Source organism: Scleropages formosus, chromosome 15 (genome assembly GCF_900964775.1).
Source record: "Scleropages formosus chromosome 15, fSclFor1.1, whole genome shotgun sequence".
Classification (NCBI taxonomy): domain Eukaryota; kingdom Metazoa; phylum Chordata; class Actinopteri; order Osteoglossiformes; family Osteoglossidae; genus Scleropages; species Scleropages formosus.
In genome coordinates, this window is record NC_041820.1 from 27,665,111 (window position 1) to 27,953,468 (window position 288,358).

At 44.1% G+C, this 288,358-nt stretch overlaps 7 protein-coding genes, 1 long non-coding RNA gene, 2 other non-coding genes and 1 pseudogene across 13 annotated transcripts; 6 read left to right on the forward strand and 5 right to left on the reverse strand.

The window, feature by feature from the left end:
- Positions 1 to 4,877: 4,877 nt before the first annotated feature.
- Positions 4,878 to 10,413, reverse strand: LOC108928297 (uncharacterized). Of its 3 annotated transcripts, none has more exons than XM_018742181.2 (6): positions 10,116 to 10,413; positions 9,485 to 9,589; positions 8,783 to 8,887; positions 7,662 to 7,754; positions 6,518 to 6,622; positions 4,878 to 6,372 (listed from the first exon to the last, which is right to left on the reverse strand). In XM_018742181.2, the coding sequence occupies exons 1-6, from the start codon at positions 10,116 to 10,118 to the stop codon at positions 5,620 to 5,622; spliced, it is 1,164 nt and encodes a 387-aa protein (XP_018597697.1). In that variant the 5' UTR covers positions 10,119 to 10,413; the 3' UTR covers positions 4,878 to 5,619. The 3 variants fall into 3 exon arrangements, with proteins under 3 accessions (XP_018597697.1, XP_018597698.1, XP_018597696.1); XM_018742182.2 differs by having other exon boundaries at positions 8,795 to 8,890; XM_018742180.2 differs by having other exon boundaries at positions 8,783 to 8,890.
- A 12,866-nt stretch (positions 10,414 to 23,279) lies between these two features.
- LOC108928292 (cysteine-rich motor neuron 1 protein) lies at positions 23,280 to 57,747 on the forward strand. The gene is made up of 15 exons (XM_018742175.2): positions 23,280 to 24,042; positions 28,759 to 28,920; positions 29,074 to 29,250; positions 36,891 to 37,133; positions 40,641 to 40,820; positions 43,521 to 43,724; positions 45,389 to 45,517; positions 46,194 to 46,347; positions 49,699 to 49,820; positions 50,990 to 51,208; positions 51,659 to 51,874; positions 53,565 to 53,786; positions 54,787 to 54,915; positions 55,273 to 55,451; positions 55,538 to 57,747. The coding sequence occupies exons 1-15, from the start codon at positions 23,733 to 23,735 to the stop codon at positions 55,727 to 55,729; spliced, it is 2,838 nt and encodes a 945-aa protein (XP_018597691.1). The 5' UTR covers positions 23,280 to 23,732; the 3' UTR covers positions 55,730 to 57,747.
- Positions 57,748 to 61,811: 4,064 nt separating this feature from the next.
- eif2ak4 (eukaryotic translation initiation factor 2 alpha kinase 4) lies at positions 61,812 to 97,360 on the reverse strand. 2 transcript variants are annotated; one of them, XM_018742184.2, is made up of 38 exons: positions 97,025 to 97,360; positions 96,506 to 96,621; positions 96,168 to 96,270; positions 93,740 to 93,913; positions 93,567 to 93,647; positions 92,787 to 92,929; positions 92,568 to 92,677; positions 91,925 to 92,082; positions 91,192 to 91,727; positions 90,441 to 90,556; positions 80,887 to 81,041; positions 80,325 to 80,749; positions 77,710 to 77,878; positions 77,395 to 77,517; positions 77,009 to 77,113; positions 76,808 to 76,871; positions 76,380 to 76,459; positions 76,119 to 76,220; positions 75,980 to 76,030; positions 75,331 to 75,567; positions 74,107 to 74,182; positions 73,848 to 73,969; positions 73,653 to 73,702; positions 73,385 to 73,553; positions 72,971 to 73,087; positions 72,615 to 72,680; positions 72,365 to 72,535; positions 71,748 to 71,882; positions 71,196 to 71,303; positions 70,560 to 70,688; positions 68,092 to 68,178; positions 67,558 to 67,670; positions 67,404 to 67,462; positions 66,018 to 66,115; positions 65,782 to 65,850; positions 64,410 to 64,454; positions 63,663 to 63,778; positions 61,812 to 62,094 (listed from the first exon to the last, which is right to left on the reverse strand). In XM_018742184.2, the coding sequence occupies exons 1-38, from the start codon at positions 97,163 to 97,165 to the stop codon at positions 62,037 to 62,039; spliced, it is 4,977 nt and encodes a 1,658-aa protein (XP_018597700.1). In that variant the 5' UTR covers positions 97,166 to 97,360; the 3' UTR covers positions 61,812 to 62,036. The 2 variants fall into 2 exon arrangements, with proteins under 2 accessions (XP_018597700.1, XP_018597701.1); XM_018742185.2 differs by lacking the exons at positions 61,812 to 62,094; positions 65,782 to 65,850; positions 66,018 to 66,115 and having other exon boundaries at positions 63,766 to 63,778.
- Positions 97,361 to 101,041: 3,681 nt separating this feature from the next.
- On the forward strand, positions 101,042 to 106,236 carry LOC108928298 (actin, alpha cardiac). The gene is made up of 9 exons (XM_018742183.2): positions 101,042 to 101,124; positions 102,452 to 102,602; positions 102,895 to 103,023; positions 103,488 to 103,598; positions 103,693 to 103,777; positions 104,561 to 104,722; positions 105,015 to 105,206; positions 105,323 to 105,504; positions 105,991 to 106,236. The coding sequence occupies exons 2-9, from the start codon at positions 102,474 to 102,476 to the stop codon at positions 106,132 to 106,134; spliced, it is 1,134 nt and encodes a 377-aa protein (XP_018597699.1). The 5' UTR covers positions 101,042 to 101,124; positions 102,452 to 102,473; the 3' UTR covers positions 106,135 to 106,236.
- A 494-nt stretch (positions 106,237 to 106,730) lies between these two features.
- arhgap11a (Rho GTPase activating protein 11A) lies at positions 106,731 to 125,390 on the forward strand. Its single transcript, XM_029258618.1, has 18 exons — positions 106,731 to 107,224; positions 109,323 to 109,393; positions 109,538 to 109,634; positions 109,734 to 109,990; positions 110,104 to 110,264; positions 110,359 to 110,499; positions 110,722 to 110,796; positions 111,295 to 111,468; positions 111,585 to 111,714; positions 112,002 to 112,110; positions 113,003 to 113,150; positions 113,316 to 114,719; positions 116,085 to 116,251; positions 116,954 to 117,170; positions 120,713 to 120,862; positions 123,490 to 123,599; positions 124,349 to 124,402; positions 124,810 to 125,390. Exons 1-18 carry the CDS (start codon positions 107,084 to 107,086, stop codon positions 124,927 to 124,929), a joined length of 3,726 nt encoding a protein of 1,241 aa, XP_029114451.1. The 5' UTR covers positions 106,731 to 107,083; the 3' UTR covers positions 124,930 to 125,390.
- A 1,950-nt stretch (positions 125,391 to 127,340) lies between these two features.
- grem1b (gremlin 1b) lies at positions 127,341 to 129,772 on the forward strand. The gene is made up of 2 exons (XM_029258681.1): positions 127,341 to 127,354; positions 128,511 to 129,772. The coding sequence occupies exon 2, from the start codon at positions 128,512 to 128,514 to the stop codon at positions 129,067 to 129,069; it is 558 nt and encodes a 185-aa protein (XP_029114514.1). The 5' UTR covers positions 127,341 to 127,354; position 128,511; the 3' UTR covers positions 129,070 to 129,772.
- A 4,474-nt stretch (positions 129,773 to 134,246) lies between these two features.
- On the reverse strand, positions 134,247 to 240,432 carry LOC108928291 (formin-1). Its single transcript, XM_018742174.2, has 19 exons — positions 240,356 to 240,432; positions 236,270 to 238,050; positions 212,237 to 212,415; positions 192,063 to 192,183; positions 188,760 to 188,821; positions 185,122 to 185,882; positions 182,452 to 182,593; positions 175,776 to 175,863; positions 171,407 to 171,468; positions 171,014 to 171,102; positions 169,730 to 169,859; positions 169,139 to 169,285; positions 168,993 to 169,052; positions 168,599 to 168,719; positions 160,071 to 160,163; positions 150,596 to 150,647; positions 143,053 to 143,202; positions 136,528 to 136,609; positions 134,247 to 134,934 (listed from the first exon to the last, which is right to left on the reverse strand). Exons 2-19 carry the CDS (start codon positions 237,930 to 237,932, stop codon positions 134,890 to 134,892), a joined length of 4,047 nt encoding a protein of 1,348 aa, XP_018597690.2. The 5' UTR covers positions 237,933 to 238,050; positions 240,356 to 240,432; the 3' UTR covers positions 134,247 to 134,889.
- A 12,917-nt stretch (positions 240,433 to 253,349) lies between these two features.
- On the forward strand, positions 253,350 to 257,482 carry LOC108941588 (cAMP-specific 3',5'-cyclic phosphodiesterase 4B-like; annotated as a pseudogene).
- A 253-nt stretch (positions 257,483 to 257,735) lies between these two features.
- On the forward strand, positions 257,736 to 262,751 carry LOC114912332 (uncharacterized). The gene is made up of 4 exons (XR_003798203.1): positions 257,736 to 257,844; positions 258,389 to 258,569; positions 260,148 to 260,218; positions 262,362 to 262,751. It is a non-coding gene; the product is annotated as an uncharacterized LOC114912332 (long non-coding RNA).
- Positions 262,752 to 278,529: 15,778 nt separating this feature from the next.
- Positions 278,530 to 278,647, reverse strand: LOC114912344 (U5 spliceosomal RNA). Its single transcript, XR_003798219.1, has one exon. It is a non-coding gene; the product is annotated as a U5 spliceosomal RNA (small nuclear RNA).
- A 669-nt stretch (positions 278,648 to 279,316) lies between these two features.
- On the reverse strand, positions 279,317 to 279,434 carry LOC114912345 (U5 spliceosomal RNA). Its single transcript, XR_003798220.1, has one exon. It is a non-coding gene; the product is annotated as a U5 spliceosomal RNA (small nuclear RNA).
- Between the last annotated feature and the right edge of the window lie 8,924 nt (positions 279,435 to 288,358).

The window sequence follows — 288,358 nt, forward strand, 5'->3', positions numbered from 1 at the left end:
CTTGACTGGGGATTTCGTTCTTCTGCTGGTTTAACCAGTTGACACCAACCCGGAAGCCTACGAGTTTTGTTACGTACTCCTCTTTCTCGAGGAATTTAGCAACTTCATAACCGATTTAGTCATTAATCGTGACAAAATGATCCTGATGGGTGATTTCAATATTCATATAGATGTGTCGTCGGATACTCTCTCTCGCTAATAGATTACCGTCTCTCTTAAAATCCGTCGCTTTTACTCAACTTCTTGTTACCGGTCCTACTCACTCCCGTAACCATTATTATACGCTCGATCTCGTCATAACCTACGGCGTAGATGTCCATCATGTTAATATACTCCAAGTTTAAACGAGGCCATTTCTGATAATCATTTGTTAACCTTTGATCTATACGTGCCGGTGCCGCCCGACCACAGTAGGACCAAAATCGTGCGGCATATTGATGAAAATACTACTGCTAAAATCGTTGATCATATGAGAAGCTCAGATTTTGGAACGAGCGTAGAAATTGATCAAATGGCTTTTAGATTATAATTCGGTGGTAAAATTCGCCCTAGATTCTGTGGCTCCACCAAAAATTAAACTTATTCCAACTGTAAGAAACTCGCCGTGGTTCAACGAATCAACTCATGCAATAAAGTTAGAATGTCGTAATTAGAGCGTAAATCATGGCGTTCAACTAAACTAAACGTTTATTATGTAGCCTGGTCTGATTGTCTAAAAAAAATATGCGGAAGAAAAAAAAAAAAAAAAAAACACGCTTTTCATGCCAGATCCGAATACTGCGCAAAGTTAACTGATTGAAAATCACAAGAACCTTCGCTTCCTCTTTAATACTATCGCTTACTTAAGCGGTAAACACAAAATAACCGATGTATTTCTGCTACCATTACTAAATTGATGAATTCTTGTCGTTTTTTGCCACGCGCACACCGCCAGTCAATGAAGCCGGAACGTCGGGGGCGCGGCACAGACTGACGCATATATTATATAAGCCGGCAGCGTCAGAGCAGGGACTGACACGGAACCTTGTTCAGCCTTGTAACTCGCGATCGGCTATTGCTCTTCTCCTTCCTGGTCCTTCGTCCTGCCCCAGTCCCATCTCCTCAGTCCTAGTGCCTCTTATGATCTTCGACCTCTGCTCTGGCCTTGTTTAGCGACCTTGCTTGTCTTTTGGATTACCCCTTCAACGACGTTTTGCACCTCGGAGACCTTTTGCCTGTCCGACGACGCTCTCTTTGGATTATCCTGAATATAAAGCACAGTGAGTGCGACACACACCAATTTAATTCGAGTTTGGCGCCGTTGTTTCGTAATGCGGCCAGAAAAAAGACGGAGAGATTCGAAGTAGATTCTCAGTAAATGCATAAAACCAGTGAAAACTATGTCTGCCATGAATGTACCGATACAGAGAGGGGGCGCGGTGGCGCGGTGGCGCGGTCCTGCTCTCTGGTGGGTCTGGGGTTCGAGTCCCGCTTGGGGTGCCTTGCGACGGGACTGGCGTCCCGTCCTGGGTGTGTCCCCGCCCCCCTCCGCCTTACGCCCTGTGTTACCGGTAGGCTCCGGTTCCCCGCGACCCCGTATGGGGACAAGCGGTTCTGAAAATGAAATGTGTGTACCGATACAGTACAAGTGTTAAATTACAAAATATATACCTATATAACTCACCTTGTCAAGAACGAACTACTACCCGACAAATACTAACGCATGCGCAGGGAGAAAGCGAGCCAAAATTTCGATGACGTCGGCAAATTACAGGCTAAGGCTGAACTCCTCAAATAAAATGATTTAATCTCACACCTGTCCATTTTAAAAAACAAAAAGCTGCGCAAAAGCTCCTAAAATAATCAAGTTCGATTATTTTCTGTAATTATTTCTGTGAAAATGAACCAATATTTTATGTAAAATATGAGATCTTGATTTTATAGATTAAATGTACTTATCATTTACTTGAAATTAATTTATATTTTTAATAAAATCTGCTTCACCACTGATTCATTTTTCACAGTGTATTATTGTTATTTTTAGACTCACTCCAGAAAGATTGACAGTGAGTGGGCCACGAGAATTTGTAAAACCAGCTTCCAGTCACCGCTAAAGTTGTTTTTACTTGGGCGTACAGCAAAATCCATCTTTTGAAAACTCTGTGAGTCTGTGCTGTTAAAGCCCGAAGAAGCTTTCGGATCGGCTACTGGATTTTATAGCCCCGCCCCCAAATTCACAGAATCCTGGTAACGATATCAGTGAGACAAACACAGTGAATTAAAGAGAACGCAACACACCAATGTATTTATAATACACTTCTTTATTACTTTTAATTTCAATCACATGATTTACAGCATCACTTGCAGCAGAAACGCATACATGATTGATTCAAGTCGTCGTGCTGTTGGAAGAAGTGGGACGCTTGGCCGGGTCCTGCTCTCCGGCGGGTTGTGGCTCGAGTCCCACTCGGGGTGCCTTGTGACGGACTGGCGTCCCGTCCTGGGTGTGCTCCCCCCTCTCCAGCCCCACGCCCTGCGCTGCCGGGCTAGGCTCCGGCTCGCCGCGCCCCAGCTCGGGACAAGCGGCTTCAGCCAACGTGTGTGTGTGTGTGTGTGTGTGTGTGTGTGTGTGTAGAAGAAGTTAGGTATATGTCCAAATTGGACACTTTTTTCATAGTTTTGTTTTTTGATCGCGAGAAAAGCGGCAAGAATGCACTTGTTGCACTCCTGATTGAAACATCCGGGTACGCACTTGAGCTCTATTTTCTTGACGGCGGTTTGCCAATATTCAAGGAGACTGATTTCAGACGAGGTTCGATTAAACACGCACTGATTCGCTGTCCTTCTCGTCGAAAGTCCTTCAGAAGTTTCGTTTCACCGCGAAGGCCTTCAAGGCTGCTTTTCATCTTTCCAGCCTGTTCAGTAAATGATTTTCTGTCCTGCACATGATCGTCGTGTTCATCCAGCTCCCGGTGTCGTGTTTTCACCGTCTCTTTGACGCGACGATCCAGAGGGGGCAGATATTCTTTGTGATCGTGAAGCGAAAATCCCCACATGATTCGCTCTCGACGGTCTCTTTTAACATAGTGAGCTGGGTGTCGGTGATGTGAGGCTCGCTGTCCGCAGAGCGCTGTTTCTCGGGACTCTCTGTGAGGAGCAAGTGAAGGACTCGCTCGAAATGCTTTCGATTTCCCTTCTTTACAAGTGGGCCCGTGAGGCCCCAGAATTTCGTAAATCCTACGTAACATTTTGTTACTCCTCCTGCTCCTCTGCTCCATTTCTCGCAATTTTTTATGAGGGCGTTCATACAGGAACCATGTGCACTGTGACTGTTCACAATGCACGGGCTATTCAACGTGAAAAAAATATATAGTCAAATTGTGTGTGTTTTAGAGATTCCGTTTTGAGAATTCATCGATTAACGTGCATAATAGTATTTCTGTATGAATTCTCGGTCCTGCTGCTTTGTTTTTTCTGACCACGACGATTCGGAAGTGAGCGAACGCGGAAAAAACACTCTTTTCCTCCTGCATCCAGAATGGCAGCCCACGCATGTTGAGCTTCAACATCCTTAACTAACTGTGAGCCTTCTTATTGTAATGCTTAAAGATATTCTCTGTTTTAATATCAAATTTCGGGCACACATGATGATTCCCCGAGTGACACAGCTGTTTGCTGATTCGATTTCTCACGCAAAAACTTCACGCTCAGATCTAAAACCTGATTGCTGTAGCATGCAGTGTCACCCGAGTCCTCTGGATGCCGGTTCATCCTTTCGATGTAGTTTCAATTTCAGCGACACACATCATATTCGGACTGCGGAAAAGATGATACGTGTGACATGATGATAATGTGTAAATGTCAGCCGATGAGCTAAATAACAAGCGCCCAGCTGTATAAAGGGGGTAAATACTTGCAAGAAGCTTAATATTGTAACTAAGTGGCTTTGAGAAACTAAGCCGTCAGATAATAAAGGAATAAATAAAGTACATGTAAACTCTTCGGAAGAGCGTCGCCGGCAGCAAACTGTCTGCCACTTGACAGCTGATATTAACACAAAAGTAGACAGCTGAGGAAAAAAACCGGGAGAAAAAATCCGAGTCCCTTCCTTCTCGCGAACACCTCGCAAAAATGACAGGGCACTTGATGATCGGCCGCTGCCTTTTGCTGTCGAGGTGGATGCCTCGATGCGGGTATAGGGCAGTTCTGTCGCAGAGGAAGAGTGTGGAGAGCAAACTGTCTGCCACTTGACAGCTGATATTGACACAAGTGTGGACAGCTGAGGAAAAAAAAACCGGGAGAAAAATCCGAGTCCCTTCCTTCCTCGCGAAACACCTCGCAAAAATGACAGGGCACTTGATTGATCGGCCGCTGCCTTTTGCTGTCGAGGGGATGCCTCGAATGCGGGTATAGGGCAGTTCTGTCGCAGAGGAAGAGTGTGGAGAGCAAACTGTCGCCACTTGACAGCTGATATTGACACAGTGTGGACAGCGGAGAAAAAAAATCCGGAAAATGGAAATAAATGTGAGAAGGCCTCTTCCTCACAAGCAAATCGCAAGAAATGGCAAGGCGCACGAGGCTGCGCTCAGCTTATATTACGAACATTTTCGGCTCTGCTTTTCTGGAAAACCCTCCCTCCCAGCACAAAAAATACACGTAATGAGCGAGGCTCGGAAACAACTCCCTACTTGGAACAAAGATGAATCCGCCCCCAGGAGGGTGGGCAAATTTCCCCAATGCGCTCCTGGGGGGAGCCGCAGCGGAGCGGGTGCTGCGTTACGTCTGAGCGGGAAGGGATGCGCACACACACACCTTGGGTGAGCTGCCAGTCCATCGCAGGACAGCGACACACATACTTCAAAGTATTATTTTTAAATATAACTTTTTAATCGGTTTGGTCAGTAAGCATTTACACAATGTGCTCAGAGCTGTTTCAGCGAATTTCTGCTTCACATAATATCTCCCAATCCTCCCAGCCATTATCTATCCATCCAAATTGAACAGTTTTTGGTCCGAACAGTGATACGAAAGCAGAAACCACCAATTTCTTGAACTCTTGACTAAATGCTGTTAGATAAAAATCTGATTGTTTGATAGAAACCTCTGACTTCAAGTTAAACATCAACTCAGTTTTAAAAGACTCGGATAAAACTTCAGAAATCATCTGTGCCTCTTTTTCAAAGTGCTCAGAACTACCTCTTTGACTAAAGAGACCCTTGATACGATTTTTTAAATATTGACATTTATCACGAATGGCCCCTTTCTCAAGTTTATCTGGAGTTTCCCTATGGCAGCTATTTATGGATTTATTCAAGATACTGATAAATTTCTCTGATTTCAGTGTGAAATCTGGCACTGTGAGATGTGTTACCTGTTTCATAATATCAAACTCTGTGATATCACACACATCACTGTGTATTTTTCTGTACTGCTCATACACTCCTTCAGGATTTTTGCTAAGCCATTGAATACAGTCCCTGAGGTTCTGTTTCTTTAGGTACCTCAGTACATGGCCATCGAAACCCCAGAACCTGCTGAATCCAATAAAACATTTAATGCCATGTTCTCTCCACTTCTGGCACTGTTTCAAAAGAATGGCCATGCAGCACTGCCCCGATGTTTTATAAATGCAAGGACTGTTTAAAGTATACAAAAAATTTTTAAGTTTCTGGGATCCAAAGACTGATCTTCAAGAAAATCATTAATTTTTTCACAAAGAAGCACTTCAGAATGTTTGGAATCAGGCCTTTGAGCATTAAAATATTTTATATTATGATTACCATCTGTTATAAAAACCCATGCATGTTGATTATCTAACTTTATCCTGCCTTTTGTCACTTCACCGGATTTTTTCACTTCATCAATAAGATCTAAAAAAAATTGCCTTGTATTATTATCAAATTTTGGGACACATGAATTCATTGTTTTCCCAATATGTATACTTTCCTTACTGAGTTGCAATAAATCCTTTTTAGAAAGTCTGGATATGATATCAAAAACAGTAAATGATTTGCTGTATATATTGGTGCAAAACTTGTCGGGAATATCGGTAAAGACTGATAACTGCTCTAAAAATTGTAGCTGATGTACTTTGACATACTTTGGTTTAACAAAATAAATTTCAGCAATAGTTTCAACATTAAGGAGGCTCAATGGTGGTTTTGTAAGTAACATAGAAACATTGCAACTTCTGGTTTCTGGCTTCAGATGCAGGGTTTTGAGTCTGGGCCTGTTTCTGGGTGATTTGACTTTTCTTCTTAAGTTTGAATGCATTTCCTTCCATTTTTTCGGTTTCTTCCAAGTTTTCAGTTTCACTCGTAACGATGGGATTTTCCTTCTCACTTGCTCCTTAATGAAAGAGTATTTTACAGGTGTTTTGACTGCAGTGTAACCCTAAAGAAAGAAGACATTGTGTTCAGGATAAATAATGGTTGGATGATCAAATAGAAAGGATAAGATACAAGAATTTAGTTTTCATCTGAAAAAATTTCAAGTAAGTTATTACTTATTATGTGCAAAAGATGGAAGTACAAATTACCCCAAGACACACTTGATCCTCGGTTAGGTCTGTGCACACATTTCTGTCCAGCTGCCCATTCAGGGTGGTCTCAAGGTCAGGTGCTGCATCACAATGAAAGACATCCTGGTGGAATAAGTGAAACAGTTATTGATAAGTACCTATACTTTGTTGTGTTCATCCTTCCAGTCAAAGTCATACGCAAGATTAGAGACATGCAGTTATGTGTTTATATCAACATCCAACAGACTAGCTCAAAGACACAGACACACAAACACACAGACACACACTCATTGTCTGAAGCCACTTTTCCCAACCAGGGTCGTGAGGAACCAGGACCTAACCCGGCAGCGCAGAGCAGATGGATGGAGGGGAGGGGACAGAGCACACCCCGTACAGGACACCAGTCCATCACAGGACACCCCGAGCGGAACTCGAGCCCTAGACCCACCCGAGAGCAGGCCCCGACCAAACCCGCTACGCCACCGCACCCCCCACAGCTCAAAGATCAATGCCTAAATAGAACACGTTTCAGATTTAGAATTTTTTTGTGATTTTACATTTAATAACAAATCCAGCCACATTTAGCTAAATGTCTCTCACAAATGTCTACAACTGCTTGTCCCAAGTGGGGTCGCAGCAAGCCAGAGCCTAACCCGGCAACGCAGTGTACAAGGCTGAAGGGGGAGAGGACACACCCTGGACAGGGAATCAGTCCATTGGAAGGTACCCCAAGCAGGGTTTGAGCCCCGTACCAGCCACACAGGGGCCACTGCGTCCCCCTAAAAAGTAACAGTCCACAAAAATATTTTGGCCTCTATGTGGACTCATTAGCTAGTTGCTAACAGATGACATAATCAAGAAAGTTCCTCAAATTTTGGCCTTTCATGCCTGTTCCGCAACACAAAACATACAAATAAAGTATGCAAATACACTTAGAAATGTAATAACAAAAACCAAGGTCATGTAGATAACTTCCCCCAATCTTGCTGCGTATGCCTGCTCACAACACTTTCAGTTGTGTATAAAGTCTAATGAAACCTTACAAAGAATGTAATGTAACTGCATGTATTAAAGCAATAAACAAATATTAAATGTATTAAACAAATGTATTAAAGCAATAAATAAAACCGCTGACAAGGTTGCAAGTCACCCCAATGAATACCTGGTCCAAGGTTTGGCCGGTGTACATGTTACTCTCAGAGTGTTCCTTGAAGCTGGTTTTAGGGTCAGGTGCTGCATCACAGTCGATGGCATCCTGGTGGAGTAAACAAGATACAGTTATTCACTGGTGTCTGTGAGATGTTGTGGACCAATTGTTTGACATGTTCTTCAAAAGACTTGACTCTTTGGCTTCTAAATGTTCAGCAAGAGAAGTTCAAAACACAATATGCGATATTTAGTTCTGTTCATCCTCCCAAGGTTTGCGTATCTAACACTGTACGTATTGCTAGAGAGGTGCAATTAAGTTTCAAGTTTATTGTCATAGATACAGGTACCATTTACAAGTATCATAAAATTTTTCTTGAATGCTTCTCCACAGACTATGGATAGAGACAGAGACAATAGAAATACTGCACAAACAAAACAATGACAATGACAGTGAGTAGTGCAATAGCAACAACAATAAATAAGAGTAACAGTAATAACAGTAATACCAGTAGACAGCCAGAGAACTCAGAAGGAGAGAATGAGAATGAGAATGTTTAAAATGACAGTTGTAATTTACCAATGTGCTTGGGTGGAGCAGTCCAACTCTAGTTACTAAAGGTGGCACATTGGTTAGTGTTGTATACTCTCACAGCAGTGGAGTAAAAGCTGCTCCTGTACGTGTACCTAGCAGTGCGAGTTTGAATAGGCCTAGTGATGTCCTTATCGCAATTTCCAACAGACTAGTTCAAAGATTGTTCCTTAAGTACAATAAATTCCTAATCTACATGTTTCGTAATTTCCGAAAGGCATGTCATCCTAAATCCAGCTGCATTCACACAGATTGTCCGCTACTAGCACCAAACTAGTTGTGGTGGGAAAAAGTAATGGTTCCTCTGGGGCTGATTTCTGCACAGCATGTGCTGAATTTGCTTTGTTGGCCACTCCATAAACTCACTGAAGTTACTAACACTTAGCTAAAGAAAAAACCTTAAAAAGTAACAACGACATCATAAAAAAGTTCCTCCCATTTTTGCCTTTTATGCCTGTTCCACAGCATAAAACCTGAAAATAAAGTTATTCAAATGCATGTAGAAATGTAATAAACAAAAACCACAACATGGGAAAACAGTTTACCCAGATGCACACCTGATCGCCCGTCTGGTCCGTACCCAGATCACCGCCCGGCTGCCCACTGAGGCTGAGCTCAGGGTCAGGTGCCTCATCATAATCAATGGCATCCTGCTGGAATAAATAAAACAATTATTTAGAGGTATCGGTGAGCTCTTACAGACTGATTCTGTGCCATGTTCTTCAGGAGACATGACCACTTTGGTTCACTGTGAATAGTCAGAAGAGTTTCCAACACAAATTTGACTCTTTGTTGTGTTCATCCCTCCAGTCATAGATAGTACAGCTCATATACGGGGTTAGAAAGGTGCATCTCTGTGTTTATCCCAACATACAAACAACGAGCTCAATGATCCATCCTTAAAAACAACATATTTCAAATCTAGATGTTTGATGGTTTAGAAAGGCCTTTCTTCATAAATCCAGCCACGCAGGTTACCTATCAATAACACCAGAGTAGTTTTGATGGGGGAGACATGTGTGAGGGAGTTATATGTTTATCGCAACAGCCAATAGACAAAGCTCAGTGATTGATCCTTAAATACAGTTTATTTCACACTTTGACTTTTGTCATCTTAGAAAAGCATTTTTCATGAGTCCAGCCACATTTACACTCACCAAACTAGCTGTGCTGGGAGAAAAATAATGTAATGTGAATGCATGTGCAAACGCAATAAATATAAAGAACGAGAAGGAAGAACAGTTTACCCCGATGTACACCCGACCCTCCGTTTGGTCCATGCACAGATCACTGTTCGGCTGCCCGCTGAGACCAAGCTCAGGGTCAAGTGCCGCATCGTAATCAATGGCATCCTGGTAGAATAAATGCAGCAATTATTTATAGGAATTGGTGAGTTCTTATGGACTGATTCTGTAACATGATAATAAAATTAATGATGGCATTCTGGTGAAATAAGAAAAATTCTAAAAAATATAGTTTTTCACGTTTTTCATCGAAAAAAAGTTTTTCAGGTACAAAAATTTTTGAGCTGATAATATTCTTCCAACAATTCTTGGAAAAACAAGTACATCAAATAATAGTTACGCCAGAATTTTTCTAATGACACAGAAACAGCTCAAATCTTTTTCCTGCTTGTGACAAACCTATAAAATATTACCAGATTTAAGAAGATTAAAGGTATTATGTAAAATAGAAGCCTTCTTTCTTAATAATTGAATTACGAAAATTAAATTTATTGTTGAATGATTAAAAGTTCAGTGGTAAAAATATAAACTGGAAAAATTTACCTTTCATTAATTACCCAATATGCACTGAGATCTGAATTTTCCTATGTATTTATGTATCTTATCTTGCAGCAACTGAATAACATTTACTCACCATCAGGATTTAGTTTCAAAGTATCCCTCTAACGCTTTCAAGCTCCTTGTAAGAACAGTACCAGTCAAAAGTTTGAGTACACCTACTTAAGGAATCCAAGATTTACACAGTTCCCAGTTTTCTAAAACACTTACAATCATTACAATCTTTTGTTTTGTGTCTTCTAATTTGTTTTAATTTTTGAATATTTACAGAAACTTGTCTGTCATAAAATGTCAATTATGAATAAACCTAGACTCCAGCAAGTGTACTCAATCTTTTGACTGGTACTGTATGCTCCAAAAACACAAGTACTGTACTGTCCTATGTATGTTCTCTACTTGTACTTCCTACATATGCACTGTATTTATACACAGAAATGTGACCCATCATTCAACTATTTCACCAGATGCAGTTCTAATAATTCTCAAATTTCATTGACACATTCTATTTCATTCCATTCCATTGTCAACAACCGCGTGTGCCAGAGCACGCCTTAGACAGCAACACAGGGCACAAGGCTGAAGAAGGAGGAAAATACCTTGTGGAACCTTGTGTGAGATTGCTGTGGGCATGATGACTTCTTTACGTTTTCATTTCCTGTTAATGAGACAAGAGAAAAATGACGCAATACTAGCTTGGGCTGGCTATGAATCAAATCTGAAAGCTTACTCAGAATCAGATATGTTATTTTTTTATTTAAAATATTCGAACACTGATTCAATTCAATTCAGTTCAATTTATTTTTTTAGAGCGCTCTTCTCACGTAGTGACACAGAGCGCTTTAATACAGGCATAAGGCAAGAAAAACAGATACGAACAAGAAGACAGTCGACTAATGGCTTCCATAATAAAGTACTTTTATAGAGCTATAAGTATGCCTACTGGCCACCGGCAAAAGGAACAAAAACTCCCAACTGAAGGTTGAGGTAGAAAAAACCTCTGGGGGTCCAAGGGCTAGTGGTTGCCCTCCCCTCCTGGGCATTCTAGAAAGTAACAATTCTAAGCCACTTAACAAGTAATAACGATATTGTTGCTATATGGTATCTTGAATCCACAGCTCAGCACGGAACATCTCGTTCATCATGGCAGTTGGTCCTCATTCTCAGTCAGCATGGGATTCGTCTGTCACCACCGATCAGCCTCTTCAAGTCTTATGTAGCAAGACCGTGCTCAACAAGAAGAAAGAACAGTTAGTAATTTGTTACTTAAGTAGATTTAATATGCATTTTTATAAAGGTGATAAAGGACAACCAAGGCAGGTGGAATTACATTTCGAGGTGGAATGCCTCAGTGAACATGTAAGTGTTTAGTTGGGATTTGAAAACAGAAACAGATGGGGCATTTCTGACAGTAACTAGTAGACTATTCCACACTTTAGGTGCTCTATAACTAAAGGTAAACCCTCCTACTGAGGTCTTATTGATCACAGGTGCTTTAAGGTAACCTGCATCTAATGAATGGAGATATTGTTTTGAAACTCTCCTATGTGTGGGACTCAGACTCAGGGACTCAGGTTTCACACAGATTCTCAAATGTCTTGGCAACAATAGCAGAGCTGACAAGTAGTTTGTTACATATGTGACAGTTGATGTGCTGCTCATTTGTTGCCAAGTATGTCTCATGATATTTTAAGTTTTGAGTTTCTGTAAATTCTCTTGTTCCACTGGAATGGAATTAATGTCTGCATGACGCATTATGGGGTGGATGTGTTCACGTGAGCATTGCTTTTTTGTTGATTCTTTTCTGACACGACTAAGAAAGTTTTACCCATCTTATATAGCAGGGTAATATTTACTGGCACAATTTAGGAAAAGGACCTTGCTCAAAAGTACTTCACCAGGAGGAGGTATTCAAAAAGGGCTATTTCAAGTACAAGACATCAGCTATAACCACGATGCCACCTGCAGCCCCAGGACAAAGCTCCAGACAGCAGGGCTTTCAAATACTGTGCTTTTATTGACAAGATAAAAAACAAACCTGAGAAACTCAAGTCAAGGGGCCTATAAGGCAATAAACAAATGTTATTTATTTAGAGTAAAAACACACAAAAAACTACTGAAACATCTACCTGTACAAAATTGGAGGAAATCTTGTATAAAAACAAAGTAAGACTAAAACAATTATACTAAAAAGTATACTCTGTGTCTCTAGTGTTTGACTTCATTTTCTTGCACTTTCTTCTGCACCCCAGATGGAATATACTGACAACTCATGTCACAGAGAGTTGATTTACTAATTTTTGAAGATAAGAACATTTCTCACTTTATTTACTTATTTTTCACTATATTTTCTTCACTTTTCTGTTTTCTGAAATTTCTCTGTTGTGGAGGGAAAATAGCCTGTGTATCCGTTTGTTACCAATGGATGGCAACAAAATGCATGCAGAACAGAAACGGAACTGAAACTTAGAAGTTAAGCTCAGAATAGAAACTAGAATGGAGATGGGTGTGCGGGGAGGGGCCTCTCGGAACTGTGCAGGACCGATTTCATGTTTTGGAATTTTTATTATTACACTTATGTGACATTTTAATAGAAACTACAAAGCAAAGGCACATAGCTATTATTTTGATTTTTAGCTACAAACTGAAATAGGAAATAGGAGGTTGCCATTTTAAAATAGGCTTCATGTTAATAAAATATGTTAAAATAGATAGGAATCCCATCTATAGTGTACTGTCTAATGTCTACTGTTTCTAGGATAGAGGAACATTGAGATCCTGTGTTTATGAGCTGCAGTCAAAAATAAATAAGAAGTTTTCCAGAAAATTTTTAATTCATTATAACTTTATCTGAGTTTATTTTACAGAACCTAACCAGTGAATTAACTGAGGGATTAAGATGTATTATTAAACTTTTATTGACTGTGAAGCAGTGGCTGGCTTTACAAACAGGTATTTGTTGACATTCAATGACCCACTAAGCCACTTCCAGAATCCAAATGTTGGTGCCCCACTCTGTCTCAGATATGATGTGGAGCAAGGAAGGACAATCTCAGCACTGAGAAGAGCAACACTGAACTGAGCCCAGCAGCACCAGGGACTGTTGCCTTTCTGCACACCTATGGTACATTCCCTCAGTACCCAGAAAATAAAGGCTGTGGGAAAAGGCAGAGCAGGACAGTCAGCGCAGGTTGACCAGGACCCAATTCTTTATCCATCCTGATAGATTGTGGCTGCATCAGTGGCATCAGGTAAAAAAACTCCCCTGAGGGCAAGAGGAACACTGACAACTACCTACCATCCAAGTGATCCTCCACCACACCAAACCCCTGCGGGAACCACATCCCAGCGGTTCAGGGAAAGCTGTGGAGCAGCAGTTATCAAAGGAGCCCTGTTTTTATTGTTAATTGACGATTTCCTGGTACAGGGGACAAGATGTAGAATTAGTATTTACAATTAATGTGGCTAAGGACCATTTACTGACAGTGTGGAAAAATTCAAAATAGTACTCAGGGTGAGATACTAGTCCGGGAGTTCCAGCAGTAGTAACTGGGAAGGTAGTTCTGAAATATGCTGTTATGCACAGCAGCCCCACTTGATGGCTCAGTTGCTCCATTCATCCTCCTCAAATCTGCAGTCTGTCTGCTGACTGGAAATCAAAAGTACCAGCACAGTTTGTTCAAAGTCTCAGGAGTACTTAAAGGCCCCAGTGTCCATGGTGATGTTTAAAATAGGGGTGAGCTCCATTGCGGGGGCCAGATCATAGAAGTAGAACAAGTCAGGAATCAAACTTAACCTCCAGGTGTGTATTGTGGATTCCAGAGCAGTTATCAACTTGAGCTAAGGGGTCACATGTAGATGCTTTGATGCTGACTCGTTGCAGTGCTTTTTATAATGCCTGAAATGCTGTATATGTTGTATTTATGTTGAATACATTGTTCTTCGAGCAGCAGACTAGTAGAAATAACACTGAAAACTCTACTCGCAGGTTATAGTCTAATTCAATAGAAGTGTTCAGTAGCTTACCCAGAAGTAGGTAGTGCTCTAAGTTATTTTTTATGAAACTAATATGTTGAAGTTTAACTCTTTGGAGGGGAACTGTTTTTGTACCTTGGACTTTTTGCTTCTCTCAGAAAACAGACAAAATGACATAAGGTGATTTTTGTTTCCAAGAGCGAACATCTACAGAGCCACATGTCACCAGATGTTTGGTAGCCCATCTCTGTTGAACTCTCTATCGCAGAAGTTAATCCAAATAGCCTTTACATGCTATAGCAACACACATATTCATCTGTAAGCTTTCAAGATCCATTTTTGAGGTCTCCATAATGTTCAGTACGTTTCAGAGGTACAAGGTGTCAACCAGAAAAAGACGCCATTAACCATGATTAGTTTACAAATAACCTCTGCTGTGAAATGACAGATAAGCTCCATAAACCAACAGCAGCACACCTCAGGATGCACTTGCAGTCAGAAAAATCATGATACTCCAGGTGTCAGAAGTGGGCACAGTTACAGTGCATTCAGACCCCTTCACTTTTTTCAAGTTGTAGCCCTGTATTAAAATCATTTAAATACATTTTTCATCATTACAAAGCAAAGAACAGGATTAGACATTTTTTGCTAATTTTTTTAAAAATAAAAGACTGAAATATCGTATCAACATAAGCATCAGCATTCAGTTCTTAGTTGAAGCGCCTTTGTCAGTGATTACAGGCTCGAGTCTTTGTGCACACATGGATTTGGGAAGTTTTTTGCAATTCTTTTCAAGCTTTGTCCGACTGGATGGAGTCTGTTGATGGACAGCTATTGTCAGGTCTCTCTAGAGATGTTCAGTTGGGTTCAAGTGTTCGTTCACAGAGTGGTCCCTAAGCCGCCCCGTGTTGTCTTTGCTTTATGCTATAGGGTCATTGTCCTGTTGGAAGGTAAATCTTCATCCCAGTATGAGGTCCAGAGCACTCTGGAGCAGGTTTTAATTAAGGATATCTTTGCACTTTGCTCCATTCAGCTTTTCCTCGACCCCGATTAATTTCTCAGTTCCTGCCGCTGAAAAACAGCCTCGCAGCATGATGCCACCACTACCATGCTTCACCATTGGGATGGTATTGCACAGGTGATGAGTGGTGCCTGGTTCCCTCCAGACATGACACTTTGAATTGAGCCTAAAATGTTCAATCTTGATTTAATCAGATTAAAGAATCTTGTTGCTCACAGTCAGAATCCTTTAGGTGCCTCCAAGTGGTCTTTCATATATCTTTCACTGAGGACAGGGTTCCATCTGGAAATTCTGCCATAAAGTCCAGGTCAGTAGAGTATTGCAGTGATGGTTGTACTCCTGTAAGTTTCTCCCATCTCCGCACATGATATCTGGTGCTCAGTCAGAGTGATGATTGAGTTCTTGGTTACCGCTCTTACCAATGGCTTTTCTTCACTGATTGCTCAGTTTTGCCAAACAGCCAGCTCTAGGAAGAGTTGTGGTTATTCCAGATTTCTTCCATTTAACAATCATGGAGGCCACCGTGCTCTTGGGAACATTCAATGCTGTAAAAAAAAAAAAAAAAAAAAATCATAGTCTTCCCTAAATCTGTGCCGCAATACAATTCTGTTTCTAATTTCTGCAGGCAATTCCTTCGACCTTATGTCCTGGATTTTGGATTTTGCTCTGATACACATTGTCAGCTTTGAGAACTTATGTAGACAGATGTGTGCCTTTCCAAATCATGTCCAATCAGTTGAGTTTACCACAGGTGGACTCCAAACAAGGTGTGGAAACATCTCAAAGATAATCATTAGAAATGGAATGCACCTGAGCTAAATTTCATGTGTCATAGCAAAGGGCCTAAATAGTTACATCAATGTGATATTGAAGTTTTTTTTTTTAATAACTTTGCAAAAATGTCTAAAATTCTGCTTTCACTTTATCATTATGGGATATTGAGTGTAGATTGATGAGGGAAAAAAATGACTTTAAACAATTTTAGCATAAGGCTGCACAATAAAAAAGTGAAACCAGTGAAGGGGTCTGGATACTTTCTGAATGCACCGGAGCCCTAATGCACAGACAACCCCTTCTACTTGCCCCCCATCTGGATAAATGAACCCCTGGTCCAGGTCCTCCTGAGCCATACATGACTTTCCAGAAAGAAATGTGAGAAGCACTTCTTTGGTAAATAGGCTGACCCACACTGAACATGGAAGCATGGTTCTGTCGTGGCGGGGTCCAGAATGAGGGGCAGGCACAAATGCGGATTCTTAGATTTTATTTGCAGGGCTGGAGTTAAGGAGGGTCTGAGTTCAGGCAAAGGTCGGGCAATAGGCAAACGTCCGTTAGGGGAGGTAACAATACTCATGAGCCAGAGACAGTACAAGAAACAGACCCAGAAAATATGAAAATTAAGCATAAGAGAAAGGCGCTGTGGTTTCTCGTGGGAGGTTCCGCGTTGAGATGCTTCCTGGGGAGGCCACAGGTGTCATTGATTGGCCACTAGATGAGGGCGTGACAGGTTCGTAAGTGAAAGATAAATAATTATGCAGTACCATGCAGAACAAATTGCACTAAGTTTGTCAGATCCTACCTCAGACATGGCGATTTCCCAATTTTCAAATCAAGGGAGATAGAATATTTAATAGAAAAACAAGTGTAAGGCAAAGATATGTCCAAAACCTGTAAATTGGCTATAATAACTGCTTAAAATAAAACTCCACAGACAGCTTAGACTGATTTGTCCAGCCTTTTTATAGTTACACATTGATCTCCCTTCTTCTCAGAAGCAACGCTTGAAAAAAACAGATGGCCCAGGCTTGATGAGGTTTAATACAGAGCAATCGAAGAGCAATGTTGGCAGATCTCAAAGCATTTTAGTTGTTACATTTTATCATGGAACCAGTCCTGTTACATTCACTGCTCTGTTCACCACTGACTTAAGTAGCGTCACAGTGTAACACAGCACTGAATGATTAGGCAAGTGAGATAGGCACCCGCCTGGGACTGACCCCTCAGTGGGGTAATCTCGTCTGCCACCTGGTCCCCCACTCAACACGCACTCCAGGCATAGCCTGTTACAGTAAGGCCACTTTCATTAGACGCACTCCCTTCCTCAAGGCCCATTCTCATAATCCTCTGGGGCAGGGTGTTAGTTCTTTGACTGTCAGGCTATGAGGTGTGACTACAGCATGGAGTGAGGGGCCCTGTCTCCTGATAGTTTGTTTGGGGGATGGGTGTGGCAGAGCAGCAGGAACTGCAATAGTGCCAGCACCTAGGGGTCACATGGTCACAGTGCGGTGGATGGTTGAAACTAGCAGACCTTCTTGCAGCAGAGGCCATGTTCCCAGGTAGTCGTTTTCCACCCAACTTGACATACACGTGGAACACTGTGCCTTTTGAGAATGAGGAAATGTACAGCACCACACTCACCTGGCACGGCAATACACCTTTGCAGGTGCTCTCAAACACCCTGGTCAACCCCTCGTCAGCTGAGCTCTTCACTGCTACCTCCTAACTTCATGTAATTGTGTGGCTATGTAGCAGATCTTCCAAACCACAGAGCATCTGGGCATTGAAGACACACCTACCCTGACTGTTCTAATTTATTTTAAAATCAGTCCTCCACCCTGTACCCTGCTCTGCTTATTCTTCACCCATCCATTATCATTAACCCCTTGTTCAGTGCAGGGTCACAGTGGTCCAGAGCCTATCCCTGAAGCACAGGGTGAAAGGGAAGGTAAACCCTGGACAGGATATCTGTCCAAAAGCTTACTCTAATTAATGGCTCAAAAATAATTTCCACTGAACAATAAACTCTTATTGTACTTTATAGGTTTTCCCCTTATTAAATCTGTTTAGAATTTCCAGTGGAAAATGGAGCAAAATGGAGGAATTTCCCTCACCTCTGGTATCCAAAGAGCCCTGCCAAACACAGTCTGTGATGATAAGATGAAGATGAGCAGCTTTTGAGAGGGTCCAGCTGGCCCTTGTTGAAAGTCAGTCGTGTGCGGACAGGTCCCTTTGACTTCATAGAAAGGATCATTAAAGAAATTTTTGCACCTAATGGTCTTTGAGGGTGGTTGGTGACCAAGAGTTACTCTGTGTACGTCATGTCCAGGGGGACAGAGCTGCCCTTAGGCAATCCGTTTCCTAGTTGTGGTCCCTGTTTATGTTGGATGCTGGCTCAGATGTTGTGATTGAGGGACATTATTGTGCTTTGGGCGTAAATGAGCTCCTCTGGCTCCCTTAAAGAGGAGTGATTTATAAAGAAATATGTTGCACATAACATTTAGTCACACAATTTCTAAAGTCGAAGTAGAAAAAAGCATGCTAAAAGTAATACTAAATGGCCATATTTAACTGGATTTTAATTGGGCTTATGTTCCAATAAATAGAGATTTGATTATTGATTTTAATGCTGTGTCTGTGGGGTCCACATTAAAACTGGGAGGTTTCTCTGATTGATTTACTCATGGCTCTGACAGTGAAGTTACATATGAGAATGATGTAGCAGATACTAGAGAAGGAAACTCCTTCACTTCACTTGGACTGACTCGGGTCTCCAAGGTCTGCCTTTCATCCAGGTGGCCCTTGCTTCTAGGGTCAAGGTGACACCACCCTTCCTGTAACACCCCCACCCCCTATATTCTTGTGAGTTTGAACCCTACATGTTCCACCCAGGCATGGATGCCGGATGCAAGGGTCCAGGACATCAGGATGGAACAACAGCTGCATCAGCATCATGGGTGGGGACTGAGATCAAGGGAGTGTTCAAGAGTTCTGTGTTGGATCATATCTGCAGGCTAGAGCAAGGATGGGGTCATTAAGTCTACATAATATTTCTAATATTTATGTTTTATTCATTTAAAAGGCTTAATTTATTTGCTTGAAATCAACAGGATTTGATTATTTAAATCATGTCAGTTTTACAACCTGTATTAAATTATTTTCAGATTTTTCTGTTAAGTGACCGTTAACGAATACATCATTTATATATCACTACAATGAAACAGCCATTGTTTAAGCCATCAAACATATTCTCCAGTGGATTTTATTTTCTTCTGACTCTGTTAATGTCTGAAAATTAGCATCTTGCAACATAGTATATAGCAAAATACTTATAATAGAACACAAACACACACACATTTTCTGAGCTGCTTGTCCCATACGGGGTCGCAGGGAACCGGAGCCTATCCAACAACACAGGGCGTAAGGCCAGAGGGGGAGGGGACACACCCAGGATGGGACGCCAGTCTTCCGCAAGGCACCCCAAGCGGGACTCGAACCCCAGACCCACCAGAAAGCAGGACCCGGTCCAACCCACTATGCCACCGCACCCCCTATAATAGAACACATTTGCTGGATATGGTTTTGCAACAATATAAAGAAAAAGGCAAGCCTCACCCAAACTGTACAAGAGAATCACTTTCTGAAGAAGTGATGCAATAGGATACCTGTCTGACCTCTGGATCATGAAAAACAGACTATGTAGACAGGTCCTTCCTGCCATTGATCCCACACTGCATCTCTGCCTCCGTGTCCAGCCGTTACATTAAAAGGTCTTACTATCACACTTTTATGTAAACTACCAAATATTTATAGATGACAAGTGTGTTATTTAAGTAAAATTGTAGGTGCAAAAAAAAAAAAACATACAAGTGTTACATTGCTTTGTTTTTTTTCACATAAACATAAGAAAAACAATGTGGTCTTCAAAGAATCCAATGAATAGTTTCCGGGAGTTACATTAAAGACTCTTCAGAGTAACCATTACTGAAGGAACAAACAGAAACCAAGTATCGTCTTGCAGGACATGTTTGCCTTAATGTTTGTTGTGCCAGTGAATGATAAACAAAGTAAATGGAAACCATTTGAGGTTAAGTGAAACCACATTCCACAGGCTGTGCTTCACTGGGGCCAGAACCATGGCACTGTGACACTGGTGTTGTCCGACTCAGCTGAACTTAGATATTTCATCACGCCGTCAGCTCTCCTTTAAATATTAGTGTTGATGAGGATGGCCAGGTGAACCTGGCAACTAGACCCCCTTTTCTCCACACATAGCACTCCCTGCACCCCATCACCACTTAGAGGAAATGCTGCTCTTGTCTTCTTGTTACTCCAAATTGTAGTGCTGCTCATTTCTGGGAGGACTCAGGTTTGAAAGACAGCCCCTCAGCCTAGAGATGAAACTGGCCAAGCCCCTCTGGGAGCTGAGCTTCTGTGTCAACAAGGTCAGGAAAGATTTACCTGAAGATGGTCGGCATGGCAACAGCAATGAGAACAGATGGTGCAACCATGTGAAGAACCCCAGGCCCCCAGCAGACTAGCTTTCCTGCATTTCCCTCTGAGGTGATGAACAGATCAGCGACCCTGGACATAGCGCAGTCTCAACTTTTTCCTTTATTTAAAGACCCTCCCAAACACACAATAGTTTCCAGTGGTGCATGAGGGAAATCTGCACACTAAAATCTTAAAAAATGGTACTGGCACATTTAACATGAAAAGAAGGACACTGGAACTGCACTTCTACTTACCTGGTCTAGGTATGTGTGGAACACTGTGAATATCACTCGGCATAAGCAGCATGTTTTTAAAGTGATTCTTATTTCATGTTATCTTGTGGACTGAGTTAATGACCCAAAGGGACTGGTATGTTTTTCTACCAATCGTTTGTTTGTTTTTTGTTTGAGCTCATGGGTTTGCCCAGTGCCAGGGTGGCTGAATTATCATGACTTATTGTGGAGTCTTCAGTTTGTTGCTCTTCAACTGAGATTGCAACATCTGCTCATTAATCCAAGTCAATCTTTTGGTGATAATTTTGTCGAAGTCATAGTTATTTTAAACAGAGATCCATGCTATAGTAAATTAAAAACTAGCCCAGTACAAATAGACTAACTGTTTTTGTGTTTTTACTCATGTTTATTTTTATTCCTCTCCATTGCACTGTACAATGATTACTAAATAGTTTTTAATCTAGCACCTTGTTCCAAGGTGACTTGCAATGCTGGGTGCACAACACTAAACTCCCTAGTTAGTCACCCATCTATACACTTGTGCAAAGACACCCGCACACACACAGATGTTATGGGCATTCAGCTCTTTCACACTTTTTTGCAATAAAAACCAACGTTCTGTACAAAAATAGGTCAGTTCCAGATATATTTCTGTACAAATATTTCTCTAAAAGACTTTAAAATGCAATCCCTGACAAATACTCAGAACAACTTAAAAGGCTCCTGACACCAATGGAATAAAAAATAGAAGCAAATATTCATTACTTTATCACCATGCAATCAAACTATCAATAAATAAATTAATGAAAAGAAACAGCTTAAACAGTGTTATTAAGAAGGACAGCAGGTATGGAGGTAGTGCAGTGGTTAGAGGCATGACTTTGTCATATGAAGGTTGTTCACAGCCCCACTGTTTCAGTAGTACTGTCAGGCCCACGCCATCGTGCCAGATGACCGCACCTGCGGTATATAAAGGGAATGGGATAGAAGGACCACTCCAACGCAACGGTTCGCGGAACCTTGTTTGAGCCGCTGCAATGACCTAGCAAACCTCAACCTTACCGCCGTGCCTTCCTACTTCCCTTGCCCTGTACCTACCGTGTGCCTACCGTGTATTGCCCCTCATTTTGCCCTTCTGGCTTCTGACCCTCTGCATCGTTTCTTGGACCTCATCTTCCGGCTATTCCCCTGTACTGGCGTATGCTTGTTTTGGACCTCGACTCTGCCTGCCCCTGTATCACCAGCACTAAATAAAAGCTCCTGCACCTGGGTCTGACGTCTCGGTTTCTTGCAGTCACAATGACAGGCAGCCTTGATGAAGGTACTTAACGTGATGTAATACAATAAGAATACCATGCTTTATAAATGGCTGAATCGGTTAAATTTAGTCTGTGAAGTTACTTATATTAGCAAAGTAATTAAGATATTTGTAGTAATAATGAAAGTGACTAATGTTGTTGTAATTCCAAACTCCCTCCTTCTGTAAGTCCTCTTGATCAAGGTACTTACCCTCAGTTGATGTAGTAAGAATACCATGCTGTATAAACAGGTAGATCATTATATCATCAAGCTGATGCTCTGTGTCACTGTATGAGAAGAGCGCTCTATAAAAATGAATTGAATTGAAATGAATTGAATTGGTGGGGGGTGCGGTGGCGCAGTGGGTTGGACCACAGTCCTGCTTTCCAGTGGGTCTGGGGTTCGAGTCCCGCTTGGGGTGCCTTGCGGCGGACTGGCGTCCCGTCCTGGGTGTGTCCCCTTCCCCCTCCGGCCTTACGCCCTGTGTTGCCGGGTAGGCTCCGGTTCCCCGTGACCCCGTATGGGACGAGCGGTTCTGAAAATGTGTGTGTGTGTGTGTGAATTGGTGGGGGGTGCGGTGGCGCAGTGGGTTGGCCCACAGTCCTGCTCTCCGGTGGGTCTGGGGTTCGAGTCCTGCTTGGGGTGCCTTGCGGCGGACTGGCGTCCCGTCCTGGGTGTGTCCCCTCCCCATCCGGCCTTACGCCCTGTGTTGCCGGGTAGGCTCCGGTTCCCCGTGACCCCGTATGGGACAAGCGGTTCTGAAAGTGTGTGTGTGTGTGTGTGTGTGTGTGAATTGAATTGGTGGGGGGTGCGGTGGCGCAGTGGGTTGGACTGGGTCCTGCTCTCCGGTGGGTCTGGGGTTTTAACCCCCGCTTGGGGTGCCTTGTGACGGACTGGCGTCCCGTCCTGGGTGTGTCCCCTTCCCTTCCAGCCTTGCGCCCTGTGTTGCCGGGTTAGGCTCCGGCTCCCCCCGACCCTGTATGGGACAAGCGGTTCAGGCAATGTGCGTGTGTGCGTAAATTGAGAGGGTGCTGGGGTACGGTGGTGCAGTGGTGTGATGGGTCTGGCCTGCGCCTGCTCTCTGGCGGGCCTGGGGTTTGAGTCCCGCCTGGGGTGCCTTGCGATGGACTGGCATCCCGTGCTGGGTGTGTCCTCTCCCCCTCCAGCCTTGCGCCCTGTGTTGCCGGGTTAGGCTCTGGTTCACCGTGACCCCTCTTGGGACAAGCAGTTTCGGACAGTGTACGAATTGATTGTGATCACAATAAAGGGATGAAAATGGTGGTAATACTGTGATAGCAAAGGTGACTTGGGCAGTCACATCCGAAAGGCTCTGAGGTGAGGTGGGCGGGTGCCGTGTCTGAATGGCCAGTGATGAGGGAGGGGCGCCTCACTTCTCCAGCGCAGTAATGTCAGTTTTGGTTTCAGATTGCAAAGCTGAGGCTTCGGAAGGTTAGCCTGCTCCTCTCTCTGAGTCTGACGGCAGTCCGAGGTCGCGCTGGACACGCGACAGGACGGAGATCGGAGATCGGCTCGGCGGAGCGCGGCGGACCTGACCCGTCCTGTACCGTTACTTCTCACTGCGCATCTCGGGACTGCGGCGCCGCTCCAAGTGCAAGTCGAAGGACAGTGCCACTGCCCCGCCTGGCGGGATTTCTTTATTCTCACAAATACCTTTGTTTTCTCTCTCTCTCTCTCCCACTCAACTTTCTCACACACGATGCCCGTTTAACCGCAGAATCGAGGACAACTTTTTTTTTTGCTCGCTGACCAGCTGGGGCCACTTGAACTTCTCCACACAGGCTCCTCAACTCAAGTCTCTTTTCCGAAATCGAAAGTCCATCTTATATAGTCATCAGCTTAGTTTATTAAGGCTGATGAAGCCTGGTACCGACGATCCATGATCATCATGTATAAGGAGCGGCTCTTCGTTTTCTTCCACTTCGCCGTGGCGGTGCGCGCGCTCGCTGCGTACCAGTGCGCGCCCTGCGATGTGCGGCCGTGCGTGGACGAGTTTCCGCAGAGCTGCGCGGGCGGCCGCGTCCCCACGCGCGACCCGTGCGGGTGCTGCGTGCGCTGCAGCCGCCTTCGGTGGGAGCCGTGCGGGGGACACGACTGGAGCCTGGGCTACTGTGGCCCGGGACTGACCTGCGCGCCTCTCAACGGCACAGGGGCTCTGGAGCTGCCCGATGCCGGAGTGTGTAAAGAAGGTGGGTGCCTCTCACACACACTGACTGACACTGCTGCCGCTGGAGTGCCTGCTGCGGTACCCTAGAACAAGAAGAAGAGGTACTAACCCTAACGGTACTTGCTCCAGCAAAAAGTACCCAGCCGCGTCATAAATACGCAGAAACTGTTAAATAGCGCAGTAAAAACGAATGTGGGAGAAGCTGAATTAATAACTATAACCACAGCAATTATTAGACCTCTCTCTCTGTCAATTATTTTATAAGCTTTCTTGAATCCATGATGAGCTGAACTCTGTTGCAATGTCACTTTTAGTTACAGACTTTTTCTCTTTTCACTTAGTTTGCTTCTTAATTATGATTTTATTTTTCCCATAATTTGCATTCTATCCTGGCCTGAAATTGCCAGTCACATTTGCACTTGTGTGCACATTTCAGTGGTACTTTATATGAAGCAGTGCTGGAAATTCCAGGAGATACCAGAAGGGAAGAGGGGTTCTGCGCTGCAGGCAACCCTCCCCCAAAACATACGGAAAAAAAGTCCTTTTAGATCTGCCTCATTCCCATCACCTTTAAAACAGCTGAACCTGCACTGATGTGGTGTACGCAGAGTGGGAGAGGGTAGAACACAGTGGGGTCGGTGTCCCAGTTTACTACGGTCTCAAACTTTACAGCCGCTCTGGAAACTTATCACAAGTCTAAATTTGTAGTACGGTACTGTATGTCAGTGCCAAGCACACGTGTTGTTTCAAAATTCTTAATGAATTTAATTTCAGCAAATAATGCAACCCTTGTGCATTGGAGTAAAATACTTTCATTACATTTGCGTTTCCATTTATTCCTTTAGTAGATGCTTTTCTCCAGAGCAACGTATTTCTCACTGAAAATACATGTACATTACATCAGCAAGAGAGACTTAGATGCAGATGCATGATTCTAAAGCACAGTTAGTTTACTTTCCACCATATGAACCAATGTACACTACACAAGATTCCTAATCACATTCCAAATTAATTTTTTTAACTTTGGGACTTTTTGTGCACGGGACCACCAAGTGGGCGGAGGTGCAGGAGCATAGCAGTCTGGGGTGTAGCAGATGATCGGGCCTTGTAGATATCTGGGAGCAGTTCCATTTATGCTTTTGTAGGCCATAACCAGAGTCTTGAATCTAAACATGTATGCTGAATTTAGCACACAATTTAGCAAGAGTAAAATCCGCAACGTGGTCTCAATTAGTTCCTGGAACAAATTGATTGTATTATTTTCTCTTGGTGCTCTGTGATGCGGTTGCACAATTGAATGGGTTAGTGGTCCCCCCCCCGGCTCTGCCCCCAGGAGTGCCCCCACCCCCCTCATTGCAATAGCTGAGCCAGTAAAGAAAGTTTGTTTTCTTATAGTTCGATAATGATACTACAGGATATATGAAATACACACTGCTGAAAGCTGGCCCCATGGTTCGCTTCAGAATGACCCCCCCCCAAGCCAACCATTATTTACTTATAGCATATGATCAGCACTCTGGCAGACATATACATTTATGTCCCTGGGAGATTTTAAAACTCTTGTTATACTCTGGTTTATTATTAAAGACATAGTACCTATGTGTGTTAAGGTATGTAGAGTTGGCGCTCATCGTTCATGCTTCATGCTGTCTGGAATCCCTTCCAGCATCTCTAAGATAAAGACACATTGCCATCTGAAAAGAGATGTCGGGAATGATCTGTTCACACGTAAGCTGTCACCTGGGTATTGTCCAGCTCCAAACAAGTTGATTACATGTGACTGAAGTGGGGAGAGGTGAGAAAAAACAGCCCCTCCAGAAGACAGCTTCCAAATTACCCCCGTTGTATGGGGAACCTTGTGCCCCCATCCCTGGTTCTAGTTCATCGCTAGGGTCTGTGTTCAAATCAGAATCAGAATCAGAACGAGCTTTATTGCCGAGTATGTTCGCACATACAAGGAATTTGTCTTGGTGACAGGAACTTCCACAGCACAGACAGAATGACAGTGACAAGACACGTGAGAAGATAGAGTATGTGAAGAAGGGATAAAAAATATTTAAAAATATAAAGTACCCAATATACAAAAATAGTCACTAGATACAAATGCAAGGGAGTGTGAGTAAGAGATATGATGTGATAAATAGTTACAAATATAAATATAAATAGCATTATGTATTGCACTGGTTTACTCTTTAGGGGAGAGATTTAGGTGTTCATGAGGTAGATGGCCTGAGGAAAGAAGCTTTTCTTATGCCTGGCTGTCCTGGTGCTCGGTGCTCTGTAGCGCCGGCCAGATGGCAAAGGTTCGAAGAGGAAGTGGCCTGGATGTGAGGGGTCTACAATGATTTTGCTAGCCCTTTTACTGACTCTGGACGAGTGCAGTTCTTGGAGAGCTGGGGGGGATGTGCCGATGATTCTTCCAGCAGTCCGAACTATCTGCTGTAATCTTCTGATGTCTGATTTCGGAGCTGAGCCGAACCAGACAGTTATAGAGGTGCAGAGGACGGACTCAATGACTGCAGAGTAGAATTGCATCAGTGGCTCCTGTGGCAGGTTGAACTTCCTCAGCTGGCGAAGGAAGTACAACCTCTGCTGGGCCTTCTTCACAATGGAGTCTATGTGGAACTCCCACTTCAGGTCCTGTGAGATGGTAGTGCCCAGGAACCTGAATGACTCCACAAATTGACTTAAACTTATGAATTTGAGGCAAGAAAAGTAATGGCGTCTTTTGTTTTACCATCCCCCAAATTAGAAACTGCAAATTTAGATTTAGGTTCAATGGCCTCTAAAGAAAAATAGACAGTGGCTTCGTTCAGTGGCTGCTGGCCCCATCAAAGAGGTCTTTCAAAAGGCTGGAAGGGTCACCTCAATAGCCAGGCAAGAAGCCGTTAGAGAAAGGAGCAATCTGATTTGACATTTCCCACATGGTCTATGAATAACACCCTGAAAGTGATTAAGGTCGTAATCAGGAGTTCAGAGGGGGAAATTTCCGTTTTTCCCTTCCTCGCTTTTGGTAATATGGTCTTACCTTCAGGGTGGGCTCTATTAAGAGCTGAGATTTAGCAATGGCAATACCAGGTGGACACATTCTCTAAAATCGCAGTCATATGATGCTTGTGTATTTATGAAGATGGTTTTTGTGCCGTGGCCCATTTTTATTTTTTTAGATGGTGTTGGTGGTTATCTTTTCCTCATCCACCTCTAGACTTCCCTCTCCTTCCATACTGTGTATCGAGTCTGAGCAAGAGGGGATACTGTGTGTACCCTCCACCGTTTCACTGATTCCTCCCCCCATGCCTGGACATTATCTCACTTGGGTTTCAAAGACTTCCCTTTCAGCTCACTGTCTGAACAATGCCTGTGAGGCCAGCTGCTCTGGTTGCCAAAATGTGGCGTCTCCACGACAGCAGAGGGATGTTGGGGACATACTGTAGCCGGGCCAGAGCCTGCCACCAGCAGACCCACGGGGCTTTGCAGCGTGTCCAGTATGACTGAAGCTGACCCATTAATTACCTAATGAGATATCTGACCACAGAACCCCCTACTTGGTGCATCAAAGCCCAGATTCCTAGTCCTGATTTGAGCTCTGCAGGTGCACATACAAGGTAAAACCTTAAGGCAGCTCGAAAAATGAGCAAAAACGGTGCCTTGTGTGGAAGAAGCCTCGAGGTGTGGATCATACCGAGGTGACAGGAAATAAAGTGTGTGATCGAGTGCGTGGGGAGGGATCTGGCAGAGTACCAGTGTTGATGCTGAAAAGGCAGTCTGTTCTGCCTAGTAGGCGGGGATATTTGTAGCCTTTGCTGAACTTTGAGAAGAGTTCTCTATTATACCGAGACTTTTCCGCAGTGTGCAACTGCAATACTAGCCTCTGTTTCTAGAATTACCTCAAACGCAGCCGTGTTCACTCTGGAGTTCTTGCTTTTATTCGTCTCTTATTTACTAGAGTGAAATGACCACAGGAGACTGTACACAGGCTTGCCTGCTGGGTGCAGTGTGTGAGACGCTGAAGTTTACACCTCACAAAGGTATTATTTGCTAGAATGAGCCAACACAGTAAGCAACATTCTCAGATGAACGAGTACAGCAGTTTTTCTGTCCAGGAGCAAATTCCAAAGTAATAGTGATGGTACAGAAAAATTGTCACTCAGAAATTTTGGAATTGTGAAATTTTGAGCTCCATGCTTTAATCGGGGAGACAGTTTAATGAAATCTGAATACATTTGGTTTCTTGCCTCTTTTCTTGTTCGCAGGCACAAATTAATTATGTTGCCTTTCTTGTGTACTATGCAGGATGGAGCATGATGATATCATCGGTGCCTTACAGTCAGAAGGTTGTGCCACCCACCATGGGGTGTTTTCTGATAATCCTGCATGGGGGGCCAGTGTGGCAGCTTACGGCAGATGGTGACGGGGGTCTCTAGGTGCACTTGTTGAATTCACTGTCATGTATGGAGCAGGATTCTACCATGTGGTCATGTGATGGGGTCATCCTGAGGGACCATTGTTTGCCCTATAAAGCTGCTGGGTCATTTTGCACATTTAAGAAGGTAGACTTTTCAAGATTCACATAGTTGGGACAGGTTGTAAGTGTGTAATCAAAACCACACACTGAGCACCCAACAGAAGCAAACGAACATGGAAAAGCGTTGCTGTGACCCCTTCAATTGCCAGCGAGTGTCCACTTCCCTGGCCTAGGCATCCTTTACAGTGTGGCTTTCCTGTGTGTCCCCCACAGTGATGCCAGGCAGTCCCAGAGCAGGTGTGGAGGATCAACATTGCCCCTTGCAGATGGGCTGCAACAGGATAGGGGGACAGTGCTTCTGTGAAACCCGACACACTTGCATCAGCACCTTCACGTACCCCAACATGGAAGCGTGTGTCAGGGACAGCAGGACAGGTGAGCCCCAAGAAGTAACAAAAGCCCCAACCCATAAACAGCAAATCCAGCAAACTCGCATTAGCAGAAACAGTAGTGCTGTAGTACTCCCTCAAGTGCTGTTGTTCATATTCAAGTGACATGTCCTTTCACTTCCTTTCTAAATTGTCTCAGAGAACCGGCACCGTGGCTGGGAGCATCAGAGGGAGAGGAACCACTTCGTGGGGCCCCCCAGTCCAGACTGTGTGTTCTCTGGGTGCAACCTGACGGAACAGGGCTGCTTCTGCCAGTCCCACAGCTGCCAGCCACACTTCTCCTATGCCAACCGCAGCCACTGTGAGGCTGTCGCAGGTACCCAGCAACCACTAATTCACTCTGCGTCATTAAGAGCCATCTAGCTGAGTCAATGCAAATCTAAGCATCTTACCAGGTGGAATTTACTCCTTGCTTGAAAGCAGCAGGTTGAAAACTATGTGCTCCTTGCCAAATGGCAGGAATCACACCAGGAAACGGCTACATTTTTATGCTGAATACATGTGCACTGCAGTAGCAGCAGGTGACATATTCAAATCCCAACACTGAATCCCCCCGTTGTCCCGTTAGTAAAAAATTGCCTGGTAGTATTAATGAGTGAATCACTGTAAGTAGTAACAGTGGAACCTACTTTGGAAATAAGAGTCGACTAAACAAATGTTGAATATTTTAAAATGTGTTGTGTGACCCTGCTCAAGGCAAGCTCTATTGGAGCTGAATGGATAAATATAATAACATTTGTAAGCGTTTCAATATGCTACAGTCCATACTGCCTCTGAGCAGTTGCACAATGTTGTTGGCAAAGTAGTGTAAGATGCGGGTATGTTTATTACAGCCTGAAAATAAGTGTGATTTGAAGCCCAAAACACCATTAGACTTGGCAGTGTTGAACGATGTGTTTGCAGCAGTTTGTTTAAGACATCACTGTGGACCTACGTTATGATAACATATCGCATCTCTGTACTGCTATGAGTGTACAGAGGAAAATGTGTTGAGAACTACTGTTGAAATTCCCAGTGTTAAAAATAAAACTTGATCACTGCAGTGCCGCTGGAGAGCTTGTGATATTACCGCAGGTCTTTACCAAAATTTACTACCCCTTCGCACGCCACCATTTACAGTACCTATAAAACATATCCATCCCCTTGGACTTTCTTCACGTTTCACAGAATTGAATCACAGTGGATTTAATCAGGCTTTTTTGACACTGATCAACAGAGAAACAACAGAAAAAATACTCTTTAATGTCAAAGTGAAAACACAGAACACACTTCACACAAATTAGATTATAGAACAAAAAGTAACTGAGTACATATGTATTCATCTACTAAGTGTTTTTGTAAGACACGTCATTATCTGAATGGAGATCACCTGTGTGACCAGGTCATTTATGTGATTTTATGATAAATGCTTTTAACTGGAATGTTCCACAGCTGGTTAGTCAATTTCCTTCCAAAAACCACATTATGAAGACAAAGGAGGAAACAAATTCTAAGCAAATGTGTGACAAGTTTCTTGATTAATGGACAATGACCGAGGTACCAAATACTTTGTACAGATATTGCATAGCCTTATAGGTGCCCAGTAACACTGACACACACACACACACACACGCACGCACTATTTCCCAGTGCCAGAGCTAAGGCAGAGCATCTTTTGACCCGAGCTCTGTTTGCATGCACACTTTCCTCAGTTCAAAGCCATGTTTCCTACAGTTTGCCGCGGTGAATGGTCCAGTGTTCTTTGCACTGGCTTCAATTCATTTGACTGAACTGGGATCCAGAAGTGTGGTGGTGGGTGGAGGCATCATGAGATGTCCTGGTGCTGGGTCATTCTGTGAGGCGGCAGTTCAAAAACCATTATGCTAAAGTGCTTCATGCAAAAGGCATGTCACCTCCACAGACCTCCTTCATGAGGTTTCTGCCTAGGAGATACTGTGCTTAGAATGTGATGCAAAGGCCAGCTGAACTGAGTCTACACTACCAGAGCTGCAGGCCATCTGTGTTTGATGTAGCTTCATCCTGCACTGCTCTGGGCACGTTCAGTTGCACATGGCTGTGGTTTGGTCCAGGTCTCCTTTTCCCAGGCTGACTAAGAGTTTGTCTCTCTACACTCAGTAATCCTGACTGCATCATATGCCTGTTTATTGTTTGAGGCTTGGGAGGTATCCATGTGTATGTGAAAGGAACATTTTCTGTTCGATATTCATGCTTGGGACTTCATATGCAGGTCAACATCCAATGGGATGCTGAAAGGTCACAGTAACCAGGGCTTCCTGCATCATTATGAAGAAATATCTGGATCAAATTGCTCTCAAGGCTCCTGAGACCCAAGAGCAGTTCCATGCTGAGAAGTGGCTTTGACAAGTCATTCATGTCAAATACAAGAAATAGCTGAAGGCAAAGGGTCTGTATTTACTTACACAATACGGCCTGATTTTACAGCTTTGATTCATGGCAGGAGTTTAAACTCGCCTTGATGAAGGACAGCCTTTATGCAGCTTCTACAACATGATTTAAAATATCGCTCCATGATTCCAGGCCCTGATCAGGCTTGATTCCCCCAAGGCCTTTCAGTTGAGGACAAAGGCTGGGGCAAAGTGAAAAGCAGATTTCAAGGCCATAATTTGTACTTCATACTCCTTAACTAAATTATGCTGCTCATTGGTGTAACACTTGTCCTTTAGATGGACAAGTTTTACATTTTACACAGTCTCTATCATGTTCGCTGCACACAGTTAAGCCTGTTCTCAAAACACTCAGGCCTTTATGAGCACACCAAAACATTTTTTCATTGCATTTTTCTATTTTGTTGAGTTCTTAAAATAAAATTTATCTCAGGTCTAGCACTAGTACAACAACTTAAATAGAGTGGAATTTTATCAGAAAAAGGAAAATAACGATAATAATGTAATGAGTTACTATATTTTTTTTCATCATAAGACTATGATAGGTGATTTAATAAAATTATTTTTGTATGCATATGTACCGATTTATATGCTCTTTGCTGCCAAATCTAAAAATGATACCTTATGTTGGTTTCATGGTAAATGTTTAGCCTCTAGTTAAGGTGTGTTTTGTTTTTACCAGAATGAAAATAGCTGTATGAAAAAATATTTTAGCTAGACCTATTAATACCAGCGTAAGGACAAATAAATCCAGGACATCAGATCTTGACTATTAGCAGCCAGTCCATTAATTATTTATATTATATTACTACTCAAAAGTCTCTTGTTGTGACAATGACACACACAATGTCTACAACCGTTTATCCCGAGCACGGTTGCGGCAAGCTGAAGCCTAACCCGGCAACACGGAGCGCAAGGCAGAGGGGGGGGAGGGGACACACTCCGGACGGGACGCCAATCTGCCGCAAGGCACCTCAAGCAGGACTCGAACCCCAGACTCACCATAGAGCAGTCCCCGGTCAAGCCCACCACAGCACCGCGTCTCCCCTCTTGTTATGACAGCATCCCTCTGTTGTCTGTATTGTGGAAAATATTCACACCACAGTTTTTATTGTTATCGTTATCATCATTATTATTATGAGGGGGTGTGTCCCTTTCCTCTCCAGCCTTGCACTCTTTGTTGCCGCGACCCCACTCAGGACAAGCGGTTTCAGACTGTGTGTGTGTGTGATTATTATTATGAAGGCATTCCTTGAAAATGTAACTTTAGTTCTTAGCTGTCGCTGTGTTCTTTAAAGAAAATAGAAAAATATTGATTAAAAACTACTTTTAGCATTATCACCATGAGAAACCTGGAGAATCGTGCTGTGCTGAACCATGTAGGTGGGGTTGGGTCTCTTGTTTCCCAGAGGAGTCCTCATTCTTCCAAAGGTTGGCAGAAATACAAACACAGGGCCTGACATGTGGCTAAGCTCAGAGCCACCAGGAATGGGCCACATCACCACCAAGTTAATTCAGTGAAGGGACTGAGGAGCAGCAGGTTTCGGTCCATCATATCAGCCTGGCTACACACAGCAAAGACTGTGGCAATCATAGGCCTTAAGGTGCATCACAGCTTGTGAGAGATGCACACAAAAGGCAGCCCTGTGTCCTGATGACATCCCGACAGTTCCCGCTGAGCCCTTTTGGAGAGGAAATCTTAATACTGCCAACTTCTTGACTGCCCTGAAGACGCTTGGTGTTCTCAGCCTCCCATAAGGAAATGTGAACAGATGTTGTGACCCAGCGAGTTTATATATTCATTTGCCGGCACTGAAACTGGGTACAAGTAGAGTGTGGCCATGTCTGAGCACTGTCCACATTTTACAAGCCCCACAAACTGAGAGTCCTGGTTGTGCTGTGGGTTCAGCATTGACTTTGTGCAGAGGCCAGAGCCATTGCAAGTTCTGCTGAAGTCATCTGTAGGCCGAAAGCAGTTTCATTGCGTTCATGTGGTAAGGTTTGTGCCCAGGGAAAGGAAGTACTTTTAGTGTCTACACCATGCGCAGTGAGAAGTCATCACTGGTGTCCTTCATCCATTGAGTTTCAAGATGAACATGCCCGCATAACCCTTCGCATAATGACTCTTCTTTCCAACACCTTTCGCATTCTGAGAGGTGCAGAGTTCTGGCAACAACCCTTTCTACGCAGTAGCCAATTCTCAAGGAACCAGTGCTAAAAAGTTGGGGATGCATTGTACTGTGTGGATATTTGTTGAAGTGAAAAACTCCCACTTCACAAAAATGACATCCAAAATTGGAGATGACACCAATGCTGTAGAGTATAATGCTGTGCTCCCACACGAGCCACGTGTTTTCCTTTGTCTCAGAGATTGCCTTTGCCTTCCAGCCCCTTTCAGCCACTTTGACCAGACTAATCTCGATGGAGTACGGACAGTCAGAGGAAGAGCCTTGCTTCTGGGGGAGCACCACATATTGTGGAGCAACCACATACGACATGTTTTTCAGGTTAAATTTGCTAAAAGCCTCCCTTTTCAAGGGGAGGACAAATAACCAGTCCTCTTCTTCAGTTTTCTCAGATGTCAGCTCATCACAAGCTGATGATCTCCCTCCCGGAGGGGTCGAACCTTAGCCCCTCGGCCACATCCCCCTGCAGCCAGTGCAATGGATGCAATGGTCGCCGTTGCTTTGAGAGCCAGCTGTTTAAGATAGCAAACAATTACTTTTTTCCTCTCAGTTGCAACCGCCAGCAGGCTCGGATCTCGATTTGTATGGCTTGCATGAGGAATAGTCCCGTGGTCCCGTTCTACGCAAACTATATAAAACACGAGCGCCAAGCAGTAACCGCACAGGGCAGCTGCACTAAGACCGCTTTGTTCTTCACTGACTTGCTTCCAGAGTTAGTCCCCGAACAGAACTCACATTGTGCGCCTTTTTCCGTGAGTAAACTCGGGCTGTCAACACAGCCTCCTCTGCCTACGAGAGCGCCGCTCAGCAGCAGAAGACTGCTCTCCTTGTGCCCCCAGAAAAAAAGGAAAATCATTTACAAAGAGGTGTTTCTCTTTCATGAATGAGCTTCTGAGATGGCAGAAATATGCATTGTTTATAATAGCTCGTTCTGTGGTAATCCGCCAATTTCCGTGTCCCTCTTTGACTTTGATTTTTGTGCAAGGTTGTGTGAGGTGCGTACGTCTGTGTGTGCAGAATGAGTTGCGAGACCCTGACTCGAGGAACCCAAGATCCGCCCGTCGGGAGGCTCGCAGTCTCCCCGGTTGCTAGGCGTTCCACAGTATTTCACTTTTCCTAAAAAAGACAGTCTGGGTATTCTGTGGGCCGAATTTATCAGGCATGCCAAATTGGGCTTTTGTGTGTTTGTGTTTGTGTGGGCCTGTGCGAGGCAAAGAATAGCCCCTATTGTTGCACTGTGTTTGCCCTTGTTGCCGCTGACTAGCTAATTGCTCGGTTTGTGTCCGTACAAAATAAAAAACAAAGTTAAAAAATGAAACCCAGCGAAACGTGACCGTTACAGAGCGCATGTAGGTTGTGTCAATCTGCACAATGTGCGGTCATAATTACATGCTCCGAGAAATTATTTTAATTTCGTCCCTCCCGAGTCTGATGTGCTTAAAGGAATTGCCTGAATTCCAGTGATTTGAATGAGAATAGAATGCATAAAAGCAGTTATCCTCCCAGCTGCTCTCCATTTTGTCTTGGAAACTTGCCCAAGACTTATTAATTATTCTGTGCCCATAGGACGGAGTTGCTTTGCTGTTGGTCAGTGCAGATCTCCTGACCGATGTAGCACTTATTTGCCTTTGAAACTCATTTCAGCATGCAGACTGAATTTCTACAGAACCCTTTGGATACGCTGAAGAAATGGCTTTAAACAAGCTTCAAGTTAATGTTTAAGTTAAATGTGGGAATTAAGCCAAAAACAGTTAAAAGAGCATTTTGCCTGCATTAATGCAGGGGGATTCCCCCCCGCCCTCGAAACAACTCAGTAAAACTAGGAGTTTATCAATGCAAGCTTTGTGTTTGCTCTCACTCCTAACAGCTTCTTGGATTAAACAGTACAGTAGATACATCCATGCTATGTTTATCTATCAAGAAACACTGAAATGGCCTCCTTCATCCTAAATTTAATCTGTCGAACGTCCTACCATTCCCACCGCACATACTGATTTTGTGCTTGACGCATGGTCATCATTCATTTTTTTATGGGTTACATAAGACATAGCATCCAGTTGCATCTTTGGTCAAAGATTAAAATACCATGTAAGTGGTTATTTGGGAAAATAAAATTAGGAAAACAGGCTCGACCTTTCACCTCTCGAATGCCCGACAGTCCGCATCGGGTCTGCTAAATGGCTAAAAATAAAAAGGGAGCTCCGGCTGACTTCACCAGAGGCCAGCAGAACGCCTGGGAGAAGAGGTTTGTCTCCCTGCGGGCCGCATTTGCCCCTTAAGTTTCCCATCTGCTAATAAACTCTGAGGACTCGACTTACAGGCACATCCTGCCGGGGCATCGTGTTGCACGGAGAAACCGCTGGAGTCTGGAAAGTGCACCGCTTGGCTCAGCATCAGGGACATTCGGGCCTCTGTTCCTCATGACGCAATTCTTCACATCCTCCCCAACCATAAGTGCACTTGGATTCTGAACTACGGCACTCCGCCTTCCATTGTGAACATCGTTGGCCATGCTGCTAAGAGTTAACGTTTGCTAGTGTAAAACTGTCCTTAGCTTCCGTCTCATTCTTGTGTGCAGCACCTTTAATGGATCAGTTTTCCAGACTATCTACAGATACATTCCTGAGATTCCTGGTCGTCTGTGAAATCTCTTGTCAAGCGGGAGTGGTAGGAAAGGACTGGGCGGGTAATACCCACCCATTATGGCACGACGGCAGCCAGATAGAAACACTACGGCGAACGGAGCTTAACAAGGATACTGTTCCTGCACAACTCACAACATGGATACAGGGGACAGCTCCACCTTTTTCCTGAACCGCTTCCAGAACACACCCCCCAAGAGTGCAGTGCCCCCTGAAAGGGGTATCAGGTCGATTATTTTGGCCGGCGCAAATGAATAGAAAACAGTTCTTTCTGTGTTAAGTGAGATTTTAAAATAGGTCCAAGGGAGAAAAAAAATGAGCTGTTCAACATGGTTTCTATTAATCTCCAGTGGAATTGAACAGTGTTTGGATTTTGAACAGGATACTCCAGAGCAGCGCAGGAGAGCGTTCGCACTTCAGCAACTGGACGTACGTCGGCCTCCGTCACGTCTACTTCGCCTCTAGGTCACTTAGCACACGTGCCTTGAAATGTAGCTGGAAGCTGTAAAGCTGTCATTCCCTGGAAGGGATCTGGTTGCCCTGTAATGAACTCATCTTGAAGCAACATGAGTGGCAGCACTGCACCACAGGCTCGGGTGGGGAGTGTGTTTTCGGCGAACAGTGGCTGTACTGTCGGGAACCCCGGGGAAGTTGTGGGGGGGGGGCAGAACGGCATGTTGGATTACCGAGACTGTTATTGCACCCATTTCCATCTCGTTTCAGAGGAGCTGAGGTGCGCCGGGGTGGCCTGCCCAAGCGTGCTGTCTCCGGATTGCCCTGCCGACTCAGCCCTGACCAAGAGCTACACGCCCCCTGCTGGCTGTTGCCCCACGGTGTTGCCCTTGTGCACTTGTGACTTCCGCACATGCCACAGGCCTGAGTGCCCCAGTGGGCATCAGCAGGTGCTCCTCAAAGAGGCCACAGGCAGACCCGGAGACTGCTGCAGTTTGTACGAATGCCAGAGAGGTAAGGCACGCTCTTCCTGGAAAACGACTTCACGGTACCAAGAGGACACAGCACGGGCACTGGAGGTCTTAGTGTGATTTCTCAAGAGGTGATAATAACTGTCAATTTAAGTAAGGTCAAAGGTCTTCAATGTGTTGCGCACAAGTTCTTCCCAGCAAAAAGGTCAAAGGAGGGGCAGATGAAGCCAAATTTGGAAGGCTTCCACTTGGACACTGTACTAGCATTTGACTAGTTAAAGAACATTCTTATTCAGACCCACAAATATTTTGTAGCCTAAATAGTGATGTGAATGACAATTGCATTAATTTGGCTGAAATGAATGCATTCCATGTTTCACTCCAGTTCTCAGCATTTGTCTAAATGCAGATGTGCAGGCAGGGTTACGTTTGGATATCAGTTTTGCAAAATGTACACTAGTACTCTGTACGCTGGGTGGACAGAGAGCGGCGGGGTCTTGCTGTTTGCTCTGCAGTCACAGAAAATATTCACTGTTTTACCAACAGAACAGATTGGCTTTCTGAACCCCTCCGCATTCATGAATGCGCGCTGTGTCCCAGAATTAATGGCTTTAACAGGCCCAGTGACCAGAAAAGTGCTTAGACTATGAACACGCTCAACAGAAGTGCAGTGTCAGATAGTTCCTGTCTGGTCACACATCCAAGGGGAGAAGGTTCAATAGTTCACTGATGGGAATGCTTTTTATGTACTCGGATCTGAGCAAGGGACAGTAATGGGGTTGGGCAGGCCGTGTGCCCCAGGGATCAGTGTTTTGACAACAAGTGTCTCCTGCTCCTCTGGTCTTCGGCCCAACAGCCTTTGTCCCACCCCAACCGGCCGTCGGTACCGTAGGACAGTGCCAACATTGGGAATCATTTGAGCAGCGGAAGAAAAATGTGCCCTTCATGCCTCCCTTCCCCCTTTCCACGCGTTAGCTCACCTCTCATCCATTGGAAATGCAGCAGCTCATGTTTAGATACCAAAGAAAATTTTGTTAAAAAAAAATAACCGTGTTGACACATTTCTTTTTCGTCTGTAACTTTGGTCAGTCTCACTCGTTCGAGGGTATGTTTTATTTATTTCCTTAGCTGTTTTCTCACAGTGGTGTGTGTTCTCCATCAGGTGATCACAGATTCTTCCACCTTCCACACATAACATTGTAGGACAAGGTATATGCTGTACAGAGAGATGAGCTATTTCTTTGGCTGACACATACTTCAAGAAGAGAGAACATGTGGTTTTGTGTGCACGTGTGACTGAAGTTTGTATCTACATGTGGCTGAGAAATTGGACATGTGGGAGATGGGGCACAGGCTTAGCTGTTATGATGGATGATGTTGGCTTTCCCTGAGATCTTACCAAACTCATAAACTCATCTGGACTGATTACACGTTATGCTACTGCCAGTTCAATTGGTGATTCTGCATCAATGTTCATCCAGGGCAAAGGTGAACAACCAAAGCAATTAACTGCAAGTCTTAATTATAACACAGGATTTCACACAGGCTTTGATCCTACTTACCAGAAAATGCAATCTCATTGTAAATTTCCATTTAAATTTCCTGTTTGCCTGTTCGCCTTTTAGAAAATGACATTTAGTAAGATCAGGGTGGATATCACTGATCAGTGGGCACATTGCAGCTTCACAGTCCGCCATCAATGCCATGGGCCATGAGCTATCGTACTTTAAATGAAAAAAAACAGAAAGCATACTTGGAATTCCGTCTCTCTGCCATGAGTTTGTTTTAGGGATTAACATTAACAAATGCTCACGGAAATTACAGTTGGACATCCTGTCACGTGACTTCCTACTGTGCCTGGCTCGTTGACTTAGCCATGACTGCCCTTTGAGTGCAGCTTGGCAGAGCGCTTACGGTATTTGCTCAGTTCGACTGCGCGGCACAAACAGAAGGCGGAAACAAGAGAACTCCCTCTTTTCTTTAGGCTCAGCTGACCCACCTGCTTTGCATTAAAGCTCACAGAGAGGCCACCGGAGATGAGAGTCACACCCAGCCCTTAGAGTCCGTGATCACGGCACGGTCTGCATATGGTGAAATTATTCCCGCTCCTTCTGTCAAAATCTTGTTAGGATCATATGTGCCTGCGTCTCCTGCTACCTCACCACCTTTCAAAAACATCGCTGTTCACATAGCAATGGCACTGAGGTACTTTCCGGTTATTGTACAGTCCATCCTTAGAACAACAGACTATATGAGGAAGGCAGTGTCCATTGCTCTGAAAATCCGTTTTTCCTGAGCTATACATATATATATACACAAATGCATATATGCAGACATACATACTATATGTTTACATGTATTATTATTTGGTGGAGGGGACACACCCAGGACAGGATGCCGGTCTGCCGCACGGCACCCCAAGGAGGACTTGAACCCCAGACCCTCCACACAGGGGGCCCCGGCCAAACCCGCTGTGCCACTGCACCCCCCCGTATTAAAATAATGAAATAAAAATTTAAAAAGACAATGAAAGAGCCTTCTTTACAAATTTTGAGAGGCCATGTGCTACACTTGCTTTAAATTTCCCTAATAGGTTGATGTATAACACGAGCTGTGAGAGGCCTACACTGAGGGGTCCTCCGAAGAAACGTTTTGCAAATGTTTGTGCGCACACACCGGAATGCACATATGTACATTTGCATGTCTGTATGTGTTCATACAATATTTTCTGTTTTTAATGCATATTTTTGTGTATTGTTTTTTGTTAATGTTATTTTTTTTTCCTTTAAATATATATATATTTTGGCTGTTGTTCCCAAAATGCATTGTTCTGGTCTGCATCTGAACTGCAATTACAAAATAATACATGATGCACGCTGCTCCCATGACAATGTGCCTCCAGACGACCCTTCAACGTGAACACGTTATGTTAAATGCATCATTCTATATAAAAATACAGAGCATTGATAAACCATTACAGTAATTTCGGCTGTTTCGGATTGGATCTGCAATTTCCCGTATCGGTTTAGGACTTTCATGATCCTTTTTATTCCACAATGCATTAATTCTGACTCCATCCACGGTAATGACGCGATCATGTTTACGGAAATACGAGACAAAAGCAAACACCTGTAGAGACACAGTTGTGTGAAAGGTGCCATCCAGTTCACCCATGCAAGACCAGTCAAATGACACTGTGGCAAAGAAAGGTCGTCTGGAGGCACACTGCCATGGGTTAACAATTTCCAGTCAGCCATACTGCAGCCATCATTGAGCCCGTTATCTCCGCCGCACTCTGCGGCTTTGAGACAGCGTTGGTTTTTGGACTTTCACCGGATACGCTGGCCCTTGTCCTGCAGACCTCAGCCCTGGCACATCTGTTTTCTTTGTGGTGTGCACTAGTGCGAGAGACAGACGTCACAAATCTATGCAGAAGAGTTGGCTCGGGGTTTTTTTATTTTTGATGTCCACAGCCTGCTGCTTTTCTCTGAGCTAAGCTCCCCAGTTTTCCTTAGTACTGACACTGTGAATTCTCCCTTATGATCCTTAGTTTCTCCCAGATGTGCGCACAATGGGAAGGAGTTTTCTGACGGCGAAGTTTACCACATGGATCCATGCTGGCTCTGCCAATGTCGAGGGGGCATCTCCTTCTGCTCCCAAGCTGAGTGTGCTGAGCTGGACTGCCAGAACTTCTATATACCGGAGGGAGAGTGCTGTCCCGTGTGCATAGGTACAACCACTACAACCACTTCACAGTCACACACCTGTCTGCTGAAAATCAACTTTCACACTTCTTGTCCACACTGGTACAGCTGTTATCAATCAGCTGTCACTGACCTGTCGACGCAGATAGAGCCACTATCAGTCATTGCACAGTCGTCCGCATAGGTACAGCCACCATCAACCAGTCCCCTGGGACAAAGGCATAAGTTAAATACATAATAATAAAGATTTATAACTATCACACACAGCCACTATCAATCAGCTGTCACACACCTGTATGCAGAGGTTCAGCCACTATCAAACAGCTTTAAGAACCCTGAGCTCGCGTGCGCGCGCACACACACACACACACATACACACACACGTCTACAACCGCTTGTCCTGAGCGGCGTCGCGGTGAACCGGAGCCTAACCCGACAACGCAGGGCACGAGGTTGAAGGGGGAGGGGACACACCCCGGACGGGATACCAGTGCGCCGCAGGCCACCCCAAACAGCCCTCGAACCCCAGACCTACCGGAGAGCAGGCCCCGGCCAAACCCGCTGCCCCACCGCTGCCCCCTCACACAGTTATCGCAACTATCAATTCACTGGTACATCTACCAGCAGTCAACGGTGAAGCATCTGTCTGCAAAGGTACAGCAGTCTTTTCTTTTCTTTGCCTGTGACACAGGTAGACAGGTAGACACATGGCACAAAGAAAAATGCATTAACACACTCCGGAGAACAGCTGTGAGAACAATACCCAGTAGCAGAGGGTAGTAACTTCCCATGGGGTCTGTGTGTGACACACACACTAAGTGCCACGGTCCTTTAAAAGAACTGTGCGCTGCAAGCAGTGATCATTTATTATGCATATGGTACATTTCTTCAGTTTGACGAACAGATGATATTTTAGCCATTTTTTGAAAGCTCTTAGTGTTTTTGTTATATAACTGTGATATGTCTAAGTGTCCCAGTCCTTGACAGAATAGAACACCGATTCAGGGAGGTGCTGAACAGGTCTCAGTCAGTTCTGTTCACAACCTTTCCTGCTCTAGGTGGCAGGAGGGATTAATTGCTGAGCTCTGGACTGCTTCACAGTGTACTCCAGACCTGAACTCCAGCTGGGTTTTGCAGTCGTTAACTTTCTTTGCATGAAAGGGCAACAAAATTAATGAACAATAACGCTTTTTACGATACAATTGGATATTTTGGAATGTAAAACTGCTTCGGAAAACTGCGGGAGCCCTAATTGATACAGAATTTTTGCACATGGCCTGGCCATTCTAGTAAAATGTAGAGGCTGGTACTCAGGTAGAAATATTGACCTTATTACTGGCTAGGACTGATGCATGTGATGTTAGCATGTGGCCAACACATTGGCTGCACCAAGTGGGGTGTCATGAACATCAGAGAAACGCTGTTAGTGAAGGTCAGTGTTTCTTTGCCCCCTAGAACACACAGTTTGCTAGCAGAGGAGTACGTAGGAGGAGTACGTCTTCCACACTGACTGCTTCATTCCATATATCCCTATCCATTTGCACATATGGATTAAGGCCCATAGCTACTTCATACAGGGTTCTGAGGATCCTACTCCTGAGATATGAACTAAAGCAGCATGTTCTGTCTTGCTGTAGGCTACAGACACTAAAACCCATTGGTGATAGAAACAAATTGGTAATGAGGCTGCATTCCGCTAAAAAGAAGACTTCCTACTGCACATCGCACGAGGGTTCATGGGTCTTCCATTGTGTGTAGGTTTAAGCTGTCTGTCAATAAACTGTTCCAGCTGGCTGCTGCTTTTGTGTACTTACTGAATGTACTGAGATGGAATAAACAAGCTTGGTGTGAGGGGGGCCATCATTTAGGCTTAAGTTTTCAGTGGGAAAACTAGATACTTCAGTACACATTGCCTCATATGAATTGATTACATTTTGGTGGAATAAGACCAAGCGTTTCTGTGGAAATAGTAGCACTGGGGGAGTGTGTATTTTTGCTCATTGTTGGCCTGATGATAGACCCATTACTGCGGGGGGTGGAGGCCCCCGATATGCACCGTCTGGAGTCTTGGCATCTGAGCTCCAAACCTTCCCTGAGAGAAGGAGAGTGGGACAGCAGAGATAATGGCCCCCAGATGGGCTGAAAGTTGAGCGGCCGAGCCCTCGCTGGATGCCCCCCACAGACACCCCCTATGGGGCTCCGCCATTAGCCTGTCTCTGCTTATATGATGAATCACCACAGAGGCACAGTGATTTTTTTTTGTGGAATTCTGTGATGCACTGAAGCAAGTTTGCCAAATTTTTAACTGTCTGCATCACTTGGGACATTTCTGTGAATATAATAAAGTTACTTGCACATGTTGCAATGATCTGAACGGTGACGCAGACAGACTGGTAAAGAAGCACATGCTGGATGTCACATTCTAAGATGACATTTCCTCTGTCATTTATAGCTGTAAGGTTCAGGCATCCTATTCTTGGTGTTTAGGGGCAGCTTTATGAATCTTTGGCAAACAGGAAGAGAGAAATGCAATTTTCACATGAATGGGATGCATGTATAAAACTGGTGACATGCTGAAGGTGACAATGGAACAGCAGGGAACACCAGACATGACCCTTCACTCTCTGCTTGTTGTAGTCACCTGTTCTAGTCAGGGGTGAGATTTCCATCAGCATGTCCTGTGGGGTGTCCTCACATTTTGGCTCCTCTCTGTGCCCCTCGACCAGATGTGGAGCTGCTGGCAGCAGAGAGCACAGAGGCCAGCTGCTGGGTGAACAACAGGCTGCGGAGGCACGAGGAGCAGTGGAAGGAGGACGATTGCACCTTCTGCCAGTGTGTGAACGGGGAGCCACACTGCACTGCCATGGCCTGCAAGCAGAGCTGCCAGAACCCTGTGCGGATCCCTGGGGAGTGCTGCCCTTTCTGCGAGGGTAAGACACCCGCAGATGTGTACACACTCACCGAGAAACAAAGACACTAATGCACAACATGTCTAATTTTAGGCACATGCAATATGTACAGACTTTTGCATCAACATCCACACATGTACATCATGCAATAACATACATGTACCCATATAGCCATATATAATCACATGAACTGATATGCACGCATCTACATCCACATGCACATTCATACATGTGACTTATACTAACAACAGCACAGTCCCCTGCAGTGATTCATGTACACATGCAGTGTCAGTCAAAGTTTGAGTATATACTAGCTGGAAACTAATTCTTTTCATAATGCGTTATCAGGATACGAGCCAAGACATCTTCCCAGCTCTTCTGCAGCAGTTCCCATGGATGTAGAGCTCTTGCGGGTTGCTTTGCTCCAACTCTTTTTTCCATATTTATCCACTTATGCAATAAGGGGCAGCACATGCAGTTTACCTTTGGGGTCACAGGTTCAAATTACACCTCCTGCTATAGTATCCCGGAACATAGTGCTTACCCTAAACTGCTTCAGTAAAAGTTACCCATCTATAAATGGATAAATAGTTGTAAATTGCACTGGAGATAAGTGTTGGCCAAATGAATAGAAGTAATACAAGTTGTGCCCAGGTGGACTCAGATTTTTGACTGCTACTGTACATTTTGCCAGGACATGGTGGCACAACTGGTGGAACTGCTTGGTGAGCATGGGTTTGAGTCCAGTTTAGGGTGTGTGGAGTTTGCTTTTTTCTCCCTGTGTCTGTACCCCCCTGACAGGTATGGAAGGTCCCAGGCACTAGCAAACCACTTCCATTCCTCCCTTGCCTAGAAAACCACATGAGCGGTCGACCACCAAGAATCGGATTTCACTGCCTGGCACTTACATACATCCATCCAAATGGGCACAAGTAAATACAGCACACTTGTAGCCAGACACATCCACTATTAATTACATGTCACAAAGTAAATGTAAAAAATCAGAGATTCTGATGGTGGTTTTCAGAAAAACCCTCACATGCAAAGTCATTATCCTGCAAATAAGTCCCCAGTGAAGCTGTGTTGCCCAACATGACCACAGGCAAGGCACACCCATTACGGAGTCCACGGGCAGCTTTCGTTTAATCGGATCCTGCTACTAAAGAGTCCAACTCTCATTACGGGCCGCGGCCCTGTGGAAGCTCATTAAAGCACAGGGCGCCCCACTTTCTGTGGGCTGCTGGAGCGTCGAGTTTTATTGTACTGGTCCAGTGTGCTTTGGCCAACCAAATGGGACCCACCTGGAGGGCCCTTTAACTGTGTAACTTCTCTGCAGAAATGTCATTAGTTGCAGCTAATCTGAGTCCTTGTGAGGCCACCACGGAACCCCCAGCAGGAGTCCCGCAACCCCGGGACACCCCTGTAAGCTGTGCTGTCAGCATATAGACTGACACAGGAGGGCTTTTTCACGTTTGTGCTGCGCTTCTCCTGACCACTTAAATAATGGAAAGGTACTCATTCATCAAAGCTAACAGATAATGAAAGTCTCCCATAGGTTGAAGAAATAAAGCCCGGCACTTATCTTTAATTACAGTTTTGGTTTTGGGGAACGGCTTCTTCATTGTGCGCGATGAAAGCCTGCACTTTCAACAAGGCGTTCTGGGCTCACATTCCTTTTCCCTCAGAGCCCACCTATGAGACGGTGAGCCCCGTCCTGTGCCCTCGCCTGGTGAACTGCTCCCTGTCCAGTGCCGACTGCCCCCACGGCTTCCTGCAAGACAAAAACGGCTGCCTGCTCTGTCAGTGCCTAAACAGTAAGAGCAGCCTGCCTCCCCGCAGCCTGTCCCAGCCACATAGCACCATGTCCTTGCAATGTCTTCCAGCAAACACGAAGCATCTTGTAAACCCCGGCACGTCACGGCAGAAAAAACTCAGTACACAATGAGGAATGTTGTCCGGTTTATGACCCAGTGCAAACCGCTAATAGCTTCTCAGAATCTCAAGGTTAATTTTAATGTCAAAATAAAATAGATTCCCATGTTGCAAAACACCAGAATTTTCCATCTGTCCCACTAGGAGAAAATGTAAGTGAAAACATTTAATATTAATAGTGAGTAACTTCTTATGTAGGTGTATATGGGTATTTTTACCGTACTGTTTTAATGCAATTTCACCGTGTGGGACTTAATAAGCTTTATGAAATACTTGAAGTGTTGACAAATAAGAGGGGGGCACGGTGGTGCAGTGGGTTGGACCGGGTCCTGCTCTCTGGTGGGTCTGGGGTTTGAGTCCTGCTAGGGGTGCCTTGGGGTGCCTTGCGGTGCCTTGCGGCAGACTGGCATCCTGTCCTGGGTGCGTCCCCTCCCCCTCCGGCCTTACGCCCTGAGTTGCCGGGTAGGCTCCGGTTCCCCGCGACCCCGTATGGGACAAGTGGTTCAGAAAATGTGTGTGTGTTGACAAATAAATGACCTCTTTTCTGAATTGTTTTAGACAACTCCTGCCCCAATCTGGCCCAGCACTGCTCCCTTCAATGTCCCTTGGGCTACGAGAAAGATGAGTTTGGCTGTGAAGTGTGTGAATGTATCCCTCCGTCCCCCAAATGTCGACCGTTGTCCTGCAGTAAGACCTGCCCCTACGGATACGTGTAAGTCCTGCCTGTGCTCTTCACACGCAATTTCAACAGCTCAATATTAACAAAGTCATAAATGATTAACATTTACGGATCAGTTTGCATAAACACTGGATGTCTAATCTACATCGAGTCTGTAGGTCTGTGCCCAGGCTTGAGCCCTGCAAGCCTAAGAATGTGCCGGAGCTTCTGGCTGACAGATTGGCTCATGTAATTCTGAGCTTTGGACTTTCTGGGAGTGGGTTGGCTGACCACTTGAGGTGCAAGGGTGGGGTGGCTGCAGGGGTTTAGGGTGAGACATCTCTAATCCACTGCACCAGCCAATGTGTCAGATCGAAAACATTTCGGACCAGGTCCTAATCCTGATGGCAGCGTGCCCCATTTGCTTCACGTTGAGGTCTGCTGCCCCCTGCTTAATCCATTTAAATAAGGCAAACGTGGAAGCCTTCTTCTCCTACCAAGAAAACTGCCCCCAACGCAACCGTTTCATAAATCGTCTCTTGGTTCAAAACAATGATCGAAACCATGTCCGCACAAAGGGAGGCTTTATGAAGCATGTACTGCAGGCTTCCTCTGGTATCTCAACCATCCACTGAGGAGCTTTTGCTCATTGTGAGAGGGAGAAGGAAATGGGGGGCTTCATTGACCATATGTGCCAGTCTCAGGGAAGGAGTCTAGAGACGTTCCTTTCCTCGGATTGTCTTAAAACCACACGGGACCACGTCTGCTGATCCGCGGTGACTGACTGACCGAAGGTGGCTCGTATTAAGAGTGGCAGCCATGAAGTACATTTGCTCCTTTCCATTTGTGCATCGTCTCCATAGCATACAGCATCTAAGCATCACTTACATCTTAACTGAACACTCAGACAATTATGATGGGCTGAATGGCTTCCCATTTAAATTAAAATCACACAATGGCCTCTCAACACTGTCATGTGACTTATGTTTCCATTCATAGTCAAAGTCATTAGATGAACCTTTTGCCCAGGAGTGGTGGGCAGCCACTGGCACTTGGACCCCCAGAGCCCCAGAGATTTTTTCTCTCTTGACTTTCAGTTGGGAGTTTTTGTTCCTTTCCTCCGTGGCCAGTAGGCATAACTGTAGCTTTATAAAAGCACTGATAATGTATTACGCTAGTTCTGTAGTTTATTTGCTTCCTTCTCTGATGTATTTGTTTCTTTGCTCTATGTCTGTGTTCAAGCGCTCCGTGTCACTGCGTGAGAAGAGCGCTCTGTAAAAAATAAATTGAGTTGAATTGAATTAGATAAGACTGCATGACAAAAGTATTTAGAAACAACAGCAGGAAAGATGTACACATAGTAGGTTTTAAATGTTCAGTGTACGTGGTGCCCCAGCGTTATGTTTGCATGGACATTCAGTGCAGCTGACTGAGTTCAGACGGGTGCACAAAGACAGATTAGGATCATTTCCCCTGCTCAATAGGGCTAAAACACCATCAGGCTCCACAGGACATACATGGCATTCTCATGCACAGGATCTGGGCTGGGTGGAATCTGCACCGAGCCGATGAGCATCGTTTGCGGTTCGAGTGGAGCTCAGTGTGTGAAATTCCACCCGTTGCTTTTGGACAAAGAGTGTCTCCCAGGGTCATCAGCGCAGTGCCTCTATATTTGTACACTGACGGGCCAGCAAGTACATGGGGGAGGGTAGAGCCTTCAAACTCCAACATTTTACTGACTCAGCAGCCAGACATGGCCTGTATTCCCTCCAGAGAGAAGTGTTACCGCAGTAACACAAATCCTTTTCTATTTCATTTGGTTTAGCAGATAATTGGGGTTAGTAGCATAACTGCTTCTTGTTGATAATGTCTGTATTCCGTGTGTTCCAGTTATGTAGGCTCCTTAGCCAATGATTGATTTTCCCGGAATACATTTTATTTTTTCCTTGCAGAGCATAATAATTACTTGTGGTTGAAACCATTGATATGAGAGGGTTTGATGAGCACACAAGAGTCAATACCTGGAGCCATTTTTTCACATGGTTTCACAACATTTTAAGAGGTCAGCAGTAAATAATTCTTCCCTGAATAGACATTGCAAAGAACCCCCGACTGACCTCCTAGACTGGGAAACTGAACCAAAGCAAGCGGAAAAACGTCTGCAATCATACTTCATATTTCAATGTCCAGGGCTCTGCTTTATTTATGTCAAGTGCTGAAATCCCTGTGGATTGTGGATCAGTCCCAGATGAAAGGGACCATACACCTCTTGGAGAACTCCTGACGATGACAAAGCAATTAATCCAATAGTTAAGGCTCAGGTCCTACAGTGTGGCCTGTTGTTGGGGCCCTTTGAATAAGATTCAAAGCTTGCTCTGCTTTAGAAACACATCCAGCTGTAAAAAGGAGTGAGAATGCAGACAAGTTGGCTATGCAGGCTGCTTTGGGTGAAGTCATCTGCCCAGAAAAGAATGAGGTCACAAAAGAGGGACACCAGAGACAAACTGTCAGGAGAGGCCTTATCAAGGCACCCTACTACGGTATCATCAGAACAAGCCTCACTCAACTGGTCCATTTCTCTTTAGCGACCCCTGGCACTCATTGACAACCTGGTTGGTCTCTTGTCCAATGCGGTTCTTTGGTCAGTCCTCACCCCCACCCTCCACTGCTGTTCTTTCATGTGATTATTCACAGGGCCCCCTTGCAGCCTCTGTGACAATTGCTTATTTACAAATTAACCATGAGCTCATACTTAATGGAAAGCATGTATGCTTCCACCTTAATCACTTACCAATGCTTACGATGGCTGAATCAAACACTTTTCGTTTTGCTTCATGGCTGTGGAGCTGCTGCACTAACCGTTTGAGTTTAATGACTGAGGATGTGACATAGACTTGAGAGGAATGCTGCTGACATGTAAAGTGTTATTGTGGAAATCTACCCATTTTGTGGTTGTGGCACAAAAGAAGGCCTCCGTTTCACTGAGGGCCTGTTTCTGCTCTGGGGTTGCTTTTGGGTTATTAGTGATGTATGTTCACTGCCCTGAGGGTTGGCGTGTTCTTGCAGCGTTGGGCTTCATGGGGCCTTTCCCCGTATCTGCCATGGTATGCTGTGCCCACTGCAGGGGTCTAACTTGTTTAAGGGTGCTGCTTTTATCTGGCCTCTTCAAAGGCAACCAATATATTTTGGGGAAAACAGAACCATATGTTTCCGATGCCGAGGGTGACCATCTGGTTTTGTAGCACTTCATGTCTCGCCCAACAACGGGTTATTGAGCCTCAGTTTGCGACAGCCTTATTATATTATACGTGCACCTGAACTGTGGTTCAAAGTGTCAAGATGGAATCTGGCCTTCCCACAATGCCTTGCTCAGCCGGCTATCTGCGTGCCCCTGCTTTACCGCAGGAGGAACAAGCATGGCTGTGAGATGTGCCGCTGCGTGAAGTGTCCTCCCTTCACCTGTGACAAGCGCTGCAGTGACGGCTACCAGCAGAACAAGAAGGGCTGCTCCATATGCCTGTGTAAAGGTAGGGAGGTCCTCCTCATGAATATTCATAAGCATAGGTCACATTGGTGTTCTTCCCAGGAAATTGAAAGCTTGTGCTGATGTCTCCCTCAGCCAAGCAGACTCGATAAAATCCCTGTAAAGGCTCCTTTTAGATTAGATATGCATGAGTCTGATAGCATGAGCTTGTTTACTGACACTTTTCTTGCACCGTGTGTACGTCAGAATTCTCAAAAACACCAAAAATGTTCAAGATTTATAGCTCAGCTGATTTTTTTTTTTACTATGCCATTTTTATCTGCTTTATTCATTATTTCATGGATCTTGTAAATATTTCAGAAAGGAAGTATTTTCAGTTCTCTCAGCAAGTAGAAAGTTAAACAAGCACCTGAACCCAGTAAACGCAACCCTATTTCCAGCACCGCTCATGTTTATTTTGAAGTTTTTGGTCGTGTGTGTTAAGGGCTGGTAAAATATTTATGAAGAAGGGCAAACGGCATTTTTAGAATCTGCATTCTCTGTTTGCTCAGTGTAAAATTAGATATAAGGTAAACAAACATTTTTTCCAGCTTTCGATGGCTCACCTCGCTTTGGCCTGTTATTTCAGACAGTATTTTCTGATAGTAATATTGTTCACAGAGAGATTTTGACACAGATTTAACATAGCGGACCTACTTGCTGCCAGTTTCAGGGCTTATTACGTATATTAATCCAATCCCCCGTTCTGGATAAAGTGCCAAAAGCATAAGGTAATGATTACACTTGTGTGTGGAAGTTATAGGTGGAATATTGGGAGAATAAAACTAAAGCGAAGAGCTCATATACCTTTCTCAAAATCTTTAAGCTCTGAATCTTAGTACAGTGGGGGGTTTCAGTGACCTTGCTGTAACATTGACTTACTCATATCTTTGGTAGTGTGTTTTCATAAATTTTGAGGTCAAACTGTAAACACATTCCTATTCTTGGCTTTGAATTGATGTGTTGCCAGTTTCCCTCACCCTAAGAAGTCCTGGTTATGAATCTATTCTTACAGCTCCTCTGCTGCCTTCCTGGGGCAATTCTGAATCTGAGAACCACTAAACACTTGTTTCCACTTCCCCAACAATAAGCACAGTGCATTTGCCCTATCAGTGGCACAACCCCGGCCCCTACACCCCCCGTGAGAACTGTTCCGTGTGCGTTTGTTTTCAGAGAGCAGCCACCCTCCAAGCACAACCCCACCAACGCCAGCCCTCAATTACTGCCTCACCAGCAACGGGCACCGCTACGAGGACAGCGAGAGCTGGCATGATGGCTGCCGCGACTGCTACTGTCACGGCGGGCGGGAGATGTGTGTTCTCATCACCTGCCCCGTGCCTGGCTGCCCGCACCCGGTGGTCCGGCCTGAACAGTGTTGCCCGTCCTGTGAAGGTAAACTTGGAGCCATGGTAACGGACCCTGGACCTGCTCTAATTACAACCACAACATGAGTCCCAAGCCAAAGTCACATTGAACCTCAGCACCATTCTGATATGCCAAGACCCTTTCCAAAATCAACAGAGTTCTCTCCGCACATTATTGGATGAGTTGGTCTGTTTGTTGTTAAATTATTTACGCAGAAAAGAATGTGAGGCACACTGGAATGCTGCCCCAATTGGCTGGAGTGTATTGCAATGAGCACTCGACAAATTTGTTGCAGTTGTGGCTTAAAAGCAGTTTTGTTCGATTTGTAGCACGGTTAGGGCACTGGGATGGTCTAGATGTGGTACTGGAAAGTTGCGTCCACCATGCCGTCCCAGAACTATTTCAGTGCCACGCCTTTGCCCCACCTGCCCAGTTTGATGCCCAGATTAATGCCAGTATTCCTCTCCCTCACTGCAGATGAGTCGGGCAGTGGCCAGACTGAAGGGATGGACCTTGTGGTTTGCCGGGCACCAGGAGGAGAATTCTATGTGGAAGGGGAGACCTGGAAGCTGGACGACTGCACGCGCTGCACCTGCAGGAAGGGGCGGGTCCTATGTGACACTGAGGTGTGCCCTCCCGCCCTCTGTCAGGCTCCAACCAGGAACAAGGACACCTGCTGCTATGTGTGCCCAGGTACCAACACTGCACTGACTCAGCTCTTGTCCTCTTAACACGTTCACTCCTATGTCTGTTGATCAAGCAGATGTTTTCAAGTTCTGTTTGTGCGTTACCTCATTCTGTGGGTATCTTCTAGCTGTACAAAATCATAATAAGGATCCTTACAGATAAACCCAGAATACCACAGGATTAGAAAAACGCTACCCGATATAGCTTCTCTCGGAAAGGAACCTCAGCTAAACATTATCTAGGCTGTGCAACAGAACAACATTCCCAGACAGGCTTATTTTTTAACATGTGGCTTCTAAAAGCCCTAACTGCATGGTCGTGGAGCTCTACCAAGACCGTTTCATGTCTCGCACAGGCCCATAAAGAGACCAGCTCAAACCAGCTGGACTTTACCTTTGAGAGTCTCTACAGAGAACCACATGTGGACTCTCCAAGTCATCGAAGCTCTACTTTACTGCATTTCATTGGACCCCAACCCATAGACAAACACAAATTAGAAACATATGTCCACCTTTGAGCCTTGGCCTTCAGCTCCTTCAGTTACGCTTGATGACTTTATCATTAGTTCTCCTGTTCAATGCGAGATTGTCACAGACAGTACCTTTGATGCATGCATTTGTCAATTGCACCTGTGTAAACAACTGTAACGGTTAAATATATGTACAAAAAGTACAGCTGACTGCATTCAGTAGAAGTTGAGCTTCTGTCAGAGCTTTCAATACATGGGTTAAGGGAATGAGAACAAGGATTGCACAAAATCGGCAGATAGCGGTTTTGTAGACTATACAATCATGTGCCGCTTAACGACGTTTCGGGCAATGACTAGCTGCATATACGACAGTGGTCCCAGAATATTATAATGGAGCCGAAAAATTCTTATCAACTAGCAACGTCGTAGCCGTCGTAACATCGGAGCACAACGTGTTACATGTTCGTGGTGGTGGTGCTGTAAACAAACCTACTGCGATGCCTATCATATAAAAGTATAGCACATAATATTATGTACAGTACATAATACTTGATAATGATAATAAATACTTATGTTACTGGTTTATGTATTTACTGTACTGCGCTCATTATTTAAGACTGTACTCATTCTACTTATAAAAAGGTTTACTGCAAAACAATATGCTGCGTTATGCTGGCAGCAGCATCATAAATCTCGTGTTTACCGCATCTCTTGCTAGGAGCAATAGGCTATACCATATAGCCTAGGTAGCCTATGTAGTACAGGGGGGCGCGGTGGGTTTGGCCAGGTCCTGCTCTTGGGTGGGTCTGGGGTTCAAGTCCCACTTGGGGTGCCTTGCGATGGCCTGGTGTCCTGTTCTGGGTGTGTCCCCTCCCCCTCCAGCCTTACCCCCTGTGTTGTCAGGTTGGACTCTGGCTCCCCGCAACCCCGTATGGGATGAGTGGTTTCAGATGATGTGCATGTGTGCCTATGTAGTAGGCTATGCCATCCAGGTTTGTATAAGTACACTGTATGATGTTCGCACAACGACGAAATCATCTAACAAGGCATTTCTCAGTACGTATCCCGTCGTTAAGCGATGCATGTCTGTACTTGTATCAGCACTCATTCATTGATATTCTGGCTCGCAGGAGGAAGCGCAGTGTCTTAAGCGCTCAAGAGTTACTTGTCTTGGAGTAGTATCATAATGTAGAGATCCATATTGACACCATCCTCTTGTCCTTGCAGAGGACCAGCTCAAGCCCCTCCTCCCAGTCAACAGCAGCCAATTGGAGTACTGCATCTCCAGCGAGGGGGACATCCTGCTGGCTGGTGACTCCTGGAAGGCCAATGCCTGCACGAGCTGCACATGCATCAATGGCACCATCCAGTGCTTCTCACACCAGTGTCCACCAGCAAATTGCAGAGTGCCTGTGCTGCGCAAGGGCCAGTGCTGCCCACATTGCCTGGGTATGTCCCATCCTTCTTACACTGGACAGGTCCTACAGAACAAGAATAGGGCACAACAGCTGCAGACAGCACTTTATAACTGCTACGGGTATACGCCTTATCCAGAAAGCCAAAGGTGCAAAACCTAAACTCCACCAATCCTGATTCTGAAACACCAGGAGTCAGTGAAAGCATATTCCTGCTGGTTAACATGTGAACAGTACATAGGACAGGAATGGGATAATAGTTAATGAAGTTTATTAGGGTAATATTATAGGGCTCTCCTATGAACTGTATTAAAAGCACCATCACAAGTGTGAGCAATTCCCCAATGAGGGTTTAATGAAACAGTTACAGCTACAAAGAACACATAATGAAATTCATTAAAAATGTATTATTTTAATTTAAAAGGGCAGACTTGTGGGTGGTAAAACTCCCCCTTGGGGTTCATTGGCCCAAATGTAAGCAGAGTCAGCTTTGAGGAACTCTAGGTTGAGCGGCGTCAGTGCCTAATAAAACACCTATTGAAACCATGCCGAGTGTCTTGACTGCAGAAAGAAAGCAGATTGGTGACAGTTTCACTGGTACAACCAGGAAAAATAAGTTTGCCACTGGCAACATTCCATAACACGCAGACTGATCCAAGTGAGAAACATTCACATAGACTTCCTGTCTCCCATTGAATGGCACAACATCTGCCGCATACGTCTGGAAAAGCAAAGCTCCATGTCAGCTTTTCCTTTGCCGAGAAACCCGGCCCGGCCACCTTTGTTCCATTTGATTTGTTACTGCTTCACCTTGCCTTTGTTCTTGTATCTGGGCTGCGGAAAACAACCTGTTATGCAAGGGAGTCCACAATAGTCAGCCACAGGAAGTCGATTAAAACACACAGAAGAGTAAATCCGTGTTCTAAAACCAGCAGGGCTCACCTCAAATCCTGTGGAATTCAAAGTGAATTGGTGGCTCTCTGTAACTGGTCACGTGTTTGTAGCTGCTTACAATATATGTTTTGTGTCATCAGATGTGACAACAACAACAGTTCCAGTGACTGTGTCTACCACGGCAGCCAAACAGAATACCTTGTCTCCGGCAGACAGTGGGATCTGGATCACCACCACCACCGGGATCCCATCTATTGTGGCAGCTACTGGTGAGACAATCTCACAATAACTCTGCACCCCTCCAAAGTACTTGGTAAAAACCATAGTATATGCATATAAGGTGCTGAGTCAAACGTGACCCACATCTGCACCAGATTCTTTAAAATCAGTTACAATAAAAATATTCCATAAAATCTTACAGAATAACAATAAGGCTTATCAGTACAAAATGCATGTCTACAAAAGTCTTTATAAACATTCCAGCTTATTAGAGTTAGGATGGTTTGTAATACTACAGGAAAAAATTTGGAAAAGGAACTACTTTCACTTAGGCTCACAGAGCCACTGGAAGGTCCCAGGGAGATAAACTGAGGTCCAGATCTCCATCATACTCTTCAATCCTCTAGGTGGGAAAGGCCTAAATGAAGAATTCCCCACTCAGACAGAAGTAGTGATGATCTACCAGTCAGCAGCCTGGATCCTTGCTGGCCTCCTCCTGGCCATCGTCATCTTCCTTGTCATTGCACTCCTTGTCAATAAGAAAAAAAAGTGGGTGCAGATGTCCTGCTACAGTGCACCAAAAAAGGTAGGAGCCTGTTGCAGGTACATGTGACCTTGGAAAATGTGCCCTTTCTGACTGAAATTCCTGAAATTTCCTCTCCTTCACTCCAGACGGTGATCCTGCAGAAGCACATTAACAAGAGCTCTGTAGTGTATATGGAACCATCCAAGGAGAACAAGTTCCAGAGCACAAAAAATGACAGTGGGGTCCACTTTGGCCTTGAAGCAAGCTCACCGTGCAGGGACAGGCTAAGTATTCCCAGGGCAAAACTCAGCCAGGGGCCTGGCAGGGACCTGTATTAGGCCTGCTCCAGTGGCCCGTTTCATGGAATATGTTGTCTTCACCCCATACTTTTCCATAAAGATCACAAAGACACAAGTCTGGGATGCTCAAGGCCAACCCCTAAACAGACAAGGAGCTTTGGTTCTGCAGGAAAATCCATTGCAAAAGAGCATTTTGTTGACTTTTAATATACCAGACTTCAAAGTTGGGAGCTTTAAGACCCAGTTAATTTTTAAGGGATGAACAGGAAGCCACACTCTCTGGGAGGACAGCAACGGGACAGTGGTTCAGCTTGGCACTGTGGATGCTGCTGAAAATTCTCTTCTCCCATCAGCCGAAATCAAGCCGAGTGGTGACTGGATACTAATAAAAGCAAATATGAAGTGCTTTAAGATATATGTGGCTCCACATATCTTGCTTGTATATTTACATATGTGTAACATGTTATTTTTCACACTCACTTCTCAACTACCGCTGCTGAAATCTTGCTGGTGGCAAGTTTTCAAGCTGTGAACACCTGACTAAACATTCCCCAGTGACTCCCAAGAATGGAACTTTCAATCTTTTATTTCAACCAAAGCAACAGCAACCAGTTAGGAATTCAAACTGACCTATGAGAGTGATGAAGGACACGAAACACTACTGAACCCATGTCTGCAGATATACTGTACATCCTGCACTGTTAGCTCTCCTCAGCTCTTTGTTTTAGGCTTTGGTTCCTCATCCCCATGAATTTTATACATAGCACAGAAATAGGACTTTGAAAAAGACCTGAAACTGGGTGTTTAACTAAATGATGGAAAATGACATTGCCACATCTTCCTCACATAAGGGAGCCATGCTGTCCATCATCTCCATCAAGCTGAGAAGCCAATAATGAGTACCTAGGATCTTGTTTTCAATGTTACATATAAAAACCCCTGAAGAAAACAGCCGCAACTATTTGACAAGATCAGTTCCAGAGGAAAATTTGTGGAGGGGTGCCTCACCTTTGACATCTCACCAATTCACAAAAAATTGATTGATAGGAGAAATATTTTATAATCTTTCTGAGAGAACATCTTTACATAGCGTTTACTATTTATTTACATTTATATATTATTGGTTGTTTGATATTGGCTGTGTGCTAATTTGTTTTTGTCATCTTTTTGCCTGAGATGTTTTCAGGACTTAAAGGAAATTAACACAAAAGACTAAATTAGCTCCAGAATGCAGTAAGATGTTGAGGCAGCCTCAGACCTAATAGTTTTTAAAACACAATATACTGTATATAATGCTGCTGCAAAAAGTTGCGTGTGAATGAAAACTTCATTTAAAATGGCAGAGATTTCCCTAGTTCACTACTTCCATATTAAAAGACCCAAAAGCTTACAGCAGCAATGCTTGTGAAGGTCTGAAGTCAGACCATAACTGTTTCGGGAAAACGGCGCCTAACCTTGTCTGACCGTAGTGTACATCACACAGCAATGCATGTAATGCAGCATACATGTGTAACATTAAAAAAAGGACTAGAAACACTTAGAAACAGTAAATCAGTATGCCACCATATGGAGCACTAAAGAACCAAAATCCAAGACTTAAATATTTGTTTTTATGAAAAAGATATGAGGTCTTTGTGAATGAAGTACAGTTCAGGCTTTGTGTTTGTAATTTCTAAATGTATAAAGAGTAGATTAAAGTAGCATACAGAGTACCTTATTTATTTTTTCACATAGCTTTATTTATTAATATTATAGTTTAAATGAGTACTTTCTGGCAAGTAATCATTGTAGTCAAAGCTGCTGTATGTAGTAGATACTATACACCATTTCCCACCTGTATCTGCTTTGCTATTTAGGCTTATTTATTTTCTCAGATGGAAACTGTAAATACCCCTCTTAGATGTTTGAACTGTAACAGTGGCCTTTATTTTCTTGGAATAAAACAGTGTGGATAATAAAGCTTGTCTTCTCTTATTAGATTATGAACCAATAAAGACCATGACAGGTCATAGGTGGAATTAGTGCAGTCATATCACTCCAAAGATGTCCTTTAAGTGTCCTCCAATATTTATGTGTAACTTCATACTCGTACTGTAACTCCATTAAGTACTGTTAACATTTTTGTTTAACCGCCCCGTGACAAGTAATTAAATTCCCCACAAGGTGATTTGAATTGTAGTAGTAACAATCATTATTTTTAGTATTTTTACTTGTTCAAGAGACCTATAATTTTACTCTTTTACAGTTTCATCAAGGGCACGCCAACATATCTTTAGCCATTATGAGATGCACTGAACCACAGTTTGAATAGGGCCTAATGAGCTACACACAAAGACGTCCATAACACATTCATTTACAACAATATAAATCCTAAATGACCTCCAACCACACTGAATTCCCACTAAGTTTAAAGAAAACAATGAAGCTATGAAATACTTCCCTGACCAAGGCCTGGCTGTTTCATTGAACACACAAGTGAAATTTCCAGGGGCCAACTGGCCTCAATTGGCCTTGCATTTATGGGCGTCTGACTTTCCACACAGAGGAATGAACGAAAGAAATCTGGTAGCGAAACAGATCCCACTTCACTTAAGTGCCGCACCCTCCTCAATGGGCCACCATCTGGCTCTTGGGACATCTTTTCCATTCTGTAAATTTTATTGGTTCACCCTCACATCTGGACAAATGGTGGATATAAACAAGTCATGTGGGACCATGAGTTCAGGACCTTTCCCCCAGATAATCAAAGCTACAGGTCTGAACCATCCTAAACACATCACCGTTTGGATCTTTACGTGATTCTTACTGCTTAAGTTCATGTAATGATCACAGCAGCATGTATATACACTTATACCCTGTTATCTGATCTTAACTCCTGAAAAACAACCAAATATCAAAAAACCAAATTAGAAAATTACTGGTTCCAAGACCATCCCAAATTCACCCCAAAACCACCCAGAAGGATGTATAATATCATCAGTAAAAAGTAGTGCAACATATTAAAAACAGAATGAATAATACTAACGATGCAATTTTACTTTTTCACATTTTCTTCCAGGAAAACCATTTACAAAAAAAAAAAAAAAAAACACTTATTGATTGCTTTCAAAAAGTTTTTTTGGAACTGCACAGACAATTTTCTTTCATTTCATTATATTTTATCTTCAATTTTGTAAATAAGTGCAGAAATTAAAAAGTTATTTCATACTCGCTTTGGGTCTATATTGTAAAGGCAAGTTATTTACACAGTTTTTTCAGGAGAGCCGTGCCTGGACCCCATGAGCATGATGTGCATATAAAAGAAATTTTTAAAAAAATAACAATTCCATAAACTTACTGACAGTGTGCATGGACTGGCTTGAGGAAGAGAAAGGCTATATTTCTCATTTAAATAAAGAAGAAGAAAAGCAGGGGTGCAGTGGGTTTGGCCAGGGCCTGTTCTGTGGTGGGTCTGGGGTTCGAGCCCTGCTTGGGCTGCCTTGCGATAGACTAGCATCCCGTCCGGGGTGTGCCCTCTCCCCCTTCAGCCTTGCGCCCTGTGTTGCTGGGATATACGCCTTATCCAGAAAGTGACCTCGCTCAGGACACACAGTTGTAGACACTGTGTGTGTGAGAGAAAGAAGCAAAGTAAAGCACAATAGTTGAAGAGAGATCATGCAAACACAAATATGAGTACGGGGGCCAGACTGTGGAGTGCCAGAACACAACTGAAAGCATGGGTACACAGTTCCAACAGTGCAGTGTTTCTCACAATCTTACTCACACAACTGCATGCTGCAAATTTTCAAATGTGATCTCAGGTTACTACAATGGACCAGATGGAAAGTGCACAGACCCTGACATCTCAGAATGGATGAATGAAAATCTAGACCAACTAATGATAAGCTGTATTAACTGTAGACTGGATAAGCAGAAAAACTGGACACTGGGAGAACAAACAACAGGGGATGAGTAATTCACAGATAAAAATGTCAAGCTCACACTTACATGACCAAATCTTATACTGTATCCTTCATTACTAAACACGTAAATAAGTCAACTACAAGATGATTCCCATAACTTCAGGGCAGACACATTCCTGTTTGCTGGACCTGTGAGTACACCATGATGTATGCACTTGAGAATGAGTTAGGAAACCATAGCTATTTCCAGGAAGCCTTAATGGATACTTGAAGTCAAGATTCAGGGGCAAAACTGGAGAACAGGAAAAAATAAAATACAAAAAGGCTTAGATCATGAACTCATACCCACAGGTATTCATGGAAAGTGGTTCTACTGTGCACACCAAACAGATTATATTCACTACTTGCACTAATCTCTTTGGAAAAAAGAGGAGGATGCTGGAGTCCTAATCCCTCATAGACAAGAAGAGACGTAAACCTTCATCCATTTCAAAGTCTATGTTACAGGTGCGAGGCAGCCAAGGCAGAAATGTAGGTTTTGGTTAAAGGCGCTCCCTCTGTAAGAAGAGCACACCAATGGTTTTACAATAGCCACAACACAGGTGGTTCACCAATTTGTCCCTAACTTATACAACTGAGTGCAGATGATTGCTGCTATTACTCTACCACTAAAAGTAGCTGGTTCATAACAGATAACAAGAGGCCAGTGGGGCTCAGTCCAAAGAATCCCAGGAAGTTTAAGCAGCCAAACAACATCTCCAGTGAATCTCAAAATGTGTCTCACAAGTGCTGGTTTCAGTCAAAGTGCCAGATATTCACTCCCGGTTGACACGGGCCACAGCTGAACTTGTCCTGTGCAGAGAGGACAGGCTGCCAGGGACTGCTGTATCAAATTCTTTATTGTGTTGATGTAATTTTAACAAAGATTCTTTGATTTCATGACAACTTACCATGTCATGTAATTAACATTAATGATGAAAAGTATCCGGTTGTTAATCCAACATATCATTGCCCAAGTCTGCAATGACCAAGTAGTTATCTTTATTACCTTTTACCTCAATTGATCTGATTTTTTGTCAAAGCAATTTGCACCGTTAAACTTTTTAAACTGATTTACCCATTTTGATAGCAGGGTAATTTTTACTGGATAAAAGTAAGCACCTTGTATAATAAATAGTAAAACAGAAGGAAGATTCAAACCTGGGTTCTTAGAAAAGCAGAAAGTGACAGCTTTCACCATTACACCCCTGTTGGCCCCACTATCTCATTTAGCGCTAGTTATGTGAATTACTACAAGACAGCAACTATACTGCGCACACATTTTTATTTTTTAAATTTATATCACATAAAAATAAAAAATAAATAAGAGCTATTCAACCCACAGACCTGGAGAGCTAGCATTTTTCCAGTATTCCTGGTGCCAGCTGAGAAAGGTTAAAGAATTTAGTCCAGACAATAAGTTTACCACTCAGCCAAAACAAAGAACTTCCTGGACTGAGCCCTACTTAAAAATACTGTACTGAATATTTCTGAAGATGTGGAACCAGGGTCAAAAAGTAGCATTTTACCTTATACCCTCTGTGGGTATAATAGTATACTGCTGCTCCAACCCACCACCTAAAAATATGAGACAGTATCATCAGAAATGACAGCACACTTTAAGGCAGGATTATTAGGACTTGGTAACAGAAAAACCCGTAAGAGTAGCATCAAGAATTACTCTTGAACTGAGGTTTTTACAAAATGTTAAACTTATGTGTTCTGCCATGTTAATCCACTACCATTTTTTTTTTTGGCAATGTCATAAGACTGGTGTATGTATGAGGTTGAGATTATGAAATGTTTAAACTCACACGCATGACACAATAAACAAACAGCCAACATATTACCTGTGGTCCATTAAATGGTCAATAAAACCACACAGAATCAGCTGAATTGGAGAAACAGCTGCCTGAAAAACATTCCTGGCCAGGGCCACACATTATGTTCATTTCATAAATGTGTGCTACAGTAAGTCAAGAACTCCTTCGTGAGAAACAAAAATCTGAAATATAGCAGTAAATGAACTCTCCTTTTACATTTTTGGCAAAATATAAAACTTTTAATATGTAACAATACATTATTTCAATCAAATTTTCTCCCAAACCAATTTAAATTCCTTTTAACACAAACGATGGGAGGAGGAAAAAAAGAAAAAAAAAAAAAAAAAAAAACTTGGCAAATCCATACTTGTTACCCAGAACTGGAAACGGTATGCAATTAAAAGGAAGGCTGAAAAATTGACTGCACTGGAGCTGGTGGAGCAATACTAGAGCACATTCAATTGGCACTTCAGGCTTCATCCTTTCAGTACCGTTACTGGCTCCATTCAAGCAGGTTACACAACCATTAAGAAGATTGCACTTGCAGGGCAGCTTGTCCTCTGGAAATGGCCGTCCTTTGGTTTACAGGAGAATCTTGTAGTAGTCATCCTTGTAGCTATATAAAACTACAACAGCGACTCTGACAAAAAAAAAAAAAAAAGTCACCTGTGGTGAATATTTTGCTACTAAAAGTAACAAAAACCAATATCCACTGAACAAGAGGGTCCTGATTCTCCAGAAGGCCCGAGTTTTTCCTCCATATTAACAAAATAATTTCACAGCCTAACCATTTCCTGTCCCTCTACTTGTCGTTTACACCAGACCAGTGAGGGGAATATTGGCTGCAAATCACTAGCAATATCTCAGCTGCTTCGATGCTATGAATAATGCAGGCTCACCTAACCAGAAATTTTAACTCATATTTGTGTCATGTTCATGCTGTAATTGTCTCATATCTACATCCCCTTTGTAGGCTCATACACTAGTGCGTTCCAATGTTTATTACTGAGGTTGACGTATTTCCTTACAGCAGGCTCTATTACTGTTGCAGTGGTAAACAGGTAATCTGGTACGCATGTTCCGATCCTTGGAAAGTGGAACAAAACACAATATTGACCTTCTGCTTTCCATTTCTCTTTCAGGCAAAATGCTGTTGCCAGAATTCTCAGCCTTGTAGGCCTGATCGATTGACACTGGAAATTTCTAGTTTACATTTACATTCATTTGGCAGTCATTTTTCTCCAAATTAACATTATCATTATAATCATTGTGTAATGCAAAATTAAACTTAACTTTTTCTATAATACACAGTATATTTATAATAAGTTTCTATACCAAGAAATACTAGTACCGTCATCACTAATTATACATAGATTTGTATAATAAATGTTTGTAAAACCCAAACCACTTCCCCTGATGGCACTCGGTGTATTAAAACTGATTTCTGACTCAAACATGCATAAGGATCACTTCAAATCAAGTTGAATGGCAGCCTCTGCTCACACAATAACTAAGTATGTAAGGCTTTACCCAGAAAATTTTCAGCTAGTTGAACATATGCATACGTACATTCGAACCAGAGTTTTAAATCTGGCAAAAACTGCATGCAAACAAATAAAACCCTCTTTCAATATCCCCATTGTTGGAGAGGGCAACAAAGCTGATTGTCCATAAATGTGCTCTCACAGGTTGATGAGAGGCAAATTAAAACCAAATGACTTTTGTGCAATCTATTCAAATTCTAAGTGGAATTGAAAATAAAAAAAAAATAAAAAAAATAAAAAACACCACCCAGTGCACATAGTGCTGACAGGTCCCTTTTTCATACCAAGTCAGGGTTTGGTTTATTAACAACTCCAAAAAAGAGAGACTGGTAGGAAGATGCCAGTTGTGCAAGCTACTGGGTCCCTAAGTTAAGAAATCAGAGTTCCTGGCTGTTGAACTTGTTGCATCCATAGAAGACCGGAAGCTTGTGAGAAAGTTGGGAATACGGCAGGTTATTTATACCCTATCCTCCCACATAATCTCGGAAAACACACTTTATAGTGAGATCCACTCAAAGTGAGGGCAAGACCTTGAGTGGATGCCATACTGCAAACAAATTTAAGATTGTCTAAGATCGCCTCATGTCAAAAAGAGTAACAAAGCTACAGGCCTTACATTTGATGTCCACAAAAGAAAAAGACCCTCTGGTAGTAGGTTACGTACTGTTTCGCAATTTTGAAGCGGTGGATCTCTTCACAGATACACTTCAGGTAGCGCTGTTTAGGCAGGCGGGAGAGGAGGTGCTTCACACTGACATTGAACTGCTCCTCACCATCAAACTGGAAGGGAGGAAAATAGAAAGAAGGATCCTTTTCAGTTTTAGACATTTAAGTGGGCAACCCAAACCCACAGATTCTGAGCATTCGTGGGATCTTGATACCAGGTATCTCAGAGACTTAGATGAAAATGGTGTCAACTATAATTTGTTTCGTTGTTCATGCAAGTGTTTTCCTTGACACCTGAAAAGCCACGTGTGTGATATGCAATACATTGTAGCCGACTATGCATTTAACACACTGCTTGTATAACTGTGAGCCAGTTGCATTTTACTTTATACTGTATAAAACTATATGACTAAGAAGCCTGATGTTTCCTCCTTACCAGGAAACTGGCTCAGTGGTATGAAATTCTGTTTTCCTCTAAACTGCTTTATGTTGGCATTGTTAGGAAGACAAGGAATTCTTGCTCTTGGGACTGAGAGTCAATGATCTGTGCAAAGCTTGGGGTGGAATTTCTGACATAAGCACTGACTGCAGGAAGTGGGAACCTCCATTTCCTGTCTCCTCCAGAAAAGGCTTCCCCACCAGACACATCCAGAACCCTCCCCTTCTGTCCTGTCCCCACCCATATCCAGTCAGGTACTGATTATTTGCTTTGTGTTATTCAGGACAAACAAGGCTTGGCACGAACCTCCAGGGACAGGAAGTTGATGAGGGTTTCCTTTGGCAGATCAACCTGAAAGTGAACAATAGAGTGAGGACTTATGGATACAATGGGGCATTTCATCACAAAGACATATGTTTACACTATGCAGAGAACTAAGGGAACTGTTCAGATTGAGTTATGGGTGGTAGAAATTTGCTGTAAATATTTATGAAATCCACTTGCAGCCCAGCACAGCCCCAAAAATGTTTAATTTCTTCAGTATGGGCCTTTTTAACTTGAATGCTAAATACAGACCATAGTTTTTTTAAGAAAGGTGTTTTGTGTGACAAACTAAGACAAATGTATTAAATTTACCTCTAAAAATGTAGCTTGAATGCACTGCGTTTTATATACTCAATGCTTGGTTAAACAAGCAAGAGGTGCAATCTAAAATGGTATGAAAATCAGCATTGTACTTTTGAACGTGTGTACTATATAGTATCTGTCAAATTTTTAGTGCACTTGAAGGAGGAATAAATATTCCCTACTCACAAAGTATTCGGTCAAAAAGTTTGAGAAGGAAATCAGCTGACATCTCTCCCCAGCTTTTCTGCAGCAATTTTCAGAGATGTAGAGCATTTGTGAATTGCTTTGCTTTCACTCTACTGTCCAGTTCCTCCCATAAAAGTATTGCCAGGAATGGCCAAGCGCACTGAAATTTGACTGATACTGTAAATCTCACCTAAAACTTAGAGGGAGAGTCAGACATGGGATTTAAACTAATTCTTAATTATTACGGTCATGTAACAAATTTTTGGCAGAGGTTCTGTCTGTCCTCAGAACTACGGAAATTGGATAGTGTACTATTTTCTTGATGGTTACATTTACATTTATTCATTTAGCAGACACTTTTCTTCAAAGCAACTTAGAATGTTACACTACTTACAATGATTTACCCATTTATACACCTGGGTAATTTTACTGGAGAGATTTATGGTAAATACTTTGCTCAAGAGTACTACAGCTGAAATTCAGACTTGAACTTGAAACCTTAGGGTCCAAATGCAGCAGCAACAACCACTATGCTACCAGCTAACCCATTAAACATTATATGCTGTCAACACCATCAAAGAGAACAATAACTGGAAAAATCCCTTCCTTTGAAAAAAAGACAACAAATCTTTGGAGTGCAAATGGTCAAAACCGCAAGCCCGCACATAACATATATATGTCAGTGCGTACTGATGAGCAAATACATCATGATGACTGAATTAATGAATGCTTCCTGGGCTTTTTTTTTTTTTTTTTTTTTAAATACGACAAGCAATTCAAGCACAATTGACAATCTCCTTGTCTTGTTTTTTGCTATTATAAACTGACCAACTTCTTATTCAGCCATAAACATCAATCCACTTACTGCTAAAACTTCAATTTCGTTGCTTTTGTTTTGCAAATTGCTCCCAAGGTTCTGCAGTCTAGTTTGTATCTGGATAAAGAGACACAGAAAACAGTAATTAAACCTATCATTACAGTGGCCGTAATCAGGGTCTAAAAGGTGACAATTCACCCATTGGCATGTTGACATGAAAGAACTTTACATCACAACATTACAGCACAATATCTGAACTCCCTGTAGAGATTTGGCTTAAGGACCTGTGTTTCATAACGTCTCCTGGTGCTGGCAGACACCTTCTCCGGAGTGATGAGATTCACATTCATTGCAGCACTGCTCCCATGGGGTTCCAATGATCCTACCAAACATCACACTCCATCTCAGTGACAACCGAGTCCATATTAAAATGCTAAATAAACCCTAGTACCAAACTAACAGAACTTTCAGTCCTTTACCGTAATGTTGCACACCATTTACAGTTTTAAAACTCAGTCCCGTACTGTAATGTACAGCACTATTTTGAAAAGTAATGAACTCATTCTATAATTTTACACATCAAGCTATTTAAAATTTTTTTTTAAAAATTCTGTAAAATCTTTTGAGACCATTTTATTATGCAAATTTTACACAGTAAAAATAGTGCTACATCTGATGGGGTATTACAAATCTCAGTTATAAGGATGCCATATATGAGCCAAGATTAGTGTGACTTGCATCATAGCATACACTGTCAGTCATTGTTTGAGATTTAATTAGGTATTTCTGTCACATGCAGTATGTTTAATGGAATCAAACAAAAAGGTAACCACAATCACAGGAGACCAGAGATTAGCACCTTGGACGCATGGAGACGAAAAGCATTGAGAAACCTCTGGCAAACAAGCTTATTCAAATACAAAAATGAGGTTAGAGAATACAAGGGTGGGACTACAGGCTACACAGATGGACCCTAGTAATAGATGCATTGGGATCATGAGGACGAGAAAGGTTAGCATTTGGACACCTTCTTCAGACTCACTTCTCTCCTGATTTTTTAAGTGCATGATAAACATGTAAATATTTAATCTTTATTACAAATTGTTGAATAATGAGTAAACCTTTTGCAGCTCCTCGAGTGATGTATACTGGTTCATATGGTGGATATTGTCAGAGGATTGCGAGAAATTGACTGTACTCAAGAATCACATCTGCATCCAAATCTCTTTGTCATGCAATCCACTCATTATATTTTTTCCTGAGATGTATATTGCTTTGGAGAAAAGCATCTGCTAAAATAATAAATGTAAATTCTCTTTTAATTCAATTTCAACTCACATTTTAATAGAATACTGTTCTCATCAAAGCCACAGAGAGCTCTGTACAAGATAATACAATTCAGTAATAATACACTAACAATATTGGTGTGTGTTACCCATAGAGAGAGAATCTCCCTGAAGACAGCCAATATGAAACCCAGAAGGCTGTTTTATTTATGTAACAATCTATGGCTATGGAATCTCCAGCCATTTGTGCCCTACTTTACACAGATGTGATTCAACAGGTGTAGAAAAGGTAAGATGATGCTGTGCGTCCACCTCTCAAGCCCAGTGAAGACATTCATTCTTGTCTAAGATAGACTCACTACAAGCTTGCTGAAGTTACTGTACCTGAGGTAGCCAGAAGTGACCCCTTGGTGTTCTGAAGAGAAACGCTGTCACACATTTCCCTGTTACAGAAAAGCAAAATAATATCCTTTAAAAAAAAAATCTGTTAACTGAAAGTTTGCAGGGTATTTTGGAGTAGTGAGAGAGAATGATGTACCTGTTGTTCCTTTCCTCATAAAACTTGGTCCGACATTTTTGAACTATGTGATCCACTAGGTCTGTTTCTGGAATTCTCTTCTCTGACTGACGATCTTTCTCAAAAGACTTGACCTGAGAAAAGCAGAGTTGGACACAACAGAAAAAGTTTGATCAGTCATATATCGTTGTTCAGTATTGTGTTAATTGTAATTTTTTCACCTTGCAAAAAGTATTGTATTCTAAGCGTATGTGGAAAACCAATAAATACACTATGGAACAAATGCAACCACATGACAGACTATTTTAATGCATTTCCCACTGGCTTCATCTTTATAAGGAAACATTTCCTACACTAGGCCTAACTACACTAATTGACCTGCAGTGTCAAGACTTATAAGAGGTGCTATCAAGTGGCAAACAATGGGAGAATAAATTACACTGTGGACTGGTGGAGAATTTTAAAAGCCCAGGAAAGTCCCAAAACATGCCTTCACACCTGCATGGTCAGACAGCTCTTATCCTTGTTACAGTAAAGAGGAAAAAGCATGCTCACCCTGATGTAGTTGCCCTCTTTGTCTGAGACCAGAGCCACACAGGTGATCCCAGCTTGTCGGCATTGTTCCAGTACCGCCTCCTGGGACTGAACATAAAGGGAACGCTGATCATACATCACCACACCAAAAAATCTCATCTTCTGAAGATCAGGAGATGCCTGCTATCCTTCGCCTGCTTAAGTAATGTGACACCACAGCTGGAGAGTCCTGATACCCTCCAAGAAAGAGGGCAAAAAACTGAATCAGATTAGCCAAAAGATACAAAAACAAAGTGAAGCTCAAAGCCTTAATTACAAAACTCCGTAGAGACTATAGAACACTTTGAAATTCATTAAACGTTAATTAACCAGTGACTCACCCTCTGGTTCAAGCACTGTGGTTCCCAGTCACACAATGGTGGCATATCCCTACCGAGGAATGCAAGCCCATAATCACTGCCCCTAACCACAGCTGTCCCAGAGGATGATCCCGAGCTAGCCTCAATCTGTACACTGCAACTGAACGTCATGGTACAGGTCTAAAGCAGTGCTCTCACTTAACAGCACAACCAGTTGAGCTCCCAATATTCATCTTTTCCCCTTTCGTGAACTAATTTGACCATCATCAGATTTTAGTTTTTAAATTGTGCCTGGTCAGAGTTCAGGCTCAAGCTGATACTAGGTATCGGGCCCTTCTGCAGGAGTAAAGATTTACCAGAGTTGGTGGTCACAAGAACACAAATACACCCTAGCACTCTGGAGTTAAGGCTGGAATATGACATGTGCTAAGCAAGCACTTCTACTGTTAGGTAACAAATTACAAATTCCACTGGAATGGCATGGAATTTGAGCACTACTGTTCTGTCCCAAAATGAGAGCTCATGTAATCCACTTTTTGTCCAGATATTTCACTGGCTCCTGTCTAAGAGGGCAGGCAGCTTTAGCCAAACAAAATTCCAAAAGTGTCGTGCAAGAGGAATTCTAAGGAAAAGTGAAAGCGCAAGCCATGTGGCCAAGGTTAACCATATTAGGGTAATAAAAGAAAACGCACTAAAGCATGCTGGTGTGAGACTTAATCCTTATTTCAGCCATGTACATATTGCAAAAAAAACCTGAAAATTGTTGTTTCTGTGGCAGAGGTGTAAACTTTGACATAAGCACCCATGCCCATGACTGGAGACATGCAGCAAGGAAAAGTCGGAGTCAGATCTATACAAGACGACAATGTGAGTGGGACTTGCATCGGACATGGTGTGGGACAAATGTATAACTGAGAAGATAAGCTGATATAAAAGAGGATTATAAGCAAGATAATGGAGGGTTGTAAAACAGTGGGCTGCAGTGAGAGGCTTGTTCAACTGTGACAAACTTTTAACACAACAATGAATATAATCTGGGACATTATTAGTGAAAGCCTGTGTAAGTCAGACTGAAACAGCCATCAAAACAATATGACAAGAAAAATATTTTTTAATTAATAAAAAAATGGTTTCCTATTGGTTTAATCTGATAAAAGAAAAAAAAGGTAGCAATATTTTAAACAACCCAAAGTTACACTGCTGTCTCGTATTAAAAACTACATTAAGTTGTCAGTATGTACTTTCTTTATTGGAAATCTTATGTTCCCTTAAAATTTCAACAACAGTTCCAAGACAAGTAGCAGATTTCCTACTGGATACACAAAAAGTTTATTTTCCATTGTAAAATTCTGATTAGTGCTGCCCCCCGATAGGCTCAGAAGGGCTCTTCATATAGACACCCCTCGACTTGCGCAAACACACTGTACTTCAACCACTTACGCAAGTCAAAAGTTATATATGTCAGTTCTACCCCTTCCCTCACCGTTCAACATAGCCTAGCCTACCCTAGCCACTTGTTGCAAACACAGGTACAAAAAACTTACACAATATGGTTCTCTAGTAAATATCAGACATATTAAATATTGTAATAAGACATAGACCTAGTGAATGACATAAATTTTTACATTTCTATAAAGCACAGATAAAAAATAGACTACTGCATTGTATTCACAGTTGATACAGCTAAACCTAGTTCCTGTACTATAGATGATGATCTTTGTCCACCTTTATATACTTCCTTATTTTCAATTTCATCTCCAAATCGGTTGCTGTACACTTGCAAGACAGTTCTCCCTCAAGTGCATGTTTACCACCAGTCATTGTAAATAATGAAATAGGTAAAAAATATGCGAAAAAAGCACTACACTAATGAGAGGACGTGTTCACGGCTCAAAACATGCAGGAACCGGAAGATGCAGCTTCCTGCCTTGTCTGGCTACGTGGACTTGCGCTGAACGTATTTCAGATGTTATGAGTAAGCGCTATCTGTAAATAATGTCTATGCCGGGATTTTTTTTTTTTAGGTAAATCCAGATTTACACAAGCCAAATTTACATAAGTAGAGGGCCGTCTGTAATAGACAGAGCACAGGGGAGGGAGGGAGGGAACTTTCAGGAACCATACTGTTACCTGAGAGGCATCGTAAACTATATCAGCTGAGACCCCGGTACTCCACAACTTCTGAATGACATTGATGGCTCTGTCCATAGAATTTTGACCCATAGGGACCACCATGACATCACAGGAACTCACCACAGGCTGCAGAAACAGGGAATAAAAGTGTTGACTACATCCTTATCCAAAGCATACAATTCTTTTTCTTTTTTTTAAAAAACCTTTTGTACCATGTGAGATTACTGTAAGCAATAATGGCAACTTAACTCGCTCAGGGATACAACAATGTAAATCCTATTTTAAGATTAATGAACTGTTCAACTATTGTGTGGGTCAACAGCAAACTGACTTGTGAAATCCTTTAACTAGTGATATGTAAAGCAATGAAGTAAATGACTTCTATATACATTTTAAAGAGGTTTCAGTATCACGTTATACGTTTTGAACCACTAAGGAAATTTCCCCAACTAATTCACTCAAAGGTCAAAACAAAACTAGGACAAGGCAATTACCCTGTATTTCATTTTAACGTTTTGCTATACATTGTGTAACAACAGTCGACTAATTCTGCAAGATGACTAATGCTCTGAAGGACCATCTGCAATCACACCACAACTAGAACAATGTGGAGTAACACTCTAGCTCACTCACCGGTTCCTCCATGCTAGCCAGGACAGCACAGACTTTGTCTATTGCCAAGCTGGCGCCAACAGCAGAGCGGACCGGAGCAAGGGATCCAGGGCCACAGAACTCTGTGATCTAGAGTCAGAACGACAGAGATGACTACTGCCACTGCACCCAAAGGAATTTCAAAAACTGACATATTCCCATGTCTGCTCTTGAACACAGCACCAAACAGCCAGGTAAAAGCTGATTCTTCCATGTATACTTATTCAATAAGCTAGAGTACTGTTCTCCAAAGGGACTAACAATTATTTACCCATTTATATGGCTGGGTAATTTCACTGGAGCAAGTTAGAGTACACACCTTGATCAAGGGTTTCTATAGACAGGATTTAAATATGGGACTTTGGAGTGCAAAAGTGGTTGCTCTAACCACTATGCTACCTGCTGCCCCTAAGTACAGGTCTGAAATCCAGTTCTTTAACCACTAATTGTTGCCTACACCACAGGAACATGGTCTGGAGCCGAAGCCTTGATTATCAATACTGAAGGCTACAATACTTCCTTTGTGGTGCTTACCAGGTGATCATAACGGCCCCCAGCTGCTATAATGTCAGCCACTGTGCGCCGTCGGCGATGGACAAAGGCAACAAACTGGAAGATGACTCCACAGTGATGTTGCACTTTGTAGATTAGGCCCAAGTTCACTACAACCTGTATACCCAAACAAAGACACGTTTTACTTGCTCTTGCATCACTGGGCAAAATATTCACTCATTCTAGCAAAGGGGGGTGACGGCATGATTCGAAGAATTAATGAGAATTACTGTAACAGAAAGAGGAGTTATGGGGTGTGTGGGTTGAGACAAGTGGTGCATACAATGGAATGCAATAAAGATTCAATCCAGCTGCTCATCGCTAACTTTAGGATAAGGCTAAAGATGACATGGCCAAACTGTGCAGTGTTGTTAGTGTGGGCTGATAGAAAACAGGTGGAAATTGTTCTTCTCACAAAATTCTCTGTCAGTAGAACACTGTCCCTAGAGGGTAAACAGCTTGTGCATTGGGTCTACACAAAAACACAATCATTGAAGAAACACATATTCACAGTGCATTGTACTTGTGGGAAAGCAGCAGGCGAGAAGTCTGAATGGCAAACAGAAAAACTGCTGACTGTGGAGCTTGGCAGCATGCACCTGAAGCTTGACCCCCAACTTCTTAAGTAGGCCCGTGATCTCCTCCAAGTCCTTGACAGCCTGCTTGGCCAGCTGGGTGAGAGCAGTCTTTTGCTTCATCAGAGAGTTGATGAGGGGTATCAGCTCACGTAGCTCCCCCTTCTGCCCAGTATACTTGTAAAGTGTCTGCAACTAAAGGTGGCGAGAACAATTAAAAGGTCTGCACTCCCTGGAGAGACTGCAACCTCTATAATCGTACAAAGGGACTCACACTGTTGGTGGACAGGGACAGGTTGCAGAACTTGGCTTCCACCTCACGTCGTGTTAGTTTTTCAGTCTGAGAGAGACATGAAAATGGAAACAAGATATTTACAATCTGGACAACTGAAGAGCTGGAACAAAACCAACTGTAAGTTTTAAAATGAGTGTTTCTATCCATTATGCAGATTACAAACACGTACTAAAATAAAACGGAGGGGTAGACAAAAATGGTTGGAAAGTGTTCCGCAATTAAAACTCCAATATAAAACCGAGCTGGCAATGAGAACATGCCACCAGCTCTTAACGCATAATCACGTCCACAGTAGTTACCACACAATCATTCTGGGAGGCAGAAATTGTCCTCACCATGGCATCACAGAGGATGATGGAGGCCTGCAGAAGTTTGTCTTCAGGAACGCCACTGTGCAGCAGCATGGCCCGCAGCAGGCTGGTGTGGTTCAAGTACACACAATAGTTCCTTTCCTGTCAGTGGCAAGAAGCAGGCATCACCTCTACATCCCCAGACAGCAAAGCCACCAATAGTGTTTTCTGCCCAGATGGATTTATCACAAATTGGAAGAGGTCCAACATGTAGGAAGGTTGAATATCCTGTTCTGTGCTTGATAACCTATTCATTAGGCTTCCCTTTTAGGTTAAATCACTCAAAGCCCAAATTTATAAAAGGAGTAACAGCAATAAAGTACAAGAATTCAAAGCAAACAGGCCACCCAGAGAAACATAGACTTGGACTCCATCCTAGTGAGAAGTCCAGGTTTATACCTGCAGGGAAGCGAACTCCTGAATAATTTCTGAGATGGTGTAGATGACCTCAGCATCAGGGAACAGACTGTTGGTGGCAGGAGTGACAATATCAAAAGCACATTCAAGGAGCTCCCGCGGATGTGCACGGTCCAGCCTGCGAGGCCGAAACACCCTCTCTATGCAGTATCTGAAAAAGAAACCGTGAGAAACACCTTTTCAAAACTGCCTCTGAGAAATGTGAAGCCAGTGTCTGATTCCAGTTGGAAGATGCTGCAGATGATTTTACCTTTTCAAAGCTGAAACATTATTTCTTGCCAAATATCTTGCAAAAGACACCTACAGGAAGAAAAATTAACAGTGGGAAAAAAAATCTGTTAACACAACTGTAATGACTAACGGTCACAGTGAACATGAACAAAGACATATGAAGTAAAGTGAGACTAAGTGTACATCCATCCACGGCTTCCCGTTTCCTTCTCACCCGGAGATCATAGGGCAACGTGACCAGCATGCCACTGTGGTCCATGAAGCAGGCCAGCTCACTGCCCTCATAGAGTGTCCTGTTTTTTGGCATGAGAAGGGGGGTCTGGAGCCGCACCGCACCTGAAAAGTAGCACGGACACAAAACGTACGCGGTGATATGCAAGTCGATTGACTGAAGTAAGACGGTCCATAAGTAATTATGAAGATGTCTGAAGTAGAATAATTTCAAGCATCACAGACAGAAACTTAAAGCTCACCATGTTTTTTGAAGATCCGAGTTATTGTTTCATATACATACTGCTGTAGTTTTACACTGTTAACATTAAAACTTCCCTGGGAAAAAAAAAGAATCCTGCTTAGAGCAACAAAGAAAATGTCTAAAATTAAATTCCATCATCTTTGCCCCACAGCAACAGTTACATGGATGATGTAATTACACCATTTCCCCTTTATACGGATACTCATTATACAATTATTTCACACTTGCAGACTTCAAGAATTTGTGCCACCCATTCTGCTATAAGGAGTCCATCCCCTGGTAATCTGAATTTTTGGGTCAAGAAGTACACCAAGCCCCACAGTGAACTAAAGAAGCCATCCACTTTATATCAGGAACAAGTCCCAGTGGATAAATACATAAAGAGGTTTGAGTAACTTAATCAGTGATTAAGTGAATTGAGTGCGGTGAGGGAAACAAAGCTGTGTTGACAACTAACAATTTACAAAGTGATACGGAACCCGTTTAATAATATTTCACATCATAGTTGCTGTCCTCAGTATGACTATGAGTAAACAGCGCCCATAGTTCACTCTGTTGCAGTTCCCTCTTCCACATTGAAATTCCATTTAAATTATGGCTCCTATATGACAACAGTCTAGGCAACTAGATTCCAGCTAATCAACGTTCCTTTTCATTCCATAAACAGTACACAAATAGGCTGATAAAACTTAGTCTTGTGCTACAGTTCACATCTAAACGTGAAAAGTGTCATAAAACTTATGCTCCGCTGGCAGAATATCCATAATGTACCCACACACTTTATACCTATAACAGTACATTTTGAGATTTATAATAGGTAAACTAGCTTTACAGGAGAATGTTCTTTTTTAAAGATAAAAAAGAGATTATTAATAGTAGTATACATTTTGGATCACTTTTTATTGAACTTCAGTCAGTACTAGCACAGATTAAAGCTGTTGCTATATAAAATAATGGAAGTAACTTTAAAAATGCCTCTCCAGAAAAAAGTAGTTTCAAATATTGGGAGAAGGGTGTGCACAGTCATCCAGAGCAATTCACAACTCTACAGTGACATCTGTGGGAGAAAATGGGAAACCTACCAATTTGAAGTCCTTTTCACCAATTCATTGTAATTCTGGCTCACCTGGATTTAAAGCTAAATAAAAGCTCAGGTGGACATACTACTGAAAAACACGGTGACATGAACTGCAGTAAGCATCCCAGTAACAAGGACTTGTACCTTGTAGACATCAATGTCATAGGTGTAGTCCATAACCGGCGAGATACTCTGGGAGAACAGCTGGTTGACCATAGTGCGATAGGCCTTCCCATGAACATTGGCCATGGTGAGCTGCAGAACCTCATGTAGCTCTGACTCCTCCATCTGCGGTGGTGGCAGCAGGTCGCTCTTCAGTAGCTCCTGGGCTGTGGGCCGCATGGCAGGGTCATGATTTAGCAGCCAGCTAATCACCTTCCGCTGGGAGTGCAACACAAAGAGGAGTGGAAAGCACAAGATTTCAGTCCACCACAGCAGAAAGGTTTTTATTTTTAACCTTGCAGTAATAAATTGCTTTTAAACAGTTCAAGAGTACTCGTAATTCCTTTATTCATAAAGATTCATGTGACATTTGTTTTGTTTAAAAGTCCTCATGCCCACTCCTTAGGTTTTTTTAAAACAATAATCTTAATACTCAATATATCTTGAATGTAAGTCTTGCCCAATGGATCAAGTTATTGCACTGAAAAGTGATACACTCAAGCTGTTTTTTAACCAAGTCATTCAGACAGCTAGAAAACATGGTAAAGATAAGCTAAATGGAAGCATTATGATATTACTCTATTGGTGGGTGTCTAGTAGACAAGGGTTATATTCCCTTACAGTACATTACCTGTGGTCCTATCGCATATTCATGGAAATCATCAGGAAACTCAATAGAGTCCTGGAAATAACCAAGATAACAGGATTTTTGATTATTTGGAAATGTGATCTGAAATTCACAGAAAATACTGTGTTCCTTAAGAGTTCACCTTGCGTAACTGGCTCAAGACAGTGATCCGCTCTGATGTGGTGGTCATAGGTCTGTAGGACATCTCAAACAGGATAATGCCAAGGCTGAACAGGTCCACTTTCTGCAATATAAGACATGGATTAAGGTCAAACACTAAAGAAAAGTAGTTCATCCTGAAATTAATCTACAAGGTTCATTACTCTCGAACCATTAGGGGTGTGACCAGCAACTGATCTACAGTTGATTATGTCCTTTACTTTGTTCATTTTACAATACTTACCTGATTGTAGGTGGCCTTAGTATTGCCTTGCACTTCTGGGCTAACGTATAAGGCAGTACCAACCATTCCAGTCATGTTGTCTGAGGGAAGAAGAAGGAGAAGAAGAAACAACATGACAAATGATGGGAATGACTCCAGCACTGACAATGACAGCAGACCTAAGAATGAACTGGGTTTCTCACAAACTGATGCACACCAGTTGTACTGTATACACTCTTCTTTGAGGTTTGAAGACTTTGTGGTTACACAAAACTAAGACTGGAGAAAACTGAACTGAAAGGTACAAAACCTTCATCACTTGATACAAAAGTACATTTAAAAGGACGATAGATCTAAAGAATGGAGAGAGGCAAAGGCTGACAGTGACACTGACCAGAAAGGGAGAAAAAACGGGGGGTAGGGGGGTCCATTATTTGGCTCTAAGCTACCTGTGGAGTCTGGTTTAAGTACGACAGCTGAGCCACTCTCCTCAGTTTCCAGCTTGCCTGCAGCCTATAAAGTGAGAAAGAAACAAGTTCTCATAATGCAGAATTAACTTTTGAAGAGGATCACAATGCTTAGCAGAAGTATTAAATCCATGTTAATGGACTTCAGCTCCTGCTAGAAGGAAACTCATATTCTAAACGTACCACGTTAGCAGGATGGTCTGTTGCCAAGCCAAAATCCCCAATTTTCACATGGTCCAGGGAGTCCAGAAAGATGTTAACAGGTTTCAAATCACGATGAATCATTCCCTGGTGGGGAGGGGACCAAGACAAAACTTGTCATGTGAAGAACATAGGAAGACTACTTTAGATGAGTGTTGTGCAATGCCATTCCCTTGCTCTCTATGCAACATGGCAAACATTTTTCTGCACACCCTGGTGCCTCATTCCTCTGCTTTCTGGAAAAACGGTGCTCCTTGCACTACCAACTGACCTTGTCCAGTGTAATCTGAACTGAGGTGTTTGACCTGAGATTCATTTCTGCAGCATAACCAGTAGGGGAGGCATGCTTTCTCTAGAAGACAGCTAACCTGCTCGTGGATATATGCCAATCCATCCAGGATTTCCCGGAACAGCCTCCAGAGGCGACTGCTGTCCAAATACAAGCCCTTGTCAATTGTGTCTCTTAAAGTGCTCTTTTCACAGTATTCCATCTGTAACAGAGAAAGGGACAAGTAGTGTAGTGGGTAGAGTCATTATCATACTAACTGAAGGTTCCCAGTGGAAATGATTGTAAAATTCCATAAAATTGTAATTTGCCTTGGATAAAGGAGTCAAATAAATCTATGAGGAAACCCTGTCCATCAAGGTGGAAGTAATGCTTGCAAGTAAAAATTCTAGCCCACCTGTATGTACAGATAATGAGCAACCAGAAGCAGACACTCTGTGTCTGTGCTCTCAGCAGTTGCAGCCTCTTTTCCTTTGCTCTTCTCATCGTTTTCTGGAGAGAGGCTGTCCCTGCTGCCATCCCCATTGTCAAATATAATGTCACTCTCAGAATCACTGCTGCAGGGACTGTGAAGACATATAACTCAGCTATTAATATTGCTATAAAGCATTTAAGTTCAGTATAAGGAAACCAACTATAACCTAAATACAATAGGAATCTGTAGACCTCTGCTCATACACTTCTACCTCAACTGACAAATGCAACCGGAACAGGAAGTTGGATCATATTTTGGAACTGTAAGCTCGCCCACTACATCACAATCAATAAAAACATAATACAGGCTAATCTATTCATGAGTTAGATGCAACTGCAAACATCAGATAAAGCAAAAATTAACAGAAAATTTGCTATAAGACATATTGATTCCATGTTGTACAGCTCACACAAACTTAAGTGTTCCCGTATTCCTTCTATTCAAAGTGTTTTGTTATGCCGTACACACACAGGACAGTGCAGTGTTCCAGCACCAGGTGCCACGGGAGAATGCAACAACGGGGAAGACCACATAGGGGAAAAATAAAAGTGTTTCTTAAATACTGGGTGGGCATCATATGGTAAACTTGACAACACTGGCCATAAAAAGCAACTGATGCATTTATAAAAACAATTTAACAAGATGCTGTTCAAACACAAGTTTGTAGTCAAAAAGCTTAGTAATACAAACATACAGTACCTCTATTTATTTGTTGGGTAGTTTCTGTAGTAGTCTCAAATATACCAATGACATATTAACAAAAACAAGTATAGTAACATCTAGTTTCTTTTGTATTTGCTCCAGTTTCCATGGTGCATGGATTTCCTTTTGTGTGGAAGGTAGGCACTGAGGTTTGGTCAAAGGGTCCTCTCTCTCCCTCTACACCTAGACATTTTGACAACATATCTAACACCAGCAACCTTTTCTGATTCCGGTTTCCCTATAAACTGAATCTTAGTCCGGGACAACTTGTGCTGGTTTTCATGATAAAGAAGGGTACAGAAGTGGTTTACACTGCTTTCTTTCACATATTTTTGGATTGCAAACATGGGGAGAATTTGCAGACTCTGCACAATCTGAGCGAGATTTGAATTTACACCTGAACACACAGCCCAGGTAGTATGAGGCACCAGGATTACCACTGCAGCATAAACTGTATACAAGCAGTTCCCGAGTTACGAACGTCCGACTTATGCACAACCGGTACTTATGAATCGTGGAAATTGATTTTTTTTTTTTTTGTCACCCTTAAATAACAATCAAATGAAAACTTCATAATTAAGCCTATTATATTAAAAATTCAAGTTACTGTACATACAATGGTTCGTAATAATAAACGGGCGGTACTTTGTGATGTGCAACAAAATGCACGAGTTCGAGGTAGGACAGACTTACTTCTTTTCCTGTTAACAGTGTCTTGCATTACTCTATTTGGCTTTAATTTTTTGTTTTTATCCTCCTAATCATGGCACCAAAGTGTAAATGTGATGCAAGTGATGGTGATGCATCCAAGAAAAAGGAAACGATCAAACGATTGAAAGTAAAGAGTAAACAGTAAACCGAAAGGTAAAACGCCAAACAATGGAAAAGCGAACATTATAGTTTCTTTAATGTTTTACACGCCCGCCCTCTCTCTCTCAGAAAGATCATTCGGCTACAAAAGACTTCTTCCCAGTTGGGGAATCTCACTCCAGATAAGTAGATAAGACAAACCTCTCTCGCTCTGCTCTTACAAGTCCTGTCTCCCATTGTTCCACAGCCTGCCTCGTCCCTCGACCACAATTTCGGATCTTCGCCTCTGTTCAGTTTGCCGATCGACTGACCATTCGCCCGTCCCCGACCATGAGAACACATCTACTCCTTTGATTCTGAATAAACGATCCTGCACTTGGGTCCAGCCTCCTCCGTGTCCTCTGTTCATCATCACAGTATTAACATTTATTATTATCTCTTTCTGTCTCTCTATTATAAATACTGTAGTTAATTATTACATTATCATCACCATATTATTATTACTGTATTGCTATATTAAAGATGTTTTAATGTATCCGAAGTGTTTCTTTAATGTTTTTTATCCATAGAAAGGTACACAATATGCGATATACTACATCAAACATTTGAAAAACTGACATTAGATACCCACCATCCATAACCGTTCCGACTTGCGTCAAAATACGACTTAAAAGACAGATTGAGGAAACGGAAGTTGTTCGTAATTCGGGGGCTGCCTGTAAAGGTGAAGTACGGTTGCAGGAGTATACACACACACACACACACACATTTTCAGAACCGCTTGTCCCATACGGGGTTGCGGGGAACCGGAGCCTACCCGGTGACACAGGGCGTAAGGCCGGAGGGGGAGGGGACACACCCAGGACGGGACGCCAGTCCATCGCAAGGCACCCCAAGCGGGACTCGAACCCCAGACCCACCGGAAAGCAGGACCGTGGTCCAACCCAGTGCGCCACTGCACCCCCGCTGCAGGAGTAAAAGAATGTAAATTATATATCACTACCATCACATGGTGCATCACTCACAGGAATGAGGGGCAAAAGACATCCTCCTCTTCATCATCTTCATCACTGGAATCCAGGTCTGCACCGCTGCACTTAGCACTGGAAGACCTCTCGATGGACGTACTCCACTCGACAGAGCTGGCAAGCGTGGGCGGGGGAGCCTCAGCCTCTACATCATCTGGCATGTCCAGCTCATTGCGCTTCCGTGACTCATGCCGGGGTGACTTCCCTGGGGAGCTCTGGGGCTCAGAGCTGTCACTGCTCAGCACACCCACGGATGGCTTCTCATGCCTCTCAATCCAGGCATTGTAGTATCGGACAATGTTCTCGTGGTTTAATCGTGACAACAGAGTCACCTCACCTTTGATCCGGCGGAACTGCTTGCTGCTTGGGTTCACCTGTATCCGTTTCACAGCATAGTAACAACCATCCAGTTTGTTCTGAACCTGGTAGACCCCCAAGGGCATAAAGAAGAGCATCATGACAGCCTTAAACTGAAGACCTGTTCCTAAAATATTGCTTTGTATATTTAACAGTTTAATTAAAGTCACATCCACTGAATAAACGTGAAAAACAGACTCACCTTAATAACAGCTCCGAATGCCCCTTTCCCTAGGAGCTTCAGCTCTTCAAACTCATTGTAGTAACGGGAGAACTGCTTCTGAATCTCAGTGCTGAAGGGAGCATTCAGATTTCGATTACGAGGGAATATAGTGGAAGCAAAGTCATCGCCAGCATCTGTGAATGGACAACAGACCACCAGTTGACATGAAGAAATGACTGAAAATGGAGACAACGGATTCTAGAGGAAAGACAGAAGAAAATCAGGTGCATTTGTGTGCACTCAAAAGAACTCCATACCACAAAATAACCACTACAATGACTTACGAAAATAGATACAACTTTTTCATACAACAAGATTTATTCAGAACAGAATTGTTACCTGGTTACCCTACTTTCAGAAAGGCATTTTATTCACTGGCTGCTACAGCTTCCACTCTGAAACACAGAGACACTAGACACTACAACAAAACCAACTAATGTACAAACTTTTTATCACACTGACAACCTCAACCTAACACACCCCATGATTCAGTAAATATCACAACTGAAATACATTACATTTATTTAGCAGATGTTTTCTCCAAAGCAACTTCCAATGAACTCTGTGTGGTGCTGCTATCAGCTCACACATCTTATTCACCAAGGTGACTTACACTGCTAGATACACTACTTACAATGGGTCACTCATCCATACATCAGTGGAACTCACTCTAACATTCACACACTACGGGTGAACCTGGACAGCATGTCTTTGGACTGCGGGAGGAAACCAGAGCACCCAGAGGGAATTCATGCAGACACGGGAAGAACATGCAAACTCCACACAGACCAAGGGGGAGATCGAACCCGCGTCCTCTTGCACCACCCAGGCGCTGTGAGACAGCAGCACTACTTGCTGTGCCATCATGCATCCCATACTTAAATAGCTTCAGGTTGATTAATTAAGTAATTTAGCTTTTTATTTTCCTCTACAGACAGTAAGGAAAACTACAGTGCTAAGCAACTTAAAATGATTTACCTATTTACACAGCACAGTAATTTGTACTGGAGAAATTCAGAGCAAGTACCTTGCTCAAGGATACTACATAAGTGAATGAATATATGAAAAACTTTATTAGTACCAGAGGGAAATTTCTCTCTTACACATTCATGCAACAAGATTGTGTATGCACATAAGTGACAAAACAGATAAATAATTTTAAAAAATAAATATACAAACATATTTATACATAAGAGAGGGCAGGTAAAATGAGGTGGTGAGAGAGCACAGAGCAAGCTTAACACCACTCAATCATTCAGAAGTCACCAAGCTGGCAGCATAAGAATCTGATGGGAGCTGGTAGAATTTACCTTCAACATCACAACTGGACAGAGTGTTGCTGAATGTGCTCCTTTTTGTATAACCAAAATGACATGCAGAGGAAGTGAACCATTGTCTATAACAGACAGTTCCATATCCGCATCATTTTACATTTATTCAGTTAGTAGCTGCTTTTCTACAAAGTGATGAATTCTCCAAGAACAATACAAAAACTGAATTAAACCAACAGGAGGAGATACTTGCATACAGATACAAATATGCAGTACGCATTATATTTGTGCTGGTGGATCGTCGCTGTAGTTTGTCATTTGTGTAAGTTTGTTTGCTACCACTATATCTCAATACACGTTCTTATTGTGCAGTTCTGCTCATAGACAAGTCATCTGTCTTGCATTTGCGCAGTCACTGATCTTATTTATTCTGTAGTTTCTCAGAGTGCAAGGAAAACTTCTGCAAATATATGAAACAGTGCGATTAGACGCAATTCTTAGCATTAGAGCAAAGCCATCGCCAGCGAAAAACTGGAATATAGCAGGAAGGTGGAATCACAGTTCAACTGCACTCAAGAGGCACGTAGGCTGTGGCAGGGAATCCAAATATTAACGGATTACAAACCACAAAGGCGGTCATTGACAGGTGCCGCTGCGTCTCTCCCTGAAGAACTGAATGCGTTTTATGGCGGCTTCGAGTTCGAGAACAAAGACCCCCCACAGCGAATCCCCACAGTACATGAGAACGCCGGTTTCACCGTCTCTGCGGCACACGTGAGAAAAACTTTTAGCCGAGTCAACATCCGCAAAGCTGCTGGACCGGATGGAATTTCAGGGCGAGTTTAAAAACATGCAGAGAGCAGGCTACTGTCTTCACGGACATATTTAACAGCTCCTTAAAAAGCTTAACTGTACCTACTTGTTTCAAAAACACCACCATCATCTCTGTTCCTAAAAAGAACAAAGTGAGCTGCCTTAATGACTATTGCCCAGTGGCACTGACCCCCACTGCAATGAAATGCTTTGAGAGGCTGGTGCTGGGACACATTAAGGACACCATCCCATACACTCTGGACCCACTGCAGTTTGCCTACCGCCACAACAGATCCACTGAAGACGCGATATCACACACATTTCACACCATTCTGTCTCACCTGGATAATAAAAACTGCTATGCAAGGCTATTGTTTGTAGACTATAGCTCAGCATTTAACACTGTCATCCCAACCAAGCTGATCCAGAAACTACTAGGGCTGGGACTGAGTGCTGCATTGTGCAATTGGATCCTGGATTTCCTCACCAACAGACCCCAGCGTGTGCGGATTGGCAGTAATACCTCCTCCCCACTGATCCTCAACACTGGCACTCCATAGGGAAGTGTCCTGAGCCCAGTGCTATACTCCCTGTTCACACATGACTGTGTGACCAGTCACAGCTCCAACACCAGCATAAAGTTTGCTGACGATACCACCATTGTGGGTCTGATCACCAACAACGATTAAGACGGCCTACGGAGAGGAGGTGAGGCTCCTGGCAGAGTGGTGCCAGGACAACAACCTGTCTCTAAATGTCAGTAAAACTAAGGAGCTGGCGATTGACGTCAGGAAACAGGATACGGTTCAGGCACCCATCTACGTAGGAGGGGACATGGTAGAGAGGGTCAACAGCTTCAAATTCCTCGGGGTCACCCTCACTGCCAAACTCACATGGACTGAGCACACAGCATCAACCATCAAAAAGGCCCATCAACGCCTCAACTTCCTCAGGCATCTGAAGAAAGTCAGGATGTCCACTACAGTCTTCACCACTTTCTACAGGTGTGCTGTGGAGGACAAGAAAGTCTTACAGAGGCTGGTCAAAACAGCTCAGGAAATCATCGGCACACAGCTACCAGCAGCCGAGGACACCTGCACCACACGCTGCCTCAGAAAGACGATGGGCATCATGAGAGATCATAGTCACCCCGCGCGGGCACTTTTCTCTTCCCTGCCATCTGCAAAATGGCTTAGGTCTATTCGAACCCGCATAGCTAGGTACAGGAACAGCTTTTACCCCACTGTTCTAAGACTATACAACACTAACCAATGTGCCACCTTAAGTAACTAGAGTTGGACTGCTCCACCCAAGCACATTGGTAAATTACACTGTCACTTTAAGCATTCTCATTCTCTCGTTCTGAGTTCTCTGTCAACCGGCATTATTGTTACCACTGTTACCATTATTTATTGTTATTGCTATCATTGCTGCTATTGTTATTTACTGTCATTGACACTGTTTTGTTTGTGCAGTATTTCTATTGTCTTTGCCATAGTCTGTGGAGAAGCATTCAGGAAGATTTTCATGGTACATGGTACTTGTATCTATGACAATAAACTTGAAACTTGAACTTGAAATCTAAATTGTGTCCTGTACTGTAGACTGGGTGTCGCTCAGCTGTTTAGATCAATAGTGCTACCCTTTTGTTTGTTTTCTTTATGTTCACAGAGTGGCTTCGGTTTTGGCTCTCAGCTAATGTGAATTAGTCAGGTTCAAATTGCAACAGGTGACGCATAGCAGCAATGGTAGCCTCAAGGTGCAAAGACAAGGGAGTCTACCTGTGGGAGTCCACCAAGGGAGGCCTCTGCCACTACATGACTTCTGCCACCAACATCATGTTCTGTGAAGGATCATGCATCAAACATATCTGACATTAAAGGCAATCGAACTGTGCAACATCACCGTCAAGAGACTCAGACGCTCCTGCTACTACAGCAACCTTTTTTATCCTACCAAGTCATGAACCCATCTACCAAGCTCTCCATCCTGTTTCAGCCTCTTCATGGGACTCTGGAACTGTTAATCTGCTGCTCTAGCCCTGACAGAAACCTGGATTACCCTAGATAACACAGCCACACCTGCAGCCTTCTCCACAAACTACTCGTTCTCCCACACCCCATGTTTCTCTAGCAGAACTGGAGATATGGACTTGCTGATCTCTCCGTCAGCAGTAATATTCTGTTCTCCCTCTACACCTGCCTGACCTGTCCTCTTTTGAAGTGAGTGTCATCTCCATCACTGCTCTGATCACACTCATTGTAGTCGTCCTCTATAGCCCTCCTGGCCCTGCCGGCCGCTTTCTGGATGACACTGATATGTTGTTGAGCTCTCTCCTAGAGGAGAGCACTCCGTTGATTCTCCTGGGTGGCTGCAACCTGTATATCAGGACATTCATGCAATTGGCCTTCTGTCGCTTTTGCAGTCCTTCAACTTCTCTCTGTCCCAGTCCATTGCTACTCACAAAGCCGGAAATCTCCCATCTCCCTTCAAAACTGCCCTCATTTCACTTCTGTTAAAGAAACACTATCTGGATCAGTCCAGAACTCCCTCCTCCCTTTTCTGTCAAAAAACTCTGGAACGGACAACCTGTGACCTTGCTCCAATAAAAATTACCCAGCTGTGGTATTACCATAGTAATAGTGCCAAGTCGAAGGCGACCACTCGCATGGTTTTCAAGGTAAGTCAAGGGAGGAAACAGAGGTGGGTTGCCAGGTCCTTCCTCTGCATGGAGGGGGAAGGCAAACACAGGGAGAGAGACAGGGCCACCGCACCCCAAGCAGGACTCGAACTCCAGACCTGCCACACAGCAAGGCACCGGCCAAACCCACTGTGCCACCGCGCCCACCTCACCCAGCTGTACAAATAGATAAATAATTGTATGTATTTTAACATCCAGCCGCACTTCTAGAACTGAGTCAGTTTTCCTGATTTAGTTATTGTTGATATCCCTTCCTGGATCGGGGCCTTGTCGTGGCAGAAGGACTTCTCCAGAGCTATATTGTCAGGAGCAGTATGCCCTTAGAAGGGTCTCCCAAGGCGAACAGGTCTGGAGTGAAGATCCAGACTAACACAATCCAAAAACCCCCATGAAATACATTAAGAGTACAACGTGTACCCGGCCCGGGAAGAGGGTCACCAAGACCTACCCCTGGAGCCAGGCCTGGGGGTAGTGTTCCTAAGCGAGAGCCTGGTGGCCGGGCAGCCCACATAACCCGGCCGGGCTCAGCCTGAAAAGGCTACGTGGGTGGGCCATGTGGGCCCACCATCCACAAGGTCCAACATGGGGGTCAGGTGCACTGCCTTTCAGACAGCAGGAGGGGGTGGGGGGGAACGTGGAGTTGTGGACCCTCGTGGAAGAAACTGGCTCTTGGCACATGGAATGTAACCTCACTGGGGGGGGGGGGGAAGGAGCCAGAACTAGTGCAGGAGGTTGAGATATACCAACTAGATATAGTTGGGCTCACCTCCACTCACAATGTCGACTAAGAAACCAAACTCCTCGATAGGGGGTGGTCTCCATAGTCCTGCTGGGGGACTTCAACGCTCACGTTGGCAATGATTGTTGGAATTTGGAGGGGGGTGATTGGGAAGAACTGCTTGCCCGATCTAAACCCAAATGGTGAAATGTTACTGGACTTCTGTGCTAGTCATGGCTTGTCCATAACAAACACCATATTTGAACACAAGGATGCTCATAAGTGTACTTGGTACCAGAGCTCCTTGGGCCAAAGATCAATGATTGACTTTGTAGACGTCTCATCTGACTTGAGGCCACATGTTCTGGTAAAAAGAAATGCTGAGCTGTCAACCAATCACCATCTGGTGGTGAACCGGATCAGATGGTGGGGAAAACTGATGGACAGACCCGGTAGACCCAAGTGTATAGTGAGGGTGTGCTGGGAACAACTGTCGGAGGACCCTGTCTAGAATGATTTTAACTCCCACCTCCGTGAGAACTTCTCTCAGATCCCGGAGTAGGTAGGGGACAGGGAGTCTGAATGAACTCTGTTCAAAACCTCCATTGTGGAATCAGCCAGGCACAGCTGTAGCCAAAATTTTGTGGGTGAGACATGGCGGTAACCCAAGAACCCGCTGGTGGACACCGGTGGTGAGGGAAGCCATCAAGCTGAAGAAGGAGGCCTTTAGGGCCTGGTTGGCTCTGAGGACTCCTGACTCAGCAGATAGGTACCGGAAGGCAAAAAAAGACGGCAGCGGTTGCGATTCCAGAAGCAACATACAGAGGATGGGAGGAGTTTGGAAAGGCCATGGAAAATGACTTTCGGTCAGCCTCAAAGAGGTTCTGGAGAACCATCCAGCGGCTCAGGAGGGGTAAGAGGAGCTTTGCTCAAGCTATGCTCAGCAAAGGTGGAGAGACTCTGACCTCAAATGAAGACATTGTCGGGAGGTGGAAGGAGCACTTTGAAGAACTCCTAAACCCAAGAAATATGCCTCCCTTAAAGGAGACAGGGCCACAGGTTTCCAGGGTACCAGAGTCCATTTCCCTGGTGGAAGTCACTGAAGTAGTTGGAAAGCTCCACAGCGGCAAAGCACCAGGGGTGGATGACATTTGCCTGGAACTTCTTAAGGCCCTGGATGTTGTGAGGCTGTCACAGCAAACACACCTCTGCAATACTGCATGGACCTCGGGGACAGTGGATTTTGACTGGCAAACTGGGGAGACGGTCCCTATTTTTAAGAAAGGGGTCCGGAGAGTGTGTGCTAACTACTAGGGTATCACACTTCTCAGCCTCCCTAGGAAAGTCTACTGCACTGGAAAGGAGGCTCCAGTCGATAGTTGAACCACGGATTGAAGAGGAACAATGGGGATTCCATCTTGGCCGTGGAACAGCGGACCAGCTTTTTACCCTCACAGATAATTGAGGGGGTGTGGGAGTTTGCTAATCCAGTCTACATGTGTTTTGTGGACTTGGAGAAGGCCTACAGCCATATTCCCTGAGGAATTCTGTGGGAGTTGCTTCAGGAGTATGGGGTGCCAGGGAAACTACTGTGGGCCATTTGGTGTCTACACACAGAGCGAGAGCTGTCCCTGCATACTCTGCATTAAGTCAAGCCCATTCAATGTGGGTACTGGATTCTGCAAAGGTTGGACTATGTCTCCACTCCTGTTTGTGGTTTTAACGGACAGGATACCAAGGCGCAGCCGAGGTCAGGAGGGCATTCTATGTGGAGACCGGAAGGTGATGTATCTGCTTATTGCAGATGATGATGTCCTTTTGGCACCGTCACATGGATCCCTCCAGCACGCACTGGAACAGTTTGCAGCCGAGTGTGAAGTGGCTGGTATGAGGATCAGCACCTCCAAGTCTGAGTCCATGGCTCTCACAGAAAAGGATGGCACGCCTCCTTCAGGTAAGGGGAGAGAATTTGCCCCAGGTGGAGAAGTTTAAGTATCCTGGGGTCTTGTTCACGAGTGAGGGGAGAAGGGAGCGCAAGCTCGCTGCAGGCTGGGAGCAGCGGCAGCAGTAATGAAGTCGCTGTTCCGGACTGTAGTGGTTAAGAAGGAGCTGAGCAATAAGGCAAAGCTCTCCATGTACCGGTCGGCCTATGTCCCTACCCTCACCTATGGTCATGAACTCTGGGAAATGACCTAAAGAATAAGATAACGGATACAAGCAGCTGAAATGAGTTTTGTCCGCAGTGCGGTGGGACTCACTCTACGTAACAGGGTGAGGAGTTTGGCCATCCAAGAGGAACTCAAGAGTAGAGCTGCTACTCCTCCGCATTGAGAGGAGCCAGTTGAGGTGGTTTGGGCATCTGTTAAGGATTACCCCTGGGCACCTCCCTTTGGAGGTATAGCAGGCACAGTCAACCGGGACAAAGCCCCGAGGTCGGCCCAGGACCCGCTGGAGAGAGAACACCTCCCAGTTGGCCTAGGAGCAGCTGGGGATCCCCCGGGTTGAGCTGGAGGAAGTTTCAAGGGACAGGGATGTCTGGGCTTCTCTGTTCTCCCTATTGCCACAACGAGACTAACTGGACAAGTAGTCTGGAAAATGGATAGGGTGGATGGATAAGTGGAGTCTGTTGACATCACTTATGGAAATGCTGCTGTCACAGGATACTGTGAAAAAGACTGCACCAGATACAACTGATATTTGCCATAATGACCTCTATACTCCATAAGACCTGACACAACTCAGAGGTGACTTTGTCCTTTCTTGTACAGGATTTCAGAAGTGCATGTCTACATTCATCCATGTGCACCAACCAACCAATTTTAACAACCACTTGTGCCGATTGGGGACGGAGGGAGACGGAGCCTATCCCAGAAACATTGGGCGCAGGGTTGAGGTGGTGGGGGGGGACACCCTGGACAGAACGCCAGTCCATCACAGGGCCACAACTAGTTACCCAGGCACGCAGCCAGGCGAAGGTACTGGAGCAATCACAGGGCAAGCACCTTGCTCAAGGGCACTACAGATGGAGGCAGGGATTAAACTGGCAACCTCCAGAGTCAAAGGCAGCTGCTCCAACCACAATGCCACCACCTGCCCCCACCTGGCCTGGCTTGCCCAAGCAGGAGTAGGCGCTATTCAGCAGGTAGGTAATGTCTTCCACTCTAGTATGGTTTTGGTATCCATACTGGGGGTGTACAGCGTAGTCCTTACCAGGGGTTGCAAGGTATACTCAGATATTTGATAAGTTTGCAGTCAAAGCAGCATAATAATACAAACGTACTTCTACATAGTCGCTGGGTAATTCCTGTTAAAGTCTAGGTTATAGCTATAATGAAATGTAAAAAAAAAAAATTACACTGACTGAAATTGTTTCATGAAGTTGCCTGCACCCCATATTCACACTGTGCTATTTGAGCTTCTAAAGTATTTTCCCGCAATCCAATGGCAGCAAGTGAAAATGCACGCTAATTTTTCATTTTTGAGAATGTGAAGAAAGTGCAATTAAAACAAACTGGGAAACATCCCGATCAACATTTGTAACTCAGATGTTTCTAACCCAACAAATCAAGTGCATAATAAATTGTGAGATTACAATCATGCATAGCAATACCAATACCTTTTGTGATTCCATTTTATTTATTTATTAATAAATTAATGGGGTGTTGGGTATTGTTTTTGTATAAAATGGGGTCATGCATTGTGCTTTCTGTATCGGACAACGTATGGGTTTTTGCGCTTATAAAATATCAGAATAAATTTTAAAAAACCCTTTATTTTGGTATTTTAATTTCAGGTGACACTTTATCCTGGAACTAATGTTCTTTTCCATAAGAAATAATGGAAATTCAACACTTCACAATGGAAATTTGCCTAATGGGGGATTCATTTGTTTCGTGAAATTACGTCATGAGAGGAATGCGTGGATTTGTGTGTTTAAACATTCACTGCATTCATATGTGAAAATAAATCTTGCAAAAGCTAGTGCTGTACATGTTCAAGAGCCTGTATGCTTGTAGGGTAAGAAGAGCACCTTCTGGACTGTCATCCTGGCAATGCAAGGGTGTCCTGGGGGATGGGGGCTTGAAGAAGGAATGGCCCAGGAGCTGTTGTGTGTTCCAACGTTCTGCATCATTCAGGCATACACACCTGTGCAGTATACAAAGCAACACAGCGACCCGTCAGACTTCCAAAGCACATTGCTTATTCACAGCGCAGACATTTGTCTGAGATGTTTCTCCTTATTTCTGCACATCACCTACTATTAACCCAACTAAATGAAAGCCACAACTTTATCATTAGAGTATGCCCTATATGGCAAGGGGTGAGTGTGTAGCTAAAGCTCAGAAAAAGCGAAATAATCAAACACGGCCATGACGACCAACAAAATCCACCGCCAAGATATAATAGCATATTAAACATATGCACTTCATTGATAAATTTTATAGGGGGGGTGTGGTGGTGTAGTGGGTTGGACCACCGTCCTGCTCTCCGGTGGGTCTGGGGTTCAAGTCCCGCTTGGGGTGCCTTGCGACGGACTGGCGTCCCGTCCTGGGTGTGTCCCCTCCCCCTCCGGCCTTACGCCCAGTGTGTTGCCGGGTAGGCTCCGGTTCCCCGCGACCCCGTATGGGACAAGCGGTTCCGAAAATGTGTGTGTGTGTGTGTGTGTGTGATAAATTTTAAACCTGTTTATATTACATGCATGCACTCTATCACCAGTGAGTGGCAATAAAGAGATGGACAATGCATAAGGAAACCACAAGCCAGCCTAACAGTGGTTTCACCTGTTGAGGAAGTCCTGAAAATCAGTGGGCAGGTTGCTGGGTACAGACACAGGGTATTCCCTGACTTCAGCTCCTTGGCTGAGTGCCAACAGCAGCAGGCCCATGCTCCAGATGTCACCCTTCTTGCCAGTTTTGGTAGGAATAGTGTCCTCAGAGAAGCGGACGTGCACTTGCTCAAAAACATCTTCTTTGCAGACGTCGGCCAGCCGCTTGGACAAGCTGTAGTCAGTGAGTCGCAAGTTGCCATCAGCATCCAGTAGCACACTGGAGGCTGTCAGCTTTTTGTGGACCACTGAGTTGGAATGCAGGTAGTCAAGTGCAGCCAACAGTTGAGCAGCAAGTTGGCGCAGGCGGTCCACTGGCAGGGGGGTGCCACGAGTGAGAGTGTGGGCCAGACTGTAGCCCGCCACATGCTCTGCCAACAAGTCCACCACCAGGCAGTCCTCCAGTTCACGGTGGCTGAGTGCCATGTAATGCACTAGGTGTGGGTGCTCCAACTTCAGCAGAGAGTTGAGCTCACTCTCTGCTCCCTGGATCTGGGCAAAGCCCAAAAGTAGAAATTAATGAATAGTAAAGGGAAAACATTTTTCTTCTGTTAATGTCTTTGGACAAACCCTTTGAAAAGCATAAAATCTCTGAAAATAAGGTCATATCTTAAGTCTTGCACCATTATTTAATGAGACAAAAAAAAATATTTATAATCTCAGACATACCACTGATGTATGTTATTCACCTGTTTTTTGCACTTTTCAATCTTCTCCTTTTCCTGGTTGGTGAGAAACTTGCCCAACTTCATTTTCCAGCGGAGGGTCCACTCATACACCACAGCAAAACTGCCAGTAGATGCCACAAAGGCATTGTACACACTGCGACCCAGAGTCTCACTCTCACCTGTGGAAGAAAAAAGGACATTTATAGACTTCCTCTTCCTTAGCAAACAATTAAATGAAGATGCTCTGACTTTCAGTTTTATCCTAGTTTTGAATGTGGTTTATTTACATTGGCTTCATACCACAGAAATGTCATTTTTGGGAATCACCATTGTGTCTCAGAGCGACACTGGATTCCATCATATTTCACTGGACAATTTAAGACACTGAATACCAAAGGAAAAGGATTTGGACTGCTGCCAGGAACTTTCAAATAATTTTATATAACAGCATGCTTCTATTTTGGCCAAAAGCATTGCAACAAACAGTAGAGCCAATAAGATAAGGTCTGAAAATAATGCTGATAAGACAATGAAGCAGGGATGGCAATGCTCTCCTACCCACAGTCAAGCACCTGGCGTCAAAGATGCTGTAGTAAGGTAACAAAATAATTTTGCATTGTATTACTAAAAGACATGAAAAAGGCACCTTTCAGGGAACCCGTACCTAGCCATCTCCCTGTGTGTACAGTAAGCTCCCCCAAGGTGCTGTTGCTGAAACGGAGGACCTCTGGTGGCCGACAGCCATCATCACTGTTGGAGTTATATGTGTCCCGCCTAGAATTAAACAAACAACATTCTTCACCACTCAATTCTACCAAATAAGCATGGGACAGAGTAGGTAGCTAACTAAGAGCTGGTGGACAACATTACAGGCCATTTCCACCTGTGGCGACTGCTGGAGTTGGTTCGTCGCCGGCTGTTGCTCCCTTTCCTAGACTCGGCCTGCTCTGGTGTTGCCCCGCTTGAGCAGGAGCGTCCCAGCACCAAAGTCTGGGAGGCTGTCTGGACCACACTCTCAAAGCGTTCCTGTTACAACACGAAGGGATAGGCTTAGAGTCTTGATTGATACCAGTCCACCTTTAATGAGAGTTCGAAGCTGTTTAACAATTTACATAAACACCTGAAAATGCACATATGTAGTCATGACAGCATACACATATAAGGGACCTTCAGACCCATTACTATTAAACAATGAACAGTTTTGCAGTTACTCTTTTACAGTTACAGTTATTTATTTAGCAGACATGTTTCTCCAAAGTGACTTCCAATGAACTCTATGTAATGTTATCAGCCCAAACACCTTATTCACCAAGGTGACTTACACTGCTAGATGCACTACTTACATCTAGTAAGTAGTGGAACACATTTTCTCCGTCACTTACACACTACGGGTGAACCGGAAGAGCATGTCTTTGGACTGTGGGAGTAAGGCAGAGCACCCGGAGGAAACCCATGCAGACACGGGAAGAACACGCAAACTCCACACAGACTGGGCAGGGATCGAACTCACGCCCTCTCACACCACCCGAGCACTGTGAGACAGCAGCGCTACTTGCTGTGCCACCGTACTGCTCACCATGCCTCCCCTTCTCAGAAAGAAATTTGGTGAAAATTACTCATACAGAAAAAGATAACCTAGAAGACAATAAATCAATGCAGACACCTGTTTTGCAATTTCTTTCCTCTTCTTCTCCTCCCGCTTCTCCTCTTCTCTTCTTTGGATCTCAGCCAAGATCTCATTTTGCTGAACAGATGAATATCACTTGTCTTTAACAAGGTTTGATATAAGGAAACTGTGACCAGCAGTGAGAAGTAGCAAAGCCACAGACTTCTCACCATCTGCTCCTCCTGCTGACGCTGGAGGTCCATCCTCTGCTGCTGTTCTTTGGCTAGACGCTCCTGTTGCCGCTGATGATTCTTCAGCATTTCCTCATGGAAAGAGCGTGGTGGCGGCACATTATGCTCACTCAGGAAGCTTTGCACAAAGTCCGCCAGCTCAAATATCATTACCTGGTAACAAGAACCAGACACTAACTCAGAATTTGTGAGTCAGGGAACGAAACGTAATTGTGAGGCTGACTGAAGCAAAGGTGAACAATGAGAGATGACAGGAACCCCAACCTTTATCCAACCTCAAGTATTATGCAGTAAATCAGTTTTAAAACAACTTTCAGCCCACCTTATGTTTTTCAAGTTATAGACGATGTAAAAATACTTACCGCAGGTACATGGTTCACAAATCATAAAGAAAGAAAGAATATTTTATGAACTGCTAACAATTCTGCAGACATTTCACTGCTATGGTGTAAATATCATGGTTTGCCATACTTCTGATTCAACAATTTCGCTCTGAGTTAGAGCAAGTCCTGCCTCCTGCTAAGTTTCCAAATTGGAATGAAAAGACACCTATTCTGGAATACCACATCCAGACTCCAAAGGATTCAAAAACTTGTATTAAAAAATGACTATGGCTACTCCAGCCACATTTAACCATTTAGTTCTTCATGAAGGAGAACCATATGTCAAGAATAGTACAGTATGTCAAGTTTATAATGAGTGAAAAAATTAACCAAGGGCAAAATATTCCTGAACCATAAACCCGTATAAATTATAAGCACAATCACCATGTTCAGTAACACACTTGCCTGTTTTTAAACATAATTTTTTTCTGTTGTTACCAATAGTCTTAATAATAGGGAGAACACAAGTGCAAAAGATGATAAATTTGACAATTCCAATACTTTAGATTTTTTTTTTTTTTGTTAAAAATCACAATTAAATATTTAAAATATTTCATGTTCTTGGTTAATTGCCAATATTTTTGAAAAATATACCTTAAAAAATTAATGTTATATACTGGACATATCCAGTCATTCCAAATATCCACTCAGCCAAGACCTGGTGAAGCATAGATGGACTCTATGCAGATTTGGTAGACTGCAAGGCAAAAAAGGAATGGAATCTGTGGATATAGGATCGAATGCTAGCAGGAACTATCTTGCTATCACCTTAGTCATCCAAAATCCACCTTGTTTACAAGACCTGGCCCAAAAAGGTTGATACCTTCTTGTACTCATAATGTAAATTTCTCACCTAGTATAATTATAACATTAGAAAAGTTTTGTTTCTTGTAATTCCTTCGGGAAAAAAGATCACATTTTGTGACAACATAGTTCAAAAATGCACTATACAAACTCAAATGTATTTAGTGATCAACAAATAAAATCCAGAGCTAGCTACTGCAAAGATGGAGGCTTCTAGCAATTAACTTTATAAAATATGGATATGATGCAAGATTTCCCAGCATTAATTTTACATCTCACAATAAAGATTTTACAAAGTATTTATCCTCTAGACTACAAAAAAAATAAAAACAAAAAACAGGCAGGAGAGATGCACCACTGACATCTGTGACAAATGCCCACATCAGTATCACAGAGTATAATGTGCCCCTCTCCCCAAGCACACATGAGAGAAGCAGATTCATTCTCTCTTCCATCATCTAAGCTGTGGAAGGAGCTGCTACTCAATACCAGGTCTTCTACCAATATTCTCATCAGCTGTCACCTTCTACAGACTCACTTTTTCCACACACCACCTTGGAATCGAGAACTTCTTCTCTTTATCATGATATACTACACCGAGTCTGTAACCCTTGCTTCTTTGAAATACTAATAGCTTGACCTGCCTTTCAGCTGAGTAATTTTCTTTTATTAAATTACCTTTTTCTTCAGATAGACTGATTTTCTGTTAGCTACAATGCAATATTTCATCCTGGATTCCACACACACACACACACACACACACACACACACCGTCTGAACCGCTTGTCCCATACGGGGTCGCGGGGAGCCGGAGCCTAACCCAGCAACACAGGGCGCAAGGCTGGAGGGGGAGGGGACGCACCCAGGACGGGACGCCAGTCCATCGCAAGGCACCCCAAGTGGGACTTGAACCTCAGACCCACCGGAGAGCAGGACGAGGTCCAACCCACTACGCCACCATCCTGGATTCTAATCAACTTATTATTATGATTTGGTGAGCTTCTAAGCAATTTTTACCTTCTACGCTATTTTATAGCGAGGGAAGCTGATAGTGCAGTGGTTAGAACTGCTGCCTTTGGATCTAAAGGTCACAGGTGTGAATCCCACCTCCAGCTGTAGTACCTTGGAGCGAGGTACTTACACTAAATTGCTCCAGTAAAATTACAAATTGGTAAATAATTGTAGGAAGATGATAATCCCGGGTTATGTGTCAGACGCACCTCACCACATCTTGCTGCTGCCAGCTTTGTGAGTTCTGCCTGGAGGTTCTGAAGGTTTTCATTGGAGAGACCTTTGGCATTCTTTAGCTCCAGATGTGGAGACCTGCACACGAAGAGTAAGTGATGCTGTCATTACTGCACAGGCAGGCACCAGTTGACACAGACAAGATACGTTTGAGAGTCTATTGAAGATTCATCACCGAATGGAATCCATGGACCATGGTGGGGCCTGAGTCTGACAGGTGAAACGCACTGCAATCACCAATCATGAGCTTGACACCACCATCAAACTCCTTAGGCAGTGAAACCGTGTGAGAAGAACAAGAGAAGGTACTTACACATCTGGATACGTGGGGGGACATTTCACCTCCAGGTCCACCTTCACATAGCTCTCCTGTCCGCACTCCAGCCCCTTCGGGTGCAAGGACAGGTACACCTCCGGGGGGCGTTTAACCTGGAATGACATGTCATCATGACATGATGATTGAAATAAACAAACAATCATCAGCACTTTAGAGTATGATCTGATCCAGCCCGGCGTTTACACGAGTTTCCCGTTGTTTACTTACAAAACGATAAGGAAAGAGAACTGGTGAGGTGCAGTCTGAGTCTGCAGCTACTACTTCTTAATTGTCCTGGACAAACTGTACAGTCACAGTGAGTGAGTATTTCTATGAGACGTACGGTACGTCGCTTTTGGAGAAAAGCGTCGCCGCCTCTGCTAAATAAAAATTAAATTAATAATTATAATAATTATTTGAATGATACTAGTAGCTACTAGCTAGCGCGTTAGTTACTCAGTCAGGAAACTATCATCACTATATATATGATATGCCCCAGTTACTAGTTTCCAGAACCTTCCACGGCTGCTTCGTCCTTATATCCTGGAAGTCGTCACCGTAGATGGCAGCGAGCGCCTCGAGCTCGTGCTCCTGCTGGACGGCGCGCTCGTCCAGCTCTCCCGCGGGAACATGATGATGATCATCACCAGCACTCATCGTGCCGCGCGCCCCTCGCGAAACATCAGCCTTTACATCCGTATTTTACAGCAGACATTTCAACATTGTTCCTTTTTGTATCGTGAAACAAACTGCATATTGCCGCTGTCGTTGCAATGCAAAAAAACTAAGCCAAAACTTGAATTTTCAACATCTCATCACGGTGATCCGTATTTTTGTCGCGTAGCAGGCGTCATCTCGTCGCTGCTAATTGTCGTCATTTACGACAGAGACGCTTCATACCACGTGACAACCGGCGCCATTGTGGCTCCGCAAATGCATGTTATGACGCTAATAATCATGCAACTGCTTCAGATTATCCACTTCATCGAATTTGTTGTGTGCCTAGCAATTTTATTGACTTACTGTGAAGAAACTTCTATCCACCTATTTCGCAACTTCAGTTGTGTTTTATTTTACTTGAACGTTAAATTGTTTAGTTTATTTCTCTTGGAACTTTTTATGCACATTGACCTAAAAAGCTTTTTTATCAAGATTTACAAGCTTGAATTAATTCGAAATGACAGAAAGGACTTTTTTTTTTTTTACAAGTTTTTAAAGTAAATTTCAATTTATATTCTGTGGGACAAAAACTTAAGCAAGCAACATCGAACATGTATGCTTCGACAACTGCTTATGATTTCTAACAACTAGCTCTTGTGAGGCTAATTATAGAAATGCCATAATGAGTTTTAATCACAGGTAACATTAGTAAATCTGAGCCTTATCAGCCATTAAAGGCCCGCCTTGTCATTTTTCACTGACTGTCTGAAATTTTGATATACATCATCCTGCAAAAATATCCCAGACATCATTTTTTCTTCTCTCTAGACTTGAGTGGCACATTTTTGAGCTCGGCTTGACACGGACAAGTTTGGGTTGAGCGCAAACAAGACGTGCTAAATCCTGAAAGGGATTTGCAAGGAACAGCTGCAACAATGAGCCGAGAGGTGGTGTGGAGGCAAACTGGAGAGTTGACTCTTGAGGACATAGACAGATCTCTACCCAGTGCACCCACTGTGACCATAAAAGGACAGCCACCCCCCAACAGCATCACCACACAGCTGTGCCAATCCACCCACCCCACTCGAACCATTCAGTAATCTCCCAAAACCCTGGGACTTCACAGCAGCATAGTTTTACACATGTGTCAGATCATTCATTCCCACTCACCTTTGATATTTAAATTATTTGGAAACCATGATAGCAATGACAATTTGCACACAAGATGTTAGCCCATAATGCCAAAAAACCCAGAGCAAGATATTTAGGTTTGAGATCTCCATCACACACCTTCTGCCATTTAAAGTTACACTAATGATGTTTTAAAACAACATAGCCATTCTTTATATATAGTTTGATAACATCATCTGGAAAATCTGAACATTCGTAATGAATGCACTGTCCTTTTGCTAAACAAATGTATGGAGCACTTACGCATTTCAGACTGGTAAGGTGCAATGACACATTATAGTAAGTAAAGAGGGACCCAGGGAGGGTCATTTCTTGAACCTGCGTTCCATCAGGTTACGTCAGATGGATTATGTGAGATCCTTTTCACCTCCAGGCAGTCACCCTGCATGGTATCAAGTTTCTATATTTAGATGCTTTTCAGAGTTTCAGCATATATAGGTGGCTGAAGTAATGTCCTTGTATTGTAACTCGATTGAAACTAATGAAAAAATTATGGCACTGAATGTATGGCATGTCTGGTTACTAGCCTAGCCTAAATTCATAGCATGTAAACAGTTCATATAAAAAATATTTTTAGAACAAATATTTGCTGTTAGAACTGTGTGAAAACCATTCTAATTAACAGTACAATGAACTAACACGCTAATATGTTAAATTGGTAATTTCTGTATAAAGATTCTTGAAGATTGCTGGAATATTTTATGACTAACGAAAAGTTAAATATGAATTGTATTTATACAAATCAAATAAGTAGGAAATGGACAACTGGAAATAGTGCAATATAACATTTCTATCTGCATGACAGCAAAGTTCCAAATCAAAGTTATTATAAGAGGAATTTCAGTTAATAAGGGCAGTTTCGTTAATGAAGTTCCCCCAAAATATGACAAATGTCACTTAAAATTGGATAACTTTGGTAAGTATTTTAAAAAGGCTGCTTACAAGTCAAAATTACAAAAGGAAGTTTTGAAACAGCAGTTGTGTGGGGTGTGGAGATGAAGGTCTAGAGGTTCTGCCTCCAAGCTAAGACTCTATATAGCAAAAAAGACTGCATTTCCTCATAGGGTACAATGAAAGAATCTGGAGACGAGGGGGGAGGTGATGAATAAGGAGCCACAGCAGCAAATTCAGCACCCTGGAAGTGCAGCAGATGCATGTTGAAGGGCACCTGTTACTCACCATGACCCTAAAAGGAGACGGCCGAACCAATGAGAGAGCGCCTGCAGCTACCACAGGCTTGTCGTAACAAACAGAGAGGAGGAGGGCTGATTTGAAGTCAACGCCAGCTGTCCAGCATGTTTGGGGGCCCCCGTCTCACATACCACCAAGTTGGCCCAATGACATATACAGTATTCGACTGGCTGAAGCGCAAGAGCTCCTCGGACGTTTCCTTAACTAGACCCACAGATCCTCCCGTACACCCACGCATCCAGCATGGTCATATTAAGAGTAACTTGCTGGCTGAGGAGACTCACAACCCCCAACAGGGATTGTATATCCGTGTTCAGCCCTGATCTCATTTAATTCATGGATTATCATTTACTACTGTGGAGTAGAAAATATTTCATTTGACAGCAGAATTAGTTCCTAATCTATTTTCTGGATATAACGGAGGACTCCTTTGGACAACTTATCCCAGCACCTTTTCAGCAAATAAAGGCCTGTTGGATAATAAAATGACTTCTTACACTTTGACACTATTAATTTCTCTACCTTCCCTTCACAGCATAATGTGTTAGAATAATTTAATAGCATTAATATCCATAATTTAAAAAAAGACATTTGGGTGGTTTTATTGTGATTACACTCAATTTAATTCAATATGTTTTTTGAGCACTCTTTTCACACAGTGACACAGAGTGCTGAACAAAAGCATTAGACAAAGAAACAAATAAGACAGTTGACTATATACTAAAGAAATACATTATCCATGCATTTATTAAAGCTATAATTATGCCTACTGACCTCAGAGGAAAAGAAGCAAAAACTCCCAACGTAAAGTGAAAGGAGAAACAAAAAACCTCTGGGGGTCCAAGTGCCAGTGGCTGCCCACCCCTCCTGGACATTCAAGATGAAAAAAGACTTTTAAGTTAATTTACAACTAATAATAACATTGTAGCTCACTGTTACCTCGATTAAAACTTGGCTCCAACTTAACTTGACTCCATGTAAATTGCTTCAAGACACTGTTTACATTTTTTGATTGAACACAGTGGTGTAGGAAGTGCTTTGTGATATAAAAAAAAAAAACATCTCAATAGTGCACACAAGTATTAGTGCTTATAGTTTACAATTCAGTTTTAAAACCGTATACCCGCAAGTTGTAATCTACATCTGCACAAAATAATAGTATCTCTTCAGTTGTAACATATCCACCATCTGGTTAATAGACTTAAAAATAAAAAAAAACTATGAAAAACAACAAATTTACTGTGTTTTTGAAGTAATGGGCAACAATTACAAATTTTCACATTAGTTCGAAACACATCATTTCATCAAGCGTCCTCATTTCTCTCTCTAAATTTATCTTTATAACAGGAGAGCTGGTTATCTTCTAGGAAGCATCTCTCTATTTCAATGGCATCCCGTCACACAGGATCAGATACACGTACTTGTGGCCAGTAGCTTTTTTTTCAGAAGAACTTATTTGGGCTTGTGTGTACTCCTGGGCCCGCCCCAGACCCTAGGCTCTAGGCTTATTTAAGGAGCCTGTTTCACCCTTGGCCTTTGTCCCAGTGGAAGCATCAGTCTAGCAATACAACTTGGTGAGTGCTGGTTACCACATCTCTCTTTGGACTACTTCAGATTTCTTGTGTACTGGCCACATGCTGTAAGCTTGTAGGATTGTTAGTGTTCAGTGAGACAGACACTGGAAACTAAATTTGCTCAGTTTAGCAAAAATTAGCACTGTTCTTTGGTACGATTGCCTGTAACTCTTTCTGAGGTACGTAACGAAAATATCTTTAATACGAAACTGGTAGATTTGCATGTTTGCTGTAAAGATGGGGACTAAAAACTAATTTCAAGGCTATATTGCTGCTTTTTCAGTGAACAGAAATTGATAGACTCTGTTGAGGATGAGAAGAGAAGAAGGACTGCTGTAAATACGTTCAGTAATCAGCGTCCTGAGAATTAAATCTATATGAAAACAAGTTAATTTTGAACATCCGGAGATAACATAAACTGTGTATTGCAGGTCAAAAGTAGCTGGAAGTATGAGTACAGTGTTACATCTTGTTTGTATAGAGCACTCCTATATTCCTATCAGGGACACGTGTGATGTTCCTCTTCACAAGGCACCATGTAATGAATGGAGCTGTCATTTGCACAGGGATTATAAGAAATGCTGTACAAAAAAAAAAAAAAAGGTGCTGCAATGTGTCGACAGCTGCAACAGGATGCAGGCCCTGTTGTCGCTGGTTGACAGCCAAGGCCTCTCAGCTGCGAACGAGTTACAGATAGAGGACTCACTGTGTCCAGCCCAGTTTGGAATTACAGCGACGAGGGCTTAAAATAGACAGTAGGTCTGGGCTTCTAATTTGTCTCTCTTTTTCGATTCCAAATGATAGCCCTTTGAGTTGCCCAGACTCAGTTGGTGTAACAATCCTGTATTTACTGTATGACCATTCTTGTACTTACAAGAATTATTGAATTACAAGGTGTGCTTAATGTAACTGGTGTTTGTCTTTAAGTATTAATCTTTTAAGAGCTCAAATAGAGTATTAATGCAGCTAATTCATTTTCTGCATTACTACAGTAATTTAGTATTCTATAATAGTGATTCTAAGGCATTTTTGATTTTTAATATGTACAGGCCTACCAAAATAAATTGATCTCAAATTTTATATATTTTTTTCCATAAAAAATCTGAATCCTCTCATCTAAAACAATATTACCAATAGCTATGTATTATCCACCTAACAAATAATTGTTTAGCACAATACAAGTACTTATAGAAAGTATTCTGTCATTGGAAAAGCAGAAGTCTGCTCTTAAAAAAAGAAGGTAACCAGAGTTCAGCTCTTTCGAGGCTTCTGTGACAGTATTGCACATGGTAAAATGTAACACACGTTTTTTAAACTGTCTTTGCAGACCATAGCAAAAAACAGCAATCATGTGTGACGACGAAGAGACTACCGCCCTTGTATGTGACAATGGCTCTGGCTTGGTCAAGGCTGGATTTGCCGGAGATGACGCTCCCCGTGCTGTCTTCCCTTCCATTGTTGGAAGGCCCCGCCACCAGGTGCAAAACCACTAAAGCCAACCAGCACACTGCCCATTACATTCAGACCATAGGTCTCAATTACTTTTCTCACATAACATTCAAATAATAAATATACAAAGTAAAAGTAACAATGATATTATTTATATATTAGTTATCGTTTCAATACACTCTGTAGAACCACTTTGTTTATAAAATGTAGCAATGATAAAGCATTTTAAGAATTAACCATTCAATAACCTGATTTTTGCTGTCACGAGTGTTTGGTTGCTGCTTTGGACTCTTAGTTAAGACTGTTTCTTCTTTTACACAGGGTGTGATGGTGGGTATGGGTCAGAAAGACAGCTACGTTGGAGATGAAGCCCAAAGCAAGAGAGGTATCCTCACCTTGAAGTACCCCATTGAACACGGCATCATCACCAACTGGGACGATATGGAGAAGGTTGGTAATTGTTGCATTCTAACAGAGTAATAGGGAAAAATGTCTTCTTATGGGACGTATCTTTAAATTTAGACTAACTGTAACATAGGACATATTCATTTAAAAAATATTACATTTATTTATTTAGATGACAATTTCGTAGAAATTACTGTTACCGTTTTAAGCTACTTAAAAATTATCCCATTTTTAGTCATTTTTACTGTAGCAATTCAGAGTAAGTGACTTTCTCAAGGGTAGCACGACAGGATGTCCAAAGCAGAAGCGGTAACTGCTACTCTATATAGAGTTGGTTATATATAGAATTTAGATTACCATAAAATTTCCCTACGCTGGTAATCCCACTTGCATTTACAATCAGCCTCTGTTGATGGTACTTATTTAAAATGTAGTCCATATTTTCATTGAGCAATATTGTCATGGTGTGATGGGCGTAGTCTCACAACCTCTGCCTTGGACCTGTACAGATCTGGCACCACACCTTCTACAATGAGCTGCGTGTGGCTCCTGAGGAGCATCCCACCCTGCTCACAGAGGCCCCCCTCAACCCCAAGGCCAACAGGGAGAAGATGACTCAGGTAAATAATACAGTCCCTTACGGACTCAAACTGCACAGTACATATCTTTCTCAGTATCACAAATAATTAAACTGAGTGTTGTCCCATCCTACAGATCATGTTTGAGACCTTCAATGTTCCTGCCATGTATGTGGCCATCCAGGCTGTGCTGTCCCTCTACGCCTCTGGACGTACCACTGGTCAGTACTGTAACAATTCTTTATCCATTCCTGCATCAACGGTTGATGTTCCCTGGACACGACAAACTCTTCTACTGTTTTTTAATGTAGACAGCTCATAGTATCCAGAGGCATTAAACAGCCTGTCAAGCCACTTGGCTTTGTCATAACTATTTAAAACACAGACTCCCATGAAAGTACACATACACACACACACTGTCTGAACCACTTGTCCCATTCGGGGTCGCGGGTAGCCAGAGCCTAACCCAGCAACACAGGGCATAAGGCTGGAGGGGGAAGGGACACACCCAGAACAGGATGCCAGTCTGTCGCAAGGCACCCCCAGCGGGACTCGAACCCCACACCCACCCGAGAGCAGGACCCGGCCCAACCCACTGCACCACCACTCCCCCTATTCCCATGAAAGTAATGCATTTCTATTTCATTTAAAAAAAATCACAGCTCAATAGTGCAATAGCACTGTGTAATCAAGAGATTCCACTCCTTACAAAATTGTGTTCATAATAACTAATTTACTGTAAATATTGTTCTTGTGTGAATACAAAGAGTGAGTCCTGTCCAACAGTGTTAAATGAGAGCTTAGTTTAGCTGCCAGAGAGCTTGATGAATGGCTTGTAGATTGTTAAGGATTAGTGCTAATCCTCCACTGGCAGGGCATGAAACCCACCTGTAATCATTAATTTCACCAGCCGTGTCAGTTTATGAAGCGTCAAATAATGGGTCAATGGGCCCTGGCAGGCGTGTCGACTGCAAGTGACTAGTGTGAGGGGCTTGTTCCAACAGGTATCGTGCTGGACTCTGGTGATGGTGTGACCCACAATGTTCCCATTTATGAGGGTTATGCCCTGCCCCATGCCATCATGCGCTTGGATCTTGCCGGTCGTGATCTGACTGACTATCTGATGAAGATTCTGACTGAGAGAGGCTATTCCTTTGTCACAACTGGTAAGGCCTCCATTAATGAGCAAGGATATGTCGCAAAAAGCGGTTTCATACAGTTTCTCCAAAATAAAAAGAACAGCTGCCCATTTCTTTTTTGATGTGCAGTAAAGAAACTAATATACAAGCCTTTCATACTTACTGTACACAGAATGTTATGTTTGTGATACAGGATTAAGGTCTTACGAGAGCTGTACTGTCATGTCTTTTATGGAAAGTTTTAATGTGTGCCATGACTTGTGTTTAAGAAAGTTGGTGCTGTTTCCTGCAATAACTGTTAACCTCTTCTCCATCTTAGCTGAGCGTGAGATTGTGCGTGACATCAAGGAGAAGCTGTGCTATGTGGCTCTGGACTTTGAGAACGAGATGGCCACTGCTGCCTCTTCCTCCTCTCTGGAGAAGAGCTATGAATTGCCTGATGGCCAAGTTATTACCATTGGTAACGAGCGTTTCCGCTGCCCTGAGACCCTCTTCCAGCCTTCCTTCATTGGTGAGTTCTTATGCTTTATCAGTACTTCTTTTTACAGTGCCCCCAAGCAATGCAGGCTATATGTTACACATTCCCAGTTGCGTACTTGATGTGTCTTTTCTGGTTTTGACGGGTAGGTATGGAATCTGCTGGTATCCACGAGACTGCCTACAACAGCATCATGAAGTGCGATATTGACATCCGCAAGGACCTGTACGCCAACAACGTCCTGTCTGGTGGTACCACCATGTACCCTGGTATTGCTGACCGCATGCAAAAGGAGATCACCGCTTTGGCCCCCAGCACCATGAAGATCAAGGTGAGAAATTACTGCATAACAAGCAATGTAGACACATTACTTTTTATTTTCATTAATGTTTATTAATTTGGCAGATGTTGTTTTCCAAAACGACACACAAATCAAAATAAAAAAAGTGCATTTTCTTAACAGATGGAGAGATAGCGATGCAGACACATGATTCACGAAAAATGGCAAACTCATCCACTAGCACTGTGTTTTGCCAGGATACATTACACAAATAGCTGTATACTGAATTGATAGGGAGTAATTTATTTTTTATTCGTGTGTGTTTTTATCTCATTTCCTAAACTTTTGTCATTATTAAAAAAAAATTAAAAAGTAGGGCCTCTAGTTTTTACTGTCTGCCTCTTTTCATGATTAGATTTCGAGTTTAATAAGATCAGTACAGTTACAACATTCAGAGCGTCTGCCTTGTTGAGGCACTGTTTTTTTTTTTTCCTTTCTTTAAACTTTCGAACACATTGTCTTTTGCTTGTCCTCTAGATCATCGCTCCCCCTGAGCGTAAGTACTCTGTCTGGATTGGCGGCTCCATCCTGGCCTCCCTGTCCACCTTCCAGCAGATGTGGATCAGCAAGCAGGAGTACGATGAGGCAGGGCCCTCCATTGTCCACAGGAAGTGCTTCTAAACAACAATCCCCTCCACTCACTCCTCTGTCTGCCTTTGTACTCTGCTCTTTACTGTATATAAGTGTACCGGTGTAATAAATAGATGCTTGTAACAGTAAAAATGTTGTACTACTTATTTTTATTTGAGAATGAAAAAAGAGAACGAGAGCATATGCTATTATTATTATGCTAAAACATTAACACTTCACATTTAGATAATATATAATCATATATTACAATACAAATAATTAACACGTGATGTCTTTGGAAAGGAGCAAACATTCGCGGATTTTTTTTAAAAAACAAAGCAAACAAACAAGGAAATAACTTGGTTTTAATTTTAAACTTAATATAAGTGAACATGGACACTATTGCAGATTTCAGTCAAATTAGACATCATAAATGCAAAAATACACGTCAATTTGTACTATTAATGAAATGTATTTTTCGTACTTGTACACTTAAATACCATTAACAAAATTGTGTCCGTTCAGCAGCCATTTTACACAGGCACCGCTCAAGACAGACTCGCTTAGTTTCCGGTCCTGAAATTTGAACAGTTCGTAGCCAATCACAGGAGCGGTGTGGAAAACACGGTAATTTGAACGGTCTGAGGAGAAAGAAGAGGAAAGGCAACAACAGCGGGGTTGTTGATTAAAGATTAACAACGTTATCGCTATAGAAACGAATAGTAAGCGAGAGAAACGTAGGGAATGCGGGAAAGTAAAATGTAGTTAGAAGAAAATTAAGTTTCTGCAATTTTGGTTAGCGGTAAGCTAAGTGTACAAAGTTGGGTCGTGGTAAGTTGAGAGTCAGTCAGTGCGAGTTTGTTAGAGGAGATGTGTGTAAAAATGCCGTTACTAAATAATGGCGCTCAGCTGACGGTTTAGATTGCGCCGAGAAGGACCGAGTTAGTTCATCTTTGGTTGGAATATTGTTTTTGTTTTAATTAAACGTGGCCGGATAAAGATGAAGTTGTCGGATAGGAACGTGGTTCGTTTGGCCGTGGTGCAGCACATTCGCGCTTTTTTCGGAATTAAGTTGAAGAACTGGAACAAGAAGAGCAGAGCGAGCAGCAGGTCCGCCGCGGAGCAGCAGCAGCAGCACCTGGTAAGACGCACAGACTGAGTCACTGAGTCCCAGCTAGAATAAAGTATCGTGTTGGACCTCCACCTTCTTCGACCTTCACCTTGCGATGTGTAATTACTACTAGTCACGTTTTGTTTTATGTTTATCTGATTCATTTCTCCAAGGCTTTTGATAATGTTAAATAAGGAGCTTTATTTTTCCTTTACACCACGAGGTGGTATTATTAATTACTCGGGTGCTTCGGCTACAACGCCACCAGAATGAGAATGGAGTCGTCATGGCATGGGGCAATGAGACAGTTTCCTTTCTCAACACTGAACATAAAGGAAGACACTACTAGTCTAATGTCCAGCAAAATTCACTACTCTTGCCCTGCTCCCCAATGATTGATAATATTGTATCGAAATTACATTGATTGGTGAAGCACTTTGCATTGATTTATCATGATAAACATAAATCAGTGTTGAAGGGTGAACGTGCCATGGGTGTGTTACTAGCGAAGAGAAAGTCAGCAGCGAGTGAGCTGCTTACAACCATCACAGAGAAAGTCCTTGAATAATACGATAGCTAAGTTTTTGCTGTAGATGAGCTGTTCGTGTGCTCTGGGAAGAAACCTTCAAGACCCACCTCACTGGTGTTATGTGATGAACATACATAGTCTTGCTTCCCACAGAAGTCACTTCCGTTGTTAATCAAGACAAGCATCTATCCATCCCATCAAATGCTCAATTAGTTTGTTAAATCATCTAACTTGGTGTAATCTGATTTTGTATTTATTCATTTAACAGGCATTTTTCTCCAAAGTAACATACAGAAAACAGTGCATTACACCAGCAGATGGAAAGATCTAGATGTACACATGTAATTCTTCAGTACAGTTACTCATATGTATATAATCTGGTATGCATTAAAGTAACTACATATAATTTTATCTTCTTTTTTTTTTTTTTTTTTTTTAAACAAATGCACATCAGAGATCAGGGGAGAAGTGAGTCCGAAAGATGTTTTAAGATTTGACAAAGATTGGCATACTTTATCTGTTCCCGTGAAGATGTAAAATCACAATTAAAACAGACTGAATACTTTGAAAGTGTTTCTGACCGAGTGATGTTGCTTTCTTACTTCCTTGCTGTACAAAAAGACCCTTTTCTTTTCTGGCAATGAAGCAGAATGGAAAAATATGCAGTGAAAAGGGAAAGAGAAAGGTGTCTTTTCCAAAGTAGACGGCTCCAGTCATTTTAATGAATTTCCCACACCATGGTAGACAAACTATATATGTCTTAAATTGATGGGCAGAGGCACTTATGAAGTTGTTTTTCAAGCAAATGCTATTGACACCGAGGCAGCGTTTTTCCTACTGTCTGTGTTAGAATGTGTGGCACTTGGCAAGTACAATGAAGACTTTGTGTGAACAAGTGCGATGGCAACTTGCACCCCAAAGTGTCAGAGCCTCAGGCTGTGTTACATTCAGAGGAAACAAGTGAGCATCTCTGGGTGTAGGGAAAATAACTTGCTTTGAAATGTTCAAATGAATATGAAGTCTTCTGTGACAGGGTTTTTTAACCTGGGCTCCATAGATTCCTTGGGGATCTGCTGATGGGCTTCAGAGGGTGCACCAAGCAGGGGTGTCCTTTGAGAGTAAACGCAAAGTAAATTAAAGTCTACAATAAATGAAAATATTCATTTGCTGTTATCTATGGCAATTCTATGTAAACAGTTTTCACTGAAATAAATGTAGTAAAATTATCTCTGAATTTATGGACATTTTTCTTGGGTAGCGTGCATAACTTTCAACAGATTCTTAATAAAGAAGGTTGTGGTCTAGAAAAGGTTGAGAACCACTCTTCTAGAAGGATGAAAACCCATTTTAAAAAGGTACCCTTGGTTCACTTTGTGGTTCTCTATCTTACTGCGTGTTACCAAATATCAAAGGATCTTGTCCGGTGTATCAAAACTAGCAAAACTGAATTTGCGTGATCTTTTTTCATTCTACGGGGAAACGGAGACAATTTTATTGCACTTGGCGATTTTAAAAATGGCTTCTGTACTGCAAAGTTTCTAAATTTGACAGTGACTTATTTGGTTTTCGGTGTGTAAACAGGACTTATGTTTTTCACAGGTCAAAGTCTTTGGAGTGCCTCTTGAGAACTTAGAGCACTGCACTACTGCTGAATATGGCACTGTACCCTGGTAAGATTGTACCCCTGTGACATGTATTGTTTATATCCCACAATTGAAAAGCATCTGCTAAATGAATAAATGTAAACTTAATGATATCTTGACTTTTTGGGAGCATCTCTGTCTAAAACAGTCCCGCCTTTTCTAATTTTCCAGCTTTCTGGTGGATGCCTGCACAAGTCTTAAGGAACATATCCACACAGAGGGCTTGTTCAGAAAGTCAGGTTCTGTCATTCGTCTAAAAGCCTTGAGGGTGAGTGACAACTGGGTGTTGTTATGTTTAGGGCCTCAAGCTTCAGAAGTGAGTGCATGAACATGTCTCACCAGGCTTCATATCATTTTGTCTCTGCAGGCAAAACTGGACCAGGGTGAAGACTGCATTTCCAGTGCCCTCCCTTGTGACTTGGCAGGCCTCTTGAAGCAGTTCTTCCGTGACCTGCCAGATCCGATCCTGCCCACTGAGCTGCAGGAAGCCATGCTCAAAGCCCAGCAGCTGCCTGCTGCAGAAGACAGGGCCTCTGCCCTGCAGCTACTATCCTGTGTACTGCCTGATAGAAATTCCCACACGCTGCGCTACTTTTTCAACTTTCTTAAAGATGTTTCCCAGAGGTATACTCTCAAAATTATCTTAGTCAATGTAATTCTTTGCCACTTTTAGTTTGCATTCATGGATAACCTCCTGCCTTTACCAGTGAACTTGATCTTTGTCTTGTTGGTCTCAGGTGTGAGGAGAACAAGATGGACAGCAGTAACCTGTCAGTGATTTTTGCGCCCAATCTGCTGCACAACGAGGGCACAGAGAAGATGAGTGCCAGTACAGAGAGACGCCTGAAGCTACAGGCTGCTGTTGTGCATTTCTACATTGAGAATGCTCAGGAATTTGGTATGGCATCATTATGTTTGCAAGCTCTGTCAAATTACCTAGAGGTTGTAGTCCCTTTGAATCACAGGGTTGTTACACATTTCTCCCTTAACAGGTGTAGTGCCACAGTTTATCCTAGAGAAGATCCCAGGTATGGTGGGTTGTGAGATGGACCTAGTCTCTCCCCTTCCATGCACAGTGGAGGATGGGGAGACGGACTCTGGTGTAAAGAAGAGACAAAGACGTAGTCTTGGAGGTATGAATATGAATTCCTGACAGTAAGTTAAAACAGCTGAACCTTCTGTAGTTTTTGTGGTTTTTCGGTTGAACTCAGTGTGCCAGGATGGATACAACATAAATTTGTCATCTACATTTTTCTGTATTGATTTGTATTTTAACGTATGATGGGTGGTCTGTCACAAAAGCTCCAAACTGGTTAGGTCTTGAGTATGAATCAGTTTTATGTCTTGCATTCCAGATGTGGTTAATGGGGCGCTACATAAGCTAAAAAGTAATAGAACACCCACAAATACACCGCACTCTGACGGATATGGTAGGTGTTCAGGTTCAGGCCTGGCATACCCTTGAATGTGCAGATTGGCGCTGCATTCTTGAATTTCAGCAATATAATTCAAACTACCCCACATAGAACATTGATTTGTAATATGGTAGTAATTGATTTGTAGTGAAGTCTTTCCAGTTAATTGGGACATAAACTGGAGGAGAATTTTTGAAGGGTAGTTTGAATATTTTTTAAAATTTCTGCTGAAACTACCATTGTGTTGCTGTTTTGCCTTGCAGAAATGTTCATGCCCTTAGTCCTTCAGGAGGGAACTATGCTTGTGCACCTTTTCCACTTCTGCTGATTTCTTTGCCAGCATGCTTATCAGTAGTTTCAAGTACTACTACTTTACAAACCATAAATGGCTGATACGATATGGATGCTAGATTAATTCCTTGAGATTTGCTAAGATTTTATTTTTGTGAGGTGAGGTGCTCACATTAAGGTTTTGCAGAAAACATTGCCATTTTCAGTTTTTTCCCCACTTAGTATTTTCATCAGCTACACCTGTGATGCTGACCCCAAATGCAAAGCGAAAACTTCCACCAGAGTCTGGCCACAGTTACGGGTTCTCAAACAAGAAAAAGAAGTCCATCAAAAAGAACCTCGGTCTGGAACTGTTGCCCAACAGTCTCTTCAGCAGCAGCTCTACTCCAGGATCAGGTATGCTCCTTGCATCATACTAAGTGGATGACTGACTGGAGGAATATTGGTAGCTCTGTGCCTGACACAATTTGTCAGTGAATGAAGGCCTTTTTTCTTCTTCCTCTACTCTTCAGGCTGCCTTGATTCTAGCCCCTGCATCTCTCTAGACTCTTCCCAGAATGCCTCAGTGGGAAGGACCAGGAGGCCATCTGCTACCTCTGCAAGGAGAAAGAGCAAGAGAATGAGTGGAAAACATGTTTGCAGGTACGGTGTGTCATTTAGCAAGACCAACTCTGACTGAATTTACATACACTGGTATTAGACTTTGAACTCCTTGGTATAAATCTTGTTACTCCAACTACTGGAATGGTGAGTCCCTTGAAATATTTCTATTGGTTCTTGAGCTTGTAAGATAATACTAAAACGATAGAGATGGCGGAATGTGGCTTAAACATCAGGCAAAAGAGAAGGTGGCTTCTACATTACTTCTACCTGTGGAGCCTCAGGACATGCAGGATGATGTGTTGTGCTACACTATGTCTGTTTTTCAGAGTGGAATCGGGGAAGGCTGGCTGCTTCTCCCCCAAAGTGACCAAGAAGGATGCTGTACGCAAGTCTTTGCGTCTCCGCTTCAGTCTGGGAAAGAGCAGCAGAGATCCTGTAAGTCCAAATTCTGAAAAAACCTCAGTGATTGTCAGCTCACACTGTGCTGCCAGCTATTCTCACAGCTAAAGACCAATCTCAGTATGTCTGAAACATGACCTCACTGTGATTATGGTTGATCTAGGGGATCTTCTTCTGTGCATGATTTTTATTTTCCTGTCATTGTTATGTATCTTTCTTGCCTTCTTGTTTGTGTTTTCTGACTTCAGCATTTGGAATTAAACATTAAGATGCATTTTTTTTCTGTTTCTGTTCTAGCCAGTTAAGTTGAAATAATAAGAGAGATATTGTATGTGTATGTTGACATGGTGAACAAATCATTCTCTTAACAATGAATCAGTACATCACTATGAACATTTTTGTCTGTGTGGGATATTAAAGAATAATGGTTTATTAATAATCTAAATAACTGGTCTATAATTTAATATATTGACCTCTCAGTAGCTGCTGAATTCTGCACTTTAATCAATGCCCTTCTAATATGTTTAACAGATGTGGTTTTCTTGTAAAGAATTATGCAAAGAGTATTAAGACTCCTTTTTACTATCAGTTGTAGCTGAGTTAAGCTTTTATCATTAAAATTTACATTACAAAAATGTTAGTATAGAAACGATGATGCTCTAATGTGCCTTAATGAAATGTATCTCAGAAAAATAGTGGGTTTTCATTAGTGACCTGTAACATTTTTTGTAAAATATTTTGAAGTGCATTATACTATGATGTATATTTAATGCACAATAAAATAATTACAATACTATTTTTGCAAGGATTTTTTTTCCATTGTGGCTGGTATTTCTTTATCCACATTTTTATTATTCAATATCTTGCAACAGCATGTGATTTAATGGCATACCCATTCAATAAACAATAGATACCTCTATTCCAACAGAATGTCATTTCACATTCACTACTGGGGCCCAAAGGATCAGAGGCCATAGGCTGGAGACTTGCTACTCAAGATATCACAACCAGTTTTGTGTTCTCCAAAGAGACACCATTTAGTCCTGCTGTTTTACGAGACAAGAATGCCTCCAATCGTGAGTATCTTTGCTTCAGATTCTTATCAATTTCACTTATTGCCTCATGATTCTGACTTTAATTTGGAAGCATTTTATTTGTTTTGGGTTGTTTAAAAAAAATAAAATAAAATTACTTTCTGATGATACACAAAACAATGTTTCATTGCTTGTTGCCCTTTGCAGGACCCAAGCACATCAGCAAGTCTGAAGACAACCTCTTAACCCCTCAATGTGATAGTGCAGCTCACCAGACATCCTGGAATGGTGCACGTCCCAATGGAACCAAGCCTTTTGGTAGCGATGCCTACTTAGGCACCCCTGTTGGCATGTCCTTCAAAAACAATTACTTTTCTGAGCCCACCCTAGGCCCAGGCAAGCTCCCCAATGCTGGTAATACTCCCAAGCATCTTTGCTGTGTAACCAGTGCTGAAAGCCTGCACAGTGACAGTTCCATCATAGAGGACAGCACTCTCACTGGCTCCACTCTCCTCAAGGTCAAGAATGCTTTTGCAGAGTCCAGCAGCAATCTGTGCTTAATCATTAAGGACCACAGTGCCCCCACTGCAAAGGAAATGAGATCAGAGGTGATTGACACTGTGCTTTTGCAGGAGAGCCCTTTAAAACCAGAGGTCAAACAGATTTTCAAGAGTCCAAGCCAGAGGGAGAGCCAAATTCATGACCAAAATATTACACTTAATCAGTTGGAAATTACACCCTTGACTCCACTACACATAGACTCTGCATTATTTGAGGTCCAACCATTAGCTGATTCTTCTGAGGAGGAAGACATTTTACTCCAGAGTGGAAATGAAGCAGTAGCTTGCATGCCTGATCAGCTGAACTGCAGTAGGTTGGTTGAGGCCCTTGACATTGGCAGTCCCCTGCCATTTAAACAAACCATGTCCATTAATGTGCAGTCTAAGCAGTCTACCCCTTGCAGATCAAACCTTCAGGTCTCCGAGCAGTTGGGGCAGATGGGAAAAGCAGCAAAGTCACCTGCACCTAAGGCCCATCTGTCAAATTCTTCAAACGTCTTAGGTACCTTAGAATCTCGTCTGCGAGTGGCTGACCACATCAAATGGTTCAACACCCTCACTTTGGACTCCCCCAAGACCAAAGCTGTCCGTTCCCCTCTCAAGTTCCAGCGCATCCCGGTCAGACAGTCTGTTAGGAGAATCAACTCCCTGCTGGCCAGTAAGGCTTCAGGAGGTCCTACCAAGCCTGCAAGTCCAATTGTGAAGTCACTCAGTCTTGAGACCGGGCTGTTGGCTGCTGGAGCGGGACCGATGGTTACCTGCCTTGAAAATGAGGCCAAAGGGCCACGTGAAGTTGCTCCCAGAAGATTTGGCAGCACTAGTCAGCAGGTTAGGCACTGCGTGCTTGATGATGTGACCAACAAGGTGCATCAGAAGATGAAAGGTGATCCATCTCTAACAGGCAAGGGCAATACCACATCATACGTAGGGATCTCTGAAAAATTACTCTTGCGTCAAGCGTCAGCAAAGGACACGTGCCACTACAAAGGCTCGCCCAAGAACCCTCTCGCAGAGTGTCGTCTGCTCTCAGCCATGAAACCCATTGACCTCTGAGATGCCCTCAGTGCTTTGCTTGCCAGATAGCCACATGCCATGGAGCATACTTTCTTACACTTGAATAGAAAGCATCCCTTTGTTTATAAATGTTAATTTATTGTCAAATTCTTAATGCTGTTCCATAATGTGAGCCTTGACAGTTTGACAGACCCTAATAATTTTTTTATTATTATAAAAAATGTTCTCTGTGCTGGGTGTCCAGTTTTTCAGTTTTGCACTTTCTCTGTGTGAGTGCCTGAAATGCAGTGAGGTTTTAGTATATGATGGATAGTTTTGTGATTGGAAGCATCAGTGTAGAATTTACGTGTACTTTACCGTAATGTCATGTTTGATTTTATTTATATTTTATGCTTAGAAATTAGTCAGGTTAAGCATTCCCGTCATGGTGTTCTGTTAAGATTTTTAAAGAAGAGAAAAAAATCATGTCCTTTGGTTCTGCTTTTGCTATTAGATGCTGATCATTCAGTTGGGCTTCTACTGTAGGGGATTGTTATAGCTTCATGGAGAAATTTAACAGAAGAAATGTTAATTTTGCTTTATCTTGCATTTTCCCTTCTTCAAAACGATTTAAAAATGTTTTTTGTTGTTTTTTGTCAACCAAAAAGGAATAAGTTCATCACAAAAAGCAGACCTCCAGTAAATTTTCACAGAAAAAGAAAAACCTGTACGAAGTGTGACTGTTCAAGTTGTCTAAGTGAATAAATGTAAGTTGTTTTTGTCATTCCTCTGTATAGCTTGTGTACAGTGGAACGAAATGTTGCTTCTCCGGAGACCATGGTGGTGTAACAGAACAGGGTACAAAACAGTAAATAAATACGCGGGACAGGACAGGCCGTGGACGCGGCGCACATGGGCTGTGAACTGTAGGCAGTTTGCAGCGCATGGAGTCATGCTGGTTTTGCTGTTGGAAATCTGCTGCTATGTTGCACAGCGTTAAGATTAAACAAACCATTTCAAGTAATTTATCCAGCCTAATTTTCCACTTTGTAAAATGTGCATACTTTTAATTCTCATGAATTTTGCCTGCTTTTGTTCTAACAATGTCACACTCAACCTGTTTGTGACGAATGATTGAATGAGGTTTTATTTGCTAAGTGTGCTAATGCACACAAGGAATTTGCTTGGGTGCTTGGTGCTTTCAGTATTACAGGCACAGAGTAAACAGCATATTTACTGAGTAAAAAGAATAAATACAAAAAAGTAAAAGTGATGGGATATATTGTACAGAGACATTAGCGAGAGACTAGAGAGTTTTTGTGCACAAATACAGTTAAAAACCAGCTACAGCGCGATCACAGTTTCCCTAACGGACAGGCCCGAATGACTGTTTACTTTACAGTTCGAGTCAACATAACATAAGACGCAGATAAATTTCCCCAATGGCGGGTGGTAACGGGAGCGAGGGACGCGCGCTCCTGCTCGCTGCCTTGGCAACCGCGCGTGCATCATTACCTCTGCTTCTGCGAGCCCGGCGTCGCCGCGCGACAGAATATCGCCTCCGCTTCCTACTCGCATCAGCATTTCATGGTAAGAACGCTTTAAAATATGGCTGGTTCGGGATTTCTTACATAATTGTGATAAACACGGTGGCTCCAGTAAAGGAAGGGATTACACGGTTTATTTCGATTTGTCTACGTCGCTGGAGTGGGAGGAAGATGCAAACGGGCCTGCCTGGACTGCGCTAACAAAACATCGAACAAATAAAAGACGCACATGATATTTTAAAGTAGAACTGTGCTTCTTAAAAAAGCGTATCATTTTGTGTCATTCATATCAGTGTCTTTTGTGATCCGAACATAAAAGATGACGTCATGTTCGCAGCACATAATATTAGTAATGATAATCATAATATGCATGACTGGGTTATTTCATTCATCATGGTCGTAAATTTTGTGGTACTGGAGTGTTTAAAAATGAAATATTCTCATAACAGATTTTTGCTGCTTGCTTCAGTCTCCAATAAATAAAACCCGGCCTCGGCCTGCAACGCAGAACTGTAAATAGCTTATAATAACAATAATCATTATATGAAGGGGAAATTCTGCTTCTGTAATGGTGAAGAAGTTGGGATTATAAAATGATTTTTTTTTTTCCCCAGCGGGTTGAAATCCAGTATTAATTTCCTTGCGCTGAACGGAATGAGACAGAATGGCGCGCAGTGGGGTGGGGGGGGGACAGGCGCGAGTCCCTTTAAGGCGCCTTATCTGCACGCTCTCAATGACTTTCCAGGCCGTGTTGGCGATGGGCTCCACGCTCGTGCTGCGCGCGCTCCTGTGCTGCACCGTGCTCGCGGCCGGCCGCAGCGCCCGCGCGCTCGACCAAGTGTCGGAGGCGGATCTGCAGCGCGTGCTGCATGGCATCATCGAGCAGCTGGGCATCGCGCGCCCCCGGGTGGAGTACCCCGCGCACCAGGCCACCAACATCGTGGGACCGCAGAGTATCCAAGGTGCGGCTCCCATTGTGCTTTTTAAAACCATCTCTGAGGTGTGATACTGTGAGTGTGAACTCTTTTTGTTCAGATGTGTGCGTCATTGTGTCACAACTGTGCCTTTGGTTCACAGGTGTAACAAGGTGTCTTTGCCCAAGAGCGGAACACGCTTCACGCGTAGCCCCCTCAGTAACTGCGTAACTCCTTTCTTGCGCTGCTGATCACGTTCTTGGGCCCCGATATCTTACTAGTTGTTGCAGCCCTGGAAAAGGCACATGTCTTAGGACATATTTGGATTTTCTAAGTGACCGCAATTATACTGTCACACAAGCAAAAAACATTAAGGCCGGTGGAAATAATGTTTACCAGACACATTTCTCCACTGCACCTTACAATGTCACAATTACTTCAAGCTTATAGTTATTTACCCATTTACACAGCTGGGTAATTTTACTGGAGTAACTTAGGCTAAGTACCTTTCTCAAGGGTACTACAACCAGAGGGGGGGATCAAACCTACAACCTTTAGAACCAAAGGCAGCAGCCCCAACCACTAATCTACCAGCTGTCCCAATGAAGTGTGTGCTGCGAAAATGTGAGTGTATGGGCATGGATCCTATGGATTTGGGCCATAAGGAAAGAAGGGGGTCCATAAGAACCAGGCAGTTTGTAGCCCTGTTACCCAGAATCACCACCGAGTTAAACTGCTCTAAAAAAATGTGTCACCCCACTTTTCATGCTGACCTTTCCTTGAGGAGCTGCTCTGTTCAGAGGCTTGATCATAAGAACCTTTCCGTGAACCTCACGTGTGAATGAATATTATCTCACATGAAAATAATGACTAGTTTGGACTATTTCTTGATAGGACACGACGTCACATTTTCACTTGCAATATCAAGTGTTATGTATGAAATAGCTGTGCCTGTCACTATATACTAGGTGTTTGCCTGTATATGTGGCTGCCATGCAGTGTGTTCATTGCTGGAGCTCAAGATAGTGTTCTGGTACTAGCAGAGCTCCCTTTCAGACCATACGTCTAATGGGAGCTGAGTGGACATGTCCTCCAATATTGAAGTGAGCCGTAGTGACCCCACAGGATTTATGCACACCTCCCCTGAGGACTGTTCCTAATATTTTTGGTCCCCGAATAGCTGACAAGTTGTTGCACGGCTGATTCGGACCTCGGTCTCTCAGAGCTGGAGTCCAGCACGTTCATCTCTTGCTGCATCTGCCTAAATGAAAGCCGCGCTTGGTGGACTGTTCCTGGTCTTCCCCGGCTCTTCCGTCCTGCAGCAGCTTGGGACAGCTTGGGACGGCTTAGGACAGGATGGCACAGGGACAAGACTGCAGTTTGCACCCACTACAGGGTCTCAGTGACAAGGGCAGATGGGACAGACAGGGCATCTCCAAATTTAGCTGTAACCAAATAAGCCAGTTTGGGAAAAATCCCATTTTTAATGTCTGGCTGCCTGCCAGGGCTGTCTCCAATTTGGAAAGAGGCAGCAAGGTGAGGGGGAGACCAGTACTGTCTCAAAAGAGGGGAGATTTGATACTGCAATGCGGTCATGTGACCAGTGCGGGGGGACTACCTTCCAGATGAGCGTCTGTCTCGACGGGGCAAAGTCGAGCACGTTGAGTTGACTCTGTTGTGGCTGTTTGGTGGGACTTTGACGTTCCCAAATGGAGTGTTGTCACTGCTCAGTGATGCACGTCTACCGTTTCAGAATGTAGCACTGACATCTTCACAACTCTAGATGGAATCCAGCGTCAACACTGCATGGGGGATAGATAGATATATAGCTAGATCCTTCCTTTCTGAACATGTGAACAACCCCTAGGACTTTTACACTAGAGAATACTAATGTGGCGCGCAGCGCCGTGGGTTTGGATGGGGCGAAGGAGGACGCGGAAGCAGCGTTCATAACGAACGGTTTATTTGAACACCAACACAAAGGGAATAATGCTCTCGGTCCGAGGACCCCTTTTCCTCCAAGACCTGCGCTTACAGCCAGCCTGCCTTAGCACCCCTAAGTTCTTTCAACACACTGGGAGACACGGTCACCCCACCATTTTCCCCCTAAGTGCCCCCAGTGGTTACACACGTTTAACATTATTTCCCATAATGCAACTATCTACATTTAAACAGTAACGCGGGTCGTTACACTATATTCCCTCTCTTGTACTGTAGTAAAGAACATAACAGTGGCAGCTGACTTTCAGACCAGCCTTAGTAATAATTACATTGAAAGAGAGCTTTAAATACTGGGGACAGTCTCACAATGATTGCAGTATTATTGTTTTTTCACAAGGGGGCAGAATGAGAGCACGTCCACATACCTGTACGTTACCCCATTTTAAATGGATTGTACCTCATTCTTGCTATTGCACTGGTTGAAAGCTATGTCCTTGGAAGACCTTCTGGCTTTTCATGTTTTGGGAAGCCTATGACTTTTTCCACATTTAAATTCTGGCTGTGTAGTTACACTACACTTTACAAATGAAAACAATTATGCTATGTTTAATGTGTGCAATTCTGAGGCTAAAGAATATCTTGACTTACTTTTTAAAGATCTAGAAGAACTGTAAGCTCTTAAATCTTAAAATGTTCCACTGTGAGTTCCTTTATTAATATTTATTCACTTTGTTACTGCCTGCCAGTTTGTGACAGAAATACCGTATTGGAAAATATGAACAAAATTATAAGAAGGTGCTTCCTGTAGCTGGGGGGTGTGGTGGTGCAGTGAGTTTGGCCAAGGCCTGCTCTCTGGTGGGTCTGGGGTTCGAATCCTGCTTGGGGTGCCTTGTAAGGAACTGGTGTCCTGTCCTGGGTGTTCCCCCTCCCCCCTCCAGCCCTGTGCTGCTCGGCTAGGCTCCGGCTGACTGTGACCCCGCTTGGGACAAGTGGTTTCAGACTGTGTGCGCGCGTGTGCTTCCTGTAGAAGAACAAAGTCAAAGGCTGAGTATAAATGAAAGTAATGAATTTCTGGAATTTTCCAGAAATCCAACTGGTTCCAGTACAGTGAAATGAACTCCCACAGACGTTGTCTGAAGCCGCTTGTCCCAAGCAGGGTTACAGTGAACCAGAGCCTAATCCAGGGTGTAAGGGACACACACAGGACAGGACACTAATCCATCACAAGGCACCCAAAGCAGGACTTGAATCCCAGGCACACCAGAGAGCAGGACCCAATCAAACCCGCTGCGCCACATCACCCCTGTCACTGATATTCAGAACTGTTTAATCTCTCTCAACATTCAGCAAAGGTCTCAAAACGCATCTCTTTTGGACCCGCTTGTCTTCTGATCTCCATAAACTTTCATTACATTCTGGAAAAACACTCTCTGTCAATTCTATATGCTGCTCTTCATGTCATGTTTTTTGACGAAACAGCGGTATTGGAATTATTGTACTTTGTCAGTACATGCTTTGTATCTGTATCACTCTTTCAAAGTGAAATGCATGTTTGTTTATCTGTCGCTCTGGAGAAAATCTCTTCTAAATTAATAAATGTCAATCCGACTGTAAATTTGTTCTTTTGAAATGTCCACTTTGTCCACCAGGTGGTGCTCACGAGGGTCTCCAGCACCTGGGACCTTATGGGAACATACCCAACATAGTTGCTGAGCTGACAGGAGACAATGTGCCCAAGGACTTTAGTGAGGATGAGGGCTACCCAGACCCTCCCAACCCCTGTCCTCTGGGAAAGACAGGTAGACCTTCGTATGTCCACATGGAAACAGCTGCAAAAATTGCTTCTGAGTTTTTTACTACGTTAGAATTCTGCCTTCAACCTGTGCCTTGTCCCTGCTCATAGTTGGTAGTTTAACTCAGTTAGGGCCTAGGACAAACAGTTATTGAAAATGGATGGATGGATGGATGGATGGATTACAGCTCATAAACAAACTTTATACAGTTTCAGTTTTGGATTTGCTTAGTGTTGGACAGGCCTCGGATTGGTTCAGATTGGTGCAATGGGTGTATCCTGAAGATAGAAGGGTGTTGTAAGGATATTGTATGGTAAAGGTAAGTGTCGTTGACTTTCAGCATGTGTGGAAACAAAATGGGCCAAAGCAGTTGTGCCGTCTTCCTTAGGAGCAACCAGTGTGTTGACCTCCAGCATGTGAAGCCCACACACAGGCCTCAGTGTGAGTTGTCCCCCCAGGTTCCCTCTGGCCTTCCACTAGACTTCACAGAAGTCCCTGTTCAGGGTGTTATGCATTAATTTGATGATTGAGAATTCCATGCAGTTGGAGGGGTAGCCTTGCCCCCGGTGTCCTTGCAAAGCGCTCTTACCTATTATTACCCTGCCTCCCTCCCTGCTCGGAGGCCCCCATGTGCCTGTGGGGCAGCTTGCCATTAATCTTTCATGCACATCAATAAGACATTTTGGTCCAGGAAAGGTGTTGGGATAAAGCCCAAGCCTTGAAACTTTTAGTCTGGCCTAAGAAAGTTAGAGAAATCCCCCTCTGGGGTGCAGACAATCATATTGTATTTATTTAACAAATATGGGAACAGTCCTGCTGTTGCACTCATTGAGTGAATTCTAATAATTTCAATGGGAAAAAAAATAATGCACAATAATGAATACTAATAAAGCATTTCTGACAACAAAGGGTTTAACCCTTTTTTCACCAAACATGTAAAATTTCTGCTTTATCTTTTAAATTTTACATTTATCAAATCTAATTCAAATCCAAGCAGAGATTATCAGAACTGCCCCAAACAGCTTTAAATGGAGCCGTATATATAAGGTTTAAATCAAACCTTAACCTTAACTACCTTGCTCTGTTTGTTTTGTTGCTTTATTTTGTTTCTCCTGGGTGGTGCAATGGTAGTGCTAGAAACAACTTCTGTGCTGTGGGTTTGACCCTGGTTCCTTACATAGACGTGTTTCAACTGATTTGGTGTCTCTGAATTGCTCTTAGTATGTGTGCGTATGAATTAATGATTGTATGTTATTGCCCTGCGATGAACTCATGTTCCATCCAGGCTGTACTCTGCCTCATGTTGTATTATGCTGGGATAGGCTCCCGACTTCTGCAATCCTAAATTGGACAAAAAGTTATTAATAATGTATGGATGCTGTTGTTCTTTTATTGTTGTAATTTTTTAATTGTTGACATTTATGGTAAATGTATGTGCTTTCAGGGGGTGCGGTGGCGCGGTGGGTTGGACCAGGTCCTGCTCTCTAGTAGGTCTGGGGTTCGAGTCCCGCTTGGGGTGCCTTGCGACGGGCTGGCGTCCCGTCCTGGGTGTGTCCCCTCCCCCTCTGGCCTTACGCCCTGTGTTGCCGAGTAGGCTCCGGTTCCCCGCGACCCCGTATGGGACAAGCGGTTCCGAAAATGTGTGTGTGTGTGTGTGTGTGTGTGTGTGCTTTAGAGCCGTAAACACGTATATTTCTCCTTTGCTGTGAAGTGCTTTGAGGAGCTACTTTTAAATGCACTATATAAAATAAATATTGTAATCCCTTGGTGCTCATAACTCTTCTCAGTTGAGCTGTTTTCTAAAGTATAATTTGAGTTAAAAGAACAGTAAATCGAAAGAAAAAATAACAGTTATAATGATATTGCCTTTCAAAATATTATCACGTCAGGTCATAAACTGAAAGGTAAGGCGAAATCTTTGCCCTTTCGGCTTCTTTGAAAAGTGTTTCGCTTTAAAGCTCATCATTATTATAATTGATACTTTTATGCTATGATAAAAGTCACAAGATTCCTGAGAGATACCTGTGGCTTAAAGACACCTGTGATACGCAGGAGAAACCATGAGTCTTGTGTCAGGCTCATTGTAACCTAGGCTTGTATTTTGAAAATAAATGTCTGTTTTTATAAGTCGATCCTTATAAATGTGAGGTGACAGGTTGTTTTGAGAATTTTACGGTACAAATTACAATTGCTTCTAAGTCCAAACTGTTGTCATATGGCAGTTCATATTGCAAGGAAGCTCTGTAACAGTAATAAAGCTGTTGTTTTTTATATTTAGCTGACACCCCCCCAAAGTGACTTACACTGTTAAGGTACTTACAATTATTTACCCATTTATACAGCTGGGGAGTTTAGTGGAACAATTTAGGGTAAGTACCTTGCTAAAGTGTACTGCAGCCGGAGGTGGGAATTAAACTTGCGACTTTTGGGTCCAAAGACAGTAGCTCTAAGAGCTATACTACCAGCTGTTTAGGGTGCACAATCTTTTCTGTCATATCAAGGATGCTTACACTTTACTTAGAAGAAACTGACTCAGTTACTGAATAGCTGAGAGCAAGATTATTACTACTTGGTATCAGTGATCGGTTTTCACCATGTTGCTGATGCTGTGGTACTCTCGATGTCCCCAGAAGCAGATGGATGTATTGAGAACTTCCCAAACACGGCCAAGTTCAACAGGGAGTTCCAGCAGCAGCAGCGCTTATTCAACCCAGAGCACAACTACCCAAGTCTGTCCAAATGGGTGAGTGAGAGTTGCTAGAGTATAGGCACATGCTTATACTGTGCTCCTTATCATCAATGACATGTTGATGTGATCTCTCTTCACTTCCCTTCAGGGAAACATGTCACAGGAGGTTGAGTGCTTTTTTTGTACTACTAGGCAAGGCTATCAACATGAATTTCTCCACTGACATCTCAAAGTTGTCTAAACGGGATTAATTGAAACTCTTGAAATTGAAATTTGGAACTCTTACGTAGACATATGTTGATGTCTCCTTGACTTGGGTCTTCATTGCTTGTTCACAAAGGTACGCACCCAGCTAACTGTGAGAGTTCTCAGGTTGAAATGGATGGGACCTGCCCTTTAGGACAGCAGAGGAGCAATGATGTCTCGTGTCCGCTAGAGTCCTTTCTTTTTTTATGATCACCATTCATGACATGTGTGCTAAGCATACCTTGGCGCTTCCTGAAAAAATTCACACTTCTTGGATATCTTACACCTCTTGTTCAGGAGCTGTTTTGCGTTTTTGGATTGGTGGAAAATTGGCAACAGCTGTTCTTCACAAAAAGACTTCATATTGCAAAGCAAACCCTAATAAGAGCATTTAGAATTATTTGCTGAGAAAACGATTGTTTCCCTCGGCGTTAAAAAGGCCAGAGACAAAATGACAGGTCAGATTTTCTACTCTTTATTAACATGAAGCCCAGAGGCTGTTAACTGGCTATTTTCTGTTTGTTGCACATTGTCACATTGTTTTTCATTTCTTACAGAACAAGGAGCTGTTGTTTGAAAAACTCAAGGGTGGAACTAAGAGAAGAAAGAGGGTATTTTAACTTTTCTTGTCTCTCTTTCCAAGAATGAATGCTGTCCAGTGCTATATGGGGCTTGGTAGTACAGGCCCAGGGAGGCAGGGACACTCCCTCAGACAGGTAGCCTTTATGTGACTTACGGTGTACAGTAAGTGTGCATGCTATCTGCTAATGTTTACACCGAACATTGGTAAATCCTTACTGCATTTCAAATGGATAGGGGACCTAGAAATACTTCAATACATGAAAATCCTTCTAATATGGTCACAGTGGAAGTGGAAGTATTACGCTTACATTTTATGGAAGGTGGGACAAGGTGGGGTTGAGTGGTTCGGGATGGGGGGTGGGGGGTGAAGGGGTCTGCTTTACAGTCCTGATTAGACCTGATGTAGTCTTGACAATTGTACTTTTGTGTTTTCCAGAGCACCAATCCCTATTTAATGGGTCAGAGGCTGGACAATGTAGTGGCCAAGAAATCGGCACCCCATTTCTCAGAGGAGGAGAAGGAGGAGGAACCTACTGCCAGCGCTACGAAGAACTGAAGCTAGGCTGCATGGCTGGACATCAAGAGATCTTCATCATGGTTAAATAACTGACTAAAATGGGAGACAGATGGGGTGACAATTTAATTCAAATGCATCTTAAATACAAGCTATCTGTGTATATTGGTTGTGATAATCAAAGGGTAAATATTCATGACATGAATTTCAGTTTTTGGGAAAATAAGGGAGAGGATCAAAAAAGTAATAGTTTTTGGATGTAATGTTCATGTTTTATATGACTGTTTCCTTGGCTCTTGGATCCACTACCAGCCTCCAGATTTCTGATATAAACTGGTAATGGAAACAAGCTTCTCCAGGCAACGTGCTGTTTTTAGATACTTTCCCACCCAAAATCTCATAGTCTTGTGCGCTCTGTTGCTTAATTTTGTGTTCACTCTGGTATGTCTGTGTGCACTGTAGCTTGTACTGAGTACAAAGACTAATAAATTTCATGTTGTGCATTCTTGGTTTATTCGGGGTGTACTACACTGTGTGGAGGAGTTGGATCGTATCTTTGGATAAGGAATGGGGGGCTCACCATGTGTTCAACACATGGCAACATTACGAATGGACCTGGGATCTGGTAGGTAAGCGGCAGAAGACACGGGTTCGACAGTCTGCATTGATCCTATGGCCATACCTGCTCTTCTCTTCACCTTGTCTTAACAGCTAATGATCGTTAAAAAAAAAAAAAGGACTAATAGGATTTACAGGTCAGAGGAAAATAAAAACAGTACATGTCTTAAAAGCAGCATGCAGATTACCAACATTTTTATTGAACAAAAAATAAAAGGAATGCCAAAGAGATGCGAAATTAAGAGCGCAAGGAGAAGGGAGACATTCAAGATGGTAAACATTTAACTTGTATGTTATTTGGTCAGGGGAGGGTGCAGTGGTGCAGTGGCGCAGTGGCACAGTGGGTTGGACCGCAGTCCTGCTTTCCGGTGGGTCTGGGGTTCAAGTCCTGCTTGGGGTGCCTTGTGGCGGACTGGCATCCTGTCCTGGGTGTGTCCCCTTGTGCCCTGTGTTGCCGGGTAGGCTCCAGTTCCCCGTAAGGGACAAGCGGTTCTGAAAATGTGTGTGTGTTATTTGGTCATTTTCAATCAAAATGGAAAAGATTTTTGAGCATTAATGGGTTATTACGTCATAATAATTGGGATAACAGACAATTTAGTCATAAATTATAAGTATCATGTTACTGCGTGCTGCAAAATTAACACAACAGAAAAAACTGATTAATTCTGAATAAAATAATTTTTGTCCAGATGTGGACACGGCGGAAGTACTGAGGCTTAGTACTGAGGCTTCTCTTCAACCAGTTCAGACAGTTGGTGCATTATGCTGGGAAAACACTGGCAAATGTAGCTGTAAATTCATCTCTACGGAAATGCAGAATTTTTAAAAACAAAAAATTGCTGAAAACACCCACTTTATTAAAAGTGCACAGTTCTACTACAGTATTTTTTTCCGCATGGAGCCATGGAGAGGAGCGCAGCTGGACGTGTGTCTCACAAATATTCTTTTTCAGAAAAATAAGACAAATATCACATCATAAGACAGGCCATGAAACGTGCGCCACCACATATGTATTTACACCTGTGACACTCAAGAGCTACACGAATGTAACACTTAATGCTATTGTACTTGTTGAAAGGTGTTTTACACCCAGGGGAACATGAACTATTGAAGAAAACTTTAGTGCCAGCACTGTTTTGTGTAATTATTATTGATAATATATTTTGTGCCGCCCCAATACCCGAGAATCTTTTATTCCCATGGGTTGATACATGTATTAGAGGAAAGCTCTTAACTGTCAATTTTACACCGCTTATATATATGGTATATTTCAGTTCATACGTTTTGCAGTAATAAGTGATGTGTTAAAACAAACAAGGCAGGAAAATGTGGCACAACGAGTTTACACTCACTGTTCACACTGCGGAAAGAAACCGTTCTTACGTGTTTTTAATTGACGGTATCGGGAAAATGCGGAAAATAAAAGCACAGCCAGTGGCCCTGATGACAAAGCCGCACATAGAGACACAGACACACGCAGACACACACAGACACACGCAGACACGCAGACACACGCAGACACACGCACACACAGCGGTTTCGGGGAAGTGTCGAGGGGCGGACAGTCTGATCGCTGCTCTCGTCGCTCCCGACCAATAAAGTTCGGGTGCGCCGCTCACATCTGAGCCGCACGCGTTTAAAAAGCGGACAGTGCGCCGCTCCCGCATCTGTAGCAAAGCGCGGCCCCTTTTCTATGGAACCTCCGTGCCGGACACAGTGCCTTCGACGCGCGCTCCCGCTCCCGCTCCCGCTCTCCCACGGTCCACGCGCCCAACGCATCGCGCCTCCGGGACTCGAGGAAGATCTCGCGGAAACCAGCTAGACGCGCTCCTTTTCAGAGCTCTGACAGGTGGGTTTGAACCTTCGCTTTCGGTCACTTTTGGGCGCGAGAGACGCGCAGGTGTCACTTCGACTCACTCAGCTCGCAGAGATTTACCGTGAATTACCGCAACAAAGACGACAGCTGGATGTCGGCGGGCGGCTCTAGTCTCTGTATACAGAGAACACGCACACAGTGTGTCCGATTCGCCACGCTGAGCTCTGCTGGTTGCTGGCTCGAATCCCCGCGGACTCTCCTGCCGCTGAACTCTCGGCACAGGCGCTTACCCTGAACTGGCACTTCTGAGAATACTACAGTATGCTGTACAAATAGGTGAATCATTCTAGAGGAGATGGTTTACCGTCCTGAGCTAAAGTTTTGGCAAAATACGCCGAAGAAACTAGTTTGTTGATCGACTCCGTTTTATTTATTATGACTGTTCTGTGTGCGAGGAGCCCTGATTGTATATTGCACTAAAATGTGTTTCGGAAGTTCTGTTACTTAATAAAATTGTTATTTTTAAACGCATATTAATTATGTGATTAGCAGTTATTTTACGCCTCTCACACCGGCGGGCACTGAATTTCTCTAGAAACCGGTGCGCAAATCAGGAAGGAAGCGGTTCGCAGCCACTACCCGGTCTTCGTATAGAATAAACACTCCGGACAATCTGAAGCACGTGGTGTTCAAAAACACACCATAATTATAATACGCAATTATTTAGCTGTGAGCTTCATTAGAGAACTTGGCATTTAAGTTTAGTCATTTAGTTTTCCCCCAAAAGCGACGTAAAATGATTTGTGTTGTATTTTACTTAACCCGTGGTAATTTACAGTGTTAGAGGCACTGCACTGAACTCTACAGTCATTCACACATCTATAGAGCAGCAGAGCAATGTAAGGCGCGCGCGCACACGGAAACTATAGCTCTACACAACCCTGCGTCGTTATAGGGTAATTACCGTGATCACACTGGTACTGCTGCAGGAGCGGGATTCGAATCAGCAACCACCGGATTGTAAAATGACTGCCCTAAATACTGTTTTACCTCCCGCCCCAATGGCGCCTCTTGGCGATCCTGCCCGACTCCGTTTCCGCGAGGTTCGGACCCCAAACCCCCGCAACGCGCTCCCATCCCCACTCACTAACGCGACTTCTTCTCTTCCACGTGCGCCCTCTCCCGCCAGAATGAGCGGAGCCGCGCGCGCACTCGGCGCCTCGCTTTTCGTGCTCGCGCTGCTGCTGCTGCTGCTGCCGCCGCCGTGCTCCCCGGTGGGCGGCAAGAGGACGCGGGGCTCCCAGGGCGCCATCCCGCACCCGGACAAGAGCAACCCGAACGAGTCGGAACCGCAGTCGGGATCGGATTCCCGCGGTCGCGGGAGAGCGCCCGCCGTGCCCGCGGAGGAGGTGCTCGAGTCCAGCCAGGAGGCGCTGCACGTGACCGAACGCCGCTACCTGAAGCGCGACTGGTGCAAGACGCAGCCCCTGAAGCAGACGATCCACGAGGAGGGCTGCGCGAGCCGCACCATCATCAACCGCTTCTGCTACGGACAGTGCAACTCCTTCTACATCCCGCGGCACGTCCGCAGAGAGGAGGGCGCCTTCCAGTCGTGCTCCTTCTGCAAGCCCAGGAGGTTCACCACCATGACGTTCACGCTGAACTGCCCCGAGCAGCAGCCGCCCACCAAGAAGAAGCGCGTGCAGCGCGTGAAGCAGTGCCGCTGCATCTCCATTGATCTGGACTAGAGGGGCGGGCTGCGCTCTCGGCGGTCCGCTCCCAGCGGCGAAGGGAGCGGCTCACCGCGCGGCCTGTCCGGGGTAGGGGGGGTTCACGTCCACGTCCACTTCCACTTCCACGTCCCCTGAGGAGCAGTCAGAACACAATCAATCAATGCGAGGAGGTTATTACACCACCCAGGTAGTTATGCACGCAGCCTGTGTTGAATGAATTCCACATACACAAACACACTCACAACAAGCACGTTTTCTTCTTTTATTTCCGCGGAAAGCTCATCACTGAACTCATTAACTGCGAAACCGTCCACCTTGTGACAGCGGAAGCGCGCGATTCACACGCTTAAAACGGGTTTGACACGCAGCCACGTGCACGGTGCAGCGCGCAGAGCTGCTGACAGGAGGAGCTGGAGGAGCCGGAGGAGATGAGCTGCTGCTCACCGTTCCGATCAACATCTGTGTGAACAGCAACAGCTGTACTGTGAACAATTTGGAGAGGATGTGCTTTTTATCATTACCCCCCCCCCCTGCGATAAATTGCCTTCTGTTTTGGGTGTAAATACAGACTGAGGACTTGATAGTTTCCACTGTGTGGAATGAGAGCAGAGCAATGATAATATTTAATGTAATTATAAAAAAGTTTGTATCAATATAATGAATGTTACATGGACTTGGGCGAACCTCCTCTGGCCTGTTATCTTACAGGTCTCTTCATGTTCTTTAGGGGAGAAACTGTTGGTTGGCAATACACCTTAACCATGAAATATTGGTGGGAAGAACTATACAACAATAAGCAAGTTTAAATGTACATGACTTCAGCAATACTGATCGATTAAATGTGTTTCAACTTGTTGACAGCTGTACAGTTCTTGTATGGTGCTGTAGATATGTCCACCGACACGTGGACTGCTCATGCCACATAAGAACTCGGGTAGAAACTGCAGTAGAATTACTGCTTTTCCTGAAGCACATTAAAAATGAAAAGGCCAATTATATTTATGGAATATAACTACATGCACTAATATTCCCCGGCTGTATATTAGAGCACAGGACCACCCTCCGCAGGACTGACAAACTGAGCGTGTAAAGCTTAAAAGTGCATTTAATGTGTTCACTTAGGGACCGAAGTTCGAGTTTACTCAAAAGAATAACAGTACATATATAGTAAATATTATTTATAAAAAAAAAAACGTTGTAATTACTCTTAAAAGAAGTGTAAACATTACCAGCGTACACCATATACACAGTTCTATATGTAAGAGTGATACTTTAGCCCATCCCTCAATTTGCATATTTCCCGCGCTTTCTCACTCCTCTGGGATCAGCTGTTTAAAAGTGAAATATATTTGGAAATAGATATGACACTTTAAGTGACCTTGCTAGCTTGGCGAAGAAGGTGTGGGCTGGTGGTAGCACTGCGGACAATTCCTTGGAAAGCGCTGAAGAAAAGCGACGCTAAATGATGAACACATGTAAATGACATGTAAATAAGGGCGCAAGTCGCGCCTCCGCTCCACGGAACAGTGAGCGACTGGCGGCGCAGGAGCCGCATTCCGCTGCTTACAGCTCGAGCCGCCGGACAGAGAGACGAGGTGGACCGTAAATTATTTGGAAATTGCGAAGACTCCGATTTCATGCAGAGTATTTTATGTATGGGGTTAACATGAAACAGCAAATAAAAAACATCTTCTTCACGGACGGCTCGGAGCCAACCGCTCGCTGCGCCTTTTAAAAAGATATAAAAAGGCTTTTTATATCTTTCTAGGAGCAGACGGACGTGGCGTCGTAAAGCGGCATAATTTATGGGGGAAAAACCTCCCGAGACGAGAAGAAATGTGGGACATGACAAGCCTTTCAATAGCGGATCGAAAAGACGTTATTCTGCGGCTCCGATGATGTGCCAGACTCGCGCGTTGCGGTCGCACATTTCACACACCTTTGAGCCCGTTTTCACACCTGTTCAGCGAACTGCTCGAGAACCGGACACTCACGTTCCGGGATGTTCAAGAGCGAAACAACTAGCAAATATATATATATATATATATATATATATATAAAGGGATTTTTTTTTTTTTTTTTAAGACGCCTCCTAAAACATTAATGCTGGGATCAGATTAATTGTTCCGTGAAATGCGAGCTGTTACTTGTGCTTAGTGGGGCAAACCCGCAATTTCAATGAAACTAAAGAAAACAAAAGAAAAGAAAACAATAACAACAGTAATGCCGTATTAAAACAAAGAGTAGAGTTGCGATTCTTATTTATGTACAATTTTTACAGTAACAAATCAACTTATATGTAATGTTTTAAAGTTTTATAATCATTATGACCAAATACCCTTGGCAAAGTTGAGGAAATCTATACTATAGGCCCACCCTATGATACAGAGAGTGTTAATTATTTCATTTACTCATTTCCAACACACACACACTGTCTGAAACTGCTTGTCCCGAGCGGGGTCGTGGTGAGCCAGAGCCTAGCCCATCAAGGCAGGGCGTGGGGCTGGTGGGGAGGGCACAACCCCAGGACAGGACACCAGTCCGCCGCAAGGCACCCCAAGCACAACTTGAACCCCAGACCCACTGGAGTGGGTCCCACCCCACCCAAGCCCACCCAAGCCCACTGTGCTGCTGTGGTCCCTCTGCAGTATTTACTGAAAAACCTAATATGATTTCAGGTCCTACATATACATTCACACACATTGACACAGAGCAATACTGTTCAGGACAAGAGGTCTTCAAACCTTCCCAGCTGAGAAGACAGAGTGGCTTTTCTTCCAGGAGTCCTGGTGGAACTCCTCCCCTGAGTGTGTTATTTCAGTGCTAGATCTTGGCCCAGCTTTATGGTCTGTGGGGCAGCATCTTAGATGCCATCAGCAGATGAACAAACAGTGCGTTAGAGAAATCACGGCCCCGTGTGTCCGAGCCCTGCCAGCACAGCATGTCACAGTTTGGGTTCAAGGTAGCCGAGTCCATTCACAGGACCCAATGAAGACACATGGATGTGAGAGCATAGTTGACCTTTTTTTCATCTTCACCAAGCGATTGAGGCCAAGCAAAACAGTGCCAGTGCTCTCGCTTAAGTGTGTAAAAGAGCAACATTTCCAAAATTACACCAATATATCAAATGTACCAGGGGGGTGCAGTGGCGCAGTGGGTTGGACCGGGTCCTGCTCTCCAGTGGGTCTGGGGTTCAAGTCCCACTTGGGGTGCCTTGCGACGGACTGGTGTCCCGTCCTGGGTGTGTCCCCTCCCCCTCTGGCCTTATGCCCTGTGTTGCCGGGTAGGCTCCGGTTCCCCGCGACCCTGTATGGGACAAGCGGTTCTGAAAGTGTGTGTGTATCAAATGTACTGACACAGAGTGTGGCCTGTCGTCTTCCCATATTGGGCTGTCAGTCACTCATTTAAATATTGAAGAGGAAGGGTTATTAATGAGTTAGGGTTACTGACTTCATTCTCATGCATACACACACAGAGAAACACACATGGCACATGAGGGTGGCACATCGCTGGGATCTGTACTTTGGAGATAGATGTTGGACCACGATGACCCTGACTTGGGGGAGTAAAAGAAATCAAATTACATACATATGTACATCTGTGTAAGAAAAGAGTGTACCTGATGAGTAATACAACTTCACTTCTTGACCAAAAACATTTAACATTTTGAAACTTTTCTAAAAGACTCTGCCTTTTATTTAGACAGCTTTTGAGTAAAGCATGTTTCCATAATATTTTAAATCCCAAACAAAGGTACGTGAGACCATCAGGCCTCCTCAGTAACAGGGTATATATAATACAGGGTCCATCAGATTGTCCTGAAGGAATCACACCTTTGATCACACAGTATCTACCTGTATTGCATGCGTTTACATGAATGTATATCTAAATCTTCATATACATTTAGCATTTAAACTTTTCCCTACAAAACAAAAATCCTACAATATTTTCATTATTAATAATTGGAAACTTTTCTATTTTTGAGACTGAAATAAAATACATGTACAGTCATAAGTAAAATAAGTAGGAAAAAAAATCACAACTGTATTGACCTGAAGCACTTTGTGTTAGAAAGAAAAATACTTCATCTGTGTTTTAAGGGAGAAACTACTGCTTAATATGATATGTCTTCATAACATATGTTTTATTCCCAGTGCTGAATCTGCAGCTATGAGAGATAGACTTGTTGAGGAACATGAAAGTGGATTCCAAACTGAGTTATTTCTGGATCTTAGAATAAAAATATCCCCCTTGGAGCTACATAATATACAAAAATACATTTTCAAAAGTAACACAACAATGATTTAGACATAAAATAATTATGTCATAGAAATATACTCTAGTCTCTGTGAATGCAGGGTAATATGTATTTACCATTTTCCCCAAAATAACAAACCTTTCTCATAGTTCAAGTAGAAATATTTTGGTAAATAAATATATTTTAGTTATTTCTTAACATCAAAATGTATAGAGTGGCTCTGAGATAATGTATTATCATGCATAAGTTTTGATTACATCAAGGAGAATAAGAATAGTTGCATAGGAATTAAAAGAGGGGTTAAAAGTGCAAAACATCATTACCAGCAGGCAAACTGGAGACATGTGGCACCCTAAATAAAGCTGTTACACGCAAGTGCCGAGGATGTCGAACCCATATTTTTTCAAAGATAACATTCTTTTAGTTTTAAAGGGCTTTGGCGGGACAAAAAAATATAACTTTATTCTCCTTTTTTAACAACTAGCGTTCTATGCTCATCTGCCTACTGAACTGTCTTGTCACCTGAGAACCTTCACTCTACTTTCTGGAATTTCTGGCTCTTGCCAAACAGGGATTGCTGTGGAAAAATACACATTAATTGGCCAGTTTGCATTTACTGACAGTCTCATCTTTCCATTGAGAGGGGAGTTATTAATTTAAATTGCATGTGAACATCAGTTTACATTCTGTCCTCAAACAGGGACAGCTGGCAGCACAGTGGTTAGAACTGCTGCCTAAACCTAATTCTCACCTCTGGCTGTGGTATCCTTACATTTACATTTATTCATTTAGCAGATGCTTTTGTCCAAAAGCTCAATTTATGCATAACATTAAGAGAAGGAGACATAGCTCTCGATTGCTCCACTAAAAATGATCACTGTATTAGATGTATAAATGGGTATATACTGTAATTGTAGGTAGATTAATGCTGGAAGCTGCTTAGGAGAAAAGCATCAGGTCAATGAATAAACACACACAAGTAATCGCTCAAGTGTATGTCTGGTGTTTTTTTCCATATCAGCAACTCATCTAGAAAGCTTCCATCTTATCACTAATTGCAATATGTGTTTGCTGACTGAGAAAATGAACATTTTGAACTTTGTATGCTACATACAGTATTTGGACCTTTTAATGCAAAGGAGATTTAATGGGATTTCGGTACCATGGTGTTTTCTGAAAACATGGACACCAACACTCTTTAGTTAAGACATATCCCGCACCCACGCCTTTCTTCAGCTCCCTCTTTGGCTTCGTGGTGCCTCTGGACCACTAGGCTTCTAGTACTTCTGTATCTCTCCTGTACCTCTGGGTTCCTGCTGAAATTTTTTTGGTGACACCATGTAGAGAAGCCAGCATCCATAGCCCAGTGCTTTCACACAGAGGAACCCTTCTGGTGGAGCATGAAGGTCACGTGATAGGAGTCTATGTGGTGAGCAGATGGAATGATGAGGTATGGCACCGTTTGGGGGGGTGGGGGGTGGGTGCTGGGTAGTGGGTGGGCAATGCTGGCAACACAGGAGGTCAATCATGTCATCTCATGTTCTCCTTCCATCAGTCCTGATTTCTTTCCTTCTTGCTCAGCTGGAAGACATGCCTGCTTGCTTCTGGCGCAGTCGTTCCTTCTGTAAAGTGGAAGAAATGTTACTTCACCCTTGGCAAATCCAGCATCAAGCATTGCTTTCACAATGTGCTGCTCATCTTCATTATGGCTGCTTCAGAATTAAGTGAGTGTTTGAAATTAATTTTAAACCAGTGTAACATTTAGCCATTCTATTTACAATCATTTCTCCGTTATTCCTCAATCTTGATAATATACCACTATTTGAAAAGAAATGTAGGGAGGTCCAAAACCCCACAGCACACACACAATGTTAAGAAACTAATGAAAAAATCAACAGGTGCAATGCAGAAACCTGGAAGTGTCAGGCTTATACCTTCAAAGATTTAAGAGACAGTTAACTACTTTCATTGAAACATTGACTTTGCTTTTACCAGCTATCTGTGGCATACGGATTTTGAATAAAACGATACAAATGTGGATTTGGCTTAATCTCAGAAAAGACACAAATTAATAAGAAAGCAACAAATCCTAAACACAGGGCTCCCTCTCAGCACAGCCGAATGCCAACAGAACTTTCATCATAACCCATCAATGTTTACTTCTACCGTGACTGAAACAGAAACAAATCTACAAATGCCACTTTTACTGACCAAGCAACACATATGGAGCCAATGATAAACATATGAACAACATTTGGGTCTTGACTACTGCTACAGTTGTGTAAAAACAAGGGATACATTTCAAAATGTAAGGAGAAGCAATTCACATTCAAGTAACAAAAAAAGGCTGAAAAACTTTTGTACCATTATAAACAGTAGTAGTGATATTAATTTTGCTACTGCTGTTACCACAGCTAATAATTATAGGAACAACAATATAATGAGTCCTTCCTCTCTGTCACACATATTGGCTAACTAGGAGAAGTCAGAAGAGATACGCTTTTAAAAAATAATATAATACACTTTTTCCAATTTATATACTGTATTTTAGGTACACAAAAGCATATTAAAACAATGGTTTAAGTTGCACCTTGTTTGCCCTCAAATAGCCTGACTGGAGTGAGGATGGATAGTAATAATAATAATAACAATAAAATGCTGTAATAATAAGGAAAAAAATCTCTTTTGCCAAAGGACATTTCCAGTGCTGATTCTGCATGTTGTGTTACGTACAGTTGCAGCTCTGGTTCTCCACTCTTCTACTGCTCAGAGGCATTTAGACCAAGGTGATGTGAAGGGCAGCACAATGGCTGGGCTGTACATTCGGATGTGGGTTCGACCTCTGCTCAGTCTCTGTGGTTTATGTTCTCCCTGTGCTCATATGGGTTTTGTCCTGTGCTGTTTCCTCCCACAGTCCACAGACGTGTTTCAGGAAGACTGGTGACTAAATTGTCTGTAGTGTGTGATTATGTGCTATGGTGCTCTGCTGTAAAGCTGAGTGAATGACCGTATTGAGTTTAACACAGTGTAGTACACTGAAAGTCACCTTGTACAAATGCGTCAGAAAATAACTTGTTAATAACCAATGTATGATGCTGCTGAGAAAAGCATCTGCTAAATGAATATATGTAAAGGTAAATTTTAGAAGTCCTGTTAAAGGTGAAAGAAATCAGAATGGAACACCAAACAAGCAGGTGTGGGTCATAGTTCTGTACCAGACTGTTGGGGTTGATCTTCTTGGTCTCCACCTTCTTTTCAGCCGTCAATCTGTCCACTGTGTCCTGAGCCTCTTTAATCCTAGAACGGAGAGGGTGCAGCTGTCACAAGGGCCAAGATTAAAAATTCTGGCATTTCCCAGGAGCGATAAATCTGTGTGTAGATAATGAGAGCCTGGGACCATGTTGGGGGGGGGGGGGGGGGGGGGTCTGTTGGGACACAGCTAAACCTGTGTTTTCCCTGCAGATGCAGCTGACTCCAGCTCATGATGAACGGCATACAAGTTGAGCATACTTGTTCACACTGCTATTGCAGTCTCACTGTGCTCCAGTCAATCTGCTTCAAATGAGCCGCAACATATTGCACAGTCCGAGTGGTCCCGTGAACCCTGTAGGCACCCCCCATTTCCTGTTACCAGCACTAAACAGCGAGGGCTCTAGGAGACCACAGAAGTGCTACCATGACACAAAACGCAACCATTTTCAATATGTCTGTAATCGACAGGCAAAGGCTGACACCAGCTGGCACAGGCTTGAGGACGTACCTCCCGAGAAAAGGACAGAGAGTGAGAAAGGCTTTATTCTGGTATCTTTTTACCTGTTGCTTTAGGTGCATCAAAGCTGGAAAGAAAGAAAAGCAGCACTTTCAAAAAAAAAGGTGAATTTGAGAAGTACAGTTGGTCCCTGACTTGGGAACTCAACTAGGACAGAGGGTTAGTTCCTACTCAAGTTTCTTAGTTGATCTGTCACAGAGCAGGTGAGGGGCTTGTCATCAGTTCTATATGCAGCTACTGGTGAAATGTGTACTGGTATTGGACTAATTGACTGTACTTCGGGGGGGTGTGGTGGTGTGCCGGGTTTGCCCGGTACCCGCTATAAGGCAGGTCTGGGGTTCGAGCCCTGCTTGGGGTTCCTTGCGATGGACTGGCGTCCTGTACTGGGTGTGTCCCCTCTCCCTTCAGCCTTCTGTTGCCGGGTAGGCTCTGGCTTGCCGCAACCCAGCTTGGGACAAGCGGTTTTTGCTAATGACATGATATGACCGTATTTCTACAACCATACGTCTGCATCTGTACCTTTGTCTGCTGGTGACATTCACTTGTTAGTAAAGTCAAGTCTACTTCACTCTGAAGAAAAGCATCTGTTAAATGAATAAATGTGAATGTCAACAACCCGGACATTTCCATGGGGTGGGAGGCAACAGCTTGGGTTTTCAACACAAGGCCTCTCTCTCATTCAGCAGATTGCGGAGACCAGTTGAAAATACAGCTCATCTGAGTGAGCGAGGATGGCTGAAGCACACAGCTGGACATCCCGAGTGGCCTTGCAGGAGACTTTACAACGGTGGAAATAAGGTCTAGAAAAGAACCATAGCCCAGCACTAGAAACAAAACCATTTCTAAAGTATCTAGACTCTAATAGTCCACTCTCAGGCAGATTGTGTAGAAACAGAGGAAATTCAAAAAGAAAGTGGGACATGCAGCAAGACAACAACCCAAAACACACAAGTCATTCTACCAAAGAATGGTTAAAGTAGAAGAAAGTTAATGTTTTCAAAATGTCCGAGTCAAAGTCCTTAATCAGCGTCCTTAGTCAGTGATCTTAATCATACAGAAATGTTGTTGAAGAACTTGAATTGGGAAGTTGATGTCAGGAAGCCCACCAGCATCCCTGAGCTGAAGCTGTTCTGTAAGGAGGAATGGGCTAAAATTCCTCCAAGCTGATATGTAGGACTGATCAACAATCACCATAAACGTTTAGTTGCAGTTATTGCTGCCGAAGGGGGGTCAAACCAGTTATTGAAAGCAAAGGTTCACATACTTTTGCAAGTCACAGATAGGTAGCATTGGATCATTTTGCTCAATAAATAAATGAACAAATACATTCTTTTTGTCTGATTTGTTTATTTGAGTTCTCTTTATGTAGTTTCAGGACTTGCACAAAAATCTGATCACATTTTAGATCATATTTATGCAGAAATAGAAAAAAAAATCTAAAGGGTTCACAAAACTTAAAGCACCACTAAGTTGTGTTTTATTTGCCTTATACTGCAGACAATAAGTCTGCATCAACTCAGTCAGAGGTGCAGTATGAGGGAGAGGCAGCACTTTACTGACTGTTCAAAATTGGCAGATGAAGATGCCATAAAATAATCACAGCTTATTCACTTTCCATTTGCTTCTCTCCCACCTTCTCCACTCTTTTGAAGACCTTAAAGCATCTGTTAATGTTGGCAGATTGGCTGAAGCTTGGACGTGCGATCACAATTGGTATGCTAGTCTAAATACTTTGTAGAAAAAAGTTTTTGTCAGGAAAATGTTCATTACTTGAATTGTAGGTGTAATCACACATCTGTGTGGATTTTTTTAAATATTCCTTATGTGATATAGAAGAGAATCTGTTAAAAAAACAACTATAATCACCTCTATATATTCATTATCTCATGCTTGTTATTTTAGAACTTGTTGATTTCAAACACCTTGGGCACCTGAGCTTCCATATGTGTGTCTGAAAATGCTTTCCCTTCAGTCCCAAATCTACAAATGCTTTGGCATTTCAGATCTTAGTAAAAAAATGTTAAGAACATGGTCAAAGCCTTCAAGTTTACTCAGTTGCTCACTTGTTCAAATTAGGGTCACAGCAGCCCAAAGCCTATTCTGCAAGCATGGTACACCCTCGATGTGATGCCAGACCATGGCAGGGTAGCCAAATGCATTCAGTCAATATAGACAGGCTTTCAAACTCCACACAATTTATGATATACGTATATAGCAGTTTCATGTCTCTGTGGTTGCCAAGATGATGCTTGGTTTTGTGCAGGTAAAGAGGAACACAAATCTTTCCATTTTGATGATTTAACCAGCAGTCCATATAACTTAAGTCTTTGGGAAACAACAGATAAGCGCTATAATTACCTGGCAAGTAATCCCAGTCCCCCTCCTCACACACAGAGTCACACACACACTGGTAATTTTTAACTGCAACACCACTCCAACATATCACAGATACTTTCCATTGAATCGTCTGCAGAATGTGAAGTTAACCCAAGGAAAAAAAGAAAAAGTGACAGTGGATTAAATTTTATGACATAATTAAAAAGGTTTCTAAAGAAAACCAAACTCTCAACTTTTATGGGTCTGAAAACAACATTTAGGATAAAGTTAATTGTACATAAGCACCTTCAGCTGTGCGTGAAATAGAGCAAGATTGCCTAATAAATAATTAAGAAAACCATGAGGATCATGTGATGGTTTAAACATCACTACCTGGCACCTTCTGTGGACTGATTCCAAACACATGACTTCTTATAGTTAGTATTATGAAAAGTGTATTTTTTTAAAGACCAAATACTGTAATTTACACTAATGATAAAGAATAAAATTATATGATTAACAATAGCTTTTTAATCACATAATTTCTTGTTGTGATTCTCAGCTAATAAATTGTAAATGACATCACATTAGCAGTAGATATAAAAATAATAACTTAAGATTTGTGCATTTAAAGTGAAACTATCAGCCTGTAGAGAACACTTTGTCATAATTCATTGTTTTTAAACCATTCTGAAGTGTGTCTGAAAAAACTGTGAAATCACAGACCCAAAGCCAGTGTTTATTGGGAAAACCACTCTAAACTCCTAATGGATTTTTCCTATTGCTTTCACTGTCCAACTCCCGGCCCCAGCCCAATGCTTCCTTGCAATTTGATAAATGTTTAAAAATGTTTGTATGAAGAATATGTGACTACATGAGCTACTAGGAGTGTAATGGCCACATCCAGTTGAAGCAAACTCATGAAAGAGCCATGGGTGTGGTATTTAACAGTTAAATAGCAACAGCTTTCCCACCCCTCTCTACTTCTGACTTTCCCCATGAGTGTCGCAAGAATCACTCATAAAGATTTTAAACACGTCTGGTTTCCCCCGTAGAGTATTTTGCACTTTTCAAAGCTGTAATTGATTTATTAAGCTCAACTAAAAAATTGCTAACAAGACTTCAGTGCAGTTTTGATGAAGGCTGCATTTAATATGAAAAATAAGACCCATTCCTTCTTTTTAATTTTTTACAGGCCGAGGATTAAAAATAACACTGTTGCAAAGGTGGATTGGTGTGAGTTGAAATAGATGCATTAGATGAAATAAAGTTTAAATTGTGCATTAAATACACATTATGGTTATGTCTGAATAACTGTCACAGTCAAAAATGTTATTAAAAATGGGAAACATAATTTTATAACCTAATGGAAAAGTCTTAAGGAAACAGATGGAAAAAAAAAAGACTGCGGCACCTCGGAAATGAATTAATTTTGTTGTGGATTTATATGTATTATTTTGTATAATAGGTTATTAAAATTAGAACACAATAATAATATCACGCAATTTTATTTCATAGAAAGAAATTTCTTCCCAAAAAAAAAGTCACAATCAAGCTCAGTGTTGCCAGTCTCTCTACACTCCATGTAAAGGAACGTACAATGCTGCCTCTGTAATAAACCAGCAGCACAGACATTTGAGGCCACAACAACCTTTAAGAGTTTGCCTGTAACACCCTCCTTTTAATGGGTTCCCTTTCCTTTGTTAATAATGTCAGGAGGCTGCAGGGGAGTAGTGCTGTCCAATGGTTTGATGCCCCCCAACTGGACGCCCCTCAGGTTAGATGAGGCATCGTAAATCGAGTCCCCAGCTTAGACACAGGACCAGGTCGTAGGCCAGCCCTGCTTGCTTTGTCTTTGAAGCCACTGCTCCTTGGAGACTGGTGAAAGCTGTTACTTTTATTGTCCTCACTATCAAGAAAATTAATATTTTACTGTTTAAGGTGACTTCTGTATGAGAGAGAATGGCAAGAGGGAGGCTGGCACTCTGTTCTATGTTACACTGAAGGGACACTCATCAATGGATTACGTGGAACCACTCAACAAGGCACTTTTCATCACATTGTGTGGCAACCCGACCGATGTTTTTGACCCTCACTGAAATTTATAAACTCAAAAAATCGAAGTTCACACTGATTTCTGTTGAACTATAACTGCAGGAATGGTTGAAAAACAGAGATCCTACACCTCCTAGCTGGCCTGTCTTTCTGCTGTGATCCCTCGATCAAACTGAACAACTCGCTCATTTTACTGACCTCCTCGGCTAAGAGTCTGGGAATGATGATTGACTCAAGTCTATCGTTCTCTCAGCACATCGAAGCCACAACCTAGACCTGCAGATACATCCTGCATAACATCCACAGAATCCATCCTTACCTCACAACTGACTCTGCCCAACTACTTGTCCAGGCCATGGTGACATCCCATCTGGATACTGCAGCTCTCTCTTCTGTGGCCTTCCCGCTACTGCCATCAAACCTCTACAGCTGACACAGAACGTTGCTGCCCGAGTTGTATTTGACTTGCCGAAGCGTTCCCATGTATCTCTACTAATTTCCCTGCCCTAGCTTCCTATAGCTGTCCGGATCAAACTTAAGACCTTGGTTATTGTCTACAAATGTATCAATAAAACTGATCCCAGATATCGACAAGACTTGATCAACTGCTACACCCCAACAAGAGTGCTACGCTCTTCCACATCTGCCCGCTCGGTGGTCCCACACACAAAAGGTAAAGCACGGAGGTTCTCGGTTCTGGCTCCGTTGTGGTGGAACGATCTTCCCCTCTCACTGAGAACTGCTGAACTTCTGTCCACATTTAAAAAGGGTCTGAAAACTCACCTCTTCCAAACTCACTTCGCCCATGATCTCTTAAGTGCATGTAAAGTGTAAATGTTCATGCGTCATAACTTTGAGATCATGGCTGGATAAGCCTTTACACAGCTACTCCTGCAATGTAATGTAAATGTTTATATATATATCTCAAAAAAAAAACTAGGAAGGTGATTGGGGGGGGGGGGGGGGGGCGCAATGGCGCAATGGCGCAGCAGCACAGCAGGTTTGATTGGGTTCTGTTCTCTAGTGGGTCTGGGGTTTGAGCCCTGCTTGGGGTGCCTTGTTACGGACTGGCATCCCGTCCTGGGTGTGTCCCCTCCCCCTCCAACCCTACACCCCAGGTTGCTGGGTTAGGCTCCGGCTTGCTGCGACCCCACGTGGGACAAGCGGGTTTAGCAACTGTGTGTGGGTAATTAGGAAATTGCAATATTCTGGCAAAGTTTTATGCAACTACTTGTGTGATGAACGTTGGTGCATATGGTGAAGGTGAACTAACTGTACTTAGGAATCACACATCTGCAGCTGTGTCTCTTTCTCCTAATGTATGCACAAATTGTATTTTCTATGAGATATATGTCGCTTTGGAGAAAAGCATCTGCCTAAAGAATAAATGTAAATGTAAATGTAAAAACATATGAGAAACACCGTACTTTTATGACCAAAAACTGTTTCATAAATCTGACTGCTGCAGGCAACAGGCTAGACCACAGTCTGGATTGTTTGTTTTTTACCGCTCACTGATAATGAAACAATCCTCCCAAGATGAGCTTCGATACACCAGAAATGTTGAATGAAGTGTTCTGTTGGTCAGCCGTCCGCTCACCTTTCCTTGGAAATGTTCTTACTCTCCCGCTTCCATGTGTTCTTGAAGTCATTGCAGAACTCGTACCACAGCATGAAGACATAGGCAGGCATCACCTCATTTTCCCCAGACTTTGGCTTCTGGCCAAAGTAGACCACCATGTCTTGGAAACTGAAATGTAAAAGAGGTTTGGATTACCACATCGCCAGTAGTAGAGGTTGGGATTATCACATTTGCCCTCTGGTCTTAGGGTAGCTTGCTGATACCTACAAAGGGCATTCCCATTCAGAAGGAATGTACAGTTCTCACATGGACAAAGGGCAATTAGATTTAGTCACCCTTTCTCTCTTACACACAGACACACATGTAGCAGAAGGATGCTGCTGTATCTACCAACACCAATTGAGAAACTGTGCTGGCCTCTCTTGGAGGTTAAAATAATGCTGAAATGGCCAAATTTTGCTTTACATTTTTGCATGAGGATAAACGCTTTTGCAGATATTCTCTGAAAGGGGTGTTTCGGGTTTGAGTGTCAGGAATGCACACTTTCCTAGTGGCAGACAAATCAGTCACAGGGATTCTTCACATGGTTGTGGTTAACCAGCCATTCATCAGCTGAACTGTCTGTTAACAAGCCAGCGGCTCTTTAATTATAAAAACAAACTTTAAATTTACATTCATTCATTTAGCAGATGCTCTTCTCCAAAGCACATTTGACACATAACCTGTTGATTTCCATTAAGGCCTTTCTGGATTTTGTTTAAATTATTTCATTTTAGCAGTTTGGAATGTGTGAAGGAAACATAGAAACATATCATGGGTTGAAGCCCATTAATTTCATCCAGCCATAAAATTCCCATCGTAGAGCCTCTTCTGGATCTTGCAATGTTACTCCGGCTTAATTATGAAAAACTGATCTTTTCCCAGAAGCCCTTCCAGTGTTTCGAGGAGTCTACTGCCCCAGTGTTCCCTCCTTCTCTGAACACTAAAGACGGTTTGCCGTGGCTGTCACAGTGTTTGATATAATGCAGTCAGGACTCAAAGGATGCACATGCATCGGCAAACAAGCCTCTGACCTCCAGATGGTAAGTGGCTCCAAAGATGCTAAGGGAAGACACGATAGCCCGGGTGGCAAATGTGCGTGGCAGAAGTTTCCACAGCACGGAGCCGTCTTCCGTTTCGAGGTATCCGTCACGCGGCCCTGTTGCAATTACAAAGACGGTGCCGTAGATCATCCACTCCTCTGCTCCAAACTCGAGCGGAACTCCACAAACCAACAGGAGGGGGGTGGGGGCTTTGATTTACTAAATTGACATCAATTCTCTGGCCTTTGTAGGTTCTGCAAGATCTGTTGTGATTAATTATAGTTCTTTTATATTGGATTTTTATGGTTTGGTCATGTGTCAGAATGGATGCAAATCACACCAAGCCTTTGTTGATTTCAGCACCGCTCCCCAGTCCCTGTCGCCCACATTTGGAATCAGCATTGTTGACTTCTATGACATAATTGCTGCAAGATTTTATTTTATTACCTTGCCTGTGATCTGTACTCATCACAGAGATCCACAAAGGACCATAGTAAAGACAGCATCTGTATCATCTATGTCAGATGAACACACCACGCACTCGAAGAAATCCCTCAGTAAAATGTGTACAGCAATCTTGAGTAAGCCCTTGCATTACATAACACACACACACACACACACACACACACACACACACACACAAAAAGTCACTCTACTACACTGCACACATCTGAAAGGCAGAGTAAAGCTGTAATATTTTGCGATTATAAGATGCAGTGGATTTTAAAGAACAGCAAATGTTTACTGGTCAGAAGTACAGGTGTACCCCGGTACACTCACTCCTGGTGTACAGATTTTCAGTATAATGGCCCTAGAAAAGTTACACACATGTTCGGTACACAGACTGCTTCTGGAATTACAGACTTTTTTGGGTATTTGAGGTAGACTTCCCCAGTGATACAGAAGTCATGAGTCATCGACACACAGACTTTTCAACAATGATGTAAATGCAGAAGTGATGAGCCAGTCAGGCACAAACTTTTCGGCAACGATGCCTAAGCTATAAATTAATTTTGGACTCACTTCTCTCCTGACCTCATAATTGACTGTACTCAAGAATCACGTGTCCACATACAAATTTCTCCTTCTTTTGATGTAATGCACTTTTTACATTGTTCTCTGAGATGTATGTTGCTTTGGAGAAAAGAGTCTCCTAAATAAATAAATGTAAACGTAAATACAGTAGAGGGGGGTGTGGTGGCGCAGTGGGTTGGACCAGGTCCTGCTCTCCAGCGGGTCTGGGGTTCAAGTCCCCCTTGGGGTGCCTTGCGATGGACTGGTGTCCCGTCCTGGGTGTGTCCCCGCCCCCTCCAGCCTTACTCCCTGTGTTGCCGAGTAGGCTCCGGTTCCCCACGACCCCGTATGGGACAAGCGGTTCAGAAAATGTGTGTGTGTGTCAATACAGTATACTGTATGTGTCTTTCAAATGTTTACGTGTACTTACTTCATGGTAGTTTAGTGAAAATTAAAATTACTGCTCCAATTTAGTCTGTTAAATTCCTTCTTGATTATCTTTAATGTCTTATCATCCTTATGTTATAACTATTTCTTGAGACTGTTTTTAATTGGTTTTGAAGGTGTCTGTGGAAATATTTTGGCATGTGCGTAAACTTCAGGAACACATTTTTTTTTCCCCCTTTTAAAATAATGGGAAAGGACCTCCTGGTTTACAGACTCTTGGTATACAAACAATTTTCAGGAGCGAATTAGGTCCGTGTGACGGGGTATACCTGTAGTGTAAAAAAGCAGAACAATTTAAATCTCCCCCAATAACTAAGAACCATTCCGTGCTGCACCTAAAACAACCTTTGACACATAACCTGTTGATTTCCATCATGACCTTTCTGGATTTTGTTTCAATTATTTCATTTTAGCAGTCTGCAATGTTTGCAGGAACCACAGAAACAGATCATAGGGCAAAGCCTGTTCATTGCATCTTGCATAAAACTCCTAAGGTGCAGCACCTTCTGGATCTTACATTTACATTTATTCATTTAGCAAACGCTTTTCTCCAAAGCGACGTACATCTCAGCTAAGATGGATTTTGCAGTGCTGCTTCAGCTCACCAATAACCAAGAGTCATTCTGTGCTGCACCTATACATCTGCATGTCATGAAATTCGGAATCACAAATGAGGAGATAGTTAATGAGCCATTGAAGGTGAGCGTGTTACAAAACCCAAGAGAAAAAGAAACATGACACCTAATAAATTAGGGCAGCATGTTTAGGAGAACAACGATCCTTTAATACTAGCTGAGGAGGCTACCATTATATTAATGTTGCAGTGAAGTGAATCTACATGAGTATGAAGGGAAAACACAATCTTTCTGAGCCTTCCTGAGGTTTCATGTCACTGACAGGACTATGGTAAGGAAGCATACATTTTCTGTAAATTCTACCAAAAAATGGCAAAACAAATGTCAGCAGTCTTTAAACGTGGTCAAGAAATGCCTGCATGTGAAAAGTGCACAGTGCAGTTTTTCAGAGGAGTTCTTGTGCAGAAAGTTACTGGGATCTAACCTGGAACAGGACTACTGTTTTGCTAAGGAAACAATTGCACAATTTCACCATTCACTTCTATATACCTTCTGGAGATGCTGGTGGTATTAAGCTGGAATTTAAGAAATGTATACAGAGGGTTTTGTGTTCTCCTTTTATTCCTTGGTTAAACTGCAACTTTACAGAAACAGGTAGAGGATGCTCGTAATGGTAGGGGGTGCGGTGGCGCAGTGGGTTGGACCACAGTCCTGCTGTCTAGTGGGTCTGGGGTTCGAGTCCCGCTTGGGGTGCCTTGCGATGGACTGGCGTCCTGTCCTGGGTATGTCCCCTCCCCCTCCGGCCTTACGCCCTGTGTCACCGGGTAGGCTCCGGTTCCCCGTGACCCCGTATGGGACAAGCGGTTCTGAAGATGTGTGTGTGTGTGTGTGCTCGTAATGGTAAAGGTGATGGCAGTTGCTTGCTTTTAATAAATAGTTGAGACAAGAAGTATAAAGACAGTCCAATCCAGTAAAACTCAACTCTGAATTTAGTTTGTTTCAGCAGTCATCTTTGATTAATATTAATGTAATAGGAACTGAATTCTTTTTTCAAATGTGGATTACTTGTGGATCTCTAAGGCTGTGAAATCTGTGTATACCTATGTCTTGGCCATGTTGTCTGCAGACAAATGAGAACCACCTAAGAACTGGACTAGTGATCAGTAGGACTTTCGAGCATGACGCTTACGCTGCACTATATCCCAAAAATATCCAGTTCTTTAAATACGTAGCGTAGGATGAAAGCATCTACTAAGCAAATACGTACATAATGACATGATACTGGATCCCTGTGTTATAAACATTTTAAAGTTTATTAATTAGGGGGGTGCGGTGGCGCAGTGGGTTGGACCACAGTCCTGCTCTCTGGTGGGTCTGGGGTTTGAGTCCCGCTTGGGGTGCCCTGTGACGGACTGGTGTCCCGTCCTGGGTGTGTCCCCTTCCGCCCTGTGTTACCAGGTAGGCTCTGGTTCCCTGCGACCCCGTATGGGACAAGCGGTTCAGAAGGTGTGTGAGTTTATTAATTTTTAATTGTATTTTATTCACTTGTCAATTTTCAAAAAATTGTTGACCAGCGAATGTCACGTGTGTTTCCAAGTCCAGTCATTAGCTGACAGTAAAACACACCAACCCAGAACAGGAGTGTGGGATCACCTTCGTTCAACTTGCTTCCATTGCTTAGCTCGTGTCTGGCGAGTGTTGGTGATCAATAACAAACATTGCACATATTTATGGAATAATTCAGTCATTACTGATACTAAACAGAAGTTTCAGGTGACAAAGGATGTTTATTTTCAGTAACTTCAGTTTTAATTTTCGTATATAATAGCTCAAAGTTAATAAAAATGTTAAAATAAGTCTGAGTTTATTTTTTATTATAGCTATATCCTAGACTTTTACAGAACCTAATATCGCTATTTATTACACTTTTATTGATTGTATAGATGGGGAGTGCAGTGGCGCAGTGGGTTGGACCGGGTCTTGCTTTCGGGTGGGTCTGGGGTTCAAGTCCCACTTGGGGTGCCTTGCGACGGACTGGTGTCCCGTCCTGGGTGTGTCCCCTCCCCTTCCGGCCTTACGCCCTGTGTTGCCGGGTAGGCTCTGGTTCCCAGCGACCCCGTATGGGACGGGCGGTTCTGAAAAAGTGTGTGTGTGTGTGTGTGTGTGTGATTGTATAGATGATAAAGCAAATTGAAAGAGGCCAGATTCTGACAAATTTTGCACATAGTTACATGATAGGTGTCACACCCCCGGGAACAAGCAGAGCGGCAACACCTGCGGCTAACTGATGACTCCCGGGATATAAGGAGCTCTGTGTCCACACCATGATGCGGATTCTTGCAATCGCCCTGATGGTTTTGCAGTATCAGCATTCTCGTCTTGCCCTGCTTTGTATTCTTGTTCCTGGTTTTCGACCCTCGCCTGTTTTCCTCGACCACGACGTATTGCCTTGCCTGGATAGTGACGTTTTTACCTCGTAGACCTTCGCTTGTGCCTGACCTTTGAGTTTGTCTTGCTCTAGAAACCCAGTCGAATGAATAAAACTACCCGCGCTTGGGTCCATTACTTACTGTACATGTCTGTCTCCAGTCAGCCTGTTGCCATGACAATAGGTTAAGTAGGAGGTTGCGGACATTATTGTTTTTATTTTGAGCGTTTCATAATAGGAGTAATACAGTGATGTCACATAAAACTTTTCAAATTACTATCTTTTAATCAGAGTATTTTTCAGAACCTAACCCATGAATAAATTGAGGGACATCTGCATTTTTGTAAGATTCTGAGTGTGATCTAAAGAAAAAAAAGACTTTGGAGTTACAAACAAAATGAGTTACAAACAGACTTTCAGTCCCATATGTGTTCGTAAGTTGAGAACCCAGTGTACTGTTATATTATTTCTCAAAATACTTTAGTGCCCAGAAGAGTGAAGATGCAATGTGGTTACGCACTTTAGTCAAGACAAGGTTTTAGAGTAATGGCTAAATGGTTGGAAGGACAGAAAAATGTAATGGGCCTAGGTTGGGGTTTGTATCTCCACCTGCACAATCCGGAATGCTGGAGGTTGGGTCTGTGGGCGGACTCCTCTGGACAGACACCAGGGTCCAACAAGGGTCCCAGCAACACATGGCGAGCCGTATACATCATCATCATGTCGTTTTAATGAGGTGTGCCAGTGGGAGCGCGAAAAAGGCCCCTTCAAATGGCGCCGCTCGTGGATGAAATAAAAGACGAATGTCATTAAAAAGCCCTTGTGTAAAGCTGCAGTGTCCTTTTGATCAATACCCTCAAACCCCATGCCTTCATTAACATGGTGTTGGGGCCAAGTGTTGGAGCTGAGGCTGGGAATCCATGTTGGGAAAACCTTTGCAGAGAGAGGGCATTAACAGAACTTAAGAGGGCCAAACGGCTAAGACACTCATGAATGTGACCTGCACAATCTGAAATGCAGCCACAGAGGGAGAACATGCCATAACATTTGCCAAAAGAGCTGTACCGTTTATAATGAGCAAAATTGTTAATTGTTTATAGTTTCCCATTTCTAATGTTTAGCACTTCTTTTTTTTGGTTTGCCCTTTTATATGCTATTCCTGATTTATTTTCATATTGAGATAGCTAGAATTTAAAGAAAACAATTCCAGATTTTATCTAAACAAGGAACAATAATCAATTTGCTGTGTTTGTCCTCTCTGGCGTGTTTTTCTGATATGAAATTTTCCAGATTGCACTGCACCCTGACAGTGGTTAAACGGCTGCCAGTTCCAGTATTCCCCATAAATTAGCAGAGGCCTGCTTTTCTGGAGTGACTCCTGGATGCTGCGGTACCAAACACGGAAGATAAGGGCAAGACAGCGGTGGGGGTCGTAGTGCATGAGTGGTTAATCCGAGTTTGCAAAGCATCTCCATCCACATTTTCAGGCACCCTTCCAGCTTCCTGTCCTAGACTAATCCACCTGTTTGGGTCCGACCTGAGTTTTTCAACACGTGACAAAAGATGTTCCATTACAGAGTCTGGACGCCTGCGTTCGGCCTGAGGACTTGAGGCTCCCAGCTTATCAGAGGGTTCCTTATCAAGTGGTACTAATTGCCACAGGCAGCTCTACAAATTGCCAACATTCGGTTTATCTGATCCCAGGCGCTGAATGGTTACTATCTAGGTGAAATGGTAAATAATCAGTGATGGTCACGCAGCACTATCAGTTACCCTGTGTTCCTCTCCCTGCTCTGAGAGGCGCTGTGTAGGAAACCTTCAAGTCTAAATGAAGTATGAGCAGAATGCTCAGAAAATCTGGAGCTTGGAGAGATGAGGACCTAGAATGCATAGCTATGTTACAGGCATTTAATGCACTTTCATGCAACAGACACCAGGCCATTATCTGTGTTTAGTGCAACATAAAATTGACGGTCTTAAAAAATAAAGATAAACAGTAAAAATGGCTTTCATACCTTTTTTGTGCTGCTTGAAGGCGATCATCTTCCACACGGTATTCTTTTTGAGCTGTAAAAGAAAAAGATCAGTATAAACTAATCGAAACCAAGAAGTCTGCAAGGATATTGTAATAATCAGATATACCAATCAGCTAATGAAGAAAACAGCCTGATAGTAGGTGTGGAAGTCTAACTCTTGAACCATTAAGCATGGGTGGTCCAGCCGTGAAAGTGTGAGAACGGAGACTCAAAGGGTGGCATGTGAGAAGCCTTTTACTGGCCCCGTAGGATGCTTTCTGTGGAGAGGCCATTCAGTCCTCAGGCTTGCTCCTGATGTCCAGCATTCAGAGACCCACCAGTCCTAGCAATGACAACCACTTCCGTGAGCACCTGTTTATGTGCACACATGTATCTGCATGTGCATTAATGTGCTGCCTGAGGCTTGAAGACACTGTGGCAAGTGTGGATGATCCGCATCAGGTAGGAGATGCAGAATGGAGTGGACCACAAAATCGCAGGAGGGGGCTCAAGGAGGTGATGTGGTGCTCCAGGCTCCTGTGGTGTCCTGCCATGTAAAAGGGCTTAAATGCAAGGCAGATGTGCACAGCGGGCCAGGCTGAGGTGCAAGAATTTATCTAGGGCTGAAGACTGCCTGTGATCTCAGATTTATTGCATTTTTCCAGATTCATCCTTTTTACAATGATGGGGGACCTTTCCCAATTGAAGATTTAAGAGGGGGAAGTCTCCAAAAAATTGTTCAAAGGCAGGTTTGGGGGTCTGGAGGGAGAGCGTGAGCTTAACCTAACCCCCTACCCTTTCTGTTTTTTAAATATGTGTTTGGGCAAGCAGGCTGATTTGTCAAAGGTAACCCTAATGAATGGAGGAGGAAGGAGGAGGAAGGAGGAGGAGGGGAGAGGGGGCCTGGGGGACTGTGACCAATGGTGTTTGACACGCTGGAGGTTTTACTGGCGCCTGAGGTATTCCTCCAGTGGTGCTCCGTGAAACGTTGGCACCGCAGCTCCTGAGTGCGGCCCACAATGAGCATGTGTGAGCTTCTTTTCACCCTGCACTAGCTAACATGAAACAAGTAGTGGCTAACTAGAAAGTTACGAGATGTGCATGCTGAGAGGGACAATAAATTAGGGCTTTAAAAGTCTGACACACTTCACCAAACTACTTTTTCTTAATCGAGAGGTCTGACAAGAGCAACCTGGAATATAATGTTATTTACTAACTGCTTCAGAACACAGAATCTGTTATTTGCAACCTTATATGTGAGCTTTTGGTCCTAAAGCAACACAACACTTTTATTCAGAGATAAACGGTGCTAATTACTAGAGAATCCAGAAAAGTAATTATTCCCTGTATTCTAATTTGCGTCTTAAACTTCCTCACACCAAGGGGATGTCAGAAAGGTTTTACATAGCAAATAAAACTAACCATGCGCAAAATGTTAAAGAAAACAATGTAGAGACAAGCCGTTACATTTCAAAGCTCTTGGCGTATCATCTTCCAGTTAATCTTAATATGTTTCAACTCTGTGGCCCTATGAAATGCAAACACTATAACAGTATTATCTTTTATATTTATGACATATCACCACATAAAAATATCAATGTGATGAAGTGTGCTAAAAGAGAAAGGCTGGGGGAAATGTATGTCTGTGTGTGTGTGTGTGTGTGTGTCTGTTGGGATGGAGGAGAAGGGGTAAAGTGGGAGGTGGCAATCATTGCTCATAAATAAACGATGTGATTAAACAGAGAACTTGGGAGACAGAACAATTCCACTACCATCAGCAGATCTTGGCACTGTTTGTACAAAGGAGACTATCCACATCACAGGCCTCGCTGGCGGGATGGGATCAACTGGAGGTGGGAGTCCGGAGGGATACACAGTTGTGCCTCTGAAGGCCTTCCTGTTGCTGGCCACTCATGCCATAAGAAAGGTGTCACCAAATACAAAATTAAATGTGACTTCCACCAGCTTTCTTGGTCTGCTGTATTAATTCCTAATGCCACTTTATGGTACATTTGATATGTCGATTACATGGTCTGCTAAACTGAATGACATGTCGACTCCTCATCACCCGTGATCCCCATTTGGCAGCAGATGTAGATGTGAAGAAGTGGTGGGTGGTTTGGGGCACGGTGGTACAGCGGGTAGCGCTGGTGCCTCACATCACCTGGGCTGTGAAATTGGATGTAGGGTTTATTCCTTACTCAGTCTGTGTTTAGTGTGCATGTTCTCCCTATGCTTGTGTGTGCTTCTTCCCAAAGACATGTTTTGCTTGGACTGATGACTACATTGCCTGCAGTATGTGAATGAGTGATACTGGTGAGAGTGTTACATTGCTCAGCTGTATAAATGGATGAATGATTGTAAATACTAGTTAATAATCACTGTGTGCTGCTTTGGAGAAAAATATCTGCTAAATGAATAAATGAATAAATGTGCTAATAACTCATTTTAATCAGAAGACTTACAAATGGGTCCATGTAAGTTGCATTTATTCGTTTTTGATTCGAAATTGAAAATCAAAATGCGAATTACAATGCCTCCATTTGTTTTTTCATTTAATATTGAAAGCAGAAAAATGAGAAAAACGATTTTTTATTGTTTCTGAGCACAGACAAGAAAAGGGACTTGTTTATTAATTTTCTCTTTTTGTTTAATCATACAAAGTGTAGAAATCAAAATTTCACAATATCAAAAATGATGAATGCCTTAAAGTGCACAATATTTTCAATCTAACAAGTAGCCTAACCTAGAACTTCATGGTGTTTTAACACCTTAAGATTCATAGGAAGTAGCACCTGAAAAATCTTGCCGATTTTCTCGGTGGACATGTTGTCCTCCGTTGCTGTGACTGTCTTGCTGCTTTTGAAAAGCACATAGTGATCCGTATTAATTCATGAATAACTCGGAGCGAACCCAGCATGTTTGATGAAGCCACTGATGGATTATGTGCTCTTCCAATTTGTTTACTTGTTGAGAAATAACATAAAATGAAATATCTCAAAGTCAAAAAATAAGACAGCAAGAAACTATAAATGAGACATATTTTAAGTTACATTTATTCATTTAGCTGATGCTTTTCTCCAAAATGACTTACAATTATTCACCCATTTATACAGCTGGGTAAGTTTACTGGAGCAATTTAGGGTAAGTACCTTGCTCAAGGATACTACAGCCAGAGGTGGGGATCAAACCTGCAAACTTTGGCGCCAGCACGCCACCAGCTGTTCCTTTTACATTTTGAGCAAAAAATGGTTTTTAAACATAGTTAATTCATAATTTGTTTTTAATTTTTAAAACAAAAAACAAATGAAGGCATCGCAATTCGCATTTTGTTTTTCAATTTCAAACAAAAAAACAAATGAACGCAACGTACATGGAGGAGTACATGCAACTGAGGGTCGGAGTACATGCCTTGGCACTTAAGCCTCCCAGTTACGATGGTGTCAAAACCCTTGGACACCCCTGAGAACATAACTCAATGCTTCAGGTACAAAACTGGTTGGGTATGGAAGATGGTTTCAGGTTAGCTGCATTTCTTTAATGTTTAATCTCTTTCTTTAATCACCCCAACTCACTGTCATTTCTTGTGTCTTGAACCGTCAGTGATTCAGAATGTTTGTCTGGAACATCAAACAACAGAAACAAAAGCGGGTGGGGAAAAAAGGACCAGAGACGTAGATTTGTTGACTGCGTCTGTTGCAGCCCACACAGTCAAAGCAGACGGCATCAAAGGAGCTTGTGTTATAAGGCGCCCAACTAACCCAAGCATAAATAAAACTGTAACTCCAGTGGCAGAGCTGCACTCAACCTGAGGATCTCTGCGCCAGGGGAATACAACAGGGCGGCTAAACCTGTCTCTGTGGTAGTCTCAACCTCATCAGATTTATTGTTTCACAAGGTCTGGCTTTCATTCCAGGCCTATGTATACAATTTCAATGTTATATTTTATGCAGAACTATAATAAAATGTTTCCTAAACAGCTCAGGGTCTTTGGAGTTGGTTTTGGTAATTATTGTTTATCAGAGGAAGAGGTAAGAAAGGAAAAGAGTGGGAATGGGGTGAAAAGAAAGGGAAAGAGGGAAAAGAGGTTTGAAGAACTAAGGGGAAGTGGATGAAGGAAGAGAAATGGATTACCAGATAATGGATCAATGACTTTTTGAGATGTAAAATCTTGTGCGATCACAGGCTGGTGTAAAAGCGTGCACCCAGGTCATTCAAGTTTGCTTGCACAGCTTGCTGTGACACCGAGCCCCTAGCAGCCAATGGGACTGATTGCTGTGGCAGGGCTGTAAACCACTCACCTTTGAGTTATGGATTGCTGCTCTGTGAGCAGGTGCTGCTACAGAATTTAGTCTTTAAGGCAGGTGGACATAAGGCTTTGCGAGTCCCCACCCCTTGGACCCTTGCGAGATGTCAATAAACACAATTCCAGTGACACACAGCTTGAATGCAAACCACAAGCAGTGCCTCACTTTATCTTCCAAGCATGTGTGCACAAATGTGTCGGCTTGTACACACAAATACAGATTTACGATGAAGGCCGGGAGTCTGCAAAGCTAGAGGTCCAGTAGGTGCAATCACTTCTGGGGTTACTTTGGCCAGCCAGTGGAAAGAGGCAGGAGTTCCTCAGCTTTATCATGAACTTCCATCCCTTCCAATATGAACCCTCACCACCAGGACCACATCCCTGTCCCTATCACCAGCTCAAACATGCTGCCTTCAGGTAGGATACCAGAACCCTGGCACACCCTGGGGTAATCCTAAAACTTACACACATGCACAGAAACACACCACATGCTCTAGTTTAAAGCTAGGCCCTGCACACACAGAGCAAGGTGGCAATGGGTTCTCTAAAGCTACCAGTTGATGACACTGGAATCCAAAATTAGGTCTGCATTCTTTTGGATCATAACACCCCCATCACACAGCAAAGTGGTGCAGGTGAGATGGAACGCTGCGATCGAAAGAGTATACCTATGAAAAGCAGTCCATTGGAAGGCATGTGAGCTGACCAAGCAGGCTCCTTCAAGGGTCCTTTTCTCAGCTGTGACTAGCAGGTCCTGAGGCTAAATAATGAAATTATTCACCTGCAGACACTTCATTTGGAAGCCATGTGGTTGATCACATGGTCTACATAAATAGCTAAAATAAGTTAAAGATCCATTTCTGTTTGTGAGAGCTGTGGCTTTGGCTGTTTTCTGTATCGATGCCATAACATCCCTCAAAGGGGATTAAGGAGTGGAGTGTCACCATAGAGCACACAAGCTTCAAAAGCAAGGGGGGAGGGAATGGAGCAGGAATTCTGTTTACAAAAGATTCATAAGTATCCTGGTGGAACGTTTATGTTCAAGATGTGTTTGGGGTAACCAATGCCATTTTGTAGCCAATGGCAACCGCCATGGTTTCATGACCATTCGGAGACTCTGTGATATTGTGCAAGAGTCCAGATACTCGTTTATGTGCACTCAGATGTGAATTGTTAAAGGTGAATAAACAAAGTGTACCAAAGAAATGGCAGATTTCCACCAGCATTGTGCAGCTCGGAGACAAAAACAATGCCAGTGTGAACTCAGCTTCCTTTGCAAATATATCGGAAAAGCTGTCTTAGCCTTCTATGCCTTCATTTCTCATTCTGTACCTAAAACATATGGACACAATCTTCTCACCTTATTTGCATGTTTTATAGAAGAGGGCTATTGTTTTACTATATTTTTGGCCTGCCGCAAGTAATGTGCGTAATTTCCCCTCCCTTGCCCCGAAAGGCATCTCTCGTTGCGCGATGTTAACGGTTTTGCGTGTCACAAGCACTTTGAGAGATTAAAGCATCAGGCTGTTGGGCCGAGGAGCACGACTCCACTTACATACCTACGGGCTCCGCAAGACGCGGCTCCGTGGCGCTGTTGTTTGTCGTCGCCCTTGGTGGATCCCCCCCCCTTGCCTGAGGCACTCTTATGAAGTGAAGGGTGGTGGTAGGAGATTGCATGCAGGTGGGACATGGACTGACAAGATGCTTTCTGCTACAGTTGGATGAACAGCAGGGTGATTTCTGCAGTACCATCTTATTTGGTTTCTTTTTTTCTCCCTCCCACTACCTTGTAGGGATCTAACCCATACTTTTCTAGTGTCTGGTGGTGTGCGGCAAAGATCTAGCTGACTACCATCATGTTTGACTTTTGATTGTTTTGTTAGTCTGATGCCAATTTGACTATCATTTAGTACACAGCAACAAAAACAAGGAACTTCCAGCTAGAATTCAAGCCAATTCAAGTAAAAATGATATCACTTTTACAGGTATGCAAATGATCAGTATAGAAGGAGCAGGCAGCTGATAGCGCAGTTAGCAGAGGTGCTACCTTTAGTTCTCAAAATCACAGGTTTGAAACTCACCTACTGCTGTAATTGCCTTAAGCAAGGTACTTACCCTAAAATTGATCCAGTAAAAGTTACGCAGCTGTATAAATAGGTAAATAATTGTAGGCAGCGTAACACTATAAGCTGCTTTGGAGGAAAGTTTCAATTAAATTAATATTAATTGAATATGACTATTGTCTATCCCCATTTAGGGATCTACAGAAATGAGTATGTTTGGAAAAAAATCTAAATCAGTGTTAAATTTGCTGATGAAGATTTTCCATTATTTCACTTTGAGAAATCTGGGGCTGTCAACATGAATGACAATGTCATGAATATAATGTAGTTGCCTTGGATAAAGCTATTCAATTTGCAAAAATCATGAATACATTAAACCATCACACAATTTGCACTTTAATGACAAGGTCCACTCCACCCCAATGAATAGCTTCCCTTTGAACAAGGCAACCCAGACTGACTTGTGAAATCCCAGTCTGGGACATGCTTGCTTTGAGTTTATTTCTGCCATAGCAAAAGTAATTAAAACCCCCTGTTCACATGAAAAAGAATGGGACATCAGACGTGGGTTTCAGTAAAGTTACTGAAAATTGGTTTATACTTAACACTGACTGCTTTATCTAATTGCCTGATGCTCATAATATGTAATTCTCATAATTTCTCCCAAACTGGCATGATATGATGACCTCTCCATAAATTCAAATGTGTTGCTGAAGCGGAAAAGCTGAACGACTCGCCAGAAATGCTAAACCTTTTACACGATCTGATTATTATAAAATACACGGAAATGTGTGGAAGAACTGAGTTCAAGTCGACATATCGTGGCAAAAAAGGGACAAATTAAACCATGGGGGTTCAACTACAACTACTCCTGGGTACACATAGATAATCTGACACACAGTTTACACAAGTGATGCAAAGAAAGAAACAAACAAAAAACACATGTCCGTACAATGAGTAATAAAAAAGAAACCTAAGGAGGACATTTTAAGTCAACACAAAAAACACAACAAGAAAAAACGCTGAAGATGAAAACCATGTTTTTGTCTTTGGTTGTTGTATCTATTCCATTCTCAGCAGGCTGTACTCAGAAGTACACAGTAGCTACATGTCATTTTTATCTGTCCTGAATACTGCCTGCTTACAATGGGATCATTATGCATGTTGAGCTCTTGATCTGAGCACTGGCACCTTTTTACTCCGCTGCAAGCAATGATCACTTCCACAGGCGGCCTTTTTACAGTCTTTTGAGTATTTTATGGAATTTACCAAGCATTAGTGGCAATTTATTAAAGCCTCATTATGGTAGAGCCAACCGTAGGGACTTTGAATGGTATTTAAAGGCATTTTAAGTGCACAGCACGTCTGCTGAGAATCATACCTGGGTCATCACATTGTCCTCACTATTAATGGAAATAAATGATTACGGCACCAGCTGTTATGCTAACATTTTTTTCGCACTTTCATTAATGTGTGTTTATTTTCAAACGAGGAAATTCTGGAATCTTTAGCAAGTAATGCGTCATATGTCTTCAAAATAGCTTTCTTTCGTTCTACTGACGAAGCTTGTGTTAGTATAATTCCAATTAATCATAGCAATATTTATGCATAAATCATTACAAAAGCCCAAGTGAATTCCACATCCACCCCCGTCTAGACGTCTCATATTGCATCACTCGCAGCTTATCACCATTAGGGAATGCAATGGGTTGCTTCTTCTCTGACTGCTACAATATGGTCCAACCTGGTATGAAAAACAAGTGCCTTTTGAGTCTTCAAAGATGCTGAACATCACCCGAAATACAGCACTCCATGGTAGGAAATAATGAACGTTCAATTTCTTTTCACAGGCAAGGAAAATGTTCTCTCTCCTTAAGTAAGTGGAAAAACAACACTCCAAAACAAAGAGTGTGGGAGCAGTTTCTTGTCCTTCTCAGGACCTCCTCTCTGTCGCGCCCTGCGGTCGCTGCTGGTGCCAAGGTCTTACTGATTCTCATCTCACACTGTCTGCTACCAGGGCCTAACTGGGAACCATCTCTCTGCAGCATGAAAGGCCACAGACGATTATCAAGCTCAAGAAGGGGACAGCTTGAGATATTCTCCATGGCAACGGGATGCGTGCAGCTTTATCTAGGCACAGCATAGTAATGATAGACCATGTGGTGAGCTGGGCAGGTTATGAAGTGGAGGAGAGGTCAGGGTGCTACGGTGGGTCTGATTGTGGTGGTCTTTGACCTCACCCACCAAGGCCAGCTCCTGTTTACAAGCCTACAGCTGGGGGTATCTAACCAGCCTCAGAGGGGGTTCGAAGCTATGAGGCAGGTTTGGGGCAACCTGATCCCCCCTGCTCTGCCCTTCTTGATACCTGAGCTGCTTTATGGTACTTGGCCCCAGCATTTCTGCCCCAGTTCAACACAATGTGTAGCAGGCAAACCTTTCTGCGACCATATCACAAGCAAACAAAACACGCAGACAGAAACTACTAACATTTGGAAATCCGGTTTCACAGTTCCTGTGCATGCCAACAGCTGCTAGCCCCACCTTCCTCCTTTATCTTTAGCAAGGCCCTGGGCTCAGGAAATGTTTCATCTGCATTGCTTTAAAACAATGCAGATGAAAGACTTCTTTTCTAGTTAAGTGTGGAAACAGACTGTAGTTTACAAGACAAAAACAAAAAAATCATTATTACTTTCATGACTTTTCCGTTTCTAGGATCTGGGGCTCTGTAAATATACAAGAGTTGGGGTTACTTGAGAATCAGATCCAGAGGGCTGTGCTAACAAGGGGCCACCACTGCTCCAGACCATGTGAGCAATATTACACATTTGGGAATGCTAATTTCCCAGCAAAGTCATTCTAATCAGTGAAAAACAGCTCAGTGGAGCCCCTGGAGAGTCTAAACACATCTAAACACACGATCAGTTGAGCCGCTGGTCGCTGCCTTTATGTAAAAACTCACCAAGGATCAAACAGGCATCGAGACTCTGCATCAGACAACATGCCGTGCTTTCGATTCAGAGTGCCTGCTGATGCGCAGAATCAAAGAAAACATATCACCTTCTGGGAGTCAGCATAAGAGCCTGCTTTTTTTCTTTGTTTCACTCACCGGTTGTGAGAAAAGCCTCCATTTTCTCCTTGAAAGGCTGAAGGTGTTCCTCTGAGGAACTGGCACACACCTTCTGAATGTCCTTTTCGCAAGCTGGAAAACAAAAGGGTGAAAAATTGTTTATTTTTTCGGAAAAATATGAAAACGGATATTCAAATACACTTTCAGTTAAAAACTAGACTACTGCAAAAATGAACTGTGATATAATTTGTAATTCACTGTAATTTACATAAGTGTGTGGTTAAAGAGACATGCTAGATCTAGCGTGATGGGAGCCTCCATCAGAAGCAAGCTCTCAGCACTGGACTCACAAAACATCTGTGTTTATGCATTTAACACCTGCTTGTCTCCAAAGTGATTAACTAGTGTTTAGCTGGCACCTTTATCTGAGGTCGCTTGTAATAATGTAATTGTAGTAATGCGTCAGACCCACATCCAAATGTACAGCCCAGGCACTGTAAGGCATCAGTGCTACACGCTACAGCAGTGTGCTGCCCAACAAAACAGATTCTGCACCCTGGAAATGGCCTTTGCCCCAAACTGCAAACAAAAAGCCATTTCCTATACTTCCATATCCCCATTTTATATGCTTTCAACAGGATATGGCACCAGGTACCCACAAACTGAAATGTGTGGTCAAAAAGGTCCAGTCTGAATGAGCTACATTGTGCTCCAAGCCTACACCAGCTAACACCATTTTTTACATGTGCCAAGAACTTGGCAGTGCTTTAACTAAGCTCTTCTCCCTCTTGAAACAATCTGGGAAGGATCTTAAAGAAAGACCAGCAAAAGAAAGAAAAAAGCTAAACCTTCACATACTTCTGAAACCTGTTTGTCATTAATAACGGCAGTAAATCCCTTCACTTTGTTATAAGTGCATGCAAAATGGTTCAAAAAACAGGATAGGAAAACTGCCTTATCAAGGCTTGGGGCTGAGTCACATTCTTGTTCTAGTTGCCCTGTCGTGGAAGAACAAAGCGAAACAGGGCACCCAACAACTTACCAATAAAAGTAGTCTTTCAACACTTTGGAACTACGTCAGGCTGAGCAATGCTCATTATTCAGGATATGTGTAAACTAAATAAACGTCTGAAGACAATATGCGTGGGATGGATTTGATTTATGTTCTGGCGCCTCTGTTGTTTTTACAGCCAGAAAAGTTGCGAGCCATGATTTGTATTCTGGTGTCCAGGTGGTGCTGATTCAAATGGCATATCTCATGGTACAGAAAAGCCCAAATAAGAATAAACTGTGGTGTAGCCTTTGAATTAGAATTAGAAGAACTATTTTTAGGTCTTTTTCCCAAATCAGACTCACGTGATGGGCAATGCTGAACCTAAACTGATGTGGAGTACAAATATAAAAATTAACTATGCAAATTAAAAGAGCTTGTTGCTAAAAGTTAGTAACTTATTTTGTTAAAATGTGGTTTTGAACCGAATGAACCGCTATCCATTCAGGCAACAGGTAATTCACACATCTCAGCTGCAACAAATATAATCATTACATTTACCTGACGCTTTTGTCTAAGGCAACTTACAGTCACTTACCCATTTATACAACTGGGTAATTTTACTGCAGCAACTTAGCAATTTTACCTTGCTAAAGGGTACTACAGCCAGAGGTGGGATTTTAACCTGTGACTTTTGAGGGCAAAAGCAGTAGCTCTAACTATTGCACTATCAGCTGTCCCCTAGCGTAGCTGGGGTGTCTCCAGGACCACGACTGAAAACTCCTGCAGGCTTAATACATACCAACATCAAACACGTCACAAAAACTCCCCGTTGTGTGGCTGGTCAAAAAAGTTCACCCATTCATCCATTTTCATTAATTGCTTGTCCAGGTCAGGGTTGTGAAGGTCCGGAACCTATCCCGGAATCTCTGAGCGCAAGGCTGAGGTGAGGTACACCCAGTCCATTGCATGGTAGCAGAAAGTTCAGTTCAGGTTAAATATTTTCCCCTGAAGGGACAACAGGACTTTCTTGATCTTGGAACCTTTTGGTTACCAACTCAGGCTCCCTTAAACCAATTTTCCAAAATGGTGGCCAAACTAAGAAGGAACTAAGTTTTAGACCATGCTGAAGCTGACAAGCTTGTGGGGTGATTCTGCGACCATTCAACCTAATGTCCTACTTCTAGATGTGTCTCGGTGCTCTGGCCTTGTGGTCATTTTACCATGCCCACTTGCTGACACTGAGCTGTGGGTGGGTCAAAGTTCCACTGCAGGAGGGGCCCTCCGCAGGTGTACACTATGCCTTTCAGCGGCATTGCCTGTGGTTCAGACAGTTTCATACAGTAACACAGCATAAGCCGAGTCATCTTAAGCAAATGCAAAGTGAAAGACGCAGAGTTTTCTTTCGACTCTTACCCCCTTTTCTTCGTCTACATATTAAAGAGTGCTCAGAACAACAAGGCAGCAATTTTGTGGCGGCTCCCCTCGAACGACACAACCTGCGGTCTAGACAGGGAAGACCACAAAAAGGAAGCACGAAAAACAACGGCAGCCCCATATAAAAATTCCCCAAAGTGGGGACACCGACACTGTCTGTGCACTGGCTGTGGATAGAGGGGATGAAAAAGGGGTTTTGGGCTCTTGAAGCGTGTGTCGCCATGGAAACACAGCGCAATTACTCCTCCTCTGTCGTCGATGGTTCCTGCTTTGATTTGAGGTGGCTTCCTCATGGTCAGCGTAATCCCATAACAGCAAATAAATCCATGCTGTTCTTTAATTGGCCAGAGAGAGTTAATTGAGCCGCCTCAGCCCATAGATCTGTATTGACTTACTGGTGGGTGTGCAGTTGGAGTGAAAGCTTTGTCTCTGGGAACAAGACCAAAGAGTTCCCTGGGGCCCAGGGCTGTGGCTCCAAGGGGAAAGACCTCACTGCCGAGGGCCACTTCGATCTCATTCTTTTAGGCCATGTACTTCTCATAAAACAATCTGTCTTTGACATAGTAGTTGTCAGTTTACACTGTAGCAATTATTGTTTTGAAAACAAAAACAAGCAATGAACTGGTAAATTCAAGGAAAGGAAATCGAGTACAAAATGTACCACCTGTACTGCCATGTGTGTTTATTTGTTTTGTCCTGTTCCCCCTTCATCTCGAGTGCAAAGATAAATTTGAAAACATAGACGCCCCTCCATCAGAGCCAAAGGCTATCTTGTTGTTTACCATAAAATATCTGCCACTGAGATGGTGCACTTCAGTGATGTCAGCAGATATGCGCTTGCTGGCCGCGACGATGCACCTTGCTTGATCCCCCCACGTATCCCCTGTCCAATCAGGAGATCAGAGGGGGCCTGTCTCCCGCCGCAGCCATAATATGCCCCGATGAGGGCCGGAGCTGCGAGACCACGGCTGATCGGCACTGGACCAGATAAGATTACAAAGAATACTGTTTTCATTCAGAGTTTGTGTAAACTGTGGAGGGGGATGGCAAGCCATAATGCTCTCCTCACGTTCGGCCTCGTCACCCCTGCGGTTTTTAATGGGCAACAAGGAAGAGCTGGGCCTTCAACAAAGAGAACACTGCCCCACTGAGACGCTCTTGGGTAGATAAAATTTTGTGGACTAAAATCATAAATCTTAAAACCATAAACACGGTTATGCTAACACCTCAGCAAAATCAATAAAAATGTCCAGACCACCAAATGCAGTTTTTCCTTAACAAAAACATAATCATGAGAATTCCAAAACAGGTTTCCCTGAAACGGGTGCGGTGGCGCAGCGGGTTGGACCGGGTCCTGCTCTCCAGTAGGTCTGGGGTTTGAGTCCCACTTGGGGTGCCTTGCGGCGGACTGGCGTCCCGTCCTGGGTGTGTCCCCTCCCCCTCCGGCCTTACACCCTGTGTTGCCGGGTAGGCTCTGGTTCCCCGTGACCCTGTATGGGACAAGCGGTTCAGGAAATGTGTGTGTGTGTGTGTGTGTGTGTGTGTTTCCCTGAAACAACTTCTCATTTTCAGGTTCTCAAAAGCCTACAAGGAGATGCTCACCTCCCTACAAAGGAATGTTGTGTTATCCTATGCAGGACCCCAGAATATATAGCATGCCCTCCTCTGAGAAAGCCAAATAAGAACAATGACAAATTCATCAGTGTCAAGGCACAGAAAGACAATGGCCACTCATCTGGAACGCTGAGCTGATTCGAAAACTGAGACAAAGCAGGTTGAGATGGGCAAGCTTCCATGGTCATTCTGCCCCGAAAAATGCTATTGTCTTAAGTCTATCTATGGCAAGAGGCTCAGCTGGCGGCTAAAAACAGCTGATGCAGTACTGAGATGTGGCCATGATACAGTGTTGATACATTGTATCGCAAAGTCGTGTAACTCATCAGAAGGCCGGTCACGATAAGGCTCTTCCGCACAGGTGAACCGACCCAAAGATTACATAAGAGAACAGGTACTGCCGCCGCAGGGCCTGGAGTCTGTGCCTACCTGTGGTACGCTGGACAAAGCTTTAGGAGATACATGCAGAGAAACAATCAGATGGGCAGGATTATAATCAAATCTTAAAGGCGCCAGGGGAGCATTAGAAAGACTCCAGGAAGTCTCCAGAGCAGGATGGGAGCACGGCATGATGTCTCTCAGGGACGCACAGGAATGGCCTAGCGAACATGCCAAAGGATTGCGTCATATTAATGTACTTAGCAGAAAAAAATGAGAAACTGCAAAAACAAAAAGCTATGTGAAGTCAGACGTCTGTTCCATGACTTGACCAGCTCAAGTTGCCACTTTAATGTAAACAGGGACCCTCAGATACTTCATTGAACCACAGAAACAGGAGTCTCACCCCCAAGCCACCAGAAAATCTAAGGAGATTATGATGACTGCATACTATATTGAATTTTTAGCTGCCAAAAGTTACGGACAACAATGTAGAACACAGAGAAAATGAGAGATATAAAGCTAGGCTTTTGATTCAAGAGGCAAAAAAATACTGATTTTCAACATATTACCTACATTTTAGGTGTATGATATTTATGATGGCTTTTTAAATACTGCTGCATAACTAAACTAGCTGTTACCATCTAAAATTGTGACGAGTGCTAGAACGCACTTTCCAAAACAATATCCCAGTCACAATCACCATCCACCTTTTAGATCCAATGGCTGACTTGGGGAAGAAAAGAAAAAAAAAAAAAAAAAAAAAACAGGAAAAAATGGAAAAGACATCAAATAAGACACGGCTTTGGGTGAAACATGTTTTGCTAAACTCTTGTGAGGAGTCGGTCTCCATTCCGTGAGCACAGACTACTGTTCTGCAGCATACAAACAAAAAAAAATGTTTCTTGGTTTTTAAAATCATACTCATGTTCATGCTTGTGAAAAGTCTATACGTTTCAGACAGAGGTCAGGCGTCTCATTCTCCTGCGCTGGCATATCTGCTGATCATCTTAATCAGAGCACAGAACAGGAACTGTATACAAACACTACACAATCACACACAACCTGTGTGGCCAGCCAGCTCTCCCCCTGCTGCACTGCTGGAAAATTTCCTCCTTATGAGGCAAGGTAGAAAACTCTTCTGTGAAGGTCAGGCTTATAAATCATGTCAATCAACCCCAATCTTGAATCTGCTCAACTTTACAACAGCATTCTCACACATCTTATATTGAATAACTTTGCTGATGCTTTTGTCCAAGGCACCTTACAATGTTAAGATACTTATGATAACTGTTTACACACCTGGGTAACCTCTGCTAAGCAATTTACAATGGGTACCTTCCTCTCAGGTACCACAGCAGGATGTGGAAATTGAACCTACACCTCTGAGCCTAAAGCCAGCAGCAATAACCACCATGCTACCTGTATTACCTTGCAGGAAGATAATTATTACATTATAATAATAATAATTTGTCTTACTAAACCAAGAAACAGCATATGCATAAGCTGCTATGTTAAATTTTTAACTCAGATACTAAAAAAGATGTCATATAAGAAGAAAATATGTGCAAATGTGTTACGGTCTTGGGTAGGAAAATGGGAATAAAATCACGTTATGTACTTTTATGATATGACTTATTATGATTTATGATGTCTTCAAGCTGAGCTGTCAAACCAAATCAGAGCAAAGCTCCACTTTAAAAATCCCTTCCAATTTTGATGGAATTCAGAAATAACCATTGAACTTTGGGTTTCTCATTCATGCCAGCACCTTGCACAACATGAATATTGGGGGCAATTATATCAAGGAATATGTTAGCAAATTTAAAATGCTTTGTTTTAAGAATACAATGGCTTCATAGCACCTTCATAAACTGCACAACATATCTTTACAAGCACTATAGCAACTATATCAGCCTATATGGCAACTACATCAAGCACTGTATCAGCTACATCAACAGTTGCTTGGCCCAGCACAGCCCAACTGGGAAATACTAAACTCCTCTTGGCTGCAAATGAGCTCTGACTGTTCGTTTTTATGTGATACTTTCTCATCCGGGAGTGTCCATGCCCTGCTGTCTGCCGCAATTACTTCGGTGCTTAAGTCATGTTTACATGCGGTTTCTCCCCAGGGGAGGTATATAAGCCTGGTGTCAATGAGGCGGTCATCTTGCCCTCTGTGACCGGTTCCACTCTTGAGGCTAAAACGGTGGACTCCAAGCAACACACAGATGGGAGGATTAACCTGGCAGGCAATTTTGTTGTAAATATATTACAGTTACATTGACACTATGTTTTAATCGCATGAGTTATGGTGTGTAAGAGAACAATGTCAGAAGACACCGAAAACACTTTGCTATGTTTAACGCTCCCCGGACCCACTGTCCCAGGCAGACACGTTCACTTGTTCAACTCAGAGCAGGAGGCTGTCGCTCTTCTGGCTCATATGTTACACCACACAGCTAGCAGCTACAGGTTTGGCTCCCCTGTCACTCCCCATGATCGTGTCCAAGGAAAAATGACCCTCTGTTCCTGCACCAGAGAAGCTCTTCTTTACTCATGTTGGCCGCCCACAACTTACGTATTACTCAGAAGTGACTGGAAAAAAGAAGGGTTAAGAATGGTGTATATGCTGTTACCCTTTTATAGTACATCGGCAAGAGTTTGCATGCTTGCTCCTTATGGGCTATTGCCTGAAATCTTACATGTGGCTAAGCTGTAGCCAGGCACTAGCTGAGCTATAGCTGAGTTTCTGGGGAGAAGGGTGGGGGCAGATCAAACAGAGGGATCGTGTTTCTGCACAAACGAGTACGGGAGAGGGCAGCGAGGCCGGGCTGCTGGGCCAGAGGCCAGCCTGCTCCCGTGTGACTGCGCTGAACAAACAACGAGTGATCGCTTTGCCCCCGTCGCTGACCCCAAATGGTGGATAAATCAGCAACCCAGAGGGGGTGCAATGTGTGGAAGAAGTCCTGGTTGCAGTGGTTCTACGGTGGGGGCACAAGGGTTGTCAGGTGGGTCTGAGGCACTCTACTCCTGTCCCTCGCTATGACACAGCATTAGCAACATGTTCAGTTTGGATTGGTAATGGAGTAGAGTCAGTCTCTATGGAGCCCTTGTCTCTCTCTGTACCTTGTGGTTTAGGAGAAGTATGATGCTAACTGAATGTGGACACCACTGCGACAGTTTCTTTTAAATGCAAATGTTTAAACTTGAACAAAAGCATTATTTTCTGCCCTCTGAATGACCGGTGCCCCATCTGTGGTGTACCCTCCCTCGCACTCTATTATTCTGGAATAGGCTCTGGACCCCTGCAACTCTGCATTAGACAAGCAGTTAGTGAAAAATTCAAAAAAAAAAAATTAATTCTTAAAACAACACTTCTTAATGATGGTAAAAAAAAACAAGATTAAAGGCTACATGCAGTGATGATCTTAACAAGTTAACACTTAAAGACAGATCTCATATACTGGAGTGTCAATATCCTGAAGAGCTTTTCACTAAGACTTCTAAATCTTCAGTGCACAGATCAGTGCCCAGGTGCTTATTACACGTTTATTGTCTATAAGTCTCTCATTTATCCTAATAAATGACTGACAGCTAGAGGTGGCCCTGGGACTTTTGGCAGGTCAGTAAGGATCATGGTTTACTGGCGATCTGCAAAGGGAGGGGAAAATAGCCAGAAAATGTAATTGCTTTCGTATGGTGTGTTATTGGCCGATTTAAATAATCGCAGACATGAGGGGCTGGAGTGCGTGGGCATACAGACTCATACTCGTGGTATTTCACAGTTTTGTGCCCTCTGAACCATTTCCATTTTTCAGTTTAGAACAGGCTGTTAAAAATGTTGCTGTTTTATTTCCGGGGCCTATCTAATTTCAGTGTCAACCATACACCCAAGTAACAACTTTTGTTAATAAAATGTAGACACTAATATCCCAACACAGACATCTGGACAAGAAAAGTACTTAGGCAGACCAAAGTGAGGGGGTTATTAGGGTGGAGTAATTTGATGTTATGACCCAACAACCTGGAACATGTCTCCAAGGACTGAAAATACTGGGGACATCCACTTTTTTACGTTTTTAGCCCATATGATGTGACCCAAAAAGTGCAGGAGTAGCAATGGTATTATTGAAGTTGTTAGTACCAGTTAAGTCCTTCTTCAGCTTCCTCATGTCCTTCGTGAGGTCGTCAAACTTGACCTGTGCAGCAAGGAAGAAATCCTGGGGCTCCGGTAGGGGGAATTCACTCTTGTCAGTCCCGGCATGCTGAAAAGCAACAGCAATGAACTGGTCATGCTGTATCACAGCATTCTGGCACTATTTTTGGCCTTTCATTCAAAGTGTCTTACACATCCTGCGAATAAGGTACTTTAACCAATCCATACATGTGCTTCAAATGCATTTGAACTTGGGCAATTCAGGTTAAGTGTTCACATTCAAAAGTCAAGGTGCTGATCTGTTGAACCACCATTAATGCATTTAGCAAGTCTAACATGGCTCCGAGAGGGATCAGAAATGTTATTCATTGGCTCAGTTTACCTTGTCAAAGTTGCGCAGATAGTAGGAGACCACATAATCCACGAGACTGATGCGGTTGTCCTAGAACACAGGAGACATCTTTTAAAACGGAAAAGCTCAGCAACAGATGACAATGGCACAGGTACACTAACGAGAAGCTGCAGTACTCTGCTCTTGACATCTTTCAGCTTAGGTAAGATCTCCAGGCCAAATCCGTCAGCCTGGCCCCGGGTGCGGTTCCCCCCGTTCATGTAGTTTCCAAAGGCCAGCACCAGGCCCATCATGTCCTTCACACTGGTGCGTTCCAGAAGGCCCTGAAACAACACAGCACTGGATAGGAGCGGCTCTTTGACATAATTTCAGCTCCATGTTTGAACTTCAGAGCCCTCATTGCCACCACACGCTTCAGGCTGCACACTCCAACAGAAGACAAAGTAACCTTTCTGACCTGACTGCTTCTAACCCCCATCCCGCCACACACAAATTACCAGACAGCTATGACTATGAACGATGCATTGTTTAAAATGGAAAAGGCCGAGGTAGCCAGCTTTCTATTTTGGGAACAGAGAGTAAAGAATGACTCCTCTCCACTGTCTTCTCCCCCGTTGTATCCACTGTTCAATAATACATATGAGAGGACTTTAAGTCAGGAGGTCAACACAGTGCATATCCATCGTTTAGGGAGTGGAAGGCTCCTTGATACTGCTTAGACAGGGCAACAAAAATGTTGTTGTATGTGGTCAGAGCTGGTCCCTTGCCTTGCACACACGTGAGACAATGTCCACTTTACGTCGCACGGAGGATATGCCATCAAAGAAGACAGACTGGAATATGATGCAGTGAGCTCGGCCTGCGAAATCTGGAATCTGGGAGAGCTCATAGAGGAACCTGCAGGGGCAGGGAAGAATCAGCACACATGGCAACCAAAACAACACAGCTCTGCCGTCGACATTCAGCATTTTACATTTACATCGACATTTATAAACACATACCATCAATGAAAATAAATATGAATCACAACTGAAACTGACGATGCAACATCATTACTAACTCATTTAGCTAATGTGTTTTTACAAGCAACTTGTCAGGACCTTGCTCAAGGGTGCTACAGCAACAGGTGCGATTCAAACCTGGACCCTTCAAATCCAGAGACAGTAACGTTAACCACTATGCAGCTTAATGCCCGCTTGCACTATTTTGGTTCATGCTGTCATGCTCGCTTTAAACCTTTTCACTTCAAGAAAATAACCACATAAGTGCAAGTTCTGAAACCCTCTCATATGGGACATATGGGAAAAAGAGGAAATCTGCAAATGTGAAGGGCCTTGGGCAACGTCTGGGGACAATAAAAATCAGAGTGCTTCGTCATTCCTTAATCAAAACTAGAACCCTAGCAATTCCGCAAAAGTTCACGTAAACAGAGGAATGTTTGCGAATAGGAGCAATATCCTCAGTGATTAGCCTGCTGTTGTAGTCAGACACCAAGGGATATGACTCAGACTCTGTGACAGCTAATTCAAACATGGCAGCCGTTCTGCAACAATTCATTTTTGAGCAAGCTGCTGGTGGGGCTGGATGAGTCGCGAACAGGAAGTGGGGGGAATCAATCGCAATCACGCACAGCCAGCTAGGGCTTTGGCAAATCGGCTGACTTCTTTAACCTGCCATTGGCAATGAGTGGACCAAACTGTAGCTAAGAACCCGGAAAGTATTTCAGGAAGGTGAAACACACTGTGAGCAGACGTAAGAACTGCGGAGGTGTTTGGCATGCCGTTAGCAGCACAAACATGTAGAGAAAAAAGGTGCACAAAGCTTGTTAAGTCAGGAGGGCATGTTTTGCTGTGAACAAGGGATTGTCTCAATTAATTATGAGTTTAAAACTGCTGCTCCGTCCGGGCAAAAAAGTGAACACAACCATATTCAACCAAGTGTCTGAAATGACAAATCTAAATACATTTGATAATGTTTGCTGTGTGTATACTGGTATGAATATCCACACAGGAAGAACTGGAAGAAAGCTCATGAGATGCAGCACAGCTTACTGTTCAGGCTTGTCTAGCAGCTTGACCTCATCCTCCTTAGAGATCTCGTAGTACTTCCTGATCTTCTCCAGCTCGTCGCTCTGAGCTCGCTGCAGTAAAAAACATTGGAGAACACATCAGTGAAAACATTCAAAGAGCATCAGGATCAGGGCAGAATTTCAAAGGAGCAGAAATGGGGGTCAACATGTCAGCAGCAACATTAACGGCACCACAGTAATGCCAAAGTCAACCAATACAGTAAATGATGTCTAGGTGAACGAGCTGTACACCAAAGGCAGATTATTACCATTGAAATCTGGCACTTGATTAAAAAAATTGATTGTGAAACCTACGGAATGCAGGTCATCCACCCCGTCTTGTCCTATGCATTTACAACAACTTCAGCGTACTCACATTTTCATATAAAGCCTCGATCGTCTCCAAGTCCACCACGGAATGGTCCACAGTCAAAACAGCTGGAAAATCATTTATTAGAAGCATTCTCTTATTAAGTGGCATTATTCTGAGTAAACATGCTGTCTTAATTAAACACTACCTACATTTGGAAACCATGCTATTTTGCTCTACAAAGTAGAAGGTAAATGGTGCAGTTATGTACGTTCAGGAGCAGGGAATTTTTATCATTTGGCTAATAGTATTTAAAATACACACACTGACTGAAACCACTTATCATGAGTGGGGTTGCAGCGAACTGAAGCCTAATCTGGCAACACAGGGCACAGGGCTGGAGGGGGAGGGAACACACCAAGGACAGGACACCAGTTCATCGCAAGGCACCCCAAGTAGGACTCGAACCCAAGACCCACCAGAGAGCAAGGATAGGCTAAACCCGGTGCACCACCGCACCCCCTGTGACATAAATAACTAAAATTCACAAGATGACTGCCTGTGACACACACACACACATTTTCAGAACCGCTCATCCCATACGGGGTCACGGGGAACCGGAGCCTAACCCGGCAACACAGGGCGTAAGGCTGGAGGGGGAGGGGACACACCCAGGACGGGACGCCAGTCCGCCACAAGGCACCCCTAGTGGGACTCGAACCCCAGACCCACCCGAGAGCAGGACTGCGGTCCAACCCACTGCGCCACCGCACCCCCTGTCGCCTGTGACACAGTATTACTAATAAATGTTTCATAGTATCTGATGTTTTGATAGCTAAATTAAGGCATTATGTTGGCTACTGCTAGGATATTCATTTTAAACCTGTTTATAACATCTCAGTCATTGAGTTAAAAGTTACATGATTACGGTCTATTTCTAAAAGTTACTATTAAGACAGAGCAGCTACCAGAATTAGAGCCTTGTACTAAAAACAGCTGTGTTTTCACGCCTTGTGCTCCAGTACCGTTGAGCAATGTACTTACCTTGAACTAATACAGAAAAAATGACCGTGCTGTATAAATGGATGCATAATTTTTAGTAACTTAACAAATTAATGTGCTTTGGAGAAAACCATTAACTAAATGAATTAATAATGTTGAATCTGTTATATCAGTGATTTATATTCACCTTAATAAGTGGTGATGATTGGCTGAGAGGATAGTAGGAAGTATGTTTGGTTTTCTTATGAAAGAGTGTGAACGTGTTGAACTTACATGAACCTAAGAGATCATTGGCAAAGTGAGTCTGGAAAAGATGAGTTTTCAGACCCTTTTTAAATGCAGACAGAGATTCAGCAGTTTTGAGTGAGAGGGCGAGGTTGTTCCACCACAATGTAGCCAGAACCGAGAACCTCCGTGCTCCATGGGACCACCAAACGGGCAGATGTGGACGAGCATAGGAGTCTGGTTGGAATGTAGGGAATGATTAAGTCTTGTAGATAGCTGAGAGCAGTTCTATTGATGCATTTGTAGCGTCTTAAATTTAATCCAGGCAGCTATGGGAAGCCAATGCAGAGAGACGAGGAGGGGCAATGCACGCGAATGCTTCGGGAAGTCAAACACAACTCGGGCAGCAGCATTCTGTATCAGCTGCAGAGGTAGGAGAAAGGCCAGACAAGAGAGAGTTGCCATAGTCCAGATGGGATGTCACCATGGCCTGGACAAGTAGTTGGGCAGAGTCAGTTGTGAGGTAAGGATGGATCCTGTGGATGTTATGCAGAATGTATCTGCAGGTCCAGGTTATGGCTTCGATATGCTGAGAGAAAGATAGACTTGAGTCAATCATCACTCCCAGACTCTTAGCAAAGGAGCTAGGCGAAATGAGTGAGTTGTCCAGTTTGATCGAGAGATCATGACAGGAGGACAGGCCAGCTGGGAGGTGAAGAATCTCTGTTTTGGAGAGATTGAGTTGTAGGTGGTGATCAGACATCCATTTAGAGATGTCCAACAGGCAGGCAACGATGCGCATGGAAATGTCTGATGCTACAGGTGGAAAGGAGAGGAAGAGCTGGGTATCGTCAGCATAGCAGTCGTATTTGAATCCATGGGAGGCTATGACCGGGTCGAGGGAGGAGGTGTAGATCGAGAAGAGCAGAGGACCCAGTACCGAGCCCTGCGGAACACCAGTTGAGAAAGGCATCTGATACAAGCCGTTACTCTGAGTTAAATACCTACTAAGAAAGTAAAAGTACTGTATAAAGTACAGACAAGCTGTGTTGAATAATAAGCCCATTGTATTATGAAAGTGTATATATTTTCATATGCTATTGTAACATTTTTTCGTTATACAAGGCCCCATTATGTGAGGACTGAGCGCATATACATATAATATATATATATATATATATATATATATTATATATGTATTATATAAAATCACCATTGTTATTATAGTATATCTTGTATACCCCCTTCAGTCCTGTAGGTCTAGTACTTGTGGCTAAATGCCTGTCTATGGAGAGTAGTGTGGTCGAGTCAAGCAGCAGGAGGTGCAGCAGTGGAGCTACACAAGGTGGCTCAGCACTAATCGACACACAGGGCACTAAGCCTTTTTGCTACGGGTCATAAGAGACAGCCTGTAATTGCTTAACCCCAGACCTGCGGTGGGAACCACCACAGCACGCAGCAATAACCTTTGGAAAAGGGGGTGGTGGGAGCTGGAGAAGGGGAGTGGTGGCTCGCCTGGCTCCTTTGGCCCGCACCTGAAGCTTGCATGTGTTATGAGGGGGTTGGCAGAGTAATAAAGGGACTAGGACACTCACAGCCTCAGTAATGGAGCTGGTAAGCTGGGTAGATCCGGGGCTGCAGGAGCCTTGAGTAGTTTTGGAAGGAGGAGAGGTTTCAGATAAGTGCTTTCTACAACACAGCCTATTGACACCTCAGCTGGAAACAGAGTGCTGTGACCAGTAACTACAGAAAAACCACGGAACCAATTGGCCCTAATGTCTATTGCAGCACAGTAGAAGACAAGACCCCCCCCAGCATCACAGAAGCAAAATCCCAATCACCCTGAAGCTTGAGGACCAGTGGGGGGCAGCCAAAAAGCTCACCTCTTAAAGAAACCAATTGCTTCATATATTCTCGCTTGGGGAGCATATCTTCACAAGGGAGTAGATCAAAGGCATGCTTTGTACAGCCGCACTCTGTCTCCTTCTACATTGCACTCATCGCGTCCGGCACACCTCCCTTCTGTGTTGTATGGCGGTGGCCCTGGAGGTCCCCTTCCCCAGCTAGTCCTATCCCTGGCCCTTCACCCAGTAGAGGTTAATCAAAGCCCCCACCACCTACCCAGCTCACGGCCCTTGAGCAGCAGCAATTACATTACATGTCCCATGTCCTTTTAATTTGCCAACAAAGGGCTGGGGTGCAAGGGAGGGGGAGGGTAGGGGCTTTCAAAAGTGCCCATTAGGGGCCTCCCCTGCATTGTCACCATCAGACTGTCTGTTTCACCTACACCTCCCATTATGGCAGAAGGAAGTCGACACATGCTGAGAGAGAGCTGGTTCTTTTATTAGGGGTTCTCTGCTTCGACACCAACTGGAAATCAAAACCAAAACCCACAGCTTGGCCCGATGTGCGGCTCGCCTTGCACTGGGTCTCGTTTCATGTGGCGGCGCGGTGCCTGCGAGCTGCCACAAGGGATTTATATGCACTCAGATCATTAGTGGGGTGTTGCTCCCATTAGGCAATGGAGGGTGCCAGTGGCACGGACGGCGGCTTCCAGACTGCCAAGCGCTCACCTCACAGAGCTGTCCCAGAGTCCTCTTCACAAAGAGAGCGGACCCTCAAGGGAACAACACACCATGGAGTGCCACATTTGTGGGAAAGACTCCAGAAAACAGACAGACTACATAGCAGGATATGGCAAGCTATGTGTAAATTTATAATAATTTTGTTTTCTTTTAAGCGTTACCAAAATCCAGCCTTCTGCAGTGAGACAGTAGGTGGCATAGTGTTAGAAACAGAGCCTTGCACTGGAATGACCAGTTGCTGAATACAACCTCACTTCATCAAAGCACTTAACCTGAATTGCTCCAATAAAAATTACCCTGCTGCATAAATGGGTAAATCACTGGGGTCACCGTGCACATCCCAGAAGAAGGAAGAGGATAATGACCGATGCCTTTTAATTCATGCTTGTTCACACAGGCCAAAACAATTGCCTGGGAAACTGTCTTGTGCACTTAGGAACTGGCAAAATTTGACAGAGACTTTCATTTATTACATCTATTCCAGTTCCTCAGGAAGAAATCTCCACATTTACCCTCAGCCTATTAATCCAAACCAACAATTACTTCAAAAACAAACACTGGCAAGTAAAAAGTTTGTTTTATTTTAACTAGTGCAGCCAGTCAGCTTTGTCCTGTGGTCTCACCTTGCTGAATGTCCTTCATTTCCAAATGTAGACTGGAAATGAGGATTCCCACAGCCTGCGAGCGTTTCCCATCCAGCAGTTTGACGATCTAAAGATGAAAGAGAATTTAGAGAAGTTATTATTAATATGAAAAATGAACACTGGAAACTCTCGTGCAGAACTTCCTTTGGTCGTTTGAGTGAGGCTGGGTATGTCTCCTTGTGAATAATTGTGATAGTTATGCAGCAGTTTTCATATTTATAAAACCATAAAAGTCTGAATGAAGGAGCTGAGTATTTTAGAACCTTGGACACATATTCTCTGGTTCCAGTATAAATAACAGAAATCAGACATGAGCATCTTCAAGGTAATGTAGCGTTTTGGGCCATCACTTTGCAATTTTGCATTGCTCTGTCTCTTGGTAAAAAACACTCTTGTTCACTGAGTTTTAAGACACTGCAGAAAAGCACCTGTTAAATGAATAAATGTAAATGTAGTAGTAAGTTTGCTGTAGTACGCTTAATCAAGATACCTTGAATTGACACAGAAAGAATACCCTGCAGTTAAAAACATGTAAATTGCTGTAAAGTTACAGTACTCTTAAATTGCAACTTGAATTGGAGAACGATAACAGACAAATGAATAATACTAATAACTGAGGATCGCTTGCTATTCTTATAAAAACATACTGTCTCAAGTCATGTTTTTCATTTTTAAATTAATTAAAAATTAATCTTCAAATTAAAATTTTTTGAAACATTTGTCTCATGAAAGGTAATTTTTACATCAAATGTCTGTCTATCAAAGCTTACAAAACAAGGATTTGTTAGTAGAAAGGTTTTTTGAATGTTTTTTTTAACTTTTATTTCAACCGTACATGTAATCTAATCTTACATATATTCTATTTCAGACAGAACTCGATAGTAGTTACACTGATGTTCATTTAGGAGAAATTAATATGCATTCAGTGGTAATTTTTTTTCACTGAGCGAGTAATTGACACAAAGCATACAGTTTACTTAATTTTTAAGGATGCGACAAGTTGCTAATTTGATAAGTGATAGTATGATAAGTTGGTGCAACATAAGCCAAAAATTTCTTAGGCCATTAGTCCTGAATCCAGCTCAATGAGTAAAAGTTAAAATAGACTTCATGCACATTTCTAAGTTTTTACTGCGAGATGTTGCTAGGTACTCCCACTAGCATGCCTTGGCCCAGTGACCCCCAGACAAGGGCCTGCAGTGGTCTGTCTCCTAGAAGGTTACAGAGGAGCATCATTTACCAGACTTTTGGACCTCCTGGTGCATTTGGGAGACAATCCGTTACGGGAGGGTATAACTGCAGTCCCTGATGGGATGTAATCTGACCATCTGCTCATGACCTCCAGGCTGACCCTGGACCTGTGTAAACCGGGGAGCCATCAGAAGCACTGACGGTCCAAGATGGTGGGACCCAGCGAGCTCCGGGACAGAAGTCAGTGGTAGCGGAAGCGTTCACATTGTAGGCAACATTTCTCAAGCAACAAAGCACTGCTGAGGATTGGAGGAAGCTCAATACTGAGAATAAGTCACAAGTCAGATTATAGCGCAAAATATCAAGCAGCACAGAAAGTTAAAAGAAAACATGAAACCATAAAAGGACATCTTTTCAGTCTGGACGAGCAGGCTAGGGTTTTATAACAAACTATAAATTCACAGGATTTTTACTTGTGCCTACAGATGGTCACAATTACTTATGACTGAATTACCCATAAAGGGAGAAACAGTTTTTGGCAAGGGAAAGGCCTGCTCTAAAAGTTAATGTTTCTGCTTCTTCATTAGGTAGCAGCTCGTGTTATTACAGGGCCGAAGCAACTAAGGCGTCCAGTGGGAAACCGAGACAGGAGCCTTAGAAGTGAGTATTGCATTACAGAAGGTAAGGAGACATGCGGCTTCCACAACCACTACTATCATCGGTGATCTCCAAGCTGACTGGGTTGCGATGGAAATTGTGGAAGCTCCAGTCCTTGCCCAAACACCTTTAGTAAACATCTGCGCACAACGTGCCTCAGCTTTAGTCCATGTTCTTTTGAAGCCACTGAAAGCAGAGGAAGCTAAGGGAAGTAAATTCCAAGTGCCCCATACAAGCAGGTATTTCTCAATTACATTACCAAACCACTTGTTTGAAGAATTTGCTATTATTTCAGAAAACAGTTAACAGCTCCCTCCAGTGGACATCCATTGAATTGCCATGGATTTAGCCCACAGGTGAAGCTCAGGAGTAAAACCCCAGAAACCATTTTAAAACCAGGAGGATGAACAGCAAATAAAACAAATGTAAACTAAAAATATATATAATTCTACAGTCAAAATTCTGCCTCCTTCTCAAAGTATTCAGCCATGTTCAACTTGCTTCTTCAGATGAAAAAAATGTCTAAATGATCTAAAAACCACAAAAATATATATCAATATGCCTCAGTGACTTTGGAAATTCTAAACTGACCTTTAAAATAAGATATTCCACACTAATGAGGATATAAAATTGATCAACACTGTTCAGGTAGACTGGCAACTCAATTGACTTAGAGTTGCCAGTCTACCTGAACAGTATGTCTTTGGACAGTGGGAAGAAACTTACGTAGACACAAGAAGAACATGCAGCCTCCACACAGACTAAGTGGGGATTTAACTCACAGCTTCTTGCACCACCCAGGCACTGTGACACAGCAGTGCTACTTGTTGTGCCATTGGGCCACCCCATAAAACCCAGTAATTTTTGCAGGTGGACTCTTCTTGCCTATGTGCTTCTTCCTTCAGGCACAATGGGCTCATGAGTCATTATCTCAGTGGAAAATGCACACCTTCCCTACATGCCTGGCAGCCAAAAGGCTCAGGGGCACCTCAGTCCTACGCACAGCCCTCAGTGTTTTGATACTGTAATTTTTAGCCACGCAACAGGCTTCTTTCTGCAAGCACATGCGATACAACTTAACCACCTTTACCCAACTTCTAGAAGCACCCATATGGCACTTCATGGGATGGAGAAGGAGAAGAAGGTGGAGTACTTAAACAATGAGCACCCATGTCATCGACCTTCTTCCACCTCCCTAGTGGCCCTGGCCCAGGGACCATTCTATTATCTAGTCACACTTTGAGATGTGTATTGGACAATCTTTGTAGACATGGTCAGAAAACATGCTGTGATCGATTTGAGCGGCAGGCACCTGACCGCTATTGACGGCAGTGCAAGAAAATTGGTTTGTCAGCCTCCCTGGTGAGGTGGGATGGATTGTAGACAAAGGCAAGACGCCCCTCTTAATTGACTAGGCCCAGTCTGGGGTTGCCGGCCATGCAGAAAGGTACCAGGGTCTTTTGGGGGGGTTACAGTAACATACTGGTGAAAACTCACATTTTTATGCCACCTCTCCAGTTCTAGTCATGCCGATGAGTTGAGTTACCAAACACATGACAACCACTAAGTACACGCTCCAGAGATCCTCATACCTAGGAAGACAGGCTCTGCAGATAAAGAGTGAAAATGTAAACAGGTTACTTTTGTTTAGCTAGCCTTCATAAATGCTCTTGCCTGCCAAGGGGGAGAGCCAAATTTCCTTCTCATTCTGTGCTTACGGGAACACATCCCCCGCAATCGATGTCGGGCCAGGGAGCCTCTGTCCAGCCCAAACGGTCTCGGTCAGCACTGCACGGGCCTGAAGCCAGCAAGCTGCACAGGCTCACAGCTTAGCTGTCAAGGACAGCCCACCTGGGGTTTTACTATATGGTGCTCAAGATAGGACAAGTATCATGAAGTGTACTCACACATGCTGTCTGAGCTGTATGCCGCTTTGGAGAAAAACATAAACAAAATGTAAATATATTTATAACAATTCAGTAATTCAGTAGTGAAGGCTCTTGGAGAGAAAGATGCTATAGGCACAAAAAGAAAAAACAGATGGCCTGCCCTGTCGTGAAGTATTCCTTTCCATTTTCAATGCATGAGATTGCTCTGGTCCACCACAAAGCACAGATTTCTTATATTCAATTGTAATCTGGTGGTTCTCTTTAGAGAAGTGCCGTTTTCTTTTTTAGTTCATTCATATGAATGACACCCAGGACTCTGAGGATAAAACATACATTCACATGCATGCATCATTCATGACAGGAAAGCACTGTGTCCCACAGGTGAACTCACACTTGGCTCAGTCAGGAAGTACAAGTATGACTGCAGGGTTGGCCCGCACAGCGCATCAGAGGCCGTGGAGGTGCAGCGGTATAAATGCATACAGCTGCCTGGGTTGTTCAGGATGGTGAGCCAGAATGGATCTGCTTTGAGTGATCAGAGTAGAAAGACCTGGTGACCTGGAGCCCTGTCAGATTGATCTGGGGGAACAGTGGCTGCCAATAGATTGACAGGCCACACAAGAACTAGAAGATATTCTTGGATCAGTGTAGACACGCCAACAAAAGGGCCTAGTTACATTATGGGATCTGACAAGCATAAAGGATGAGTGCAGTGTAGACAGAATACAAGATTTCCAATGATGGGATGTTAGACACATTCTCCCCTTTAGTGCAGCGATTTTACAGCGAAGGACTACAATCAAACACAGATTCATGCAGCAGCAGAAACCAAGGAGATCTCTACGGCAAGGAAGAGATCAGCCTCTAAAAGTATCAAAATAGTCCTTTCCTATCATCCTGTCCTGTTGTCATCCTGTTTCGCATTTAAATGTTTCTGCTGTTACAGCAGTGAGCCAAAACATTTCCAACAGATGTAAGTTTCCTCTCTTAAGCCTTTTCTAGACACAAATAATGATGTCTCACATTGGCCCATGGATGAATTCAGGTTCATCCTGCCACAGCACGTCAGGTTATCCCTAAAACTTTTTCTAATTATTGCGGTGAACCCTTTCCAGAACGTTCAGACAGTCATGTGAATGTGATAATGGAGTATTTTATTAATTTTTAATTAAAAATTTTATGAACAGCACTGAGTCATGGCAACAGAGGGACAGAAAGAGTACTGTGAGAAGTTGCAAATACATCCATGTACATAAAACAATGGCAAAGGGATAAAGTATTTCACAGGTGTGATCACATAGCACTATCTAAGAAGTTCCAGGAGGGTGTCTAGACATTCCAGAATTCCTTTAAATTAACAAGCACATCAAATGTAAATTTTTCCAGCAGAAGAAAGTTAAACACTGTCTTCGTGGTCATATTTTAAAGATAGCCAGACTTCATTAGGCACACACTGACCAGCACCACCCATCACAAGCGAGGCAAGGGCAAGATTTGGCATTGTCATTCTGGAATGGATTTCCAGGTCCTGTTGGTGAGGCTCAGAAACCCTAACTGGTATGTTTGTGGACAGCCTGTCCAGATCTCAAGCTGAGCGACAAGCAACAACAATCACGTGCAATTTGAGTGATGATGGAAATTGGGAAAAAGAGCAAGACAATCCACTCCGAGGCAGAAAGCTGGCACACCTCACGCCTCCTTGTCTTTCCTTCCATTTAAGGCCAGGATTCTTGTCAATGCCGCTTGAAAGTAGTGGCCTCACAAACGTGGAAGAGTGAAAGAAGGCGTTCATGCCAGCTGTGGGTTGGAAACCCAGGCAGCACCTCTCCATGAGAGTCAGTAACAAAACTGTAAACCACTGAAGTGACAGCTTGCTGTTAAAATGCTGTCCTATATTCATGCTAACCCAGGGCAGTGATCTCTCACAAAACAAAACTGTTTGGGAAAAAAGCTAATTGAGTCAAACAACACTTGCAGTGTGAGTTTATGCACAGTAGAAATTTCTATATTAAATATGGAAAAATCATCAGTCTTAAATCATGAAGTCTGCTGACAAAATTTGGCCTGAGCAGAGAAAAACACTTGCCACATCTTCAAGCTGTAACACATGCTAATATGACAGAAATAGCCAAAGACCTTTTTGTAAAAAATGGGAGTGGATGCATCTCCCAAAGATGGCTTCTGCCTTAAACAGCTTTTGACAGGCAGAAAGTCCCACACAGCCTCTTCTCTACTGGAATGGCACCGGTTGAGGTATGCTATCACTATTTCTTCCTATAAGGATTTTCGCTACTGTGATGGACTGATATCCAGTCTAGGGTGTACTGTACCTCATGCCCTGTACTCACAATTACATTTATTAATTTAGCAGATGTTTTTCTGCAAAGTACAATGAATTAGTATGTAGTGGACACCTTAAACTAAGGACACTGAAAAGAACTGGCGCACAAAAAGGAAACTCTAGCAAACTTGGGGAAAACATACAAATCTCTACACAAACCAAGCAGAGACTAAACCCACATCCAGTTGCAGAATCCCAGCCCTGTGGGGCAAAAGTGCTACCCACTGCAACATGTACTTCCAGGATAAGCTCTAGATACCTACAACTCTGCATGGAACAAGCCTTTATTGATAGTGAAAGGGTTTCTGGCACATGACCCCTGGGGGCAGGTATGGGAAGTGTTCTTTGAGAGCTTTCAAGCTATGACAAGTAAATTGCAATGAAGAGGTTAGGAGGATAATACAGTCACAAAACCAGTGCCCACCCTCAATTTACATTGTCATTTCACTGAAGACATCACTTTTAAATGCCACAACGTGGCCCTGCTCAGAATTCAAACTTCCTTGACACATGACACAACAAAACACAACAGGTGTGATTCAAGGTACCAGTTACAGGACACTTAAACATAACCCACCTTCTTTGCTTTAGCTTTCTTTTCATAGGCATCAGACAGAGGCTTCTTCTTGGGCTGCAGTGTGGCCTTGGAGAACAGTTCTTCAAACTCCTTGGTGTTCATGATGTTCGGCTCTTCCAGAGACCCCCAGAGGGTGTTGTTGCTGGGGGAGAGGGCGACATCAGGGATGAGCCCGGCCTTGCTCTGAGGTCCCCACTAACTTGCCTGGACGAAAGACAGCCACTGTGGACGCACTGCACATTTTGCTAGAAAGCTTTCCTTAAAAAGTTATCCATATAGATGATGATGCCTTACAGGGGAGGACCTGACCTCGCTGTAAACAACAGTGTGATCTCAGTCCAAACTGAACCCTCCGAGAGATAAACAACCTTGTTGCGCTTTATGCAATGTTTACTCAAGCTGCTCAATGTTTATTTCCATTTTTTAGCCTTGGCTGACATTTCTCAAAGTGCAAACCCTCACTAAGAAAAAGTACATGAGAAATACCCACTTCCAACTTGCAATTTATTGCTGAAGATTCAGTCACAGAATTCATGTGCTGGTGACTTTTGGAGATGGCCTATTTTGACAAAAAAAGCATTTCAGACAAGCTACTGAGAAGATGTGAAGTATTTGGTTTCTCTGGTTGCTGAGTAACTTTGGAAACAAACACCGGGAGTCGGATGGTCTGAACAGGAGTCTAACCGAGGTCACACTCATCTCCCTACCTTTATTTTCCATTCCTCCTCACATAAAAAACATGGTCCAGGCTGTACATAGCCTCCAGTCAGTTATATAAGTGATACATATCTACAACTCCTGCTAATGAAAGCTGAGTGACATTAGACATGACATAAAATCAGGCAGAATCAAAGAAGACCTCCAGACATTAGTAGTTCTGCCTGATAAGGCACACCAGAATTCATAACCATGACACAGGGGGAGGGGATGGCAAGTTGGCTTATATTACGTGTCCTTCTGTAAACTAGTTCCTGCACAAAACCATTTTTCATCCTGACATTTCCCTTGCTGCAGTGCTGGGACTCTACAACTTTACCATAGGGTTTTCCTATGGTTGTGGTAAAGCTGATGAAAAACTTAAATCTTAAAAACACTGGGTGGCAGGTACATGCATCCTAAAATCCCATGACACTCTGCTCAGACAGCAGGCCATGGGTGAGACCATAGGACTGAAGCTTCATCTTGGACCCCCCATCAATTCTCATGCAGCCAGAGAGCAGCAGTGAAGACCATTAGTTGTCTAAGCATCTTTCCCACCATTAACAGCAACATCCATCACAGCCATCAAAACAAAATATGACCGTTCCAACCGGCTGGCAATTTCATGGTTGAATTTAGTTCCTTGTTTTCCTTATTATGTGCAACAATCGAGAAATAGAAATGCTGTGTCACTGCGTGAGAAGAGCGCCCTATAAAAATAAATTGAATTGAACTGAAATGAATCCCCTGCAGCTGTTGTCCCCCTAGATGAACATTAGTAAACTTCTACAGTGTGGTTGCAGCTAAGGAAATGGATTGTACCCCAAAGTATTATATGTGTTAAACAAATGAGTTCAGAAAAAGCCTTTTGACAGACTGACATTTTTCATTAATGTTTTTTCTCCTTATTTATATTTCACCACAGCTACAAAACCAGCTTTGAGCAAAGGACACAAATGTTCCATTATTAGGAAAAGTTTGTGCTGCGTAGATTGTGTTGAACACACAATGCAGGACACCTTTCAAGAGCAGACCTTTAACACTGGAAAAAAGCTGAACCAGACAAGCTATGTAAAAGACAGTTACTGGTCATGGCTGGAATAGCACAGAAATTGACCATGTCGCCATGTAACCAGTTGACCCAATTAATGTTAAAGGTAGTTCACTCACAACCGCTTGTAATTTGCAACCAGTGACGAATATACAGGCCTTAAAAGAGGAGAAAGGACTGCAGAGGAGCAAATTATCATGCTTGGAAACTTCTGTCTTTCATTTCTAAATTGCTTTCAGAAGAAGCATTAATAACCCCCTGGACCCTGGGCTGAAAGCTGGGGAAACCTCAGCAGGTGAACCTCATTAGGACTTTAAATAGGTGGAAAATTCACCCAAAATCTGCTTTTTACAGTGGGAGTAAGAGAATTAAGCTGAAATGTAACTCATATCCCTTAAAACCACTTGTAAAAGATCTCTTTCCCACGTATGGGTCAACTCATACAGCCTGTACTTCATTCCACAATACAAAATGCAAATGCATATATTTTGACTAGGCTGGTAAAATATACATTAGTACATCTGCCTAGCACAGTTTAAAACATAGAATATTCACCCATAACTCATCATAGAAGTTTGATTGGGCTGGGGTGCATCGACTTGTTGCGAAACATCTAAGTGAATTTGTGCCTGTCAGTTCAGTTCGCAAACCATCTGCTAAATTTACAGCAAATTGCCATCGCAGGCTTCGTCCTCTGCCAGTGACCTGGTGGGCAGGGTGTGAGAACCAGGATCCAACCCACCCATGAGATACAGGACCATAAAACTTTAACGCAGCATATAGAATGCCCCATATCATGTGCCAGGTAGATAAAGCCCTATCTCTCAAATCTCTCCAATATTTGATGCAGCGCTGACTCTGAACAGTCTTATAGAATATTCCAGAATTTGCTCCAACTAGGCTGGATGAGCCATACGTACTTGTTGTCGTGGATCTGAATTCTGGTCCAATACAAGGGCTTCATGGGACATGTAGGCTCCACTGCTGGCTTGCGTGGTGCCCTCTCCACTGATTGGCTGAAGGCAAATGTACTGCCGGATAGTGGAGGAGGTGGAGGGCCACACCCAGGTATGGGTGGGGGCGGTGGGGGACCACTTCCAGGCATGGGTGGGGGAGGTGGGGGCCCTGTTCCAGCTAAAGGAGGAGGAGGTGGAGGAGGAGGAGGAGGTCCACTCACACCAGGAAGGGGAGGGGGAGGGGGAGGGGGAATGCCCACACCAGCAGGTAGAGGAGGTGGAGGAGGGATCATGGAGTCCAGTAATGGGGGAAGTGGTGGCAGCGGAGGAGGAGGTGGTCCTGATTGGCCAGGCAGTGGAGGTGGAGGTGGGGGTGGAGGTTGGGTCTGTCCTGATGCAGGCTCTGCTTTGCCTGCAAGGCTTAGATTGATGGACCCCATGTTGAGCTTTTTAGGCACATTCTGGGCAGGACTCTGGGCTGCCCGACTGCTCTCCCCCTCGGGCGTTTTGATGAAGGTCTCGCGGTCTGTCTGGATGCACACATTGCGGAAGGTCTTAGGCAGAATGTCATCCTCTGTGGAGACACAGGCCTCGCGCAGCTCCCCACGCTCCTGTGCTGTGCCATTGGCCTGCTCTCTCTGCATCCTGGCGATGACTGCCTCCAGTTTGGACAGCGAGGCTGCATGCTCTCCTCGCAGCTCAAAGATCTGGAGCTCAAAATCAGCCTGTGGTGGGGTTATGAAATGAGAGAACAACCAGAAAAGAACAATTACTCGCTGAGGCGTGACAGTCATGGAGGTCAAGTCTATGTTAGAGCCCTGGAGAGCAACAAAGTGAAACAACCGCTATCAGATACGATGCGGTGAATCAAGACTCCTGTCAGGCACTGTCGTTTGACAGAATGTCAGTATTGCTGCGTAAAGGCACATTGCTTAGGCAAGAAAGCAAAGTAAGACAAACTGACAGCATGGTCTAATAAAATCAAAACAAAAGTTTATTTGATATTTCAAAAAAGAAAATATTCCAGATCTACTTGAAACATTGAGCTGTGGAGTATGAGTGCGAACGTGTGTGCAGTCAGCTTCAAACCAAATATTTTGCAAAAGGACTGACACATGTTCCCTGTTAGACTGTGTTTGGTGCAGTGCTGCACTGAGCACACTGCTGGTTTTTCTTAGTGCTTCAGCTTACGATTATCGTTTTCAATAAAAAGTTTGATTTCAGGTATGAGTCAGCCGCCCACGCAAGCAGATTCTGCAACCGATGCAAACGCCGACGTAACATACTTACACGCCCCTCTTTTTGTGGTTGGGGGTGGGGCCTGTGGAGATACGACATGACAGAACTGTCTGAAGCTCACATTAAGAAAGCGTGTCCTCTGGTCAGATGTAGTTGTACTGGTGACATTTCAACTGTTGGTCACAACTCTGAAAAATTAGCCATTAAAAGCAGCTGAAACTAGGGGAGACACTTTGGATATGCGAGTGTTCGATTACTGCACTAATAGAATTACACTAACTTTACAAGGCAGTTGCAGTAAATTATGACAAACTAAGAACTGTATTTTCCTGTAAATAAGAAATAGAGTGGAATTTCTAAAACTTTTGGGGAAGGGATGGGGTGATAAATTCTGCTCTAGTCTCACAATGGAGGCTGGAAGTCAAATAAAAAATATTTTAGATTTCATCTGAGACAAAGAACACTTTAATAATTACTACTTTAACCTGGGCTGTTAATCCTTGGCAAGAACCAGTCCATTGGAGAAACAGCATGTCACAACTACCAGCAAAGGAACAAATATGAGCATATTTATGAGCCCACAATAATACACAGGGGTATTTCAGAGAATACATTACAAAAATAATGCAAGCCTTTGAAAAAGATGAGAGAAATCTCCAACCGCAACAATATAAAATGAGATTTTAGGATGCAGACATCTTGTTAATGACCACCAAGTCCCACATGCAAAGAAGTAGTCTTATTGCATTCATTCAAATGGCAGGGGGGAAACTGGTTACATCTGGAAACCATTATAACATCACACAAGACTTCTTCTTTTACATGAGAGAACAGGTCTTGAGCGGTGTGGATATTCACACATCATTCCAAAATGACAACTGTGACTGATGGAGGGAAAGGCCCCTAAGGAAATGCGAGGGGCTCCTCAGCTCAATGCACAGCTTGAACTAGATGGTGGTTCTACTGAAGACTGTCAGTGGTCTGCTTGTGACTTATACTGCTTCTCCATGCAGGACTGATCACTGGGATCCCCCCCACACACATGGCTTCTTGCCACTACCATAGGGTGACTGAGGGGGCAGTTCCTGGTCTTTTACTAATGCCGTTGTTCTGGTGCCAAAGGAAGTGCACCAAACACCAGTGCGCAGGCTAAGGATTCAGCTGTGCGGTGTTACAGGACTCGTATACAGCTACAAACTGACAGAGGGCCCTGGGTACCAGTGCCAATAGCTCAGACAGGCTTTGTTTCAACATGTCCATTATGCCAGCGTGCCAGCTTTTGGAACACAACTGAAAAACCCACACTTCATTGTGTTTGCTGCCGTATTCTGATGCACCTCAGCCACCCAATTTCATGTTTTTAATTTTGCTGTTCCCAGTGACAAATAACACAGTGAACCACATCAGTCCTACAATAACCTTTTTCTTACATTTACATTTATTTTTTCAAGCTGACACCTCCCTCCAAAAAAGATTTACAATGATTCATCCATTTATACAGCTGGGTAATTTTTACTGTTATAAATTCGCGGTAGATGCCTTGATCAGTTAGTACTAAAGCAGGTGTTGGAATTAAAACCTGAGACTTTTGAATATAAAGGCAGTGGCCCTAACCACAATGCCACCTGTCACCACTTTCTCTATCAACAACGGCTTGAGAGCACTCTAGAAGTGTGTTAAGTGGTTCCAAATGATGAGACACGCAGTAAAACCCAAGCAGTGCTAAAAAAAAGCATGTGTCTACATATGAGACAAAGCACATGTGAATCCAATGTAAATGCCACCAGCAAAGGGCAGTGTGGCCGACCACAGTGACTATGTTTCTGCTCTTGTTCACCTCGCTGTCAGTGAAATCTCGTGCGTTGGAAGGAAAGCATTAAGAGTACCCCGTCTTGCTTGTTTACAGTCAGAACTGGAAGTTTAACACAGCCATTAAAATGATTGCGCACCACTGGCAGGGAATGAAAGTACTCCTGGCAAGGTGGTGCTGTATTGATCTCACTGCAGTCTCCTCTGTTTCAGCTGACAAGGTCGTTTTCTTTTCTGTGCAGTGATCCAACCCAAGACAACTATTTTACTGTTACCCCTAATATACGTTCCAGTCTTGGCTGAAAGGCCAAGAGATTTTTTCTCCACTGTCTGCGAGATTTCCCACTGACTCCTCTAAAATGAGGACACCTCGTGCTATATGAGCATTATGCATATAGGGTATGATTATGCATTCCTCATGAACTATACTGAAGAAGCACAGAGAGGAAGGAGCATGACGCTCTAGCTGGCCCTTGTGAGAAAAGGGCCCCCTCTGGCGGTGAGAGCTGTACACGTGGAACTGCACAAGGGTCAGGACGATACAGCAGACTTACGTGCAGCTTCTCCACCTTTTCTTTGCATTCTCTCTTCAGCTGTAGGAGGGCTGCCTGGTGCTCTGTGGAAACACAACATCACAAAGACAACTGATGCATATGGAACAACTACAACAGAATTAGAAGTTATTAGAAATAATAACTAAAGTCACAAGTAAAAATAATACAGTGATACAGAAATGATCAAGCCGCATGTTGATGATGGTGTGCTTTTGAAGACCTTTTTCTGACATCCAGTGAAATTATTTTCTCTGGCTTCTAAGCTGTTTTGTAGAAAAGGATGTGTTTGATACAATGTAATACTTAAGCCATGGCCTTCAGCCTTCCTTTAGCCTGAGCTGTTTAACTAACACAGGGTTATGGAAAAACTATGTAAAGTCTACTGTGGGAAAGATCTACAAAGTGGCAGTATAGTGCAAAAATTTTGTTTTACCTTTTGTATTCTCTCATGGCTTCTGTTTCCAATTGCTGACAATATGACTTCCTGATTGAGAGGATATATATTTGTAGAGTACATGAAATATTATAGCTAGAGTCCTGTACACACAGATGGTTAGAGGTGCACCCTGGCCGAGTTGAAGCCTCATTTCAAGGTACATTCTTGGGAATACTGTGTACTGTTGAGTAAGGTAACACTACGGTTTATTACAAGATGCCCAAATCCAAAGTAACATACAATCGCTTTTGGCAGATAGATGTCCAAATGTAGCATCTCATGGGTAAAGCATGTGTGCAGATACTACTTTTTAAACCTACATCCTTCTTTTTACTAATATTAATGCTTACTTGGTTAAACTGGTGGATAACTTCAAAAGCAACTGAAAGCCAACTGAGCTGTAAAGAAATGACTTTTCAGCCCAGTACACTATTTGCTGTCTTGTGCAGAATTTCTATACAAAAAGCTCTAGTAGCACAATATACTACAATATATTATAAAGCCCCCCATTAGGCTGAAATGGCATAAAATCTCTAAGGTTCTGTAAACTATTTTACACTCAAGCAACAAGCATAGCTTTATCTATGCGTGCGTGCTTGCTCCCACTATTAACCAATTTGCCCTGTGTTATTCAAGCACACAGTCAGCTGTACACTATTACAGAGGATTACAGCCTGATGCTATTAGGGGGAGTGGGCAATCGATTTGGCTACAACAGCATGATCACCTCACCCTAATTTCCCAGAAGGAAATAAACTACCGCTCACATTTGTTGGTGCTTGCTGCTTTCAAAGACACAAAAAAAAGGAATCTGTGGAATTTCAGTGATCAGCTCTCAAGAATTGATTGGAACAGAACAGGGCAAGTGTCTTTGAAAAGCCTCTTCTTTTGTTCCTACCAAATCTGATGAATTTCTTGCAAAGAGGTTTGGAGAGGGTGGCTGCAAGAGAAGCCCCATTGACTAAGATATGCTGTACAGTGGCACAAAGGATAAGCTGAGCGATGACCACTGTCCTCATCCTCCCCATGACTTTCACAGCACCATCATCCCCTATACTACTCCTTAAGCAGTGTGCCCAAAGCTGAAAAGTGGTCTCCATCTCCACAGTGCTGCTTCTTTAAGCCGTTTCTCCTCAGCTGTCAGCTAGTTTCCTTGTTTCTTATGTCTGAGGGGTAACTTGGCATGTCGTATGCAAAGATCGGTTTTGCTCCAGTGAACACGAGACCTACCTTTCATCCAGTTCTTAAGGTTTACCACATTAGGAATATAAACTGATGTGTGATTAACTATTTTGCACAATTTTCAGCTTCTACATCCATGTTCAAGCACCATAACCAAATAAGACATGCATCAAAACTGTTCTCATTAAGAACTGTATATTCTTTTCCATCTGTGCAAGTATATGGCACTAAAGCAGCAAACTTCAGTGCTGATGGTAAAGGCACAGAAGCGGTTGACATTTCTTCTTTTTGAGATCAGGGCTACAAGGAATCTATCAGTTAGAGATATATAGAAAATGAGTACTTCATAAGAAATCCTAAAAAGCACCTCAGATGTGAATGGATCAACATAAATGAATATTTTAATTATTTAGGCAATGGACAGCAGTTCTAGAGATACTCTATTTACAAGGTATCATACAGCTGAAACAGACTGAATGGCACTTAACAACAATAATCTGGCTTTTGCATAGCCTGTCTTGCAACAAAATTGTATACAGTATGGTAGACTTAGGCCTACATTTGGGTGGACACTGTGGCACAGTGAATAGTACACAGCACCTGGACAGTGTGAAAGAATATGGGTTTGATTCCTGCTCAGTCTGTGTGGAGTTTATATGTTCTCCCCATGTTTTTGGGAGTTTCCTCCCACAATTCAAAGACGTGTTTGGTGCCGGGGCAAACTGAGTGAATTTCCCAACAGGTATTAATAAACTATAATTATTATTATATAAATGTCCAGGTTCAAGGTTTTAAAGTGTCACGTTAAAAAAATAAAGCATTGCATATTATTTTCACTGTGACACACTTAAAGATCTGCATATCTTTATGGTTTACTGCATATCAGCTGAAATTGCTATTTCCTCGTAGATAATACTTGTGGACTTATGTGGGTAAGAAAGGTGTTTGAGAACACACATGTAAAAAATGTCCGCTACCAGTTCACTGCTAGCCCTATTTGTAGCTCTGAAACGTGGACAGTGCTTTTGAGATGCACAAGTTTAAATGCATACAAGCACATCTGTGCACTTGTACATTTTCAGCTTTATTCACCCATCTGCATGCCATTGTGCAAATCACTACATTCAAAGGTCACATACTACTTTTCTATTTGACTTTTGAAACTGTGGAAAAAACATTGCACACAGTGCTATGGACAGGTTTTGAAGAGTGCCGGGAAACTGGTCCTTCCAGTGAGACTTGTTTCAGATGTGCCCAGCGGCTTTAAACAAAAAATGTAAATACATAAATGTAAAAGTGTTGAGAGACATAAAATCTAACAATAATATCTAGATCAGCTCCCAGTCTGCATCTGGGCATTGGTCTGCCAAAGGCTCAAGTCCCAGAATACCACAAGACATCCCTTGAAGGGCTCTTAGTGTGCTTCTGCTTGAAGTTGATTCAAGTATTGCTCTGCGACCAGCCCATCACATATAACCCATGCACTGTTGTGACACTTGTTTGTAATCTCACAATTAAATCATGTGCTGATATTAAGTGTTTTGGTGTGATTTTAGACCCTTGTGTACTTTGGTAAGAAGCTCAGTCACAGTGTCTCAGATGGTTTGGCAATGTTGACACTGGTGTGGCAGATATCCATCTAGTGACACAGAAAGAAAACCTGAGGGCCATGCCCTGGGTCTCACCTGCTTCAGTGTACCTAAGGCCTACTTTCTCCTCCTCATTTTTGGACTTAGGTGGGGGCCAAACTGCTTGAAGTCGGCCAGGAGTGCGGTCTTCTCCATCCACTGGAGAGGACACCTCAGACTGATGGACAGACAGATCAAATAAAACCAACAACAAAACAGCTGTGTCATGTGAAGCTCGGACAAATCCAAAGTATTACACTGTCAAACTTTTGGTATGTCAATAACTTTGATCTGAAAACGTGAGAAATCAAGCTAAGGGAGAGTTAAGGACATGTGGCAATTTGCATGTTATATTGAAAAACAATTATTCAGGAAATCTGTTTCACATAGGGAGGGGGTGCGGTGGTGCGGTGGTGCAGTGGGTTGGACCGGGTCCTGCTCTCCGGTGGGTCTGGGGTTCGAGTCCTGCTTGGGGTGCCTTGCGGCAGACTGGCGTCCTGTCCTGGGTGTGTCCCTTCCCCCTCTGGCCTTACGCCCTCAGTTGCTGGGTAGACTCTGGTTTCCCGCGACCCCGTATGGGACAAGCGGTTCAGAAAATGTGTGTGTGTGTCTCACCTAGTAAACAAATGCAACTTCACACAAAATGTCTTCATAGTGTGAAAATGGAAAACTCACACACACACCTTCTGAACCACTTGTCCCATACAGGGTCGCAGAGAGCCGGAGCCTACAGGGCATAAGGCCAGAGGAGGAGGGGACACACCCAGGACAGGACGCCAGTCCGTCGCAAGGCACCCCAAGCAGGACTCGAACCCCAGACCCACCAGAGAGTAGGACCTGGTCCAACCCACTGCGCCACCGCGCCCCCAATGGAAAACTCATTTTTTTAAAAAAATCTTTGCTTCTTAATAAAGCCACCAATTTTTTCTAACAATGTACATTTATATAGTTAGCAGACACTTTTCTCCAAAGCAACTTACAACAAACACTATGTAGTATTACTAACCCACATACCTTATTCACCAAGGTGATTTACACTGCTAGATACACTACTTACAATGGGTCACTCATCTATACAGCAGTGAAACACACTCTCTCTGTCACTCAGACACTATGGGGAACCTGAACAGCATGTCTCTGGACTGTGGGAGAAAAGTGGAGCACCCAGAGGAAATCCACACAGAGAACATGCAAACTCCACACAGACTGAGCAGGGATCAAACCCATGTTCTCTCGCACCACCGAGGTGCTAGGAGACAGCAGCACTACTTGCTGTGCCACCATGCCACCTGTGTAATGATATAACATCAGAAAAGTGATGATGATCATATTTAATGAAGATATTTACAGATTATAAGATGAATTGCGAGGATAAATGGACTCTGCATAGGTGGGCTAAGCAGGTTATCCTTATATCAGCATTCAAACAGTATGACACTCATTGATGTCAAACATCAGCTACAGTATAAAAATGAAGTGAGTCTGAAAAGAACGTGTGGGAGAAGAAAAGCTGCACATACTTTCGACTCAGTTAGGGCTTTGGTGTCTCCAGGAGCTGGTTTAGACAGTGATCTCTCAAAGATGGCTCTCAGCACCTCCTTGTCACTTTTAACCCTCCTCTTGACTGCTTCAAGGTCCACTGTCTCTGCAGAATCCTTTTTTGCTGGTTTTGGTGTAAAAAGTGACTTAAAGACTTCAAACGGTGTTTCTGGGGCTTTACCAGTGTCCTCGAAAGGGCCTACTAGCTCCACCTCCCCTTTTGCCTCCTCTTCAGTTGAATTGGGCTGCTGGTTGTTCACATGCTCTGGTGTGGGTTCCTTCTTGCCCTCGGCCTTGGAGCCGTCTGGGTTGAGGAGCTGGGAAAGCTGCTCCAGGAAACTGTTCTTGAACTCGAGTGTAGCTTTGGGCTCTGTGCGCTTTCTGCCAGGCAGTGGCTCAGTAAGCACCTTCGCTTTGTTGACTGGCTTCTTCAGTTGGAGAACGGCCAGGTCTGTGTCTCTCTGCCGAATCTCAGCCACTGTCTCCCTGTCCTCCCCCACTGCCCCTTTCTTCAGTACCCGCAGCCCGCTGAAAAGGGCTGGCAGCTGAAAGGACTTCTCCACAGACGCATTAGCAATGAATGATGTGACACTGGAGGGGGACTCTTGGGGCATGTCCGCCACAGTCCTCCAGCCACCAGCCATATCCTTTAGACTGCTGGATGGGGAAGGCTCCACACTTGGCTGGGTTGTACAGGCATCTCCATGGCCCTGCAATACTGCCGATGCTATCCCTGGGGTCTCTTCTTTGGTATCAGCACAGGAATGTCCCTTTAAGCTAGTGGAAGTTGGCCCAGGTTCCTCAGATAAAATGAAGTTTTCTGAGTCTGGAGAATGGAAAGATTCCCTCACTCCTTCAGGATCCCCAAGACCTGTAATCTCAGTAGAAATGGGAGCAGTAGGTGGACAATAGGAAGAAGGCCCCTGCTGGGACAATAAAGCTGGACCATCCTCTACAGGTGTCTCACAAGACTGTGCTCCTTCAAGGCCATTAGGAAGACAGTTATCTAGTGGCAGCTGAATAGAGGATAATGGCAAATATGAGAGGGGATTCTTGGCAGTTGTGGGGGAGAGCTTGGAGTCACCATCTGTAGTCTCACCCCTGCTCTTATTGTCTTCATGCACATGAGTGACAGCAGTAGTGGTGGAAGCCACAGAGCTCATGGTCGCCATGTTTACTTCTGCAGCGGTGACCAAGGTGCCTGCCATCTCTGCTCTGTGCCCTTGCTGGTTGGCACCGCTATAGGGTATGGCCAGGCCTGTGGCATGGGAAACAACTGAGACATCTTTCATCGTTGCCTTCTGAAGACTGTGCAACCTGAAGACAGGCAGCTCTAAGTCCAACTCTGCGGGATCATCTGAACCTTCAGAGCTTGTTAGCTGGTGCTTGTCCATCTCCTCATCTTCTTCCCTACAGGGGAGTTTCCCTGTGGGTATGAAGCCTCTGGACTGACCCATGCCGCTGCCTCCAACATTGTCTTCCTCCTCTGTGTCACTGTAGGTCTCCACCAGGGTCACGTGGACGAGATCTGGATCCATCGAGTGTCTTGGAGTTGTGAGACTGGACCCGTCTCTGCTTCTCCACACCTCAAGGTTCCCTTCTTTCTTAGAGGAATCTGCATCACCATTGAGGTGTTCTCCACCTGAAGCAAGGAGGCAATCTGTTCCATCATTCCCAGCATCGATAAGGTTGGTACTTGTGGGCTCATTCTCTGTATCACTGAAGTTTTGGAACAATGTGAGCACAGCATTCTCATCTGAGGGTCCCGGCAATTCCGGCTTCTCTGTCCCCACCCGTACAAATATGGTGGATATCTTACTGAGAAAAGAACTAGAGGGATCCTTTCCCGTGGCATCTGGGTTACTGCTTCCACTGTCCATGTCATCTAGTTCAAGAAATGACTGATTTCAAATCAAAGCTGGCTAATTAACACAAGGTTAATTTCTAATTCTATTGTAAACTACATAAATCATTACAGATCCTCGAGTAAAAGGAAATTTTTTCAATTCTCTTCTAGTCAGCCTGTATGACAAAGGTCTCATCTCCACACCTTCAGCTCTCCAACCTGCCTGGATCCAGGTTTGGTTTTGTGCAACAAAGGCCGTCCTGTTTGTTCAATTTTTTTTCCTGCTTGGCCCCACAAAGGTTCTGTAACAAAACCCCAGTTTTCTGTAATCCCTCTGGCACTACACACACAGACCCAAACACAAGCTGTCCTCAGCTGAGACTCTTCCAGCTTTTCAAAGCAAAAGCTTGTTTTAACTGCTTCTTAAAGATACGTTTTCCCTTAATATTCAAAAATGCAGTTCAGAAACGTGGACTTAACCTGAGGATCCAGCCAGCCTTGGAAGTTTCAGAAGGAAGGAGTGAAGTACTTCTGGGTAATCTCCATGGGAAGCCAGGAAGAAGGACTTCTTCAGGAACAAGCGACAGCAGCATCAAGAATGACAACAAAAAATTCAACAACAACATGTTCCAGCTGCCAGCGTGAGTCAGGAAGAGAGGCCCGGAAAGTTCCAACGCTCTCTTAGCCTGTGTACAAAGGGTGGCTTGCTTGCTACTCGCTGGCTCTTCAGCTCCCTCCCTTGTGCGCCGTCTCGTTTCAAAGGTCTGTGTTTCTTCAGCAGGAGAGAGCTCTTCAGGTTTTCAAAAAGAATGCAGCTCACCGGCTGGCCCCGCCTCTCACCCCAACCCCTCGTCCCTACTACCGTGCGTGACAGGGGATTAAAGTGGCAGCCAGGGTGTCCAGTTACATCTCATCTCCACCCCCTTACCTGCTCCATGAGAACATGGTGGAATAAGTAGGGCTCTCATAATACGCCCAGGCACTACTTTCCCCAACGGTACAGTAAACACGGGAAGCAGGATCTGAAGGCTCTAATGTACAAATCAGGTGGGTGGAAGGGACAGCCAAGTGTTCAGTTACGCCACAGACATAATCTGCGGCGATTAGCTGGCCTTGCTGGCCCTGCTTATGCCACAGATGTCGTATCAACAAGCAGCTCAATAAAAAGTGCTTTCTCCTTATTTCAAGCTTCGCTGCACCATGAGCCAGCACTTCTCGTTAGTTTTCACTGAGTATTTGTTTCCCACCGCAAGGATGGTGAACAGGGCAACGCACAAAGTTCCAACAATGAACAAGACCTTTCTTAAAGTCATACATTTAACACAGCTTTTTTCATCACTCTGCAGTGTTAGTTTATGTTTTTACAGTTTACAGCATTACGATGAGCTGTTAAACTGGAAGATGTTAAGGAACACCCCAGAAAATGATATAGAAGTAGCAAGTGACAACGGTGCTGAAAACTTATGTGGAATAACACAGCAGGAAATTCAGATGATTTAGGACAGCTCTAGGCATAACTGTCAAATAACAATCCCGGCACAAATCAAGAGGCCACGTATAACACTAGGTTAATCTTTTCAAAATGATCCTGGAATAAGAACAAAAAAACACTAGTAGGCAGACCAATGTTCTAATTCATCTGAAGGACACTGTAGAAGGTATTTACAAGAGGAGGTTGAACGAAGGGGTTAAATTAGAGACGAGAGGTTTAGGGTGTGTGCAGCATGGGTGTTGCTGCAAAACTGCATGAAGAAAAATGTGGTTTTATGCAGACGCTGGTGAAGGAGGAAAAGCACAGACATACCACACTCACGCAGTCAAAACAAGAGAGTTTGTGCTTCTGATACTGTTGTACTCTAGTATTTTGAGTAGGACAAATGCGTTTACTTGACACTACCATTACTCTTGGCAAGAGAGTGGTGGAAAAACAATGAGGAATGAAGGACAAACTTTCATATATTTTATACATGTATTCTACAGCCATGAAGCAAAAGGCAGGACAATGGGTTCAGGGGCAATTCCAGGATTTTTTAAATGAGGTTGCAGAGAGTGAAACAAGAACCAGTCAGGGGGATCTATGGACGGGGGGGGGGGTTAGCTAAACTATCTGCGTAATATAATGGGACTCAGGAGCATTTGAAGCTGTTATACCCATGAGGATCGTCTTTAGTACGGCAATCGTGCTCCAGTACTGTTGCTGTTATCTGGAGTTCACGTATGCATATTATTGCTGCAGAGAACAGCAACACCCCAGTCCACATGTTTCAAAATATATAATTCAGCGTGTACATACTATTAAGAAACATGGTCTATGGTTGACTGTTGTCTCTCCTCCTCTTTTAAAAACATAGTATTGTGATTCCGCATTGCAAATTATGCAGCGATTGACGGTGCTGTGATCCAATGGCATTGAGCCTTGTCAGATTGATAGTACTCTAGCCCAATGGCGTTGGGGGGCACCGGGGGGGTCCAATCATATTTCGGAGGGGGCTGGTGCCACCCTGTGCCCCCCCTTCAGACACGCCCCTGAATGGGTCATCAAGAGAAGCCCCTTGGTTTCTTTAAGGAAGCACTCTTTCTAAAAGACACAGAGGCTAAAACATAATGAAAGGAAAGAGGCAGGAAAATAAACCCAAGTTACTCTTCAGCTTCTTGTAGCATTTCAGGGCCTATTAAGCGGCCATTCCACGTTTACATTTCTTTATGCCCTGGAGAGAATACTCATCTCACTTTCACCAAAACCTAAATTTATATTTTAATAAGTTTGGGACAGCAGGTGGTGGTTAGAGCCTTGCTCTGCAATGAAAGGACCTGAGTTCAAATCCCACTTTCTGCTCTAGCACCCTTGATCAAGGTATTTACCCAGAATTGCTTCAGTAAGAATGACCCAGCTACATTAATAGGTGAAAGACAATTTTTTTAATTTTTTAGGCTACTAAACCAATTTTGTACATTGCCTTTAGGTAAATAAATGAAATGGATTGAATTTATTTTTTTTGGCAAAGTACCGACCCTAACTTGCTGAACTAAACATGGCCCTGCTTTATGAATGGGTAGATCATTGTTAGTAGCTTAACTTAGGAGAAAAGTGTCAGGTAAATAAATAAATGCAAGTGTGAAAGTAGTTTTACACACCACATTCTTATTAGAGTTAAAGTGAAATAATTCGTATGTGTTATGTTCACAGTGTTCATGTACAGTGCATTCATAAAGTAATCAGACTCCTTTTTTTATGTTGCAGCCTTAAGGTAAAATCCATTTGCAAAAATTTTTTAAAATCCTGCTTTCGCTTTGTCATTACAGGGTATTGAGTGAAGCCTGATGAGGGAGAAAATGAATTTAAATGATTTTAGCATACAGCTGCAACGTTAAAAAAGTGAAAAGAGTTAAGAGGTATTTTATATATTCACCACAGGTTTTGTGGCTCCACCAAAAACTAAACATATTTGAACTGTAAAAAAACTCGCCGTGGTTCAACGAATCAACTCGTGTTATAAGGTTAGAATGTTGTAAATTACACTGTAAATTGTGTTCAACTCAACTGCATGTTTATTCTTTAGCCTGGTCTGATTGTGCTTTCTAAAAAAAAATATAGGAAAGCACATTTTTAATGCCAGCTCAAAATATTACGCAAAGTTAATTGATATAAACTAGGACTATCCTCGTAATCTAATACCATTGCAAACTTAACTGGTAGACACTTAGATAAACAATGTAATTCTGTTTCTATTACTAATGAGGAATTTATGTTGTTTTTCAACAATAAATTAGTAAATATCCGGGTATCCATTGTACCTTCTACTTCAGACCTAGCCAGTATAAGTGTTAGGGTCACAAGCCGGGAGACAAGAGGTAAGACCCAATTGCTGGAGGGTTTATTTAAGTGTTACAGGGCTAGACAATTTTTGTAGTAAAGAAACAGGCAACGATTCAGGAACCAAGGGGAAAATGTTGTTCAGTGGGCAAAGCTGAAGTCATAGTCAAAGTGGGATGCAAGGATCTAATCTGAGGAAGTCCAGTCCTGGGGCAAGGAAGCACGGTAGGGGCAAACAGGCAGGGAACACATGGTGAAGAATCACAGGTGTGCTGGTGAGTAAAGAGTGGATGGGTGTCTCTAAGAGATTCCGCAACCTGTGGACGATGGAATGGCTGCTTTTTTGTTGACTCTCATCAGGTGTGTGTCATTGAGGAACAGCCAGGGGTGTGACATTACCCCCCCCCCCCCGCAGCTCTCGACGTCCCGCAACTCCTGGAAAGCAAACACCCCTTGGATGAGGTGCTGGCTGTTCCGGAGGGGCCTTGTGGAAGTCGGAGATAAGAGTTGGGTAATGAATGTTGCATACAGGGACCTAGCTCTAGTTCTCTGGCCTATAGCCCTCCCAGTCCACCAGATAATACAAGCGACCCCATCGACGCTTGGAGTCTAAGAGGAATTGGACCATATAGGCCAGAGGACTGTCCACCTCCAGTGGGGGCGGAAGCATAGCCGATGATGGAGTTTAGAGGAACAAAGTCCTGTAGGGTTTAAGCAGGGACACATGGAACGTGGGATGTATATAGAGGTCAGGTGGCAGTTGCAAGTGGCATGTGACAAGGGTGATAGGACGGATGATCTTAAAAGGCCCAATGTATCTAGGATTAAGTTTTCTGGATGGCAGTTTCATCTTAATATCCCTGGTGGATAACCAAACTCTGCCCCTGGCTGAAACAATAGATTGCGGTGCCTCTTATCAGGCTGTTGTTTGTAATGACAAGTGCTCTGGTGTAGGAGCTCCTGTACCATACACCAGACCTCCTCGCTTCATTGGTACCAGAAGTCCACCACAGGGATGTTGCTGGAGCTCTGGTGCTATGGGAACAAAGGTGGTTGGTATCCAAAGGTGCATTGGAATGGAGACAGTCCTGTGGAGAAGTAGGTAAGTGAATTATGAACATATTCAGTCCATAGGAGGTACTGTGACCAGGTGTTCTGCTCCTGATTGTAATAGCTGCAGAGGAAACATCCCTGATTCAGGTACTCTAGTTCCCTGCTGGCCTGTGGATGATACTCAGATGTAAGGCTGATGAATACCGCAAGTTTCTGCCAGAATACCTTCCACACCCAGGATGTGAACTGGACCCTCGGTCGAGTACAATGTTTTCTGGTAGGCCGTAAAGATGGAACACAGTACAGACTGTGTCTAGAGCAGAAGGGAGTTGAGTGATTGTAACCAGCCGGCAGGATTTTGAGAAGCTGTCCAGAACCAACAGAATAATGGTATTGCCTTCTGACTGGATAGTGTCCGTGATGAAGTCGATCGCCATGTGGGACCACAGCTGAGTGGGTATGGGGAACGGTTCCAATAACCCTGTGGGCTTCTGCGGGGGATTTATATTGCACACAGACCTCGATGCCCTCAACAAATTCTTGGATGTCATCATAGAGGAAAAGTCACTAGAAACTTCTCTGGACCAGGGACAGGGTCTTGCGGCAGCCCGGATCTCCTGCTGTTGGGGAGTCATGGACCGAATGGAGAAAAGGAGCAATCAGTCTTACCGGGATGTAAGCCTTCCCTGCGGGCTTTTCTGGGGTCCTGGTTCCTTGTCCTATGTTGCCCGTAGGTCCTGCTTGAACTGCCATTGACCGAGAGTGACTAAACAGGAGCCAGGCAGCATGGGTTCCGGAGAAGCCATCTCGAGGTTCTTTTTTGTGCACCCTAGATAAGGCATCCACCTTTGTTCTTGGATCCTGGTCAGTATGACACCGTAAAATGGAAGCATGTAAAAAAACAACGCCCACCGTGCTTGTCTGGGTTTGAGTTGGCACACCTTTTTCAAGTATTTCAGATTATGGTGATTGGTCAACGCCAGGAACGGGTCAGTAGCCCACCTCCAGCCAACTGCCTCCATTCTTCCAGAGCCAGTTTGATGGTATGGCTCCCAATTCCCTATATCATAATTGCTCTTGACCGGTGACACTTTACACAAGAAGAAAGCACAAGGGTGGAGTCTCGGTGAGGTCTCTGGCATTGACAAAGAACCACCCCAACCCCTATCACCGAGGCATTGACCTTTGCCACAAAGAGGAGGGTCGGATCCGGGTGTTGTAACATGGGGGTGGTAGTAAAACGGTCCTTCATCTCCTGGAAAGTGGACAAGGCCACAGGGGACCATATGATTCGGGTTCCCTCCCTGTGCAGCAGAGAGGTCAGGGGAGTAGTTATTGAACTGAAACCCGAAACCTGAAATAAAGTGGTGGTAAAAATGAGCAAAACCCAGCAACCGCTGTAGTGCTTTCACCATTTTAGGTTGGCGCCAGTCAAGCACCGCCTGTATTTTCCTGGAGTCCATCTCAACCCAGTTTGGACTCAGGATAAAGCCCAGGAAAGAAACATTAGACTGGTGAAAGAGGCACTTCTCTCTTTCCATGAAGAGGATGTGTTCCAACAACCTCCTCAAAACCAGATGACATGTCCCCATGCTCCTCTTTGGAGCCCAAAAAATCCAGTGTATCATCCAGGTACACTACAACACATTTATGAATAAGATTCCCCAACATGTGATTCACAAAAGTTTGGAACACCAAGGGCGTGTTAACTACACTGAAAGGCATAACTAAATACTCATAGTGGCCCAGGCAGGTGCTAACACAGTCTTCCATTCATCTTCTCATATCCTAACCAAGTTATATGCACTGCACAGATCCAACATAGTAAATATCTTAGCACCATATACCTGCTCCAATGCAGCAGTGATAAGGGACAACGGGTGGGGGTATTTTAGGGTTATTTCATTAAAACCGTGATAATCCATACAAGGATGTTAACCCCCGTCCTTCTTAGCTATAAAAAAATAAACCGGCTAAGGCCAGGAATGTCGAAGGCCAGATGGTTCCAAAGGACAGGGCCTTTGTAATATACCCCTCCATGGCCTCCTACTTGGGAAGGGACAATGGGTACACTCTGCCCATAGGGTAATGGTTCCTGGGAAGAGACTGATTGTGTAATCCCAAGGTCTGTGAGGGGGGTAAGGTGGCTGGCATTGCCTTACTAAAGACCTCCTTGAGATCATGGTAAACTACCAGCACATCAAGCGGTTCAGCTGCATCCAGGCTTTCTATGGAGGTGGCTCAACAGGGGAGAGATAAACAGAAGGTGATGCACTGCAGGCCCTTAGACACCAGTTTTCCAGGTCGTGTTTTGCCAACCTCGTATACCCCAGGATGACGGTGTTGTCAAACAATTTTATAAGATAAAAGAACATCTTTTCCTTATCAGAATCAGAATCAGAACGAGCTTTATTGCCAAGTATGTTCACAGATACAAGGAATTTGTCTTGGTGACAGGAACTTCCACAGCACAGACAGAATGACAGTGACAAGACAGATGAGAAGATAGAGTATGTGAATAAGGGATAAAAAATATTTAAAAATATAAAGTACCCAATATACAAAAATAGTCACTAGACACAAATGCAAGGGAGTGTGAGTAAGAGATATGATGTGATAAATAGTTATAAATATAAATATAAATAGCGTTGTGTATTGCACTGGATTACTCTCTGCGGGGGGGGGGATTTAGCTGTTCATGAGGTAGATGGCCTGAGGAAAGAAACTTTTCTTGTGCCTGGCTGTCCTGGTGCACAGTACTCTGTAGCGCCGGCCGGATGGCAAAGGGTCGAAGAGAAAGTGGCCTGGATGTGAGGGGTCTAGAATGATTTTGCTAGCCCTTTTACTGACTCTGGACGAGTGCAGTTCTTGGAGAGCTGGGGGGGATGTGCCGATGATTCTTCCAGCAGTCTGAACTATCTGCTGTAGTCTTCTGATGTCTGATTTCGTAGCTGAGCTGAACCAGACAGTTATAAAGGTACAGAGGACAGACTGGATGACTGCGGAGTAGAATTGCAGCAGTAGCTCCTGTGGCAGGTTGAACTTCCTCAGCTGGCAAAGGAAGTACAACCTCTGCTGGGCCTTCTTCACAATGGAGTCTATGTGGAGCTCCCACTTCAGGTCCTGTCAGATGCTAGTGCCCAGGAACCTGAATGACTCCACTGTTGCCACAGTGCTGTTCATGATGGTGAGTGGGGATAATGCTGAGGTGTTTCTCCTAAAGTCTACGATCATCTCCACTGTTTTGAACGTGTTCAGCTCCAGGTTGTTTTGACTGCACCAGACAGCCAGCTCTTGGACCTCCTGTCTGTAAGCAGACTCGTCACCATCCCGGATGAGGCCGATGAGTGTGGTGTCGTCTGCGAACTTCAGGAGTTTGACAGAGGTGTCTTTAGTGGTGCAGTCGTTGGTGTACAGGGAGAAGAGCAGTGGGGAGAGCACACATCCCTGGGGGGCTCCAGTACTGATTGTGCGAGTATTGGATGAGAATTTTCCCAGCCTCACTTGCTGCTGCCTGTCTGTCAGAAAGTTGGTGATCCACTGACAGATGGAGGTGGGCACAGAGAGTTGGGTTAATTTGGACAGGAGGAGGTGTGGGATGATGGTGTTGAAGGCTGAGCTGAAGTCCACGAACAGGATTCTCGCATAAGTCCCTGGTTTGTCCAGATGTTGCAGGATGTAGTGCAGTCCCATGTTGACTGCATCATCCACAGACCTGCTTGCTCGGTAAGCAAACTGCAGGGGGTCCAGCAAGGGTCCAGTGATGTCCTTCAGGTAGTCCAACACCAGTTTTTCAAGTGACTTCATGACCACAGACGTTAAGGCGACAGGTCTGTAGTCATTAAGTCCTGTGATTTTGGGTTTCTTTGGGATGGGGATGATGGTGGAGCGTTTGAAGCAGGAAGGAACTTCGCACATCTCCAGTGATCTGTTGAAGATCTTTGTGAAGATAGGGGCCAGCTGGTCAGCACAGGTTTTTAGGCAGGCCGGTGAGACGCTGTCTGGGCCTGGTGCTTTCCTTGTCTTCTGTTTGCGGAAGACCCGACACACCTCCTCTTCACAGACCAAAGGTGCAGGGGGGGTGGGGGGGGTGGGGGTTACTGGAAGTGTTAATTGATGCGTGGAGAGAGGGCCTGAATGGGTGTGGGGTGTGAGACAGGGTTTATCAAACCTGCAATAAAACTCATTCAAATTGTCGGCCAGTTGTTGAGTTGACATGGTGCTGGGGGGTGGTGTCTTGTAATTTGTGATGTCTTTCAGGCCTTTCCACACTGATGCAGGATCATTGGCTGAAAACTGTTTCTTCAGCTTTTCAGAGTAGTTTCTCTTAGCCACTCTGATCTCCTTTGCCAGTGGGTTTTTGGCCTGTTTATACAAGACTCCGTCCCCGTTCTTGTAGGCGTCTTCTTTGGCCTGACGAAGCTGTCTGAGTTTTGCAGTGAACCACGGTTTGTCATTGTTGTATGTTAAACGAGTCCTGGTAGGGATGCACATATCCTCACAGAAACTGACATATGATGTTACAGAGTCTGTGAGCTCATCTAGGTCGCTAGCAGCAGCCTCAAAAACACTCCAATCGGTGCACTCGAAGCAGGCTTGTAAGTCCTGCTCTGCTTCCTCAGTCCATCTTTTAACAGTCCTTATTACAGGTTTAGCTGATTTCAGTTTCTGGCTGTAGGTCGGTATAAGATGAACCAGGCAGTGATCAGAGAGCCCCAAAGCTGCCCGTGGAACAGAGTGATATGCCTCCTTTACTGTGGTGTAGCAGTGGTCCAGTATATTACTGTCTCTGGTGGGACATGTAATATGCTGTCTGTATTTTGGCAGTTCACAGGAGAGATTTGCTTTATTAAAGTCCCCGAAAATGATTATAACAGAGTCCGGGTGTTGTTGCTCTGTGTCTGTGATCTGGTCGCCCAGCTGTTGCAGCGCTGCATTCACGCACGCTTGCGGTGGAATGTAAACACTTACGAGGATGAACGAGGAAAACTCCCGCGGCGAATAGAAAGGCTTGCAGTTGATGAAGAGCGCTTCTAGGTCGGGACAGCACGTCTTCTTCAATTCTGTTACATCTGTACACCACCTTTCGTTAATGTAGAAGCATGTCCCACCGCCACGTGATTTCCCCGCTGATTCCGCGTCGCGATCCGCTCTGAACAGCTAGAAGCCCGGGAGATGTAGCGCGCTGTCCGGAATGGCTTCATTCAGCCAGGTTTCCGTGAAACACAGAGCAGCAGAGTTTAAGAAGTCCTTGTTTTTTTGGGACAGGAGGAAAAGTTCGTCCATTTTGTTGGGTAAGGAGCGGAGGTTCGCCAGATGGATACTAGGCAGCGCTGTTCTAAAGCCGCGCTTTCGGAGCTTTACTAACGTGCCGGTTCGCTTTCCACACTTGCGCATCTTGGAGCGCTTGAGCAGTGCCGCTGCACCTCTGACTACAATGGCCCTGCAAAATCCATGTGCACTCTTTGCCAAGGGATATCCGGGTGCAAGGGTGCATGACCCGGGGACAGTCTCCACTTCTGACACTTGTCACACCTTCTGACCAAGTATTCAAGTGCTTGGTCCATACCCAGCCACCACATGTAACTTCAGGCAAAGGCTTTTAGCTTTCCACTCCCAAATGTCCACTATGTAAGATGTTGAGCACTGCATGCTGACAGGCAGGGGGCACTACTACCCTAACACCCCATAGCAGGCACCCATCATGCGTTGTCAGCTCATGTCGTCTTTGGTAATATGGTTTCAGGGGACCCTGCTGATCTGGCACCAAGGTCCATCCCTTCATTGTCACCTGAAACACTTGACTGAGTATCTCTCTGAGTGTGGAGCCTTATTTGCTTGACCGATAGAGGCAGAGGGTCAACCATTTCAACATGATACAAATCAATGTCCTCCAAACAGTCATTTAACGGCAATGGAAGGTGGGACATCAGCATTGCTGTTCTTGTCAGATTTACGGTAGACTATGTCATAACGAAAGCCTCGTAGAAACAGCACCCATCTTTGGATTCTTGCCGCCGCTGTAACTGGTACCCCCCGATGTGGATAAAACAGGGCGGTTAGTAGTTGGTGGTCAGTCAATCATGTGAAGTGTCAACCTTCCAAATACTGTTGGAAATCACGTATTCCCCAAACTACGGCCAAACCTTCTTTGTCCACCATAGCGTAATTTTTCTCTGGATTTGTGAGCATCCGGGATGCGAACGCTATGGGTTTCTTGTTACCATCGGGCATGATGTGAGACAGTACAGCGCCTAAACCATACGACGAGCTATCTACAGACAGACTGGCAGCTGAGGATCGAAATGACATAGCACCTGCTCTGAAGCCATCAGTTCCTTAGCTTTGTTAAAAGCGTGTTGTTCTCGGTCACCCCATACAAATCAATTGTCTTTTCTCAGTAATTGGTTCAAAGGATGTAAAATCTCTGACAGTGATCTGTAGTAATTAAGCATACCACAAAAAGCTTGTACTTGCTGCGTGTCTTTGGGAGGCGGAGCATCAAGCAACGCTCTCACCTTTTCTTTTGACTTATGTAACCCCTCTATGTTGATCACGTGTCCAAGAAAGTGCACCTTGAGTGCTCCAAAAATACACTTATCCCCATTCAGTCTTAGTCTGTACTCCTATAAGCATGCCATTACTAGATGCAAGTTGGTCCAATGTTCTGCCTCAGTCTGCCCTGTGATGATTATACCGTCAAGGTAGCATTGTGTTTGGGGAATGTCTCATAATATTTGGTCCATGGCTTGTTGCCATAACATAGGGGCGGAGGCCACCCCAGAAACTAGATGCTTGTAACGTTTCAGACCCAGGTGAGTATTCATGGTTAACAAGTGCCTGAATTCTTCCTCCACCTCTATCTGTAAGTACGCCGATGCCAGGTGAAGTGTAGTGAACACCGTCCCCCCGGTGAGCTTCGGAAATATTTCTTCAATCCGCGGCAGTGGGTATACTGGCATCTGGAGCACCGGGTTAATTGTCACTGAAAAATCTCCACACACCCTCACCTTACCATCTCATTTCAAAGGGGTCACAATAGGAGCAGCCCATTCGGAGGACTGGACACCTTCAATTACGCCTTCTGTCTCCAGCTCTAACAATGCCTCTTCTACCATAGGTGTCACGTCCCACGGGGTCACTGCCCCTCCTGGTCAGAGGCGGCGCCACTCAGTGCCGCTAGTTAACGCTTACCTATCACCTCACAGTCTCGTAGGACATGGAGGTATAAAAGGAGCCAGCGGAGCAGAACTACTTGCGGATTCTTAATCAGCGGTTCTATTGTGCTCTCTTGGCGATTCGTAGTCTCTTGTTCCCACAATCTGTTTCCTAGGTGTGCATGTTCCAGTCCCGAGTGCCCGTCCTGTCAGTTCCTGCCTCTTGTTCTTCAGTCCTGGTCCATCGTTCCTGTCCGGTATTTCGTCACGTCTCGGGGTAGCGGTCATACTCACAGATTAGCGTTTCACTGTTCACCGTAGTTCAAACACCGTGTGTGTTTCCTGGTCTCGTGTTTCCTGTTTCACTTCCACCGAGTGTCTTACAATACGCACAGTACACTTCTAACATCACACTGCACGTGAAGTCATTTTATATTTCGTCTGTGTTTGGACGTAATAGCAACGCGCGTCCGTGTCGGACTCCCGTCCGGACGCTACAATAGGTCAGCTGGCAAATGAGAACGGCCAAGCTTAATGAAACTGCGGAACTACTCCTTCTTTTAACTGCAACTTTTGCTTTAATGTCCTTTAATTGTCCGAGTCTCTTGTCAAAGACCATCGGGTATTTCTGTACCAACTCTCGCAATGGACTCTTACTCCATACGTCATGATACAAAATGTTGCTCCTTCCTGACCGTTCGACTCTAGGATCAACACCAAAAACTCTCTGGACCGCTTCCCAGTCTGCCATCTTACATAACCATTCCCTTCCAACCAGTGGGGGTCCAGTCCCTTTAACTATGTACAGGTCTAGAACAAACAACTTCCCGAGTTTTTCGACCTGCACCTTAGCCTTAGGAACCACCTCCAACTTTTCATCAGAATAGACTGTCAAGGACATCTTGGCCTTGCGGGTGGGGAGCTCAGGAAACATCTGATGAAACTGGGCTTGGTTTATGACACTCACCCCCGAAGCAGTGTCAATCTTCATCTCCAAGAGTTTGTCCTCGACCTTCACCATATGCATGAGTGGCTCAACTGCTGTGTAGTTACACATTAGCTTTTGAATGGATTGCAGTACTCGGTACTCTAAATTACTAGCACTGCTGTCATCTGAGTTATGCATGGCGTGCACTTGCCCCCTCTGGCCTGATTGGGGTTTCTTTCCATGACACATGCTTGCCTTGTGGCCTCTCTGTTGGCAGGCATTACAAGACTTGTCCCTATAGAAACAGGTTTGGGGAGCATGATTTGAGCCTCCGCACCGGTGGCATACCCTAGGTCGGTCCGACTTCCATTTACCCCTATTGAACTGTTTCGGGGCTCTACTGGGATCCATGTGATGCACCTCAGTGTTGAATGTGCCTGGTGTGTGGCTAGCACCAGCAATCTTTGACAGTGCTAAAGCCTGGGCGTCTTTTTGAGCTACTTCCATCGCCACTGCAATCTCTACAGTCCTTCTTAATGTCAGTTCCTTTTCAGTTAGAAACTTCCTTTGGATAGCTTCAGATCGGAGCCCACAAACGAACCTGTCTCTTAGCGCTTCATCTAGAAAAGTTTTAAACTCACATTTTTCTGCCAGACATTGTACCTTGGCTTCAAATTCTGCTACTCCCTCTTGTGGTTCCTGAATTGCTGCGTAGAAACTAAAATGTTCTGCAATGATTAATGGAGCTGGCGATAAATGCTCCTTCAGTGTCTTAATAATGGTAGCATAGCTTTTAGCTGCGAGCTTTTCAGGAGCTAACAGTGTCCGCAGAAGCACAACAATCATCATAATATATTTGAAAAATTGCAGTCTGCTTTCCGCTCTGGTCACAGCATTGAAATGCCCCTTGCCCGTGTAATGATATTCTCATCTCTTCTAATGATAGTCATATCTCAGCTGTTTTGTTGCTGGACTTCGGTGCTGTGTTTGATACTGTTGACCATAGTACCGTACTCAGTAAACTTGAAACTCTGATTGGACTAAGGGGCACTGTTCTGAAGTAGTTCCGTTCGTATTGAACTAACCATAAACAGTCTGTACTGAAATCTGATGACTGCATCTCTTTATTCTCATCTGTGGTTCAATATCTTGTACCTCAGTGCTCTATGTTAGGTTCATTATTATTCTCACTCTATCTGTTACCATTGGGTGATGATATTTGAAAGCATAATGTAAGTTTCCATTCATATGCTGATGACACTCAGGTATATTTTTCTTTCAAGCCTGATGACCCACCATATGTTGTGTCTTTTAGCAAACTGTTCTACCAATATAAAAGTATGGATAAATAATATTTTCTTTTTATCTTTGAATGTCAGTAAAATAGAGGTACTTGTGGTGGGTGGTGGTGCTGAAACTCTTGACACAATCATGTCAATCTTTACCACCAATGGTATAAGTTTCAAGCATCCAGAATGTGTTAAGGATTTGGGTTTTTTTTTGGACAGAAACCTTAGTTCGTGTCTCATGTTGCTACATTGACTAGGTCGTGATTCCTTTAGTTGAGAAATATAGCTAAATTAGGGCGATTCTTATGTAGACAGGATGGTGAGAAATTGGTTCATGCTTTTGCTTCAAGTCGGACAATTGTAATTATTACCGGGCTGTCTGTACCGGACTGTATCCAGGCTACAGTTTGTACAGAATGCTTCTGCAAGATTTGTTACAAGAACTAGGAAGTATGCCCACATCACACCAGTACTTAAATTGCTGCATTGTCTTCCGATTGCGTTTAGAGTTGATTATAAAATCTTACTTATGACCTATATTGCCTGGTTTACCTTTGTGAGATCATTGATTTTTATATTCCAATACGGTGTCTTCATTCAGTGAATGTGGGTTACCTTAAAGTACCTGCGGTCATTATTATTTCAGTAGGAGGGCATGCCTTTAACTATAGAGCACCTAAACTTTGGAATAGACTGTCTGTTATTGTCAGGAATGCCCTGACTGTCTCAGCCTTTAAATCCAGGCATAAGATTTACATGTTCACTCTGGAGTATCAATAACATGTGTAACTGTTTTCCTTCTGTATAAAACTCTATATTGTCATTAAGCCATCAGTTACTAACCATTTCTATTTTGTTGAACAGTGCTTGCCTATGAGGGGGGCACGTTGGTGCAACGGACTTGGCCGGGGCCTGCTCTCTGGTGGGTCTGGAGTTCAAGACCTGCTTGGGGTGCCTTGTGATGAACTGGCATCCCGTCCTGGGTGTGTCCCCTCCCCCTCCGGCCTTACACCCTGTGTTGCTGGGTTAGGCTCTGGCTTACCGCGACCCCACTTCCCTATCAGCACCCCATGCTAAGTGAAGCTGATGACTGCCTGCCATGATGGACGAGATGATGTGCCTATGTGAAATAGGACATCAAGTTAACACTCAGTGAAAATGTTATTAGTTGTAAATTGTCTTAAGCCTTTTATAATTTAAAATGCCGAAGAGGGGTGGGCAGCCACTGGCACTTGGACTCCCAGAGGTTTTTTTCTCTCTAGTGTGTTTTGTTCCTTTCCTCTGTGACCAGTAGGCATACTTAAAGCTTTAATAACTGCATGGATACCGTAGTCATTTAATACATAGCCAACAATCTGTCTATTTGTCTTATGCCTTTGTTCAGCGCTGTGTCACTGTGTGAGAAGACGGCTCTATGAAATTAAATTGAACTGAAGGGGTCTGAATACTTTCTGAATGTACTGTATATGAGGCGTTAGAAGAATTTTGTACTACTTACAAAACTATTACCAATAGTCATCAGTTCTTCATTTTTTTTTGGAAAAAAAACAATGTAGTTCACATGGCAAAACATGAAATACCTCATCTTTACATTGTTTTTGTTTGAATACAAACCAAAGTAAATTTTAAAATCACTTCTCTTTATTTTCATTAGCATTTTCCATATTGTTCCAACTTTTTTGGAATTGCCGGTCTGTATAATTTATATCAAGTGGAACTATAAGCAAAGCATCAAACGCGATGGCAGAAACAGTTATACTGTACAGATTAAGAAAATAATGCTTTGACCTCTCAAACTGCTTTGGTTAATTCTATTAACCTGTGCGCCCCATGCAGATAAGAGAATCGCTGTATTACTGTTACAAAAACATGCAAATGTTATTGAGTGTAGAGTGTGTGTGTGTACGTGTAGGTGTACCCACAAACCTAGACCTGTCAAAATGACAGCAAACTACATATTAAGCCCTCATTGTGTCTATTCCTCCTGCTACATGCTCTCTGGCACAACTATTATAAACTTAAAAGTGAAATGCGCGATCACATGTTGACAGATAATGCCAGATATGTGACTTTCTAAGACATAAACACAGCTAAACACCAGCGGAATGCAAGAAGAAGACACTGCTTGTGCTCGACACCTGACGCATTCATGAGCTCTTCCTTACGCAGATAAAAGTTTTCCAGGTAAAAGTGGTTTGTTAAGTTGAAGAGGATTTAAGAAAGTGCTGGAAGGAATTAAAGAACAGCTCATGTGAAGTGTAAGGTAGTTGTACAACAGATAATTTATAACATGGCTATGAACAAGCAGCCCAGAGAGAGTCTGAAAGTGACACCGTGAGTCTGCATAAGGAATAATAATCACTGGTGCTGTGGGTTTTTGACTTAATCAAGAAGGGTTCATCAGCCTAGGTATTTGAGGTCACAGTCTACAGCACTTTACATAATACCATTGTCAAGTCACAGAACTGAGGGTGTTGGAGCAACAGAAGAAGACAGTGTTCAACAATCATGCAGAACATGGATCAGACCCGATTACATTTCTAGTTTCTAGTTAAATAATGTTTTATAGCCCACAAGTAATGTTCAGGTTCATAACTGCACTCACAGTGAACTCTAGGTTAGGATAGTAAGGGGTGTCACTGATGATGTCATCCTCCGGCGGTGTAATTCTGAGGAAGTCCAGGTGGTCTGGTCTGGGGACACGGGGAAGGACCTCGATACTCTGGGATATGGACTCATCTCCTTCCAGTGGCCATATATCATCCTGCCTCAGGGAACTGTTCTCTGCAGAAACACACAGCACTGAATTCAGCACTTAAACACACTTTAAATGTTCATTTTCATAACATGTCTACAGTGTCCATAGTATGACTGTAATCTTTAATTACCTTAGAGCTTCATTGTCATTATCCAGTGAACAAATTATCTAAGGAAAGAGGAGGGATTGCAAATATCTCATAACGCTGTTTTAAATCAAATTCAATAGATTATCACAGAATCAGATTTAACTATTCTTTGCGTAGACTTTGTAAAGACATACACAGAACATGTTTTGGTCCCAGCTCTAATTTATATACTCCACCGAGGGATTCCTTTGGGGTCCCCTGCCGGTCCCAAGCCCAAATAAAGGAGGAGGGTTGGGCATGGGGCTAGCGACCCCATCCAGTAAAAAACCCACACCGCTACAGAAACGCCAACAAGTACTCTAATTTATATTAGACCCTCATGAGAATTCCATAGACAAAAATTATGTAATCCTGCTGCCAGAAATGGCAGAACACTGCAAAAGGCAACAACCTAACCTTACACAGTGACTCTCATGAGGATAATGGCAATGAGTGCAGCTATAGCAAAAAAAGGAATGAAATGTAATACTATGAATACTTAAAGGAGGTTCTTTAAATGGAGACAATACACAAACACAGAAACTGATTAGAGCATCAATATCTTCCAAGCCCTCCATTCTAAGGAGTGACAGAGAGCAATTAGGACTCAACAAGGAACAAAAATAGATTTTTTTTCCTTCAAGTAGTGTCCATTATTGACCTCTGAAGTGAACAGCATAATATATACCCCTACTTGAATGGACAGGGAGATTCCACTGTTGGCATCCAGCGCTAAACTAACTAAATGAAACTGGAAATTTGCAATGGTAACACAATGCATTGGCTAAGTAATATATTTATCAATGTGTCCCTAACTACATCAAATTATGTGTAACCTTGCTATTACTATCTGTAAGAAACTGTACTGTTCAAACATACGTTTTCTTCCAAACCTATCACAATACACTAATTATACCACCTTGATGATGTTCTGTGTTATCAGAGTATCCGAATCAACATCCAACATTTCACATTCCTTATATGTGCAAATGTACTTTGTCATCAATGTCTTATTTCATCTTTGCTGAAAGCTACTCAAACACATAGATGACTCTGCTAGCAGAGCATAACGATAGGATGACAGGCCATGTCTTCATAGAGTATGAACTTATGAGAGTATTAAAAAAAAAATAAGTAAATGATAAACATAGAGCCAGTGCAGATACTGATTCTGTTAGGGTGGAGGTTGCACTGAAGAATGCTGGTCTGCGGTCAGGAAAATGGATTCAGATGCCAGTGTGCTCAGCCACCCTTGTTTTCAGAAACTCCTAGGCCAGGAGACAGGAGGTATGACTCTGATGCTCTCCAATCTGGTAGAGCTGCCTCCCTCTCCTCGGTCCTCATCCTCCTCGATCTGTCTGCAGCATTGGATACTGTCAATCCATCCATCCATCCATCCATCTTCCTCCGCTTTATCCGGGGCCGGGTCGCGGGGGCAGCAGTCCGAGCAGAGTCCTCCAGACTTCCCTCTCCCCGCACACCTCCTCCAGTTCCTCTGGGGGAACCCTAAGGCGTTCCCAGGCCAGCCGGGAGACATAGTCTCTCCAACGTGTCCTGGGTCTGCCCCGAGGCCTCCTCCCAGTGGGACAAGCCCGGAACACCTCATCAGGGAGGCGTCCAGGAGGCATCCGGAACAGATGCCCGAGCCACCTCAACTGGCTCCTCTCGATGCGGAGGAGCAGCGGCTCTACTCCGAGCTCCTCCCGGGTGACTGAGCTCCTCACCCTATCCCTAAGGGTGCGCCCAGCCACTCTGCGGAGGAAACTCATTTCTGCCGCTTGTATCCGCGATCTCATTCTTTCGGTCATGATACAGAGTTCATGACCATAGGTGAGGGTAGGAACGTAGATCGACCGGTAAATTGAGAGCTTCGCCTTACGACTCAGCTCCCTCTTCACCACAACAGAGCGGTACAATGACCGCATTACTGCGGACGCCGCACCGATCCGTCTGTCAACCTGCCGCTCCATTTTTCCCTCACTCGTGAACAAGACCCCGAGATACTTAAACTCCTCCACTTGAGGGAGCAACTCCCCCCTAACCCGGAGGGGGCAATCCACCTTTTTCCGACTGAGAACCATGGCCTCGGATTTGGAGGTGCTGATTCTCATCCCCGCCGCGTCGCACTCGGCTGCAAACCTCCCCAGTGCACGCTGCAAGTCTTGACTTGATGAAGCCAACAGGACCACATCGTCCGCAAAAAGCAGAGACGAGATCTCGCGGCCACCAAAACAGACACCCTCCGTTCCCTGACTGCACCTAGAAATTCTGTCCATGAAGATAATGAACAGAATCGGTGACAAAGGGCAGCCCTGGCGGAGTCCAACATGCACCGGGAACAGGTCTGACTTACTGCCGGCAATGCGAACCAAGCTCCTACTCCGGTCATACAGGGAACGAACAGCCCGTAGTAACGAGCCCCGAACCCCATAATCCCGAAGTACCCCCCACAGGATGCCACGAGGGACACGGTCGAATGCCTTCTCCAGGTCCACAAAACACATATGGACTGGTTGGGCAAACTCCCATGAACCCTCCAACACCCTAGTGAGGGTATAGAGCTGGTCCAGTGTTCCACGGCCAGGGCGAAAACCGCATTGCTCCTCCTGAATCCGAGGTTCGACTATCGGTCGGATTCTCCTTTCCAGTACCCTGGCATAGACTTTCCCAGGGAGGCTAAGGAGTGTGATCCCCCGGTAGTTGGAACACAATCGCCGGTCCCCCTTCTTAAAAAGAGGGACCACCACCCCGGTCTGCCAGTCCAGAGGCACCGTTCCCGAACTCCACGCGATGCTGCAGAGGCGTGTCAGCCAAGACAGCCCCACAACATCCAGAGACTTGAGAAACTCGGGGCGGATCTCATCCACCCCCGGAGCCTTGCCACCGAGGAGTTTTTTGACTACCTCAGTAACTTCAGCCAGGGTAATGGATACTGTCAATCACCGGATTCTACTCTCCTCTCTTAGTCAGCTTGGGATCAAAGGAGTGGCACTAAGATGGTTTGAGTCCTACCTATCTCACAGATCCTATCAAGTGGTCTGGCGGAGCTCTCGTTTTTTTTCTCTGCCTCTCTCAACCGGTGTCCTGCAGGGCTCGGTACGAGGTCCTTTTCTCTTTTCGATCTACACCTTCTCCCTTGGCCCTGTCAATGCCTCCCATGGATTCAAATACCACTCCTATGCTGATGATAACCAGCTCTTGCTCTCCTTTATACCTGGAGCATCAGATATTTCCACACACATCGCTGCCTGCCTGTCGGACATCTCTGCATGGATGTCTGACCACCACCTCCAACTCAACCTCTCCAAAACAGAGATTCTTCACCTCCCAGCTGGCCTGTCCTCCTGTCACAATCCCTCAGTCAAACTGGACAACTCACTCATTTTGCCTACCTCCTCAGCTAAGAGCCTGGCAGTGATGATTGACTCAATTCTGTCTTTCTGTCAGCACATCGAAGCTAGAACCCGGTCCTACAGATTCATCTTGCATAATATTCGTAGAATCCGTCCCTACCTCACAATTGACTCTGCCCAACTACTTGTCCAGGCCATGGTGACGTCCTGTCCGGACTACTGCAACTCTCTCTTGTGTGGCTTTCCCACTACTGCCATCAAACCTCTGCAGCTGATACAGAATGTTGCTGCACGAGTTGTTTGATTTGCCAAAGCATTCCCATGTATCTCCTCTACTCATTTCTCTGCATTGGCTTCCTATAGCTGCCCGGATCAAATTCAAGACCTTAGCTATTGTCTACAAGTGCATCAATAGAACTGCTCCCAGCTATTTAGAAGACTTGATCAATCGCTACATCCCAGCCAGACCCCCTTGCTCATCTACTTCTACTCGCTTGGTGGTCCTGCACACGGAAAGTAAAGGAGAGAGGACCTCGATTCGGGCTCCATTATGGTGGAATGACCCTCCCCTTTCACTCAGAACTGCAGAAACTCTGTCCACATTCAAGAAGGGTTTGAAAACTCACCTTTTCAGGACCCATTTCACCCAAGATATCGCCAGCTCAAGTATGGTGTAAATGTTCATGCACCATATCTTTATGATCATCCCCAGATAAGCCTTTACACGGCCTCTACTCCTGCATTGTATATGAATGTTTGTGTACCTTATTTAAAAAAAAAATGTAGGAAGGTTATCAGGATTAATTTATCCTGCGTTTTATGCACCTACTCGAGTGATGAATTAAGTGGAAAGTAACAAAATAGGTTTACTTAAGAATCACACATCTGCAGCTATGTCTCTTTCTCTTAATGTAATGCACAAATTGTATTTTCACTGAGATGTACATTGCTTTGGAGAAAAGCATCTGCTAAATGAATAAATGTAAATGTCAATGTAAGTGCAAGATCTCTGGTTCGTTCATCCGAAGCGGAAGGCGAAAGACGTGTTCGGAGAGAGGCGTGGGTCAAAGAACCAAGGGCCATATGTCGTTCTGAGGGATATCCCAGATTGTGGTCGTAGTCCAAAATGGTGGTCGAAGAGGAGGGAGTCGAGACTTGGTAGCCAGGATTCAGGGCTGGAGCAGCAAGGCAGGGAAACAGGACAAGGACTATGGAAACAGGATGAGCCACAGAGGGAACAGTTGTCTCAGAGATTCCACAACTGGGGAGTGGTGCTCTTTATACCTAGTTGCTCTGATTATTGTCAGTTGCTTCTTAGTGAGGTGCGGGCATGGTCGTAACACTTGTTTACTCTGCACTGAAACTGAATTGCCACAATTAGACTCTGGCTACAAAACGACTGTGTGGTTTTTCACTTCATGTCCAAGCACATGAAAGAAAACAGAGCAGCCTGCAGCCTAAGGTGCTTGGGAAGATTGGGGTGTACTGCTGAGGGCTTTTTCAAAAGACCGGGGCACAGCCGTTGCTATGTCACCTAGGGGACCAAAATGCACCTGGAGCAGTGCTTGTAGAAAGGCAACACACTTTAAATCACTTTTTACACACTCTGTATTTCATAACTGATAGCTATGTGCCACATCCTTATCTAAGGATGAAAGGGTAATGCAAAGTTTATTTTAATGATGCTCATTTTCTCAAAAACCATTCCAGAAGGGACTGTTTTCTGGATTTCCCAAACAGGAACCATGACAGATTCAAGACATTAGAAAGAAATTCAATGACTGCATATAAATTCTTAGGGTGACCAAATATGCTGATCTAGGGAGACTGCTACAAATGGATTATCATCATTCCCTTAGAGGAGAAATTGCTCTCTGCTTCACTGCTTAGCTTCACACAGATAATTCTATCCATCAGCTCATGTCAGGGTCTCCTGCTTATCCAGGGGTAGAGTCAATCACATGCTACAGTCACACTCCTCATGCTGCAGTTGGTGTCTGTATGGTAGCAGGTAACATGCGAGTAGCACAGAAGGAGGGTCCTTTAACATGAGACTTAATATCAAAAGTGAAGTCTCACTCACACACACACACGGGACTGGAGCCGTAAGGCTAGAGGGGGAGGGGACAGACCCAGGGCAGGACACCAGTCCGCTGCAAGGCACCCCAAGCAGGACTCGAACCCCAGACCCACCAGAGAGCAGAACCAGCTCCAACTCACTGCACCACCGCGCCCCCCTTCAAGTGAAGTAATCAGTTGTATAAATGGAGAAAATTTTCCGTCTGCGAAAAAGCTAAATGACAAAGTAATACTGTAATAATAACAAAGCACTATGGTGTTATGTAGCAATTTAATAATGTAATCAGACATTACTGAAGCAGTCACTAGTCTACTCTGTGACCATGTTTTGGTTATTCACATTCTCTGTACTGCAACAGATCAGTCTGTTTTGTTTTGAATACTGACAAAAGGCAGTTTCAGTTTATGGATCTAGCCTAGTGTGTTTTTGGAAGTGGCTGGCTTCTCAGTTCCTCTCCTGGATGCATTTTGAGCATGATGAATAAGCAGCTAAACATCTGTGGGTGTTTATGCGGGAAAGTGGGCGACACAGGTGGAATGAGTTACCAGCTGTGTCTTAGTATTTGGTTAGTTGGTGTACTTCCAGTTGTTGTGGATAAAAATATTGATATTGATTGATCAAATGATATCCCCCTCCATTAACACATGAAATCTAAGTATTTCTTTAATTCACATCCCTACTCTGTTTTGGTGCATTTTACTGCCAGATAATGGCTGAAATGTAGGTTGCTTTTGCTCTGTAATGCACATAAATTATAGAAAATGTTAAGTGAAAATATGAAAAAAAATCTGGAAAACGTGCAGAAAATCTTCAATCTCCACCTCTTCCCTCGACTAAGTCATTGCCTCTCATAGATTCAGCTACAAATGTAGTGCTACAATTCAATTTGAAAATTCATAACTAGAAAGTTTATAACATGAGCAGCCTGTGTACTGGATTGCTGATCATGAAAAATAAAGTATTTTTTTAAAATCAGAACTCTGACTGAGCTGTCTGGACTGTGACTAAACCTGGCAGGTAGCCACAGCTCAGCTTTTACACTGAAGATCACAATGGCAACCACAGCAATTCCTCCTGTAACCTGACCTTCTTTTCATGCTGTCTGAAGGATGCAGTTTGAGTGGAGAAAATGCTCCGCTTCCAGAAGACAGAAATCAGAGGTGATGATACTGAGCGCTTTGACAAGATACAGAGAGTCCCTGGGTTACGATCATCTGACTTATGCACAATCCGTAGGCACGAACCAACCCCCTGTAAAGGCTATTATATTAAAAATTGAGTTTCTGTACATACAATGATTCGTAACAACAAATGGGCACTATTTTACGACGTGCATTAAAACATTATGTGTCTACAGCGGTTTGTCAGCTCATGGGCACGTGAGCCCAAGGTAGGACAAAGACTTCTTTATTTTCAGTTGGACTGTCAACCCCGAACGTCCACACCTGCCTGAAATCGGAGCAGCAAGGGATAAAGAAGCTGCACCTGCACACCCTGGTTGTGGAATCTCATTTGAGAAACCCGGCTCTACGGTGCTCTCAAGTGATCCCACGGTACCCTGCCTGTCCTTTCAAGTCCCTTGTTCTCCTCAATCCCTAGTTCGCGCTCCTGACATCTCCTCCTTGGCTACGAAATCGGATTCTCTCCAGGACCTACATTTGTGCATTGACTGACCCACACTTGTTCCCAACCATGAATCTCACCTGCTTCCTTGTATACTGACAATAAATATCCCACGACTGGGTCCACATTGACCCCAGCCTCCTGCCCGCTCAGTATGACACAGACCACGTTGCTGTTAACCGTGTTTTGTATGTGTTACTGTATTTGGTTTTATTTATTTTTTTTGGTTTTACCCTCTTAACTATGGCATAAAGCATAAATTTGATGCAAGTGATGGATCAAAGAAAAGGAAAATGATCCCGATTGAAACTAAAGTGGAAATAATAAAGCTATTGGAAAAAAGTGAAACGCCAATGCACACACTGGCAGAAGCCGCTTGTCCCAAGCGGGGGTCACGGTAGGCCGGTGCCTAACCCGCTGCACCACCATGCCCCTCTTGAAACACCAATGAACATTGGAAAAGCGAACATTAAAGTTCCTTTAATGTTTTTCATACACATACACACATTCTCTCTCTCCTACTCTTGTTCTCTCTCTATTATAAATACTGTAGTAACATTTATTATCTCTTTCTATGTCTCCTATTTTAAATACTGCATGCAGTTACATTTATTATTATCACTACATCATTACCTTGTATTATTATTATTACTATATTGTTAGATTAAAGATGGTTTAATTTCTTCTTTAGTGTTTCTTTAATGTTTTTTTATTCATAGAAAGGTACACGATATACGATATACTAAGACAAACATTTCACAACTGACGTTAGACATGAACTGTACTTAACTGTTCTGACTTACGTAGAAATCCGACTTAAAGACAGATTTAGGAACGGAACTCGTTCGTAATCTGGGGACTGCCTGTATATCACTTCACCTCACTTTACCCAGCTAAAAATGGTGTGAAAGCACATAATTCACTTTTCATGAAGGCGCAAATCAAATAAATAATTAATGCAGGATGGTATTAATATGGAGATAAAGTTATAAATTATAACTTGTTCTGGCATACACAAGGGAATGACCTTGAAAGGCTAATCAATGTAATAGCTTCCATTAGTAGAATACACTACACTGGACTGCAGGAATGAGGTCCAAAACATGGCCTGTCTTCCTCAAACACTGTTCCTCCTTCTGTAGTCTCTATTACATTTACATTTCTTCATTTAGCAGATGCTTTTCTCCAAAATGACACACATCTTGTAAAAAATAGGTCTGTATTACATCAGCAGAGAGACTTAGATGCAGACACATGACTCTAAAGTACAGTTAGTTTGTTACTTTCCACCATATGAACCAATGTACATCACACAAGTAACTGCATACAAGTTTATCTTAATATTGACAATCCCTAATAAAATTCCTAATATTTTTTTTAAAACATGTATATTACATTACACAATTAGCCTCGTGAAGGCTTATCCATTGTTCAAGTTATGATCTCAAAGTTATAGAGCATGAACATTTACACGTTACATGAACTTAGATCTTGAGTGAAGTGAACCTGGAAGAGGTGAGTTGTAAGACCCTTTTTAAATGTAGACAGAAATTCAACAGATGAGAGAGAGACAAGGATAGGAGATACATGGGAACACTTCGGCAAGTCAAACACAACTTGGGCAACAGCATTCTGTATCAGCTGTAGAGGTTTGATGGCAGTAGTGGGAAGGCCAGACAGATGACAGTTGCAGTAGTCCAGCTGGAATGTCACCATGCTCTGGACAAGTAGTTAGGCAGAGTTTGTTCTGAGGTAGGGACGGATCCTGCGGATGTTATGCAGAATGTATCTACTGGTCCGGGTTGTGGCTTCGATGTGCTGAGAGAAAGATAGACTTCAGTCAATCATCATTCCCAGGCTATTAGCTGAGGAGGTAAGCAAAATGAGTGAGTTGTCCAGGAAGACAGGCCAGCTGGGAGGTGTAGGAACCATGTTTTGGAGAAGTTGAGTTGTAGGTGGTGATCAGACATCCGTGCAGAGATTTCCGACAGGCAGGCAGCGATGCGTGCGGAAATGTCTGATGCTCCGGTTGGAAAGGAGAGGAAGAGCTGGGTATCATCAGCATAGCAGTGGTATTTGAATCCATGGGAGGCAATGACAGGGCCAAGGGAGAAGGTGTAGATCGAAAAGAGAAGAGGACCTAGTACCGAGCCCTGCGGGACGCTAGTTGACAGAGGCAGAGGAAAAGAACGGGAGTCCTGCCAGACCACTTGACAGAATCTGTCATTATAACAATACTCATACCAATGCTGTTTATCAGACCTTGACTTTGGACCAACGTCTTGGCGGTCCATTCTATGTCTTATTGTCCCTGAATTCCATTACCTACCATAAGATGAAGTGGTGTGGACATGCTGGATTAGCTCTACTGCTATATATGTTTTGTAAATCCAAATTTACATGTGGAGATAGACATTTGCACTTATGGAAGTAATACCTATGAAGAGTCCCAGTGGTGAATATTACATTATCAGATTTTAATATAATAAAATCTTTGTCTAATTCAATGTTCCAAGTAAAGGAGGCAACACCTTATTTTCTACAGAGGTGCTTAAAGCTTTTTACATAGCCCTGGTGAGAATTAGTGCATTAACAGGTTATAAACACAACAGAAATGCATTAACATATAAAAATAAAGAAACCCATTCATAAAATAATTACAATCTAACTATTATGAAAGTCATTACAGCATTAATTTCATAAGTGGTAACTAAAACTGAAAAAAGGAATGGGACATTGGATATCTGACAGGGATTTAATTGGACAACACTGTCACCTTTAGGACAGGAAGAGGTATTGCATACAGTATGGGCTCTCCCTCAAGACACGAATGCCTAGCAAGTCAGTAGCACTTTGCCTTCCTAAACAGCTTTAAGTTGCAGTCAGATGCACTGTGTCAGCAGCTGTATTAAACAAGATTTAATCATTCATGTATGTAGTAGTCCCACAGAAGCACATGGAGGGAAAACTGCTTTTAAGCTTCACATCTGTATTCCATTTTAAAATGTAATTTATACATCCAATTCACTTTCTTCTAGTACACTAATTGGATTTTGATTCATGTGTCTGCACAAAATCTATACATTACACTCCTCAAAGGACTTAATGTCCCATAGGAAAATTGATATAAATATATAACAATTTTGCAGTTTAAAATTAAAGTTGACTTTTAACAAATTACATAAATAAGTGAAAATATTTTTGCAGGTTTATGCATTACCAAGAAAGGGTAAATTGAGGAACCTTGACTTTAGAACTGCAAATGAAAATGAAACTTCTACCTGTTAAGGGTAACAGACATTAACATTTTATTTTCATATGAGTATTAAGTATTAATGCAGTTCATTCACGATGTTTTGATATCAGTGTATAACTGGAACGGAAAGAACAACATACACACACACACACACACTCCACTCACACATACACACGCTAGCCACTCAAAGGTTACAGAAAGTTCACCAGAACAGGGAGTAACTCAGTCCACCGCTGTGTCAACAGGCCCCTGTTGTATGAATGGCCATATTTTACTACAAGCACAGTCCGGTTCACACCTGACTGCCCCCTCTCTGTCTGGAAATGACATCAAGGCACATGTGGTTCCCGCACATGAGGTTGAGACCTTTCCGTGACGAGCCATTTAAGCCACATTCACATCTAGGGTGAAAGCTGAGGTGAAAGCTAGTCCACACAGGAAGGCAGACAGGATTGCCTGAGAACAAAAGAAGGGGCAGCCTGGCTATAGGGAGTAGGCAGACAGGGAAAAGGCATGGTCATCATACTGAAGGGTTACAAACTAGCTGCTCTGTTCAAAGCCCTGTGCCAACTGCTTATTGTAGATGTCTGCAGTACAGAAGAGTACAGTGAGCCTTCTGTTATAAATGTAAGAATTGTCAAGACAGAAACATTTCTTCTTTTGTTTAATTGTATTTTCTTCATTTTACCATCCATTGTTAACAACCACTTGTCCTGAGCAAGGTCACAGCAGTCTGGAGGCCCCATGACAACACAGCACACAAGGCCAAAGAGGGAGGGAACACACCCCCAACAGGACACCAGCCTGTCACAACGCACCCCAAGCAGGACTCAAACCCCAGACCTGCCACGCAGCAGGCACCGGCAGAACCCACCGTGTCACTGCACCACCACACCCCTTTTTTCATTTTTCTAAAAATGCAACTGGAACATGCATTTCCACAAACAGCCATTAGTGGAAGCTGCAGTAAAACACAATGAAACAGAGCAGGAAGGTGGAACAGGAGTACTGATGATCGGTAATAAGATGAATGCAACACATTTTTATCAGATAAACCTGTTAACACACACACACACTTTCTGAACCGCTTGTCCTGTACGGGGTCACGGGGAACCGGAGCCTACCCAGCAACTCAGGGTATAGGGCCGGAGGGGGACACACCCAGGACAGGATGCCAGTCCGCCACAAGGCACCCCAAGTGGGACTCAAACCCCAGACCCACCAGAGAGGAGGACCTGGTCCAACCTGCTGCGCCACCGCGCCCCCCAAATCTGTTAACAGTAAGCATTAAATAGTACTTTTTGGAGAAAACATATTTTTATAATTGAACATTTTGAATTTGATTTTATTCTTTAATGTAGCTTGAAATTAATGATGTTAAAAGTCTTACGGCATATTATTTGCTTATTACAGGCATATCTGAGATGTCATCAATGCCATTGTCACAACCACGAGACGGGAGGCAAGAGGTTGGACCCAATTGCGATGGAGTTTTATTTATGATTGTGGGACAAGACAAGACTCGTGGTCAGGGATGGGTGAAGTTTTGGGAACAAAGACGTAAACGTCATTCAGAAGGGAAATCAGAAGTCATAGCTGAGGTGGGGAGCAATGATCAGAACTGGAGTAGTCAAGTCATGGGGAAAGGAAACAGGGCAGGGAAAAGGAGGCAAGAGAAACAGAAAAAAGAGTCATGGGACGTAGACAAGAGTAGAGCGGATGGTTGTCTCTGGGAGATTCCAGAACCTGAAAGTGGTGGTTGGGCTGCTTTTAAATCATCCTGTTGATTCCGGCCAAGGGGGTGCGGTGGTGCAGTGGGTTGGACCTTGTCCTGTTCCCCAGGGGGTCTGGGGTTCAAGTCCCACTTGGGGTGCCTTGCAGTGGACTGGCATCCTGTCCTGGGTGTGTCCCTTACGCCCTCCATTACTGGGTAGGCTCCAGTTCCCCACGACCCCGTATGGGACAAGCAGTTCTGAAAATATGTGTGTGTGTGTGATTCCTGCCAGTTGCATGTAATTGGGGGATGGTAAGGGGAGTGACAACTATATGCAACAACTCCTGTAATGTGCACATGCAGAAAGGGTGGGAATGGACCAAATGATTGTACTTTGTGGCTTGCGCATCTGTATTTATATTTCTTCCCTTTCCTCGTGCACCATGTTTTCAGGATGGACTCTGGAAAACAACAACCAAGTATAGGACAAGTGGGGAGACTAATCAAAAAGTCTTACATCAAATTTTCTATTCATTATACAATCGCCTGTCATTTTTATGGAACCTAACCAGTGAATAAATAAAGAAAATGTATTATGAAGCTTTTATTTACGTGAAGTAAAGGTTGGATTTCCAAATAAATTTACTTATGAAAATACTTCTGGTCCCTGTTAGGTTTGTAAATTGAGGACCCAGTGTAATCAGGAGTAATCTGTCAGGGAACAGAACTGCACCACAGAGTGGCAACTGGTCTTACAGAGCATGACATCTCCACAAAAAAGCTATACTAATGGCAGTCACAGAATTCTGAGGTTAGAGGCTTTTGTACCCTATTGGCTGTTTTTAACTCTAATTCTCCAAACAAACCAGAAATTGCCATTTCTGTTACAAGACGTGTATATGGAAAAGACTAATAAAATAATTTGTATGTCTATGACAATTTATTTAAAAATATGATCGATGCTCCATTATATTACTTCTTTCACTAAAAACGAATGCCAGCACATTTTCTCTTTTAACCTCATCTTCTCATCTCATCTTCTTCCTCCGCTTATCCGGGACTGGGTCGCGGGGGCAGTAGTCCGAGCAGAGCCCCCCAGACCTCCCTCTCCCCGCACACTTCCTCCAGCTCCTCTGGGGGAACCCCAAGGCGTTCCCAGGCCAGCTGGGAGATGTAGTCTCTCCAACGTGTCCTGGGTCTGCCCCGAGGCCTCCTCCCAGGGGGACAAGCCCGGAACACCTCATCAGGGAGGCGTCCAGGAGGCATCCGGAACAGATGCCCGAGCCACCTCAACTGGCTCCTCTCGATGCGGAGGAGCAGCGGCTCTACTCCGAGCTCTTCCCGGATGACTGAGCTCCTCACCCTATCCCTAAGGGTGCTCCCATCCACTCTGCGGAGGAAACTCATTTCTGCCACTTGTATCCGCGATCTCATTCTTTCGGTCATGATCCAGAGTTCATGACTATAGGTGAGGGTAGGAACGTAGGTCGACTGGTAAATTGAGAGCTTCGCCTTACGACTCAACTCCTTCTTCACCACAACAGACCGGTACAATGACCGCATTACTGTGGACGCCACACCGATCTGTCTGTCAACCTGCCGCTCCATTTTTCGCTCACTCGTGAACAAGACCCCGAGATACTTAAACTCCTCCGCTTGAGGGAGCAACTCCCCCCTAACCCGGAGGGGGCAAACCACCTTTTTCCGACTGAGAACCATGGCCTCGGATTTAGAGGTGCCGATTCTCATCCCCGCCACTTCGCACTCGGTTGCAAACCTCTCCAGTGCACGCTGTAAGTCTTGATTTGATGAAGCCAACAGGACCACATCGTCTGCAAAAAGCAGAGACGAGATCCTGCGGCCACCAAAACAGACACCCTCCGTTCCCTGGCTGCGCCAAGAAATTCTGTCCATGAAGATCGGTGACAAAGGGCAGCCCTGGCGGAGTCCAACATGCACCGGGAACAGGTCTGACTGACTGCCGGCAATGCGAACCAAGCTCCTGCTCCGGTCATACAGGGAACAAACAGCCCGTAGCAGCGAGCACTGAACCCCATAATCCCAAAGTACCTCCCACAGGATGCCACGAGGGACACGGTTGAATGCCTTCTCCAGGTCCACAAAACACATATGGACTGGTTGGGCAAACTCCCATGAACCCTCCAACACCCTAGTGAGGGTATAGAGCTGGTCCAGTGTTCCACGGCCAGGGTGAAAACCGCATTGCTCCTCCTGAATCCGAGGTTCGACTATCGGTCGGATTCTCCTCTCCAGTACCCCGGCATAGACTTTCCCAGGGAGGCTAAGGAGTGTGATCCCCCTACAGTTGGAACACAATCTCCGGTCCCCCTTCTTAAAAAGAGGGACCACCACCCCGGTCTGCCAGTCCAGAGGCACCGTTCCCTGAGCTCCACGCAATGCTGCAGAGGCGTGTCAGCCAAGACAGCCCCACAACATCCAGAGACTTGAGAAACTCGGGGCAGATCTCATCCACCCCCGGAGCCTTGCCACCAAGGAGTTTTTTGACTACCTCAGCAACTTCAGCCAGGGTAATGGACGAGTCCCCCTCCGAGTCCCCAGCCTCAGCTTCCTCTACGGAAGGCGTGTCGAAGGGATTGAGGAGATCCTCAAAGTACTCCTTCTACCGCCCGAGGACATCCTCAGTTGAGGTCAGCAGCGCACCACTTCCACTGTAAACAGTGTTGGTGGAACACCGCTTCCCCCCTCCGAGTCGCCGGACGGTTTGCCAGAATCTCTTTGAGGGTGACCGAAAGTCTTCCTCTATGGCCTCACCGAACTCCTCCCAGGCCCGAGTTTTTGCCGCGGCGACTGCCAGAGCCGCCGATACCCGTCAGCTGCTTCAGGAGTCCCATGAGCCAGTCAGGCCTGACAGAACTCCTTCTTCAGCTTGACGGCATCCCTTACCTCCGGTGTCCACCACCGTGTTCGGGGATTGCCGCCGCGACAGGCGCCGGAGACTTTATGGCCGCAGCTCCGAACCGCCGCCCCGACAATGGAGGCGTGGAACATAGTCCATTTGGACTCAATGTCCCCAGTCTCCCTCGGGACCTGGCTGAAGCTCTGTTGGAGGTGGGAGTTGAAGACCTCTCTGACAGGGTCCTCCACCAAACGTTCCCAACAGACCCTCACTATGCGTTTGGGCCTGCCAGGTCTATCCAGCTTTTTCCCCTGCCATCGAATCCCGCTCACCACCAAGTGGTGATCAGTTGACAGCTCAGCCCCTCTCTTCACCCGAGTGTCCAAGACATATGGCCGAAGATCAGAAGAAACGACTACAAAGTCGATCATCGACCTCCGACCTAGGGTGTCCTGGCGCCAAGTGCACTGATGGACACCCTTATGCATGAACATGGTGTTCGTTATGGACAAACCGTGACTAGCACAGAAATCCAATAACAACTCACCACTCGGGTTCAGATCAGGGAGGCCGTTCCTCCCAATCACGCCCCTCCACGTGTCACTGTCGCTGCCCACGTGGGAGTTAAAGTCCCCCAGTAGAACGACAGAGTCCCCAGTGGGAGCGCTTTCCAGCACGCCCCCCAGGGACTCTAAAAAGGCTGGGTACTCTGCACTGCCGCTAGGCGCATAAGCACAAACGACAGTCAGAGACCGTTCCCTGACCCGAAGGCACAGGGAGACGACCCTCTCGTTCACCGGGGGAGACTCCAACACATGGCGGCTGAACTGGGGGGCTATTAATAAGCCCACACTCGCCCGCCGCCTCTCACCCTGGGCAACGCCAGAATAGTGGAGAGTCCACCCCTTTCTCTTTTAACCTTTTTCAGCTAATACAAAAAAATTCAATCCTATGGCATGCAGACATTCATTCAACCTCTGACTTCCTTTACAGTGGATGCAGACTGCGGTGCCTCCAAGGCCTGTAACTGCTTCCAACAGTGAACTTCATTGGCTGAAAATGGGGTCTGTGATTCCGTAGCCTGAAGGACTAAGCCATCAGAAGGGATGTTATGATCCTGACCACAGTGCCTGACAACTGCTAGGAGGAAATTCTGCCTGCACAGTTATTCATCTGACAGAGCTGAACTACTCTTTTCACTGGACAAAAGGAGGTAAATTTACCCTGTGTCTCTTGTGCACTTCATTCCATGTTACTGTTATGAGAAATATGAGACTAAATTAATTACACACACCACGTATGCACACACACACACACAGACACACACAATGTCTCCAACCGGCGGTTCTGAGGAGGGTTGCGATGAACCGGAGCCTAACCTGGCAACACAGGATGCAAGGCTGAAGGGGGAGGGGACACACCCTGGACGGGACACCCTAGACGGGACACCAGTCCGCTGTAAGGCACCCGAAGCAGGACTTGAACCCCAGACCTGCCTAAAATAAATTATACAGTCTAAAACAAAAAAAAAAAAAAAACACACACACATTAAAAAGTTTCTTCCCCTGCATAATGAGCATACATATTAGGAGCGCTCACACTTACAAGTACATGCAATTTTGATTTTAAAATTCCCACAATTACCATCAACTTGCACTTTATGAGATGCTGTACAAAAACAGACAATGGGGTTCAACGCACAAGCTGTGGTGATGTCGAGCACCACACAATAGGTGGTTTGATTTCTCCTATGCATCTCAGTTGTGTTTTTTGTGTGCTCATTTGCACATCTCTGTGAAATACTTACTATTCATCTGATATTTTACAAATGATAGTCTATGAATAGCTCAACAAAGAGTGGTTATGAGCACTATGAATGATTACAGTAATTACATTACGTGAATTGGCTGACTTCAGATATTCTGGACGTGATTTTGAATTAAAGTCACTCAATAATGCAGCAGGTAGACCCGATGCATCAGTGGGCATAGCTCAGTCTGTGGAAAGCTTGCACGTTCTCATTGGATTTATGTGGTTTTCTTTGGATGCTCCAGTTTCCTCCCACAGCCCAAAGAACATGTGACACAAGTGAAATGAAAACTCAGAACTGTCCACAGTGTGTGTGAGTGTGTGTGAGTGTGTCCTGTGAAGGACAAGTATTCTCACTCCAGTGTACCCTACCTCACATCCCATATTTCCGGGATAGGCCTTGGACCACTGTAACCATGAACTGACCTACAGAGAACCAATAATGGAGCAGTAGACAACTGAGCTTATTGAACCTTCACCATCATCCTGTCTAAGCCACACAGAAAGGGACATGGACACAGCTTATATTTCCAACTCTGAGAAGTGATCGTGCCATGTTCCGGAGAACAAGCATGGCTGTGCAAGTCACATATTGCATCAATGAAGTATCAATTTGTATGTCGAGTTTTATGACTAAAGAGCTATGTCCATGGATATGTACGTCAAGCCAGGACACCATTTTGCACAGAAAACATCAGACTAAATTATGCAAGATTTCCCATCTCTGTTTCTCAGTTTACACTTGACCTTACCATGGTTTCCTCTTCATTGCAGAGAAAGGATTCCTTCTCCAGCTTTTCATACCAGTAAGCTTTCTGCAAGTGTCTTTTCATTCACCCATCACGTTCAAGTAAATATCTGGCCTCCTGCAGTCTTGAGGGGGCAATTACATGCTACACTAATCCTAAAAAAAGACAGCTTTGATATTCCTAAATGACATGAACAGTTAGCTTCTTCCACGGCATAAAGTTTTTTAGGAGGTGGATTAATGAATGTTATTGATAAAGGCACTCTACATGGGAAAGGAAACAAACAGAAGAGAGCAGACAGTGTTTTCTTGAACTGCCTTAGCAGAATCAATCTAATTATCCAAACAGAATGGCTTCTTGTGCTGAATCATTTCCATTAAACTGTGACAAGGAAGACACAGTGGCATGTTGCATGTGCTGATTTTCCTGCTGGACGGCAAGAAGCAAAATAAAACAAAACAAAAATGAATGCTTCTCACTAGACTGATCAGTTTCATATGACCCTTCAGCTGGTTTATGGAATTAGCTTATTACCAGTGATGCATGTCAGCACATGACAAGTTGGTCAAGGGTGGGGATGAATGCAAGGTATTTAAGCATACTGCCAAATCAGGGTGCATTGACAATTCTTTTTAACCTGGGGGTTATCTATAGATGAAGGCAGCAATGTCCAAGCAGAAGTATAGATCCCAGCACTTTTGGGAGTGCTCATCACATGAGGTATGAAGTACTGGGTTGGATGTCTGTACATGTACAAAAAAAGTAGAAATGCAAACACACACACACACCTTCTGAACCACTTGTCCCATACAGGGTCGTGGGGAACCGAAGCCTAACCCGGCAACTTAGGGCATAAGGCCGGAGGGGGAGGAGACACACCCAAGACGGGACGCCAGTCCGCCGCAAGGCACCCCAAGCGGGACTCGAACCCCAGACCCACCAGAGAGCAGGACCTGGTCCAACCCACTGCACCACCGCACCCCCAAAATGCAAATAATGCACAAAAAATAGAGGGAACCGCAACGAAAAACTAAAACAAGAGTTAATCCATTGAAAAGATTCAGGATGATCTTATTTTTGGACAAAATATGTTCTATGTTTATCACGCAACTTTTACTTGCACACATTACAGCTAAAGTGCAATAATTTGATCCCAGAAATGAAGCATGCAATGTCACCTAATCTGTTTTTTCCAGAATACACCAAACTCCGTGTTTCTACAGTTACCAGGGTGAACAGAGGACGCTGTCAGCACACAGCCATCTTGCTCATTCAATCTGGCTTCCAAGTCTTCACTCCTTTGTGCCTTTTCCTCAGCATCCATTGAATGATGGTGACCAAACACCTGGTGACCGCTGGTGTGGGATTAAAGAAAACAGACCTAAATTTGGCTGTTACAGGCAGAACCCATCACAGAGGTATAGGCCACCCCCGCTTTGCACTCTCTCTTTCTCATCTGACCTTGTTAGCATTTCAAGTGTAATTAATTATTGAATGGGATGGTTTAAAAAATCCAGACACTGGTCTGGGCTCTGCGCTGGCTGTGGGAGAGGCTTTGATCAATCTTTAGTGGCAAAACGTGAAAGGCCTTTAAGTGGTACAGCAGGTGTCTTTAGTCTATCAGGAATGTAAAAGCATCATGTTTATTTCCAGGAAGACTTATTTACACTTATGTTTATGCAATGAAAGCTGACTGGTGCAACAATGTGAGTCAGCAAGATGCCCAGATATCATGCCATGGGCCTTCCTCTGCTCTTTTGCTTACTAAATGATGTTATAATTCTCACACCACAGTGATCCGCAATCCCAGCAATATAGCACACCCCTGGCCCTGTTGAAAAGTTTACAAATGTCAGAGTTTGTGAAAGGATTCTTAGTCTGCCTCATTTACACATGCGGAGGTCTGCTTTCTGTACAGTTATTGTACCGCTGAGAGAGGCGTCTTTCGGGTACTTACTGTTACTACAAATCTAATCAGAATGCCTACTCTTTAGCTGCGAGCACTGTTAAACTGCCTGTCCCCATCTGGAGCAATGACACCCAGAGCAGAGCAATATCCTAGGATACCGAGCACTCCACAGACCCTGAAGCAAAATACAAACAACCTTTCATTATGTCATGAGTATCATGAAAGAGTTAAGAATGCGTTTCATGTTGTCTGTGATTTGGCAGAACAACAAATGATTTGTTGCCATGTTTTGTTTACTGTAGAGTCCCAACACAATACTCGACAGATTCTCTAATCTCACCATATTATGGGATGAAACTGGGGCACAAATAAATCCATGCAGGAGCGAGCTTTTAAGCTGACAGTCATGTCACAATCCTGAAAAGCTGGTATTCGGTGGTTACTTCCAGTGCTGGGAGGACAACTGACTGTTACCTATTATGACAACATCTCAAAGGAATAAGAGACTCACATGAAGGCTTTAACAGGGTATTCAGCTTCTACTTCTATTTTACAAAGGAAAAGAAAAACCTTACAGCCCAATCTGAAATGGTATTATCTTTAAATTAAAAAAAAAAAAAAATCACACTTAATATCTGTATGGGCTTTGTAAACATTTAGCATACAATACACCTGAAGGTTATGCCTTTTTGAAATCTGATCTCACAAAAACACATACTGCTACACCTTCTGTTCCTTCATTGTTAGTGCTCTTACCCAACCAGCACCCCATAATTATAGAGACAGTTATTACTACTTATATAAAGCAGCTTCTCTGGGACAGAGGCATTGAAAACAGAGGGATCTGGAGGGCTTGCAACCTGGTAAAAAATGGTAATTTTGACAGTTTCGTTGTGGTTTCTTGGACACCATTACTAACTTTTGTTAAAGGTGCTACATCCATCATCATACTTTGCACATTAATAGAAACCTATTTTTGTTGGAACCCCCACTGTTTGTTGTTTAAATCCTGCCCCTTTGACCGCGTTTGACCCACAAACAATGGCATCTCTCACAGCCAGAATACTACAGCAAAACTATGAGAAGACTGTAAACAGTGGGAAGACAAAGTTCACCCAAGAAATAAGAATGGTCTGAGAAAGAAATTGAACCGATGTAGATTTCTGTAGCATGTTGATGGCATGCCTCCGAAATCTTAGTTTCCTGCAGCTCTGACAAACAAGCACACAAGCAAAGTTTTGATGAATGAGGCTTTTCAGGCAGAATCCTCCCTACACCACATCCACGAGATACCACTCGGAAATAGTGGTGAAACAAGAAAAGTCACCTTATTTGAAGAACAACAGAATGTGTTGTTGATGTACCAAGTTTTGGTATTTCTAGACAATTGAAAGGGCTTGGCGTTACAACAAGATGGATGAAGAGCCTTCATTGTTTGACCACCCTCAACGGGACTTAGTGATCACAAGCAGAGTCACGAGCTTTTACCATAGATTAATATGACACCACACTGTAGGTCAAACACTATGTTTACCAGATTTTCAGCTTCTACACAGCATTTCAACCATTTTGTTAAAGCTGTGTAATAAATGCCAGTTGAATTCAAAGAGCAGATGGCTTCGTTTGTGACTGCATAGGTGCATACTGCAGGAAAACTAGATTTAACTACAAAAATTGCCTACTACACAGATATAGCTAACATGAGCAGCTTAGACCAACTTCATACACTCAGTATTATTAAGATATTACCAAAGTACCATTGTTACACTTCATGTATTTCAGTGGTGAATGGTGCACATTTTATGCATTTAAAATTATCTGATGGTGAATGGGAAAAAAGAACAAATAAAAATCTGAGCAGGCATAGACATATTAAGTGTTCTGTGCCAGAATCCCAATAGACCTTGACACACCACATCACAGCCCAGTTTGACTTCCAAAACTCAGTGAGTTATCATTTAATGAAATATCATGTATGTTTCTTTCTCCACAATACACACACACACACACACACACACGATCTTTACAACCGCTTGTCCCAAACAGCCCCTTCGCTCATCTACTTCTGCTCGCTTGGTGGTCCCGCGCACGAAAGGCAAAGCTCGGAGGTTCTCGGTTCTGGGTCCGTTGTGGTGGAACGACCTTCCCCTGTCACTCAGAACTGCGGAAACTCTGTCTGTTTTCAAGAAGGGTCTGAAAACCCACCTTTTCCAGATCCACTTTGCCCAAGATCTCTTCAGATCATCTATGGTGTAACTGTTCACGCATCGTAACTCCAGACGCATCCCCAGATACAACCTTTATTCAGCCATTACTCTGGTATTGTACTGCTCATTTGTGTATCTTATAATATTTAATTAAAAAAAAAAAAAAAAAAAAAAACTTGGTGTGGGTATTGGGATTTGTCTGTGTCTTATGCACCTACTTGAACGATGAACCTCAGTGTAGCAAGTGGTAGGGAACAAACTAGGTTTGCTTGAGACTTTCATGTCTGCAGCCATGTCTCCTTCTCTCAATGTAATGCATAAATTGTACTTTCGCTGAGATGTACGTCACTTTTGACAAAAGCGTCTGCTAAATGAATAAATGTAATGTAAATGGGGTCGCGACAAGCCAGAGTGCAAAGCTGAGAGGGGAGGGGATACACCCAGAACAGGGCACCAGTCTGCCACAAGACAAGCAGGGCTTGAACCCTAGACCCACAACAAAACAGGCCCTAGCCAAACCTGCTGTGCCACTACACCACTGTGTCCCCCTTCTCCACAATACATATTAGCAAAACAAAAAAGTATTCTCAGTTTTCTGCAAGACAACACAATTACAACGCACACACTGACTGAAACTGCTTGTCCCGAGCGGGGTTGCGGCTAGCCAGAGCCTAAGCTGGCAACACAGGGCACAAGGCTGGAAGGGGAGGGGACACACCCAGGACAGGACACCAGTCTGTCACAAGGAACCCCAAGTGGGACTCTAACCCCAGAGCCGCCAAAGAGCAGGTACAGGCCAAACCCGCTGTACCACCACACCCCCCTATACAATTACAAGTCAAAGGAAATTGGAAAACATCTAGTCATTCATTCTCCTGAATAATTAAGCCTGAAATATTCATTTTCACAGCCATATTACATCAACATTGCAGATTCAGTACTACCAAACCCATTTAGAAAATTAATAGAAAGTAAACATTTTTTCACAGCCTGTGATCAAGGTTTGGTTCAAGCAAGGAAAAAATTTGAAGTACAATCACTTAGAGCTGCCATTTGGACCAGAAAAAAATTGCAGAGAAGGGAGAAAGCCATTAATGTGGTCATTGGTCTTATACTCTAATGACATTACTGCATTAATATGAAGCACTGGACAGGCACAAATGCAATCAGTAAGCTCCAATGGCCCGTTTCCCCTTGTCTGGGAGAGGAACAAAAACAACCCCTCAATTTTCCCTCAGCAAAATCACATGCTAAATGGTGAGACTCCACTCAGCCTTCTTGAAGCAGTCAGGCAATGGAGCCTCAGATGGGAGAGCTATCCTGGCATTTACAATTGGGTGACAACTGTGGGATGAGGGCGGAGGGTGCAGGATCATTTATACGATGCATATAAGCAGGAGATTGAGTTTATGACACAGATTAATTACAGGTTCTCCCATTTGGAATTTCCCTACTTTTGACTAAGCCTCCAGCAAGTCTAAATCTTTTTTATGCACTGCAATTTGCTGTGAGACAACAAAAGCAAATCACACATCTCCCTTGGCTTTCTGACAGACCCCAGGAAGGAAATCCCATGTGCAAGAAAGTGAAGGGTCAGTGGGTTGTGTCTAAGAGGCTACTGGGGATTTGATCACTACCTCCGGATGATTCTGAAACGATTAGTCTTCGTTAATCAGTGGAGAGCATCAGTTTTGCTCCAGCTAGTTTTATTCCACCGGGCCTGTGAGTCATATGACCTGCCAAGGATCACACGGCAAGTTAGCACCCCGTAAAACCTTTCCAATTAAAGCTACAAAAAGCTACAGCTCTTCTTAGTGAAAATCAGAGGTAAAGAGTTCTGAAGATACACATGTCTTTTTACAATATTTATACTGAAAGGTCTATCTTGGGACAATGTCAAGTTGAAATTCTGACAGCACAAAAAAAGCCATGATACCATTTTCTGAGAACTTTATCACAGCGGCGCATTTCAGCGCAACGTCACGCTACTCCTATCACAAAGATCCACAGATTTGCTGTATTCAAAGTTCAATGAGAATGGCTTTTTAAACCAATCAGGATTACATTCAGATTAAGACAATAATATCTGTCCCACTAGCTTTTCAGAAGATTATCCTGAATCACTTTGAATGATCTTAAACACCCTGGGGACACATATACCAAGCTGTCAGTTACCTGGAGTAAAGGGCAGCGAGGGGCTTGTGGAAAAGTTCAGTTTTGAACTTCCGCCTTGCCGGGTGAGATTCAGGTCAAGTCGCGTGATGGTCCTCTTGTTGCCGTTTTTGTCAATGACCTCTGTGGTGACCCTGGGCTGGTCCCTGCCCTCCACACACAGGACATGCCCTCCTGTTTGTTTCTCATGACCAGTACCATGGTCCCCTTCCTCCTCTGGCAACAACAGGATCCGATGGTTGAGCTGGGGGCTGGGCAGCTTAGAGGACAGTGGAGAGGGGATGGGTGACATACTCTGCAGGCTGTTGGTAGTGGGATAACAGGTGCTGAAAACCTCGCAGAGGGAAGGTGAAGAAGGGCTTTTCCTTCCTGACTGAAGGCTTGTGCATGGAGGGTGCAACTGTGTTTGCAGTGAGGGACCCCGGGTGTTTCCCATCCCTGCTTCAGGGTGCCCTCGTGTGCCTCTCCACTTCTCCCGCTCATCCATATGATCTGCCTGCTGCACCCTGTGAAGAAGCTTGTTCACCACTTCATCTGAGGCTGGGGAAACAGTCAAAGCAGCCCTGCAGCCCTGGGCTGGTGCCAAGGAGGCCTGAGGTACGTCACATGCCTTGCCAGAATCTGTCTGGTTCAGTACAGGTGCAAGCAAAGAGTGGCTCACCTGCTGGACAATGCCCCCTGACTCCTGCATGTCAGCCACCACTTGGACCCTGGCACGCCTCCTATTTGTTTTACTGCACAGCCAGGGAGATGACGTACTGCACGAGCTGTTTGCCAAGGTGATGCTCTCCCTGGTCGGACGCAGGTTGCCCCCAATAAGCATCTGCTCCTGCAGAAGGTGGACCTGCTCGTCCTCCAGAAAGCTGTATGAGCCGGCACAGTCCAGGTAGAGCTCATTGTCGTACTCTGAGAGCTCGCTGCAAAGGTCCATGTCTGACTCGAAGTTTTGGCCCTTCTCCATTATTTCCCAACTTTGGCTGGAAACGTGGAGCTTTTCCTCCACACTAGTACAAGATCTGCTCCCCTGGGGAGACGTGGAAGTTTCTGGAGTCCTCTGGACATCTGCTGTCATCCCCGAGCAGCCCTGGGAGGTTTCAGAGACAGCTTTCTCCACTTTCCTCTTGATTTTACTCTGAAGACCCTCATCACTGTCCGTTTTCTTCACTGCCAATTTCTTGAGCTTACGGCCTCTTGAGGCACCCCTCCTGTGGTCTGGGGAGAGGGTAAGGGAGTGTTGCAGATTACTGCTGCTCAGCACTTCTCTGTGGGGGGGAACTCCTGCTGGCTGCAGGCCTTCTGGCTTGCCATCCTGGTTTCCCATCTTGACCCTGGCTGCACAGTCGGCACACAGAGCAAAGAATTCGGCCGCTGACTGTCTATGTTCAGCTGCCAGCCAGCAGAGCTCTGAAACAGAACCCTTTGCTGTCCTGCCAGAGTTCAGGCCCACAATGATGCTCTTTCCTGCTTGGTGCCTCTGTTTTACCCTAGTAGGCCCCTCCCCCTTTTGGTCATGACAATCAGAGGGCCGGTCCCAAAGGGAGGTCCCGCCTTTATACAGATACCCTCGGGGCCACCCTGCTGGAAAATACAGACTGATGTAGCTCAACTCTCGGATGGGTTTGTACAATTGCAGGACAGTGTGTGTGCCCTCCATTGTGGGTGCCATTACTAACGTGCTTTAATTAAATGGTAAGTCTCCAGAGGGCCCTGCTTTTAGCGTTAAGCTCAGTGCGAAGGAAAAGTCTGGTAAAAGCCGAGTGGTCATCTTCTTGGCTATTCACCGCCTGTTAAAAAACAAAAAGATATACAGTACTTCTGAGTCGGAGATGTAACTGTATTGTCTGTCACAGCGCTACCACTATCAATAATCACATCTTTCCTTCTTTGATATAGAGCATTTTTTTCCTTTCTAAAAAGCTTACTGAATATCAGAAACAAAAACAGAGCATTGTACCACATTTTCCCTCTACAAAGGATCAGTACAACTATTACTGTCATAATGTAAAGAATCCCAAAAATATCAAGAGATTTTATGGACATGTCAAATCACTCTGACATCCTCACAGAGACTGGAAACCATTTTTTCTCAAAATAAATTGTCTTGTACTGTTCCAGAATCTGGACCAGATAGATGTCTTCTAGCACATAGGTGAACATTAACACCTAGAGTAGACAGTCTAGTTATTTATGAACTAAATCTAGAAACAAGAATTTCAAGAAAGGTCTTTCTGGACCAATGGAGCTCAACCTGTGAACTTTAAAACTGCTAAAAAAGGAACATACACACACACACACATTTTCAGAACCGCTTGTCCCATACGGGGTCACAGGGAACCGGAGCCTACCCGGTAACACAGGGCGTAAGGCCAGGGGGGGAGGGGACACACCCAGGACGGGACGCCAGTCCGTCGCAAGGCACCCCAAGCGGGACTCGAACCCCAGACCCCCCGGAGAGCAGGACTGTGGTTCAACCCACTGCGCCACCGCACCCCCCTCAAAAGAACATACATAAAGCATAAATGTACCGACAGATAGGAATTCAGAACTCAGAACTCTTTTTTCCAGTATATAGAATACTGGAATTGGTTGTGGTTCAGTGCAAACACACACACACACACACAAACAGAGCACAGCAACCCACAGCAGAGACCATAAAATGATGGCCTGTCTTGCCTCTTAATCAGGTTTTTCAGGCAGCCATCCTTTTTAACCCCTGACTGCAGGCTGCTGTAGAACCTAAGCAAAAGTGACAGACAAAAACACAGGTCAAAGATACACACAAGTGAGCAGCAGAGATAAAATATATCCCTTACTCACCAATGAAATAGTGAGTGTTGCCAGTGTAATATTCAGTTCGGCATTCAAATAATATCAATTCATATTGAAACAGTCTTTAAAATATTACTCTTAAATTCCTTTTGCTGGTACGCATAAGTCAAGCAGTCAGCACTTACTTTCCGTATACTGGGAGCCAAAAATATTACTCAATAGCACATCATAGGAGTAATACATAGGCCTTACTGATGCACCCCTCTTGTTGTAGGGATATTTTTAAATAAATTAAAAATTAATTAAATTTGAAAATTAATTTTAGGTATCTATAAAACTACATACGTCACCCCTCATTTTGCATATTCCTAATCAAAATGCTCTACATTACACGCTATTCAGTGTTTACAAAAGTTTCCTTCTGGTTCCCATGTTTGTACATGATTCGCAGTGCTAGTATCCATTGTTCATAACCGGTGTGAACAAAACAAAACTTCTGCTTTGTCAAAAGTGAGATTCTCACAGTAATTATTTACAGTCATTCCCGCGTTTTCAGTTCACTTATCTAGCCACAAACAACAACAAGCAGATGTTTTATTTGGAACTTGTTTATCTTAATTCACTGCTTGAGGAAGTAAACGCCGGCCCTACTGCCTGAACCTGTCTGGCATCATATATTGAAATGCAACATTCACCCCCTAGTTACCGCCGCACTGACAACAAATAAAACACAAACAAGTGCCTCGCGGCGGTGTCTTTAAATAACCGCAAAGCAGAGCGGTCCTCCTGTCAAATTAAATGTTAGATGCTGAAGAGTGGACGTGTAACACACTGCAGGACACGCAGGGTATAGCAGCTGCACAGCAAAGTGACAGATTAATACACACACACACACACACACATTTTCAGAACCGCTTGTCCCATACGGGGTCACGGAGCCTACCCGGCAACACAGGGCGTAAGGCCGGAGGGGGAGGGGACACACCCAGGACGGGACGCCAGTCCGTCGCAAGGCACCCCAAACGAGACTCGAACCCCAGACCCACCGGAGAGCAGGACCGTGGTCCAACCCACTGCGCCACTGCGCCACCGCACCCCCTGACAGATTAATAACACTGAGAAAACAGCGATTTTACACCTCATCGCTCGTCGTGCTACATCACTGATTAACATACATACTGACATAAAATGAAGTTTGCTTCTGTATCTCAGGTACGACGGGGTATTATCTTTAAAAACATGAATTAATATAAAAATGCGCCTACCGCAATAAAATCCCAAAACGACACCGCAACACATAAAGCCATACAAAATACGTACTGTACAGTGTACACATTTCTCGGTCCAATTCTCAATATTCCTCTCATTTCTCCGATAGGCAAAGACTCGAGCGCCGGCTCGCGCCGGACAGCGCTCGCAGCGGTGAGTGGCAGCACTTACAGCCAATGAGAGAAAGGACTGTTCTCATCAGAAGATTGCGATTGGCGAGCCGACGGGCAGCGCATGCCCAGGCACAGTGTTGCGGAGCGACTGGGCCGCGTACGCCTCGCGCACATCTGCAGACCTGCAGGTACGCGCGAGCCAAAAGATGGGTGCGGGTGCTGCCCTGAAGGGCGATGGATTACAACGCTGAGGAAAGAGTGGATTTAAAGCCAACATGTAGTTTGCCTACGACAACAATAAAGAAACCGCAAAAAAAGTTTATACTGACTTATACATATTTTGACTTTTGTGTTAACAATTTTATGTAACGTAACAGCTTATGATACATTTCTTCATTATTCACACACAGGATTGTGCTACTGCCTTTCTGTGACCGCCTGCTCACATATCCTATAATTTTAGTGTCAAGTCAATGTTCAACGAAGTACACAATATCAACAAGGCGAACCATACATGTATACATTTGTTTTTAATTGCACTACTTTTTATTAAAACTGTTGTAACAGCGCTGAAGGGAGTAAATGTGTAAATAGTTGACGTTAGTGTTTATGTGTGTGTACATAGTTGTGTGCAGTTTCTGATTGGTTGTCGTTCTATTTATGTTCAGTGTTCAAGAGTGGAATTCTGGGGTGGGGAGTCCCGGGGGGAACCCCTTAAGCATGGGATGCAGCAGGGGGGCTGGGAGTGACCCAGGCCAGGGGGATTCTGAAGTGTTCTGTGTTTTGTATTGTCTGAAGCGTCTTTATTAAGAGTGCTGTTACGAAACGTGTACGCTTCTAATGAAGAGCACGTTTCTAATAGCTCCGTGGGGGGATACTACACTATTCTGCTGTCTTGCACACATTATAGAAGTACTGTTTCCAGTATTAACTAGTTATGCAACTGGTTTTCTTAAAAAAAAAAAAAGCTGTTTTGTAGAAAGCATAGATTAAATGCAAGCTGTTTAGTTTACATCTCGTGAGCACGATGACGCAATAAGCAGACAGTGAACACGCGCGCTCGCGAGTGCTAGTCGGTTTTGCGCTGTTGCGGCGCTCAGGCGGAGTTCTCAAGTCGCCCTAATTTGTGAGCTGCGCGGTTGATGCCCCACTGAGTCCAAAATATTCCCCACTGTACCGGTTTTTAAGTTTAATGGCGGGAATTTGTTGCAGTCTATCAAAGGCAACGAAAATGCTTCATCATGTGACATGTGCAAAACTAACTGCCTCTGTTATAAATCCTATCGCGACTACTGGAGAGAAACAGGAAAAATACTGTAACCCAAGCTCTGATATAAGACTAATATTTGTGGTCAGGTTTGGGCTCGAATTGTTGGCCGAAGTCAATTGAAAACCCTTACTAATGAAGTAGTGTCTTCAAAAAATAACTGTAATGACGCCCATTACTGAGGAGTGTCATGTTAGGCAACAACCAACAGTGAAAGCAAAAGAAATCAATGGCCTCTATTAAAACAATGAAAATGAATTCATACTCATTGAAAAAGTTGACATGGTGTTCCACGCTACCTGGGCTGTGGATTCAGTGTGGCTTACATTCACCACTCATTTCCTGGGCCATTGCTCCAGTTTCCTGCCATAGTCCAAAGACAGATGTTGCAGGTGAACTGATGAGTTTAAATTGCCTGCAGTGTGTGTGTGTGTGTGTGTATTATACTGCTCTGCTGTGTAGATTTACATTTACTCATTTAGCAGACACTTTTCTCCAAAGTGACTTCCGATGAACTCTGTAATGTTATCACTCCACACACCTTATTCACCAAGGTGACTTACACTGCTAGATACACTACTTACAATTGGTCACTCATCCAGACATCAGTGGAACACATGCTCTCTGCTACCTCACACACTACAGGTGAACCTGAGCAGCATGTCTTCAGACTGTGTGGGAGAAAACCCACACAGACACGGGGCGAACATACACCACACAGACTGAGCGGGGATCAATCCTTAGAAATAAAAATTCCACTTGCTCTCCGCCATGACTTGGGAATTACCCCCTTCTTCCACACAACAGCCATCAGTCTCCACAGAAATTTTAGAAAGTCTGTTTCAAAACCTTGCGACGGACTGGCGTCCCGTCCTGGGTGTGTCCCCTCCCCCTCCGGCCTTACGCCCGATGTTGCCGGGTTAGGCTCCGGCTCCCCGCGACCCCATATGGGACAAGCGGTTCAGAAAATGTGTGTGTGTTTCAAAACCAAGCACAGAATTCCATAACTTTTCTGGATAGCTTTAAATTCAGGCTTAAGACCCATATATTCAGTGTCACCCATCAAAACCATATTTGTGCCACGACCTCTGTAGGACAAGCAGGAGGAAACTGAACCAATAAGACATTTAAGAGCTCCCACCACTTCCCTTTTTGTCCTTTATCACATTACTCTTTATTTTGTTTCATTCTCTTGTCAGACTGTAGTAGGTGCCTCAGAGCTCCTGCACTTGGTCTGGGTGGAGCTGCCTGTCCTACACATGTTTGTGTTTGTTTCATGTGACTGCTGCACTTTACCCTGACAGTCCAAAGATTCCTGTTTCAGGTAAACTGGTGAGCCTAAATTGCTTCTAGTCAGTGACTCTGTATGTGATTGCCCTGTGGTGGACTGATGATTACAGAATTAAATTTTAAGATTTATTTTATTATTACTGTTGTTACAGGAAAACTATACTTACATTTTGTCAATAAAATATTAAATCAAATCACACAGTCATTTAATGTTGTGTCCATACAGTACTGTGCCCAAAACGGTTTCTGCCAATGCGTACTTGTCTAACTGCCCAAAACAGTTACTGCCAAAGTGAGTTCTTGCCTACCGAAATGCTTACTTGTCTAACTGCACAGAGTCGTGTTTGCCAGGGTGAGTGTCATGATGTTACCCCGGCGCGGTTGCGTCGGACCCAAGTGCGGAGCAAAGGAAGCTTGGTCATGGGGCGGTTCAGTAGACATTGTCAGAAAACAGGCAAAGGGTCACCGATATGCAAACAGAAACCAAAGGGGCAAAATCCAAGAATCGTAATCCAAGAGACAGGCGAGTGATCGAGGCAAACCAAGGGGTCAGAGGCGAGGAGCACAAGTGATCGATGAGGCTGAACAAGGTTCCACGCCTACGTGTGCTCCGGGGCGTCTTTTTATGCGATCGCTCCCTGAGCCGCCGCAGGTGCTCCTCGTTGCGCTGAGGGGGGCATGACAGTGAGTTCTTGCTTGCCTGAATGCTTACCTGTCAAACTGCTCAAAAGCCTTTCTGCCAATGCAAGTTCTTGCCTACCTAAATGCTTATATTTACACACACACACACACACACACACACACACACACACACACACACACACACACACACACACACACACACACACACACACACACACACACACACACACACACACACACACACACTTTCAGAACCGCTTGTCCCATACAGGGTCACAGGGAACCGGAGCCTACCCGGGAACACAGGGGCGTAAGGCCAGAGGGGGAGGGAACACACCCAGGACGGGACACCAGTCCGTCACAAGGCACCCCAAGTGGGACTTGAACCCCAGACCCACCGGACAGCAGGACTGTGGGCCAACCCACTGCGCCACCGCACCCCCCTATTGCTTATTTTTACATTTACATTTATTTATTTAGCAGATGCTTTTCTCTAAAGCGACTTGCAGTGGATACTATGTAGTGCCATCAGCCCACACACCTTATTCACCAAGGTGACTTGCACTGCTAGATACACTACTTACAATGTGTCACTACTTATCTGTCTAACTGCCCAAAAAGGTTTCTGCCAATGCAAGTTCTTGCCTACCAAAATGCTTACATTTCCAATTGCCTAAAACTGTGTTTTCCAATGTGACTTCTTGCCTCACTAAATGCTTACATGTCTAACTACCCAAAAGGGAGTCTGTCAAAGTAAGTTCTTGCCTAGCTAAATGCATTCTTGTCAAACAAGTGGCATAAAACCATGGCAAACGGGATCAAGCCAGACACCTCTTGGCCTTTTGGCTAAAATCAAAGTGTAGTACCAGAGATTTTAGTGGGGGAAGAGTGGAGCCTAATACAGGACTGTGTGTGGCATGCCCACAGCTTTCCTGGGGCAAAGCTCTGGTCCCTTGTAGGAGTTAGTTTTTTTTTTTGGCTAGCCTGCCAAGCCTAAGGTGCAAGGTTTCAGGTGGCTTCTCTGCCGTCCCCACAGGGTGACGCAGAGATTTTGTTTTGAACTGTTTTGTACCAGATTGTCCAGAGTAGGGTTTTCTTTGACGATGTTGGCAGCCCCTGCGGAGGATGAGAGACCATCATTGACAGTGAGGATGGCGGCTGGAAGGATGCAAGCTTTGAAGAATACCATCCGCTTCTGCTGGAGGAACCGGGATGATGTCGTTGGATTTCATGAGCACATTCCTTTCATTCGTGAGATTGTCTTCGGACTGCTAGGACTTCTGGCGGAGGACATTGTCTGCATCCAGAGAAATGGGCCATTGTCCTTTTTTGACGTCACGCTGGTGACGTTAAACGTTATTGGAGAGTATTGGAGACGTGTAAGGTGAGTGCAATGCATTCCAAGCTGCTTCCCTACTCCATTGAGCTACTCTGGAGGACAGATAGAAGAGTTGTGACTGTCCATGTCTTCGACCCCTTCGTGTCGGTGGATGTCGTGGCAGCTTTCCTGGGGGATTTTGCCGACCTCTTCCCCGGACATGAGGAAAACCAGGACCTTCTAGGCATCAGAACTGGATGGAGAAGCTTTTTAGTTCGCCTGCGTCCTGACCCTGCAGGGATGGATGGTTATAGGCACCTGCCTGCATATTTTACCTTGGGCAAGGCAAGATGCTTCCTATTTTATCATGGTCAGCCTCCCTCCTGCCATTTGTTTTCTTGGTCAGGGACATCCTGGGAGATCTTGCAAGACAATGAAGTGCCAGCCATGTTTGGAAATCGGCCATCTAGCCAAGGACTGCGTAGGCCCCCGCCACTGTACCCAGTGTGAGGGGGAAGATCATCTTCTCCGCAGCTGCCCGCAGCGCAAGCCGACCTGTGCGGGGATGGTGCGGGCAGAGGTGGTACTGATGGGGGATGGTGTGGAAGCCCAGCCTTCGTTTGGTGGCGCTGCGGAGTAGCTGGGACCAGCAGCGGGTGCTGAGGTAAGAAAGCGGTTGTCCGGGGCCAGTGTGGAGAGGAGAGTTATGGGCTTCGTACACACCGTTGTGTTTCGGTTGCTCTGGCAACACCATGTTTTCCTCCAGTGAGTAGCATGTCCCTTTTGTTTTAGGTGTGTTTTTGCATGATGGAGAGATGCTGGTGAAGGAAGCATTGCTGGGAGGTGTGTAAAAGCATAATGTAAGTGTATGTTTGCCTGTGGGGCATCCAATTGTGGGAGAGAGATGGATCAAAAGTCCCACGTGTTGTCAGAGAATTTTTTAGTTTCTTTGTTGCTGAGTAATGTCTCCATCTCGTGGGTCTAGTGTGGAATTACAGGTGGTGTTGAAATTTCTGTGGTGAATGTGTGTGTGTGTGTGTGTGTGTGTGTGTGTGTGTGTGTGTGTGTGTGTGTGTGTGTTTGGGGTGTAGGTGTGCAGAGCAGCTTTGTATGCTTGGATTGGGGTAGGCTGTGCTCACGTGTGGTCTGGGGATAGCCTAGAGTAAGAGTTAGGATTAGGGTTGGGGTTGGGGTTAGGTTAGGGTTGGAGCTAGGGTTAGGCTTGTGTGTGCTTGTTCCACCTTATCTTTCATTGAGCCCCTCGGGAGTTCGTGTGCGGAGTGCGTGAATCCACTTTCGTTCTGCTCTACTCCTGTCCCCGGTGGACCAGTGGATGTTAGCTCCTAGACCTGTGATGTTTAGGCTGTCCAATCCGTGGTCTATGAAGTCGTTTATAAGTGCAGTGGTCCTAGTTCTGTGGGAGATGCTGTATAGGTATTATTTTAGCCTGGTGTTGAGCTCGTGTTTGGTCTCCCCGACGTACCTTTTTTGACACCTGTTGCAGGTGATCAGGTACACTGCATTTTTTGTGGACAGTGTAATTGATTGTCGGACAGGCTGTCCCCCTCCTCCGTGTATGACATATTTTAACGGTGTGAAATGTTTGTAGTAGTCTGGTGGTACCTTTGAACCCGAGTTAAATTTGGCCCTGACTAATAAGTCTTTTAAATTTTTGTTGTTCCTTTTGTATGCTGAAATTATTTTTAAGTTTTCCAGCGGTGGATACCCTTTGTCATGTATGGAAGCGGCGAACCCAAGTGCAGAGCGGTATATGTGGTGTATTCGGGGAAATCCAAGAGAGGAGGTCAAAGAACAGGTGATTGGTCTTCGAGGTGCAAACGTCGGTACAGAGAGAATCCAAAAGGCGAGGTCGGTACACAGGCAAGAGGTCGATGAACATAAAGAGGTACAGGATCGTGAGAACAAGGAACGGGAGCGGGGAAGGCGTTAGGGAGCAGGTATTAGAAGAGCTAGGAGGTCGCAAACAACAAGGCTGAACAAGGTTCCGCATCAGCTGCTGGTCTGACGCAGCCTTTTGTGCCTCAGTCTGCACTGTGTTCCAGGTGTTCCATGTTGGCTCGGAGGTGTGGGCGTGGCACCCTTCCTTGATTTCAGTAAAACAGTTTTTTAGTTTGTGGTTGAGTGTTGTGTTCTGGAGAGAGTACTTTGTTATCAGCCTGGCATGCACTGTCACTGTTCTAATGGTATCAGTGTTTGTGATTTTATGTGGCGTAAAAATTGTCTTGTGTACCATCTTGGTCAGAGAGCCTGGAACAAAACTGTGCCTACATTCTTGAAATGAATTCGTTCTGAACAAATTCTGTGGAACCTGATCAGCTGCGATTTTATTAGTCCTTTGAATGTGTGCTTAGGGTGATAACTGGATTCGTGTAGCAGACAATATTTGTCTGTTTTTTTGAAAAAGACCTTAGTTTTTAGTGATTTAAGGCCATTTTGAGATTCACTGTAATATACAGTGGTGTCCAGGAAGTTTACTTCCCTTGTGTCCCAGTATTGTTTTACTGCTATTTTTGGGTGGTGTGTCCATTATAGCTGTGAAAGTGTTGAAGTCTGCGAGGCTGTGCTGCCAGACTGTGAAAATGTCATCTAGACATCTGTAGTAGAGAAGTGGTTTGATTGGGCATTTGTCAAATAATGTTTGCTCCCAGGTGGCGCAGTGGGTTGGACCGCAGTCCTACTCTCTGGTGGGTCTGGGGTTCGTGTCCCGCTTGGGGTGCCTTGTGACGGACTGGCGTCCCGTCCTGGGTGCGTCCCCTTCCCCCTCCGGCCTTACGCCCTGTGTTGCCGGGTAGGCTCCGGTTCCCCGTGACCCCGTAAGGGGCAAGCGGTTCTGAAAATGTGTGTGTGTGTGTGTTTGCTCCCAATCTGCCATATATATATGTTAGCATAGGTGCTGCAAATTTCTTGCCCATTGCTGTGCCCTGGATCTGTAAGTAGCTTTTGGAGTCGAATACAAAGTCGTTTCTGGTTAAGCTTATGTCCAGTAGTTTTTAGTATTTCCACATTTGGTCTATTCGGGTCTGGATACTTGTTGAAGAGTCTCCTTACCGCTTCTAGGCCCAGATCTGTGGCAATGTTTGTGTACAGGCTGTTGATGTCAATAGTGAATAAATTGCATCCTCTGGAACAGAAACGTTCTCCAGCTTGCTAATGAAGTTGTATGTGTCCTTCAGGTAGCTGGGACAGAGGGTTCAGGTAGCTGTCAATGTACTCTGCTATATGATACGTTTCACTATTGCAGTCTGACACAGTAGGTCTTCCTTTGGGGATCTCTCCAGGGATCGTCCGTGTTTCGGGGTCTGCGTGTATTTTTGGGAGAGGTAGAAATTTCGGGCCCGCGGAATTTCAGGTCCCGTTAAGTAATGTTTTTGTTTCTTTGTTATGTACTGTTTAATTTGTAACTATGTTAAAATCTCGACTTGTTTCCGGTCCCAGTGGATGCGGCAGCGGAGTGTAATATTCCGTATTACTTAGTTGTCATGTGGCCTCGTATTTGTCCTGTTGTGCATGCATTATTACGATTGCAGAACCTTTGCCTGCCGGGTTAAAGACTATGTATTTGTTTTTCCTTAGTGTCTGTATTGCCCCCCTTAAGGGTGGGCTGAGGTTACGTTTTTGGTTGTGTGTGTGTGTGTGTGTGTGTGTGTGTGTGTGTGTGTGTATGTGATGGATCATATTATTTTACTGTTGTATTTGATTAATTTCCGAATATTGGGACTGACTTGTTTCAAATTTGGTTCCCATTTAGATGATTTGGTAAATGGGGTTAGCCGTTTCTTTTGTTGGAAATTGAAGTAGTCTAATAGTTTCAATTTTCTGTTGTATGAATGGATGTCCCTGAGGAGTTCCCCCAAGTCTGGTCCATCTGGTGTGGGAATGAAAGTGAGGCCTCTCTCCAGAAGTTCGTCTTCCGGTTTTGTCAGGGTAAACGTTTTGGACAAGTTGATAATGTTGGTGTGCTTTGTGTTTTTGTCGCACGTCTCCACCCTTGAAAGTTTAACTGGTCCAGCCAGTGTCCGACGGTCAAATGCGCTGTTCCTGTTGCCCACCGTGTTACGTTAAGACGGTCGACTTTGAAGAGAAGTTTTTTGATCATGGGTAATGAACTCCCGTGTTGTTCAGTGTGTCTGTTGATGGCGTCCGGTGTGTTCTGTTGCTCCCTGGGTAACATGTCCGAGTATTGTATCAGGGGCGTGTGTATGGAGGCATTTGGGAAAGTTTCCCTTGCCGCCCTCCACATGTGCTGTAATCGCTCGATAACTGTCTTGTACGGTTGTTGCAGACGGTTATGAAGTCCTGCAGCTAATATTACCTGTTGTGTCTGGAGGTGTGTTTGTTTTTTTTTCTTCTAATATTTTGGCTACGTGAAAGAAGTTGGCTACTGCAGTCTGTGGCACCAGTTCCTCCTCCGAATTGACGGGGTGGGGCTCCGGCTCCTGTGCATGTTTCTTATGTTATCTGTTTGCTCCTGTTCCGCACCCCTTTCTGTACTGAGTGTTGCACTGCCGTCTATGGCCTGTTCTACTTTCAGTAAATTGTGTGTCCTTTCCACTGTAGTCTCTCTGTTTCCCTGCCCGCTTGTCTGTTTTTCCACAACTGTTCTGCTCTCCGGGAGGGCCTCAATTATTGCTACCTCCTGGGACCCTACGCTGGTGCTGGTTCTTATAGGTCCTGTACGTCTCTGTCCCTTTCCTCCCGTTCCCTTGCCTGTTTCTTCCGTCTCCTTCCCTTTGTCATTCTGTTTATTTACTTCACTGTAGCCATTTTCTGTTTGCTTTGTTTTTCCTTTTGTCCCACTCTGTCTGTCCTGTGGAGCCCTAGGTGGTGTATCTGCTCCCCTATGTACTTGTGCTATTGTTTTACCTGTCCTACCCGTTCCTGCTCTGTTCTGTTCTGTGTTTGTTACTTGTGCGTATGTCTGGTGGCTGTTTGCTGGCCCCAGACAGGTTACTGTTCTGACCCTGTCATTTTCCTCGTTGTTTTCCGTTCGTTTATTAAGACCGAGGATATGTTTCTTTCTGATCAATATTTCTTCTTTTAATTGGTGTCTGTATCTACTTTTTGCCAGCTTCACCCCCACCTCCTATTCTACCACACTGGCTAAGTCAGAAGTAGGTTTTTGTGTGTGTATTATGCCTTCATAATGGGACTGGAGTATATACACGTTACTTTTCATCCAGGCCTCCATTTTTTTTTTTTTTGTACTGTCTGTCACGTAATGTTGTTAGGGAATGAAGGTTTAATAAATTGGGTTATTCTGAGCTAGGCATAGGGTTGCAGCAAGGGTTATGGTTGGAGCTAAGGTTAGGGCTGGAGTGAGAATTAAGGTTGGAGCTAGGATTAGAGCTGGAGCTAGGGTTAGGGTTTGAGCTTGCATTATGGTTGGAGCAAGGCTTAGGGCTGGAGCTAGGGTTAGGATTGGAGCTTGGCTTAGGGTTGCAGCAAGGGTTATGGATGGAGCTATGGTTAGGGTTGGAGCTAGGGCAAAAGCTGGATCTATGGATAGGGCAGGAGCTACGGTTAAGGTTGGGGCTAAGGTTTCAGCTGGAGCTGGGGTTAGAGCTTAGGTCAGGGTTTGAGCTAGAGTTAGGGTTGGAGCTAGGGTTAGCATTTGAGCTATGGTTTGGGGTGGAGCTAGGGTTAGGGTTTGAGCTAGGGTTAAAGTTGGTGCTAGGGATGGGGCTGCAGCTGGGGTTAGGGTAGGAGGAAGGCAAAGGGTTCGAGCTAGGTTTAGGGTTGAAGCTAGTTTTAGGGTTGGACCTATGGATAGGGCTGGAGCTAGGGTTAGAGCTTGGGTTAGGGTTTGAGCTAGGTATAGAGCTGGAGCTTGGGCTAGGGTTGGAGGTAGAGTTAGGGCTGGACCTATGGATAGGGCAGGAGCTATGGTTAAGATTGGAGTTAGGGTTTGGGCTAGAGCTATGGATAGGCAGGAGCTAGGGTTAGGGCTGGAGCTATGCATAGAACTTGGGTTATGGTGTGAGCTAGGGCTAGGGTTGGAGCAAGTCTTTGGGTGTGGTCTTGGGTTAGGGTTGGAGGGAGAGTTAGAGTCGGAGCTAAGGTTAGGGTTGGAGCTAGGATTAACGTTGGAGCTAGGGTTAAGTTTGGCGGTAAGGTTAGGGTTGAGGATTAGGTTAGGGTTGGAGCAAGGCTGAGGGTTTGAGCTAGGGTTAGGCTGAGGAGAGTTATGGACTTTGTTTACACAGTTGTATTTTGGTTGCTCTGGTAACACAGTATTCTCCTCCAGGCTGTAACATGTCCCTTTTGTTCTTGGTGTGTTTGTGCTTGGTGGAGTGATGCTGGTGAATGAAGCGTTGCTGGGAGGTGTGTAAATGCATTATGTATGTGTGTGTGTTTGCCTATGGGGTGTCCAGTTGTGAGAGAGAGGTGGACCAAGAATCAAATGTGTTGTCAGAGAATTTTTTTAGTTTTTTGTAGTGGAGTAATGTCTCCCCCTTGTGAGCCTTTTGTGGAATTGCAGGTGGGTTGAAAATTTTCTGGTTAATGTGCTGTGAAGTGGTTGAGGTTTAGGTATCCAGAGCAGGTTTGTATTCTTGGATAGGGGTAGGCTGTGGATGGGAGATTTTTTAAGAAAAAAAAATTTTTGAACATGAATGGGTTATGTCTGGTCTGGGGGATGGGAGATTTTGTTCAAGAAAAAACTTTTGAGCGTGTATGAGTCGTGTGTGTGCTGGAGCTAGGGTTGGGGTTGCAGCTTAGGTTTTGGCTGGGGCTATGGTTAGGGTTAGATGTAGGGTTAGGGTTAGAGCATGGGTTAGGGCTGCAACTTGGGCTTGGGTTAGAGCTTAGGTTTGGGCTGCAGCTTGGATTAGGGTTGGACCTTGGATTAGAGCTGGAGATATGGCAAATTTAGAGCTAGGTTTCGGGCTGGTACTATTATTACGTTTGGAGCTTGGGTTAGGGCTGAAGCTAAGGTTAGGGTGGGAGCTAGGGTTAGTGTGAGAGTTTGGACAATGGATGGAAGCAACAGTGAAAAACCGAAGTAGTAAGACCAAAAATGTTTATTTTTCTTTACTTAAAAAGATGACCTTCAAAAACACTTCAACCCCAGACAAATACAAAAATAAACATTTGGTTACAAAAGAAAATAAGGCCTATGAGCCATGGGCTTAATCCCCTTACACCAACAGCAATACACAGCTTTCCCATTCTCTGAGTGAGTGCCTGTCTGCATGAGTCTGCGTGAGTCTCCTAATTAGTGACCAAATACAAGCTTTATAGCAGTAATTCCACCCTTCTGGCTACACCATAACAGCCTCAACAACTAATTCCAAAATGCATATTCTGCAAAAATAACACCCAACATAAATACAAAAACATACAAACCATACAAAACATTTGTCTATAATAAATATCCCTATCTTACAATATATAAAAACATTTATCCCATTACACAGTAAATCACCCCTGTCAAGTTGGTTGTGCCTAAGGACTCCCACCTAGAAATACCCCAAGTGATTCAGTCCATCTAGTTTGCAATACAGGCTAACCAGCACAAGAAAGATGTTAAACTGCTGAATCATGGTAAGCAAAGAAACTATAGAAATGATCCTTGAAAACTGCATTAAAGGTGTTTATTTATAACAACCACCTACCTGTACTTGTCATACTTTAATTAAAGAAATGTTAATAGTTATTGACAAATGGATAATGGTAGGCCTTTCCCAGCACCTAACCTGGTTCAAACAGAAAATGTTAAGTGAAATACTGGACCAAAACAAACGGTGTAACAGTACACGGTGAAGTGTATGTGAACAGGCAGCAGCAACAACAAAATTCAATACTTCATTGATGCTATTTTTGCTGGCATCTTACTGATTCCTTGCTACCAGCATGCCTGTCACAGCTCAGGATGTGACAGTTAGGGTTGGAGCTTGGATTAGGGTTGCAGCTTGGTTTAGGGTTGGAGCTAGGGTTGGGGTTGGAACAAGGGTTAGGACTGCAGCTAGGATGAGGGTTGGAGCTTGTGTTGCGGTTAGAGCTAAAGTTATGGCTGGAGCTATGGTTAAGGCTGGATCTTTCTGCTTTCTTGGTCTTCTTCTTTTCTGGGGATTTTGCAAAGATGTGGACCTTATTCTGTTTTCCGCACTTGACGCGAATGCGTTATCTTTTTTGTCTCCAGCCTTGGGTCACCATGCCCTGTTTCAGTCTCTACTTGTTTATGAGAGCATCAGTATAACAGTTTTCTCACCCAGTTTGTCTTTGTTAGTTCCTGCTCCTTTATACAGCGTGCTGCGTTACATCTCTCCTTTAGAGACCGAGGCAGAGAGTCCAGAGCGAGGAGTCGAACACCTTGTAGCCGAGACAACATCTTTCGAAAGAATGGAGTCCCTGTTCAATGTAAGTTCCATCCTGAATGAATCATCTGAAGGCAGAATGCGTTTCGCCATCACTCATGCTGACTCGGACAGGTAGGAGCCATGTGGGAGGTGCACCTGGCCAGGTGAATGTTTCCACTAGTCCCTCCCTGGTCTCACAAGTTGCGTGTTTCTCACAGCCTGGAGGTGGACAATGTTCCATCCCAAGAACGGAGTCCTCTGGCTTTGCAGGAGAGTCCAGGTCTGCTGCTGCACCCCTGCTTCCCACAGAGCCAGCGGCGCGAGTCCTTCCTATACCGCTCGGACTCTGACTACGACCCGTCTCCCAGGGCCATGTCCCGCAACTCCTCTCTTACCAGCGAAGGGTAAGAGGCTCCCGCTCCATATCTCTGCACAGTCTCTAAACACACTGTGTATCTCACAAGCTCACTGACTAGTCCTCGGAACTCACAGCTGCAAACACAACTGGGGCCCCATGTGTGTTTGGAAGTCTTCTTTGTTTGTAAGTCCAAAGTCATTTTTCACCACCGAGTCACAATCCATGGAAGGTTAATTGTTATTGAGGTGTCACTTGATTGATTTGCTGATTGGTTTCTGTAAATGTCTCAGATAGCTATGATAGGTTAAAAAAAAAAAAAAAAAACCTTTAGAGACACTAATATTTTTATGCACTTCAAGCTGTGTTCCAATTGAAAAATGATGCACTTCACCTTTCCTGTTGTTAACCACTTGGCCAGTTGGGGGTCCCGGTGGTCCAGAGCCTGTTCCAGAAGCACAGAGCCCAAGGCTAGGCAGGGTACACTCTGCATGTGATGACACTCCGTTGCAGAATTTAACAATGACTCAAAATATGACTGAACATTGGTTCATATGGTGGAAAGAAACAAACTAACTACTTAAGAATCACGTGTCTCTTTCTCCTAATGTAATGAACACATTGTATTTTCGCTGGGATGTACGTCGCCTTGGAGAAAAGTGTCTGCTAACTGAATAAATGTAAATAAAAATGTGACCTCCACAAGTTCCCATTGAATGCCAGGTAATGACTGATTGATTGATCCCATAAGCGTACATAGCTTTCCTCATTTTGCTGTTGATCGCTGACACTCAGGATCCCCAGGCAGGAGCTGTAAACACTGTGGAAGTGAACTGAATTCAGGTAGTCCCACACTCCTCTTCCATTTGGCTGCTCTTTACTGCCATCTCTCAGCTCAGAGGGTAAACGCAGGTCATATTTGTTCCTCCACAGATGTTTTTAAAAAAGAGTTAAAGAAAAGTGCAATCACAAATAAACTGGAAGATGTTTTTGCCTTTAGCAATTTGTGGCTCAGACATCCAAAACCTGAGGAGCCTGTGCGTAAAATGCTTAGTAATCACTTCTCCTCCAATACTGTGAGTTTCATTCACTGTGACTTTGAAGTCCCATTGTTTGTACCTTCACATGCCATCACCTTCCTCATTCCTGACCTTTCTTTGGACGTTTCTCACACATGCGCTGATGTTCAGAAAGGTCAGTTTGTAGTTCCCAGCTCACCTGAACAGAATGTCTTTGCACTGTGAGAGGAAATTTTATGTACTTTGTTTTATTCACTAATTGTTGTTTGCACGCTTGACTTTTATGTTCTTGTCGTTCCTCTCCTCAGGCTCACAGAAGACTTCATTGTCACCCCTTTTGCTCAGGTGAGGCTGTTTTGCACACGGAGTTGGTGATCCGAGTCCCTCGGTTCTTGAGCCCTGAATTCCAGCTGGGTTTACCCCTGAGGACGACTCATCTAGCCTAGAGCATCGCTCACAATCACTCATCGGGCTCTCCTCTCTTTCCAGGTTCTGGCAAGTCTGTGATCTGTAAGGATCAACTTTGCCCTCCTCGCCAACATCTCATCACCCACGGTCAAGTCGGTGTCTCGCTTTTGGTGAAACCTGCCAATCTAAACTGTCACTGCAGTCAGTGAGAACCATGTTACCACCTCCTCTGTGACAGTCTGTGAGTGTGTGAGAGCGTGTTTGACAGAGTGTGTGTGAGTAGCATTGTGTCACTGAACTATGAAAGTACGATTCTTTCTGTGGTTCCTTGAACGTGGTGAAGCCTTTTTTCCATCGGCCTCAAAATAATGTTGCGTTCCCCACAATGGCCACTAGGTGGCGATGTTCACGTATCCCTGGTGTAACATGCAGGAGGTCTCCACTGGGAATGCAGCAAACCACTCCCAGGACAGTGCTCTCCGGTACGTTTAGTTCGATACCCTTTGCATCACTCACATTCACACTCGCACTCATCCACACACAAACATCAGCACAGTCATGTGACCTTGATGTTGCCTTCATGTGACCTCACAGAGGAGGCCTACCAGCAACTGGCTCACGAGACCTTGGAGGAGCTAGACTGGTGCTTGGACCAGTCGGAGACCATCGAAACGCACCGCTCCGTCAGCGACGTGGCCTCGACCAAGGTGCAGATCTCACCTGTGCTGACTGACACTCGTACCGCGGCACCGACAACCACCATGTGAGAGTGTGTGGCAACCCCCCAAATGTGACCTGTGGTCATCCTTCCACTGTGTGTGTTTTCTCACTCAGACTGCCCCCCATCTGTGCATAGCATCACTTAGATTAACACCCAGCTGTGTGTGGTGCGTTTCCCGCTGCTGTCCAGCTGGGCACTCTTTGTGTACTTTCTTAGAGACGCCCGCTGAGTGCTACCGTGTGTGGTGTCTCTCTCCGAGTCTCACTGCTGTAGGATGTATGTCACGTTTCTCCATCTGCTCACCACTGTGGTGTTTTTCCAAAACACCAACACTGATCCTGAACAATGTGAAGATTCGGTTGCCAGGGAAACCTTTTTTCTTGCCATGGAGACTGGTTATGGAATGCTGTGGGTCTGTGAGGATGAGCATGAACAATGGACTTCACAGGGCTGTGTGTGTGTATTCACTGTGAGAGAAGGAGCACAAAACAAACACACTCTCTCATCCTGATTGACTCCGCCCACAGTTTAAGCGGATGCTGAACCGAGAGCTCTCCCACCTGTCTGAGATGAGTCGCTCTGGAGTCCAGGTGTCCGAGGACATGTCCAGCACATTCCTTGGTGAGTGCAGCTGCTGCACTTGGACAATGACTCCTGTGACACCAAGCCCACCTGTGCCTGAAAGCTACTCGCCTGTCTGCTTATGTTTACGCACTCAGACACGCACCCTTTGAATGGATGTCCATCTGCTCCAGTTACAATTTTATTTGTATCATTATTGATTTATTTTCTATTTTTCAATTGCCAGTTAGTTTTAACAGCATTTGCTTATCTGTGCTGATGTACTTCATTTTATGTTCAATATACAAACTGACTCGCTGTCAAAGTCAGTACTTCAGAGAGAGCAGGATGAGAAGGAGCTCCTTCAGCCCCTTGGGACTGCAGTCATCTGTTTCATTCCAACATCTTCAACGGACCTTGGCTGAGTTTACGTGGCTCTGTGTGTGTTTGCATGGCTGTGAGAAGGAAAGGGATGTCATGAAGACCTTCCGAATGCCAGAGGACACATTGATGGCCTATGTGATAACCGTAGAGGACCACTACAACGCGAGTGTGTCCTACCACAACAGTCCGCGTGGAGCAGATGTCACGCAGTCCACTCATGTCCTGCGCTCCACGCCTGCCCTCAAAGTGAGCAAACAACTCATTAAATGTTAACATTCTAATGTTGGACAAAAATGCTTTCCAGCACCACACAACAGCAATATGTGCCTTTACACAGCAAGCTCCTTTTTTATCTCACGAGTGTCCGGATGTGACGGGTGGACACCTTATTCTTCTATGGCTGTCTAGAGCACTACAGTAGGGACAATCCGCTGTGGACAATGATATCCGCTACACCACCTGATGTCCTTTCTTTCGTGATCTCTGCTGGGGCAAACACTCTGCCTGCAGTCCGTGCGGTATCACACACTTCTAGTTTTTTTCACTAGGGCACGACTTTCTTGTAACATATACTGTAAATTACAAACAAGGACTGCTGACAATACATCATATCAAACCAAAACTCTTGGTGAAGGCTTTAATCGCAGCTGAAAAATGTGTGAGTCTAACAAACCACAGACTCCTGTCAAGAGGGTTACTTTGCTAAACTGAAGGATTCAGCCCCAAAGAAAGGAACCAGTGAAACTCCTGGGAATCAGAGTGCCGTCACTTTGGACTCGTAGTGGACTCACACTACTGAAAGATTGGTGGAATAGGGAATAAAGCAATGGACACCCAACTCATTTCACCAAAACACATAGCACAGAACCCAACAGCATATCATGTCTTAAGAGACCAACATCAACCCAGCAAAGGAGGGCAGAGGGCACTGACATGTTCATGAAAGCATTTGTAGATGCTGGTTTGGATTATCTTCTGGTTCAGTTAATTGAAAAACTGTAATTTTCTGCTCCCTGTGTAGGTCCCAGCAACTGGTATGTCTAAACACATGAGTCTGTTAGCCAATCTGAAAACAATGGTAGAGAATAAAAAGGTGACAAGTTGAGGAGTGCTGTTACTGGACCATTACACTCACCGCATAGAGGTAAGAATAGACCAGTAGACTGAGGACTACGGTAACCACAGAGAATGAGTATGGGCTTCTATGCTGTAACCTCTTGAGTGTGCTCTATGTGCGCATGGCACGTTTTGGCATCCCCTTCTTTGCAATGGGAGCTTTTTTTTCTTTGTTTTCTGCTCCTCAGCTGCTAGCTGGTTCTTCCAGAGAGTTAGCTACAGTTTTTCCTGTTATACTGTATTGTTTCTTGACTTGAAACTTTGTTCAGTGCTCTATGATGAGAAGAGCACTCTATAAAAATACGTTGAATTGGACAGAATGGAACTGAATGAAAGAACTTCAAAACTGTTATAAGACTGAAGTAACCATTCTGCTCTTGGTATGTGTATAAAAGTCATTCAGACATTTCATGTTTCTGTATTTATATATGTAAATCACAATAACTACTATGCTACGCTATTGTGCTATGCACAATACTACTAGGGTCTTGTACGAGTGTGTGTCTGTACTAGGGTTAATGTGTATAAGGCTGTAATAACCACTGGGATCCTGTGGTGGGGTCTTACTGCAGGTACTGAGGATCATGGTGCACTGTGCAGACCTCAGCAATCCCACGAAGCCACTGGCCGTGTACCACCAGTGCACCGAACGTATCATGAAAAAATTCTTCAGATGGGGACAAGGAGCGCGAACGCGGCATGGAGATCAGTGCTATGTGTGATAGACACACCTCATCTGTGGTGAAGAGTCAGGTACAAATGGTGTCTGTGTGTGTAATTCAAATTGTTTAAATATTCAAGCTCAAGGAGGGAAAAAGTATATGAACCTCTAGGAAGCACGGTAATTAAAGTCAGGGTTTCCAATTAGTGAGATGCCATTCAGGTATGTGTGTCTGAGGTGACCTGTTCTATTAAAGAATTCTTCAATTTGGCTACCTGGCCTCCGTAGCAAAGACCTGCTGAAGTGCAACATGACCAGATCAAAAAAGATTTCAGAGGACCTCAAAAGAAGAATTGTTGCAGCTCATAAAATAGGAATTGGCTACAGAAATATTTAAGAAAACCTGGGCCTCCATCAGTCCAGTCAGGCACAAATAGAAGTCCTGGGTGTGTGTCCCCAGCCTTACGCCCTGTGTTGCCGGGTTAGGCTCCGGCTCCCCGTGACCCCGTATGGGACAAGTGGTTCAGATGATGTATGTCTTGTCAGTTAGGCATGTAGCATTATCACAGAAAATTGCTGACATGATGCGAAATGAATGATCTTGGTGTATTTTGTAGCGTCCGTCCGCCCCATGGAGCTACTACTAGAATCAAACTGGTGCGGGAGGCAGGCACTGCGGGGTAAAAGGAACATGCTCTTCTAATATTCGACGCGTACGTGATCGTGTCTTTCACTAGCAGTCTTAACAAAGATGCTCCAGACAATACAAGACACGCAACTTTGTACACACATGAACACTAACTAATATCAACTGTTTACACGACGGACGCTGATACAACTGACTCCCCTCAGCTCAGCGCCGCTAACAGTATATCATCATCATCATCATGACATGTGTTGCTTAGGATGCTCCCCCTCTGCTCTCTCTGGTACCAAGGCCAGGTTAACTTAGTGTAAGCGGTGTGATGCACTTGTTGCAACATGTCATGATGAATAGCAAAGCTCAAAACGTGAAGGCGAGACCAAAAGGCTCAGAGAAACTAAGTCTGTTGAAATGAGTGAGAAAAATTTCTCAGTTCATAGTAACTAGTTTTGCCGCGTTGAGCAGAGGCAGCTCTGAATGGATTGAGGAGCACAGACACTGAGTCAAGTGGAAACACCAGTCAAGGCAGAATAAAGCAGGGATAAGTTAATCCTAAATTAGTTAGTAGGTTAACGTTTTTTAGTTCTGTTTTGTGCTCTGCTTTCATCAGAAATTCTAATGTACTATGAAAATGGAGTACTACGAGTATTTTGTCTGTGTGATTAGCTCAGCTTTGAAAGCATAATTTCTGAATGCTGTAACGTGATTTCATAATCGCTCATCAGAGAAATATCACACTCGCTAGAAAATATTCCACCAGTGAATTAAGAAATAAGTTAATAAATTATTACTGAAAATTAAGTCTGTTCTCTCCTAAACTGTCATTTGTTGCATATTTCATATGCAAAATAATGAAAATTTGCGCTTAACATCTTCAAAAATAAGTTTGTAGTGATCTGATCTGCGCCGCAGGCATGTGTTCTGTGTAGACACAAGTTTTGGTCATTATTGGACAACTACATTTTCTTCGCCAACAGGCTTGCCATTTAGCTAATTCCTGTTCATTTTTAATTTATTTTAACTGCAGGTTCTTCTCATGTCTGATCTTGGTGTGGTGTGGAACAGAACTTAACTTTTTGGGGACCCCATATTGTTTTGGTAAGTGCATTTAACAAACACTTAAAAGCTATACTGATGGCAGCAGTATTTCAGCAGTCATTCAATGTAAACAATGATTTAAACCACAACTACATAGATCTGCAACAGCTAATTGTGTGGTATCCATTTTTTCTTTCTTTACTGGTACCATGGTTATGGTACGGTAAATGACCATACAAAAAAGCTAAACTGAAGGGAAAATATATAGGGAAGAAGGAGGAGCTTGACACCGGTGGGTCGTCATCTTATAATTCACATTGAAGAGCTGTTACATTCATGCTGAAAAAAGTACTGGTACACATTTCTTTCACTTTCTTCATCTTTCAGCTTCTTGCTAGATGTGGTTCTCTGTCTTTGGTTTTCCTCTAGTATAATAATGACTGATTGCAGCACAGAGTCAACCTGCCGCAGGTCATGTGTCGACAGCCTAACTCTTCATGTTTTGAGTGAACTGCTGGGATTTTAGTTCTGTTTACTCAGCATCATATGAGATTCCATCATGGCCAAAATATATGTTACACTGAACAGATTGTATTTATTTCACCGCGTACGGCTTTATATAATCAAAGATGATGCGGATCTCCGTGCCCCAGAGATCATCACTAATGTTTAATTTTTTTTGTCCCTTTTCTCTCTTTGTTGTTTGTCTAGTTTATGTGGCAGTGTAAAGACTGTGGCACTGAAGTGTCTAGGGCCTAGGCGATCAGAACTTCTTAAACATTGCAGACTAAAACGTGGTCATTTCGGAAAAGGCCATCGTATTAAATGTGTATATCCTCATTGTCCATGTTTTTATAAGACTTGGAATTCACTCTTGACACACTTATCGAGGAATCACGCCAATACCTTAACGCACTCTGATATAGTTATGACATTCTCCTGTCATGCATGTGGCCGTAGTGAATTTGGAACAGAACGTGACTATTTTGTGCACATAAGTCATCATCTGAAAAACAATGAGACAGTCACTTGTATGTTTAAAGGCTATCAATACATTTACATTAATTTGCTTAGCAGACGCTTTTCTCCAAAGCGACTTACAACGAACATTATGTAGTGTACTAGCCCATACACCTTATTCACCAAGGTGACTGCACTGCTAGATACACTACTTACAAGGAGCTACTCATCAATGCATCAGTGAAACACACTCACTCTGTGATACTCACGTTCAAGTCGCATAAAAGTCAGAAGCACAGCTTACGTTACATTAACCGTAAAAGGACAGGAGTCCTCAAAGCACTTTGCATCTATTTAGGTGAGGATGATGGACCTCTTGTTCAGGAGTATGTGGTAAGTCAGTGTCACATGTACTGTTTTCTATTCAAGAAAATGTTTTATGATTTAATGTCACTTGCCCACTAATCATTACAAGCTGTTGTGTCAGCACCAATAACTTTGGTTCAAAACTCTTGAATAGGTAGAAAAAATAGCTTTCACAATGTTATAAAGAGAGGTGCTTCTGTTATTTAGCCTAGCTTCATTGATATAAGTGGGGTGGTCAGAATAATAGAAACGCATGTAAGTAAATCCAATATAATTTAACAGCACCACGAACTGCAGCCTCCAAAATTACGACACAGCTGAATTACCACCTCTTTGAAAATTTGAATAAAAATTAAACATTATAACCATAACGAAAGTAGTATTTCATAACCATTGTATTAAACTGGGGCGCAGTGGGTTGGACCACAGTCCTGCTCTCTGGTGGGTCTGGGGTTCGAGTCCCGCTTGGGGTGCCTTGCGGCGGACTGGCGTCCCGTCCTGGGTGTGTCCCCTCCGGCCTTACGCCCTGTGTTGCCGGGTAGGCTCCGGTTCCCCGCGACCCTGTCTGGGACAAGCGGTTCTGAAAATGTGTGTGTGTGTGTGTATTAAACTGCATTGCTTTTAGCTAAATGTACCGAAGAAACTGACAACTGAGTGTATACATAAGGCTTTGATGCACACATAATACTTGTTAGTAGGAGACATTCTTTATCGGTTTGGCTCTGCAAAAAAGACTTGATAGGAAGAGATATACACAATATCACCAGACTTATCTTTAGGGGTTGATAGGTATGTGAGCAAGTGTATGTAATTAACATTAAAATAACTGCATGAATACATGCTTTCTTTTTTTCTCCTGTTATATTTAAATCTACAGGACATTAATGGAGATGACATCCTAAGAGACCTGCAAAAATCTACAACGGGCATATATGTCGTCAACAAGGAGGGTGCAGAAACTGGACATTATGATGATATTGGCGTTTGTTGAAGGAGCTGTCATTCTGGAGAACACTGGATCTGTACCCTGAGCTTCTGCAATGATGCTTGGAGTCATCTATGCACTGAACATGGCTTACCCCAAACATCTTAAGTATTACTATGAATTTATTCAAAAAGTGCTATTTCGGATGGATAGTGAAAGGCGGTCCCCCAAAATCCTTGGTTTAAAGAACAAAATCAGTGCTGGACTGTAAGACTCTGTCAGCCGCACCCTGTAAAGCTGCAGTGGTATTTATGTTTTTTTGCTGGGGGGTGAGAGAGAACATGTACAATGATGTGAAATGCAGTTTCAGAAGATCTTGTAAACTGAAGAACAAACTGGGAAAAAAATGAATATTTAAAGGTGTCCTAGGGATTTTGAGGACTATTCATTAGAAATGAAAATTTGTGCTGTTTCTGTTGGTAGTGGTCAGGAATGGTGCTGTTACTCTTTGTTAATGGTACTGGTGCATTTTGTTTTAAGATCTTAAGCCAATCAAGGGTTGAGAAAGTGACTTGTATTACAGGCACTCTTGTTTCTGAGAACAAAACTTGTGATAGGTCTGGTCACGGATCATGACTGACAAAAGCTTTCGGATTTGTCAGCGAGTAATTTATTTTTATGTTTCCATTGCCTAGTAGAATCTGAGCATCATATTTAGTTTTTCTCCACTGTAAAAGATTCTTCTATTATTTTCTAAAGAAGCTTTTATGTAAGTCAGCTAAGGGTCTCAGTTAATTCAAGTGATGCTTGTTGAAGAAATTATACTGTATGTCTTCTGCAGTCTTGGTTTATTAGACTTCACTCTGACAGATGTTTCTGAATTGCCTAATTCAAGTGCCACAAAGTCACAGTTGTAAAAATACACTGTTTCCTTTATTTGTCTGAATATTTAGTCTATTGAAAGTTAAGCTAATAATGGCTAGAAATGTTCAATTAAATGTAAAAATGGAAAAATCTAACAATAGATTTGAATTAGAGTAAACTGTACTTAAAATGGTTAAGCTAAAAATACAAATAAAATAGAATAGATCTTACTTAAAAACATTAAGTACAGTCAACTTAAAAATGTCTGGATTTAGACACGTTTATTTCGTGCATCCCTTTGATATAATAAAATTGAGTAAATTCAACATATAATTTTTTTCAGCGTTTTTACAGCACGGGGGCGTGGTGCCCCAGCGGGCTTGACCGGGATCGAAGCGTTCGAGTACCGATGCTCCACTGTAGTTGTCATGTACTCTACTGCGTATTATAAATATACTGCAATGTATACGCGTTTCAGTTGTTTTTAAAAATGTGAACATTTTTAAAAAAATCCATTTACAGCAAGCCAGGGGTGTGGTGCCTCAGCGGGCTTGGCCGGGTCCGATGAGTACGAGTTTCAAAGCAGTCGAGTTCCAAAGCTGTCGGGTGCAGAGGCTCCACTGTAGTTGCCATGTACTGTACTGTGTCTTATAAATATACTGCAATGTATACATGTTTAAGTTCTTGGATAAAATGTGAACTTTTGTTATAAAATCCAAGCACGCCGGATGCGTGTTGTCTTAGCGGGCTTGGCCAGGTCTGATGAGTACGAGTTTTTTCTGATGAGTACGAGTTTCAAAGCGGTCGAGATCCAAAGCTGTCGGGTGCAGAGGCTCCACTGTAGTTGCCATGTACTGTACTGTGTCTTATAAATATACTACAAAGTATACACATTTAAGTTCTTAAATAAAATGTGAACGTTTATTATAAAATCCAAGCACGCCGGGGGCGTGGTGCCTCAGCGGGCTTGGCCAGGTCCGATGAGTACGAGTTTCAAAGCGGTGGAGTTTCAAAGCGGTCGAGTGCACAGGCTCCAATTAAGTTGCTATGTACTGCGCTGTGTATTATAAATGTACTGCAAAGTATACACGTTTAAGTTCTTGGAAAAAATGTGAACTTTTATTAAGAAATCCATTCACAGCGCGCCGGGGGCGTGGTGCCTCAGCGGGCTTGGCCAGGTCGGATGAGTATGAGTTTCAAGGCGGTCGAGTTTCAAAGCAGTTGAGTGCAGAGGCTCCATTTATGTTGCTATGTACTGTGCTGTGTATTATAAATGTACTGCAAAGTATACACGTTTAAGTTCTTAAATAAAATGTGAACGTTTCTTATAAAATCCAAGCACGCCGGGTGCGTGGTGCCTCAGCGGGCTTGGCCAGGTCGGATGAGTACGAGTTTCAAGGCGGTCGAGTTTCAAAGCAGTTGAGTGCAGAGGCTCCATTTATGTTGCTATGTACTGTGCTGTGTATTATAAATGTACAGCAAAGTATACACGTTTAAGTTCTTAAATAAAATGTGAACGTTTATTAGAAAATCCAAGCACGCCGGGTGTGTGGCGCCTCAGCGGGTGTGGCCACGTCCAATGATTACAAGTTTCAAGGCGGTCGAGTGCAGAGGCTCCATTTAAGTTGCTATGTACTGTGCTGTGTATTATAAATGTACTGCAAATAATGCATGTTTAAGTTCTTAAATCAAATGTGAATGTTTATTATGAAATCCAAGCACTCTGGGTGCGTGGTGCCTCAGCGGGCTTGGCCAGGTCCGATGAGTACGAGTTTCAAGGCGGTCGAATTTCAAAGCAGTCGAGTGCAGAAGCTCCATTTAAGTTGCTATGTACTGTGCTGTGTATTATAAATGTACTGCAAAGTATACACATATAAGTTCTTAAATAAAATGTGAACATTTATTAAGAAATCCATTCACAGCGCGCCGGGTGCGTGGTGCCTCAGCAGGCTTGGCCAGGTCTGATGATTACGAGTTTCAAGGCGGTCGAGTGCAGAGGCTCCATTTCAGTTGCTATGTACTGTGCTGTGTATTATAAATGTACTGCAAAGTATACACGTTTAAGTTCTTAAATAAAATGTGAAAGTTTCTTATAAAATCCAAGCACGCCGGGTGCGTGGTGCCTCAGTGGGCTTCGACTGGTCCGATGAGTACGAGTTTCAAGGCGGTCGAGTTTCAAAGCAGTCGAGTGCAAAGGCTCCATTTAAGTTGCTATGTACTGTGCTCTGTATTATAAATGTACTGCAAAGTATACACGTTTAAGTTCTTAAAGAAAATGTGAATGTTTATTGAGAAATCCAAGCACGCCGGGTGCATGGTGCCTCAGACAATCACACAAACAGTCACATATAATGCCGGTGTAGTGGCTGAATAAAGGCTTATCTGGGGATTCTCATGAAGTTACAGTGGATGAACATTTACACCGTACATAAGCTGGAGACATCTTGGGTGAAATGCATCTGGAAAAGGTGAGTTTTCAGAACCTTCTTCAATGTGGACAGAGTTCCTGCAGTTCTGAGTGGGAGGGGAAGGTCATTCCACCACAACGGAGCCAAAACCGAGAACCTGCTGGGCATTGGGTTGAGACCATTCTTCCTCCCTTAGGAATTTGGTTGCATCCTGCTGTTTGTTGTTTATGTTCCAATAAGCGGCAAAGTGCATCGGGCTGCAGCCTTAATAGCGGACAGTGTGTGCAATTTAGAACAACAATTTTCTGATGCCCCCACCGTTGTTCTTGGTGATTTTAACTTCTGCAACCTGGAGAAAACTTTGCCAGGATTTCAACAGGTTGTAAAATGTGGAACGAGGAAGGATAATATATTGGACAAATGCTACATAAACATTAGTAATGCCTATCATTCCAAAAGCAAACCACCAATAGCCAACTCTGATCATAATGTGGTGCATCTTATTCCAACTTATTGGACCAAACTAAAAAGTAATAAACCTTTGAATAGGGTGGTAAGACACTGGACACAGGACAGCAAAGAAGCTTTGGGAGCCTGTTTTGACTGTACTGACTGGGAGGTGCTGAGGGAGGGCACTTTGGACTCAGCATGCTGTTACAAGTGATTATATTAATTTTTGTGCTGAGTCTATTATTCCCACAAAATCAATTAAAATGTGTCCTAGTAATAAATTCTACATAACCAAAGACATTAAACGTATAATGAATCAGAGGAAAATAGCCTTTAAAAATAAGGATAAATTGGAGCTGCAAAAGAGGGGCAAGGAAGTGAGAGATAAAATCAGGAAGGCAAAGGCTATTTATTAATGATATCTAGAAGAGTCTTTTAAGGCTAATAATCCCAGAAAAATGTGGGAGACCATGAAAAGCATGGCAGGTATGCCCAGTAAACAACAGAAGTCATTGGTAACAAACGATGAGGTAGCCTTTGCTGTAGAGTTGAATACGTTTTTTTACCAGGTTCGAGACTTCTGGGACTGTAGAGAGCTGCAGTGATGTGCTGAGATCAGTACTTATAGGGCCTGATGAGGGAGTGGAAATTTCAGTAGGACAGGTGGCCAACGCATTTAGACATCTTAATGCACATAAGTCCACCAGCCCCAACAAAATTGGTGCCTTTGTTTTGAAGAACTACAGTGAGGAGCTCGCCCCTGTGTGGCAGTCCATTGCTGGATGCATATAAAACTTCCTACATAATCCCACTTCCTAAGAAAACATGTTCCAAAGAGTGTAACGATTATCGACCTGTAGCACTTACCTCTGTATTAATGAAATCTTTGGAAAAAATCATCTCCCATTTGGTCTTTCAGTCTATTCAGGATAAATTAGATCCCTACCAGTTTGCTTACAAGCGTGAGAGCAGCACTGAAGATGCAGTAGCTACTCTTATGCACTTTGTTTTAAAGCACCTGGACACATCAAAAAGTAAACCTTATGCTAGAGTATTGTTTATTGACTTTTCTTTGGCATTTAATACAATCAAACCAGACTTGTTGTTTTCCAAAATGTATCAGTTGGAGATAAATTCATGTCTCATTCACTGGTACAGTTCTTTCCTCACTAACAGACAACAGTTGGTTAAAATTAATAACACATATTCCCCTCCGCTTATAACAAGTACTGGCGCTCCTCAAAGTTGTGTCAGCTCACCATTGTTATTCACTATTTACACTAATGATTGTGTCATTAGTACGCCTAATCATTATCTCATTAAATTTTCTGATGAGACAGCACTGGTAGCATTGATGACTGAGGGGGAGAAGCCAGACTTCTATTTTGATAGTGTGAACATAGTGGTCCAATGGTGTAATCAGAATGCCCTCATTTTAAATTCCACTAAAACAGAGGAAATTATTTTTGGATCCACACAGCTCACATCAGCCCCAGCAGTCATCATTTACAATAAATCTATAAAGCAGTCCTCATCCTTCAAATATTTGGGAGTGTATGTGGATAATGCTTTACCTTGGTCATATCATATGGATTATATATGTAATAAGGTCCAACAGAGAATCTACTTTCTGAGAAGACTTAGATGTTTTGGAGTCAGTTGGGAGATTCTTTATTTATTCTTCTGCTCCACAATTCGCAGGACTTTGATATATGGAGGCCCGGTCTGGTTCTGTGGCCTCTCGGTTCAGCTGAAAAGCAGAATTTTAAGACTCCTGAATATCTGTTCAAAGGTGGTGGGTCATTGCGTGGAAAATTCTTTCCTAGATAGTTGCATCAAGCACACCTTTAGACTGGCGGAGAAGATCAGTTCAGATCATTTCATGTTTTACATGAGGAGTACCAGCTTCTGCCCTCTGGGAGGCGCTTTAGGGTGCCAGATTGCAAGAGGAATAAGTACAAACACTCCTTTATTCCTCACTCCATCACACTATTGAACCAACAAGGTAGGTTAAGGAGGTGACTCTACTTCTTCTTCATGCATATATACACACATATACACATACATATATACACACAGGTACACATACATCTCATGGACTGTTTATATACGGACTGATGTACTTGCACTAAAAATGCAAATTCAGATTTCCATGCTGTTTTTGAGGATTTGTATTTGATTTTATGTAATGGCTTTTACTGTTTTTGGGATTATGACAAGTTGTTTATGTTTTATTTGTGTTTTTGTGATGTAATAAGAGGGATGGATTGCTGAGCTGGAGAAGCAAGACAAATTCCTGTGTAAACAGACAATAAAGTCTTATCTTATTTTATCTTACCTCCATGCTTTACCTTTCGTGCGTGGGACCACCAAGCAAGCAGAAGTAGATGAGCGAAGGGGTCTGGTTGGGCTGTAGCAGTAGACAATAACCAGGGTCTTGAATTTGATTCGGGCAGCTATAGGAAGCCAGTGCAGAGAAGTGAGTAGAGGAGATACATGGGAACGCTTTGGCAAATCAAACACAACTCGTGCAGAAGCATTCTGTAAAAGCTGCAGGGGTTTGATGGCAGTAAAGGTCACACAGAAGAGAGTTGCAGTAGTCCAGACGGGAAGTTACCATGGCCTGGACAAGTAGTTGGGCGGAGTCAGTAGTGAGGTAAGGACGGCTCCTACGAATATTATGAAAAAGATTCAAAACCCTGGTTACTGTGTACAAATGTATCAATAGAACTGCTCCCAGCTATTTACAAGACTTAATCAACCGGTACACCCCAGCCAGGCCCCTTCGCTCATCTACTTCTGCTCGTTTGGTGGTCCCGCACACGAAAGGCAAAGCTCGGAGGTTCTCGTTTCTGGGTCCATTTCGGTGGAAAGACCTTCTCCTGTCATTCAGAACTGCAGAAACTCTATTTTCAAGAAGAGTCTGAAAACCCACCTTTTTCCAGATCCACTTCGCCCAGGATCTCTCCAGCTCATCTATGGTGTAACTGTCCACGCATCATAACTCCAGAAGCATCCCCAGATACAACCTTTATTCAGCCATTACTTTAGTATTGTACTACTCATTTGTGTATCTTATATTTAAAAAAAAAAAAAGAAAAAAAAAACAAAATTGGTGGGAGGGTATGGGGATTTGTCTATCCTGTGTCTTATGCACCTTCTCGAACGATGAACCTTGGTACAGCAAGTGGTAGGGAAACTAGATTTGCTTGAGATTTTCATGTCTGCAGCTATGTCTCCTTCTCTTAATGTAATGCGTAAATTGTACTTTTGTTGATATGTACGTCGCTTTGGACAAAAGCATCTGCTAAATGAATAAATGTAAATGTAAATGTTGGCACAGCCATCTATGCCTTAGAAAAATACTAAATTAATCACAACTAATGGAGGTAACAAAATACACGCTCACACCATCGGTTTCTTTAAACCGGAAGAGAACAACACACACACACACATTTGCTGAACTGCTTGTCCCATACAGGGTCGCGGGGAACCGGAGCCTACCCGGTAACACAGGGCTTAAGGCCGGAGGGGGAAGGGGACACACCCAGGACGGGACAAGAGAAGAACATTTATTTACATATGTGCTTCATCAGAACACATTGCATATAAAGGTCATGTGATCAATACGTAACCAACATGAGAGCACACTGAACAGAACTTCCAATACTCCCACTGGCTCTCATTCTCTACAGGCCTATTTGCAATGTAACATACAGTTACATCCCCTATCAATGAAATTTATCTTGCAAACATAAAGCGTTCAGGTTTTTCTATCTTATACTTTGTCACTGGTTTAGTTGTCACATCTGCAACCATTTTTGTTGTTGGACAGTACTCAGTTCTGTTATTTTATCTTCACTGATTGCTGATCGAATAAAGTGGTACCTAACCTCAACATGTTTACATTTCTGTCAACAAACAGGGTTTTTGGAAAGGGCAATTGCACCTTGGTTATCCTCAAAGATTTTTACCGGCGCATACTGACATCCCCATTCATCAGTTGTACAAGGTAGAGACTTTCTTGTGTGGTTACAGCTAGTGTCACATGTTCCGCTTCGCATGTGGACAAAGCAACTGTATGCTGCTTTTTTGACTTCCAGTAACTCATTGCTACATGAGGCAATAATCAAATCATCAACCCAGATTATCAAAAGAGAGAGCATCACTCTCTGTTTTCCAGTTTGTTTGCTGTAGACACAAGAATCTGCAGGATTTTGCATCCGTCACTGTCAATCAAACATATCTCCGAATCACCTGAGCATTCCTCAGAGCTGATATGGCTGTTTCTACCTGAATAATGTAATCTGTAACACTTTCATTTGCATTTTTCTGAAGGGATGTGAGTTCTGTGTAAGGGTTTATAATTCACGGCTTCCCTTTACCTGCATAGTAGTACCTCAGTATTTGCAGAGCCTTTCTTCAGTCATCTGCGGCTTCTCTCATTACAAGGGAAAGACTCTTATCATCCAAAAACTGAATCAATTCGGTGTAGGCTTCCTTGTTTTTATTAGTGTTGTCAATCTTGTCTTCGTTCTCGCTTTCTCTATCACTTGGTGTGGGGCTATCAATGTGGTGTCTTTCACTCCCAGCAAATGCAGGTGACCCAAAAACGTTGTCTCCCAAAGCTCGTAATTCTTTTCATCTCCGTTGAAATACATTCTATTCCATGTATTACCAACTTCCTGGGCCCATAACCTGTTGGCAAAGCCATCTATTTGACAGAGAAGTGGTAAATGAATTATAATTAATGGAAGGAACAAAATACACGCTCACACCATCGGTTTCCTTAAACCGGAAGAACAACATTTACATTCGTGCTTCGTCAGAACGCATCATGTACAAAACGTTATGTGATCAATGTCAACAACATGAGAGCACACTGAATAAAACTTCCAACAAAAAGGAGTCATGACTTTCAGAAACAGCCAACCATGTCACATACTGAAATGACGCACCAAACAGGACAAAAAGAAAATAAAGAGAAGAATAAATAGTTGTGCCCCTCCGTGAACCGCTACCTTACCGTGGTGGAGGGGTTTGAGTGCCTGAATGACTCCAGGAGCTATGTTGCCTGGGGCTATATGCCCCTGGTAGGGTCTCCCATGGCAAACAGGTCCTGGATGACAGACGAGACAAAGTGCGGTTCAAAAGCCCCTTATGAAGAAAATAAAACCAAGGCTTTCGTTTACCCTGCCCGGTATGGGGTCACCGGGGCCCCACCCTGGAGCCAGACCTGGGGGGCGGCTCGCATGCGAGCGCCTGGTGGCCAGGTCTATGCCCACGGGGCCTGGCTGGGCTCAGCCCGAAACCATGACGTGGAGCCGCTCTTCGGTGGGCTCACCACCTGCTGGAGAGACCGTAAGGAGCCGGTGCATTGTAATTTGGGCGGTGGTCGGGGCTGAGTGCCTGGCCGACCCAAACCTCGGGCACCAACTCTGGTTTTTGGGACTTGGAATGTCACCTCACTGGCAGGGAAGGAGCCTGAGCTGGTGCAGGAGATTGAGAGATATCGTCTAGATATAGTCGGGCTCACTTCCACTCACAGCTTGGGTTCTGGAACCACTCTTCTCGACCAAGGGTGGACTCTCCACTATTCTGACGTTGCCCAGAGTGAGAGGCGGCGGGCGGGTGTGGGTTTATTAATAGCCCCCCAGTTTAGCCGCCATGTGTTGGAGTCTACCCCGGTGAATGAGAGGGTCATCTCCCTGCGCCTTCGGGTCAGGGAACGGTCTCTCACTGTCGTTTGTGCTTATGCACCTAGCGGCAGTGTAGAGTACCCAGCCTTTTTGGAGTCCCTGGAGGGCGTGCTGGAAAGCGCTCCCACTGGGGGACTCTCTCGTTCTACTGGGGGACTTCAACGCCCACGTGGGCAGCGACAGTGACACCTGGAGGGGCGTGATTGGGAGGAACGGCCTCCCTGATCTGAACCCGAGCGGTGAGTTGTTGTTGGATTTCCGTGCTAGTCACGGTTTATCCATAACGAACACCATGTTCATGCATAAGGGTGTCCATCAGTGCACTTGGCGCCAGGACACCCTAGGTCGGAGATCGATGATTGACTTTGTAGTCGTTTCTTCTGATCTTCGGCCATATGTCTTGGATACTCGAGTGAAGAGAGGGGCTGAGCTGTCAACTGATCACCACCTGGTGGTGAGTTGGATTCGATGGCAGGGGAAAAAGCTGGACAGACCTGGCAGGCCCAAACTCATAGTGAGGGTCTGTTGGGAACGTTTGGAGGAGGCCCCTGTCAGAGAGGTCTTCAACTCCCACCTCCGACAGAGCTTCAACCAGGTCCCGAGGGAGGTGGGGGACATTGAGTCCGAATGGACTATGTTCCACGCCTCCATTGTCGGGGCGGCGGTTCAGAGCTGCGGCCATAAGGTCTCCGGAGCCTGCCGCGGCGGTAATCCCTGAACACGGTGGTTGACACCGGAAGTAAGGGATGCCGTCAAGCTGAAGAAGGAGTTCTATCGGGCCTGGTTGGCTCATGGGACTCCTGAAGCAGCTGACGGGTACTGAGGGGCCAAACGGAACGCGGCTCTGGCAGTTGCCGCGTCAAAAACTCGGGCTTGGGAGGAGTTCGGTGAGGCCATGGAGAAAGACTTTCGGTCGGCCTCAAAGAGATTCTAGCAAACCGTCCGGCGACTCAGAAGGGGGAAGCGGTGTTCCACAAACACTGTTTACAGTGGAAGTGGTGCGTTGCTGACCTCAGCTGAGGATGTCCTCGGGCGGTGGAAAGAGTACTTTGAGGATCTCCTCAATCCCTCCGACGTGCCTTCCGTAGAGGAAGCTGAGGCTGGGGACTTGGAGGGGAACTCGTCCATTACCCTGGCTGAAGTTGCTGAGGTAGTCAAAAAACTCCTCGGTGGCAAGGCTCCGGGGGTGGATGAGATCCGCCCCGAGTTTCTCAAGTGTCTGGATGTTGTGGGGCTGTCTTGGCTGACACGTCTCTGCAGCATTGCGTGGAGCTCGGGAACGGTGCCTCTGGACTGGCAGACCGGGGTGGTGGTCCCTCTTTTTAAGAAGGGGGACCGGAGATTGTGTTCCAACTATAGGGGGATCACACTCCTTAGCCTCCCTGGGAAAGTCTATGCCAGGGTACTGGAAAGAAGAATCCGACCAATAGTCGAACCTCGGATTCAGGAGGAGCAATGCGGTTTTCACCCTGGCCGTGGAACACTGGACCAGCTCTATACCCTCACTAGGGTGTTGGAGGGTTTGCGGGAGTTTGCCCAACCAGTCCATATGTGTTTTGTGGACCTGGAGAAGGCATTCGACCGTGTCCCTCGTGGCATCCTGTGGGAGGTACTTCGGGATTATGGGGTTCGGGGCTTGCTGCTACGGGCTGTTTGTTCCCTGTATGACCGGAGCAGGAGCTTGGTTCGTATTGCCAGCAGTAAGTCAGACCTGTTCCCAGTGCATGTTGGACTCCGCCAGGGCTTCCCTTTGTCACCTATTCTGTTCATTATCTTCATGGACAGAATTTCTTGGCGCAGCCAGGGAACGGAGGGTGTCTGTTTTGGTGGCTGCAGGATCTCGTCTCTGCTTTTTGCGGACGATGTGGTCCTGTTGGCTTCATCAAATCAAGACTTGCAGTGTGCACTGGGGAGTTTACAGCCGAGTGGAAAGCGGCGGGGATGAGAATCAGCACCTCCAAATCCGAGGCCATGGTTCTTAGTCGGAAAAAGGTGGATTGCCCCCTCCGGGTTAGGGGGGAGTTGCTCCCTCAAGTGGAGGAGTTTAAGTATCTCGGGGTCTTGTTCACGAGTGAGCGAAAAATGGAGCAGCAGGTTGACGGACGGATCGGTGCGGCGTCCGCAGTAATGCGGTCATTGTACCGGTCTGTTGTGGTGAAGAGGAAGCTGAGTCGTAAGGCGAAGCTCTCAATTTACCTGTCGATCTACGTTCCTACCCTCACCTATGGTCATGAACTCTGGATCATGACCGAAAGAATGAAATCGTGGATACAAGCGGCAGAAATAAGTTTCCTCCGCAGAGTGGCTGGGCGCACCCTTAGGGATAGGGTGAGGAGCTCAGTCACTCGGGAGGAGCTCAGACTAGAGCCGCTGCTCCTCCGCATCGAGAGGAGCCAGTTGAGGTGGCTCGGGCATCTGTTCTGGATGCCTCCTGGACGCCTCCCTGGTGAGGTGTTCCGGGCATGTCCCACTGGGAGGAGGCCGCGGGGCAGACCCAGGACACGTTGGAGAGACTATGTCTCCCGGTTGGCCTGGAAACGCCTTGGGGTTTCCCCAGGGGAACTGGAGGAGGTGTGCGGGGAGAGGGAAGTCTGGAGGACTCTGCTCGGACTGCTGCCCCCGTGACCCAGCCCCGGATAGCGGAGGAAGATGGTATGGTATGGTATGGTAAATTGTTGTGAATAAACTCCGATAGTCACAAAAGTGTTAAACACAGGGAAGAATTAAAATCCAGTGAAACCCGGCTACAGAAATGAAACGTCGAAGAGTGAGTATTTCCAGTGCTTCCAGGTGGGAGCCCTGACTAGAGCCTGAAAAAGTGCAGGGTGACATAGAGTGGTAATGGTAAATAAAAAACATAAAGCTTACAGCTCCTAATATTTCCAAATGGTTTCGCATCTAGGTACGAACAAGGCCCGACCCTGCTTGGCTTCCGAGAGTGGACAAGATCGAGTGAATTGTCGCGTGTAAGAATAAATAGTTGTGAACGAACTCTGAGAGTCACAAAATTGTTAAAAACGCCGGGGAATAATTAAAATCCAAAGAAACCCTACTAGAGAAATGAAATACTGAAGGCTGCGTGTTTCCTCGCGTGAGAAAGAAAAGAGACAGAGAGAAAACAAAGAAAGCCTCACGCACCTGCTATAGTAAGGCAATCGCTCATCCAAGTATTAACCCAGCCCGACACTGTTTAGCTTCTGAGAGCAGACAAGATAAGGCCTTCTCTGGGCTGTACATAAACATGAACAAAAGCCGTGTGCGCTATACATGTAGCTGCAGCCCCTCCTCGTAAGGTGCACGCAAAGAACACTCAAGCATGCGGCACGTACTTTGGCGTTAGCCACACGAAGTGGAGTGCACTTTTGCTTCTCTCTCATGAAACACTCACGAGAATGAAAAGTAGTCATGACTTTCAGCATCCGCGATCGCTGTCACATTTTAAAATCATGCACAGAACAGGACACAGAGAAACTGAAGAGAAGAATAAATAGTTGTGAACGAACTTCGAGAGTCCAATCCTTGAACCGCCACCTTAATGTGGTGGAGAGGTTTGAGTGCCTTAATGATTCCAAGAGTTATGTTGCCTGGGGCTATATGCCCCTGGTAGGGTCTCCCATGGCAAACCGGTCCTGGATGACAGACGAGACAAAGTGCAGTTCAAAAGCCCCTTATGATGACTATTAAATCAAGGTTTTCGTTTACCCCGCCCGGTATGGGGCCACCGGGGCCCCACCTTGGAACCAGGCCTTGGGAGGGGGCTCACATGCGACCGCCTGGTGGTAAGGTCTATGCCCACGGGGACTGGCTGGGCTCAGCCCGAAGCCATGACGTGGAGCAGCTCTTCTGTGGGCTCACCACCTGCCGGAGAGACCGTAAGGAGCCGGTACGTTGTGATTTGGGCGGTGGTCGGGGCCGAGTGCCCAGCCAACCCAAACCTCAGGCGCCAACTCTGGTTTTTGGGACTTGGAACGTCACCTCACTGGTAAGAAAGAATATTTATTTTTTTAAAACTTTATTTAATAAAGTTATCAATAATACATATAACCAAAACAATACATTAAAAATCCACAGTTAAACAAACCCAGCACCATTTTCGTACAGTTGGTCAACAAAATCACAAAGCAACCATTACATAAAATACATTGTCAAGACAAAGTCTTTCCCATAACAATCCCCTTTCTGGCTTCAAAGAATATAACTGACCCATGTCTTCCCCACACCAACATACCCAAAAGGACTGTCCCCCAATAGCAGCTCAACCGAAGTTATCATATCATAATACATGCTTCCTTCAAAACACATGAAATACTTGTAAATTACAATATAAAACTTGATCAAACCCCTAAAAACAGACAAATAAATACAAAACAAACATTCACATGAGTAATCATCAGTATAAAAACTCAAAGTGCACAGAATCACCTGATAAAACAAGGCCATTAAAATCTGTAGATGAAACAGACACACACACACACACACACACACACACTTTCAGAACCACTTGTCCCATATGGGGTCGCAGGGAACCAGAACCAACCCGGTTACACAAGGCATAAGGCCAGAGAGGAAAGGGACACACGCAGGACAGGACACCAGTCCATCACAAGGCTCCCGAAGCAAGACTCGAACCCCAGACCCACCAGAGAGCAGGATTGTGGGCCAACCCACTGCACCACCGCACCCCCCTACATAAAACACTATACAAATAAAACCCACACAAGTTAAAAATGTTAATTAAAAGTGCACAAACCCAACAACACAAAATTACTAAAATCTGTGAATAAATATTGTACAAATAAAAACCACACAAACAAATATAAAAGAATAAATATACAAAGGGGTAAGATACAAGAAAGCACAATATGTTTTAAAAGAGTACAGTTCCATAAAGCAGACGTCCATCCTCAGGGCTTCAGACACATTTATCCACGAGGCCTTTCTATCTATCCTTTGCCTTGTGGTAGCCCCAGGCAATCAGATCCCGCTTTATTCCGAACTTCAGTTCAGCTCAGATTTTCAATAAGGTACCATAAACTCCCATTTTCAACCCCTTTTGGACAAGGTTAATGCGTGCATTCCACAATTCTTTCTTTGTCAAACTCACAATCAACCAAATCCTACCGGAGGTTGCTTTGTTTACTTTGGGGGACAGTCCCTTCATGATATTATCAAAAGTCAATGCCATCTCGCCATCTAACTCTCTGCACAAGGGCTCAACCAATGACCAGACTGTCCCGGCATAACCGCAATCCCAAAAAACATGTTTAATCGTTTCTGCACCCAAACACTGGGGTCGCGGACAGTTGGGACGTCCGGTCAACCCGTACCTGTTAAGTTCCTGCATTACGGGTAGTCTTTCATGGAGGCACTGCCAGTTTAAATCCTGCAGCCTATTGTCAAGCCCCTTTGGCTGAATTCGGGCCCAAATGTCTTCCCCAAGGCCTAACATCACTCGCGTTCCCCTCCTCTCCAACAAGGGATTATATAACACTTTGTGCTTGAGGAGGGTATTTGCGTCAATGTCTCTCGGAATGATCTTGCTCCATTTCACCATCTGTTTATAGTGATCTGGCAGAGACTCGGCCTTTGGTCCAGCATTGGACTGCGAATTCACCAAATGTCGCAACGGGAAAGACAGCCAGAGGCGAATAAAATGTTGGTGCGGGTGCTCCAGGGGAGCTGCCAGATGGAAACAGTGCTGCGCAAAAAAGAGGCAATCAAATTTTAGGGGGAAATCAGGAACCCCCCTTCCGCCCCGTCCCTCCCTAGGTACATCACCTCCCTCCTCATAAACTAATGCTTCCCAGCCTGTTCCAAGCCAAACACATCTTTCACAAACTATTTCCTTAAATTGCGAAGCATGGGGTAGACATGAGCCAAATAAAGTAAGGTCGGGAGGACGTCAACTTTAAAAATCAGTGTTTTATCAGGTAAGGGGGTGCAGTGGCGCAGTGGCGCAGTGGGTTGGACCATAGTCCTGCTCTCTGGTAGGTCTGGGGTTTAAGTCCTGCTTAGGGTGCCTTGCGATGGACTGGTGTCCTGTCCTCGGTGTGTCCCCTCCTCCTCCGGCCTTATGCCCTGTGTTACCGGGTAGGCTCCGGTTCCCTGTGACCCTGTATGGGACAAGTGGTTCTGTGTGTGTGTGTGTGTGTGTGTTACCAGGAAGGACAGGGACCTTGCCTTCCACAACCCCATCTTCTGCCTAACTATTGCAAAACGCACCTCCAAGTTGATCCGGGCTGTTCCTTTTGAAAGAAAACTCACACCCAGCACTCTGAGGGGACCGCTACAAAGTGAGAGACCACCAAAGTAGTCTTTTCGGGCTCCACAGAATCCAAAGTACTTCACCTCTGTCTTCCCGAGGTTGAGCGCCGAACCCGAGGCCCTACCAAACGTCTGAGTTAGGCGAATGTCCTGGGTGAGTGAGCGGTCGGAACATACAAACAGGACAATATCATTTGCATATTGAGCGAGCGCAGCATCGGACTCTCTCTTCCAGAAACAGGATTCACGTGCTGTTCCTGGATGGGTGGGGGGGGGTCACATCCGATACGGAATTGATTAGAACAGATACTGCAGTTTAATTTAGGCCAAGAGAACTGAGAACCACACCAGAAACGCAGTCTGATCGGCAAAACACGCCGCCCGACCCCGCAAAGCGCATCATCTCTCGTTAATACACACGAGGCATGGCCCACCACCCGCTCCGGGAGATGAGGCCTCCAAAAATAACATCGAAACTCAAGTGCGTTTCTCTCCACGGAAATCTTTAATAAAAGGCGAAAGATTTGTGTGTTTTGAAGGGAAACCTGAGGTGTCTCCGTTCTTGCCCTGGGGCCCCGCCGCTGCTCACTTCGAAGCGGGAGGTCCGTTCGGGGTGTGACACGGAGGGTTACGTCAAGCGCCCTGCCTGACCTCTTCTTTCCTTCACCTGTGACAGGCAGATGTTCAAAGAGGTGCGTGCACGTTACGTGAGAGGCGAGATGCAGAGAGAAGGCCTGCTTCAAGAGGGCAGACTTGTTTTTGAAAAATGAAAATAAGTAAGTAAAATGGAGGGAAAACGGGACGTTCCCTGACAGGACCCGCCTCCCGACACACATCACCGACTGACTGATGCACACGCGCTCGTACACACGCAGGCGACTTACTCGTTCACTCTCACTCAATTTCACTGGAGTCTACCAAGTTCTGCTTTAGGCACCGGAGTGCAGCGGCAGGGAGTGGACCCGTTCCCGAAAGCGGAGCACCGGAGCGAGCGCAGCGCGGCATCGGACTCTCTTTTTCAGAAACAGCATTCACGTGTGGTTCTTTGATGGGTGGGGGGGGGTCACATCCGATACGGAATTGATTAGAACAGATACTGCAGTTTAATTTAAGCCAAGAGAACTAAGAACCACACCAGAAACGCGGTCCGATCGGCAAAACACGCCGCCCGACCCCGCAAAGCGCATCATCTCTCGTTAATACACACGAGGCATGGCCCACCACCCGCTCCGGGAGATGAGGCCTCCAAAAATAACATCGAAACTCAAGTGCGTTTCTCTCTACGGAAATCTTTAGTAAAAGGCGAAAGATTTGTGTGTTTTGAAGGGAAACCTGAGGTGTCTCCGTTCTTGCCCTGGGGCCCCGTCGCTGCTCACTTCGAAGCGGGAGGTCCGTTCGGGGTGCGACAGGGAGGGTTACGTCAAGCGCCCTGCCGACCTCTTCTTTCCTTCACCTGTGACAGGCAGATGTTCAAAGAGGTGCGCCCACGTCACATGAGAGGCGAGATGTAGAAAGAAGGCCTGCCTCAAGGTGAGAGAGGGTAGTCTCGTTTTTGAAAAATGAAAATAAGTAAGTAAAATGGAGGGAAAACGGTACGTCGAGTGAGCGGTCGGAACATGCAAACAGGACTGTGTCATCTGTATACTGGGCCAACTTAACAGTTCTACCCCCGCCTCCTGGAATGAGCATAGAGCTTTTCCAACTTTTTCTCCACTTTCCGCATTGCTCTGCGAGATCGAGCTCTCCTACGAACACAGTACTGCCTAGTAATGGTTCGCACCTTCGTTTTGGTGTCTTCCCACCAATCCGAAACCGAGCCACAGAAAGATTTGAGCTCCTGCCATACCTTAAAATGCTTATAAAAAAGGTCCCTATACTCTTTCTCCTTTAAAACATCTACATTCAGTTTCCAATACCCAGGACCATGCAACGGAGCCTCTGTGGAAACCGTAACCTCTACCATCAAATGGTCCGTCGGCCAATAAGGAGAGAGGTGGACCCGTTTAAAAACAACAGTCGGAAGCCAAAATATAATCCAGGCGACTCTGTGCTCCTTTACTATTAGACCAGATAATGCCTGGATGACTGGGGTTGCATACTTTAAAACCATCAGAAAGACTAAATATGAGCATAAAATTCTTAAAATGTTTGATGCTAATATCCTCTTTACCCTCCAGATGTATATTAAAATGCCCCCTAGTTAAGTGTCTATTACAGACACAAAAGGGGGTCAACTCTTCTAAGAGAGATATGCGGGATGCAGCGTCTACCAGAGCGTTGACACACATCGCACGGATGCGCTGTCCTCTCCAGGTAGCGTCCACTCCCAATACTCTACCCTGTAGAATTCTAAATGTGCTTACATTCTCAAAGCTTCGTTCACCAAAGAGAATGGCAGCACCTGTTGAGTGGATACCACCCACCTTTCCTCCAACCCGAAGAGAAAATGGCCACATTCCGCTGGTCTTGAAGATGGACTTCCTGCAAAAAACATAGCTGGAAGGCAGAGGATGCAAGCCTGTCAAACACTGCTGCTCTTTTCAGGACATTCCTCAGTCCTCTGACATTTAAGGTTAAAATTTTAAAATCAGCCATAAAAGGGGCAAATTAAATAAATTAACCAACCATAAGAACAAAAAAAAACCCTACTAAAATTCATTAAAAACAGATTTAAAACAAAATCATTCCCCTCCCGACATTTCTATCATACTCTGAAAGTCTATAGCAACATATGGCAGCTCATAAATATCATCATTCTGAATAAAGAGGGGAACTCATCATACTGTAGGGGGGTGCGGCCACAACCGGCCAGTCCGTATGACTTCCATCCCCCACCAGCAAACATCGGTCTCAGTCCTCCTCTATCTTTGCTGCTGGCTTTTCCTCTTTCCTGCTCGACCCCTCCTTTCTTCTGCTTTTCTTATACTCCTTAGGAGTAGGGCCTTTACTCCTTTTCCTATTTGTACCCTTTGGGGTACTCTGGGATTTGGTGGGCGAGGTCCTTGGGGTCATAAACATCAGGTATTCCTTTTCTGTTGCTAACTCTGCATGCACCTGCTCCTCAGCAACATTAGGTTGGACAAACATTTCTTCCTCCCTTCCGCCAGACACCCGGCTCCCCGACACCGCATCGGCATAGGAGGGTTTCCTCTGAGAGCAGGTGCAGGCAAGATGATCTTCTGCCCCGCAGATATTATACCCGCATGGACTTTTACAATCTCTAGCCACGTGGCCTTTCTCCAAACAGTTATTGCACCGCATATTGGTGCACTCAGCCCCCGTATGCCAAACCCCTGCAGAAGGGTGGCTGGTTAGAATAAAAAAGAAAGCTCTCGCTTGTACCCAAATTAAAAGTAGGGGGTGGGTGGCGAAACCCATCAAAACCTTGTGGATTAGGGAGCAAACGGATCCGAAACTGTCTTTTCCCATTCCAGAAACCAAGTTCATCCCTCATATCTTTATGGCCCGGCAAAACTTCAACATACCTTTATAAAAGTTCTTGTATCAACTCCCCAGGGGGTGCAGTGGCACAATGGGTTGGACCAGGTCCTGCTCTCCAGTAGGTCTGGGGTTCAAGTCCTGCTTGGGGTGCCTTGCGTCGGACTGGTGTCCCGTCCTGGGTGTGTCCCCTCCCCCTCTGGCCTTACGCCCTGTGTTGCCGGGTAGGCTCCGGTTCCCCATGACCCCATATGAGACAAGCTGTTCAGAAGGTGTGTGTGTGTGTGTGTGTGTGTGTGTGTGTGTGTGTGTGTGTGTGTGTGTGTGTGTGTGTGTGTGTGTGTGTGTGTGTGTGTGAACTTTGCCAAAATAAAAGGGTTAAAAACATGCACAGTCACTATGTGCTGGTTGTTAACCCCATGGTTCTCAACATCATAGAATTTCAATGCAGGATGATCAGCAAGGGTTCTGCAATTCTCAATTGTCCTTTTAAAACAAAGTTCTGTAGTTAAAGTGACATCAAAGAACCGCAGCGGGTTATTCCATTGAATGCAAATAACGTCCTCCACAGTAAGACCGAGGAGACCCAAAATTACCTCTTTTATAAAGTTAAGTCGGTCGTGGAAGTCTCTGTCTTCCTCCTGGGATCTCCAATAAAAATGGGCTGTGTTTTTCAACGGTCCTCCATCCGCTGCCCGCATTCTATTTGGTGGAAAAGAAGTTCTGCCGGTGTCCATTGTTTTTGCCAGTGGTCCCTCTGCATTCTTCAGTGGTGTACCTATCGAAGGTTCCTTCCTTGCAGATGGAGTTCTTCTCGGCAAAAGCTTCATGTGTAGACTAATACAAAACTAATAAAGGGATCTAGGAAACAAGATCTCCAGTCCACCCCATGACAGCGGCAGTCATGCCACCTACTGGACATGCATTAGTATCGCTGGGCTATCCAAAGAAAATAAAAGCCTTCCAGAGGATAGAGGATCACCCCATGCCAGTGGCGGACAAGCCACCTACTGGTCACGCCCTAGGATCACCTCTATCCCTTCTAAGCTTTGCAGCAGCACCTCGTGGCAAGAAAATGAAAAACGATCTTAGCCAAAAGGCCGAAGCGCTTGTCTGTCGTTAAAACACACGGTGTGACCCACCACCCGCTTTTTTTTTTTCAGAATGGATCACCACCTCACCCAAGGGTGTCTGGCTCCACACACTGTCTTACTCAACAGGAATAAATTTCTCCATTCATCATTTCCGATAATTAAAATCTTTGTTCAATAAATAAATTAATCCTAAAAACTGCCATGCAAACAATAAAATTTAAGAAAAAACAAAAAAATCAATAAGACCAACTAATATAAAGACCGCATGGCAGAACCTTTAAAACACTAAAAGACATATCCCAAGGCTTAAAACTATACTTAATGAATAATTAAAGGAAAACTTACCCGGTAACATTTGCTGCTGAAGATGGGTGGTCCCCTGGCCTCTACCCAGGGTGTTACCATATACCTTACCTACCGTTTTTGGGTGATTCCCTTTTCGCAATACGTCTCCCCTATTGTTGTTTTAGTGGAGTAGGTGAATGATGAAGTACATATCCAGAGTTAAAACACAACATGCACCACACAACAAAATTAATTCTACACTATACTAAAGTCAATAAATAGATATATAACAATATTTAAATAAATAAATAAATGCAAACACAACCCACACGTAGTTATTTATAAGTGACTCCTTAAAAGTGCAATCAGTGCTGTAAATTTTTAAAATAGTGCAAAATAAATAAAATGTGCCATAAAAATTAGAAACCCTACACCTAACATAAAACAGATAACACACCACAAAACACAACACTAACATTCACCAAAAACAGGGGTTACGGTGTTTTGTAAGTGGGAAAGGACGTGTGTTACTTACCCTAGGATGGAGGATCTGTCACAAACCTGTGGAGTCACAACCAAAAGAGGCTTTTCCACCTCTATTTAGCTTCTGAGTAATACCACTGAGTGACATCTTTCTCCATCCTAAACGTTAGTTTGGCCCGGATTTTATGATACATACCCTGGATGCCCAAGTCTACCCGTGTCTGGACCAGCTGGGTTCTTGCATTCCAAAGCATTTGTTTGGCTACGCTGATCACCAGCCACGTCCGTTCAGCTGCTGCCTTCTGAATGCCAGGGTCCCATCCCCTCAAGATTTGTCGTATGTCAAATCCATCTGCGGATCGATCTTCTTGCACAGGTGAGTCACCAAATGCCAGACCTCCCGTACCCGCCCGCAGTCCCAAAAGGCATGTGCGAGAGTTTCACTTTCGCCACACTGGAGTCGCGGGCAGAGTGGGTGGCTTGTCAATTTGTGCCTGGACAGGACTACTTTGACTGGCAACTTACTGTGTAAACAATGCCAGTTGAAATCTTGCAGATGGTGATTAAGCCCCTTTGGCTGAATCCTGGCCCAGGTGCCCTCCTTGAGCCCCAGAAGAGCTCGAGTTCCTCTCCTCTTCACCAAGGCCTTATACAAGGCCCTGTGCTTAAGGAGGGTCTCTGCCTCAACCCCAGCAACCGTGATCTTATTCCACTTTACAGCGTGGCTGCAATGGGTGGGCCGTGTCTCGGCATTAGGCCCCGTGTTGGACCAGGATTTCACCAACTGGCGCACTGGAAGGGCCAACTAAAGACACACAAAGTACTGTTGGGGATGCTCAATCGGAGTTGCCTGTCAGTTACATAACTGAGAGAAGATGAGACAACACGGTTTAAGAGGAATGTCAGGCACATCCCTCCCTCCCTCCTCCTTTGGAAGGTACATGACCTCCCTCCTCACGTACTCATACCTGCCACCCCAGACAAGATCGAAAACATCCTTCGTGAGACCTCTCCGTGTCGTGCGGGGCGAGGGGTACACCTGCGCAAGGTAGAGCGAAGTGGGGAGGATATCCACCTTCAGCACCAATGTTTCCCTATTAAGGAGAGGGACCTTGTCCTCCGCAAACCCATTTTCTGTCTGGCTTTGGTCAAACGTTCTTCCCAATTAATCCTGGCGGCACCTTCCGCAAGAAAGTTAACCACCAACACTTTGAGAAGACCCTTGCATCGGGAAAAACCACTGATGCAATCTTCTCTGTTTCCAGCTGCCAAAGAATTTGACAAGAGACTGAACCAGGCCAAGTGCCCGACCGAGCGACCGGTCTGAACACAGGAACAACGTAGTGTCATTCGCGTACTGGGCCAGCTTCACTGCCTCACCACCACCCCGCAGCCTAAGCAGACCGTCAATCCCTCTGTGGGTGCGTATGGCGACCACCATCGGCTCAATATAAAAAACAGAAAGGAGCGGGGAGAGCTGGCAACCCTGCCTCACTCCACTCTGCTGGGGCACCCACCCCCCTAGGGAGCCATTAATGGTGACTCGGCTACCTACCTTGGTGTAGAGCACACCCATCCACCTCAGGAAATTAGGACTAAAGCCCAATCTGCTCAAGGTGTGAAATAGGAAGCGGTGATCCACTCGGTCAAACGCCTTTTCCTGGTCCAAACTGACCAGCGTGAGAGGGACCTAGGCGATCGCGTCCCGGACCAGGTGCAAATTCCAGAACACAGAACGCCCGGGTACTCCACACATCTGGTCCTGGTGGACCAGGTCGGCCGTTACCTTCCTCAGGCGCTCAGTCAGGACTTTCAGTATGATCTTTGCATTGGCACAAAGCATCGTGAGGGGTCTCCAGCTGGCAAGATCGGCTTTATTGCATTTCTTGTACAACAAGGAGAGCACCCCTGTCCTCATACTCTTGGTGAGCAAGTCCCTGCCCAGTATCTCCTCAACAACGCGCAGAAGAACCGATGTTTTAACCCCCTGATGTTAAGAGTTAAAATTTTAAAATCAGCCATTGGGGTACATGTTAAAAAAACCAAATAAAACAATAAAATAACACACACACACACACACACACACACACACACACACACACACACACACACACACACACACACACATTATCAGAACCGCTTGTCCCAAACAGGGTCACGGGGAACCAGAGCCTACCCGGTAACACAGGGAGTAAGGCCAGAGGGGAAGGGGACACACCCAGGACGGGACACCAGTCCGCTGCAAGGCACCCCAAGTGGGACTCAAACCCCAGACCCACCGGAGAGCAGGATGGTGGCCCAACCCACTGCTCCACCACACCCCCCTCAATAAAATAACACTTAAATGAAATCAAAAACCGACTCTTTTTTAATTCATTAAAACCTCCTCCTCAGAAGATACTCCCGCTGCTGCCCCGCTAGAGTCCCCGTCTGGCAAATACACCTTGGAGTTCGGCGTCACACGTCCTCCCTCATACAACGACCGCCAACTCAACAACATCAATGGGGAGCCACGCAGGGCCCACACGGCATCCATCTCCTCCAGGGAGGCGGAACGCTCTCAGCCTTCTTCCGAAGGGGGCCCGGCTGGCAAAACGACCCCCTCTGATGCTTCTCCAGCCCCCACCGCCATTTCCACTGCCATCTCCATCACTTCAGTTTTGTCACCCATCAGTGTTAGTGCCTGAAGACCCTGCTCCACAGATACCCCGCTTCCAGACACAGCATCTGCATACAAGAGTCTGTACTGCAGACAGAGGTGGACCAGGTGGTCTTCGCTGCAGCAAATGTTGCAGCAGCGGGGACCCGTGCAATCTCTGGTGAAATGTCTGGTCTCCAAGCAGTTTCTCCATATCATGTTCTTGCAAGCTTCTGCTGTATGTCCCTGACCCTGGCAGAGCCTGCAGAAGAGTGGCTGCTGGGGGTGAAAGAAGTAAACCTTACTATTCTGTATAGTGAAGTATGCTGGAGGATGATGAAGCCTGTCAGGGGCCATAGGGTCGGGATGTAGGTGAGCCTGAAACTGCCTGTGCCCGTTCCATATGCCAAACTCATCTCTGATATCCCTCTGACCCGGTAGGAGGTCGATGTGGCGCTGAAGAAAAGCCCGAATGGCCTTGGCAGGGACAAAGGGGTTGAAAATGTTTACAGTAATTATCCTTCTATCTGTCCACTAAAGGTGCTCAATCCTGTATTGCTTCAACCCCCCCGTCCTTCTCCTTCTTACAAATTTCCACCATTTTCTGGTAGGTTTCATCTGCAAGAACAGTGACGTCGACAAACCATTGGGGTCATTTCTTTGGATGCAAACAACTTGTGTGGTGGCCAGACCCAGCTTTCTAAAGATGACTTCCCTGATGAACCCTGTATGGTCCGGGAAGTCCTCTGTTGCCTCCGAATTTTGCCATCTGAAGCGGGTAGTGTGCTTCATCCTAGGGACCACTGACACTGTAGACTGCTCCTCCTCCTCTGGAGACCCACCCGGGGCAGCAGGGCTCTTCTCGGGCCTGGCAGCCTGTTCTGCAGATGAGGCCGTCGTCACTTCCACCCTTACAATTGTCGTCTCCTCCCTTGTCAGCTCCGCTGCGATGTTCAGGTTCGCCGCTGCCACCACCTCCACCTAGCGTTGGTGTTGTGGCTCCCTCGGTGATGGGCTCCAACATCCCTGATGATCCCTCTTCTTCTGGGGAGCTCTTCCGGGTGTGCGACGGCCTCACCTGCCCCCAAGTGGTCGTCTTCGTCTTTGCCATTGTATTCTCCGCCAAGGCCGTCGTTGTCTTCTTCCTGGTTGTAGTAGTCGTTGTCTTCATTCCCATCGCCAACCTCCCCACTGACATCTGTGATGGTTTCATCCCCCGAAGCGATGCGGAAAGCCCTTTAAAGGGCAATGCTGTAGAAAAAGCTCTCTTATGACTCCTGGTGAGAAAACCGCAGTACACATGTACACACATACATTGTCTGAAACCACTTGTCCCAAACAGGGTTGCAGCAAGCCGGAGCCTAACCCGGCAACACAGGGTGCAAGGCTGGAGGGGGAGGGGACACACCCAGAATGGGACGCCAGTCTGCCACTAGGCACCCCAAGCACGACTCAAACCCCAGACCCACCGGAGAGTCAGCCCTGGCCAAACCAGCTGTGCCACCGCGCCCCCCTTAGTTAAAAAGTAATTAAATCTTACAGGTATGAAATATACTGCAAAAGATTCCTTAAATGCCATGGTGGCATCAACACAGTACAAGTAAAATGCCTATAAATAGGAGTCATGTTCCTTGGATTCATAGCCCAGCTTTAATTGCTGCCAAATTCCCTGAAAGTGACTATACTACAAAGGGAAAAATTCCATCTTAATGTAATTATAATTTGTCTGCTTTATAAGATCACAAATCATATCTATACCATCCTTTTACAGTGACAAATGTACCTGCTGACATCAGTGCTGAGTAACTTGAACGTGACAATATTAAGGTAACCACTCTGTTAGGATGTTAACTTGATAGAGCAAAAGATGGTTAACTGTATTTTTTCAATATTTTTCTACAAGCAAAGAAAACCTGAGAGCTGAGATGTGAAAATGGGGAAATTTCTCCTTTTAATTGAAAATGTTCCCCCATAGTGTGTGAGTGACAGAGAGAGTGTGTTGCACTGATGTATGGATGAGTGACCCATTGGAAGTAGTGTAGCTAGCAGTGTAAGTCACCGCAGTGAATAAGGTGTGTCTGATAACACTACATAGAGTTCATTGGAAGTCACTTTGGAGAAAAAAGTGTTGACAACATGTCTGGAATGTTTCTGTGCATTTGGAATATCCTGTGTGAAAGTGTTTTTGCCCATTTCCAGCAGTGGGGTGTTTTTTCAGTTACCTAAGAAGGAAGAAACACGTGTACACCCTAAAAACTTTTGAGTAACAAAATGTTTGCTTTTTGACGTTACAACCTTTCCTGAAGTATTTGGAATTCATTTTTTC

Excerpts from the sequence above, each read along its gene's own strand:
- LOC108928298 (XM_018742183.2), top strand. The coding sequence starts at position 102,474 with ATGTGTGACGACGAAGAGACTACCGCCCTTGTATGTGACAATGGCTCT. Across the intron at positions 102,603-102,894 it reads TTGGAAGGCCCCGCCACCAG|GGTGTGATGGTGGGTATGGG; the intron begins GTGCAAAACCAC and ends TCTTTTACACAG. Across the intron at positions 105,207-105,322 it reads CTTCCAGCCTTCCTTCATTG|GTATGGAATCTGCTGGTATC; the intron begins GTGAGTTCTTAT and ends TTTGACGGGTAG.
- LOC108928297 (XM_018742180.2), bottom strand. Across the intron at positions 8,891-9,484 it reads AGGGTCGGGTGTACATCGGG|CAGGATGCCATTGATTATGA; the intron begins GTAAACTGTTCT and ends TATTTATTCCAG. Across the intron at positions 6,623-7,661 it reads CCGGCCAAACCTTGGACCAG|GATGTCTTTCATTGTGATGC; the intron begins GTATTCATTGGG and ends TTATTCCACCAG.
- LOC108928291 (XM_018742174.2), bottom strand. The coding sequence starts at position 237,932 with ATGGCACCCACAATGGAGGGCACACACACTGTCCTGCAATTGTACAAA. Across the intron at positions 169,286-169,729 it reads TTGTCTCACGTGTGTGCAAG|GGCCTTCTGGAACGCACCAG; the intron begins GCAAGGGACCAG and ends GTGTTGTTTCAG. Across the intron at positions 160,164-168,598 it reads GCTGAAGAAGGACTTAACTG|CTTGCGAAAAGGACATTCAG; the intron begins GTACTAACAACT and ends TTTGTTTTCCAG.
- eif2ak4 (XM_018742184.2), bottom strand. The coding sequence starts at position 97,165 with ATGAGTGCTGGTGATGATCATCATCATGTTCCCGCGGGAGAGCTGGAC. Across the intron at positions 77,518-77,709 it reads CTCATTATCTGTACATACAG|ATGGAATACTGTGAAAAGAG; the intron begins GTGGGCTAGAAT and ends TCTCTGTTACAG. Across the intron at positions 64,455-65,781 it reads ACGAAATTGAAGTTTTAGCA|GTTGATCTGCCAAAGGAAAC; the intron begins GTAAGTGGATTG and ends GTTCACTTTCAG.
- grem1b (XM_029258681.1), top strand. The coding sequence starts at position 128,512 with ATGAGCGGAGCCGCGCGCGCACTCGGCGCCTCGCTTTTCGTGCTCGCG.
- arhgap11a (XM_029258618.1), top strand. The coding sequence starts at position 107,084 with ATGAAGTTGTCGGATAGGAACGTGGTTCGTTTGGCCGTGGTGCAGCAC. Across the intron at positions 110,265-110,358 it reads TGAGAATGCTCAGGAATTTG|GTGTAGTGCCACAGTTTATC; the intron begins GTATGGCATCAT and ends CTCCCTTAACAG. Across the intron at positions 110,797-111,294 it reads ACCGCACTCTGACGGATATG|TATTTTCATCAGCTACACCT; the intron begins GTAGGTGTTCAG and ends TTCCCCACTTAG.
- LOC108928292 (XM_018742175.2), top strand. The coding sequence starts at position 23,733 with ATGATCATCATGTATAAGGAGCGGCTCTTCGTTTTCTTCCACTTCGCC. Across the intron at positions 29,251-36,890 it reads CCACTGTGAGGCTGTCGCAG|AGGAGCTGAGGTGCGCCGGG; the intron begins GTACCCAGCAAC and ends ATCTCGTTTCAG. Across the intron at positions 54,916-55,272 it reads ATCTATTGTGGCAGCTACTG|GTGGGAAAGGCCTAAATGAA; the intron begins GTGAGACAATCT and ends TCAATCCTCTAG.